The sequence below is a fragment of the Scyliorhinus canicula genome, chromosome 13, assembly GCF_902713615.1.
Source record: "Scyliorhinus canicula chromosome 13, sScyCan1.1, whole genome shotgun sequence".
Classification (NCBI taxonomy): Eukaryota; Metazoa; Chordata; class Chondrichthyes; order Carcharhiniformes; family Scyliorhinidae; genus Scyliorhinus; species Scyliorhinus canicula.
Window position 1 is genome coordinate 53,107,644 of NC_052158.1, and position 288,358 is coordinate 53,396,001.

The 288,358-nt window shown below is 47.8% G+C and overlaps 1 protein-coding gene and 1 pseudogene across 4 annotated transcripts; one reads left to right on the plus strand and one right to left on the minus strand.

Moving 5' to 3' along the window:
- Positions 1 to 97,118: 97,118 nt before the first annotated feature.
- Positions 97,119 to 225,912, plus strand: LOC119976506 (protein phosphatase 1 regulatory subunit 1C-like). 4 transcript variants are annotated; one of them, XR_005462933.1, is made up of 6 exons: positions 97,119 to 97,287; positions 176,184 to 176,250; positions 189,698 to 189,729; positions 206,411 to 206,474; positions 211,405 to 211,569; positions 225,709 to 225,912. XR_005462933.1 is itself a non-coding variant. In XM_038817051.1 (6 exons), the coding sequence occupies exons 1-5, from the start codon at positions 97,210 to 97,212 to the stop codon at positions 211,562 to 211,564; spliced, it is 363 nt and encodes a 120-aa protein (XP_038672979.1). In that variant the 5' UTR covers positions 97,119 to 97,209; the 3' UTR covers positions 211,565 to 211,569; positions 225,709 to 225,912. The 4 variants fall into 4 exon arrangements, 2 of the variants coding, with proteins under 2 accessions (XP_038672979.1, XP_038672978.1); XR_005462932.1 differs by having other exon boundaries at positions 211,405 to 211,573; positions 225,709 to 225,905; XM_038817051.1 differs by having other exon boundaries at positions 211,443 to 211,569.
- A 52,468-nt stretch (positions 225,913 to 278,380) lies between these two features.
- LOC119976145 lies at positions 278,381 to 280,154 on the minus strand (annotated as a pseudogene).
- Between the last annotated feature and the right edge of the window lie 8,204 nt (positions 280,155 to 288,358).

Here is a 288,358-nt window from a genome sequence, read left to right on the forward strand (position 1 = left end):
TTGAGTGTGGAAAATTACATCCTCCTGCGTGGAGCTCGCATAGTCATCCCACGGCCAGGCCAGGAATTGAAGATGTTGCCTCAAAGCTAGATCTGGTAGCCTGGGATCTATGGGGCCATCGGGTGAGTCATGTGTGGTTGCCCAGCATGTTATGGAACACCAAAAACTTCACCTGCGGCCTCCATCCACCCATAGGAATGGCCAGGATGCCCTGGGTAAGACTGCTTGCTGATTTCGCCTGGACTTTTATGGGATCCATGTTTCTTATCCTTGTGGACGTCAATGCCAAATAGCTCGACGTCTACAAGATGGCCTTAGCCACATTAAGGGCCACCATCAAGAAGTTACGGTGCTAATTTAGCACTCACAGAAGCCCTGAAGTCATGGTTACTGACAATGGTTCACAAGCAAATATCTTTTGACGTTCGTGAGGATGAATGGCATCAGTCACATCCAAACCGCCTTGTATCACCCATCAACTAATGACCTGGCCGAATGGGCGGCTCAGATATTGAAAAGAGGCATGCGGACGCAGTCTGCGGCTCTCTGGTCATGCAACTAGCTGCATGTTACAACAGGGGTGACATCAGTGAAGCTGCTGATGGGCCGATGCCTCAGAAACCAATTAAGCCTGACTTTCCCAAACCTGGACGGGAAAGTAAAGCTGCAGCAAGATTCACAGCGATGGTATCATGACCATTTCCAACCAGGAGCCAAGGTTTATGCCCGCAATTTTGGAAATGGTGCACTCTTGTTCCCCAGGATCATAGTGGAGAAAACAGGGCCCATCTAATACAACATTAATGTCCAAGGGAAAACCTTAAGTAAACAAGTGGACCATATAAAGAAGCAAGAGTCCGCTCTAGAGGATGCCCGACCAGGGACTTTGATTCCTCCGTCTGGCCAGGAACCATTCCTTAACCACGGAGCGCATCCAATCCTGACCCAACACCTGGACTACCAATTTGAAGATGATTCTGGCTCAGAAATGGACACAGGGGCATCCGCACAGATGTACGATGTGTCCAGGGCCAAGACCCTGGCAATAGCTCTCCGGAGATCGTCCAAGAAAAGACGGTCGACCAACCGTTACACCAGATCTGCCACAGAGGCAGAAGCTCAGCCTCTGGCGAGGCATCACAGAAGGCTTCCTCAAATGGTTGTAGAGGTGGAATGTTCAGCCTTTGGGGTGGGGGAAGGGGGTGATAACCCCAATGAGGCCCACGGGGAACCATAATTGATCTCTCTGTGGGGTTCGTGGAATATGAGCTTCCCCAGGAATGGGCGAAGGCCCATTCAGCTGGGACTCGAAAAACCGAGCATTAAAGCCGGCCCGAGCAGGCACCGGCAAGTTGGTTGTCCTAACAGGGACTGTGAAGAGACTTTATTTTCTGTTAAATAAGGCCTTTGTTATTCTTACCGCTGGCTTCCTGGTCATTAAAATAGCATCATTATGCTATTTATACATATTTACATCAAACAACAAAAGAACAAAGAAAAGTACAGCACAGGAACAGGCCCTTCGGCCCTCCAAGCCTGCGCCGACCATGCTGCCCATCTAAACTAAAATCTTCTACACTTCCTCGGTCCGTATCTCTCTATTCCCATCCTATTCATGTATTTGTCAAGATGCCCCTTAAATGTCTCTATCATACCTGCTTCCACCACCTCCTCCGGCAGCGGGTTCCAGGCACCCACTACCCTCTGTGTAAAAAACTCTTCCACCCTGGGAAAAAGCTTCTGACTATCCACTCTGTCTATGCCCCTCATAATCTTTTAGACTTCTATCAGGTCTCCCCTCAACCTCCGTCGTTCTAGTGAGAACAATGCAGGTTTATCCAACTTCTCACAGCTAATGTCCTCCATACCAGGCAACATCCTGGTAAATCTCTTCTGCACCCTCTCTAAAGCCTTCACATCCTTCTGGTAGTGTGGTGACCAGAATTGAACACTATACTCCAAGTGTGGCCTAACTAAGGTTCTATACAGCTGCAGCTTGATTTCATGATTTTCATACTCAGTAAGGCAGTCTCTGGATGATGTCTCACTTGTTTAGGTAATATACGAAGTTCAGGAATTTGGGGCAGGATTCTGCGATCCTGAGGCTAAGTGTTGATGCCGTCGGAAACGCCGTTGCGCTTCTCGACGGCGTCAACACGGCCTCAGAATCAGCAATTCTGGCCCCTACAGCACGGCACTGCAGCGGTTCCTGCCGCTCCAGCTGCTGATCCTTGTCATAATATACGCACAAGTATATGATGGAGCGCAGAGAGGCATTGATTGTCACACAGGATGACCAATGAGCACACAGAACACAGCAGCCAATCACCAGACAGGACACGACCACTATAAAGCCAGAGGGCACTAGTTTTCCCGCTCTCTCGGGATGCAGCCTCTGAGACAGTCAGAGCCCATGAGCAACAACTAGCACATACACCATGTGGTAGTAAGATAGTCTGGTCAGGTTAGCCTCAGTTCTTCAGTCAACTCAGCATAGTGTCAACTCACAGTTAAAATATGATAGTTAAGAGTTCAATAAAATAGAGTTGCATTTCCTTCAAGTGTTGGAAGCCTGTCTCTCTCACTGCTACAGTAAACACAGTCCTCGCAGACCCAGCTTACCCAACACATCATGGTACCAGTGAGTCATGCTCGCGTTTGACGGACCTACCTTGAGATAATCTGCCTTTGACCAGCGATCAGCCATCCGGTAACATGGACAGCGTCCGCCCTCCCCCGCCGCTCCGCATCGACGGCAACCTCGGTGCAAACTGGAAGATTTTCAAGCTGAAGTTCCAGCTGTATCTTGAAGCCACCGACCTCGAAGCCGCATCGGATGCCAGTAAGATTGCACTCTTCCTTTCAACTGCCGGGGACCACGCTATCCACATCTTCAACTCCCTCACCTTTGCTGAAGGCGAGAACAAGTTTAAACCAGTCCTGCTGAAGTTCGACAGCCACTGTGACATCGAAGTCAACGAGAGCTTTGAACGCTATGGGCGCGATTCTCCGCAACAGCGGAGAATCGTGAAGGCTGCCGTGGAAGAGGCCGTTACCCTCGGCAGCCTCCGTGCCCCCTCCCGGGACCTGATTCTCCCCCCGGGCGGGGCTAGGAGCGGGGCCCCGGGCGTCTTGGTCGTCAAGGCCGCACTCCAAGCGTCACGCCGGCTGACGCGCACAGTGATGTCAGCCGCGCATGCGCAGGTTGGACAGCGCCAACCCGCGCATGCGCAGTTGCCGTCTTTTCCCCACAGCCGGGGCGGCTTGATCTTGCGGGGCGGCGGAGTGAAAAGAGTGCGTCCGATCGTGGGACTATGCCCCCCTTGGCACGGTCGTGGTACTGCCGTGCCAATCGGGCCCCTAGATGCCCCAAACGGGTACCTGGCGCCTGTTTCACGACGGCAGCGACCAGGTGTGGTTGCTGTCGTGGTGAAACGGGCTTGAAGGGCCGGCCGCTCGGCCCATCGGCCTCGGAGAATTGGCGTTCGCCGTGAAAAACGGCGAGCAACGATTCGTGGCGGGGGGCGGGCGTGGGGGGTGGGAGAATAGCGGGAGGGCGTAAAAAATGTCGGGAGGCCCTCCCGCTATTCTCCCAAGCATCATGGGAGGCGGAGAATCGCGCCCTATGTGTTCCAGCAGAGGCTTCAGGGTAAGGATGAACCTTTTCTGTCCTTCTTAACTCATCTCCGTATCCTCGCGCAGTCCTGCAACTACGGCTCCACTTCCAACTCCATGATCCGCGACCAGATCGTTTTCGGGGTCCACTCCGATGCCCTTCGCCAGCAGCTCCTTAAAGTTAAGCAGCTCACCCTTACCATCGTCATCGAGACCTGCGTGCTACATGAGCACGCTAATAACCGGTACTCTCATATCAAGGCAGCAGAGACTGCGCGGCAAGGCCCTCATTATGCGTAGCGGGTGTAGGCCATAAAACAGCTCCAGGGCCTGAGTCTGGATGAGGGCGGCCATTTCGTGCACTTTTCCAGGGCTCAGGTGCAAGCGCGCAACAACCAAGGGGACGGCGAGGCCGCGACCGAACTGCGCAGGTGTGCACATCATTCGACCGCACCGCGCCTGACGTCGGCGCCATGACATGCAACAACTGTGGCTCCGCCCACTTAAAGCAACAATGTCCTGCAAAATCTCGCGCTGTCTCCAGTGTGGCAAGCTTGGCCACTACGCAGCCCTGTGCAGATCTGCTCCACTGCCCATCACACAGCGATCCCAGTCGCAGCGCAGGAACGACCGGTCTGTACAGCAACCCGTTGCAGACTCCAACTCCGACATGGTTCCAGATCCCGACACCGAGGATCTCACATCCCCATTCCGGGTGGGCATCATCACCAAGCATACGATGCTTTCAGCCAAGAAGGTGCAACAACTCCCAGTAATGAGCATTGATCCGGACGACAAGTGGTGTGCCAACCTTGCGGTCAACAAGGCTCGCATACACTTCAGGCTGGACACCGGCGCTTCAGCGAACCTCATTTCAAAGTCTGACCTTGATACAATCCGCGTCAAGCCGAGCATTCTTCCAGCGGCTTGCCAGCTTCTCGACTACAATGGCAATGCCATTGCTGCCAGTGGCTCATGCCAGGTTGCAGTATCCCATCGTTCTTCAAAAGCAACCCTGCGTTTTGAAATTGTAGGATCCAACAGAGCCTCCCTGCTCGGTGCTCAGGCCTGCAAAATCCTGAATCTTGTGCAGCAGGTTCACACCATGTCGCCCGCTGAGGCAACGGCCTCGCCAGATGTCAACTTCCAAACCCAATTAGATGACATCATAGCACAATACCATAGCGTGTTCGAAGGTATGGGCACACTCCCCTACCGATACAACATACTCCTGAAACCGAATGCCACACCTGTGGTTCATGCACCGCGTTGGGTACCACCACCCCTTAAGGACCGCCTCAAGCAGCAGCTGCAAGACCTCCAGGACCAGGGCATCATTTCTAAGGTCACGGAACCCACAGACTGGGTCAGCTCCTTGGTTTGTGTCAAAAAACCATCAGGGGAATTTTGCATTTGTATCGACCCCAAAGATTTGAACTGTAACATCATGAGGGAACACTACCCTATCCCTAAACGAGATGAGCTAACCAGCGAAATGGCTCATGCCAAATTCTTCACGAAGCTGGATGCCTCCAGGGGGTTTTGGCAAATACAGCCGGACGTGTCCAGTCGAAAGCTCTGCACATTTAACAACCCGTTTGGTCGTTACTGTTACAACCGGATGTCCTTTGGCATCATCTCCGCCTCGGAGGTATTCCACCGAATAATGGAGCAAATGATGGAGGGCATCGAGGAAGTGCGAGTGTACGTCGATGATATCATTGTCTGGTCCACAACTCCTCAGGAGCACATCGATCGCCACAAACGAGTGTTTCATAAGATCCACGAGCATGGCCTCCGACTCACCAGAGCCAAATGCATGTTCGGTCAATCAGAAAACAAATTCCTTGGCGACCATATTACGCAGTTCATTGTGCAGCCAGATGCAGACAAGGTTTCGGCGATCAACGCCATGAAGACCCCGGAGGACAAGAAGGCGGTCCTCCCCTTCCTAGGGATGGTCAACTTCCTTGGGAAGCTTATCCCCAACCTTGCATCACACACCACAGCTCTCCGCCATCTTGTTAAAAAGACTACCGACTTCCAGTGGCTCCCCGCTCATGAGCGAGAGTGGCGTGAGCTCAGGGCAAAACCCACCAAGTCCCTGGTACTTGCGTCTTTCGACCCTGCCAAGGAGACGAAGATCTCCACCGACGCGAGACAGGCTGGCATTGGGGCAGTAGTCCTCCAGCGGGACAAATCCTCCTCTTGGGCCCCAGTCATATATGCATCTTGAGCCATGACACCTACTGAGCAACGATATGCTCAGATTGAAAAAGAATGCCTGGGCCTCCTCACAGGGATTGACAAATTCCATGATTACGTGTATGGACTCCCCAAATTCACGGTCGAGACAGACCACAGGCCATTGGTTCACATCATCCAGAAAGACCTCAATGACATGACGCCACGCCTTCAACATACCCTCCTCAAACTCCGGCGCTACGATTTTGACCTCGTCTACACCCCGGGCAAGGAGCTAATTGTGGCCGATGCACTCTCTAGATCCATCACCACGCCATGTGAGCAATCGGACTTCGCCTGTTAGATTGATGTTCAGGTGACGTTTTTGTGCATCCAACTTTCCGGCCACTGATGCTTTACTCCAGCGGGTCATGCACCATCTCACGGATGGTTGGCAAAAGGGGCAGTGCCCACAGTTCTATCATATAAAAGACGATCTGACGGTAGTGGACGGCATACTGATGAAACTGGACAGGATAGTAATCCCACAGAGCATGCGAGAGTTGGTCCTCGACCAAATCCATGAAGGTCACCTGGGGGTCGAAAAGTGTCACCGTAGAGCCCGAGAGGCAGTATATTGGCCAGGCATCAGTCAGGATATCGGCAACACTGTCCTCAATTGCCCAACATGCCAACGGTTCCAGCCGGATCAGCCGAAAGAGACTTTGCCGTCGCATGAACTGGCGTCCTCCCCGTGGACCAATGTTGGTATTGATTTCTTTCATGCAAAGGGCCAAGACTATGTCCTCCTCGTAGACTATTTTTCTAACTACCCTGAGGTGGTCAGACTGACTGACCTCGTATCAGCAACAGTCACCAGGGCGTGCAAAGAGACCTTTGCCCGTCATGGCTTTCCACTTACAGTCATGACTGATAATGGCCTGTGCTTCATCAGCCAGGAGTGGACGGATTTTGGCCGGCAGTATAATTTCATGCACGTCACCTCGAGCCTCCACTACCCCCAGTCGAATGGGAAAGCTGAAAAGGGGGTCCACATTGTTAAAAGGCTGTTGTGCAAAGCTGCTGACTCGGGTTCAGATTTCAACCTGGCGCTGTTAGCCCACAGGGCGACTCCTTTGTCCGCTGGCCTGTCCCCAGCACAGCTGCTAATGAACCGCACACTGCGAACGACAGTGCCGGCTATCCACATCCCAGACCTTGACAATTTCCCGGTCCTGCAAAGGATGCAACTGTCTCGGGCCCAATGAAAGTTGGCGTATGGTGTCCACGCCGCGGACCTCCCTGCTGTCGCCCCTGCTGACCGAGTTTGTGTTCAGCTACCTGACGGTGGCTGGTCTGCCACAGCTGTAGTGGTTAAGCAAGTGGCCCCGAGATCATTCCTCGTTCACATGTATGTTGGCTCCTTTCTTCGGCGTAATAGGCGGGCACTACGGCTACTTCCACGCTCACCACCTGAACGTGATGTCCCGCCTCGCATGCTGGTTCCTCAGGACGTACCCTTCCACAAGGCCACCGATCTGCCAATTCTTTTACTGCCCTGTACATTGGAGGCAGCTCCTCCCGTTCCAGTGCAGGCGGCCCCTGACCCACCATTGAGGCGGTCAAAAAGAATTTGTCGCCTGCCACAGAGACTGAATTTATAGACTGAATTACCTTGTGATTCGTTTACACATCTGTACATCTTGTTTTTTCCTAATTTGTTGTATGCCCTCGATCTGTACTAGGCACCTTCCCTTGTAAATATGCTCACATACTTTGTATATAGTCAGGCTCCTACACACATTCACTATTTATTGACCTATACACATTTGTTTAAAAGTAAAAAAAAACGGGGGGAGATGTCATAATATACACACAAGTATATGATGGTGCACAGACAGGCATTGATTGACACACAGGATGACCAATGAATACACAGAACACAGCAGCCAATCACCAGACAGGATACGACCACTATAAAGCCAGATGGCACCAGTTTTCCCGCTCTCTCGGGATCCAGCCTCTGAGACATTCAGAGCTCGTGAGCAACAACTAGAACATCCACCATGTGGTAGTAAGACAGACTGGTCAGGTTAGCCTCCGGTCTCCAGTCAACTCAGCATAATGTCAACCCACAGTTAAAGTATGTATAATAGTTAAAAGTTCAATAAAATAGAGTTGCATTTCTCCAAGTGTTTGAAGCCTGTCTCTCTCACTGCTACAGTAAACACAGTCCTCGCAGACCCAGCTTACCCAACACATCTATCCGAGCGTCAACTGGGCACCGCGGGGTCCGCGCATGCGCAGTGGCACCGATGCAACATGGTGCAGGGGCTGGTACGGAAGAAAGGAGGTCCTCAGCCAGAGAGGCCGGCCCGCCGATCGGAGGCCCCCCCCCCCCCCCCCCCCCCGGAATCGGACCACCCCTCCACAGGCCGTTCCCCGACCCTTGCACGGCGTGTTCCCGCCAGCTGAGAGCAGGTGTGGACAGCGCCGGCGGGACTCGGCTTTTTTACAATGGCCCATCCTGGGCCGAGAATCGGCGCAGCCCCCAATCGGTGCCACATCAACCATGCCGGCGCCAATGTCGCCGATTCTCCGCTCTGTGGAGAATCGCGTGCTGTCGTCGGGGCGGTGTGGCGCAATTCGCGCCCGTCGCGGCAATTCTCCGGCCCGGCCTTGGTTCCTTGAAATCCTGGAAATGCCTTCCTCTCCTTTGATGGTGGTACTTCCTGTGAAATAAACTCAGTTGGCAAAACTATGTGTTGACACCTGGGCGTGGGTTTTATGTTCCCGTTGGGGCCCTATTCAGTGGCAATTCCAGACATGGTAATGGGCCAGGACTCAGCTAGTGCGGGTTCCGAGCAATTCCCAGTCCAGCGGGTGTTCTAACCACTGGGGCAGGAGTTAGCCCAAAGAGCCTGGCAGCCAGAGTTGTTTTTAAACGCTCCATTTATCAACACACACTCACTGCAGCCACCAAATGTCTCACAGAAGACCTTCCCCGCCTGGGTCAGGCATCCGAGGTGGACCCATAACTCCATGCCAGTGAAGAGCAGAGGGTCACCCTCTACCCCAAGGTGTACTGCAGATTCAAGTCTGCCCTCCCTGAACACTGCCTGGGATGTGGTGGCACGAGGAGACAGCTGGTGAGCCTGGCGGGTGAGGGTCACTGGTGAGGCCTCTGCCCTTGGAGGGGCAGAGAGCCAGGGATGGTTCCAAAGGCTGTCATCTAGATGTCCTCTGGTTAGGGGGATCTCTGCTGATCCCTTGCTTCCACTGCAGTGGTGAAACACTTCTTTTTTAAAAAATAATTTTTATTCAAGTTTTTCAACAACAAATTTTCTCCCCACAGTTAAAGTAAACAAGGTGTGATTCTACACCGAAACAAGAAAATAAATCCTCCCCAAAACAAAATAATAAATAATAACGAATAAAAATACAAGAAAGAAGAAAATAGCAAGCCAACCGTAGCAAAAACAAACCCCCTTAACCAGGAACCGACCACCTTGGACAAGGTCTCCACCACCCCCTTCCAAAATCCCTCCAATGCCGGACATGCCCAAAACATATGGGTGTTGTTCGCAAGAAGAGGACGAGTTCACCCTCTCCAGGGCGTCCGATCATGTTCCATCCCCAATCTCTTCCCCTAGCTCTTCCTCCCACTTCGCTTTAAGCTCCTCTACTGAGGCCTCCTCCTCCACCTGCATCAACTGATAGACTGCCGAGATCCTCCCCTCACCGACTCACGTCCTCGAGAGCACCCTGTCCTGCACCCACCTTGGCGCCACCTGCCGCTTAACAAATGCCCTGATCTGCATATACCTGAAAGCATTCCCAGGGGGGAGGTCCCACTTCCCCTCCAGCTCCTCTAAAGTCGCAAACTTCCCATCAAGGAAAAGGTCCCCCACCCGTCTGATGCCTGCCCTGTGCTAACTCCCAAACCCACCATCTATTCTCCCCGGTGCAACCCGGTGATTGCCTCGTATCGGGGCCCAAACTGAGGCCTTCACTTCCTCCCTATGCCGCCTCCACTGCCCCCAGATTTTGAGGGACGCCACCACTCCCGGACCCGTGGAGTACCTTGCCGGGGGGAGTGAAAGTGGGGCCATCACCAGAGCCTCCAGACTCGTTCCCACACAGGACGCCACCTCCAATCTCTTCCATGTGGCACCCTCCCCCTCCCAATCATTGACACATTCGCAGCCCAGTAATACCCACACAGGTTGGGCAACGCCAAACCTCCTACCTCCTTTCTTCGCTCCAGGAATACCCTCCTTACTCTCGGGCCTTCCGCGCCCACACGAACCCGAGAATAGACTTATTCACCCTTTTGAAAAAAGCCTTCGAAATCAATATGGGGAGGCACTGGAAGAGAAACAAAAACCTCGGGAGCACCGTCATCTTAACCGACTGGACCCTTCCCGCCAACGAGAGCGGCAGCACGTCCCACCTCCTGAACTCCTCCTCCATCTGCTCCACCAGCCTCGAAAAGTTAAGCCTGTGCATGGCCCCCCAGGTCCTAGCTATCTGGACCCCAAGATATCTAAAGCTCCTCTCCGCCCTCTTCAACGGGAGCTCCCCTATCTCCCTCTCCTGGTCCCCCAGGTGCTGCACAAATAGCTCACTTTTCCCCACATTGAGCTTGTAGGCCGAAAAGTCCCCACACTCCTCAAGTATCTTCAACACCTCTGGCATCCCCTCAGCCGGATCCGCGACGTACAACAGTAGATCATCTGCGTACAACGACAGCCGGTGCTCCTCCCCCCACCCCACACAATCCCCCTCCAGCTCTTCGAAACCCTCAGCATCATGGCTAGGGGCTCAATCGCTAAGGCAAAGAGCAGGGGAGACAAGGGGCACCTGCCTCTTCCCCTGGAAAGCCGAAAGTCCTCCGACCTCCTCCCGTTTCGCCACACTCACCACCGGGGAGCTGTACAGCAACCTCACCCAGCTGATGAATCCCTCACCAAACCCAAACCTCCTAATGGTTTGCTAATGCTCTTTGGGAGGGTTTAAACTAGTTCAGCAGGGGATTGAGAACCTAAATTGTAGCTCTAGTACACAAGAAGCTGAGAGTAGTGAGGTCATGAGTAAGGTTTCAAAGTTGCAGGAGTGTACCGGCAGGAAGGAAGGTGGTTTAAAGTGTGTCTACTTCAATGCCAGGAGCATCCGGAATACGGTGGGTGAGCTTGCGGCCTGGGTTAGTACCTGGGACTTCATTGTTGTGGCCATTTCGGAGACGTGGATAGAGCAGGGCGAGGAATGGTTGTTGCAGGTGCCGGGGTTTAGATATTTCAGTAAGCTCAGGGAAGGTGGTAAGAGAGGGGGAGGGGTGGCATTGTTAGTCAAGGACAGTATTACGGTGGCTGAGAGGACATTTGATGAGGACTCGAATACTGAGGTAGTAGGGGCTGAATTAAGAAACAGGAAAGGAGAGGTCACCCTGTTAGGGCTTTTCTATAGGCCGCCAAAAAGTTCCAGAGATGTAGAGGAAAGGATTGCAAAGATGATTTTGGAGAGGTGCAAAAATAACAGGGTAGTTGTTATGGGGGACTATAACTTTCCAAATATTGACTGGAAACACTATTGTTCGAGTACTTTAGATGGATCCGTTTTTGTCCAATGTGTGCAGGAGGGTTTCTTGATGCAGTATGTAGATAGGCCAACAAGAGGCGAGGCCGTATTGGATTTGGTACTGGGTAATGAACCAGGACAGGTGTTAGATTTGGAGGTAGGTGAGCACTTTGGTGATAGTGACCACAATTCAATTATGTTTACTTTAGCGATGGAAAAGGATATGTATAGACCGCAGGGCAAGAGTTATAGTTGGGGGAAAGGCAATTATGATGCGATGAGGCAAGATTTAGGATGCATCGGCTGGAGAGGAAAACTGCAGGGGATGGACACAATGGAAACGTGGAGCATGTTCAAGGAACAGCTACTGTGTGTCCTTGATAAGTATGTACCTGTTAGGCAGGTAGGAAGTCGTCAAGCGAGGGAACCATGGGTTACTAAAGCAGTTGAAATACTTGTCAAGAGGAAGAAGGAGGCTTATGTGAAGATGAGACGTGATGGTTCAGTTGGGTTGCTTGAGAATTACAAGTTAGCTAGGAAGGCTCTAAAGAGAGAGCTAAGAAAAGCCAAGCGAGGACATGAGAAGTATTTGGCAGGTAGGATCAAGGATAACCCTAAAACTTTCTATAGGTATGTCAGGAATAAAAGAATGACTAAGGTAAGTGTGGGGCCAGTCAAGGACAGTAGTGGGAAGTTGTGCGTAGAGTCCGAGGAGATAGGAGAGGTGCTAAATGAGTATTTTCCGTCTGTATTCACACAGGAAAAAGACAAAGTTTTCGAGGAGAATACTGAGATACAGGCTACTAGACTAGAAGGGCTTGAGGTTCATAAGGAGGAGGTGTTAGCAATTCTGGAAAGTGTGAAGATAGATAAGTCCCCTGGGCCGGATGGGATTTATCCTAGGATTGTCTGGGAAGCTAGGGAGGAGATTGCTGAGCCTTTGGTTTTGATCTTTAAGTCATCTTTGTCTACAGGAATAGTGCCAGAGGACTGGAGCATAGACTTGTCCCCTTGTTCAAGAAGGGGAGTAGAGATAACCCCGGTAACTATAGACCAGTGAGCCTTACTTCTGTTGTGAGAAAGGTTTATAAGAGATAGGATGTATAATCATCTGGAAAGGAATAATTTGATTAGAGATAGTCAATATGGTTTTGTGAAGGGTAGGTCATGCCTCACAAACCTCATTGAGTTCTTTGAGAAGGTGACCAAACAGGTGGACGAGGGTAAAGCAGTTGATGTGGTGTATATGGATTTCAGTAAAGTGTTTGATAAGGTTCCCCATGGTAGGCTATTGCAGAAAATACAGAGGCATGGGATTCAGGGTGATTTAGCAGTTTGGATCAGAAATTGGCTAGCTGACAGAAGACAAAGGGTGGTGGTTGATGGGAAATGCTCTGACTGGTGTCCGGTTACTAGTGGTGCACCACAAGGATCTGTTTTGGGGCCGCTGCTTATTGTCATTTTTATAAAGAGGAGGACGTAGAAGGATGGGTGAGTAAATTTGCAGATGACACTAAAGTCGGTGGAGTTGTGGACAGTGCAGAAGGATGTTACAAGTTACAGAGGGACATAGATAAGCTGCAGAGCTGGGCTGACAGGTGGCAAATGGAATTTAATGCAGAAAAGTGTGAGGTGATTCATTTTGGACGGAATAACTGGAAGACAGAGTACTGGGCTAATGGTAAGATTCTTGGTAGTGTGGATGAGCAGAGAGATCTCGGTGTCCGTGTCCATAGATCCCTGAAAGTTGCCACCCAGGTTGAGAGGGTTGTTAAGAAGGGGTACGGTGTGTTAGCTTTTATTGGTAGAGGAATTGAGTTTCGGAGCCATGAGGTCATATTGCAGTTGTACAAAACTCTGGTGCGGCCGCATTTGGAGTATTCCGTGCAGTTCTGGTCACCATATTATAGGAAGGATGTGGAAGCATTGGAAAGGGTACAGAGGAGATTTACAAGAATGTTGCCTGGTATGGAGGGAAGATCAGATGAGGAAAGGCTGAAGGACTTGAGGCGGTGTTCGTTAGAGAGAAGAAGGTTAAGAGGTGACTTAATTGAGGCATACAAGATGATCAGAGGATTAGATAGGGTGGGCATTGAGAGCCTTTTTCCTCGGATGGTGATGTCTAGCATGAGGGGACATAGCTTTAAATTGAGGGTAGATAGATATAGCACAGATGTCAGAGGTAGGTTCTTTACTCAAAGGGCGTGGAATGCCCTGCCTGCAACAGTAGTGGACTCGCCAACACTAAATGCATTGAAATGGTCATTGGATAGGCATATGAACTATAAGGGAATCGTGTAGATGGGCGTTAGAGTGGTTTCACAGGACGGCGCAACATCGAGGGCCGAAGGGCCTGTACTGCGCTGTAATGTTCTATGTTCTATGTTCCTCAGCACTTCCCACAGGTAACCCCACTCCACCCTATCAAAAGCTTTCTCCGCATCCATCGATGCTACTATTTCAGCCTCCCCAGCCGCCGACGCCATCATCATAACATTAAGGAGCTGCCGTACATTGACAATCAGCTACCTCTTCACAAACCCCGTTTGGTCCTCATGGATAACCATCGGGACCACATCCTCCACCCTCCTGGACAGTATCTCAGCCAACAACCTTACATCCACGTTAAGGAGCGAAATCGGCCTGTAAGATCCACACTTGTCCCGTTTCAGGATCAAAGAGTTGATTGCTCTGGATATCGTCGGGGGCAGAGCCCCCCCCCCCCCCCCCCCCCCCCCTCCCTTGCCTTATTCAGGGTCCTCACAAGCAGAGGGCCCAGCAGATCTGAAAATTTCTTGTAATATTCCACTGGGAACCCATCAGGTCCCGGTGCTTTCCCTGTCTGCATACTTCCCAGCGCCTCCATCAGCTCCTCCAACTCGATTAGGGCCCCCAGACCCTCCACCCGCTCATCCCCTGCTCTTGGGAACTCCAGCCTATCCAGAAAGCGGTCCATCCTGCCTGCCTCCCGAGGGTACAGCCCCTCATAAAAGGATCTCAACATCCCATTGATGTTCCTGCCACCCCGCACCAAGTTCCCTCCTGCATCCGTGACTCCCCCTATCTCTCTCGCTGCCTCCCGTTTCCGGAGCTGGTGGGCCAGCATCCGACTTCCCTTCTCCCCGTACTCATATACCGCCCCCTGCGCCCTCCTCCACTGCGCCTCCGCCTTCCGGGTGGTCAGTATATCGAACTCCGCTTGGAGACTGCGCCGCTTCCTCAAAAGCCCCTCCTCCGGGACATCTGCATACCTCCTATCCACCCTTACCATTTCTTCCACCAACCTCTCCCTCTCAACCCTCTCCCCCCTCTCCCTGTACGCCCGAATGGATATCAGCTCCCCTCTAACCACTGCCTTCAGCGCTTCCCAGACCACCCCAACTTGCACCTCCCCGTTATCATTAGCTTCCAAATACCCCTCTATACCCCTACAGACCCACCCACATACTTCCTCCTCTGCCAGAAGCCCCACATCTAACCTCCACAGCGGGCGCTGATCCTTCCCCTCCCCCAGCTCCAGGTCCACTGAATGCGGAGCATGGTCAGATATGGCTATAGCCGAATACTCCGCCCCCACCATTCTCGGGATTCGCGCCCTACTGAGAACAAAAAAGTCAATCCGGGAATAAGCCTTGTGGACATGGGAGAAAAAGGAGAACTCCCTTCTGGAACTTCAAGAACCTCCAAGGGTCCACCCCTCCCATCTGATCCATGAACCCCCTCAGCACGGAGGCCGCCGCCAGCCTCTTACCCGTCCTCGACTTCGAGCGATCCAGGGCCGGATCCAGCACCGTATTAAAGTCCCCACCCAGGATCAAACCCACCGTCTCCAGGTCCGGCATCAGGCCCAGCATTCACCGCATGAAGCCCGCATCGTCCCAGTTGGGGGCGTACAGGTTGAACAGGACCACCCGCTCCCCCTGAAGTCTACCACTCACCATTACATATCTACCTGCACTGTCCGCCACCACATTGGACGCAACAAACGACAAGCTCTTACCGACTAAGATTGCCACCCCTCGATTCTTCGCATCGAGCTCCGAGTGAAACACCTGTCCCACCCAGCCTTTTCTCAGCCTCACCTGATCCGTAACCTTAAGGTGCGTCTCTCGGCTCCATCCGTTCCCAGCCCCCTCAAGTGTGCCAAGATCCGGGATCGCTTCACCGGACCATTCAGCCCCATCACGTTCCATGTGACCAGCCGAATCTGGGGGGTCTTCCCCCTCCCTCTGCACCGATCAGCCATAGCTCTCCCTCGGCGCACCATGAGCCCAGGGAACTCCCCAAGCCCGTTCCCCACGGTGGCAGACCCCCCTCCCAACTCCCCCGTTCACCAGCCGTTTCCCTAAGGCCCCTGCAGCAGCAACCCGGTACCCCCCTTCTTCCCCCACCCTTAGCCCCCCCCCCCCCCGAGCCCCCCCCACCCCACCCCCCCCCCCCCCCCCAAGCTAGGGTCCCCCCCAGCTGCGTAATCCCTAACATTGTAACATTGTACTTCTGTTAGTCAGCCGACTCCTGCTGACCCCCGGCTACTCCCACCATACCGACGAACCCCCCCGATGCAACACAACCACCAATTCCCCCTCCTAGTGCCGGCCCCGCCCCAAATCCTCCAGCACGGGAAGAAAGCCCGCGTTTCCATCTCAAACCCCGCCCCCCCCCAGCCCAACACGCGGGAAAAAGATGGGTACATGACCCAGCGGGACCTCGAACTGCTCCCCAACCCCCCACCAATGGAAAAAGCTAAAATGCACCACGGTAAATAAATAACAGCCCCAAAAGACGAAAAAGCAGAACAACGAAAAGGCAACATCAAACACAGCCAAAATAAGCGAAAGGATACCAGGGAGGACAGAGCCTCCAGACAATATACATCATTCCCCAGTCCTCAGTTCAAGTCCAATTTCTCTGCCTGGATAAAAGCCCAGGCCTCCTTCGGAGAGTCAAAGTAGAGCTGGCGGTCCTTGCAAGTGACCCAGAGGCGAGCCGGTTGTAACTGGCCAAACTTCACCCCCTTCCTGTGAAGCACTCCTTTCGCTCGATTGAAGCCAGCCCTTCTCTTCGCCACTTCCACACTCCAGTCCTGATAAATCCTAATGTCCGCATTCTCCCACCTGCTGCTCCTTTCCTTCTTCGCCTATCTCAACACGCACTCACGGTCAACCAAGCGGTGAAAGTGGACCAGCGCTGCCCTAGGTGGCTCGTTCGGCCTGGGCTTCCGCAGCAGCACTCGATGGGCACCCTCCAGCTCCAGGGGTCCCCGGAACGACCCCGCGCCCATTAACGAGTTCAGCATCAGGACCACGTAGGCCCCCAAATCCGAACCTTCCAGCTCCTCCGGGAGGCCCAAAATCTGCGGGTTCTTCCGGCGGGAGCAGTTCTCTATCTCCGCCATCCTTGCCAGCCATTTCTTGTGAAGCAGCTCGTGCGACTCCACCTTCACTGCCAGGCCCAAGAGCTCATCCTCGTTCTCCGAAGCCTTATGCCGCAGCTTCCGGATCTCCGCAGCCTGAGCCGTCTGAGTCGCCATGAGCTTGTCCAGCGAGGCCTTAAACGGCTCCAGGATCTCAGCTTTAAGCTCCCTGAAGGAGGGCTGAAGCAGCTCCTGCTGCTCCCGTGCCCACAGCTGCCACGCTGTCGGTTCCCCACCTGCCGCCATCTTGTTTTTTCTGCCTCGCAACTTCTTCTGCTGCAAAGTCGATTTTTTGACCGCTCCACTCCTTGTCCAGCCCATCCACCGGCCACTGAGCACAGTGGCTGTGTTCCACCCGGGGAAAAGTCAATCAGCGCCGTTGTGGGCCCTTAAAAGAGCCTGAAAGTCAAAAAATAGCGGGAGTTACCGAACGTTTGGCTTAGCTCCGCATCACCGCAACCGGTAGTCCCCGTGGTGAAGCACTTCTGAGGAGTGCCAACACGTGGTGGGCTCTTGATTGAGTTGGCCTTGCCCATTCCATTGATGATACGGCTGGAGTATGGGGATGTCCAGAGGAGGGCCTGGATGGGCTCGCAGATGACCAAAGGCCTTCTGATCATTTAAAGGGCACAGACAGCAATCAGCAGTGTGAACAGCCGGGGGCCTGGAAGCAGCACCAAAGGGGTGTGTTTAAAAGACAGACTGCAGCAAAGGTGGTCTGACCAGGCCATCCCGATCCTAAGAGGGCACCCCACGGACCTGAGAGTGTTAGTGGGAGAGAATATCGAAGAAATCAGTCAATGTTTAGGGCTTGTCCTTGCATCAAATGGTTTATTTCGCAGACCTTGGGCGGAAGAGAACCTCCTCCGCTGTTTAAAGACCTTGGGCGGAATTCTCCGACCCCCCGCAGGGTCAGGGAATCGCCCGAGGCCGGCGTCAATCCCGCCCCCGCCGTGGCCCAAATTCTCCGGCACCCAGGAATCGGCGGCGGCGGGAATCACGCCGCGCCGGTTGGCAGGCCCCCCGCGGGGATTCTCCAGCCCGCGATGGGCCGAAGTCCTGCCGCTGACAGGCCAATCCCACCGGCGGGAATCAAAACACCTCTGGTGCCGGCGGGATTGATGGCGCGGGCGGGCTCTGGGGTCCTGGGGACGGGGGGGCAATCTGACCCCGGGGGGGGTGCCCCCACGGTGTCCTGGCCCGCGATCGGGGACCACCGATCGGCGGGCGGGCCTTTACCGTGGAGGCACTCTTTTTCTTCCGACCCGCCATGGCCTTCACCATTGCGGGGGCAGAAGAGAACCTCCTCCGCTGCGCATGCGCCGGTATGATGTCAGCAGTCGCTGACGCACCAGAGCATGCGCGGACTTCCACCGCCCGGCGAAGGCATTTCGGCCCCAGTTGCAGGGGCGCCAAAGGCCGTTTGCGCCGGTCGGCGGAGCGGCAACCACTCCGGCGCGGTCATCGCCCCTCAATGTGAGGGCTTGGCCCCTAAAGGTGCAGAGAATTTTGCACGTTTGGGGAGGCCCGACGCCGGAGTAGTTCTCGCCACTCCGGTACGCCGGAAACCCCCTGTTCCGCCGGGTAGGGGAGAATCCCGGCCCATAAGACCATAAGTGATAGGAGCAGAATTAGGCCACTCGGCACATCGAGTCTGCTCCGCCATTCAATCATGGCTGATATTTTTCTCATTCTCCTGCCTTCTCCCCATGAACCCTGATCCCCTTATTAATAAAGAACCTATCTATCTCTGTCTTAAAGACACTCAGTCATTTTGCCTCCACAGCCGTCTGTGATAAAGAGTTCCACGGATTCACCAAGCTCTGGCTGAAGAAATTCCTCCTCATCTATGTTTTAAAGTATCGTCCCTTTAGTCTGAGATGGTGTCCTCTGCTTCTAGTTTTTCCTACAAGTGAAAATATCCTCTCCACGTCCACTCTATCCAGGCCTTGTAGTATTCTGTAAGTTTCAATAAGATCCCCCCCATTCTTCTAAACTCCAACGAGTGCAGACCCAGAGCCCTCAACCGTTGAGGACGGTAGAGTGGGTGGAAGGAGCCGAATTGCGCTCTGGGAAAGTGAATGAACTGATATATTTGGGCAGCGGCTAAACCCGAGACACTACACGTGTAGTGTCTCCCACCTGCCCTCCTCCTCTAACAAAAAAAAAGACTGTGTTGAAAAGGAGTAGCGGACTTCAGGTTCTCGGCGGGAGCAGTGGCGAGGGGTCTTTGCGAAGGTAAGTTTACCTCTTTAAAACTTAAAAAAATTACCTGGAAGGGTGACATCACAGCAAAGCAGTGATCTGATTGGCTGGTAAGGAAAGTGCTCCAATTAGCAGCAGCTGGGAGAAATTTAACTCTTCGTGTGTTGGTAACTATTGTGATTGGTAAGTAAAATCTTTGTTCCTTTCACTTATTAATTATTTGATAGTATAGTTTGTAGTCAGTGAAGGTAAAGGGTAAAAATGGCAGGAGATCCCAGACCCGTGTTACGTTTCTCGTGCTCAATGTGGTAGTTCAGGGACGCGGCCGATGTCCCTGACTCCTTCATGTGCGGGAAGTGTGTCCAGCTGCAGCTCCTGTTAGACCGCATGACGGCTCTGGTGGACTCACTTTGGAGCATCCGCGATACTGAGGAGGCCGTGGATAGCACGTTCAGTGAGTTGGTCACACCGCAGATTAGGATTGGTGAGGGAATGGGTGACCAAAAGGCAGAGAAAGAGCAGGAAAGCAGTGCAGGTGTCCCCTGCGGTCATCTCCCTCCAAAACAGGTATACCGTTTTGGATACTGTTGGGGGAGATGACTCACCAGGGGAAGGCAGTAGTAGCCAGGCTCATGGCACCGTGGCTGGCTCTGCTGCACAGAAGGGGGGGGGGGAAGGCTGGCATGGCTATAGTCAATAGGCGATTCAATTGTAAGGGGAGTAGACAGGTGTTTCTGTGGTCGAAAACGAGACTCCCGAATGGTATGTTGCCTCCCGGGTGCTCGGGTCAGGGATGTCTCCGATCGGCTGCAGGACATACTAAAGGGGGAGGGTGAACAGCCAGTTGTCGTGGTGCATATAGGCACCAACGATATAGGTATAAAAAAAGGATGAGGTCCTACAATCAGAATTTAGGGAGTTAGGAGATAAGTTAAAAAGTAGGACCTCAAAGGTAGTAATCTCAGGATTGCTACCAGTGCCACGCGACAGTCAGAGTAGAAATACAAGAATAGTCAGAATGAATACGTGGCTTGATAGATGGTGCAGGAGAGAGGGGTTCAGATTTTTGGGACATTGGAACCGGTTCTGGGGGAGGTGGGACCATTACAAACCGGATGGTCTACACCTGGGCAGGACTGGAACCAATGTCCTAGGGGGTGCTTTTGCTCACACTGTTGGGGAGGTTTTAAACTAATGTGGCAGGGGTATGGGAACAAGATTAGGAAGTTAGAGGTCAGTAAATAAGCAGCAACTAAAGCCAGTAAGGTACGAGATAATAAACTCCATGTGACTAAGGGGAAGAGTAGACAGGGAAGAGATGATGAACGCAAAGGGACAGGTGGTCTGACGTGCGTTTGTTTTAATGCGAGAAGTGTAGCAGGTAAGGCAGATGAACTTAGGGCTTGGATCAGTACCTGGGAATATGATGTTATTGGTATTACTGAGACTTGGTTGAGGGAAGGGCAGGACAGGCAACTGAATATCCCAGGGTATAGATGCTTCAGGAGGGATAGAGAGGGAGGTAAAAGGGGTGGAGGAGTTGCATTACTCGTTAGAGATATCACAGCTGTGATTAAGGAGGGCATGATGGAGGATTCAAGCACTGAGGCAATATGGGTGGAGCTAAGAAATAGGAAGGGTGCAGTAACATTGTTTGGACTTTACTACAGGCCTCCCAAAAGTGAGCATGAAGTAGAGGAACAAATATGCAGACAGATTATAGAAAAATGTAGGATCAATAGGGTGGTTGTGATGGGAGATTTTAACTTCCCCAACGTTGAATGGGATTCATGTAGTGTTGGAGGCGTAGATGGAGCAGAGTTTGTAAGGAGCATCCAGGAGAGTTTTTTAGAGCAGTATGTAAATAGTCCAACTCGGGAAGGGGCCATACTGGACCCGGTATTGGGGAATGATCCCGGCCAGGTGATTGATGTTTCAGTCGGTGATTACTTTGGGAATAGCGATCACAATTCCGTAAGTTTTAGAATACTCATGGACAAGGACAAGAGGGGTCCGAAAGGAAGAGTACTAAATTGGGGAAAGGCAGAGTATAACAAAATTCGGCAGGAGCTAGGGAATGTGGATTGAGAGCAGCTGTTTAAGGGTAAATCCACATTTGAAATGTGGGAGTCTTTTAAGGAAAGGTTGATTAGAGTGCAGGACAGACATATTCCTGTGAAAATGAGAGATAGAAATGGCAAGATTAGGGAACCATGGATGACGGGTGAAATTGTGAGACTAGCTAAGATGAAAAAAGGAAGTATATGTACGATCGAGGTGACTCAAAACTGATGAAGCTTTGGAGGAATATCGGGAAAGTAGGACGAATCTCAAACGTGCAATAAAGAGGGCTAAAAGGGGTCATGAAATATCTTTGGCTAACAGGGTTAAGGAAAATCCCAAAGACTTTTATTCGTATGTAAGGAGCAAGAGGGTAACTGGAGAAAGGATTGGCCCACTCAAAGACAAAGACTCAGAGGAAATGGGTGAGATTCTTAATGAGTACTTAATGAGTACTTTGCATCGGTATTCACAGAGAGGGACAAGACGGATGTTGAGGCTAGGGATGGATGTTTAAATACTCTAGGTCAAGTTATCATACGGAAAGGGGAAGTTTTGGGTCTTCTAAAAGACATTAAGGTGGACAAGTCCCCAGGACCGGATGGGATCTATCCCAGGTTTCTGAGGGAGGCGAGGGTCGAAATAGCTGGGGCCTTAACAGATATCTTTGCATCATCCTTGAGCACGGGTGAGGTCCCGGAGGACTGGAGAATTGCGAATGTTGTCCCTTTATTTAAGAAGGGTAGCAGTGAAAATCCAGGGAATTATAGACCTGTGAGCTTGACGTCAGTGGTAGGCAAACTGTTGGAGAAGATACTGAGGGATAGGATCTATTCACATTTGGAAGAAAATAGAGTTATCAGTGATAGGCAGCATGGTTTTGTGCAGGGAAGGTCTTACAAACCTAATAGAATTCTTTGAGGAAGTGACAAAGTTAATTGATGAGGGAAGGGCTGTAGATGTCATATACATGGACTTCAGAAAAGCATTTGATAAAGTTTCCCATGGCAGGTTGATGGAAAAAGTGAAGTCGTATGGGGTTCAGGGTGTACTAGCTAGATGGATAAAGAACTGGCTGGGAGACAGGAGACAGAGAGTAGTGGTGGAAGGGAGTGTCTCAAAATGGAGAAGGGTGTTCCACTAATGGTGTTCCACAGGGATCCGTGCTCGGACAACTGGTGTTTGTGATTTACATAAATGACCTGGAGGAAGGTATAGGTGGTCTGATTAGCAAGTTTGCAGATGATACTAAGATTAGTGGAGTTGCAGATAGCGAGGAGGACTGTCAGAGAATACAACAAAATATAGATAGATTGGAGAGTTTGGCAGAGAAATGGCAGATGGAGTTCAATCCAGGTAAATGCGGGGTGATGCATTTTGGAAGATCAAATTCAATAGCGGACTATATGGTCAATGGAAGGGTCCTGGGGAAAATTAATGTACAGAGAGATCTGGGAGTTCAGGTCCATTGTACCCTGAAGGTGGCAACGCAGGTTGATAGAGTGGTCAAGGAGGCATACAGCATGCTTGACTTCATCGGACGGGGTATTGAGTACAAGAGTAGGCAGGCCATGTTACAGTTGTATAGGACTTTGGTTAGGCCACATTTGGAATACTGCGTGCAGTTCTGGTCGCCACATTACCAGAAGGATGTGGATGCTTTGGAGAGGGTGCAGAGGAGGTTCACCAGGATGTTGCCTGGTATGGAGGGTGCTAGCTATGAAGAAAGGTTGAGTAGATTAGGATTGTTTTCATTGGAAAGACGGAGGTTGAGGGGAGACCTGATTGAGGTCTACAAAATTATGAGAGGTATGGACAGGGTGGATAGCAACAAGCTTTTTCCAAGAGTGGGGTGTCAGTTACAAGGGGTCACAATTTCAAGGGGAGAGGGGGAAAGTTTAAGGGAGATGTGCGTGGAACGTTTTTTACGCAGAGGGTGGTGGGTGCCTGGAACGCTTTACCAGCGGAGGTGGTAGAGGCGGGTACGATAGCATAATTTAAGAGGCATCTAGACAGGTATATGAACGGGTGGGGAACAGAGAGAAGTAGACCTTGGAAAATAGGAGACAAGTTTAGATAAAGGATCTGGATCGGCGCAGGCTGGGAGGGCCGAAGGGCCTGTTCCTGTGCTGTCATTTTCTTTGTTCTTTGTTCCTCATACGACAATCTATTCATTCCAGGGATCACTCTTGTGAACCTCCTCTGGACCCTTTCCAAGGCCAGCACATCCTTCCTTAGATACGGGGCCCAAGAATCCTCACAATAATCCAAATGGGGTCTGACCAGAGCCTTATACAAACTCAGAAGTACATCCCTGGTCTTGTATTCTAGCCCAGACCATCTCTCCAACGAACAAAGGAAAACGTCCATTCTTCTACGTTTTTCTAAACAGCTACACAGCCCATTTCGGCTGGACCTTGTCCAATAATATTGATTATAGATTACATACATTCGTTATACATCCAATTGAATTTGACATTTTGTAAAGTGGGTTGGTACTTTACCAGCCCCTGTCTCCATGAAGAAGTCACTCCTGCTAACTGTTGAAGTTATCTCCTCTGTCTGCATCTGGAGATTTTGCTCCTTGTTCTGTGGACCTGTTATCACTCGCTGGTGAAATGCCCCCTGGATCTCCCATGTCTGTTTCCCATTCAATGCCTTAATATCAGTCATCATTGTCTCCCTGACTAGCTCTGCTGTCTGTAATTAAATGATGTTGTTTTTACCAATTTGCAACTTACCCAGCTAATGGTTGTTCAGGAATGTGGCTAATTTAGCAAAAAGCCATTTTGTGTCTTTAGTATTGTCAACTCAGCTAACAGCCATTTCGAGTAGTGTGTGTCTGTCCTTTCTGATTTTTCTAATTATTAGGTTATAAAATAACATGCATTGTTTATACACTATCTCTTCCTACAAATTGCCTCTTATACAAAAAAGGTGTCGAAAAACCTTCCTTCCAAATCTGACTTCAATAGCACCAAGTCACTCCCCACTACTGCCCTGTCCCCCACCAAGCCCGACAGTTTCTCAATGGTTTTTCAGTGTTTTTTAACCTCATGCTCCCCCTCCGCACCATGGCACCCAGTCCAGTAAATGCTTGTAACTGAGACCTCTGCCTAAGAGAATCGGAGCATCGTGGAAGGGAGGAGTATACTGTCTCAACCCGCCAATCATCTTTAAAAGCATGGAAATGCCGGTTTTGCATGCCATCGCCGGCACAGGGCACAAACCTTGTTATTGCCAAGTGAGGGACCGGCGCCGGGCGCGGACCTCGATTTTGGCCGGACGTCATATTCTCTGACCAATTGCACTTCATGTTTTGGCATCATAAGGCAGAACATGTTTTGTCTCTGTTGGTACTGATGATTCTGTGGTGACAGATTCAGTTATTTCTGCAGTATTGGATCTCAGTTCTGCCTTATCACTGTCCATACCCTCCGATATGAATATTTCTGGTGAAGACGCTGCACATTCACTTTATGAAGCTAATTACTGTTCAGCGTGCTGAAGCCAAACTCATTCATCATCTGTTGGAACCATATAAGATACTGTACCTGTCTTAGCTGGAATGACTGGAGTTCATTTTCACCGATGGTATAATTTCTAGCTAGAACATGTTCTGCACGGTTAAAGACTCTACTCTTCACATTTTGATCTCTTCTGGTCATTTGTGTTTGATGCTGTCGCCTGTCAATTTCTGAGCTTGCAGGCGGTGTTGGGAAGTCAAATTGCCTTCTCAATTTTTGCTTGAATAGTAGCATCACCAGTGAGCTTTGCGTTGTTGAATATGCGGAATTTCTATAGGACAATAGAAAGTCGTTAACAAATCTGGGTAAATGATCTTTAATGTGTGTTTGAGTTATTTCAGCAATTGTGCAATTCAGAAAACCCGTTGGTGGCTGGGTGATATGGAGCAGATTTAATGTGCTGGTAACAAATCTCCTTCAAGTAATTTTTGAACTGTTGATGTAATTTGAGTCCCATTATCACTCACAAGTTGCTCCAGCCACTTGAACCTTGCAAATACTTCACCTAGCCTCTCAATTGTCTGTTCTGTTGTTGTGGACTTCATGATTGTGACTTCTGACCATTTAGAATGTGCGTCAACTATCACCAAGAACATATGTCCTTTATTGGCTCAGCATAGTCTATATGAATTCTCTGTCATGGTTGTCTAAGCCAGTCACACGGTGGAAAAGTTGCTTGTGCTTACCGTAGCACAGGATTGGCATTACCCTACATGCACCTCAATTTGGGAATCTATTCTCGGGCACCAGAAGTAGCCACATGCCAACTCCTTCATCCTAATCACACTAAGATGTCCTTCATGTCGCTGTTTAAGGATTCTGTTTTGTAGACATGGTGAAATGATTATTTGAATACACTACAGCAGAACTCCGCTCTGAACACTCAACTCAAGGCACCTGGGGCTTCTATTTCTATTGATCTGGACTTTTGGGTGGCCCTACTCTGTGCTTCTGTCCAGACGAGCTGAGATCTGTCAGTCTCGCTGTGCTCCTGCACCTCCTGTATGTCGAGTGTGATCACATTGTCACTGTTTTCGTATGCAGTGTGCAGATTTACATTGTCTTCTTCTTGATTATGTGAATTTGGTAGACTTTCATAGTCTGCTTGCAGTTTCTCAGATTCGGTGGGTTGACCTTCATCGTCTTGTTCATGCATGGTGTTCGCTAGGGAGTGTTTGCTTGCTTCCATTTTGGAGTCTTTCAACAAGCTGTCTGTGGAGGCTCGCATCACTCTCTTTGTGGAGTCTTTCATCGCTCTCTCTGGGGAGCCTGTCATCGCTCTCTCTGTGGAGCCTGTCATCGCTCTCTCTGTGGAGTCTTTCTGTGCTCTCTGTGTGGCGTCGTCTTTGTCTTGGGTATTGCTGTCATCCAATGTACAGGGTAGCAGGGTAGCATGGTGGTTAGCATAAATGCTTCACAGCTCCAGGGTCCCAGGTTCGATTCCCGGCTGGGTCACTGTCTGTATGGAGTCTGCACGTCCTCCCCCTGTGTGCGTGGGTTTCCTCCGGGTGCTCCGGTTTCCTCCCACAGTCCAAAGATGTGCGGGTTAGGTGGATTGGCCATGCTAAATTGCCCGTAGTGTCCTAATAAGGGTAAGGTTAGGGGGGGTTGTTGGGTTACGGGTATAGGGTGGATACGTGGGTTGAGTAGGGTGATCATGGCTCGGCACAACATTGAGGGCCGAAGGGCCTGTTCTGTGCTGTACTGTTCTATGTTCTATGTTCTAATGTATCGACGATCTGCTATGGCACCATGGTGTTGGATTCAGCAACCATGAGTAGAATCGTGTTGCGTTTTGCGACCGTGTTGCTGACGCTGTGATCAGCATATCCGAATAACTCAGCCATGTCTGAGTAGTATTGTTCGAAAAACAAATCATCTTTTTTTGTGTCGGATTTGGTATCGTTTTCTTCATCTTTTTACGTTTTGGAATTGTTTTTGTTCTCTTCACTTTGGGTGGTGCAGACTGCTTGTTCCAGGGTGTTGTGAGAGTTATTTTCAACTGCTGGTGTAAGTTCTGGCGTTTTTTTGTCTTTTGAGGTAAAAAAATTTGGCTTTACAGCTTTAAGTTTCTTGTTTTTAATTTTCGGGCATTTCCCTTTTAAGTGAGCGTGGTCCGGGTCCTCAGACGTCATGACGCTCATGACGTCATGCGGAGGAATCAATTGTGCATGTACAAATCGGTCTTCCTTTAAAAATGAAATTAAATGAAAATCGCTTACTGTCACGGGTATGCTTCAATGAAGTTACTGTGAAAAGCCCCTAGTTGCCACATTCCGGCGCCTGTCCGGGGAGGCTGTGTACAGCTTTACTGTGCAGTTTTGTGTCCACTGCGCATGTGCAGCTTGCGCATGCGCAGAACCATCTTCAAACAGTGCAGTCGTTCCTTGCAACTGTGCATGCGCGGCTTGCGGATGCGCATAACGATCCGCGACCAACACTTTTTTTAGCTGCGCAAGCACAGCTTGCGCATGCACAGAACGCAAAACGGCTGATTGTAACTGCGCATGCACGGCTTCTGTTTCCTGAGCAGGCGCAGATGCAGATTTTCGTCCTTTGTTCCCCAGAGACTGTGAAATGTGCTCAGACGTCATTTTACAGTGGATTTCAGCGTTTTTTCTTTCTAAAAAGTTTAAGTTACTTTTTCCTTTCGATCTGGACTGGATTTCAGCGTTTGTTCTTTCTAAAAAGTTTGTTACTTTTTCCTTTTGATCTGGACTGGATTTCAGTGTTTTGTCTTTGTGAAAAATTCAAGTCACTTTTTCCTTTCGATCTGGACTTTTCACTCGCGATTTCTCGACTGAACCCCTTCTGTTCTGATAGTGATTGTTTGAGTTTTGCATCACTCAGTCCCTGTGCAGTTTGGTCTTGGAGCATGCAGTACTGTTCAAATTTCATATAGTGCCCTTCAAATTTTTTTAGTATTATTTCTAATTTGGTGCTGTCTTCATCTTTCGAGTATTTAAAGCAATTATATGTTTCTCTAGCTTCATGTCCTGCGATGAGCAGTGCTATTTTCATTTCATCTGAGGCTGCTTCTAAACCATTAGCTATGATATATAAATCGAACATTTGTTTAAATCTTTTCCAGACATTACTTAAATCACCGGTTATGTTCAGCTGAGGTGGGGTTCCAACCAACATAGAACATAGAACATAGAACGATACAGCGCAGTACAGGCCCTTCGGCCCTCGATGTTGCACCGACATGGAAAAAATCTAAAGGCCATCTAACCTACACTATGCCCTTATCATCCATATGCTTATCCAATAAATTTTTTAATGCCCTCAATGTTGGCGTGTTCACTACTGTTGCAGGTAGGGCATTCCACGGCCTCACCACTCTTTGCGTAAAAAACCCACCTCTGACCTCTGTCCTATATCTATTACCCCTCAATTTAAGGCTATGTCCCCTCGTGCTAGCCACCTCCATCCGCGGGAGAAGACTCTCGCTGTCCACCCTATCTAACCCTCTAATCATTTTGTATGCCTCTATTAAGTCACCTCTTAACCTTCTTCTCTCTAACGAAAACAACCTCAAGTCCATCAGCCTTTCCTCATAAGATTTTCCCTCCATACCAGGTAACATCCTGGTAAATCTCCTCTGCACCCGTTCCAAAGCTTCCACGTCCTTCCTATAATGAGGCAACCAGAACTGTAAGCAATACTCCAAATGCGGCCGTACTAGAGTTTTGTACAACTGCAACATGACCTCATGGCTCCGGAACTCAATCCCTCTACCAATAAAGGCCAACACACCATAGGCCTTCTTCACAACCCTATCAACCTGGGTGGCAACTTTCAGGGATCTATGTACATGGACACCGAGATCCCTCTGCTCATCCACACTACCAAGAATTTTACCATTAGCCAAATATTCCGCATTTCTGTTATTCTTTCCAAAGTGAATCACCTCACACTTCTCCACATTAAACTCCATTTGCCACCTCTCAGCCCAACTCTGCAGCTTATCTATGTCCCTCTGTAACCTGCAACATCCTTCCGCACTGTCTACAACTCCACCGACTTTAGTGTCGTCTGCAAATTTACTCACCCATCCTTCTGCGCCCTCCTCTAGGTCATTTATAAAAATGACAAACAGCAACGGCCCCAGAACAGATCCTTGTGGTACGCTACTCGTAACTGAACTCCATTCTGAACATTTCCCATCAACTACCACTCTCTGTCTTCTTTCAACTAGACAATTTCTGATCCACATCTCTAAATCACCCTCAATCCCCAGCCTCCGTATTTTCTGCAATAGCCGACCATGGGGAACCTTATCAAACGCTTTACTGAAATCCATATACACCACATCAACTGCTCTACCCTCGTCTACCTGTTCAGTCACCTTCTCAAAGAACTCGATAAGGTTTGTGAGGCATGACCTACCCTTCACAAAACCATGCTGACTGTCCCTAATCATATTATTCCTATCTAGATGATTATAAATCGTATCTTTTATAATCCTCTCCAAGACTTTACCCACCACAGACGTTAGGCTCACCGGCCTATAGTTACCGGGGTTATCTCTACTCCCCTTCTTGAACAAAGGGGAGTAGATCATCATCGAATCAGCAAAGTCTTCCCAAGTCGAATGTCCGGTAGGAGTTTTCCTTGCCATTTTGGTCTTTCTGTGTCTGCAGCTTGTGTAAGCGTCTGACTCCACACCTGGTACCATGTGTTGTTCATTGTGCCTTAATAAAGCTCATAGTCTTAAAGTTGAAGTAGATGCTTTATTGTAAGTTCGTTCTCTCTTCACTGCTTAACTTAAAGTTACATCGATGCTACTTGTCTATGTCTTGCTACCAGTTCCCTTTCTGTGAAGTGACCTGATTTCCTGTTCATCTGTATTTATATCTCTCCCGTGCTCCCTCTACAATCTACAATTGATCTACAATCACCACAATCCCAAAGCCTTTTATTCGTATATAAGGAGCAAGAGGGTAACTAGAGAAAGGATTGGCCCATTCAAAGACAAAAGATGGAATTTAGGCGTGGAATCAGTGGAAATTAGTTAGATTCTTAATGAGTACTTTGCATCGGTATTCACAAGGAGAGGGACATGACGGATGTTGAGGCTAGGGATGGATGTTTAAATACTCTAGGTCTTGTCGGCATAAGGAAGGGGGATGTTTTGGGTATTCTAAAAGGCATTAAGGTGGACAAGTCCCCAGGACCGGATGAGATCTATCCCAGGTTACTGAGGGAAGCGAGGGACGAAATAGCTGGGGCCTTAACAGATAACTTTGCAGAATCCTTGAGCACGGATGAGGTCCCGGAGGACTGGAGAATTGCAAATGTTGTCCCTTTGTTTAAGAAGGGTAGCAGGGATAATCCAGGGAATTATAGACCTGTGAGCTGGATGTCAGTGGTAGGCAAACTGTTGGAGAAGATACTGAGGGATAGGATCTATTCACATCTGGAAGAAAATAGACTTATCAGTGATAGGCAGCATGGTTTTGTGCAGGGAAGGTCATGTCTTACAAACCTAATAGAATTATTTGAGGAAGTGACAAAGTTAATTGATGAGGGAAGGGCTGTAGATGTCATAAACATGGACTTCAGTAAAGCATTTGATAAAGTTTCCCATGGCAGGTTGATCGAAAAAGTGAAGTCGTATGTGGTTCAGGGTGTACTAGTTAGATGGATAAAGAACTGGCTGGGCAACAGGAAACAGAGAGTAGTGGTGGAAGGGAGTGTCTCAAAATGGAGAAAGGTGACTAGTGGTGTTCCACAGGGATCCGTGCTCGGGCCACTGTTGTTTGTGAAATATATAAATGATCTGGACGAAGGTATAAGTGGTCTGATGAGCAAGTTTGCAGATGATACTAAGATTGGTGGAGTTGCAGATAGCGAGGAGGACTGTCAGAGAATACAGGAAAATATAGATAGACTGGAGAGTTGGGCAGAGAAATGGCAGATGGAGTTCAATCCAGGCAAATGCGAGGTGATGCATTTTGGAAGATCTAACTCAAGGGCAGACTATATGGTCAATGGAAGAGTCCTGGGGAAAATTGATGTGCAGAGAGATCTGGGAGTTCAGGTCCATTGTACCCTGAAGTTGGTAACGCAGGTCGATAGAGTGATCAAGAAGGCATACAGCATGCTTGCCTTCATCGGATGGGGTATTGAGTACAAGAGTCGGCAGGTCATGTTACAGTTGTATAGGACTTTGGTTAGGCCACATTTGGAATACTGTGTGCATTTCTGGTCTCCACATTACCAGAAGGATGTGGATGCTTTAGAGAGGGTGCAGAGGAGGTTCACCAGGATGTTGCCTGGTATGGAGAGTGAAGAAAGGTTGAGTAGATTAGGATTGTTTTCGTTGGAAAGATGGAGGTTGAGAGGGGACCTGATTGAGGTCTACAAAATTATGAGAGGTATGGACAGGATGGATAGCAACAACTTTTTCCAAGAGTGGGGGTGTCAATTAAAAGGGGTCACGATTTCAAGGTGAGAGGGGGAAAGTTTAAGGGAGATGTGCGTGGAAAGTTTTTTACGCAGAGGGTGGTGGGTGCCTGAAGCTTTGCCAGCGGAGGTGGTAGTGGCGGGCACGATAGTATCATTTAAGATGCATCTGGACGGGCAGGGATCAGAGAGAAGTAGATCCTTGGAAAATAGGCAACAGGTTTAGATAAAGGATCTGGATCGGCACAGGCTGGGAGGACCGAAGGGCCTGTTCCTGTGCTGTAATTTTCTTTGTTCTTTGTTCTTTTGTACCTAACAGCACACCTTTCGGGGCTTTTTGGAGGAAATCAGTGCGCCTGGAGGAAACCCACGCAGACACGGGTAGAATGTGCAGACTCCGCACAGGCAACGATCCAAGCCAGGAATCGTACCCGGGTCCCTGGAGCTGTGAAGCAACAGTGCTAACCCACTGTTCTACCATGCTGCCCTCATCTTTATAGATCATATCCATAACCTTCCCCATCACTGGATCAGTTCTTCTGTATCTTTTGCTTGAGATGGAGTTAACAATACATTTTCGACATGAGAAAGATATAAAATATTGATGAAATTTTCATCAGATTCTTGTTTGACTTCTGTTATAACCCCCACGAGGACCATGGAGAAACAATCATTGATCTCCTTGTGGGACTCGAGTACGAGCTCCCGAGGTAGAGGCAGAGGCCAACCGCTTGGGGCTCGTTATAACCAAAGTATGAAAACAGGCCCAACTCAGGGCCTGGTGTAACAAATCGCCCCAGCACAGATTGCACTGGCAGTGAGATGCTGAATTAAGCAGACTATTATAAATATATAAATAAATTCATCTTTGTTAATGGCAGCTTCCTTGTGAGTTACTATAACGTCTTGATCTTGTTTGACTTGCAGCGACAGTCTAGATAAAGCTTCCACATTTGCGTGCTGTACTGACATACAATACTGGGTGCCATAGATTTCATAGAATTTACAGTGCAGAAGGAGGCCATTCAACCCATCGAGTCTGCACAGGCTCTTGGAAAGAGCACCCTACCCAAGGTCAACACCTCCACCCTATCCCCATAACCCAGTAACCCCACCCAACACTAAGGGCAACCTTGGACACTAAGGGCAATGTATCATGGCCAATCCACCTAACCTGCACATTTTTGGACTGTGGGAGGAAACCGGAGCACCCGGAGGAAACCCACGTACACACGGGGAGGATGTGCAGACTCCGCACAGACAGTGACCCAGCCGGGAATCGAATAGAAACCTAATTCCATAGATTAGGACCTTGGTAACTGAAAGCACGGCCTCTAATCATAGAATCAGATTCATCGAATCATGATATGCAAATAGAATCATAGATATGCAAATAGAATGATAGAATTCCTGCAGTGCAGAAGAAGGCCATTGGGCTGATTGAATCTGCACTGACCCTCTGAAAAAGCACCCGACCTCAGCCATTCCCCTGCCCTATCTCCCACAACTCTACCTAACCTGCACATCTTTGGACTGTGGGAGAAAACCGGAGCACCCGGAGGAAACCCGCGACACACACGGGGAGAAAGCGCAAACTCCACACAGTGACCCCAGGCTGGAATTGAACCCGGGTCCCTGATGCTGTGAGCAGCAGTGCTAACCAGGGCAAGTAAATGTGTTCACTCTCCCAGCATCCACTGCATTCTGGGGTAGACAATTCCACAGATTCACAACCCTTTGGGAGAAGTAGTTTCTCCTTATCTCTGTTTTAAAGTTGCTGCCACTTATCCTAAGACTGCGGTCCCTTGTTCTCGATTGCCCCACAAGAGGAAGCATCCCTTCACATCTACTTTACCCATACCTTTTATCATCTTGTATACGTCAATCTGATATCCCCTTATTCTTCAAAACTCGAGAGTATACTCGAGAGTATACTATATATGCCTTGTATAGTTGCAACAGCACTTCCTTACCTTTATACTCTATTTCTTTAGCGATAAATGCCACCATTCCATTTGCTTCATTTATTACCTGCTGTACCTGCATGCACTACAGTTCAGGGTGAAAACAAGATCAGTATCATATGAATTCAGACAGATAAAAGATGATCGATTAAAAACAGATAAGACTTTTGCCTGAGTCGGGTGGAGCAAGTCTACTGGGAGACAATATTCAAGTAAACCACAAGATGGCAGCAGACCATGCCAGTGCAATGAGAAGCACAAGCTGAATGTCAATGACAGGTCCACTGGAAAACCCTCAGAGCTGAGCTGAAGGTGAATGTCAAGATTCTAGCTGAATAATGAAAATGAACAAAGCAGCGCGAGATCGGAATAAGCAAATTTCAGAGACTACACTAAGAGACCAGGAGGAAGAAAATCGGGCAGCATGGTAGCACAAGCGGATAGCACTGTGGCTTCACAGCTCCACGGTCCCAGGTTCGATTCCCCACTGGGCCACTGTCTGTGAGGATTCTGTACGTTCTCCCTGTGTCTGCATAGGTTTCCTCCCACAGTCCAAAGACGTGCCGGTTAGGTGGATTGGCCATGATAAATTGCCCTTAGTGTCCAAAAGGGTTAGGAGGGGTTATTGGGTTACGGGGATAGGGTGGAAGTGAGGATTCATGTGAGTCTGTGCAGACTGATGGGCCGAATGGCCTCCTTCTGCACTGTATGTTCTTTATATAATACCCCCAATTCCACAGTGGGCAATAATAATAATCTTTATTGTCACAAGTCGTCTTACATTGATGCTGCAATAAAGTTACTGTGAAAAGCCCCGCTTGGCCACCTGTTCGGGTACACGGAGGGAGAATTCAGATTGTCCAAATTACCAAACAGCGAGTCTTTCGAGACGTGGGAAGAAACCAGAGCACCCGGAGGAAACCCATGCAGACACGGGGTGAACGTGCAGACTCAGCACAGACAGTGATCCAAGCCAGGAATCGAACCTGGGACCCTGGAGCTGTGAAGCAACTGTGCTGACCACTGTGCTACCGTGCTGCTTGTGATGCAAATCAGGAGTCGAAAACCTTACCAGATATGAAAATGAAAATCGCTTATTGTCACGAGTAGGCTTCAATGAAGTTACTGTGAAAAGCCCCTAGTCGTCACATTCCGGCGCCTGTCCGGGGAGGCTGGTACGGGAATCGAACCGTGCTGCTGGCCTGCTGGGTCTGCTTTAAAAGCCAGCGATTTAGCCCTGTGAGCTAACCAGCCCCTATACAGGCGATATACAGGCGCAACCACAAGCATATATCCTCAAGTAATGATGCTGCTCCTACACCCCAATCAGGGAGAAAGTATCCCACCAGTGGTATTGACCTACCAACAATCTCAGAGGTCAACATGTATCTAATAACTGCAATGCAACAACTGTCACTAAGGGAGAGCAGCACGGTGGCACAGTGCTTAGCACTGCTGCCTCACTGCCCCAGGGACCTGGGTTCAATTACGACCTTGGGTGACTGTGTGGAGTTTGCACATTCTCCCCATATCTGCGTGACTGTCCTCCGCGTGGTTCGGTTTCCTCCCACAGTCCAAAGATGGACAGGTTAGGGGAATTGGCCATGCTAAATTGTCCCTCAGTATTCAAGATGGGCAGGTTAACTGGAGTTATGGGGTTATGGGGAGGGAGCGGGGGAGTGGCCTAGGTAGGGTGATATTTCAGAGAGTTGGTGTAGACTCTATCGGCAAAATGGCCTCCTTCTCCACTGTAGACATTCAATGGATTCTGTAATCATGGGAATTACACTTTCCAATCAAGGAACACACAGCCAATGCCAACACATGGACCATTAAAAAATGATTTAAAGACAAGACCAAAACTCTGAGCTCAAAAGTGTCGGATTTGGGGGGTACCTTGAAAATACTACTTGGACATTTGCAGGTAAGAGTTTGCATGACAGCTGTTCAGACATTCCTCAGCAACATTGCCTGCACTGGGAACATCCTGGAAATGTCATCACTGTTCTCTCTCTCTCTCTCTGTCTCCTGGATCTTCTTCTCCTGGATATTCTTTACTATTCTCCATACCATTCCCAAGTTCCACCTTAAAAGATCTCAGCAGTTGCTCCAAGCCTCTCTATTTTCTAAAATAATGTGTCATACAGCACAAACAGGCCCTTCGTCCCTCGATGTCGCCTCTCATCCTCCTCCGCTCCAAAGAGAAAAGCCCAAGCTCCCTCAACCTTTCCTCATAAGACCTATCCTCCTGGTAAATCTCCTTTGCACCCTTTTCAATACTTCCACATCCATCCTATAGTGAGGTGACCAGAACTGCACACAATACTCCAAACGTGGTCTCATCAGGGTCATGTACAGTTGCAGCATAACCCCACGGCTCATAAACTCAAGCCCCCTGTTAATAAACGTGAACACACTATAGGCCTTCTTCACGGCTCTATCCACTTGAGTGGCAACCTTCTGAGATCTGTGGACATGAACCCCAAGATCTCTCTGTTCCTCCACATTCCTCAGAACTCTGCCGTTGACCCTGTAATCCGCATTCAAATTTTTCCGACCAAAATGAATCATCTCGCACTTATCAGGGTTAAACTCCAGCTGCCATTTTTCGGCCCAGCTCTGCATCCTATCAATGTCTCTTTGCAACCTACAACAGCCCTCCACCTCATCCACTACTCCACCAATCTTGGTGTCATCAGCAAATTTACTGACCCACCCTTCAGCCCCCTCCATGAGAAATCCTTGGCGTGTCGAATCAAGGAAAACCCCAAGGCTTTTTACTCTTATGTGAGTAATAAAATAATGACCAGGGTGAGGTTCGGGCCAGTCAAGGACAGTAGTGGGAACTTGTGCATGGAGTCAGAAGAGATAGGAGAGACGTTGAATGAATACTTTTCTTCAGTGTTCACCAAGGAGAGGGGCATGTTTTTGAGGATGAGATTGTGATACAGGCGGGTAGGTTGGAGGATGTAGATGTTTTGAGGAAGGATATATTAGTAATTTTCAAAAGCCTTAGGGTCGACAAGTACCCTGGGCCAGATGGGATATATCCTAGGATTCTTTGGGACGCAAGGGATTGCAGAGCCTTTGGCTTTGATCTTTGGGTCCTCACTGTCCACGGGGATAGTGCCAGAGGACTGGAGAGTGGCAAATGTTGTTCCTCTGTTCAAGAAATGGAATAGGAATGACCCTGGTAATTATAGGCCGGTTAGTCTTACTTCGGTGGTGGGTAAGTTAATGGAAAAGGTCCTGAGGGATAGGATTTATGACTATTTGGAAAGACGCAGCTTAATCCGGGATAATGAACACGGATTCGTGACAGGCAAGTCTTGCCTCACAAATTTGATTGAATTCTTTGAGGAGGTAACTAAGCGCGTAGATGAAGGTAGAGCAGTTGATGTCGGATTTTAGTAAGGCGTTTGATAAGGACAGCATGGTAGCCTTGTGGATAGCACAATTGCTTCACAGCTCCAGGGTTCCCGGTTCGATTCCAGCTTGGGTCACTGTCTGTGTGGAGTCTGCACATCCTCCCCGTGTGTGCGTGGGCTTCCTCCGGGTGCTCCGGTTTCCTCCCACAGTCCAAAGATGTGCAGGTTAGGTGGATTGGCCATGATAAATTGCCCTTAATGTCTAAAATTGCCCTTAGTGTTGGGTGGGGTTACTGGGTTATGGGGATAGGGTGGAGGTGTTGACCTTGGGTAGGGTGCTCTTTCCAAGAGCTGGTGCAGACTCGATGGGCCGAATGGTCTCCTTCTGCACTGCAAATTCTATGATAAGGTTCCCCATGGTCGGCTTATGAAGAAAGTAAGGAGGTGTGGAATAGAGGGAAATTCGGCCAATTGGATAAGTAACTGGCTGTCACATAGAAGACAGAGGATGGTGATGGACAGAAAGGTTTCAGACTGGAGACCAGTTACCAGCGGTGTTCCACAGGGATCAGTGCTGGGTCCTCTGCTATTTGTGATTTTCATCAATAACTTGGAGGAGGGGGCTGAAGGGTGAGTCAGTAAATTTGCTGATGACACCAAGATTGGTGGAGGAGTGGATGAAGTGGAGGGCTGTTGTCGGTTGCAAAGAGACATTGATAGGATGCAGAGCTGGGCCGAAAAATGGCAGATGGAGTTTAACCCTGATAGAACATAGAACATAGAACAGTACAGCACAGAACAGGCCCTTCGGCCCTCAATGTTGTGCCGAGCCATGATCACCCTACTCAAACCCACGTATCCACCCTATACCCGTAACCCAACAACCCCCCCCTTAACCTTACTTTTATTAGGACACTACGGGCAATTTAGCATGGCCAATCCACCTAACCCGCACATCTTTGGACTGTGGGAGGAAACCGGAGCACCCGGAGGAAACCCACGCACACAGGGGGAGGACGTGCAAACTCCACACAGACAGTGACCCAGCCGGAAATTGAACCTGGGACCCTGGAGCTGTGAAGCATTTATGCTAACCACCATGCTACCCTGCGAGGTGCGAGGTGATTCATTTTTGGTCGGAAAAAACTGAATGTGGATTACAGGGTCAACGACAGGGTTCTGAGGAATGTGGAGGAACAGAGAGATCTTGGGGTTCATGTCCACAGATCTCTGAAGGTTGACACTCAAGTGGATAGAGCCGCGGAGAAGGCCTATAGTGTGTTAGCGTTTATTAACGGGGGGCTTGAGTTTAAGAGCCGTGGGGTTATGCTGCAACTGTACATGACCTTGGTGAGACCACATTTGGAGTATTATGTGCAGTTCTGGTCACCTCACTATAGGATGGATGTGGAAGCATTGGAAAGGGTGCAAAGGAGATTTACCAGGATTCTGCCTGGTTTGCAGGATCGGTCTTATGAGGAAAGGTTGAGGGAGCTAGGCCTTTTCTCTTTGGAGCGGAGGAGGGTGAGAGGCGACTTAATAGAGGTTTATAAGATGATGAGGGGATAGATAGAGTGGACGTTCAGAGACTATTTCCTCGGGTGGATGTAGCTGTTACAAGGGGGCATGACTATAATGTTCGGGGAGGGAGATATAGGAGGGATGTCCGAGGTAGGTCCTTTACTCAGAGAGTGGTTAGGGTGTGGAATGGACTGCCTGCTGTGATAGTGGAGTCAGACAATTTAGGAACTTTCAAGCGGTTATTGTATCGCCCGGGGAAGCTCAACAAGCCCCCTGATGCCCTATCCTGCGGTACATGTGCCAGCGCACAAGTAGACCGATTCCGGGCCCTCACAATGGCCTCTGTCACCCAAGGGCCACCCGGTTCTTCCATTTTATCAAAGCCCGCAACCTGCCCTACTCTACTGAGGAAGTCAGGGCTATCACCGGAGACAGCCAAGTCTGCGCGGAGTGCAAGCCGCACTTTTACCGGCCAGATCAAGCGCACCTGGTGAAGGCCTCTCGCCCCTTTGAGCGCCTCAGCGTGGACTTCAAAGGACTCCTCCCCTCCAATGGCCACATCCTGAATGTGATTGACGAGAACTCCCTGTTCCCTTTGCCATCCCATGCCCCGACATGACTTCTGCTGTGATAATCAAAGCCCTGCACAGCATCTTCACTCTGTTCAGTTTCCCCACTTACATTAACAGCAATCGGGGATCCTCTTTCATGAGCGATGAGCTGCGTCAGTTCCTGCTCAGCAAGGACATCGCCTCAAGCAGGATGACCAGTTACAATGCCCGGGGAAACGGGCAGGTGGAGAGGGAGAACGGGACGGTCTGGAAGGCCATCCTACTGGCTCTGCGGTCTAATAATCTCCCGGTCTCTCGCTGGCAGGAGGTCCTCCCCGACACACCCCACTCCATCCGATCGCTTGTCTGCACCGCGACTAATGAGACCCCTCATGAACGTGTGTTTGCCTTCCCCAGGAAGTCCACCTCCGGGGTCTCGCTCCCAACATGGTGGACAGTTCCTGGACCCGTCCTCCTCCGGAAGCATGTGCGGACATGTAAGTCGGACCCGTTGGTCGAAAAGGTCCGCCTCTTGCATGTTAACCCGCAGTACCCCTACGTGGCACACCCCGACGTGTGCCAAGACACAGTCTCCCTCCGGGACCTGACCCCCACCCACGACCCCGCCCTGACACCGCCCCCAGCCCGGTTGCCTCATTCACCCCTGCGCCACTCACCCTCCCTCCAGTGAACCTCACAGCCCCCACCCCAGCAGGATCCGTCCCCCTACTGGATCCACTCAGAGCCAAAATCGCAGGTGACCACGTCGGCGCCCACATCACCACCAGGGCTGAGGTGATTGCGGAGTAGGGTCAAGGCCCCCAACAGACTTAATCTGTAATGTTTCCACCATCCCCGCCGGACACTTTTTTAACAAAGGGTGAATGTGATGACACCACTAGTGGTGTATTATATGTATTACGTCACTGCCCGCATATTAGAGATACATTGGCAAATCCCTGCCTGCTGGCTCCACCCAGTAGGCGGGGTATAAATGTGTGTGCTCACCTGAGCTGCAGCCATTTCTGGTTCCAGCTACAGGAGGGACAATATCTCGTTCAATAAAGCCTCGATTGTTCCACTATTCTTGTCTCGTGGTAATTGATGCTGCATCACAACTATACCCTTAACACCACATACTCTCACCATCTCCTTGGCTCAAAAAGAAGCCGTCACTCCAGGAAACATGGAAAACGTGCAGGCCTGCAGGTGAGAGTGAAACAACGCGCCCCCAAAGCCGCTCTGCTCAGCTTATTCCTAGCTAATATCTAATCTCTAGAAAACAAACTAGACAAACTTAAAGCCAGACTCACTTTTCAAAGAGAACTAAGGGACTGCTGCATGCTCTGTTTCACGGAGACATGGCTCACTCCTACTTCACCGGACTGTGGCCTACAACCAGAGGGCTTCTCAATCCACCAAATGGACCATACGACGGCCTCAGGCAAGGTTCGGGTCTGCCTCCTAATCAACACCTCCTCCTGGTGCCTATATGTAGCAACACTGCCGAGTTTTTGCTCCCCAGACCTAGAATACCTAACGCTAAAATGCCGCCCCATCTCCCTTCCGCGGGAGTTCAGCTCTGTTATCCTGACGGCAGTTTACATCCGACCCCACGGGAATGTGAAAATCGCACTGGACGAAATATTCACCACCGCAAATAGCCTTGAAATGAATCATCCTGAGGCCTTGTTCATTGTAGCTGGGAACTTCAATCAGGCCAAGCTCAAGAGCGTACTACCAAGTTACCACCAACATGTCGCCTGTTCCACCAGAGGCCCAAACATCCTGGACCACTGCTACAGAAATATCAAACATGCCTACCGCTCTATCGCCTGGCCACGCTTTGGCAAATCTGACCACAAGGCTGAGCTCCTGCTCCCGGCCTATGAGCAAAAACTGAAGCGGGAGGATCCGTCAAAGAAAGTTGTGCATTGATGGTCTGAGGAATCAAATGATCTCCTACAGGACTGCTCAGAGTGAATGGTCAGTATTTAAAAACTCTGCGACCAGCCTGAACGAGTACACCACTACAGTAACTGACTTCATTAGTAAGTGTGCAGAAGACTGTGTGCCAAAGAAGCAAATCTGCGTGTTTCCCAACCGGAAACCGTGGATGAACAGGGATATCCACTGCTTGCTGAAGTCTGGGACTGAGGCGTTCAAGTCAGGCGACCCTGATCTACACAAGAAAGCCAGATATGATCTGAGGGGATCCATCAAAGATGCCAAAAGACAATACCGGACCAAGCTCGAGTCCCAGGCTAGTCACATGGAACCCCGCCATCCATGGCAAGGTCTGCAAGACATAACAGGCTACAAGATGAAGGCATGTAAAATCGTCGGCTCCAACGCACCCCTCCCTGATGAGCTCAACGCATTCTATGCCTGCTTTGAACAAGAGGTCAACGAGAGTGAGCCCTCCACTCCAGAAGCTGCGGATGAACCTGTATCTGAGATCACCATTGCAGATGTCTAGCAGCCTTCTCGAAGGTCAACCCACGGAAAGCCTCTGGTCTGGATGCGGTACCCAGACGGGCACTCAGGTCTTGCACGGATCAGCTGGCAGGGGTATTCGCAGGCATCTTCAACCTCTCTTTAAACAATCTGAGGTCCCTATCTGCTTCAATAAGACGACCATCATCCCTGTATCAAAAAAAAGCCAAGCAGCCTGCCTTAATGACTATCGTCCAGTGGCCCTGCACTCTACCCTGGAACACCTAGATAACAAAAATCTATGTCAGACTCCTATTTTCGACTACAGCTCAGCCTTCAACACCATCATTCCTATGAAACCCATCTCCAAACTCCGTGGCCTTGGCCTCGGCTCCTCCGTCTGCGACTGGATCCTGAACTTTCTAACCCACAGGCCACAATCAGTAAGAATAGGCAACATCACCTCCTCCATGATCATCTTTAACACCGGTGCCCCACAAGGCTGTGTCCTCAGCCCCCTACTATACTCCTTGTACACCTATGACTGTGGCCAAATTCCCCTCCAACTCGATTTTCAAATTTTCTGATGACGCCACAGTAGTGGGTCGGATTTCAAACAACGACGAGACAGAGTACAGGAATGAGATGGAGAATCTGGCGAACTGGTGCGACGACAATAATCTCTCCCTCAATGTCAAAAAAATGAAGGAGATTGTCATCGACTTCAGGAAGCGTAGTGGAGAACATGCCCCTGTCTACATCAATGGGAACGAAGTAGAAAGGGTCGAAAGCTTCAAGTTTTCAGGTGTCCAGATCACCAACAACCTGTCCTGGTCCCCCCATGCCGACACTATAGTTAAGAAAGCCCATCAACGACTACTTTCTCAGAAGACTGAGGAAATTTGGCATGTCACCTACGACTCTCACCAACTTCTACAGATGCACCTCGAAAGCATTCTTTCTGGTTGTATAACAGCTTGGTATGGATCCTGCTCTGCCCAAGACCGCAGGCAACTAGAAACCAGTCTCCCATCGACTCTGTCTACAATTCCCGCTGCCTCGGAAAGGCAGCCAACATAATTAAGAACCCCACGCACCCCGGACATACTCTCTTCCACCTTCTTCCGTCATGAAAAAGATTCCAAAGTTTAAGGTCATGTACCAACCGACTCAAGAACAGCTTCTTCCCTACTGCCATCAGACTTTTGAATGGACCTACCTTGTATTAACATAGAACAGTACAGAACAGGCCCTTCGGCCCTCGATGTTGTGCCGAGCAATGATCACCCTACTTAAACCCACGTAACCCGTATACCCGTAACCCAACAATCCCCCCATTAACCTTACACTACGGGCAATTTAGCATGGCCAATCCACCTAACCCGCACATCTTTGGACTGTGGGAGGAAACCGGAGCACCCGGAGGAAACCCACGCACACACGGGGAGGACGTGCAGACTCCACACAGACAGTGACCCAGTCGGGAATCGAACCTGGGACCCTGGAGCTGTGAAGCATTGATGCTAACCACCATGCTACCGTGAGGCCCGATTAAACTGATCTTTTCTCTACACCTTGCTATAACTGTAACATTATATTGCAGTCTCTCCTTCCTTCCTTATGTACGGTATGCATTGTTTGTACAACATGCAAGAAACAAAACTTTTCACTGTATACTAATACATGTGACAATAATAAATCAAATCAAATATCATTATCCAAACTAAACTGTATTCCTGGACAAGATAGTTTCTCTATTATTCTGCTACCACTTCGCCACTCTTCACTGGACTTTCCAACCTTGCCTTATAAGTTGGGACACTGCTCCTCTCACCCTGAATTCCACATATTACCACCCAACCTGGCAATATTCTTCCCAAACTACATAACACCTCATCTCTTACCATCAAAGATTGACGAGCTCCCGTATCTCTTAAAATTTTGACTTCTTCACCTACTCCTTCTGGTGCACATGAGTAAACTTTACCCACACAAGTAAATTCTTGAAAGAGATCTGGCACCTTCTTATCAATCACCTCTTGATCAGGCTGTACAATTATTTGCACCTCCTTCGCTTCAATAACTGCAGACCACTTTACCACTTTAATAAACTGCACTGTCTTATCCTGTTTTACCACATTAGCTTTCCCATTGCGTTTCGTCCAGCCCGAACACTGTGACTTTACATGGCCTAGTATATCACAGTAAAAACATTTGAAACTTTCCATTTCTTTTCCACCCTCCTGGATTTCTCTTTTAATCTGAGGTACACTATATGGTCGGACAGGGAGTTGTTGGAGACATATTTCTACTTTTGTCTTTTTTAATGTGTCAAGATTCTTAAATATATAGATGTCCAGATAGCCACTATCCCAAATGGCGTTATCTTCAGTGTCAAATGTATATAGCAAAGAAGGAAGTTTGCTTAATTTATTCTGATTGCTATCTCTATATACTTTCCCATGCTCTAGCTTGTGGGATTGTGATTGCAGGAGGTTAATTTGAATAATTTATGGGCTGTCAATTCAAGCATCTTCCTTATCCCTACATTTGCCTGGGATGACTTAATGATCCTGGGGGGCAGCTAAACATTTATTATCACGGTAGCATTGTGGATAGCACAATTGCTTCACAGCTCCAGGGTCCCAGGTTCGATTTTGGCTTGGGTCACTGTCTGTGTGGAGTCTGCACATCCTCCCCGTGTGTGCGTGGGTTTCCTCCGGGTGCTCCGGGTTCCTCCCACAGTCCAATGATGTGCAGGTTAGGTGGTTTGGCCATGATAAATTGCCCTTAGTGTCCAAAATTGCGCTTAGTGTTGGGTGGAGTTACTGGGTTATGGGGATAGGGTGGAGGTGTTGACCTTGGGTAGGGTGCTCTTTCCAAGAGCTGGTGCAGGCTTGATGGGCTGAATGGCCTACTTCTGCACTGTAAATTCTATGATAAAGTTTTTGTAGCTGGCACTGATTTTGAAGGACCTTTCTGCTAACGTGGTTTTATTCCACTTTGAATTAATGAAAATGAAATGAAATGAAAATCGCTTATTGTCACGAGTAGGCTTCAATGAAGTTACTGTGAAAAGCCCTTTAATTAAAATTTAATTAAAACACAATGTATTATTTCTGCTGCTTATGCACATCCTTATTCTAAACCAAATTCTGCAGACAGTGTGATCTCCATCACAGTTGTACCTTGATAGTTACTCTGAAAGAGTCAGAAGGAAAGAAAGCACTTCTAACTCCAGAGTAACTATTTAAAAATCCAAGACTGGCTCCGCAAGGGTCACTCTGCCAAACCTCCCCACCCCTCAGGAGATCTCCCCACAACTGTTAAGTAATGGGTTAAGAGACATTGCAATTAGTTGTCTCATTTATGTTAAGTATCCAATAAGTGACACTGATATGTAAAGGGGCTTCAGCTAGCCTCTGGGTCTGGTGATGTGTAGAGATTTGTGCAGAGTCTGTTGGAAGAAATAAAAGCGTGTTGGTGAAAAAGGAACAGAACTTTTGTCTCTTCATACCACTGCATCTAATATGTCTAACAATTTGTACTAGAGGATGGTTGCTATGTAAATGTGAAGGGTTGAAAGATACAATTTTTCCAGATTAAACCAAGGAGTGAGTGAAAAAAAAGGGATATATGGCTGAAGCCAGGATAAAGATGGTTGGATATGACTATCCTACCTTATTTTCTGAAAGGGAATCATACGACCAATAGAGAAGTGCAGTCGTTATGTGGACTAAGGTCACTGCTTTTGGGAAAGAGAAAACAAGGTATGGCATTGGCTCTTTCTTTACCATATGGCAGTGAAATCCGAAACAAAGTGCTTTCTGAGCTGGAATTGGAAGAATTAGACTCAGAAGAAGGTCTGGCGACTTTATTACATTATATGGATAACATTTATAAGAAAGATTACTTGTTAAGTGCGTATGAAGCATGGTCGGATTTTGATAAGTTCCGGAAAATGGAGGATTTATGCATGGAAGAGTATATAATGGAATTTGACAGACTATGTAAAAGGCTGCAGAAACATAAACTGAAATTTCCATAGTCTGTGTTGGCCTTTAAATTACTTGACTGTGCTAGAATGAGCAACAGAAACCCAGTTAGAACCTACAATAGGAATATGAACCCCAGAAATGCATAGGGCATGATCAATCGATGTTTTCGATGTGACTCTCAATATTATTATGCTTTAAACTGTCCAACTCGTTATGATAGAGTGTTTGAAGCGACACATGACATGGAAGAGTTAGAAGAGGAAAAAGATAGTGACCAGAAAGAAGGCATTGTCCTATTAACAAGCAGTTTTATGCCGGTAATGAGGGTGTTAGTTGCAGAATCCTTCAACTGTGCTGATTTGGACAGTGGCTGCACATCTACTGTGTGTGGGATTGACTGGCTAAAATGTTATCTGGACTCCTTGAATGCTGAAAATTGAAACAAGGTTAAGGAATTTGAAAGTTCCATAAGTTTGAGGTTTGGGGATGATAATACTCTGGAGTCGCTGAAAAGAGTGGTGATCCCTTGCAATAGTGAATCATTTCATTAGCACGGATGTTGTATAAAGTGAGATACGTTTGCTTCTGAGCAGACCGTCGATGAAGAAAGCACACATAAAACTGGATATGGAACAGGATAAGGCAACAGTTTTTGGAAAGATGGTGGACTTACAATTTACACAGTCGGGACACTATTGTATTCCATTACTGACAAATAATATTTCAAGTAGAGTGGTTAAGGATGTGTTAATGGCAGTTGAAAATGGGACTTGAGCTGATAAAAAGCTTGTTGTAGTAAAACTCCATGGGCAATTTGTACATCTGTCTCCTCGGAGGTTGAAAAATGTATTAAAGGATGCAGGGGTAAAGGATGACGACTATACTAAACTGATAGAACAGGTTAGTGATCGCTGTGAAGTTTGAGGGAAGTACAGAAGGACACCAGCGATAGTAACTCTACCTTTGGCCAGGGATTTTAACGACATTGTGGTCATGGACCTTAAGATCTGGTATAAAGCAAATAATATATTTATTTTGCATTTTGTAGATTTAGCAACCAGATTTAGTCAATCAACGATTGTATGAAGTAAAGAAAAGAGAGTAACTCTGGATCAAATCCTGGAAAAATGGATCGGGACAGGAATGGGTCCACCGGCAAAATTCCTTAAGGACAATGGGTGAATTTGCGAATGATGAGTTTAGGGATATGTGTGAAAACATGAATATCAGAGTTATAAACACGGCTGCAGAAAGCCCATTAGTAATGGTGTCTGCGAAAGAAATCATGCTGTCATCGATGACATGCTTCTGAAAATTTTGGCAGATCGACCAAACTGCAGGCTCAATTCAGCTTTAGCATGGGCGGTACATGCAAAGAATTAATTGCAGATGGTTGGGGGCTATAGTCCTTATCAATTAGTGTTTGGTAGAAATCCTAAAATTCCATCCATTTTGGATGACCAGCGTCCAGCTTGGGAAGGGACTACAATTAGCTCTGGTTTTGCTGAACATTTAAATGCATTACACAGCAGTAGAAAAGCTTTTTTGGAAGCAGAAGTCTCTGAAAGAATTCACAGAGCTTTAAGACATAATGTACGGCCATCAGATGCCGTTTTTCAGCAATGGCATATGGTATACTACAAGAGAGACAATTCTAATGAATGGAAAGGCCCAGGGAAGATCATAGGCATAGATGGTAAAACAATTATTTTGCAACATGGTAATCAAACTGTTAGGGTACATTCATCAAGGATAATGGGTACCGATTACAAATTTTCAAATTTAGACAGAGCAGACAGACAGGATGAGGAACCAGAGTCATCTGGTATGCACGTGTTACAGAACTATGAGGACCAGTTAACTGAGAGACAGGGCTTCTATAGAGGAACACAACACTTCTGATAAATTAGAACAGGCCATGTTTCCGAAAGGGCAACTGCCAAAGGCTGGTACAAAAGTGACATACTTGCCTGAAGAGTCTAGTCAATGGAAGGATTCAACTGTTATTAGTAGAGCAGGGAAGGGAACTGGTTGAATGTACAGCATTCAGGGGAGAGTGTTAAGACAATCGATTGGGAAAACAAAGTTCAAAAATGGAGGGCACAGAAACGCAGTGCCAGTTCAGATAGTACATCGGATAGTAAACAAGTTCGCAGGAAAAGGTGGAGAACTATTGAAAGGACATCAAGATCAAGCAGTAGCAGTACAGAACGAGATACCAGGCGGGAGAGGGGACGTAGTTTAGCAAGATCTCGGAACCTGAGTAAGACTACGAATACTAATAGGAGTAGAAGCCCACATGCACGTGAGATTTTGGTGGCTTCAAATCAATTAGATGAAAAAATTATCAAAGATGCTAAACAGCAAGTGTTGCATAGTTGGAGTGAATTTGGGGTATACACGGAAGTACTGGATAGGGGACAAAGAGCTCTATCCCACAGATGGATTTGTACGGAAAAGGTTCTTCCGGATGGAACTTATAAGGCAAAGGCCAGGCTTGTGGCAAGGGTATTTGAAGAAAACTTAGATCAGGATCATCTACAGCAGGAAAGGTTATTTTAAAGATTTTCTTGGCTCTATTAGCCACAAAGGCATGGGAATGCAAATCTATTGATATAAAAGCTGCCTTTCTGCAGGGGCATCAGCTCCAGAGCGACATTTTTATCCATCCTCCTAAAGAAGCAGCTAACACAGAAGGGATACTCTGGAAGTTTAACAAATGTGTATGTGGATTAAATGATGCATCTAGAGTGTGGCACTTTTCGGTAAGGTCAGTTTTGTTAAAGTTAGGCTGTTGAAAACAGATCCTGTAATGTTTTACTGGCACTATAAAGGAAATCTTTCTGGCATCTTTATGATGCACATTGATGATTTTTTGTGGGGTGGATTAGTGATTTTGAAGCTATTGTAATCTCTGGTTTGAGAAAAGAATTCAGGGTTGGAAATCAGGCTTCCGGTGCATTTAAATATATTGGACTGAAAATCGGACAGACTAAGTTAGGGGCAACTTTACGTCAGCAATCTTTTTTGGAAAGCATCAGCCCAATAGCAATTAGTCGTGGCCGGGTTTCACAAAAATACGCAATGGTTTCAAAGATAGAAAAAGAGCAACTGCGAAGTTTAATTGGGCAACTGAACTGGTTAGGTAGACAGACTAGACCGGACATAAGAACATAGGAGCAGGAGTAGGCCATCTGGCCCCTCGAGCCTGCTCCACCATTCAATTAGATCATGGCTGATCTTCTGTGGACTCAGCTCCACTTTCCGGCCCGAATACCATAATCCTTAATCCTTTTATTCTTCAAAAAACTATCTATCTTTACCTTAAAAACATTTAATGAAGGAGCCTCAACTGCTTCACTGGGCAAGGAATTCCACAGATTCACAACCCTTTGGGTGAATAAGTTCCTCCTAAACTCAGTCCTAAATCTACTTCCCCTTATTTTGAGGCAATGCCCCCTAGTTCTGCTTTCAGCCTCCAATGGAAACAACCTGCCCGCATCTATCCTATCTATTCCCTTCATAATTTTAAATGTTTCTATAAGATCCCCCCTCATCCTTCTAAATTCCAATGAGTATAGTCCAGTCTACTCAACCTCTCCTCGTAATCCAACCCCTTCAGCTCTGGGATTAACCGAATGAATCTCCTCTGAACACCCTCCAGTGCCAGTATGTCCTTTCTCAAGTAAGGAGACCAAAACTGAACACAATACTCCAGGTGTGGCCGCACTAACACCTTATACAATTGCAGCATAACCTCCCTAGTCTTAAACTCCATCCCTCTAGCAATGATGGACAAATCTCCATTTGCCTTTTTAATCAACTGTTGCACCTGTAAACCAACTTTCTGTGACTCATGCACTAGCACACCCAGGTCTCTGCAGAGCAGCATGCTTTAATATTTTATCGTTTAAATGATAATCCCGTTTGCTGTTATTCCTACCAAAATGGATAACCTCACATTTGACAACATTGTATTCCTTCTTCCAGACCCTAGCCCATTCACTTAACCTATCCAAATCCCTCTGCAGACTTCCAGTATCCTCTGCACTTTTCACTTTACCACTCATCTTAGTGTCATCTGCAAACTTGGACACATTGCCCTTGGTCCCCAACTCCAAATCATCTATGTAAATTGTGAACAATTGTGGGCCCAACACTGATCCCTGAGGGACACCACTAGCTACTGATTGCCAACCAGAGAAACACCCATTTATCCCAACTGTTTGCTTTCTATTAATTAACCAATCCTCTATCCATGCTACTACTTTAGTCTTAATGCCATGCATCTTTATCGTTTGCAGCAACCTTTTGTGTGGCACCTTGTCAAAGGCTTTCTGGAAATCCAGATATACCACATCCATTGGCTCTCCATTATCTACAGCACTGGTAATGTCCTCAAAAAATTCCACTAAATGAAGGTTGGAAGGACGTGTGTTTTGATGTCTTAGAGTTGAGTACAAAAATGAATGATCCCAAAATGGAAGACATAATAAGAGCAAATAAAGCATTGGCCAAACTAAAAATGCAGGTGTGTATTTTGAAGTTTTAGGTGACCTTAGGCACTTGAAACTCAGTTTATCATAGAACATAGAACGATACAGCGCAGTACAGGCCCTTCGGCCCTCGATGTTGCACCGACATGGAAAAAAAACTAAAGGCCATCTAACCTACACTATGCCCTTATCATCCATATGCTTATCCAATAAATTTTTTAATGCCCTCAATATTGGTGAGTTCACTACTGTTGCAGGTAGGGCATTCCACGTCCTCACCACTCTTTGCGTAAAACACCCACCTCTGACCTCTGTCCTATATCTATTACCCCTCAATTTAAGGCTATGTCCCCTCGTGCTAGCCACCTCCATCCGCGGGAGAAGGCTCTCACTGTCCACCCTATCTAACCTTCATGATAGAACATAGAACATAGAACAGTACAGCACAGAACAGGCCCTTCGGCCCTCAATGTTGTGCCGAGCCATGATCACCCTACTCAAACCCACGTATCCACCCTATACCTGTAACCCAACAACCCTCCCCTTAACCTTACTTTTATTAGGACACTACGGGCAATTTAGCATGGCCAATCCACCTAACCCGCACATCTTTGGACTGATGCGTCCTATGCAAATTTATGTGATTGGGTTTCAAGCGTAGGAGGTTTTATAATTTTCCTTTTGGGGAACAATTAATCGTCTCATTTATGTTCAGTGTCCAATAATTGACAGTAATATGTAAAGCGGCTTCAGGTGGCCTCTGGGTTTGGTGATGTGTAGAGGTTTGTGCAGAGTCTGTTGGAAGAAATAAAAGTGTGTTGGTGAAAAAGGAACAGAACATTTGTCTCTTCATACCACAACATCTAATACATCAAACAATAACAACCCCATTTCTGACCCCCAGTGGAACCCCCACATCATCCCAATGAAGCACACAGCCTGACCCGACGTCACACCTCCTCTGCCCATGAGTGTTACCGCTCCAAACCCCCTCCCGGTCTGGCCCCCATCCAGCGATAGACTTACACTTTTGGGAGACGCTGAGCTTTCCCTCTTTCTGGGGCCTCTGCTGGCTATCTGACCTGGCCTCTGCTCTTGCCCTCGCCAGAGGGGCCACCGAATAATGGTGCAGCCCAAAGAGAGACCGTGCCAGAGGGGCCACCAAATAATGGTGCGGCCCGAAGGTAGACCGTGCCAGAGGGGCCACCAAATAACGGTCCGGCCTGAAGAGAGACCGTGCCAGAGGGGCCACCAAATAACGGTGCGGCCCAAAGGCAGAATCGCAGACCGGACGACCGGAAGACTTTGATCCGATTTTCTAGTCTGAGGTAAGATTAGAGATTAGAGAAATACAGCACAGAACAGGCCCTTCGGCCCACGATGTTGCGCCGAACTTTTGTCCCAGGTTAATCATAGAATTTTGGACAATTTTTCATGGCCAATCCACCCAACCTGCACATCTTTGGACTGTGGGAGGAAACTGGAGTACCCGGAAGAAACCCACACAGTCACGGGGAGGATGTGCAGACTCCACACAGACAATGACCCAAGTCGAAATCGAACTTGGGACCCTGGAGCTGTGAAGCAATTGTGCTATCCACAATGCTACCGTGCTGCCCTTAAGGAATAAGACATCAACTTTGCCTCAATTAAAGTCTCAAGCCTCTGACCTGGCCTCTGCTCTTGCCCTCGCCAGAGGGGCCACCAAATAATGGTGCAGCCCAAAGAGAGACCGTGCCAACAGGTCGCGGAACTCCCCTACCAACAATGAACCTTAGAAGAAAAGGCTGAGATATTGTGTGTACTTTAGTCAGTTATTTATTGGAAGAGTTAAAAGGGACGACAGTACAAAGTTCCCATGCTTCTAAGTTGTGCGGAAGAGGTATGAGGGATAATCGTCCTTAAAAAGCCCCATTGTTTCCAAGGGTGCTGCATAGCTTCCCTCGGTCTCGAGTGGCAGCCGAGCTCCACCAGTATGTCTACTGAAATTTTGTTCAGAGATCTCAAATCTCCTTTTAATCGGCAATTCGATTTGTCCGAAGCAAATGCGGAAATTGAATTTAAAAGCAACATTACCAAGAGCAAATGGTCCCTTGGAAATATAAAGAGAGTTTGGGGGAAAACTACCCGAATGTTCCTTCAGAGTATGAAAAGTCATAACAAATTACAGAGAGGAAAGCTGGCAAAGCCGTCAATTCTGTTTTTAAAACCTCAGCTATATCTCAATTCTCCAAAGCAAACAACTCCGCCACAGGCCTGGACTCTGGTCGAGTACCCTGCTGCTCCCCGAAAACCACTACGCTGGTTTGAGACCTGAAGTGTCTCATGCCCTAAACATGGTTTTTCCTGAATGGGAGCGAGAGGGTACTACCTTCAGGACCTTCATAGAGCAATGCATTCAACAGGACCTTAGCTAGGAAGTTAAAAACCGTAACAACACTCAGTCCCAATCCGAAACAGCAGCCGCTGCCAGTAGCGCAGCAACCCCAGCAGAAATTGTGACTCCTCCTCCTCCTCCGGTAACACCAACCCCGACCACTGTTCCTATTCTGCTAAACAATTCCAGAAAAGAGCTGAAATGTCTTTTTGTGGTGAAGACGGCCATTTAGCAAATTCATGCCTTTTCAGATTGCAGGGGTTCAGATTACATGACTACAGAATGGATTCCTACGACCAAGACTCGCCCAAGTCATGTATCAACAGGATACATACAGGGAACTACATAGGCCTCGCCCACATTCACCACGTAGAGACAAATTTGATAACAATGACGCATTGATCGACATGTTAAAAAAATTAACCAAAGAACAGCAGAGGGTGCTGTTTTCCAGGCCAAAAAATAAACAACACAATTTGTTGTTTGGAGCCAAACACAATTTGGGCAAAGGTCAAAAATAATTGTGGCCTATTCAACATGGAACCAACATCAGCAGTTTTGAAAGAAAATAATTTTTAATTCCATCATGCAAACACCGTAAATCCATCATCTTTGCTCCTTGGGAAAGAGCAAAAGCAGGGAGAAGACAAAAACATGATTATGTGGAAGTAACAGAGGCAACTTCAGCCAGGAAGGCTACAGCCACCCAACACAATAGTTCCCTGCCAGGAACTATTGACTTAAGAAAGCCAGACAGTGAGGCTTTACTTAGATATTGTCAAAAATTAACAAATGTTGTCAGTTCTGCTTCTCAACCGGTTTTGGCAGCTCAGCGAATCCATCTACATAAAAGAACTACAGCACAAGCCAGTAGGGACTGTCATAATATACACACAATATACACATAATATACACACAAGTATATGATGGTGCATAGACACACACTGACTGAAACACTGAAAGACCAATCAACACACAACACAGCAGCCAATCACCAGTTAGGGCACGCTCACTATAAAGTCAAAGGGCACTAGTTTTCCTGTTCACACGGGATGCAGCCTCTGAGACAGACAGAGCCCGCAGTCAGCAGCACGAACATCTACCATGTGCTAGCAGGATAGTCTGGTCAGGTTAGCAATAGGTCCTCAGTCAATCTAACATAGTGTCGACCCACAGTGCAAGTATGTTTAACAGCTCATAGTTACATAAAATAGAGTTGAACTTCTACAAGTGTTGTTAGCCTGTCTATGTTACTGCTCTGGTAAACGCAGTCCTCACAGACCCAGCATACCCAACACATCATGGTACCAGTACGTGATGTTAGAGTTTGATGGACCTACCCTCAAATAATCTGCCTTCGACCAGTGATCAGCCATCCGGTAATATGGACAGCATCCGCCCTCCCCGGCCACTCCACATCACCAGCAACGTCGGTGCCAACTGGAAAATCTTTAAACAAAGATTTCAACTGAACCTCAAAGCTACAGACCTGGAAGCTGCTTCAGACGCCAGGAAGATTGCTCTCTTCCTTTCCACGGCCGGGGACCACGCCATCCATTTCTTCAACTCCCTCACATTCGCTGAAGATGGGGACAAGTCCAAGTTCAAGACAGTACTGCTCAAATTCGACAGTCACTTTGACATCGAGGTAAACAAAAGTTTTGAGCACTACGTCTTTCAACAGCGTCTGCAGGGTAAGGATGAACCTTTTCAATCTTTCCTCACCCACCTTCGCATTCTCGCGCAATCCTGCAATTACGGCTCCACCTCCGCGACCAATGATCCGCGACCAGATCGTTTTCGGTGTGCAATCGGACCCCCTATGCCAGCAGCTCCTCAAGGTTAAACAGCTCACCCTTGCTATAGCCATCGAGACCTGCGTTCTGCATGAACACGCCACTAACCGATACTCGCACATTCAAGCGGCAGAGACGGCGCGGCAAGGCCCCCACAATGCGGAGCGGGTGCAGACCGTAAAACAGCTCCAGGGCCTGAGCCTGGATGAGGGCGACCATTTAGCGTGCTTTTCACGGGCTCCCGCGCATGCGCGCACCGACCGAATGGAAGGCAAGGCCGAAGACCGCACTGCGCAGGCACGCACTACGTACAACCGCACCACGCATGCGTGGTGGCGCAACGAACATTCTGACATCACGACGTGCAACAACTGTGGCTCTGCCCACTTAAAGCGGCAATGTCCTGCAAAATCCCGACGCTGTCTCAAGTGTGGCAAGCTTGGCCATTATGCAGCCCTATGCAGATCTGTTCAACCAACTACCTCTCGTTGCTCTCACCAGCCACGCAGGGATGTCCGGACCATCCAGCCACCGGTCACCGATTCCAACTCCAACATGATTCCAGACTTGACACCGAGGATCCCAAAGTACCGTTTCGGGTGGGCATCATCACTAAACACAAGGTGCTTCAGAAAACGAAAGCCAAGTCCTTCCCAGTACTCAGCATTGACCTGGACGATGAGTGGTTTGCCACCCTCACGGTTAACCGATCTCGCATCCGATTTCGGTTGGACACCGGCGCTTCAGCCAACCTCATTGCGTGGTCTGAACTCAACATCCTCCACGACAAGCCTACCATCCTGCCATCTGCCTGCCAGCTTCTCGACTACAATGGCAATGCACTTCGAGATTGTAGGGTCCACCAAAGCTGCCCTGCTCGGTGCTCAGGCGTGCAAGGTCCTGAATCTCGTCCAAAGGGTTCACTCCATGTCGCCCGCTGAGGCATCAGTATAGCCGGATGCCGACTTTCAGACACAACTGAAGAACATCATCACCCGATACCACGGTGTATTCGAGGGCATGGGCACACTCCCATACACATATGAAATCGTGTTAACACCAAATGCCACGCCTGTGGTGCACGCACCTCGCCGGGAACCGGCACTCCTCAAGGACCGCCTCAAGCAGCAGCTACAGGACCTCCAGGATAAGGGCGTCATATCTAAAGTAACGGAACCCACCAACTGGGTCAGCTCCGTGGTGTGTGTTAAGAAGCTATCCGGTGAACTACGCATATGCATTGATCCAGCACCTCAACCGCAACATTATGAGGGAATACTACCCTATCCCAAAGCGCGAAGAACTCACCTGCGAGATGGCTCGCGCCAAAATTTCACAAAGCTGGACGCATCCAAGGGGTTCTGGCAGATCCAACTTGACGCATCCAGTCAGAAGCTCTGCACCTTTAACACCCCATTTGGCCGGTATTGTTACAACCGGATGCCGTTTGGCATAATCTCAGCATCGGAGGTATTCCACCGATTAATGGAGCAAATGATGGAGGGCATTGAAAATGTTTGCGTATATGCAGACAACATCAACGTCTGGTCTACCACCCCACAGGAGCACATTGATCGCCTCCAACGCGTCTTCCGGAGAATCCATGAACATGGCCTCCGCCTAAACAGAGCCAAATGCTCCTTTGGTCAACCTGAATTCATCGCCCACCACAGAGACTGAGGGCGTGATTCTCCGCACCCGCGGAAAATCGCGAAGTTGGCCGTGAAAACAGCCGAATTTTGCGACGGCCCGACATGGCCCATTTCCCGAGGTATTCACGTCCGGGAAATGGGCTAGGAACGGGGCCGCGTCAATCACGTGCGCGATGATGCCGGAACACGGCGACGCTACGAACACGCCCACGTGACGCCGCCCAACGCCGTAAAAAGGCGCGGGCGAGCACAGAAACTAGGCCAGGATGTCGGAGCTGAGGAGAGCAGTCCCGCGATTCATTGAGGCTGATGTGGAGATGCTGCTCGAATCAATCGAGCAGAGGAGGGGCATCATCTGCCCGCATAGAGGGCATCGCCACCCTGCCAGCAAAGTGCGCCAGGCCTGGCGTGAGGTGGCTACTGCCATCCGTGCTGTGGGGCAGACCCCTCACTCTGTTTCGGGGCCCGTCCCATTAACTCCATCACGGACGTCCCAGAATTCTCGGCCTCCCCCCGTCCCATCCCTGGTGCATCGGGTGGGCAGCAGGCAGAGCAGGGTGGCACAATGTCACCCGAGACGCAAGCAGAGCAGCCGGCCCATCAAGGCCGGGTCGCCCCAGGAAACGCTTGCCGAAGGAGAAACTAGTCGAAGGGGGCGATTCGCAGCAATCCTCCTCCACTCCTGCTGTATCATCTGGGGAATCACTTAGACGTAGTGGTAGGGCCCGTAAGGCAACAAAGAGAGACACTGAGTAAGTTGGCATGGGTGAAGGGCACAGTTTAGTTGTAGGGGCTAGGGCACCTGTAAATGTTTGTTCACATTGGTTGGAGAAGTAGGCTGCAAGGGTTGGGCACACTGGATATGTGGAGCTTGTTCAAGGAACAGCTATTGCATATTCTTGATAAGTACGTACCAGTCAGGCAGGGAGGAAGGGGTCGAGCGAGGGAACCGTGGTTTACCAAAGAAGTGGAATCTCTTGTTAAGAGGAAGAAGGAGGCCTATGTGAAGATGAGGCATGAAGTTTCAGTTGGGGCGCTTGATAGTTACAAGGAAGCGAGGAAGGATCTAAAGAGAGAGCTGAGACGAGCAAGGAGGGGACATGAGAAGTCTTTGGCAGGTAGGATCAAGGAAAACCCAAAAGCTTTCTATAGGTATGTCAGGAATAAAAGAATGACTAGGGTAAGAGTAGGGCCAGTCAAGGACAGTGGTGGGAAGTTGTGTGTGGAGGCTGAGGAGATAAGCGAGATACTAAATGAATACTTTTCGTCAGTATTCACTCAAGAAAAAGATAATATTGTGGAGGAGAATGCTGAGACCCAGGCTATTAGAATAGATGGCATTGAGGTGCGTAGGGAAGAAGTGTTGGCAATTCTGGACACGGTGAAAATAGATAAGTCCCCGGGGCCGGATGGGATTTATCCTAGGATTCTCTGGGAAGCCAGGGAAGAGATTGCTGAGCCTTTGGCTTTGATTTTTAGGTCATCATTGGCTACAGGAATAGTGCCAGAGGACTGGAGGATAGCAAATGTGGTCCCTTTGTTCAAGAAGGGGAGTAGAGATAACCCCGGTAACTATAGGCCGGTGAGCCTAACGTCTGTGGTGGGTAAAGTCTTGGAGAGGATTATAAAAGATACGATTTATAATCATCTAGATAGGAATAATATGATTAGGGACAGTCAGCATGGTTTTGTGAAGGGTAGGTCATGCCTCACAAACCTTATCGAGTTCTTTGAGAAGGTGACTGAACAGGTAGACGAGGGTAGAGCAGTTGATGTGGTGTATATGGATTTCAGTAAAGCGTTTGATAAGGTTCCCCATGGTCGGCTATTGCAGAAAATACGAAGGCTGGGGATTGAGGGTGATTTAGAGATGTGGATCAGAAATTGGCTAGTTGAAAGAAGACAGAAAGTGGTAGTTGATGGGAAATGTTCAGAATGGAGTTCAGTTACGAGTGGCGTACCACAAGGATCTGTTCTGGGGCCGTTGCTGTTTGTCATTTTTATAAATGACCTAGAGGAGGGCGCAGAAGGATGGGTGAGTAAATTTGCAGACGACACTAAAGTCGGTGGAGTTGTAGACAGTGCGGAAGGATGTTGCAGGTTACAGAGGGACATAGATAAGCTGCAGAGCTGGGCTGAGAGGTGGCAAATGGAGTTTAATGTGGAGAAGTGTGAGGTGATTCACTTTGGAAAGAATAACAGAAATGTGGAATATTTGGCTAATGGTAAAATTCTTGGCAGTGTGGATGAGCAGAGGGATCTCGGTGTCCATGTACATAGATCCCTGAAAGTTGCCACCCAGGTTGATAGGGTTGTGAAGAAGGCCTATGGTGTGTTGGCCTTTATTGGTAGAGGGATTGAGTTCCGGAGCCATGAGGTCATGTTGCAGTTGTACAAAACTCTAGTACGGCCGCATTTGGAGTATTGCGTACAGTTCTGGTCGCCTCATTATAGGAAGGACGTGGAAGCTTTGGAACGGGTGCAGAGGAGATTTACCAGGATGTTGCCTGGTATGGAGGGAAAATCTTATGAGGAAAGGCTGATGGACTTGAGGTTGTTTTCGTTAGAGAGAAGATGGTTAAGAGGTGACTTAATAGAGGCATACAAAATGATCAGAGGGTTAGATAGGGTGGACAGCGAGAGCCTTCTCCCGCGGATGGAGGTGGCTAGCACGAGGGGACTGTTCTGGAAAATACAGAATGTGTCATTTGAAACATAGAGGTCTGCCAACATCTGATCGGGGAGAGTGCAGGGAAAGATCCCACAAGAGGTTGGTGGCAGCTGAAGGGCACAGAAACTGTGGGCAGCAATTTCAGTCTATCAAAATGGTTATTACAACCTGCAGCAGGAGAAAGGCAGAAGAAAAAAGTTTAAAAAAATCTCTTTGTGTTGTTGAAAAATTGTGATGAACTGCCCCTTTAAGACCCGAAGTCCGATCCTTATCAGAGGTCCCGATCAGAACAGCTGAAACAAAGAAACCAGCGTGGACGTCAGACTCCTCCCCTTTTTCTCCCCACGAGGCAAGAAGCAAGAACAAAGACACCAGCAGCAGAACACCAGCGGCACCCGAAGAAGCAAGAAGGACAGCAGGAGCAGCAGCAGGAGAGAAGCAGCCACAGAAGACAGAAGAGGAGGAAAAGAGAAAACTGCACCAGGAGAGATGACCAGGAGGCTTGAAAGTGAAAGAGAGAGAGAGAGAGTCTGAAGGCCTCACCAACCAACCAGACAACATCAAAAAGTAAATAATGTTTTTAATTTAATGGGATAAAAAAGAGTATGTTAATAATAAAATAATTTAACCTGAAAAAGTGGTTATTAGCTTACTTCACTTCCTTAAGAACGCAGGACCCGGGACATCAATGCCATTAAGGGGTAAGTAAGTAAAATTCTTCAGTGAAGGTAGGAGTTATACCGGGGGATAACTTGAAAGGAGAGTTTGACCCGATTAGCACTCTCAGAGGCCTGTACTGGAGTCAGGGAGGGAGTTCCCTGGTCGCCGTTTTTAGAATATTGGCCCTTAAGGTTCTTTGGTATAAAGGGAATTCTAAAACATATAGGTGAATTTAGAAAAACATGGCGCCCAGCGTGGAGGCCTAGAATATTAGAAGTTTCTAGGTAAAGCGAGGCTAGAATATTAGAAGTTTCTAGTTAAGCAGAGTAGGGGCTAGAATATTAGAAGTTTCTAGTTCCCAAGAAAAGCCTAGAATATTAGAAGTTTCTAGGTAAAGCGAGGCTAGAATATTAGAAGTTTCTAGTTAAGCAGAGTAGGGGCTAGAATATTAGAAGTTTCTAGTTCCCAAGAAACGGGTGGAATATTAGAAGTTTCTAACCGGCAAAAAGGCTAGAATATTAGAAGTTTCTAGTCTATGTGTGAGTCAAACCCTGCCGAGTTTAGTTTGGAAAGTCAGGTGTGATTGGCTTTTGTAAGGATATTCTGTGGATCGAGGGGACTGAAGCTCAGGTTGGGTGTGAAAATCAGTAGACTAGAAGATACTGACCCTGAGAAAAAGTCTGCAAGACATTTTGGTGATAGCACTAAAATCTTGCATCCATCACTGGTAAAAGGGGCTAAAGAATAAATCATCCTCAGAGTAAGGCGGATTGTGCGGACATTTTCTGGAAAATAGGGACGCTTATATTCAGAAACCAATAATCAATCGACCCTTAACTAGAGCAGGAAGATAGTGCCTTGGTCAGCCTTGGATAGGGCCCAGAAAGGGTACTTATCCTTAATTTCAGAGTGCACCTGAAAGGGACAACCAGGAACAGAACTAAAAATCCGAAAATGGCAATTAGGGTAATTCTCATGCCCTGGGATACGGTCAAGAGAAATGTAGAAATGAAAAGGGAATGGAAGAAATTAAAAGAGCAAAAGAAATCCTGGACAAGCGATATGTATCCAGACGGAGATATCTCCCTCTTTGTTAGAGTGCCAAAAGCCCTGCAATATACAGATTCAGTCAGGGTCCTTAAAGCACTTTGTCAGTTTGCATTTGAAAAGCGAGCTGAATCACTAATCGTATTTGGACACAGACAGAAGCATGCAGCTGCTCAAGTGGGCAAAGTGTGTTCCAAACTGATTAAAATCATTGACGGAGTAAACAGGACAGAAATAATACAGATCCATAGTAAACACAAAATTAACTCTGAAGTGGTAGGCAAATATATAAAACAACTGCAGAAAAATGAACCATTAGAAATGGAAAGTGACGAGGAATCAGGACTAGAATCAGATAGCCGAGAGAATTCGGACCCCTGTGAAAATTTCCCAACGGGATACAATTTTCCATACCCAGAGCCAAGTCTGTTTCAGGAAGAAAATTGGCCTCAGCAATCTGCCACACATAAGAAAGAAGCGTTTATCGATCATTTCGTTGAACCACAAGAAAGTGAAGAGGAACAAGGCATAGTTGGGATTATGGCGCCTCCTGTGATGGGACAGGAAGAATTATCATCCTCATCCGAGAATGAGGAAATAGTCAAACCAAAGAGAGGAATAGGGAATAGAAAAAATTCTAAACCATTAGAAATAGGGGATTATAGCGATCACTGGAAACACCAACAACCTTCCACTTATCAACCAGTAAATAAGGATGTACCGTATTATATTTATAATCCAGAAGCAGAAATGGTACACCATAGAGATCAGGAAGGATGGGAAAGAGAGGTTACAGCTAGGGGACTTAAAATAGGAGAAATATTAGGCGGAAGTCAACAAATTGATTCTACGAAATTACTAGAATTACCAAACGTTACCCCCAAAGCTAAAATTTGGCAAATGAGCAAAGGGTATGACAGTTTCGGAAGAGCCATGAGTAGGGTAAGGAACAGCACAGAAACACAAGGCCAGATAATAGCAGCACTAAGACCACAGGAAAGGATACAGAATCGTGCAAGACCCCAAAAAACTGCTCCTACTCCAATGGATAGGGCAAGTTATGCTCCACGAGATAGCCAGGTACCAAGTGCAAGGTTTGAAGAATATATAGAATCGGTGGAAGAGTTTGCACAACATAGTACCCCCTATTTTGAGGAAGAACCGGTACGACGACGGATACATTTCTCCGAATATAGGGACCCAGATAGAGGTGCCCCTTTGAGAACACCATGCCCCAGAAGTGAGAAAATAGTTCAGTCATTTACACCAGGTCCAGAGGAAGGACAGGGAGGCATGGTACCGTATAAAATAGTAGCAGCCGTAATGAAGACAGCAGGCCCAAAGAAACATGGGGAGAGTAGAATTGAGTATTCACAGAGGTTAAAACAGTTAGCGAAGAAAATGGGGGCATCAGGAGAATCCACCAAATTGATTGATTTACATACAGTGGGAGAAATAGTTACAGGCGAAGTCTCAGATTTAATAAGTGAGTTAGATTTGGGAAATGAGAGAGCTAATTTAATGAAAGAGATGACAGAGGCAGCATATGCAGGGGAACACCTCACACCATATATCGACCGAATATATGAGGTTAATAAGGAAGAGGGGGTCGATGTAGTCAGATTCCTGAGGGAATTAGGACCCAAGATTCCAGGAGGAAAAAGCCTCTCAATAATACTGTTAACGACCTCTAGAAGAGAAATAGGAAGAGAACTGGTTAAATTTGATTTGGCAGGCAAAGTATTTAAGGATAAACACACAAAAGGGGAACAAAAAAGAGCAGCTGCCCAAAATAATGTTTCAACACAAAATGCTCAGATTAGACCACCAAACCGACAGATACCTGACAAATCGGAACAAAATCCAGCACAACCAGCAATGCCACAACATGGGTATAATTTGCGGTCACAAGGGCCACCTCCACCAAAAAATCTAGATTATTTACCAAGGGGACAATTCCTAGCCCTCAGTCGGGAGGAAAGAGACAGATTCATTGAGGATAGGAGAAGAAGAGCAGCTGGTCAGGGGAGGATTGAGCAAGGTAGATATCAACCACCAGAAGGGTATCCGGGACGCTCGCGAGGGGGATTCCGAGGAGGAGGCAGAGGAGGCCCCGGTATATATGGACAGGATTCGGCTTCTCCCCTTAAACAGGCTATACAAAATCTAACAACAGAAACAGACAAAGGAGAATTAGTAGTAGTATACAAGGGGGAAAGATGTATAGTGGACACAGGGGCTGAGATATCAATGATAAGGGAAGAAGCTGGAAATCCGACAGGAAAGAAATACATAGTAGAAGGAGCATTAGGGAATAAGGATATTAGACCAGAAGTTAGATTGGGAGAATTACTGGCAATATCAGGAACTGATAATCTGATGGCAGGGAAAGATTTAATAAAAATAGATACTGGAAAAATAAGGATATTAAAACCAATTGATAACATGGAGGAAATAAGGAAACAGAAAGAGAAAAGTATTTTAAATGACGAAGCTTGGAAGAAGATGGAAGAAGTACTGATGGGAGCAAACCTAGCGATAGGTAAGAATGACACAGGTTTGCTTAGCCAGCAATTTCAACACACAATTCACGGGGGACAACACAGACCTCAAAAACAGTATCCTTTGCCTAGAGGAGCTAAGAGCGAGCTGGAGATAATAATCAAGGAATTGGAGCAGCAGGGGATTATTCAAGGGGTCACATATGCGTCAACAAATAGTCCACTTCAGGTAGTAAGAAAACCAGATGGTACATTTAGAATGGTAACAAATTACAAAGCTTTAAATAAAGTCACAAAGAATGACAAGAGATATTTAATAAATCCACAAGCTACCTTAGAGCAAGTCGCGGGAAAAACTTACTTAACTAGTATAGATTTGGCGAATGGATTCTGGAGTGTTCCATTAGACCCAGACAGCAGGGAGAAAACAGCATTCACCTTTGGAACTAAGCATTATGTATATTGTAGACTTCCACAGGGATATGTTAATTCTCCAAATCACTTTCAGGCAATAATCAGGGAGCTGATTCAAGATGATTTGGCCTTAGTATATATCGATGATATATTAATTGGAGATGACGATCAGGACATACATGTGGAAAGAGTGGCCAGGATCATTAAGACACTTGGTGAAGCAGGCTTTAAAATAGGGCTAAAGAAATGTCAAATTGGGAGAAGCGAAGTCAACTATTTGGGTTATTCAGTATCGAAGGAAGGTAGAGAGGCCAGTATTGAAATGAGGAAGAAGATAGCTGAAATTACTGCGCCGGTTTCGAAAAAAGGGGTTCAAAAAATAATGGGAATGTTGGGATATCTAAGGCCAGTAGTGAAGGACTTCAGTCTCTATGCTAAAGCCATTTATCAAACCTTGAAAGGGGATTTTATTTGGACCAGCGAGGCCCAGAGAGGGTTAGATCAGTTAAAGACAGCAATTGCGATATCGGGGTCATTAGTTGGGAGACAAGAAGAGGATGATTTAAGCATTAAATTAGACATATATAAAAATGGATATGGTATGGTACTTGCCAATCTTAGCAATCAGACACCTATCAAACATCTGACAGGAAACTGGTCGAGAGCTGAACAAAAGTTTTCAAACATCGAGAAATGTCTAGCAGCTATAACAAAGAGAATAGCAGAGATAGAAAACTTGTCGGGTGGTAAGAAAATTTATGTCACAACTGAGTTTTTGGAGTTAAAGGAGCTAACCAAGAGACAGATTTGCCAGCAAGGCGCGAATACAGCTCGATGGGAAAGATGGGAAACCATTCTTCTAAACCCTGACTTAATGTTTGTTCATAACATTCAAAAGGGACAGAAACTTGATGAGCCAGTTAGTAAAACGGAGTTGGTGAATGCTTGGGTATTATATACTGATGGTAGTAAGGTCAAGAAGGACGAAGAACAAGCCAGATGGGCATTCATTTTAAAAAATTCAGGAAACATAGTAGTGGAGGAACAGGGAGTAATCATTGGATCAGCTCAGACAGCTGAGGTAGAGGGTTAAAGGAGTGTCACCAGCGAAAGCTGCAAGAAGTTACCGTTGTAACCGATAGCTTTTTCGTGCAGCAAGGATTGGAGAAAGATTTGGAGTTTTGGAAACTAAACGGTTGGACGAACGGTAGAAATAAACTACTGGAACAGAAAGAACAGTGGGAAGAGATAGATAAAATTTTAGCCGATATGGAGATCCAGACAATTCATCAGAAAGCACACACAAAAGGAATTGGGGAACTGTGTAAGGGGAATCAGGAAGTGGATGAATTAGCCAGACTTAGGACAATAATCTTGGGGACTCTTGGGAACTCAGCAGCCGACCATCAAATGATAATTAAGCAAGTACATGAAGCCACAGGACATGGGGGTCATGTTGTAGTCGCAAGGGAGTTGAAGAAGTTGGGACTTAAAATAGCCTATTGGAGACAACATTTAACTGCAGTAAGGAGAAAATGTGAGAGATGTATGGCCTGTGGAGGACAGAGAGGAAATAAAACATATGGGAGCATAAAAACTGAGAAACCAATGCAGGAATGGTCATTAGATTATGCAGGACCACTTTTTCCCAGAAGCAGCAAAGGTAATTTGTATTTTTTAGTCAAAGCTGATAGCTGCACGGGAGAAATTGACCTTAGAGCAACCAGCAAAGCAAATGGAGCCACAACCAAAAGGGTATTGGCAGAAATGATGACCTCCAGAGGTAGACCAGAATCGATCCGAATGGACAACGCGCCACACTTTAGAAACAATACTGTTATTAACTTTTGTGCTGACAGAGGAATAACAATCAATTGGGCCGTGAAATATGCACCTGAGAGTAATGGAATGGCTGAGAGGTCTGTAAGAAAAGTAAAGGATTGGATCATAAAGAATCAGAATAATAAAGGCTGGGATAAAGACATTGAAAGAATAGTATTTGATCTTAATAGCAACCTTGGAACCTCTGTCCCCCAGGGACAAGGAGACCCAAGTGAATCTGGGAATTATCAAGTAGGAGACGAAGTTTGGGTGAAGTTACCAACTAAGACTGCGGGGAAAATCATTCGCGAGACTGTAAAATGTAAAGACAAGATTGTTCAGATTCTGGGTACACATACAATTGAATTAGAGAAGCATGGTGTCTGGAGCAAAAGAAATTGTGTCACGCTTGAAACACACGACCCAGTGAGCATCAGAGGAGTTTGAGATTCTTCGAATCTCACTCAGGGGTGCAATGACAGAAGGAGGCTTGACTACATCAAGGATATGGAATATAAACCAGTTCAAAAAGAAATGATGGCAAAAGGAATCCGGAAGTCCTGGAGAGGGCACTTCTGGGATAATCCGAATTAAAGAATAGGGCCCTCTCCACCCTTGATCTGTTCATTTGCTTTTTCAGGTGGAAAAAATTAATAACAAACCAGGTCGCGAGAAGGAAGAGAACTACACTCCAGAGAAGAATCTGTTCGACAGGATTGGGGGGAAACTAATGATATAATTGGCTACAAATTTGAGGGAATTAAATGACAGAACCCGGAGGACAACTTTACGGGTTAGAAACAAATTAGAATATCAAATTATAACTGGACAGTGAAACCCCCGGTCAGACATCTCTAACTGGACATTAGTTGATGGATGATCTGTGGTCTCCATGGGGTATGTACTACGCAGTGGAATCATTAAGGTCTCGGCAGCAGATAGCAGCGACTGACGAGGAACCCCAATATGATCAATGATAATAGGTTAAGAATTTCAGTAGCTTGATACTACGGCGGGAAAATTGTTACCAATGCAACAAAACAATATTGCATTGAAGAGCTATAATCGTTGATAAGAAAATTTTTTATTTTCATGTAAATTGATAGGGACTGTTGTATATATATGAGAAGGGGGGTATGTGTGTCGTTAAATAACTTGATCCGCATTTCTAAACTGTGAATGTTTTAATAGAGGGTTAGTTTAGTATGTAATAATGATTGTTCCAAAAGCCAAGAAGCGATGTTTCGATATTGATATTAAATTGTTAACAGTTGAAAATATGTAAAGTGTAACACACAGTCTATTGGTTAGGTAATGAATAAGGTGTTAAGATAAGATAAAAATTTTACTATGTATAGAACAATAGGGAGAATTTGTTTGGGAAGAAAAAAAAAAAGAGACGGTTCAATGCGGTTTTGTAAATGCTGAAATGAAAAATATACACGTTGTCAGAAAGATGTTCTCTCATGTAAACCAGGGGTTGGCAGACTTACATGATTCACGACAATGCTAGACATTAATGGGGAAGTTAGGAATACAAGCAGGATCAATTGAACATGTTAAATTAATAAGACTAGGGGATCAGTGGGGGGTAAAAGATATCACAATTACCACATTCCAATCAGAAATGGAAAACAAGTTGGACTGGAACGGAAAACAAGACTCGTATTGACACTGGTCGGTGATATGCATACAAATGACAATGATCAGGGATGTAGGTTAGTACAATTGGATGGGGGGACAATAAACCAAATTATAGTAATGTTTCAAATGTCAAGACGGGGTGTTCTGGAAAATACAGAATGTGTCATTTGAAACATAGAGGTCTGCCAACATCTGATCGGGGAGAGTGCAGGGAAAGATCCCACAAGAGGTTGGTGGCAGCTGAAGGGCACAGAAACTGTGGGCAGCAATTTCAGTCTATCAAAATGGTTATTACAACCTGCAGCAGGAGAAAGGCAGAAGAAAAAAGTTTTAAAAAATCTCTTTGTGTTGTTGAAAAATTGTGATGGACTGCCCCTTTAAGACCCGAAGTCCGATCCTTATCAGAGGTCCCGATCAGAACAGCTGAAACAAAGAAACCAGCGTGGACTTCAGACTCCTCCCCTTTTTCTCCCCACGAGGCAAGAAGCAAGAACAAAGACACCAGCAGCAGAACACCAGCGGCACCCGAAGAAGCAAGAAGGACAGCAGGAGCAGCAGCAGGAGAGAAGCAGCCACAGAAGACAGAAGAGGAGGAAAAGAGAAAACTGCACCAGGAGAGATGACCAGGAGGCTTGAAAGTGAAAGAGAGAGAGAGAGAGTCTGAAGGCCTCACCAACCAACCAGACAACATCAAAAAGTAAATAATGTTTTTAATTTAATGGGATAAAAAAGAGTATGTTAATAATAAAATAATTTAACCTGAAAAAGTGGTTATTAGCTTACTTCACTTCCTTAAGAATGCAGGACCCGGGACATCAATGCCATTAAGGGGTAAGTAAGTAAAATTCTTCAGTGAAGGTAGGAGTTATACCGGGGGATAACTTGAAAGGAGAGTTTGACCCGATTAGCACTCTCAGAGGCCTGTACTGGAGTCAGGGAGGGAGTTCCCTGGTCGCCGTTTTTAGAATATTGGCCCTTAAGGTTCTTTGGTATAAAGGGAATTCTAAAACATATAGGTGAATTTAGAAAAACAGGACATAGCCTTAAATTGAGGGGTAATAGATATAGGACAGAGGTCAGAGGTGGGTTTTTTACGCAAAGAGTGGTGAGGCCGTGGAATGCCCTACCTGCAACAGTAGTGAACTCGCCAACATTGAGGGCATTTAAAAATTTATTGGATAAGCATATGGATGATAAGGGCATAGTGTAGGTTAGATGGCCTTTAGATTTTTTTTCCATGTCGGTGCAACATCGAGGGCCGAAGGGCCTGTACTGCGCTGTATCGTTCTATGTTCTATGTAAACGTACTGTTCCAACTTACTTGTAATACTGTGTGATTGTTCCACAGCCACAGGAATCGTGATGGTGACCGAGTGTCGCTGGGGTTGACGAGCCGTGAAACTTTGGTGCCAGGTGTGCAGTCCCTTCCCCCCCACCCCCTCCCACAGCTAGCCCACGCGGGCACGTGATAGAGTGTCCGTGACGATGTCAGCGGCCACCAAGGTGGATGGTTCAGCTATTGCCATGGGTCAGACTCTCTCTAACGATTCTGAGCTCACAGCTCTTCGCAGAGCGGGCTGTCATCATTCCACATGGCACTGATCACACCCGCTGACACAGCCATCGATGTTGTACCATACCGTCTGGACCCAGTGGTAAGGGTGATGTCGAAGTGGAGCAGTGTAAACTGAGAGGGGGTGGGGGGGGGGGGCTGTGGTGGTGGCAGTTGTGTGTTGACCCTCTGCACGACTAGCGATGCAGGTGGTGGTTTGGTGTTCAGCGGGGATGTCGCATACGACGCGTGAACTGTGCTGCCACCAAGGCGTCGCATGCCCGCCGTCCTCGCCGGGTCCGTCGTGCCGCCTCCTGGACATCACCAGCACCTGGGTCGTGTCTGCGTGCTGCGCCCGCCACTCCGCCAGCCTCCTCCTCCTCCTCCTCCTCCCTCTCCTCCTTCTCCTCCTCCTCCTCCTCTGTGCTGGCACCACTGCCACTGGCTTCTCCCTCCGCCTCCTGCAGCAGGTCATCTCCCCTCTGCATCGCGATGTTGTGCAGCGCACAGCAGACCACAACTATGCGAGAGACCCTGTTGGGCTGGTACTGCAGGGCCCCTCCGGAGCGGTCCAGGCACCTGAATCTCATCTTCAGGAGGCCAAGGCAGCGCTCCACCACACCCCTGGTTGCTGCATGGGCCTCGTTGTATCGTGTTTCCACATTGGTCTGAGGCCTCCGTATAGGCGTCATCAGCCAAGACCTCAGCGGATAACCCCTGTCGCCTAGCAACCATCCCCTCAGCCGGGGGGGACGCCCCTCAAACATCGCAGGGATGTACGACTGCGCCAGTATGTAGGAGTCACGCACACTCCCTGGGAACCTTGCACAGACGTTCATGATCCTCATGTGTGGGTCGCATACCACCTGGATATTCATTGAGTATGTCCCCCTCCTGTTTGTGAACACCTCCCTGTCCCCTGCAGGCGGGCGCATGGGGACGTGAACACAATCGATTGCACCCTGCACCATTGGTATCCCGGCCACGCTGGCAAATCCACGAGCTCGTGAGTCTTGACTTGCTTGGTCCTCGGGAAAGGTGATGTAGCGGTCCGCGATGGCATAGAGGGCATCGGTCACATCCCGGATACACCTGTGGACCGATGACTGGGAGATCCCGGCGAGGTCCCCGCTCGGAGACTGTAAGGAGCCGGTTGCATAGAAGTTAAGAGCTACCGTCACCTTGATGGCAACCGGGATCGCGTGTCCTCCCCCCGTTCCACGTGGGGCGAGGTGCGCCACGAGGTGACAGATATGTATCACCGTCCGCCTACTCAGCCGGAGTCTCCTCCTGCAGGTGATGTCCGTCATTGTTAGGAAAGAGATCCAGGCACGGTACACCCTCGGCCTTGGTCGTTGCCTCTGGTGCTGTGGCTGCACCCTCACTCTCTCCTCCTCCCCCTTCTCCTCCTCCTCCCCCCCATGCTGCTCGACGACTGGCAACTCCTCGGCCCTCCCCTCTGCTGCTGCAGCTGGCCCTGCATCCACTGCGGGTTGTGGGTGTGGATGCTGCTCCATCTCCAAATGCAGTGCAGCGGCCCCAACCACTGCGCAGAACATAGCCGTTCTGTTCACAGACATTGTGCTAACCTACAGAAGGGTGGTGGGGCAGAGAAACGGGACATGTTAGACGGAGGTTAGTCGACACCTCGGCAGCCGCCTGCCACGGGATACTTGTGTGTCCCGGTGGCCTGGTCGCGCTGCTGACACGCGGGCAGCCTAACCCCTGGTCACTTTCTGTATCCAACGGGCAGTTAACTACGTCCTTTTCACCAGTGCGTCAGTGGCCTGTGGCCGTAAGCCACAAGGCAACCAGCGGCACGCCATGGCATGGTGGCAGACATTTTGTAACTGGGGTTGGACGGGTCACTCGCTCACTCTCTCCCTACCCCCCCCACTCCCACTGCCCCCCCTCCGTCTCACCCATTCCCCCCTCCGTCTCCTCCACTCCCCCCTCCATCTCTCCCACTCCCCCCTCCGTCTCCCCCACTCCCCCTCCATCTCCCCCACCCCCCTCAGTCTCCCACACTCCCCCCCTCCATCTCCCCCACTCCCCCCTCCATCTCCACCACTCCCCCTCAGTCTCCCACACTCCCCCCTCCGTCTCCCCCACTCCCCCTCAGTCTCCCACACTCCCCCCTCAGTCTCCCACACTCCCCCCCGCAGTCTCCCCCACTCCCCCCCAGTCTCCCACACTCCCCCCCGCAGTCTCCCACACTCCCCCCCTCCGTCTCCCACACTCCCCCCTCCGTCTCCCACACTCCCCCCCCCCCCCCCCCCCCCCCGCTCTGGACCCCCTCCTGTTCTCGGGGATGCCTTCCCCGTTGTGGCCAGACTCCAGCAGTGCGCTGAGCTGTGCGCTGAGCGGTGCGCTCACCTCCTCGAAGCTGTCGTCAGCCAGCACAACTGGTTGACGAACTTGAAAAGCAGGTGTGTTGGCCGGCGTGAAAACAGTGCGTGATGACGTCGGGACTTCGGCCCATGTGGGCCGGAGAATAGCGGGGGGGCCAAAAAGTCGGGATTCTGATCGTGCCGGGGGCGCGTTCGAGGCCTTTGCCGGGAATCCCAACGTGTAGTTTGTGCGGGGTTTGGAGAATAGCGGGAGGGCGTCGGACCTGCGTCGCCGTGAAAATTTGCGCGGCCCGCTATTCTCCGAACCGGCATGAGTGCGGAGAATTGCGCCCTGAATTTTTGAACTGCCTGAATTCATGGACTCTCTGAATTCATGAACTGATTGTTTTGTTACCCTGTTCAATAATTCACTGGTTTGTACCTCCTGTTATTCTAGTTATGCTGTCTAGTTAGTCATACTGTCTATCTGCACTGGACACCTTCCTGTGTAAATATGTTAGAAATTATAGGCGGAATTCTCCGCTCCCCACGCGGCCTGGGAGAATCGCGGGAGGGCCTCCCGACATTTTTTACGACCCCCATGATTGGCCCCCCCCACCCCCGCTCGCCGAATCGCCGCTCGCCGTTTTTCACGGCAAACGGCGATTCTCCGAGCCCGATGGGCCGAGTGGCCGGCCGTTTCCGACCGTTCCACGACGACGGCAACCACACCTGGTCACCACCATCGTGAAACGGTAGCCAGAAGCCTGTTTGGGGCTTCGAAGCACCCGATTGGGGAATGAGCACCACGGCCGTGCTCGGGAGGGGACAGGCCCGCGATCAGTGCCCACCGATCATCGGGCCTGTGTCCAAAACAGACGCACTATTTTCCCTCCGCCGCCCCGCAAGATCAAACCACCACGTCTTGCGGCTAAGGGAAAAGACGGCACCGCGCATGCGCGGGTTGGAGCCGTCCAACCTGTGCATGCTTGGCTGACGTCATACAGGCGCCAGCCGCGCGTCATTCTCGGCGCGCGGCCGAGAACCCCGGGGCCCCGCTTCTCGCCCCGCCCGGGGGGGAGAATCAGGTCCTGGGGCCGGGCGCCGAGGCCTCCGTGAGAGACGGCCTCTTTCACGGCGGCCTTTCCGATTCTCCGCCCTTGCGGAGAATCGCGCCTATGTATATAGACCTGTAAATATGCTCACATATTCCCCACATAGTCAGGAACATTCACATACCACACTATTTATTGCCACGTACACACACATTTCTTTTGTAAAAAAGGGGGATGTCATAATATACACACAAGTGTATGATGGTGCATAGACACACACTAACTGACACACTGAAAGACTAATCAACACACACAACACAGCAGCCAATCACCAGATAGGGCACGATCACTATAAAGCCAGAGGGCACTAGTTTTCCCGCTCATTCGGGATGCGGCCTCTGTGACAGACTGAGCCCACATGAACATCTACTATGTGCGAGCAGTATAGGCTGGTCAGGTTAGCAATAGCTCCTCAGTCAACCTAACATAGTGTCGACCCACAGTGCAAGTATGTTTAATAGCTCATAGTTAAATAAAATAGAGTTGTATTTCTACAAGTGTTGGAAGCCTGTCTCTCTCACTGCTCTGGTAAACGCAGTCCTCGCAGACCCAGCATACCCAACACATCAGGGACCAAGTGGGAAGATCCTTATGTGAAGCACACGTATCAAAATCAGAATCTGTAAAAATGTTTGCCACAATATTGATTTTCAGTTACATGATTGATCTAACAAGCCTTACCCAGGAGTTAAATGACAATACATTTCTTCATATGTCCAGAGATTATGCTGAAAATTTTAACATCTCCAAATATTGTGTATGTATTGCAATTCCTACCCTCTCAGAAGGAGGTATCCCTTTCTTATCTATTCCTTTTAACATTTCAGAAACAGCAGAATGATATATTTTTCTTTTACTGGAAATGAAATACATGCTTGTGTCTCAAAGGAAAACTCTGTGAAAAAGCATTTTTGCAAACTTTAAACTTTAAACCAAGGCCATTCAAAGAAAGTTGATAAGGACAAGTACAGAGAAGCTGCCCGAAACATTCAGTCATATGTTCCCTTGTTATCCCTTGTACTGGCGAGTTGGTCACAGTTATTGAAAGTAAGCAACCCATGTTTACGTCAGACAGTTTCAAAACAAAGATAATGCGAGTTTGGCAGCAATCCAAATTTAACTCCCAGAAAATGCTGAGAGCATGGGAAAAGATCAGATAAGGAAGTCAGTTTGAAAACTGACTGTACACTACAAGGCCACATTGCAGAGTAAACTCATTGTTATCATTACTGGGCAAAGATCTAGAAAATGTGGTGGGAAATAGGTGGTTTGATCACACCATATTATGGAAACATACAGAAATTCTCTCATGCCACATTATCTCTTAAAACTTGATAGACAGACATTTCAGTCGAATCAGATGGATTATGATTATTTTAACACAATCACAGTCAGAAAGGGGACAGAGCCTTAAAAGGTTATGATTTCCTTTTGAGACCGGGAGAGAACCTTTCTCTCTCTCTCTCTCTGTATTCATCTTTAACCTAACCTTTGAAACCTATTCTTTGCTTTGCAAACAGCTATTTCCTTTTGTTTCATTTTGTATTTTGCATTTTAGAAAACATAGAACAGGCCCTTCGGCCCTCGATGTTGTGCCGAGCAATGATCACCCTACTCAAGCCAACATATCCACCCTATACCAGTGACCCAACAACAAACCACCCCCCAATTAACCTTATTGCCCCGTTGCTATGCCAGGTTTTGGAGGGCACAGCAGGTGACCCTCTGGATGTACTGCAGTGCACCACCAGAGCGGTCGTGGCATCAAAACTGAATTTTGAGCAATCCGATGCATTGCTCAATGACAGCGCGGGTGTCATGTGCATGACATACAGGGACTGGAGCCTCTTCCTATTGATGTCATGGTCAGTCCGGTGAGCGCATGGCAACATGCATGCCCCTGGACCTGGGGCATCCCGGCGACAGCAAAGAATCCTGCTGACCGAGCATCTTGATGGGTATCATAGATCATAGAATTTACAGTGCAGAAGGAGGCCATTTAGCCCATCGAGTCTGCACTGGCTCGCAAAGAGCACCCTACCCAAGGTCAACACCTCCACCCTATCCCCACAACCCAGTAACCCCACCCAACTCTAAGGGCAATTTTGGACACTAAGGGCAACTTAGCATGGCCAATCCACCTAACCCGCACATCTTTGGACTGTGGGAGGAAACCAGAGCACCCGGAGGAAACCCACGCACACACGGGGAGGACGTGCATCCACACAGACAGTGACCCAGCCAGGAATCGAACCTGGGACCCTGGAGCTGTGAAGCATTTATGCTAACCACCATGCTACCATGCTGCCCATTATGGAAACGCCTAACTTGGGGCCCGAACGCAAGACCCTGGGAACTAGAGTCTTATTCTCTACCGACTGAGCTAGCCGAGTCTCATCAAATTTTGATCTGAAGAAATTACCACAAACTGAATTGTATTTTGAATTCAACTCAACCGTCTGTATTTGCGTTGGACAAACAAACTTTCTAGATTCTGTACTCGCATAAAATCTGACTTGATCAGTAGACTTTAAAATTGACAGAAATAAAGCTATACTTTACTTCACCCAAGAAGCTCAGTCTCAAGGTCTGTCGATTAATATAAAGTGCGGCGACACTAAATATATTAACAAAGCCCAGATCCATCAATCTCTAACAACTCCCTGTCCGACCATATATCTGACATTCAAGCAGATACTAAGAACATTAAATCACATTTTTGTTGGTGAACCACAAACCTGGCCATTTGGCTATAGGAAATTACCCAGTGGGGGGAGATAAGACACAGGGAAGGCTGTACCCTAAATAGGAAGAAATATGTATAAAAGACAGGCAGATTCACAGGATCAGTACTCACTCTCTCGCCTGCTAAGAGTGCAGATAAAATTCTGTTCTTCAGCCTGCTTCGTGGACCATCGTAGTTTTTGTACGTATGTTTCTATTAAACGTCTTAGAAATGTATTAGAAATTGAAATGAGGTATTTAGAATTTTCCAAGTTTAGATGTATCCTTTTCTTAGAGAAGTTAGTTTGTCAGTGGATAACAAAGGACTGTTAATCAATTCATATTTTTAACTCTGCAATTCTGTATGTACCAATTGAGAGCATCGTATCATAAAATACTATCAGATATTAAACTGTACAGTCTTACTCTCAATAAGTTTTAGATTCTAGACACTCATTTAGGAAGTCTTAAATGACAAAGATCCACGACTACAGAGGCAGGGGACTTAGTCATGAGTGAAGTATTGGAACATCACCCATGAGGAAATAATTGAAATCCTGTTTAACTGTTTGAGACACAGAAAAGTAACCTCTCTGAGAGCTATTCGGAGTCTTAACAAAGAAACAGATTTCCCTCTTTTGGAGGCTTAGCCACCAAATAGGTTTAATAGAATCATAGAATTTAAAGTGCAGAAGGAGGCTATTTGGCCCATCGAGTCTGCACCGGCCCTTGGAAAGAACACCCTACTCAAGCCCACGCCTCCATCCTATCCCCGTAAGCCAATAACCCCACTTAACCTTTTTGGACACTAAGGGCAATTTATCATGGCCAATCCACCTAACCCGCACATCTTCGGACTGTGGGAGGAAACCGAAGCACCCGGAGGAAACCCATGCACACACGGTGAGAACGTGCAAACAGTGACCCAAGCCACGAATCGAAACTGGGACCCTGGAGCTGTGAATCAATTGTGCTAACCACAGTGCTATCGTGGTGCCCACAGTTTGCAAGATCCCTTTGGATCCGGAATCCCTAAATCACTATCAATTGGCACCCAAACATGGTGGGGCAGGAGGCTTATCCTCACAAAAATATTAGAAATAGAAGCAGAGAAAAACGGTATGAACCCTGAATAGAAAGCACTTTCGAACCTGTAAAAATGGCAAATAATCAAAATGCAGGAAGACTACATAAACTTGCCCGAGAAATACATGAAGTAGTAAATGGAACCATCCCATTCCAAATTGCAGGTGATGAGTTCTTTACTTTGAAGATTTTAGATTGGGAACAAGGACACATCCAAAAAATTGGACGGCAGATGGAAATTGATGCAGCTGACCCACAAAGCGTTAACAGCAGCCAAAAAGTTTTAGACTGCAGAGACAGTGTTCATCAGGCAGGCTTTGAGATAACACTGCAACAACTTATGCTGTAATCAGATAACCTTCTTGATGGAGAAGGAAATTAGAGCAAAATTAAGTTTTAAATTACATAAAGGGTCCCAGTGGATTGCTGAGTTTTCCGCCCACTCTTTGCCCTTTGAGTTCTGGAGAAAAGTTAATTATTTCAAAAAGCAATTGATTGGAATTGCCCAGAAACATATGTCGAAATTATTTGATATAGGGTGTATTTGTGGATTGATAGGAACTCAATTACACTAGTTAAAAGTGGAAATCTAGAGCCTTTGCTACGGTACAATTCACCGCAGCTAACTGCTTCCTCCCAAAAGCAGCAAACATTTTTGTGAATGTTAGAAAAATTGTTAACATAAAGAATTAATTCAGTTATAAATGTTATACAAGCTCTTGTTATCCAAATCTTAAATTCAGTTCTGAGTCAAGGTCAGAGCTAAGCTTGCAGTTTGCCAGTAATTCAACTTGAACTAACTGGGAATCATAAAGACCTCAGTCCCATTGTTATGGGCCAGGGCTGAGAAATTCCAAGGTGTATTATGGAGAGCATCTGACCTCCAACCTTTATGTTGAATTTGGCTAGGATGAGCACAAAAGCCTTCGTCTCAGGTGTGCTTCATCAGACTCCCTCGACACTTTATTCAAAACAAGGTTTATTCTAAGAATATAGTTAACATATACATATATATATATATACACACATATATATATATATATATATAAACACAAGCAATAATTTTGAACAATTACAAACATAAAGACACCACACAACTACAGTAATATATGTATAACACTTAACGAATTCCCCCTTAACTGTTTTAATTCAATAACAAAATCCAATAAACAAAAAAAAAACTTTTCAAGAGCATGGCCCATCACACTGTATTCTCACTTGAATGGGCTGATCCTTTCCCGAAGATTCTGGACCAGTCTCACCAGCAGATTCAAGCTCCATCCAGAAAGCAAACTATATCTTTCAAGTGACCAAAGCAGGTAGCCACAACCAATGGTTTTTACTGGAATAATGTTTAAAATGAAAATAGAGAAAGACAGAGAAAATACTTATTTTCTCTTTCTGTAGTCCACAGCAATCATACTGAAACTGAAACCCAAAATCTTACAGCCACAGCCCAGCTCCACCTACAAAAATGACATCACTGAAGCCATGTGATAAGACAGAAACATTTCTTAAAGGGACACGCACATGACATCATAGATGGAAATTATTTTCAGGAGATTCCCTTCGGCAACAACCACCGAAACCGCAGTCCCCTATAAATGGAATTCTGAATACCAGATATTATGGTAACCAATGGGAAAATCAAGGACAGTCTCCCTGAACTCCCAAATGACAGGGAGGACATGAGAATCTCCAAAGTAAAACACCAAGAGCGCAGCATGAGCCCGGGCTAATATGGTAAAATCTAAACGGCCAGGGAATCCCCAAGATCAGACTCAACAATAGGAAATAGGCATAGCCAGTTTGAGGCAGGAGAATCTTAAATCAGACATTTATTTGGAAGAGCATTAATTGACACAGGGGCAGATATCTCAATTGTAAATCCCCAAGTAAATTCTAAGTGCCGGCTGGGGGAGCCAATTGCACAAATGAAAATAGTTTGAATCATTGGTCAATTACAGTCAACTCAAGTTTTTGACTGCCCTGTAGAATTAAACAGAATTCAGCACAATTTAAAAACAGTGATGTCATCAGATATCCCCCTTCTGGTAAAAAGGTTTTGTTACTAATTGGGGCTAAATATTCAGAACTGTGGTTTCATTTATTGCTTTTTAAGATGCGCAACACCTTTTTATTAATATTAACATGACTCAGAATATCGACACACTCTACCTTATACTCCTCATCCACCGAGTCCTACGCTTTGGTGAATACTGAGGCATAATATTAATTTAGTATCTCTCCCATTCCCTCTGATTCCATACATAGATTCCCTCCAATATCCTTGAATAGACCAACCCTTTCTCTGGCTACCCTCTTGCTCTTTACATATGTATAAAATGCCTCAGGACTTTCCTTAATGCTGTTTGCCAATGACATTTCATTACCCCTTTTAGCCTTCCTAACTCCTACCTTAAGTTCCTTCCTACTTGCTTTATATTCTTCAAGAGCTTCATCTGTCCTAAGCCTTTTAGACCTTACGAATGCTTCCTTTTTCTTTTTGACAAGGTTCAGAATATCCCTCATACCTGCCACCCTTATCTTTCGTCCTCACAGGTACATGCCAGTCCTGAACTCTAATCAACTGACATTCAGCCTCCCACATGCCGGATGTTGATTTTCCCTCAAACAGTCTCGCCCAGTCAACACTCTCCAGATCCTGCCTAATGCTGTTGAATTAGCCTTCCCCCTGTCTAACACCTTCTCTGAGGACCACTCTTGTCCTTTTCCATAAGTAGCCAAACTTTGATCACCTGGTTGGGCTCATTTCCCAGCACCTGGTCTACTATGGCCCGTTCCCGAGTTGGACTATTTACAACCCCAACCCAAAGAGAAAATGGGAAAATCTCAGCAGGTCTGGCAGCATCTGTAGGGAGAGAAAAGAGCTAACATTTTGAGTCCAGATAACCCTTTGTCAAAGCTAAAGACAGAGAAAATGGGAAATATTTATACTGTGGAGTGAGAATGAAAGATGAGTCATAGCCACAGAAACCCAGGGAAGCTGGGTGCTAATAGCCGCAGAAAGCAAGGGGAAAAAGTGCTAATGGCAGTCCCCAGAGAGAACAAAAGATGTGAAAGGCCAAACAGCAGAGAAACTAACATCAGAGGGTAAACTGTGACAGATGTAGATATGGGGGAAGGGGGAAGCAAAGGGGAGAAAGGATAAGGAAAGGTGGATAAGATGTGGGGGGGGGGGGGGGGGTAAATACATAAAAGAAGGACAAGAGAGAAATAAATGGTAAAGGACAGTTAAAATGAAATGGGATGAAAACAACTGGGTCGAGATATGTTGGAGAGAAGAGCAGTACTTCTTCATAGAACATAGAACAGTACAGCACAGAACAGGCCCTTCGGCCCTCGATGTTCTGCCGAGCAATGATCACCCTACTCAAACCCACGTATCCACCTTATACCCGTAACCCAAACAACCCCCCCTTAACCTTACTTTTTAGGACACTACGGGCAATTTAGCATGGCCAATCCACCTAACCCGCACATCTTTGGACTGTGGGAGGAAACCGGAGCACCCGGAGGAAAACCACGCACACACGGGGAGGACGTGCAGACTCCGCACAGACAGTGACCCAGCGGGGAACCGAACCTGGGACCCTGGAGCTGTGAAGCATTTACGCTAACCACCATGCTACCGTGCTGCCCTAGGGTAGGCAGTCCTAGAAGTGAAGTGACAGTGAGTTAAACACTGGATAAAAGCAAATTGCTGCGAATGCATGAACTATTTACATATTGTTTCAAGACGCTCTTTGCAAATTCTGCTCCATCTATGCATCGAGCAGTAAGTGTGTCCCAGTCAGTTTAGGGAAAGTTAAAATCACCCACCACAATAAACCTGTTGCTTATCTTTCCAAGATCTGTCTGCATATCTGCTCTTCTATCTCCCGCTGGCTGTTAGGAGGTCTGTAGTAAACCCCCAACATTGTGACAGCACCTTTCCTATTCCTGAGCTCTACCCATATTGCTTCTCTGCCTGAACCCTCCAAGGTGTCCTTCCTCTGCAGAGCTGTGATATTCTCCTTAACCAATAATGCAACTCCCCCACCCCTTTTGCATCCCCCTCTATCCTGCCTGAAGCATCAATATCCTGGAATGTTTAGTTGCCAATCCTGTCCCTCTTTCAACCAAGTTTTTGTAATAGCAACAACATCATAATTCCACATACCAATCCAAGCTGTAGGTTAATCTGTCTTATCTGAAATACTCCTCGCATTGAAACTAATACACTTCAGCCCACCAGCACCACTGCGTTGACCAACCACTCCCTGTCTGCTCTACCTCTTAATCTTACTGGCCTTAGTCTGTGGCTTTCCCTCAGTTATTTCTCCTGGTGACCTACTGTTTTGGTTCCCACCCCTCTACCATACTGAGCAGTTCAATCTGTTTCTATGCCTTCTACTTTTCTCCTGACTATCATAGAAGTTACAGTGCAGAAGGAGGCCATTGGGCCCATCGCGTCTGCACCGGCTCTTGGAAAGAGCACCCTACCCAAGGTCAACACCTCCACCCTATCCCCATAACCCAGTAACCCCACCCAACACTAAGGGCAATATTGGACACTAAGGGCAATTTATCATGGCCAATCCACCTAACCTGCACATCTTTGGACTGTGGGAGGAAACCGGAGCACCCGGAGGAAACCCACGCAGACACGGGGAGAACGTGCAGACTCCGCACAGACAGTGACCCAAGCTGGAATAGAAGCTGGGACCCTGGAGCTGTGAAGCAATTGTGCTATCCACAATGCTACCATGCTGCCCTTTTGTTTCTCTCCCCTCTTTACTACCCTCTGACGTCCTTCATTGGTTCTCATCCCCTTGCCACATTAGTTTAAATCCTCGCCAACAGAACTGGCAAACAACCCCCTCGGATATTGGTTCCAGTCCTGTCCAGGTTTAAACAGTCCAATTTGTAATGGTCCCACCTCTCCCAGAACCGGTTCCAATGTCCCAAAAATCTGATTCCCTCCCTCCTGCACCATCTCTCAAGCCACGCATTCTTTCTGTCTAACCTGTCATTCCTACTCTGACTCGCACGTGGCACTGTTAGGAATCCTGAGATTACTACCTTTGAGATCCAACATTTTAGTTTATCTCCTAATTCCCTAAATTCAGCATGTAGGACTTCATCCCGTTTTTTTTGCCAATACCGTTGGTGCCTATATGCACACGACATCTGGCTGTTCACTCTCCCCCTTTATCATGTCCTGCAGCCACTCTGAGACATCCAGGGACCTTGCACCATACCTTCCACGAGTCTTGCTTGCAGTCGCAGAAACGCATGTCCACTCCCCTTACAATTGAATCCCCTATCACTATAGCTCTCCCACTCTTTTTCCAGCCCTCCTGCGCAGCAGAGCCAGCCATGGTGCCATGAACCTGGCTACTGCTGCCTTCCTCTGGTGAGTCACAACAGTATCCAAAATGGTATACCTGTTTTGGAGGGAGATGACCGCAGGAGACCCCTAGACTGCCTTCCTCCTCTTCTTCTGTCTGGTGGTCACCCATTTTCTATCTCCCTCAGTACTCTTGATCTGCGGTGTGACCAACTCACTAAACATGCTATCCAGGACTCCCTCAGCATCGTGGATGCTCCAAGGTGTGTCCATCCGCAGCTCCAGAGCGTCAAACAGTCTAACAGGAGCTGCAGCTGGACACACTTCTTGCATGTGAAGGAGCCAGGGGTGGTATTTTAAACAGAATCCCTCACTGCATTGGACAGATTTATTTAAAAATCTTATCATATTACCCCCTGAACTAACCATAGAAATCTTAAATTAAATTATACCAACAGACTGCAAAGATGTTTACACAGATATCCTAACTATGGAAATAACACCTCACCAACCAACAGAATGCAGAAATCTTCTCTGAGTTCTCTACTTGAGACTCCACCACCCTTTTAGAGTCATAATGAGAAATGACACTTGGCAGAACTTTGTCAGCCCCGTGTCAAAGAAAACAAATACAACGTATTTATTATCTCGATCCGTTCTTCAAAGATGGAGACTGATGAGTATTATGGGCCAAGGTTTAGAGAATACCAAAGTATATCATGGAGTTCAGCTGATCCACAACTTTTAATAGATTTTGGTTATGGGGAGCACAAGGGCCCACTTTACATGTGTGATACAACAGAGATGTAAAGTATTTTTAAACCAAAACAATGTTTATTCTATGAATCCAGTTAACATTTTATAAACACACAGTAAACATCTTATTAACCACCAACACTGATACCCCCTCCAAAGATACAGTACTCTATAGGTAACCCTTAGTAACTTTCCTAACAACATCCATGAGTCAAAGACCCTTTTTAACAAAGACAGTATGTTTGCATTCCTTACAGAAACAGGTGTTACTTTGAAAACATCAAGTAATCTGGAGACATTCATTAGCATGCAGTGAGAGAGGCCAAAATACACCTCCTTGGTTTGAATGCAGCTCTCCAATTGAAAACGAAACTAAAACACAGAGCCAAAAACAGATTCCAGCTCAAAACGAAAGTAAAAAGTAGAGCCAGTGCCCAACTCCTTCCACACAATGACATCACTGCAGCCACTTTTGAAGACAAACATTTCTTAAAGTGACATTCCCATGACATGAGTGTACAGTTCAAAAGCACTGAACTTTTAACCTCAGCTATCTCTTCAGTCATACAAGCCTTAGGAATCTTCTTGTGGTGGTTAAGTGAGACCACTCCAAATCTAAAAAACATATCTTCTTATGCCACTACAATGGTGAGTCCGACCACGGACTCACTTGTGGTTCTTCGAGATCAAACATTGGCAAATAATGATCTTGTTAAGGCTAATTATATGGCTGAAGTAGTGCAAAATACCCTACACCAAATAGGGGAAAACTTCCAGATTCTCTTGTTTCCACCATATTTAAATATCTCTCGACTATTCAGCAGTTGAAGGTACTGCAGAAATCCACTTCTAGAGACATGTTAGTGTCATGTTAGTGTCACTCAGAGTGAGTGAAATTGAACAGCATAAACCTGACAGAGTTGATACTCTGTGGTGGTTCGCCGGTAACCCCCTCATGTAGTCCCTGGCTCTGCGATTGCACCTCCATTATAGATGGGACTGCCTGTGCCAGAAGCCCGAGACCCATCTGGACAGCAACTAGTTCCTGGGGCCGGCTTGCCCTCTGACCATCCGCCCCCTAGGGTACTCCTACCTCCACCTGCCGTACATGGTCAACTGTGGGGTGCGCACCAGATAGTGTCCCAGGAGCCTCTTCACTGACATGCCCAACCAAGGTGAGTGTCTCCGGAATGGTGGAGGGTGTTGCAGACAGCTGTGATGGAAAATCATTATCATTCTTCGACCCGAGATGTGGCGTGTCATGATTGTCGGGCGGAGGGCTGGTGTTTGAGCTGTTCCCATCGCTGCTCGGCTCATGGGGGGGGGGGGGGAGTTCTGGCTGTGGCACTGGCTGGTGGTAGGAGGCACCAAATGGACTAGCCCCATCTCAAGCATGGAACTGCAAGACACAAGACAAGATGCATGATTAGACCGCGACCTGGGGGTAAGGATGATGTAGGGTGAGGTGTTTTTAAAAAAAAATAATTTTCCCGGGATGTGGGCGTCGCTGGTTATTGCCTAGCAGGTGGTGGTTTGCTGCCTTCTTGACCGCAGCTGTCCTTGAGGTGTAATCCACCCGGTTTCATTCCTTTTCTGTGTTTTTGTAGCAGTTTAATATAACTGAGTGGCTTTGCTCGGCCATTTCAGAGGGCAGTTCAGAGTCAATCATGTTGCTGTGGGTCTGGAGTCACATATTGGCCAGACCAGGTAAGGATGGCAGATTTCCTTCCCGAAAGGACGTTAGTAAAATAAATGGGTCATCAACAATGGTTTCATGGTCATCATTAGGCTTTTAATTGCAAATATTTTATTGAGTTTAATTTCCACCACCTGCCATGGTGGGATTCGAACCCGGATCCCCAGATCATTATCTGGGTCTCTGAATCATACAATCATAGCATTTACAGTGCAGAAGGAGGCCATTCAGCCCATCGAGTCTGCACCAGACATTACAAAGAGCACCCGACTGAAGCCCACATATCTCCCCTACCCCATAACCCTATTTAACATTTTTGTGGACACTAAGGGCAATTGAGCATGGCCAATCCACCTAACCTGCACATCTTTGGATTACTAGTCAAGTGAAAATACCACTACGCCACCTAGTGGGGGAGGGGGGTTGAGGGTGCGTGTGGTGAGGGTGTGTGTGGTGAGGGTGTGGGTGGGGGTGAGGGTGATGTGGGGTGAGGGTGGTGTGGAGGTGAGGGTGGTGTGGAAGCGGTGTAGAGTGAGGGTGTGGGTGGGGGTGAGGGTGATGTGGGGTGAGGGTGGTGTGGAGGTGAGGGTGGTGTGGAAGCGGTGTAGAGTGAGGGTGTGGGTGGGGGTGAGGGTGATGTGGGGTGAGGATGGTGTGGAGGTGAGGGTGGTGTGGAAGCGGTGTAGAGTGAGGGTGTGGGTGGGGGTGAGGGTGATGTGGGGTGAGGGTGGTGTGGAGGTGAGGGTGGTGTGGAAGCGGTGTAGAGTGAGGGTGTGGGTGGGGGTGAGGGTGATGTGGGGTGAGGGTGGTGTGGAGGTGAGGGTGGTGTGGAAGCGGTGTAGAGTGAGGGTGTGGGTGGGGGTGAGGGTGATGTAGGGTGAGGGTGGTGTGGAAGCGGCGTAGAGTGAGGGTGTGGGTGGGGGTGAGGGTGATGTGGGGTGACGGTGGTGTGGAGGTGGTGTAGAGTAAGGGTGTGGGTGGGGGTGAGGGTGGTGTGGGTGAGGGTAGTGTGGAGGTGGTGCAGAGTGAGGGTGTCGATGGGGGTGAGGGTGGTGTAGAGTGAAGGTGTGGGTGAGGGTGGTGTAGGGTGAGGGTGGTGTGGGGTGAGGGTGGTGTGGGGTGAGGGTGATGTTGGGCAGCGGGGTGCGGGGTGAGGGTGGTGTGGGTGAGGGTGGTGTGGGTGAGGGTGGTGTGGGTGAGGGTGGTGTGGGTGATGGTGGTGTGGGTGAGGGTGGTGTGGGTGAGGGTAATGTGGAGGTGGTGTAGAGTGAGAGTGTGGGTGGGGGTGAGCATGGTGTGGGGTGGTGTTGGGCGGGGGGGTATGGGGTGAGGGTGGTGTGGTGTGGTGTTGGGTGGGGGGTGTGGGGTGAGGGTGGTGTTGGGCGGGGGGTGTGGGGTGAGGGTGGTGTGGGGTGAGGGTGGTGTGGGTGAGGGTGGTGTGGGTGAGGGTGGTGTGGGGTGGTGTTGGGTGGGGGGTGTGGAGTGAGGGTGGTGTGGGGTGGTGTTGGGCGGGGGGTGTGGGGTGAGGGTGGTGTGGGGTGAGGGTGGTGTGGGTGAGGGTGGTGTGGGGTGGTGTTGGGTGGGGGGTGTGGAGTGAGGGTGGTGTGGGGTGGTGTTGGGCGGGGGGTGTGGAGTGAGGGTGATGTGGGGGTGAGGGTGGTGTGGAGCTGGTGTAGAGTGAGGGTGTGGGTGGGGTGAGGGTGTGGGTGTGGGTGAGCGTGGTGTGGGGTGGTGGGCGGGGGGGTGTGGGGTGAGGGTGGTGTGGGTGAGGGTGGTATGGGTGAGGGTGGTGCGGGTGAGGGTAGTGTGGAGGTGGTGTAGAGTGAGGGTGTGTGTGGGGTGAGGGTGGTGTGGGGTGTTGTGCGGGGGGTGTGGGGTGAGGGTGGTGTGGGTGAGGGTGGTATGGGTGAGGGTGGTGCGGGTGAGGGTAGTGTGGAGGTGGTGTAGAGTGAGGGTGTGTGTGGGATGAGGGTGGTATGGGGTGGTGTTGGGCGGGGGAGTGTGGGGTGAGGGTGGTTTGGGGTGGTGTTGGGCGGGGGGGGTGTGGGGTGAGTGTGGTTTGGGGTGGTGTTGGGCAGGGGGTGTGGGGTGAGGGTGGTGTGGGGTGGTGTTGGGCAGGGGGTGTGGGGTGAGGGTGGTGTGGGGTGGTGTTGGGTGGGGGGGGTGTGGACACACATGTCATGCAGTTCAGCAGGAGCTCACTTCCTCGCCCATGGCTGAACTGCGCCTCGATGACGTCTCTTTGCTCCGGGCTGTCGGCCACTTCCAGGGCCTTCTGCTCTGCCATGGTGAGGGTCAGCAGGTCTGCTGGTCCCCTCCTGTCTGCTCCCAATGCTGGCAGGGTGGATGTTTGGCTGCCCTCCGGCTGTGTGCGGGCGTGGGTTTAGTGTCGGGTGCACAGTGCTGCCTACTCACCCTAGCTGCCCTGAGGAGATTGTGCAGTTTTTTACGGCACTGCTGGTCAGTGCAGACGACATTGCCCACGACGCTCACAGCCTCTACCACTGCACCCAGGCACGACGAATGGCGGCGGCTGGCAGCCTTCTATCCAGGCTGGGGTACAGGGTTGCCCTAAATCTCCCGCACAGCATCCAAGAGGGTCATGAGCTCTGCTTCTGCAAACCTTGGTGCAACTCTCTAGACTGCCATCTTGTTGGCTGGGATGGTGTGTGGGCGGCGGGGGAGGGGGGAGGGGGGAAGAATTGTTTATATACGGCTGCAGCTTGTCAGCCTCCTGAGTGTCAATCATGGACCTGGCGAATCCGGCACCATTTTTGATTACAATCGATTGTGTTCCATACGGCACTGGTGCTAGCCCTTAATAGTAGCAGAATCTGTGTAGGTATGTCACTGATTTTTCTCTTGTTAAAGTCCACGGATTCTCCGTTGACGTCAATATTTAGGGTGGGAGTCTCCAATTGCTGATGCCGAAATTGCATTTGGCGATTGGCCGGAGAATCCCTTTTGAAATCGGACTGCTTTCAGATGCTCCGCTCCCTCCAAAATGGCATCATCGGTGATATGCAACCGTTGGAACGGCCTCAGGAAGATGCTCTGCCCTCGAAGAGCAGAATTACTGATGGCATGGATAACTTGTGCTCTGAGGTTTCATCAACCTCGCGTGGCAGCTGCGGAATGTGTCCACCTCTGCCACAGTCGAGGCGGGGGGGGGGGGGGGGAGGGGAGCCACTCAGCTGGCCAGGGGGGCATCGGCAGGGGCTTGGGGGACTGGTGTGGGGTGGTCTGGGGTGGCAAGGGGGGTTACAGGGGAGCATTATCTGGCAGACCCGGTCCACGCGTGGCTGGCACCCTGTTATACAGCGTCACCGTTGTTGGTCGCCGCAGTGCGCATGCGCAGCCATAGACCTGGCAATTCTCTGTCCGTATCTGCAGGAAAAAATGGGGGCTTTACGTGGCGTAGCTGCTAGCCCCCCACAGGGGTGCAGTGCAGGGGTGGCGCCGACTTTTTGATCGTAATACTAAACACATGCTCCAGACGTAGCCTCAAAATCGGTGAATCCAACCCTTTAACTCTGCTTCTTCTCCACTTTCTCTCATAGCTCTGGAAAAGAGATACCTCTAGTCAAGACAACTCTGCTTTGCATGTCCACGCATATCTCCAGACCGAGAAGCATAGAATATAACCTTTAAATTCCGACAATGCAATGGAGGCCATTCAGCCCATTGAGTCTGCATAGACCCTCTGAAGGAGCACCCAACCTAGTCCCCCTCCCCTGCTCTATCCCTGTAACCCCATAACTCCACCTAACCTGCACATCCTTTGACACTAGGGGCAGTGGCGTGCAGAGGGGGGGGGGGGGGGCGACGGTGCATTGGCCCCGGGCATCCATTGGATGGGGGCATCCAATCAGAGAAGGAAAAAAAAAATAAAAAATTTTTTTTTTTAATTTTAAAAAAAAATTTAGATTACCCAATTATTTTTTCAATTAAGGGGCAATTTAGCGTGGCCAATCCACCTACTCTGCACATTTTTTGGGTTGTGGTGGCGAAACCAACGCAGACACGGGGAGAATGTGCAAACTCCACACTGACAGTGACCCAGAGCCGGGATCGAACCTGGGACCTCAGTTCCGTGAGACGGTTGTGCTAACCACTAGGCCACCGTGCTGCCCCAGAGAAGGAAATAAGATAGTAATTTTAAAATTTCAGCGGTGATAAATCAATTTTTGGAGGCTCACCACACAGCAGAGGCAGTTGTTAGCCCTTTATTCATTTAACATGGTGTACCCTTTCTGTCTAGAGAAAATGGTCCTTCTCCCCATCCCCCCCACACGCATGCGCATGATGTACGTGGTGCAACCATCAAAAGCAACAAGCAGACGTGGCTGTTCATTCCTGCGTTTCCTCGAGTCATAACTCGTCTTTTCTTCAGCTTTTTGTGCATCTAGATTAGTTCTTTTACCTACTCAGGTCAGTGAATAGCTCTAGAACAGGTGCAACTACGGTTTTTATAGGTTTTTTGGCGATATTTAATGAAATATTTACGTGGGATGTAGTAAGAGTGAAGCCTGGATGATCAGAGGATTGCTATGGCATTTAATCTCGGAATAGGAGACATTTATTCCTTAACATGCTAATATTCGAATACAGATACCACTAATTTGCAAGTCTATGATATAAATTGCACAAAATTATCAGTGGAGAATCAGTGTGAAATAATTTGATACGAAGGAACAAAGAAATGAAATATGGTTTATCCGTCTGCAACTGACCGATTGTTTACCATTTTCTTCCCATTTTCTCATGCGTCTTACGGTTTTTGAGATAGAAAATGAAATGTTACGAGTATTTCGTGTACAACCGAGTGGAGCACAGAACAGGAAAAAAAAGAGGGCCAGAGTCGAAGAAGAGTCCCATCAAAGAGGGGCATTAGATGCATGGATAAAAGAAGTAAAGAAGAAGTAGGAGAACCTGGAGAAGTAAAAGATGATGTGGGTGCAGAGAAGGATTTTTTCTGATACGGATTCAGCTCGGTCAGAACATAATACTCTCTCTCCTCAGTCTCGTTGTCAGGATGATGATCCATGTGAAGAAAATAAAGAAGATATTTGCATATTTTTGCAAAGAAGCGATTTTGGCTGTTTGAAGAAACCGATTCCAGATCATTTGAAGATGACAATATTACAACATGGCCCTGAAAGATATCAGAATAAAAGTGGTCCATTTGCTGAGAAGGATGGGAGATCATTTTCCAAACAGTGGTTTGATAAAGTTTCCACAAACGGAGAAATTGTGGAGAGAAAATGGTTGTTATACTCTCCATATCGGAAAGCATGCTACTGTTTTGTTTGCTTTTTGTTTTCAAAGGAGCATTTGTTGTCTGTGTCAAACTTTGGAAAGGAAGACGGTTTCTCCACTTGGAGAAAATTAAATCCAACAATACCTGACCATGAGAAAAGCCCTTCTCATAGAGCTCACATGAGCTGTTGGGGAGGGTTTAAACTAATGTGGCAAGGGTATGGGAACCAATGCTGGAAGTTGGAAGGTAGTAAAACAGGGACGGAAACAAAAGGAAGTAAGGGGAAAAGTGCAAGGCAGAGAAGACATAGTCAGAAATCCATAAGGGCGACAGTACAAGGTACAGTGACTGAGGGGAGCACAGTGAATAGGCCCAGTAATAACAAAAGGAATAAAACTGGAGATGTTAAGATTCAAAACAGAGGTAAAAAAACCTCTGGGGCCTCACGGTAGCATGGTGGTTAGCATCAATGCTTCACAGCCCCAGGGTCCCAGGTTCGATTCCCGGCTGGGTCACTGTCTGTGTGGAGTCTGCACGTCCTCCCCGTGTGTGCGTGGGTTTCCTCCGGGTGCTCCGGTTTCCTCCCACAGTCCAAAGATGTGCGGGTTAGGTGGATTGGCCGTGATAAATTGCCCGTAGTGTAAGGTTAATGGGGGGATTGTTGGGTTGTGGGTTTAAGTAGGGTGATCATTGCTCGGCACAACATCGAGGGCCGAAGGGCCTGTTCTGTGCTGTACTGTTCTAAGTGTACTTTACCTGAATGCTCGTAGTATTCGGAATAAAGTAAATGAGTTGGTGGCACAAATCATCGTAAATGACTATGATTTAGTGGCCATTACTGAAACATGGTTAAAGGATGGTCACGACTGGGAGTTAAATATCCGAGGGTATCAAACTATTCGGAAGGACAGAGTGGATGGTAAGGGAGGTGGTGTTGCTCTGTTATTTAAGGATGACATCCGGGCAATAGTAAGGGATGACATCGGTGCTATGGAGGATAAGGTTGAATCCATTTGGGTGGAAATCAGGAATAGTAAGGCGAAAAAGTCACTGATAGGAGTAGTCTATCGGCCACCAAATAGTAACAAGATGGTGGGGCAGGCAATAAACAAAGAAATAACTGATGCATGTAGAAATGGTACAGCAGTTATCATGGGGGATTTTAATCTACATGTCGATTGGTTTAACCAGGTCGGTCAAGGCAACCGTGAGGAGGAGTTTATAGAATGTATCCGCGATAGTTTCCTAGAACAGTATGTAATGGAACCTACGAGGGAACAAGCGGTCCTAGATCTTGTCCTGTGTAATGAGACAGGATTGATTCATGATCTCATAGTTAGGGATCCTCTCGGAAGGAGCGATCACAATATGGTGGAATTTAAAATACAGATGGAGGGTGAGAAAGTAAAATCAAATACTAGTGTTTTGTGTTTAAACAAAGGAGATTACAAGGGGATGAGAGAAGAACTAGCTAAGGTAGACTGGGAGCTAAGACTTTATGGTGGAACAGTTGAGGAATAGTGGAGAACCTTCCAAGCGATTTTTCACAGTGCTCAGCAAAGGTTTATACCAACAAAAAGGAAGGACGGAAGAAAGAGGGAAAATCGACCGTGGATATCTAAGGAAATAAGGGAGAGTATCAAATTGAAGGAAAAAGCATATAAAGTGGCAAAGATTGCTGGGAGATTAGAGGACTGGGAAATCTTTAGGGGGCAACAGAAAGCTACTAAAAAAGCTATAAAGAAGAGTAAGATAGAGTATGAGAGTAAACTTGCTCAGAATATAAAAACAGACAGTAAAAGTTTTTACAAATATATAAGACAAAAAAGAGTGGCTAAGGTAAATATTGGTCCTTTAGAGGATGAGAAGGGAGTTTTAATAATGGGAAATGAGGAAATGGCTGAGGAACTGAACAGGTTTTTTGGGTCGGTCTTCACAGTGGAAGACACAAATAACATGCCAGCGACTGATAGAAATGAGGCTATGACAGGTGAGGACCTTGAGAGGATTGTTATCACTAAGGAGGGAGTGATGGGCAAGCTAATGGGGCTAAAGGTAGACAAGTCTCCTGGCCCTGATGGAATGCATCCCAGAGTGCTAAAAGAGATGGCTAGGGAAATTGCAGATGCACTAGTGATAATTTACCGAAATTCACTAGACTCTGGGGTGGTCCCGGTGGATTGGAAATTAGCAAACGTGACGCCACTGTTTAAAAAAGGAGGTAGGCAGAAAGCAGGAAATTATAGGCCAGTGAGTTTAACTTCGGTAATAGGGAAGATGCTGGAATCTATCATCAAGGAAGAAATTGCGAGGCATCTGGATAGAAATTGTCCCATTGGGCAGACGCAGCATGGGTTCGTTAAAGGCAGGTCATGCCTAACTAATTTAGTGGAATTTTTTGAGGACATTACCAGTGCAGTAGATAACGGGGAGCTGATGGATGTGGTATATCTGGATTTCCAGGAAGCCTTTGACAAGGTGCCACACAAAAGGTTGCTGCATAAGATAAAGATGCATGGCATTAAGGGTAAAGTAGTAGCATGGATAGAGGATTGGTTAATTAATAGAAAGCAAAGAGTTGGGATAAATGGGTGTTTCTCTGGTTGGCAATCAGTAGCTAGTGGTGTCCCTCAGGGATCCGTGTTGGGCCCACAATTGTTCACAATTTACATTGATGATTTGGAGTTGGGGACCAAGGGCAATGTGTCCAAGTTTGCAGATGACACTAAGATGAGTGGTAAAGCGAAAAGTGCAGAGGATACTGGAAGTCTGCAGAGGGATTTGGATAGGTTAAGTGAATGGGCTCGGGTCTGGCAGATGGAATACAATGTTGACAAATGTGAGGTTATCCATTTTGGTAGGAATAACAGCAAACGGGATTATTATTTAAATGATAAAATATTAAAGCATGCCGCTGTTCAGAGAGACTTGGGTGTGCTAGTGCATGAGTCACAGAAGGTTGGTTTACAAGTGCAACAGGTGATTAAGAAGGCAAATGGAATTTTGTCCTTCATTGCTAGAGGGATGGAGTTTAAGACTAGGGAGGTTATGTTGCAATTGTATAAGGTGTTAGTGCGGCCACACCTGGAGTATTGTGTTCAGTTTTGGTCTCCTTACTTGAGAAAGGACGTACTGTCACTGGAGGGTGTGCAGAGGAGATTCACTAGGTTAATCCCAGAGCTGAAGGGGTTGGATTATGAGGAGAGGTTGAGTAGACTGGGACTGTACTCGTTGAAATTTAGAAGGATGAGGGGGGATCTTATAGAAACATTTAAAATTATGAAGGGAATAGATAGGATAGATGCGGGCAGGTTGTTTCCACTGGTGGGTGACAGCAGAACTAGGGGGCATAGCCTCAAAATAAGGGGAAGTAGATTTAGGACTGAGTTTAGGAGGAACTTCTTCACCCAAAGGGTTGTGAATCTATGGAATTCCTTGCCCAGTGAAGCAGTTGAGGCTCCTTCATTACATGTTTTTAAGGTAAAGATAGATAGTTTTTTGAAGAATAAAGGGATTAAGGGTTATGGTGTTCGGGCCGGAAAGTGGAGCTGAGTCCACAAAAGATCAGCCATGATCTAATTGAATGGCGGAGCAGGCTCGAGGGGCCAGATGGCCTACTCCTGCTCCTAGTTCTTATGTTCTTATGTTCTTATGTTCTTATGTTCTTATGTTCTTATGAGGGAATACCTGAACCTTGTAGTTCGACTCCATCATTCAACTACGATAGATGCTGAACTTCAACAGCAAATGTCTGCTGAAAAGAAAAGATGGAAAGCTATAACTGAACGGATTGTCGAGGTTATATCCTTTCTGGCAAAACAGAATCTGGCCTATCGTGGACATCGAGGAGAAGGAATATCTGGGTTATCAGAGCCAGGGGAGACAGTCAGTGAAAATACAGGAAACATTCTAGCAACAATCAGACTTTTGGCCAAATATGATGACATCTTAGCAAAACACTTGCAGAGAGGGAAAGAGAAACCAAAAAGTGTCACCTACTTGTCCAACAGAATTCAAAACGAAATAATCAATCTTCTTGGTGAAACTGTCAAGAAAAATATAACTTCCGAAATTAAGGACGCAAAATATTTTAGCATAATGCTGGATTCAACTCCAGATATTGCCCATGAAGATCAGGTTTCTGAAATTCTGCGTTACGTTCATATTGATGAAAACAGAAAAGTAGAAATAAAGGAGACATTTCTGGGATTTTTTCAAGTCAACAAGAAAGATGCAGTCAGCCTGGTAAATAAAATTCAGGAAAAATTGGAAGAAGACAAAATTTCCATGAATGACTGTCGTGGTCAAGCATATGATAACGCAGCAGTTATGGCTGGAGTGAGAGGAGGTGTTCAACAAAAAATTCTTGAAGTTAACCCAAAAGCTGTGTTTGTGAACTGCGAGAACCACAGCCTCAATTTGTCCTGTGTCCATGCAAGTGAGGTGCAACCTGTTGTTGTTACATTTTTTGGCATTCTAGAAAAACTCTACTTTTTTTTCTTCATCTACTTCTCGTTGGGAAGTGTTAAAATCATTTGTCACTCGGACTGTGAAAAGACAGTGTGACACAAGATGGAGTTCCAGCCATGATGCTGTGCAAGTAATCCACGAAGAGTGTGACAACGTTATTGCAAGCCTTCAACACCTGCTGGAAGGAGAATTTTCAAGAGAAACTAAATCTGATGCAGGATCGCTACTGAACTCTATTCAACAGTTCCCGTTTATAGCTTTATTAAATTTTTGGAACTCAGTTTTATCATCAGTGGATAAAGTCTCAAAACGTTTGCAGGATCCGAAAATGGGGTTCCATGAAGCTTCTTGTGATCTGAGAGGACTTATTCATATCTTGAATTTGAAGAATGACGAAATTATCCACAATGCAATAGATTTAGCCAATGAAAATTGTCAAAATTGGGGAATACCAATTGCACGAACAAGGAGAAGAAGAATAATGCCTGGAGAGTCAGCAAGAGATAGTGGACTGACGGCACAAGAATAAATGAATAGAGTAATGGTAGAGATTGTGAACAGATTAAAAACTGAAATTGAAGACCGCAGTGTCCGTCTTCAAAGACTCAGTGACCGATTTTCTTTTCTTCTGAACTTGAATTCAGGAGTGATTGAAGATGAACAAGAAAGAGAGAAATTAAAAAAGGAATGTTCAGACTTTGCAAATTATTATGACAATGATGTGGTTGCAATTCAGTTATATGACAAAATTATTGATTTTGTGATGCTCCTTCGAGCTGGAGGGAATAGAGTTCCCCCTGATCCTAAAGATGCTCTGGAGTCTTTACTGCAGTATGGGAGGGATGTCTTTCCGACGCTGTGTGTTTCATACAGATTACTGCTTACAATCGCATTTTCAGTCGCAAGCTGTGAAAGGTCATTTTCAAAACTGAAATTAATAAAAACATATCTGAGGTCTTCTATGTCACAGGAGCGACTGACCAACCTGGCTTTAATAAGCATTGAAAAATAATTTCTCACAGCTGATGTAAAAAGTGAAGTAGTTCAGGTGTTTTGTGACAGGAGGTATCATTTGGGGAAAATAACTTAATAAATTTGATTGAAATGAAATGAAATTCGCTTATTGTCACGAGTAGGCTTCAATGAAGTTACTGTGAAAAGCCCCTAGTCGCCACATTCCAGCGCCTGTCCGGGGTGGCTGGTACGGGAATCGAACCGTGCTGCTGGCCTGCTTGGTCTGCTTTAAAAGCCAGTGATTTAACCTTGTGAGCTAAACCAGCCCCTTTATATTCATTATCGAATATTAAAATCGAATAAAGCGTTTATTTCATGTTTCATCTGTGTTTATATATTCAAAATGTTTTCCTTTCTCATAATATTTCTCAGTATATTAGGCCTTATACTTGAGTCTTTGGGGCATACAATCAAGATTTGCCCCGGGCATCACCAGACCTCTGCACGCCACTGACTAGGGGACACTTTAGCACAGTCAGTCCACCTAACCTGTACATATGTAAACTGTGGGCAGTAAGTAGAGCACCCGGAGGAAACTCACACAGACACAGGAAGACACTGACACCGAGGGTTGGAATTGAACCCGGGTCTGTGGTGCAATGCTAACCACTGGTACCAAGCCAGCTGAAGCCTGCTGAGCTATGCCAACATTTTCTCTTCTGGAATCAACCATACAGATGAATGTTTTAGATCTGGTAAAGTGTAATGCCCCCTGACTAACTAATAATTTCACGGTGAAGGATACTCGAGTCAAGCGTGAGTATAACATGAAGCAGTTTTAGGATAGGTTGTTTTCGCTTGAGCAGAGAGGACTGAGGGGTGACCTGTTCGACGCGTACAAGATTATGAGGAGCTTGGACAGGGTGGATGGGAAGCCTTTGATGTAGGATCAGTTACGATGCGACACAAGTTCAAGGTGAGGGACAGGAAGTTTCGGGGGATTTGAAGAAAGACTTTTGCCCAAAGGGTGGTGATGGTCTTGAATTAAATGCCTGGGAGGGTGGGGAGGATGGTTGCCTCACATCCTTTCAAAATGAAGTAGAGATGTCAGCATTGGACTGGGGTGGGCACAGTAAGAAGTCTTACAACACCAGGTTAAAGCCCAACAGGACTTTGTTTCGAAACACTAGCTTTCGGAGAGCAGCTCCTTCAACAGGTGAGTGAAGACATGGCTTGCGCAACCACATACATAGACAAAGTCAATGATGCAAGATGATACTTCGAATGGGAGTCTTTGCAGGTAATCAAATCTTTACAGGTCCAAATAGAGCGACTGGAGAGAGGGATAATCACAGGTTAAAGAGGTGTGAATTGTCTCAAGCCAGGACAGTTGGTAGGATTTTGCAAGCCCAGGCCAGATGGTAGCTGGTGAATGTCTCGGTTGAGGCCGTACTCATGCGTGCAATGAATCGACTGACGGTGCTACCAAGAGTATTTTGAGCTAAGAACATTGGAAGATTTTAGAAACCACAAAATGTTATTTAAAGGGGGCGTATAATTCGAATGAGAGCGAAGCAGCAAAAAGTAAAAGGAAGATCAATAGAGATTCTGAGTATGTACGAGAAGAAATAGACACATAAAGTAAGCTATGCTTGCTTCCAGGATGCGAGTCGGAATTTAATAATGTGAAAAATTGTAATGTTAATTCTTGAACAATTATCTTACATTTTTATTCATGGTCGAATAAACACAGTTCTTGTCACGAATGATAGAAAATCAATGGACAAGTGAGGAACTTGAAATAAAAGCGGTCAACAAACAATATGCGCTTGGCAAATAAATGGAACTAATGTCTGACAATCTCCACAGACCATTGGGCAGCATCAGAAAAGAAGTGGCTCAAAAAATACTGAATAAATTGATCGCACAATTTCTGATTTCCTGAGATCAGCACGGTAGCTATCCACAATGCTACCGTGCTAATGCACAAGATAAAATTAAGCGCAGCACGGTAGCATTGTGGATAGCAAAATTGCTTCAGAGCTCCAGGGTCCCAGGTTCGATTCCGGCTTGGGTCACTATCTGTGCGGAGTCTGCACATCCTCCCTGTGTGTGCGTGTGTTTCCTCCGGGTGCTCCGGTTTCCTCCCACAGTCCAAAGATGTGCAAGTTAGGTGGATTGGCCACGATAAATTGTCCTTAGTGTCCAAAATTGCCCTTAGTGTTGGGTGGGGTTACTGGGTTATGGGGATAGGGAGGAGGCGTTGACCTTGGGTAGGGTGCTCTTTCCAGGAGCCGGTGCAGACTCGATGGGCCGAATGGCCTCCTTCTGCACTTTAAATTCTATGAAAACCGCATAGTACTGTGGGAAATAGATACACGTGGGTACAAGATTTGATAAATAAAAGGATAAAGGATCTGGATTGGCGCAGCCTGGGAGGGCCGAAGGGCCTGTTCCTGTGCTGTAATTTTCTTTGTTCTTTTATACAGGAAAATTGGTCACTCTTCCGATCGGAAAACTGTAATTTAGGTAGCGTACGTTTATCAGTCTGTGTGCCTCAAATATGTAATTATATAGCAAAGACCTACTCGGCGAAAACAAGTGCATCGCTTTTGCTACCCCAACACAGTTGTTAGGAAAGCACGTCGGGCGGCATGTGGCACAGTGGTTAGCATTGCTGCCTGCAGAGCTGAGGACCTGGGTTCATATCCCGGCCCTGGGTCACTGTGTGGAGTTTGCACATTCTCCCCGTGTCTGCGTGGGTTTCACCCCCATGACACAAAGATGTGAAGGTTAGGTGGATTGGCTACACCAAATTGCCCCTTAATTGGAAAAAAAATAATGATTGGGTACTCTAAATTTATATTTAAAATAAAAGGAAAGAAAGTCGTAAGAAGGAAACAAGATATCGGGAAAACGATAAAGACAGGTTGAGTGCGTGGGAATGCATTGGCAGATCGAGTTCCATGTACACAATTTTCAGAACACACAGTGGAAGAATGCAAAAATTGAACATCCTTCACATGGAGAGATTACTTATTGCTGTGCTACAGGGCGATATGGATGTGGCCGTGCATGGATGATAAATAGTGAGCATTCAATTGCAGAAAACAGTTCAGGAAGAAAATGTAATGTTGGACATTATTGTAAGGAACAAAGTACAAAGAACAAAGAACAAAGAAAAGTACAGCACAGGAACAGGCCCTTCGGCCCTCCAAACCTGTGCCGACCATGCTGCCCGTCTAAACTAAAATCTTCTGCACTTCTGGGGTCGGTATCCCTCTATTCCCATCCTATTCATGTATTTGTCAAGATGCCCCATAAACATCACTATCGTCACTGCTTCCACCTACTCCGGCAGTGAGATCCAGGCACCCACTGTCCTCTTGGTAAAAAACTTGCCTCATTCATCTCCTCTAAACCTTGCCCCTCGCACCTGAAACCTCTGCCCCCTAGTAATTGACCCCTCTACCCTGGGAAAAACTTTCTGACTATCCACTCTGTCTATACCCCTCATAATTTTGTAGAACTCTATCAGGTCGCCCCTCAATCTCTTTTGTTCCAGTGAGAACAAACTTTATCATGGCCAATCCACCTAACCTGCAAGTCTTTGGACTGTGGGAGGCAACCAGAGCACCTGGGGGAAACCCACGCAGATATGGGGTGAACGTGCAGACTCCGCACAGACAGTGACCCAATGGGGAATCGAACCTGGGACCCTGGCGCTGTGAAGCCACAGTGCTATCCACTTGTGCTACTGTGCTGCCCCATAAAATACTGCGTCCCTGCTTGGGATCAAACTACCAACTGTGTTAGCCCTGGCAGTATTTGCTCGGGCTGTTCTGTGGGATCTGGTTTGACTGTTCATGCCTCTAGCTGGTTATCTGAATCTGGATGCCCGTATATGGGACGGGGAGGAGGAGGGGCAGGAACTGCACTCTGAGAACTGCAATGCAGTTAGTACAGCAGAGCATTAAGCTGTGAGCAGCACCGGAGAGATACAATGGCAAATGATCCTCGGAAGATCCAGTTCACAGAACCAGTGCTGGATTTGGGACTGGACCCACAGATGGCGGAGCAGGTAAGTGGATAATTCCTGGTACAAATATAATGTGCAGAATGTGTGCTCACAGCTTGCAAATATATTTTACTAATAGTTAAAGCTATGTTTCAATGGGTTCATACACAATTACTTAAACGTACTTAGACATTCTCAACACCAACGTGTGTCAAGTTAAAATTATACTTCATTTGACTTTGAAATAGACCAAAAGAAACCTTTTCCACTCCAGATGGGTCAGTATCTATTGGCAGGAAATCTAGAGGAGACAATTTTTAAAATAGAAATTTAGAGTACCCAATTAATTTTTTTTCCAATTAAGGGGAAATTTAGCACGGCTAATCAACATACGCTGCACATCTTTGGATTTGTGGAGGTGAGACCAATGCTGACACTGGGAGAATGTGCAAACTCCACAAGGACAGTGACCCAGGGTCGGGATCGAACCCTGACTCTTGGCGCTGTGAGGCAGCAGTGCTAATTACTGCGCCACCTTACCTCCCAATCCAGAGGTGACATCAATAGTATTTTTTATATTTTGTTTTGCGCATTGAGCTTTAACCTGCAATATATTCTTTGGAGGGATAATGAAGAAGATTCAACAGTAACTTTCAAGAGGAAGTTGAATAAATTGCCAAAGTATAGCTGCTAAGTCCAGGTCTGTGTTGGCAGAGCAGTTCATTGTTTATTAATTGTAGGTTAATTTGTAATGGACAGATCTGCTTGATAACGTGTAAAAATAATAGATTCCAGTTAAATCCTTCACTGCCTGTGGGGCAGAACGGTACCACAGTTGCTTCCAAGCTCCAGGGTTCCAGGTTCGATTCCCGGCTTGGGTCACTGTCTGTGTGGAGTCTACACGTTGTCCCCGTGGGTTTCCTCCGGGTGCTTCGGTTTCCTCCCCCAGTCCAAAGGTGTGCAGGTAAGGTGGATTGGCCATGATAAATTACCCTTAGTGTCCAAAAATGGCCTCCTTCTGCACTGTAAATTCTATGATTCTGTCTTGATGAAATTTACCAAAACTATCAAATTAAAAATATTTTTACTCCATTTGCGATGCCCAGCAAATGTGTATCATAATAATTTAATGCAGAAGATAAATATATCAGACATGAACAAAGGTTGACCTTCTGGCTGGTAACTGTGGGTGTATTGAAAAATAACAATCCTATCCAAAATCTTGATGTGAGGGCCCCTCAGAAACATTTGTTTGAATGTATGCCCTTTTGGTTTCCCACCAAGCGCAAGTGCTGACTGACTGTTGGGAATGAATGTGGGAGTCTGCATTCTGTGTCCTCTGCAATGACATTCTGACGCCAGAGCATGATTCTGCAATATTATTTAATGACTTTCTTATCTTTACGGCACATGTCACAAGGCGTTTTCACTTACATTCCTTGTCCTCCTGACTTGTTAAGAGCTTTGAGTATTTTATGCAGCAGACCTTCCCTGGAACCTCTGACTGATATTGGCAGTAAACTGTGAACTCTCACCTGTCTAGAATCAAGAAATGTAATTAATCCTTAAGCATTGGAGAAATTACACGTTAAAAACATGAGAATCGGATGTAAGACCACCCGCACATTTGCACAAACACATAAACACACATACATGCAAACACATACACTTTCATCTTGTGCGCGAATGAGATATGTGAGCGTATGCGCAGAAGACACACGCTGACAAAAGGACACAAAGGCACTCGTTGCTCACAAACATTATCACATCATGTCTGAAAATGAAAAGTGTGAACACAAACTCATGCACGTGGACACACTTTCACGAAAACACACATTCAACACAAAGACATCTAATGTGCAAATGGTCAGTATGATGTAGCCATCTGAGATGGCCACCTACAAAGGACCATGGTAATTGTGGCCAACTCAGGACTCAGACAGATACAGAGCTTGTGTGTATTTGCAACCCAGATAGCTAGACCTGATTGAAACCCCTGCTCATTAGCATTCTAATGGCCCATTTCCCCAGAACAATAGGACAGTATTCAAGTAACCGATATAGATACAGACTAATCGGCGCCACTCCCTTTACTCAGGGAGCCCAAACAGCCAAGGTCAATAACTGCTAAGGACACGCCCAGCCACCAAGGCACCCGCCCCTTTATCGGCCAAAATCAAAGGCAGTGATCAGAGCCTTGTCGAACTATTGGGTCCAAAGTTGAGGACCGCCCCAAAGAGCACAAAACCCCAGAAGGATAAAAAGAGACACAGCCATGTGTTCGGTCTCTTTTGGATCCGGCCTGTGCCAGCCCAAGTGCAGCATAACGACCAGACAGCCAAGTTCAAGACCAACGATCGCTACCAGACGGATGAGCCCAGCAGAGACAGAGCCACTTCTTCTACCCAGCCACGCAAGATCAGGATAAAGGCATCCATCTGCACAGAGCCAGTTGCCCTGAAGCTAAGTATTGTAGTTGTTAGGTATGGTTTAACTTGTCGTGCATTGTGTTGCATGTCGAAGTAATCCTTGTGTGTAAATAAACCATCTTTGAACTTGAACTGACTAACTGGTTGTGTGGTCATTTGACCGATATATGGGAAGCCTTGTGGTTCAGTAAGAGAAATAGAAACACCCACAGTAGGTAATATGCTGTTGGGACATAGCATCATAATCATAAAAAGAGCCTCATTATCATATTGGCGACTCTAAAGGGCAACATTATTGGCGACCTCTAACGCGTCTCGAATTAGAAGTGATTTTGTCACTCCAAGAGAACCCACAAGCTTTGAAATCCAATTGCACGAGAGAGAAAGAACCACAAGTGCAAGCCCATATTGACCAAATCACCGAATTTCAGAAGTGTGTACTAACCTGTATGCGTACTAACGTGGGTACAAGGTAAACTCGTTAGATTGTGTAAAACTATCAGGGGAATTGTGAACCGGAAAATAGCTTAGGCCGTACCCGCTGTTTGAATCGCTGCCTTATCCCCCTGTCCCAAATTAAAGGCAGGAAAAGCAAAGTTGAAAGTAGAAGCAAAGAGATATTAGAAGCATTGGCCACTAAAGCGATGGAACGGTTAATGAACCCACAAGAACCCAAGGTCGCAGCGACCAATAGAGCAGAGCAATGCCCCATATGGGAGGAAGAGTTGAGGAAAGGATGGTCCAATTATTGTTCGAATGATGAGTCAGGTTCAGGAAGCATAGGACAAACTTGGTGGGACAACCTAACTGAGGTCCACAAGAAAAATGCAGCAAAGGTTCGAAAGCCGATGGCAATAATGTCCTGTTTGGCACAGTTGCGAGGCACAGAGGAGGTCGTGAAGACGTTCCGCCGATAGTTAGTTGAGAAAGAAGAGAAGAATGAGGGAAACAATAGTGAAAGTGAAAAGATTATTGAGCAACTGTGGGAACAGTTGGTAGCTAATGAAAAGGAGATGGCTGATGTGAAATGGACACACCAATCTTGTTTAGTTCACCTTAGCAGCTTTCAGACCCAATACGATAAAGCCTACCAAGATACACAGCGCGCAGTCCTGGTACGAGATGAGACAGAACAGCAGGTAGCATAGTTAACGAGCCAATGCCCAGATTTAAAGGCAGCTTTACGAGTGCTCCACAGCTCCACTACAGAACAAGGACAGAGCACAGTGGACCACGCGATATGCAGACAACAAATAGAGAAATTACAGTCACTGCTTTCAGTGCAGAATGGATTTAGATATACCTTTGGACAAAATTTAGATGAGGAAGGTGCCCCCGATTGGCAAGAATTAAATGAAAGCGCCCAGAGGTATGTAGAGGATAGAGGAAATCAGAATCGAGCCCCCCATGCCCCAAAAAGGAAAGCACTCGCACCACCGACTGCACAGGCAGCACACACCCCACTCACAATTCGACCCCCGTGAATCCAGTCACCACACAGCGCAAGTCATCGGATCAGGATAAGCCTGATTTCGTTTACACCACCCCACTACTCATAACCCAATTTAGAGATGCTTGCACCAAATTCGTTCCGTTCCAACCCACCGCAGACCCGCACAGCTTCTTTGCGCCAGTGCTCCAACAAAAAGTCATGTACAGCCTAGACGAAAGAGAGGAAGTCAAAGTCATAGTTATGAGCCTTAGCCAGTCCGTCAGATCAGCTTTGCCTGAACCCCAGAATGCAGCAGGAGGAACCCTACAGGAGATGAAAACGGCCATTTTAGACGCAATCGGGTATAACAAGGGAGAACCAGTAGAAGGTCTGAACCGCTGTAGGCAAAAGAAGGGAGAGCATCCGACCACATTTGCAGGTTGCCTTTGGATCCATTTTAAAGCAGTATTTTGGGATTTGAACCGCGCCCACTTAAGTGACGAAGATACAACTAAATGGGCCCGCACTTTAGTCTCCCATGCCACAGAAGCAGGTCAAAAGGCTTGTGTGAATTACGACCCCGCAGATTACACACATAACGAATTTTGGGTTCTAAAGCCACTCTCCAGAGCATGGGAACAATCCCTACACAGACAGTCAGATCAGGAACAGATAGAAACAAATATGCACCCAGTCAGGACTAACCAGGACCCAACATGGATAAACGAGGGTAGACATGGGAACCAGCACCCCAGAGCACATGCACCACAACGTTGCTATAAATGTGGACACATGGGACATTATGTCCGCGATTGCTGACAAAACCCCCTGAACCAGCACCAACACCAACAAACAGGCCCCCCACCGAGGAACAATGTTAGGCCCATGCATAGTGTTAGCGCCCGCTCATACAGTTCAGCGGTCAACACCACAGATTGACGGTGTTCGGACTCCCCAACTTGGGTCTGCGACACACTCTGGGAGAAATCAGGCAGACCAGTAGTCACAGACACCAGTAAAATTTCTTTAGGACACAGGAGGGTCCCGCACCACTTTAAACTCCTCCACAATGTTTCAGCGCGACAAATGGCCCACCACAGACACCAACCCCCTTAGTGGATTTACCGGACACGTACAGCAGGGATACATCACAGCTCCCGTAGATACTCAGATAGGAAACATAAGCACCAGACATCCCGTTGTTTTAGTCGACTTGCCCCAAACAGCCAAGCACATTCTAGAAATTGATTTTATGAGCTCCCATAACCTTTCCTTCAACCCATTGAATAAATGTGTATGGAAAATGGCCAAAACAGCGAGAGCCCCCGCTACGCTCACAGTAGGGGATTCTGAACATAGGATTTGCACAATAAGAGACTATTGGTTTGATCCGCAACAATTAGTACGGACCTGGCAATTAGAGAGGTCCTCATCAAACACAAAGCTTCTTTCGCACAACACAAACACGATTGTGGGAAGATCCCAGGAACGGTCACAATTTCAGGTCCCGATCCAAAGCCACAGAAGCAATAAGGTTTCCCACAGCAAGCCAAGGGTGAGATTTTAAAAGTTATCAATAGTTTACTAGACCAAGAAGTAATTCGGCCCGTAGCCTCAACAAATAATGCCCCAATTTGGCCCTTGAAAAAACCCGATGGTTCATGGTGATTAACGATCGACTACCGAGAACTTAACAAGGTAACCCCTTGAGCAGACCCCACTGTTGCCACAAGTCCTGAAACCATGCTCAAGCAGGGATTACAGGCAAAGTACTTGACAGTGCTGGACATCAGCAATGGCTTTTGGTCCATCCCATTAGACAAGGCCTGTCAATATAAGTTTGCGTTTACGTTTCAAGGGCAGCAATACACGTGGACGTGCCTCTCGCAAGGATTCCACAACTCCACCTGCATTTTCCACCGACAATTGGCAAATGAACTTTCCAAATTTTCACGACCCGAATGCCTTATACAGTGTATAGACGATTTACTCCGACAGACACAAAGGAAGAGCTTCTTTCAGACTTTCTAGGTCTTTTGCAATCCATTGGATGCAAGGTCAACCCAAAAAAAGCCCAGATCTTTAAGGAAAAGGTCCTTTATTTAGGCAGCATTATCACCCATGGGAAGAGAGAAATTGAACAGAAGCGAATTGAATCAATCGTTAAATTGCCCCGCTCCACAATTTCACTGCACTCCGGTCTTTCCTAGGTTTAGTAGGATATTGTAGAAACCATATAGATGGTTTTGCCACAAAAGCAGCCCCACTCTCAGAGCTCCTTAAAAAGAACGCCCCATGGGAATGGCTTCCGCAGCACACAGACGCTATTGATGCTTTAAAACGCGCTATCGGCACAGCCCCCATTTTGCAAGTTCCAGGCCCACACTCGCCCTATGCCATCGAAGTAGCAACCACCGACTGTACCCTATCAGCAGTACTCCTGCAAGAAAGACATGATCGCTTAGGACCCGTAGCCTATGCCTCACGAGTTTTAGACCCCGTAGAGCAAGGATTCTCAGTCTGTGAACAGCACTTTCTCGCAGTCTTTTGGGCAGTACAGTATTTTGCACATATCACAGGCATTAACCCGGTAACGATCTTGACCGAGCACACCCCCACGCAGCTATTGTTAGATGGTAGGTTAAAGGATGGTTCAGTCAGCCAGATCAGAGCAGCTTGCTGGACACTGCTGTTACAAGGAAGGGACGTTACAGTCAAACGTACAAAGACCCACACATTTCGAGCCGATAATCTTCAGTATGCACCCCACATGAGTGCCAGATCATAGCAGCTGAACACAACACAGGACCCTTTATCCCAACGTCATTACACCCACAAGTAGGCAGTAAAGCACAGAATCCACAAAACCAGAGGCAATACTTTAAATATTTATGTCGACGGTTCCTCCACGATTGAAAATGGAAAGAGAATAACTGGTTGTGGAATTTATGTAGAAGACGTGCAGGGACGCGCATTAGAAGAGATCTCTTTAAAATTGCCCGGCTACCTAGCAGCAGAACTCGCAGTCATAGCCTATGTAGTGCAGCATCCCAACTCTTTCCCAACCCCCGTAGACACACACTCGGATAGCCTGTATGTGTGCAATAGCTGAACAGAATTCCTGCCCTTGTGGGAATCTTGAGGATTCGTATCAGCCGATGGTAAACCCCTACCCTCAGCCCCATTGTTGAAGCATATTCTCAGGACAGCCTCAGACCGCACGTATGGTGTAATTAAAGTAAGAAGCCATCATCATTCATCCCCACCCGGTAATGTGAAGGCAGACGCTGTTGCAAAGTCAGGATCACGCCATGGTCACTTTTGGCAGCCCCCAGAAAGTGAACCAATACACGCAGTCCAGGTTTCCCAGACCAATATTGAGGATCTAGCCCAGGCCCAAAAGGCAGACGATACTCTCGAACGAGTTTTAGACAGTAACTTATCAGCCCCCTACGATAAGTGGAAGGATGCATTGACGGTACAGGACGGCATAGTTTTGAAGAATGGAATTTCTGTCCCCACCCAGGACAGAAACAGCTAATTTACCAGTTTCATGAGGGACACGGACATCAGGAGATATACAATACCATTGCCCAGTTAAGACCTTTGTGTTAAGAAAATTAACATTTAAGAGAATTGTCTGATCTGTGCATGAAACAATCCTGAAAGGTACTCCAAGAAAGGACAATTGAGACACACCCGACCTGTTAATGGCCCTTGGACAAATTTGTAACTCAACTACATTGGCCCCTCCCCCCTTTGCAAAATGGTTTCAAATAGGTGTTAGTGGTCATAGACACCTTTACAAAATGGGTAGAAGCATTTCCCTCACAGACCAACACAGCAAAGGCCACCGCTAAGATTTTGACCCAACAGATATTTACACGCTGGGGTCTCCCCCGTCAGACCCAGGTTCCCGCTTGACCGGCAGAGTCATGCAAAATGTTCTAACAATTTTTGGAATCAAGCAAAAATTCCACATAGCATATCACCCCCAATCCAGCGGCATTGTTGAATGAATGAATCACATTTTAAAAGCTACCATTAGGAAAATGGTACAACAGAATAATACCACATGGGACACAGTTCTCCCATTCGGAACACAGTATCCAGTTCCACAGGTTTCACCCCCCCACACTCTCATGACCGGATGGCTTATGAAGGGAATTGAATATTTATTAGGTCTCGATTTGGCAAGCCCCACAGTCACCACCCTCACCCATGAAAAAACAGTCCAACAAGTCACAGAAAATATTAAAGCAGCACAGCTCACTGCAGCTGTCCGACTAGGCGGCACTAATCCCTGCCCTGCCTGAGGACTCCCAATGCATCCGGTCAGTTAAGCTCGTTAGTGGAGCAACGGCACTGATCACCGCCCGACCCGGGGATTCCACCCCTTCTTGCCCTGCGGCCCACACGCACCTCATGTTCCCATCACTTTGAGTACTCTGGAATGGTTCCCTGCACTCGACGCTGTCCTTGGCAAGTCTTTGTTTCCCCTTATCTGCTCTTTTATTGTGGTTCAAAGAATGCCCATTTGCCACGCTCGGTACACTTACCCTTCCTTACTTTAGCTTCCGCGACCCCCTTTGGTCGCTTCCCACCTGCTATTTACACGTTTGACACATTTGGTTGCCACATATGCTGCTACACGTGAACTACCTCTGGACCCTGGGATGAAGAAACTTTATAAAACCGGCCGCCCTAACATTCTGCTGGTTAAGATGAGCCTCAATCGTCACTGGTTGCAGTAAAGTAAAGACTGGATGGAGAAATTGTCCTCCCACTCCCCGCATCGACCACCAGCTGCGCGAATCTCTGCACTTAAAAATAAAAATTTTTTGCCAATGTCTTGTCTCTCAAAATGTTACTTAAAAAAAAAAATGAGGGAGTCACACATGGTGAAGATTCGAATGGGTAATTGGAGTAAGGAGAGAACGACAAATAAAACTAACCGAAGACAATAACAGATATTATGCTTGCACCCCCAGGAATATACGGAAAACAGAAGACAGAAGACAGGATGAAGCAAGGACTGCTGACAAATGTTTTGATCATCACTGGACACCTACAACTGCGCGCGCTACGTACCTCTGTATCTACACCACACCATCCCTGAACACCACCACACAACATGACACCCCTAGCTTGGACACCACGCCACACAATGAAATAGACACTGAAACCCCCACTTGGTGTGAAAACATTGCCAAATGGAACCCCCCTTTCATACACAGTAGAGGCCCTTCTGGTAATTGCAATAATCTGCAGTTCATTCAGACTCTTTGACTCCGTAAATGGCGAAAAAGAGCCTCCCGCTCCCTGATATATACACTCCGAGCCCCCTTCTTTGGAATTCAACAAACTCAACAAACACTTTAACTGCTGCGAAGAATTAAAAACCTTGTACCTCTGTAACTTTGCTAGATGAAGTAGAAATGTGATGCTGCTGTTTTAAAATTTTTGGTACTGTCCATAAGTTCTTTTTGATATTTACCAGCAGCATGAGAGTAGCTTAGATAATGTTAGTTAGTGATCACTCCTGTTTAGTCATGAAATATTTTATAGTGACCTCCGTTAGAGATTGATTAATATGATGTGTTATTAAAATGTTAGGTAAGAACTTCCGGTAGCGGCAATGACCAGCTGAGCCACACGTTCGGAGGCTCCCGACAAAAAAACGGACTTCGGGGCTTTTTTAAAGGCCCCCAACGGAGCTTAAGAGGCAAATCCCGACGGGGGAAGAGGCCAGGAGTTTCCCCAGAGGTCCCATGGTGCAGACCAGGAGCGGAGCAGGGAGAGAATCGGGAGGAAAAACTTTTGAAAAAAATCGGGACCCGCACGACAAAATGACGGCCGGCGAAAGTTTTGAAGAACTGAAGAAGTGGGTCCAGACGACTCTGCTGAGCCTCTTCCAGGATCTGAAAGTGGAGCTGCTGGAGTCCATCAAGGTAACCAACAGGGAACTGATGGAGACCCAGACAGCCCAGGGGGCTGCGATCCGGGAGCTGCAGCAGCAAGCCGCCGAGAGGGAGGACGAGGTCGTGGCCGTGGTGGGGAAGGTGGAGGTGCACGAGGCGCTCCATAAAAAATGGCAGGAGCGGTTCGAGGAGTTGGACAACCGGTCGAGAAGGAAGAATTTACGGATCCTGGACCTCACGGAGGGGCTGGAGGGGTCGGACCTAGCGGCCTATGTGGTGATGATGCTGAACACGCTGATGGGGGCTGGGTCCTTCCAGGGGCCCCTGGAGTTGGAGGAGGCCCACAGAATTCTGGCTAGGAGGCCCAAGCCGAACGAGCCGCCGTGAGCGGTGTTGGTAAGGTTCCACCGGTTTGTGGATCGTGAGTGTGTGCTCCGGTGGGCCAAGAAGGAGCGGAGCAGCAAATGGGAGAACACGGAGGTGCGGATCTTCCAGGACTGGAGTGCGGAGGTGGCGAGGCGGAGGGCCGAGTTTAACCGGACGAAGGCGGTGCTCCACAGACGGAAGGTGAAGTTTGGAATGCTGCAGCCGGCGCGTCTGTGGGTCACCTACAAGGATCGACACCACTACTTTGAGTCCCCGGAGGAGGCGTGGGCCTTTGTGCAAGCCGAGAAACTGGACACAAACTGAGGGTCCCCCGGATGGGGGATGCTGTGGAATACTGTATTTATTTATACTGTATGTGTATCTGCGGGGTTTAGGGTATGATGTGGGGTGGCTGTAGTGTGGGTGGGGTGATGCCGTACGGGTGTTTTCTTTATGGGTTTTCTAGCAGGAGTTGGGTGGACGGGTTTGGACTGAGGGGTAAACGGGATGTTTGGGGAGCTGGTGGGAGGGACTGACAATGGGAGTGGCCCTGGAGGAGGCGGGGCCCAGCAGGGCGAAAGCGCGGGCTTTCTGCGGGGTCCCCGCGCTGGGAGAGGGAGGGGGCAGGGTTTTCTTTTTCCGCGCAGGAGCGGGGGAGGGTGGACTGGTTGATGGGCACTAGTGGGGAGGGGCAGTCCCACGTTGGGAGGAGCCGAAAGTAGGGCGGGAGGCGCCGGGGTCAGCAGAAGATAGCTGGCTCACGGGAGTGCTGTAAAAGGGGGCGGGGGGGGCGGCTAGGAGGGGTCCTAGCCTGGGGGGGGAGGGGAGGGGGGGGGTTACCGGGTTGCTGCTGAAACGGTCAGGAAGGAGCTGGAGGATGCAGGGAGTGCTGGAGGGGGGGTGGTGCCGCCGTGGGAAACTGGCAGAGTGTGGGACGCTGGCCGGGGGTGGGCAAGGGATGGGGTATGGCTAATCGGCAGGGGAAGGGGGCAGGGAGCCCTCGGATCCTGCTGATAACCTGGAATGTGAGGGGGCTGAATGGGCCGGTCAAGAGGGCCCGAGTAGTTGCGCACCTGAAGGGGCTGAAGGCGGATGTGGCCATGCTCCAGGAGACACACCTGAGAGTGGTGGACCAGGTCCGGCTGAGAAAGGGGTGGGTGGGCCAGGTATTCCACTCAGGGCTGGACGAGAAGAGTAAAGGGGTGGCGATCCTGGTGGGGAAGAAGGTGTCGTTTGAGGCGTTAAAGGTGGTGGCTGACAGTGGCGGGAGGTACGTGATGGTGAGTGGCAAGCTGCAGGGGGAGCGGGTAGTGTTGGTGAATGTTTATGCCCCAAATTGGGACGATGCGGGGTTCATGCGGCGTATGCTGGGCCGCATTCCGGACCTGGAGGTGGGGGGCCTGATCATGGGGGGAGACTTTAACACTGTGCTGGATCCCCCATTGGATCGATCCAAGTCCCGAACGGGTAGGAGGTCGGCGGCGGCTAAGGTGCTGAGGGGATTTATGGACCAGATGGGGGGGGGGGGGGTGGACCCTTGGAGGTTTGAGAGGCAAAGGGCCAGTGAATACTTGTTTTTCTCCCATGTACATAATCCCTACTCGAGGATTGACTTTTTTGTCCTGAGCAGGGGGCTGGTGCCGAGGGTGGAGGAAGTGGAATACTCCGCCATTGCCATTTTGGACCATGCCCCGCACTGGATGGACCTCGGGCTGGGGGAAGAGAGGGACCAGCGTCCGCTCTGGCGCATGGAGGTGGGGCTGCTGGCAGAGGAGGAGGTGGTCGGGAGGGTCCGGGGTGTATTGAGAGATACCTCGAGGCCAATGATAACGGGGAGGTTCAGGTGGGGACGGTCTGGGAGGCATTGAAGGCGGTGATGAGGGGGGAATTGATCTCCATCCGAGCCCATAGGGAGAGGGGGGAGCAGAGACAAAGGGAAAGACTGATAGGGGAGATGGTGCAGGTGGATAGGAGATATGCGGAGGAGGGATTGCTGGGGGAGAGGCGTAGCCTACAGGCCAGATTTGACCTACTGACGACCAGAAAGGTGGAAGCCCAGTGGAGGAAAGCACAGGGGGCGGTGTATGAACATGGGGAGAAGGCGAGCAGGATGCTGGCGCACCAGCTCCGGAAGCGAGACGCGGCCAGGGAGATTGGGGGAGTGAGGGATAGCGCTGGGAAGGTGGTGCGGAGGGGGGTAGAGGTCAATGGGGTCTTCAGGGACTTTTATGGGGAACTGTACCGCTCTGAGCCCCTGGTGGAGGAGGGTGGAATGGGGCGCTTCATGGACAGGTTGCGTTTCCCGAGGGTGGAAGAGGAGCGGGTGGAGGGACTAGGGGCACCGATCGAGTTGGAGGAGGTTGTCAAAGGGATAGGGAGCATGCAGTCGGGGAAGGCGCCGGGGTCGGACGGGTTTCCGGCGGAATTTTATAAAAAGTATTTGGACATGTTGGGCCCCCTGTTGGTTCGGACCTTTAACGAGGCAAGAGAGGGGGGGGGAGGGGGGGGGGGGGGGGAGGGGGGGGGGAGGGGGGGGGGGGCTTTGCCCCCAACTATGTCGCAGGCGCTGATTTCCTTGATCCTGAAGCGGGACAAGGACCCTCTGCAGTGTGGATCATATAGGCCGATTTTGTTGCTGAACGCCGATGCCAAGCTGCTGGCAAAGATCCTGGCCACTAGAATAGAGGATTGCGTGCCCGGGGTCATTCATGAGGACCAGACGGGGTTTGTGAAGGGAAGGCAGCTGAACACAAATGTGCGAAGACTCCTCAATGTCATTATGATGCCGGCGGTGGAAGGGGAGGCGGAGATAGTGGTGGCGTTGGACGCGGAGAAGGCCTTCAATAGGGTGGAGTGGGAGTACTTGTGGGAGGTGTTGGAGAGGTTTGGGTTTGGGGGGGGTTTATTCGGTGGGTGAGGCTGCTCTACGAGGCCCCGATGGCAAGTGTAGCCACGAATAGGAGGAGGTCGGAGTACTTTCGGCTGCATCGGGGGACGAGACAGGGGTGCCCCCTGTCCCCCTTGCTCTTCACGTTGGCAATTGAGCCCCTGGCCATGGCATTGAGCGAGTCAGGGAACTGGAGGGGCATGGTGCGGGGTGGGGAGGAGCATCGAGTGTCACTGTACGCGGACAACCTGCTGCTGTATGTGGCGGACCCGGTGGGGGGGATGCCGGAGGTGATGAGGATCCTTGGGGAATTCGGGGGTTTCTCGGGGTATAAGTTGAACCTGGGCAAGAGCGAGGTGTTTGTGGTGCATCCAGGGGATCAAGAGGAGGGGGTTGGTAGGCTCTCACTGAAGCAGGCAGGGAAGAGCTTCAGGTACCTAGGGGTCCAGGTGGCTGGGAGCTGGGGGGCCCTGCACAAGCTCAACCTCACAAGGTTGGTGGAGCAGATGGAGGAGGAGTTTAAGAGGTGGGATATGTTACCGCTGTCACTGGCGGGGAGGGTGCAGTCCGTTAAGATGACGGTGCTCCCGAGGTTTTTGTTCTTGTTCCAGTGCCTCCCCATCTTTATCCCAAAGGCCTTTTTCAGGAGGGTCAACAGCAGTATCACGGGATTTGTGTGGGCGCATGGGACTCCGAGGGTTCAAAGAGTGTTCCTGGAACGAGGCAGGGATAGGGGGGGCTGGCGTTGCCCAACCGCTGTGGGTACCACTGGGCGGCCAACGCAGCGATGGTGCATAAGTGGGTAATGGACGAGGAGGGGGCAGCGTGGAAGAGGATGGTGGCGGCGTCTTGTGTGGGCACGAGCCTGGAAGCGCTAGTAACGGCGCCATTGCCGCTCCCTCCAACGAGGTATACCACGAGCCCGGTGGTGGCGGCTACCCTCAAAATTTGGGGGCAATGGAGACGGCATAGGGGAGAAATGGGGGGCTCGATGGAGGCCCTGATACGGGGGAACCATTGGTTCGCCCCAGGGAGCATTGATGGTGGATTTCTGGGCTGGCACAGGGCAGGGTTAGGAGGTTGAGGGACCTGTTTGTGGAGGGGAGGTTCGCGAGCTTGGGGGAGTTAGAGGGGAAGTTTGGGCTCCCCCCGGGGAACATGTTTAGGTACATCCAGGTGAGGGCGTTTGCCAGGCAGCAGGTGGAGGGGTTCCCCTTGCTGCCCCCACGAGGGGTGAGGGATAGGGTGCTCTCGGGGGTGTGGGTCGGAGGAGGGAGTATCTCGGACATATACCGGGTAATGCAGGAGGTAGACGAGGCCTCGGTGGAGGAACTGGGGAAAGTGGGAAGAGGTGCTAGGGGAGGAGATTGAGGAGGGACGTGGGCGGTGCCCTGGAGAGAGTGAATTCCTCCTCTTCCTGTATGCGCTTAGCCTCATACAGTTCAAGGTGCTGCATAGAGCCCACATGACTGGGACAAGGATGAGTAGGTTTTTCGGGGGCGAGGGCAGGTGTGCTAGGTGCTCAGGGAGCCCAGCAAACCACGCCCATATGTTTTGGGCATGCCCAGCATTGGGGGAGTTTTGGAAGGGGGTAGCAAGGACGGTGTCGAGGGTGGTGGGATCCAGGGTCGAGCCAGGCTGGGGACTCGCAATTTTTGGGGTTGCAGTGGAGCCGGAAGTGCAGGAGGCGATAGAGGCCGGGGTCCTGGCCTTTGCGTCCCTAGTAGCCCGGCAGAGGATCTTGCTCCAATGGAAGGATGCGAGGCCCCCAAGCGTGGAGGCCTGGATCTCAGATATGGCAGGGTTCATTAAATTGGAGAGGGTGTAATTTGCTAGAGGGGATCAGTACAGGGGTTTTTCAGGCGGTGGCAGCCCTTTCTGGACTTCCTGGCGGAACTGGGGGGCATTGTTTATGGGGTGTTACCGTGGTTGTACGTTAATAGAGTTAAGATGTTTATATTTTGTATTTTGTAAAAATTTCAATAAAAATTATTTATTAAAAAAAAATGTTAGGTAATTGTCTCAAACATAGGCTAGAGTACTGTAGAACCTGGCCTTGACCAAGGGTACACCAAGGATGGATAACGGGTCAACAGTGTGATCCACCACGCTTCGCGTCCAGGGTCAAGAGGACGAGATGTATCATCTGAGATGGCCACCTACAAAGGACCATGGTAATTGTGGCCAACTCAGGACTCAGACAGATACAGAGCTTGTGTGTATTTGCAACCCAGATAGCTAGACCTGATTGAAACCCCTGCTCATTAGCATTCTAATGGCCCATTTCCCCAGAACAATAGGACAGTACTCAAGTAACCGATACAGATACAGACTAATCGGCGCCACTCTCTTTACTCAGGGAGCCCAAACAGCCAAGGTCAATGACCGCTAAGGACACGCCCAGCCACCAAGGCACCCGCCCCTTTATCGGCCAAAATCAAAGGCAGTGATCAGAGCCTTGTCGAACTATTGGGTCCAAAGTTAAGGACCGCCCAAAAAGCGTGAAACCCCAGAAGGATAAAAGGAGACACAGCCATGTGTTCAGTCTCTTTTGGATCCGGCCTGTGCCAACCCAATTGCAGCATAACGACTAACAGCCAAGTTCAAGACCAACGATCGCTACCTGACGGATGACCCCAGCAGAGACAGAGCCACTTCTTCTACCCAGCCACGCGGAATCAGGATAAAGGCCTTGTCCATCTGCACAGAGATGGGTATAGGTTATTGTAGTTGTTAGGTGTAGTTTAACTAGTAGTGTATTATGGGGCAGCAGGGTAGCATGGTGGTTAGCATAAATGCTTCACAGCTCCAGGGTCCCAGGTTCGATTCCCGGCTGGGTCACTGTCTGTGTGGAGTCTGCACGTCCTCCCCCTGTGTGCGTGGGTTTCCTCCGGGTGCTCCGGTTTCCTCCCACAGTCCAAAGATGTGCGGGTTAGGTGGATTGGCCATGCTAAATTGCCCGTAGTGTCCTAATAAAAGTAAGGTTAAGGGGGGATTGTTGAGTTACGGGTGTGGGGTGGATACGTGGGTTGAGTAGGGTGATCATGGCTCGGCACAACATTGAGGGCCGAAGGGCCTGTTCTGTGCTGTACTGTTCTATGTTCTATGTTCTATGTTCTATGTTGCATGTCGAAGTAATCCTTGTGTGTAAATAAACCATCTTTGAACTTGAACTGACTAACTGGTTGTGTGGTCATTTGTCCGATATATGGGAAGCCTTGTGGTTTAGTAAGGGAAATAGAAACACCCACAGTATTGGCGACGCTGTTGGGACAAAGCATCATAATCTTAAAAAGAGCCTCAGTAGCATATTGGCGACTCTGAAGAGCAAAGATGAACACATCCACACATATATCCGAATACAGGCGTATGCAGGGCCAACCTGTTGACACGAAATGTGGCATTTAGTGTGAAAAGGAATAGTGTGAGCACTCACGCACATATAGAAAAGACACTCAATCTGGCAGAGTTCTTGTACTCACAGGAGCATAGCATGAATATAATTTGTAAACATACAAGCCTAAAGCTACAGCCACACATAGATTCACCAATGCACATATATACACACACACACACACACAGACACACATAGACATACACATACAGACTCAATCTGCTCACACACTTCGACAATATGAGAACAAGTGTTGTGAACACTCATATGCGTGCATGTGCATACAAATAATCGTGATCAGAATCACACAGATACACATACACAGATGAAAACGCACACAATTATACCGGTAGTGGAATGTGTGATCGCACAAACACACGCACACTTTCTTCAAATTCTCACTGACATGCTTTGTGCGAATGAACAGCCACTAACAACAATTTTATAGGGCTCAAGACCCTTGATAAAATTTAAATTGTATTGTCACGCCTGGAATGTTTCAATGGGACATAAGAGCTAAACAAGATGGAAATGCAGTCTGACGCTTGCAAAAGCTGCAATCTGACGAACAATATATATTCATTGAGTAGCCGGATTTATACTGGACAAGACACCTAAGTTTTTCTTTCACCCAATCCCTATTAGCGTAATCATTCCATGTTCAAGCAACTCAAAACACTTTGAAATGCATTTAACCAAAAACTATTCAGCCCAATTCCTTAATCGCTGCAAATGTAGCTGATTTGTTTCTCATTGATCTTCGGACTCCATTGAAATCCAGTTAAGAAACAATAGATTGTAATGATGCGACCATCAATTCCCTCGAGACATGAGTAGAAGTAAACCGTGGCTTTAATCAACTTAGACCAGTGCCTGCCTGTGACTGATCCAATCCTGAGAACCGCCTACAGGTCGACTGCTCTTTGTACCTCCCTTCAAGGGGAGGAGCCATGGGAGGAGCCCATACAGGCCCCAACATGTTCCCCTATGGATAATGCCATACAATGGCCCATAGGAGAAGCCCACAAGGGCAACAGCATAGCACAGATACAAATACAAGTGCAACAGCACAGATACGAATACACTGGTGGATTATTAGTATAATACATTCACCACATTCACCTCCTGTTAAAAAAAAATGAAGTCCGGCGGGGGTGACGCGTTCATAAATTCAGCCGATCCGGCGCACGGATTGTGCGTTGTGATCGCCGAAGCTCTGGCACTGTTGCTGGCCCAGGTGTCGAACCTGTCCGTACTAGCATCGGTAATAAGGGCGCCGGTGCGGGTACAGGCGTGGATTCCGGGAGAATCTCTTCTGGAGCTTCATTCCTGTGGATCGGTGAAGGGGGGATGGCAGGTGGGAGGGAGCGCGGGAGCCATATAGGTGCGGGTGCGTTGGTCGTGATATGGTGGAGGGGCGATGGTGGTGGTGGTGGAACTGGCGGGCGGCAGGTCCCAGAGGGAGACCGTATCCTGTCGGCCATCGGGGTGTTCGATATAAGCGTACTGGGGGTTGGAGTGTAGGAGCTGGACCCTCTACCAGAGGATCGGACTTATGGCTCCTGACGTGCTTTCTGAGTAAGACCGGCCCCGGTGTCTTCAGCCAGGGTGAAAGCGAGGCCCCTGAGGTGGATCTCCTAGGGAAAACAAATAGACGGTCATGAGGGGTCTCGTTTGTGGCCGTGCAAAGTAGGGACCTAATAGAGTGGAGCGCATCGGGGAGGACCTCCTGCCAGTGAGAAACTGGGAGATTCCTGGACCACAGGGTCAGTAGGACGGTCTTCCAGACCGTCATGTTCTCCCTCTCCACCTGTCCGTTTCCCCTAGGGATATAACTGGTAGTCCTGCTCGAGGCGATATCCTTACTGAGCAGGTACTGACGCAGTTCGTCGCTCATGAACGGTGAGCCCTGGTCACTATGGACATAATTGGAGAAACCAAACAGGGTGAAGACACTATGTAGGGCTTTAATGGCGTGGTCATGTCGGGGCAAGGGATTGCAAAGGGGAAGCGGGAGAACTCATCAATAATATGGTGGAAATATGTATTGCAGTTATTGAGGGGAGGGGCCCTTTGAAATCGATACTGAGGCGCTCAAAGGGCCGGGATGCCTTTACCAGGTGGGCCTTATCTGGTCGCTAGAAGTGTGGTTTACACTCCGCACAGATCTGGCAGTCCCTGGTCTTGGCTCTGACCTCTTCGGTGGAGTAGAGCAGGTTGCGGGCCTTGATATAGTGGATAAGCCGGGTGACCCCTGTGTGGCAGAGGTCATCGTGGATAGTCCGTAGTCGGTCATCTTGCGCGCTGGCGCATGTGCCGCGGAACAAGGCATCTGGGGGCTCGTTGAGCTTCCCAGGACGATATACTATATCGTAATTATAGGTGGAGAGTTTGATCCTCCACCTCAAGATCTTCTCGTTCTTGATTTTGCTCCGCTGCGTATTGTCGAACATGAAGGCTGCCGATTGTTGGTCGGTGATGAGGGTAAACCTGCTACCAGCGAGGTAATGCCTCCAGTGCCGTATGGCTTCCACGATGGCTTGGGCCTCCTTCTGGACTGAGGAGTGCCGAATTTCGGAGGTGGTGAGGGTACGTGAAAAAAAATGCCACCGGTCTGCCTGCTTGATTGAGGGTAGCGGCGAGAGCGACCTCTGATGCATCGCTCGCCACCTGGAAGGGGACGGACTCATCCACCGCGCGCATTGCGGCTTTGGTGATGTCCGCCTTGATGCAGCTGAAGGCCTGGCGGGCCTCAGCCGTCAGTGGGAAGATGGTGGTCTTGATTAGTGGGCGGCTTTGTCAGCATAGCTGGGGACCCACTGGGCATAATATGAAAATAACCCGAGGCTCCTCTTCAGGGCCTTGGGGCAGTGGGGGAGGGGAAGTTGCAGGAAGGGGCGTATACGGTCAGGGTCGGGTCCTAGAACCCCGTTTTCCACGACGTCGCTGAAGATGGCTAGTCTGGTTGTGCGGAAAACGCATTTCTCCTTGTTGTAAGTGAGGTTTAGGGTTTGGACGGTTTGGAGGAATCTGTGGAGGTTGGCATCGTGGTTCTGCTGATCATGGCCGCAGATGGTGATGTTGTCCAAGTACGGAAATGTGGCCCGCAGCCCGTACTGGTCCACCATTCGGTCCATCGTTCTTTGGAACACCAAAACCCCGAAGAGCCGGCCATCTGCTTCAAAAGCCGTGTAGTGGCGGTCCTCCGGGTGGATTGGGAGCTGGTGGTACGCAGACTTCAGATCCACCATGGAGAACACCCCGTAGTGTGCGATCTGGCTTACCATGTCTGCGATCCGGGGAAGGGGGTATGCATCGAGTTGCGTGTACCGGTTTAATCTACAACCATCCGGTTCCTTTCGCCGGTCTTGACGACCACCACCTAAGCTCTCCAGGGGCTATTGCTGGCCTTGATGACTCCCTCCCGCAAGAGTCACTGGACCGCGGACCTGATTAAAGTCCTGTCCTGTATGCTATACCGCCTGCTTCTGGTAGCGACTGGTTTGCAGTCAGCGGTGAGGTTTGCGAAGAGTGGGGGAGTGTCGACTTTTAGGGCCGTGAGGCTGCAAATGGTGGGTAGGGGTAGGGGCTCCTCGAACTTCTGGGTTAGGCTCTTGAGGTTGCATTGGAAATCTAGTCCCAATAGGAGAGGAGTTCAGAGGTCTGGGAGCACATATAATTTAAAATTGGCATACTCAGCGCCCTGTATTGCTAAGGTTGCGGTAGTGCACTCTCGGATTTGCACCGAGTGCGACCCAGAGGCGAGGGAGATGGATTGGTGCGCCAGGAAAATTGTGAGCGAGCAGCGTCTTACCATGTCCGGGTGAATGAAGCTCTCTGTGCTCCAGGAGTCGAGAAGGCAAGGCGTCTCATACCCATTTACCCGGACGGTTATCATAGAGCTCCGGAGGTACTTGGGTCGCGACTGGTATAGGGTGACCGTGCTGAGTTGCGGGTAGTCGGCGTGGTCACAGGTGCTAGGGCAGCTTCGCGATGGCTGCTCTTGTTGGTCGAGCGTGGCGGACGGTGAGGACGATGGCGTCCAAGGTGGCGGCCCACATGGATCGCACGTAGCCGGCCGCGTGGGGGAGGATGGCCAAGACGGCGGCCCCCATGAGTCGCACGTGCTGAGAGGGCTGGAAGATGACTGGCCCCATGGATAGCACGAGGCTGATGACGCGTCTGTAGGGGGCAGAGTCGGCAGACATGCTGCCACACTGCGGGCTCTGCGGGCCTGTGAGTCTGAGGATCGGGCCTGTGAGTTAGAGTTCTTGGACCTGGCCAGGCAAACTTTGGCAAAATGTCCATTTCTCCCGCAGCTGCTGCAGTTCGCGTTACGGGCCGGGACGGGACGGTTACGTGGTGGGACTGGCCGCAGAAATAGCAGGGGATGGGCGGACGGCCATGCGGCACAGGCCTGGGGTAGTCTTTGGGCGGGGGTCCACGAGGGGGTCATGTGGTCAGCCGGGAACGTGTTAAGCCTCTGGAATGCTACTTCCAGAGAGGAGGCTAACTTTACCATCTGATCCAGGTCCAGGGCCCCCTTTTCGAGTAGGCGCTGTCTCATATAGTTGGACCGAACTCCCTCCCACGTAGATGTCTCAGACGGCGAGTTGCATCTGTTGAGTGGCCGTAACGGCCTGGTAGTTGCAGCTGTGTGCGAGGACTTTGAGGTCGTGTAGGTAGTTGTCTAGTGATTCCCCGGGACGCTGGCAGCGAGTGGTGAGGATGTGTCACGCGTAGACCTCATTCACGGGCCGTACATAAAGGTGTTCGAGCATCGCGAGGGCGTCTGCGAAGCAGGAGGCCCTGTCGAGTTGAACAGAAATTCAATGGCTCACCCGTGCGTGGACCTGTTCGTCGGTGAATGGATAATGCCTTACAATGGCCCATAGGAGAAGCCCACAAGGGCAATAGCATAGCACAGATACAAATACAAGTGCAGCACCACAGATACAAATACACTGGTGGATTATTAGTATAATACATTGACTACATATAATAATTCTTATTTTGTTTGCTCATCGGCCCATGCTTCTGACTCTCCCTATCTGTAATTTCCACCAACCCCACGAACCTTCAAGATACCTGTGCTCCTCTAATTCGGACCTCTTGTAAATGTTCTGAGGTGTCGGGTGGGTTAAATCTTGGGAGAGGGGTGATCAACAGGGCTCTGAGAGCACTTGGAAGGGTGGTGACATGGTTGAGGGGAGTATGAAGGGGGAGTGTGAAGGGCCGGAAACGAAAAGGGGGAGCAGAAAGTAGCATTAGGACGAAAGTAGCTTGAGATTGAAACGTGAAAGAGAGATAGAATCTGGATGAGAAATGAATGGTGAAGCAGAAGGAGGGAGAGAGGCAGTGAGGGGAGCAGGATATACAGGGAGCCAGAACCAGAGAAGGGGAGGGGAAGTGGAGTGGCATGGGGTAAGAAGGGGAAGATGTGAAGCAGATTGGACGGGAGAGGGTGAATATGGAAGTGGGAATACATATCTGGGAGGTATGAAATAGGAGGAGGCCACAGTAAAGACTTTAGAGGTACGAGAAAAAGCGATGGAGAGTGAGGGATGAGATGGAGAGAGGGAATAAAAAGGAGAAGGTATGTGAGGAAGGGAGGGTGAAAAGAGTGTGATTGGGGGAAGGATTGTGTTAGAGATAACTCAGAAAACACAGGAGGGGAAAGTGATGTAATTGATAGGAGCGAGGATGAGTGAAAATGGGGGAGAAGGGCCTCGAAGGATGTGGTAGATTGGGGGGAAGTTAAGGTGGAGAGAGAAAGGATCGGCTGGAAATGTTGAGAGGGCGGTGGAGATGATGGCAGTCATTAAGGAGGAATACCCAGGAAAGGGACAATGGAGGGGTGGAGGCGAGAGGGAATACAGAAATACATTTAATTGTCCATACCAGAAACTAGGGGCGGGGTTCTCCGTTTTCGATGCCAAAACCGTAATCGGCGATCGGGCGGAGAATCGATTCCGGTGCCGGAATTGGAACAACGCCAGTTTGACGCCGGTTTCCAATTCTCTGTACCCTCCAAACCGGTATCATCGTGTCGCGCGCATTCACAATGACATTGTACCTCATCGGCTGGCCCACTCGTGATGTTCCGCCCCCGATGGGCTAGTTCCCAATGGTGCAGGACACGTGTGGTCCAAGGCGGTGTGCTAGCTACGGACTGTGTCCAGCACCACCGCACCCGGCCAGGATCTTGTGCCGCTGGCTGGGAGGGCGTCTGCCTGGGAGGACTGGTGGGTTGTGGCCGGGGATTTGTCAGGGGGTAGGCTGTGGGGTCACGCTCAGCGGGTTTGGTTTAGCACACGGCTGGTGCCATGTTGTACGGCGCGACTGGTACAGGTCATCAGCCATGTGCATGCACGGCCCACGACCCGGCCACAGAAAGGATTGGCCCACTCAAAGAAGGAATTTATACCTGGAGTCAGAGGAAACGGTTGAGATTCTTAATGAGTACTTTGCATCGGTATTCACCAAGGAGAGGGACATGATGGATGTTGAGGCTAGGGATGGATGTTAAAATACTCTAGGTCATGTCGGCATAAGGAAGGGGGACGTTTTGGGTATTCTAAAAGGCATTAAGGTGGACAAGTCCCCAGGTCCGGATGGGATCTATCCCAGGTTTCTGAGGGAAGCGAGGGACGAAATAGCTGGGGCCTTAACAGATACCTTTGCAGAATCCTTGAGCACGGGTGAGGTCCTGGAGGACTGGAGAATTGCTAATGTTGTCCCTTTGTTTAAGAAGGGTAGCAGGAATAATCCAGGGAATTATAGACCTGTGAGCTTGACGTCAGTGGTAGGCAAACTGTTGGAGAAGATACTGAGGGAGAGGATCTGTTCACATTTGGAAGAAAATAGACTTATCAGTGATAGGCAGCATGGTTTTGTGCAGAGAAGGTCATGTCTTACAAACCTAATAGAATTCTTTGAGGAAGTGACAAAGTTAATTGATGAGGGAAGGGCTGTAGATGTCATATACATGGACTTCAGAAAAGCATTTGATAAAGTTTCCCATGGCAGGTTGATGGAAAAAGTGAAGTCGTATGGGGTTCAGGGTGTACTAGCTAGATGGATAAAGAACTGGCTGGGCAACAGGAGAGATAGAGTAGTGGTAGAAGGGAGTGTCTCAAAATGGAGAAAGGTGACTAGTGGTGTTCCACAGGGATCCGTGCTCGGACCACTGTTTTTTGTGATGTACATTAATGATCTGGAGGAAGGTATAGGTGGCCTGATTAGCAAGTTTGCAGATGATACTAAGATTGGTGGAGTTGCAGATAGCGAGGACTGTCAGAGAATACAGCAAAATATAGATAGATTGGAGAGTTGAGCAGAGAAATGGCAGATGGAGTTCAATCCAGGCAAATGCGAGGTGATGCATTTTGGAAGATCTAATTCAAGAGCGGACTATATGGTCAATGGAAGGCTCCTGGGGAAAAGTGATTTACAGAGAGATCTGGGAGATCAGGTCCATTGTACCCTGAAGGTGGCAATGCAGGTCGATAGAGTGGGCAAGAAGGCATTCAGCATGCTCGCCTTCATTGGAAGGGGTATTGAGTACAAGAGTCGGCAGGTCATGTTACAGTTGTATAGGACGTTATTTGGGCCACATTTGGAATACTGCGTGCCGTTCTGGTCGCCACATTACCAGAAGGATGTGGATGCTTCAGAGAGGGTGCAGAGGAGGTTCACCAGGATGTTGCCTGGTATGGAGGGTGCTATCTTTGAAGAAAGGGGCTAGTTTAGCACACTGGGCTAAATTGCTGGCTTTTAATGCAGACCAAGGCAGGTCAACAGCTTGGTTCAATTCCCATACCAGCCTCCCCGAACAGGCGCCGGAATGTGGCGACTAGAGGCTTTTCACAGTAACTTCATTTGAAGCTTACTTGTGACAATAAGCGATTTTCATTTCATTTAATTTCATTTAAAAGGTTGAGTAGATTAGGATTGTTTTCGGTGGGAAGACGGAGGTTCAGGGGGGACCTGATTGAGGTCTACAAAATTATGAGAGGTATTGACAGGGTGGATAGCAACAAGCTTTTTCCAAGAGTGGAGGTGTCAATTAAAAGGGGTCACGATTTCAAGGTGAGAGGGGGAAAGTTTAAGAGAGATGTACGTGGAAAGATTTTTACGCAGAGGGTGGTGGATGCCTGGAACGCTTTGCCAGCGGAGGTGGCATGATAGTATCATTTAAGATGCATCTAGATAGATATATGAATGGGCGGGGAACAGAGGGAAGTAGATCCTTGGAAAATAGGCGACAGGTTTAGATAAAGGATCTGGATCGGCGCAGGCTGGGAGGACCGAAGGGCCTTTTCCTGTGCTATAATTTTCTTTGTTCTTTGTTCTTTGTATACTCCGGCCGTTTTCAGTTAGGAAGCAGGTGTTTCAGTCGGCGCCTGTGTTAAGTAATGGGTTAAGAGACATTGCAATTAGTTGTCTCATTTATGTTCAGTGTTCAATGATTATCTCATTTATGTTAAGTGTTCAATGATTGACTCTGATATGTAAAGGGGCTTCAGGTGGACTCTGGAGCTTGTGATGATCTGGAGAGTTCTGTGCAGAGTGAGTTTGAACCATTAAAGGTGTGTTGGTGAAAAAGGAGCTGCACCCTTGCCTCTTCATACCACAGCATCTAGTACATGTTAACAATGGTAGCAGAGGATGGTTGCTGTGTAAATGTGAAGGCTTGAAAGATACAATTTTTCCAGATCAAACCAAGGAGTGAAAAAAAAAAAGGGAAACAGGCTGAACCCAGGACAAAGATGGCTGGTTATGATTATCCTCCACTATTTTCTGAAAGGGAATCATACGACCAATGGAGAAGTGCAGTAGTTATGTGGACTAAGGTGACTGCTTTAGGAAAGAGAAAACAAGGTATGGCATTGGCTCTTTCTTTACCATATGGCAGTAAAATCCGAAACAAAATGCTTTCTGAGCTGGAGTTGGAAGAGTTAGACTCAGAAGAAGGTCTGGCGACTTTATTACTTTATATGGACAAGATTTATAAGAAAGATGACTTGTTAAGTGCTTATGAAGCATGGTTGGATTTTGATAAGTTCCGGAAAATGGAGGATTTATCTCTGGAAGACTATATAATGGAATCTGGCAGACTATATAAAAAGCTGCAGAAACACAGGCTGGAATTTCCACAGTCTGTGTTGGCCTTTAAATTACTTGACTGTGCTAGAGTGAGCAACATGGATAGGCTCCTGGTTTTGACAGGAGTTCAGTTTACGGATAACGATACCTTATTCGAACAGATGACAGCAGCTTTAAAAAAAATTTTGGGGAAACATTCGATTCCAATGGCTCTGATGACCCAAATAGGTCAGCCTGCTATAAGGCAGAATATGGAAGATACACTACTAACAGGATGGCAAAATCGTATGGCTACGAACAGGCCTCAAGACTATAGAAGAAGACTGAGACAACGAAATTATGAAGACAGAAACCCAGTTAGAACCTAAAATAGGAGGATGAACCCCAGAAATGCACGGGGCATGATAAATTGATGTTTTTGACGTGACTCTCAATACCATTATGCTTTCAACTGTCCAACTCATTATGATAGAGTATTTGAAGCAACACATGACACGGAAGAGTCAGAAGAGGAAAAAGATAGTGACCAGAAAGAAGGCATTGTCCTATTAACAAGCTGTTTTACGCCGGTAATAGAACATAGAACATAGAACGATACAGCGCAGTACAGGCCCTTCGGCCCACGATGTTGCACCGACATGGGAAGTCAAAAACTAAAGGCCATCTAACCTACACTATGCCATTATCATCCATATGCTTATCCAATAAACTTTTAAATGCCCTCAATGTTGGCGACTTCACTACTGTTGCAGGTTGGCCATTCCACGGCAACACCACTCTTTGAGTAAAAAACCTACCTCTGACCTCTGTCCTATATCTATTATCCCTCAATTTAAAGCTATGTCCCCTCGTGCTAGCCACCTCCATCCGTGGGAGAAGGCTCTCACTGTCCACCCTATCTAACCCTCTGATCATTTTGTATGCCTCTATTAAGTCACGGTAATGAGGGTGTTGGTTGCAGAATCTTTTAACTGTGCTGTATTGGACAGTGGCTGCACATCTACTGTGTGTGGGATTGACTCGTTAAAATGTTCTCTGGACTCATTGGATGCTGAAAATCGTAACAAGGTTAAGGAATTTAAAAGATCCACAAGTTTCAGGCTTGGGGATGATAATACTCTGAAGTCGCTGAAAAGAGTGGTGATCCCTTGCAATATTGCTGGAGTGAATCATTTTATTAGCACGAATGTTGTATAAAGTGAGATACCTTTGCTTCTGAGCAGACCGTCGATGAAGAAAGCACACATGAAGCTGGATATGGAACAGGATAAGGCAACAGTTTTTGGAAAGACGGTGGGCTTACAATTTACACAGTCGGGACATTATTGTATTCCATTATTGACAAATAATGTTTCAAGTAGAGTGGTTAAGGATGTATTAATGACAGTTGATAATGCGACTTTAGCTGGTAAAAAGCTTACTGTAGTAAAACTGCATAGGCAATTTGCATATCCGTCTCCTCGGAGGCTGAAAAATGTATTAAAGGATGCAGGGGTAAGGGATGATGACTATTCTAAGCTGATAGAACAGGTTAGTGATTGCTGTGAAGTTTGCAGGAAGTACAGAAGGACACCAGCACGGCCGATAGTAACCCTACCTTTGGCCAGGGATTTTAATGACATTGTGGTCATGGACCTTAAGATCTGGGATAAAGCAAATAATATATTTATTTTGCATTTTGTAGATTTAGCTACCAGATTTAGTCAATCAACGACTGTACGAAGTAAAGAAAAGAGAGTAATTTTTGACAAAATTGTGGAAAAATGGATCGGGACAGGAATGGGTCCACCAGCAAAATTCTTTACGGACAATGGGGGAGAATTTGCTAATGATGAGTTTAGGGATATGTGCGAAAACATGAATATCAGAGTTATGAACACGGCTGCCGAAAGCCCGTTTAGTAATGGTGTCTGTGAAAGAAATCATGCTGTTATCGATGACATGCTTCGGAAAATTTTGGGAGATCGACCAAACAGCACGCTAAATTCAGCTTTAGCATGGGAGGTACATGCAAATAATTCATTGCAGATGGTTGGGGGCTATAGTCCTTATCAATTAGTGTTTGGTAGAAATCCTAAAATTCCGTCCATTTTGGATGACCAGCCTCCAGCTTGGGAAGGGACTACAATTAGCTCAGGTTTTGCTGAACATTTAAACGCGTTACATAGCAGTAGAAAAGCTTTTTTGGAAGCCGAAGTCTCTGAAAGAATTCACAGAGCTTTAAGACATAATGTACGGCCATCAGATGTCGTTTTTCAACAAGGAGAAATGGTATACTATAAGAGAGACAATTCTAATGAATGGAAAGGCCTAGGGAAGATCATACGCATAGATGGCTAAACATTTATTTTGCAACATGGTAATCAAACTGTTAGGGTACATTCATCAAGGATAATGGGTACCGATTACAAATTTTCAAATTTAGACAGAGCAGACAGACAAGACGAGGAACCAGAGTCATCTGGTACGTATGTGTTACGGAACTATGAGGACCAGTTAACTGATATCGACAGGGTTTCTGTAGAGGAACACGATACTTCTGATAAATTAGATCAGGCCATTTTTCCGAAAGGGCAACTGCCAAAGGTTGGTACAAAAGTGACATACTTGCCTAAAGAGTCTAGTCAATAGAAGGATGCAACTGTTATTAGTAGAGCAGAGAAGGTCACTGGAAAGTATAAACATTGGTTGAATGTACAGCATTCAGGGGAGGAAGTTAAGACAATGGATTGGGAAAACGAAGTTCAAAAATGGAGGGCACAGAAACGCAGTGCTAGTTCAGATAGTACACCGGATAGTGAACAGGTTCACAGGAAAAGGTCGAGAACTATTGAAAGGACATCCTGCTACAGAAGAGAAAGATCAAGCAGTAGCAGTACAGAACGAGATACCAGGCAGGAAAGGGGAAGTAGTTTATCAAGATCTCGGAACAGGAGTAAGACTACGAATACAAATAGAAGTAGAAGCCCACATGCACGTGAGATTTTGGTGGCTTCAAATAAATTAGATGAAAAAGTTATCAAAAATGCTAAACAGCAAGAACTGCATAGTTGGAGTGAATATGGGGTATACACGGAAGTACCGGATAGGGGACAAAAAGCTCTATCCCACAGATGGATTTGTACAGAAAAGGTTCTTCCAGATGGAACATTTAAGGCAAAGGCCAGACTTGTGGCAAGGGGATTTGAAGAAAACTTAGACGATCAGGACTTAAGGGTAGATTCACCTACAGCAGGATCGGTTATTTTAAAGATCTTCTTGGCTCTATTAGCCACAAAGGCATGGGACTGCAAATATATAGATATAAAAGCTGCCTTTTTGCAGAGGCATCAACTCCAGAGAGACATTTTTCTCCGTCCTCCGAAAGAAGCAGCTAACACAGAAGTTGAACAAATGTGTATATGGATTAAATGATGCATCTAGGGTGTGGTACTTTTCGGTGAGGTCAGTCTTGTTAAAGTTAGATCCTGCAATGTTTTACTGGCACTATGAAGGAAATCTTGCTGGCATCTTCATGATGCATGTCGATGATTTTTTGTGGGGTAGGGCTAGTGATTTTGAAGCTATTGTAATCTCTGGTTTGAGGAAAGAATTCAGGGTTGGAATTCAGGCTTCCGGTGCATTTAAATATATTGGTTTGGAAATCGGACAGACTCAGTTAGGGGCAACTTTACATCAGCAATCTTACTTGGAAAGCATCAGTCTAATAGCAATTAGTCGTGGCCGGGTTTCACAAAATGACGCAATGGTTTTGAAGATAGAAAAAGAGCAACTGCGAAGTTTAATTGGGCAACTGAACTGGTTAGGAAGACAGACTAGACCGGACGTGAGTTTTGATGTTTTAGAGTTGAGTACAAAGGTGAATGATCCCAACGTGGAAGACATAATAAGAGCAAATAAAGTGTCGGCCAAACTAAAAATGCAGGAGTGTGTTTTGAAGTTCCCTGTTTTAGGTGATCCTAGGCATTTGAAACTCATAGTTTAGAGTGATGCGTCCTATGCAAATTTATGTGATGGAGTTACAAGCGCAGGAGGTTTTATAATTTTTCTTTTGGGGAACAATAGTAAATGTTGCCCTCTTGTGTGGGAAACAATGAAAATAAGGAGAGTGGTCAAAAGCACTTTGGCTGCTGAGACATTAAGCTTAGTGGGAGCGGTGGATATGGTCTTTTATATAAGTCAGATATTGACAGAAATTTTGGGATTAGAGGATTTAGGTAATATATCTATTTTGTTTTTAAAATAATTTTTATTGAAATTTTTTGAAAAATGTATAACAACAGAACAATAATAATAACAATAATAAACACCCCCCGGACCCGTAATAAAACATATCATGAAACCCCCCACCCCCCCAAACCCAATGAACAACAAAATACATTTAAAATAAATTAAATTAACATAAACAATGCCCCCCTGAAACCCCCCTTTCCCCCCTCTCCCCCGGGTTGCTGCTGCTGCTGACCTAGTTCCCTATCGTTGAGCCAGAAAGTCGAGGAAAGGCTGCCACCGCCTAAAGAACCCTTGTACCGACCCCCTCAGGGCGAGGTAATATACCTATTGACTGTCACATTGACAATAAATCTCTGTGGGAAAATGTGCACTCTACAAATGTGTCAATGAAAAGAGGTTACGGATAGACATCGCAAGTTTAAAGCAGATGTTGGACAGAGGGGAAATAACAAAAATTAAATGGGTTGACAGTAGCTATCAACTGTCAGACTGTTTCACGAAAAGAGGGGCTAGTTCACAGGAACTTTTAGATATCGTGAATGAAGGGCGCCTGTTTCTGTGAATGTTTTTTTTCTTCTACTTAAAAAAAAGGGGGAATCAGGTGTGAAATTTTAGTTTCTTGAAATTTTGTTTTTACCTAATTGGGTTTTTTTTCTCCAAGGAAGGGGAGACTGTTAAGTAATGGGTTAAGAGACATTGCAATTAGTTGTCTCATTTATGTTAAGTGTTCAATGATTGTCTCATTTATGTTAAGTGTTCAATGATTGACTCTAATAAGTAAAGGGGCTTCAGGTGGACTCTGGAGCTTGTGATGATCTGGAGAGTTCTGTGCAGAGTGAGTTTGAACCATTAAAGGTGTGTTGGTGAAAAAGGAGCTGAACTCTTGCCTCTTCATACCACAGCATCTAGTACATGTTAACACCTGTGCTAGCCCCTCACCGGTACAGAATCGGTGAGGTGTCAGCGCCGAATTTCCTGGCGTGAAAGCCAAAACTTTCTACGCTGGCGAGGGTACCTTGTCTCCAGAACGGAGAATCCATCCCTGGATGATGGCTCCGGGACTGAATTGGTGATGTTCTAAGAAAACAAAGTTGGCACTATTCCCAGATCAATCCAATGACAGTTAAGGTGCTCACACCGGCGCCATGTGGAACACGACCAAGTTCAATGAAAAATGATGTCTGAATCACCGGATTCGGGATTGGCACTCGAGAGGCTAACAAGCTGCAGCCGCACATCCACTCCCCACACACACCATCCCAGCCAACAAGATGGCCGCCTGGAGAGCGGCACGTCGTTTCACTGACGCAAAGCTGGAGCCCCTACTAGATGCTTTGGAGGAGAGGTCGGCCATTGTGTACCCCGGAGTGTGGTGGCAGTTGCCACCCACCGCCGTGCACCTGGCCTGGGTGCAGGTGGGTGAGGTTAGGAATGTCGTGGACAGCACCACTAGGACTGACCAGCAGTGCCGCAAGAAACTGCACAACCTCCTCAGGGAGGTGAGGTGAGCAGGCAGCACTGTGCTCCTGGCACTAACCCCATTCCACACACCTGTAACCCCACCTCACACTAACCAGTGGGAGGGACTGAACCCCCACCCTGCACCACCTTCCAGCACCCCTACTGGGTGCCGCGAATGGGTACCCTGACCATGAATGCCTCCAGCTACCCACCCCATTTGCTCATGTGTCCAACTATCTGACACTCTGCATTTTATGTCTCTGTCCCTTCGGCAGGCGAAGGTAACGCACAAATGCTGGGAGCAGGGAAAGATTGGACAGGATCAGAAGGCCCGGGTAGCGATCAAGCCCCAAAGTGGAGGTCAGCATTGTGCGAGCAAGTGAGACTCCGCTGAGATGTGGTTTCCCATGGCATGTGCATCACTACCCCCACTCCCCCATACTGCCCCCTCTAACCCCAACCCCCACACATGGTGGAGGGGTGGGTGGGGGGTGCACTGGGATGGGCAGACGTTTTGGTGGACTTGGCCCAGTGACCAGAGTTTAGCTAGCGTTCACCACTCTGGTGTCCCACCCCTATCCCACTCCCCGCTTCCACCATCCCGGGGATTCAATGGGGCCGTGTGACAAAATGGCCAGCTTGCGTGCAGGAATCACCCAGGTTGATGGAGGAAAGTGCTACTGTGGGCAGGAGTCAGACATTGTCGAATGATGCAGAGCACCAGAGCTCACCCCAGACCAGGTTGTGATCATCATCCATCCCATGGACCAGACCCGCTGGTATTCGCTGTGCCAGCAGTGTGCTCCATGGCAGAGAAAACTCTGGGAACTACAGACCAGTGAGCCTAACGTCTGTGGTGGGTAAGTTGTTTGAATGTATTCTGAGAGGCAGGATCTTCGGGCATTTCAAGAGATAAGGACTTATTAGGGACAGTCAGCATGGCTTTGTGAGTGAAAAATTATGTCTCACGAATTTAATTAGTTTTTTGAAGGTGTAACCAAGAAGGTAGATGAAGGCAGTGCTGTCGACATTGTCTACATGGACTTTAGCAAGGCCTTTGACAAGGTACCGCATGGTTGTTGCATCAGGTTAAATCTCACGGGATCCAGGGTTAGGGAGCCAATAGGATACAAAATTAGCTTGATGACAGAAGACAAAGGATGGTTGTGGAGGGTGGTTTTTCAAACTGGAGGGGCTGGTTTAGCACAGGGCTAAATCGCTGGCTTTGAAAGCAGACCAAGGCAAGCCAGCAGCATTGTTCAATTCCCGTACCAGCCTCCCCGAACAGGCGCCAGAATGTGGCAACTAGGGGCTTTTCACAGTAACTTCATTTGAAGCCTACTTGTGACACTAAGCAATTTTCATTTTTCATTTCATTTTCTGTGACCGGCGGAGTGCCTCAGGGATCAGTGCTGGGTCCTCTGTTATTTGTGATATATATTAATGACTGGATGAGAATGTAGGAGGCACGGTTAGTAAGTTTGCAGATGACACCAAGATTGATGGCATAGTGGATAGTGAAGAAGGTTATTCAGGATATCAATGGGATCTTGAGCAATTGGGCCAGTGGGCCAATAAATGGCAGGTGGAGTTTAATTAGATAAATGTGAGGTGATGCATTGTGGTAGATCAAATCGGGGCAGGATTTACTCAGTTAATGGTAGGGAGTTGGGGAGAATTACAGAACAAAGAGATCGAGGAGTTCAGGCTCATAACTCCTTGAAGGTGGAGTCGCAGGTGGACAGGGTGGTGAAGAAGGCATTCAGCATGCGAGGTTTTATTGGTCAGAACATTGAATACAGGAGTTGGGATGTCTTGCTAAAGTTGTACAAGACATTAGGAAGGCTACATTTGGAATACTGTGTTCAGTTCTGGTCACCCTATTATAGGAAGAATATTGTTAAACTAGAAAGACTGCAGAAAATATTTACGATGGTGCTAGTGGGACTTGATGATTTGAGTTGTAAGGAGACGCTAGATAGACTGGGACTTTTCCCTGGAGCATAGGAGGCTTGGGGGTGATATTATAGAGGTCTATAAAATAATGAGGGGCACAGGTCAGGTCGATGGTCAACATCTTTTCTCAAAGGTAGTGGAGTCTAAAATTAGAGGTTTAAGATGAGAGGGGAGAGATACAAAAGGATCCAGGGGTTAAATCTTTTTGTCATAATATATACCAGTATTATCATGGTGCAGACACACAGCAAGACCAATCAACATGCATAACTCCGCAGCCAATCACCAGTTAGAGCACACTCACTATAAAGACAGAGGACATCAGTTTTCCCGCTGATTCGGGATGCAGCCTCTCAGAAGGACCGAGCTCACAGCTTGCAACACAGATCTTCACCATGTGCTGATTGCATAGACTGGTTAAGATAGGCATAGGTCTTTAGTTTAATCTAACACAGTAGCGACCCACAGTGAAAGTATGTTGAACAGTTTCTAGCTTAATAAAATAGTGTTGTACTATTTCAAGTGTTGGTAGCCTGTACGTGTTACTGCTGAGGTAAACACAGTCTCCACAGATCCAGAGTATCCAACACATCATGGTACCAGTAGTTGATGTTAGAACTTCTTAGACCTATCTTAAAGTGATCTGCCTTCCACCAGCATACAGCCATCGTGCAAAATGGACAATGTCCACACGCCACCGCCGCTCCTCATCACCGGTGATCCAGGGGCCAACTGGAAGATCTTCAAACAACGCTTCTAGCTTTACCTTGAAGCCACAGACCTGGAAGCTGCTTCAGACGCCAGGAAGATCGCTCTCTTCCTCTACACAGCCGGGAACCACGCCATCCACATCTTCAATTCTCTCACCTTCGCCAAATCAAAATTCAAGACGGTCCTCCTCAAATTTGACACTGTGACATCGAGGTGAATGAAAGTTTCGAGCACTATGTCTTCCAACAACATTTGCAGGGTACGGATGAACCTTTCCAGTCCTTTCTCACCTACCTCCGCATCCTTGCACAGTCCTGTAATTACCTCCGACTCCATGATACACAACCAGATTATTTTCGGTGTTCAGTCGGACCCCCTTTGCCAGCAGCTCCTCAAGGTAAAGCAGCTCACCTTAGCAATTGCCACCGAGACCTGCGTGCTACATGAACACGCCACTAATCGGTCTTCACGCATCCAAGCAGCTGAAACGGCATGGCAAGGTCCCCACGAGGCAGAACGGGTCCAAGAAATCAAGGAACTCCACGGCCTCAGCCTGGATGAGGGCGGCCATTTCACGCGCTTTTAACGGCCTCCCACGCATGCGCGCGCCGAATGAGGGGGTGGCAATGTCGACGAACGCACTGTGCAGGCCGCACCATGTATGACCGCACCGTACAAGCACTGTGGCGCAGCGAGCGTACTGACGCTGCAATGTGCGGCAACTGTGGCTCCGCCCACTTAAAGCGGCAATGTCCTGCCAAATCCCGATGCTGCCTACAATGTGGCAAACTTGGCCACTATGCTGCTTTATGCAGGTCTGCTCAGTCTTCCACCTCTCGTCGCTCCAGCCAGCCTCGCAGGGATGTCCGCGCCATCCAACCCACGGTCACCAAACCCGATTCTGACCTGCTGCCTGATATTGACAGCGAGAACCCGAAGGCGCCGTTTCGAGTCAGTATCGTTACCAAATACAGGGTGCCCCCGAAGCAAAAAGTCCAGCCTCTACCGGTACACAGCATTGATCCGGACGATGAGTGGTCTGCCAGCCAACCAATGCAGGAAGTTGGAAGGTAGTAAAACAGGGACAGAAACAAAAGGAAGTAAGGGGAAAAGTGCAAGGCAGAGAAGACATAGTCAGAAATCCATAAGGGCGACAGTACAAGGTACAGTGACTGAGGGGAGCACAGTGAATAGGCCCAGTAATAACAAAAGGAATAAAACTGGAGATGTTAAGATTCAAAACAGAGGTAAAAAAACCAACATAAGTGTACTTTACCTGAATGCTCGTAGTATTCGGAATAAAGTAAATGAGTTGGTGGCACAAATCATCGTGAATGACTATGATTTAGTGGCCATTACTGAAACATGGTTAAAGGATGGTCACGACTGGGAGTTAAATATCCGAGGGTATCAAACTATTCGGAAGGACAGAGTGGATGGTAAGGGAGGTGGTGTTGCTCTGTTATTTAAGGATGACATCCGGGCAACAGTAAGGGATGACATCGGTGATATGGAGGATAAGGTTGAATCCATTTGGGTGGAAATCAGGAATAGTAAGGCGAAAAAGTCACTGATAGGAGTAGTCTATCGGCCACCAAATAGTAACGAGATGGTGGGGCAGGCAATAAACAAAGAAATAACTGATGCATGTAGAAATGGTACAGCAGTTATCATGGGGGATTTTAATCTACATGTCGATTGGTTTAACCAGGTCGGTCAAGGCAACCGTGAGGAGGAGTTTATAGAATGTATCCGCGATAGTTTCCTAGAACAGTATGTAATGGAACCTACGAGGGAACAAGCGGTCCTAGATCTTGTCCTGTGTAATGAGACAGGATTGATTCATGATCTCATAGATAGGGATCCTCTCGGAAGGAGCGATCACAATATGGTGGAATTTAAAATACAGATGGAGGGTGAGAAAGTAAAATCAAATACTAGTGTTTTGTGTTTAAACAAAGGAGATTACAAGGGGATGAGAGAAGAACTAGCTAAGGTAGACTGGGAGCTAAGACTTTATGGTGGAACAGTTGAGGAACAGTGGAGAACCTTCCAAGTGATTTTTCACAGTGCTCAGCAAAGGTTTATACCAACAAAAAGGAAGGACGGAAGAAAGAGGGAAAATCGACCGTGGATATCTAAGGAAATAAGGGAGAGTATCAAATTGAAGGAAACAGCATATAAAGTGGCAAAGATTGCTGGGAGATTAGAGGACTGGGAAATCTTTAGGGGGCAACAGAAAGCTACTAAAAAAGCTACAAAGAAGAGTAAGATAGAGTATGAGAGTAAACTTGCTCAGAATATAAAAACAGACAGTAAAAGTTTTTACAAATATATAAGACAAAAAAGAGTGGCTAAGGTAAATATTGGTCCTTTAGAGGATGAGAAGGGAGTTTTAATAATGGGAAATGAGGAAATGGCTGAGGAACTGAACAGGTTTTTTGGGTCGGTCTTCACAGTGGAAGACACAAATAACATGCCAGCGACTGATAGAAATGAGGCTATGACAGGTGAGGACCTTGAGAGGATTGTTATCACTAAGGAGGGAGTGATGGGCAAGCTAATGGGGCTAAAGGTAGACAAGTCTCCTGGCCCTGATGGAATGCATCCCAGAGTGCTAAAAGAGATGGCTAGGGAAATTGCAGATGCCCTAGTGATAATTTACCGAAATTCACTAGACTCTGGGGTGGTCCCGGTGGATTGGAAATTAGCAAACGTGACGCCACTGTTTAAAAAAGAAGGTAGGCAGAAAGCAGGAAATTATAGGCCAGTGAGCTTAACTTCGGTAATAGGGAAGATGCTGGAATCTATCATCAAGGAAGAAATAGCGAGGCATCTGGATAGAAATTGTCCCATTGGGCAGACGCAGCATGGGTTCGTTAAAGGCAGGTCATGCCTAACTAATTTAGTGGAATTTTTTGAGGACATTACCAGTGCAGTAGATAACGGGGAGCCGATGGATGTGGTATATCTGGATTTCCAGAAAGCCTTTGACAAGGTGCCACACAAAAGGTTGCTGCATAAGACAAAGATGCATGGCATTAAGGGTAAAGTAGTAGCATGGATAAAGGATTGGTTAATTAATAGAAAGCAAAGAGTTGGGATAAATGGGTGTTTCTCTGGTTGACAATCAGTAGCTAGTGGTGTCCCTCAGGGATCCGTGTTGGGCCCACAATTGTTCGCAATTTACATAGATGATTTGGAGTTGGGGACCAAGGGCAATGTGTCCAAGTTTGCAGATGACACTAAGATGAGTGGTAAAGCGAAAAGTGCAGAGGATACTGGAAGTCTGCAGAGGGATTTGGATAGGTTAAGTGAATGGGCTCGGGTCTGGCAGATGGAATACAATGTTGACAAATGTGAGGTTATCCATTTTGGTAGGAATAACAGCAAACGGGATTATTATTTAAACAATAAAATATTAAAGCATGCCGCTGTTCAGAGAGACTTGGGTGTGCTAGTGCATGAGTCACAGAAGGTTGGTTTACAAGTGCAACAGGTGATTAAGAAGGCAAATGGAATTTTGTCCTTCATTGCTAGAGGGATGGAGTTTAAGACTAGGGAGGTTATGTTGCAATTGTATAAGGTGTTAGTGCGGCCACACCTGGAGTATTGTGTTCAGTTTTGGTCTCCTTACTTGAGAAAGGACGTACTGGCGCTGGAGGGTGTGCAGAGGAGATTCACTAGGTTAATCCCAGAGCTGAAGGGATTGGATTGTGAGGAGAGGTTGAGTAGACTGGGACTGTACTCGTTGGAATTTAGAAGGATGAGGGGGGATCTTATAGAAACATTTAAAATTATGAAGGGAATAGATAGGATAGATGCGGGCAGGTTGTTTCCACTGGCGGGTGACAGCAGAACTAGGGGGCATAGCCTCAAAATAAGGGGAAGTAGATTTAGGACTGAGTTTAGGAGGAACTTCTTCACCCAAAGGGTTGTGAATCTATGGAATTCCTTGCCCAGTGAAGCAGTTGAGGCTCCTTCATTAAATGTTTTTAAGGTAAAGATAGATAGTTTTTTGAAGAATAAAGGGATTAAGGGTTATGGTGTTCGGGCCGGAAAGTGGAGCTGAGTCCACAAAAGATCAGCCATGATCTAATTGAATGGCGGAGCAGGCTCGAGGGGCCAGATGGCCTACTCCTGCTCCTAGTTCTTATGTTCTTATGTTCTTACGGTCAAACTGTCCCAAAGCCAATTCCGCCTGGACACCGGTGCCTCCACCAATCTCATTGTGTCAAACTTTGTGTCAAACCAGCCATCCTGCCATCAGCCTGCCAGCTATTAGATTGTAATGGCAATGCTATTGCTGCCAGCGGCTCATGCCAACTTGAAGTGACGCACAGGGATTATTATTTAAACAATAAAATATTAAAGCATGCTGCTGTGCAGAGAGACCTGGGTGTGCTAGTGCATGAGTCACAGAAAGTTGGTTTACAGGTGCAACAGGTGATTAAGAAGGCAAATGGAATTTTGTCCTTCATTGCTAGAGGGATGGAGTTTAAGACAAGGGAGGTTATGCTGCAATTGTATAAGGTGTTAGTAAGGCCACACCTGGAGTATTGTGTTCAGTTTTTGTCTCCTTACTTTAGAAAGGACGTACTGGCACTGGAGGGTGTGCAGAGGAGATTCACGAGGTTAATCCCAGAGCTGAAGGGGTTGGATTACGAGGAGAGGTTGAGTAGACTGGGACTATACTTGTTGGAATTTAGAAGGATGAGGGGGGATCTTATAGAAACATTTAAAATTATGAAGGGAATAGATAGGATAGATGCGGACAGGTTGGGTGAAAGCAGAACTATGGGGCATAGCCTCAAAATAAGGGGAAGTAGATTTAGGACTGAGTTTAGGAGGAACTTCTTCACCCAAAGGGTTGTGAATCTATGGAATTCCTTGCCCAGTGAAGCAGTTGAGGCTCCTTCATTAAATGCTTTTAAGGTAAAGATAGATAGTTTTTTGAAGAATAGAGGGTTTAAGGGTTATGGTGTTCGGGCCGGAAAGTGGAGCTGAGTCCACAAAAGATCAGCCATGATCTCATTGAATGGTGCAGCAGGCTCGAGGGGCCAGATGGCCTACTCCTGCTCCTAGTTCTTATGTTCTTATGTTCTTTCTCCGGGTATTAAAGTCGAGGCCATCCAGCCTGGTCTTACTCCCTTGAAACTTACTACTGCTGTATTCCCTCTGACTTGACTGCTTTTCTGTGTTGTGCTGTGCCCCTATTCTGCTAACAGTCTGATTCCCCTCCCCCTGCCAAATTAGATTGAAAAATGAAATGAAATGAAAATCACTTATTGTCACTGGTAGGCTTCAAATAAAGTTACTGTGAAAAGCCCCTAGTCGCCACATTCCAGAGCCTGTTCAGCGAGGCTGGTAAGGGAATTGAACCGTGCTGCTGGCCTGCCTTGGTCTGTTTTCAAAGCCAGCGATTTAGCCCTGTGCTAAATCAGTCCCTCTTAAAACTCTTCCCAACAGCAGGAGCAAAGCCGCTCTGGTTTAGATGTAGACCTTCCCGCTTGTACAGGTCCCACCTTCCCCAGAAATGGTCCCAGTGTACCAGGAATCTAAACCCCCCCTTGCTGCATCCACTCTTCCACACATGCACCTGTGCTATTCTCCTATTTCTGTACTCGCTGGCACGTGGCACTGGGAGTAATCCAGAGATTATAACCCGAGAGGTCCTGCTTTTTAGCCTGCAACCTAGCTCCCTGAATTCTTCATGCAAAACCTCATTCCTCTTTCTACATATGTCATCAGTACCAACATGAGCCATGACTGCTGCCTTGGGCATCATGGTAGCATTGTGGATAGCACAATTGCTTCACAGCTCCAGGGTCCCAGGTTCGATTCCCGGCTGGGTCACTGTCTGTGCGGAGTATGCACATCCTCCCCGTGTGTGCGTGGGTTTCCTCCGGGTGCTCCGGCTTCCTCCCACAGTCCAAAGATGTGCAGGTTAGGTATCCACGAATCTGTGGAATTCCTTGCCCAGTGAAGCAGTTGAGGTTCCTTCATTAAATGTTTTTAAGATAAAGATAGATAGTTTTTTGAAGAATAAAGGGATTAAGGGTTATGGTGTTCGGGCCGGAAAGTGGAGCTGAGTCCACAAAAGATCAGCCATGATATCATTGAATGGCACAGCAGGCTCGAGGGGCCAGATGGCCTACTCCTGCTCCTAGTTCTTATGTTCTTATGTCACGCAAAGCCATCATAGAACATAGAACATAGAACAGTACAGCACAGAACAGGCCCTTCGGCCCTCAATGTTGTGCCGAGCCATGATCACCCTACTCAAACCCACGTATCCACCCTATACCCGTAACCCAACAACCTTACTTTTATTAGGACACTACGGGCAATTTACCATGGCCAATCCACCATCCTTCCCTTTGAAATCGTGGGATCCTCGAAAGCCTCCCTGCTTGGCACGCAGGCATGCAAGCTGTTGAACCTAGTTCAGAGGGTTCACTCTCTCTCTCCTGCTGACGCGTTTGCCTTTCAGGACACTGATTATAGGACGCAGCTCGACGCCATTATTAACCAGTACCACAACGTCTTCGAGGGCATGGGCACGCTCCCGTACACCTACAAGATTTTATTGAAACCGAATGCCATGCCTATGGTGCACGCACCTCACAGGGTCCCAGCACCCCTTAAGGACCGCCTCAAGCAGCAGCTGCATGACCTCCAGGACCAAGGAGCGATTTCCAGAGTAACGGAACCGACCGCCTGGGTCAGTTCCATGGCATGTGTAAACAAACCTTCCAGCGAACTGAGAATATGCATTGATCCCAAGGATTTCAACCGCAATATTATGAGAGAGCACTATCCCATTCCCAAGCGCGAAGAGCTCACATGTGAGATGGCTCGCGCCAAGTTCTTTACCAAACTTGACGCCTCAAAAGGATTCTGGCAAATCCAGCTCGATGAATCCAGCATGCATGGTCACTGCCACCTCCGGCTGCTGCATGCAGTTGGACTCCTCCAACTGCGCCTGCAGGTGTTGGACGCTCGTCAACAACCCCTCATGTAGCCCTTCGCTCTGCGACTCATCTGTACAATTGATGAACCTGTCTGTTGCAGAAGGCCGAAACCCATCTGGACACACAGAAAACGACAATGTTAGACAATCTGATGCATGCAGCTCAAAGGATGGGTAGGTGATGACATCAGTGGCCAGAGCAGCCGGCTGTGGCGGCTGGTATGGGTACCCACATGTTGTATAGTGTGGGATTCGGCTGCCATCTGGGGGGGCAGGGTTATGGGTATGTGGGATGGGGTTTGTGCCAGGGACACCCTGCTGACAGCTGGTGTTCCGCAGGGATCGGTCCTGGGACCTCTGCTGTTTGTAATATATATAAATGACTTGGAAGAAAACGTAATGGGTCTGATTAGCAAGTTTGCGGATGAAGGTTGCAGGAGTTGCAGATAGTGATGAAGATTGTCAGATTATCAGCAGGATGTAGATGGGCCGCCAAATTGGGCGGAGAAATGGCAGATGGAATTTAACACGGACAAATGAGAGGTGATGCATTTCGGTACATCCAATTCAGGTGGGAGCTATAAAATAATTGGCAGAACCATCAGGAGCATAGACACAGAGATCTAGGCGGGCAGGTCCACAGATCCTTAAAAGTGGTAGAAAAGGTTGGAAATGGTGGTAAATAAAGCATATGTCATGCTTGCCTTCATAGGACGGGTATCGAGCATAAAAGCTATGAAATTATGTTACAGTTGTAATGAACGTTGGTTAGGCCACATTTGGAATACTGTGTCCAATTGTGGTCACCACACTACCAGAATGATGTGGAGGCTTTGGAGAGAGTACAGAAAAGGTTTACCAGGATGTTGCCTGGTAATAGAGGTTATTAGCTATGGGGAGAGATTCAATAAACTAGAATTGTTCTCCCTAGAGAGTCGGAAGCTGGGGGGGGGAGACCTGATAGAAGTTTATAAAATTATGAGGGGTATAGATAGGGTGAACAGTTGGAGGCTTTTTCCTAGGGTGAAAATGACAATTACAAGTGGGCACAAGTTCAAAGTGAGAGGAGAAAGGTTCATAGATACATAGAAGATAGGAGCAAGAGGAGGCCTTTTGGCCCTTCGAGCCTGCCCTGCCATTTATCACGATCATGGCTGATTATCCAACTCGATAGCCTAATCCTGCTTTCTCCTTATAGCCTTTGATCCCATTTCTAGCCGCATCTTGAATATATTCAATGTTTTAGCATCAACTACTTCCTGTGGTCATGAATTCCACAGGCTCACCACTCTTTGGGTGAAGAAATGTCTCCTGATCTCTGTCCGAAATGGTTTACCCTGAATCCTCAGACTGTGACCCCTGGTTCTGGGCATACCCTTCATCAGGACCATCTTCCCTTTCTAGTCCTGTTAGAATTTTATATGTCTCATGAGATTCCCCCCTGATTCTTCTGAACTCCAGTGAGAACAATCCTAACCGAGTCAATCTCTCCTCATATGACAGTCCCGCCATCCCTGGAATCAGTCTGGTAAACCTTCGCTGCACTCCCTCGAAAGCAAGAACATCCTTCCTCAGAAAAGGCGACCAAAACTGCACACAATATTCTAGGTGTGGCCTCACAAATATTCAGGTAGTAATCTGCCTTCCTGTTTTTGCTTCCAAAATGAATACCTCACATTTATCCAATTTATACTGCATCTGCCATTGATTTGCCCACTCGCCCAACCTGTCCAGGTCATGCTGTAGGATCCCTGCATCCTCGTTACAGTTCACCATCCCACCCAACTTGGTATCACCTGCAAACTTTGAGATGTTACATTTTGTTCCCTCATCCAAATCATTAATATATATTGTGAATAGCTGGGGTCCCAGCACCGATCCCTGTGGCACCCCACTAGTTACTGCCTGTCAATTTGAAACAAACCCATTAATCCCTCCTTTTTGTGTCCTCTCTGCCAACCAGCTTTCTATCCACCTCCATACATTTCCCCCAATCCCATGCGCTTTAATTTTGCACAATAATCTCTTATGCAGGGCTTTGTCAAACACCTTCTGAAAGTCCAAACTTACCACATCGACTGGCTTTCCCTTGTCAACTGTACTGTTTACATCTTCAACCAATTCCAACAGATTTGTCAAGCATGATTTCCCCTTCATAAATCCATGCTGACTCTGACTGATCCTGCCACTGCTTTCTGAATACTCTGCTATAAAGTCCTTTATAATGGTGTCAAGAATTTTCCCCACTACCGTTGTCAGGCTTACTGGTCTATAATTCCCTGCTTTCTCTCTACCTCACTTTTTGAATATTGGAGTGACGTGGGCTACCCTCCAATCTGCAGGGACAGTTCCAGAATCTACAGAATCCCAGAAGGTGACCACCTCTGAATCCAGTATTCCCAGAGCCACCTCCTTAAGCACTCTGGGATGCAGATTCTCAGGCTCTGGGGATTTATCCACCTTCAATCCCATCAATTGTCCCAGCATTGTTTCTCTACAAATATTGATTTCCCTCAGTTCTTCCCTCTCACTAAACCTTTCATTCTCCAACATTTCTGGTATCTGATTTGTGTCCTCTTTTGTGCAGACAGAGCCAAAGTATGTATTCAATTGCTCAGCCATTTCTTTGTCCCTTATTATGCATTCCCCTGTTTCTGTCTGTAGGGGGCCTACATTTCTCTTTATCAATCTCTTTTTCTTCACATATCTACAGAATCACTTAGTGTCAGCCTTTATAATAACAATAATAATAACTCCTTTATGTTCCCTGCAAGCTTACATTCTTACTGTATTTTCCACTTATTAATAAATCCCTTTGTCCTTCTTTGCTGAATTCTAAACTGCGCCCAAACCTCAGACCTATTATTTTTCTTGGCCAATCTGTATGCTTCTTCCTTGGGTCGGACACTATTTCTAATTTCCTTTGTAAGCCATGGATTGGCCCTCTTACCCATTTTCCTTTTGTGCCAGACAGGAATGAACAGTTTCTCCATGCATTCCTTGAATGTTTACCATTGCCTATCCACTGTCATCCCTTTAAGTAACTCTCCTCAATCTATCAAGGCCAACTCACACCTCATACCTTCATAGTTTCCTTTATTAAGATTCAGCACCCTAGTCTCCGAATCAACAACTTCACTCTCCATAAAAGCAAATTACTGCAGATGCTGGAATCTGAAACGAAAGGGAAAATGCTGGAAAATCTCAGCAAGTCTGGCAGCATCTGTAGGGAGAGAAAAGATGACTCTTTGTCAAAGCTAACTGACAGGGAAATATTTATACTATGGAGTGAGAATGAAAGATGAGAGATCACTCTCCATCTTGATAAAAAATTTTACCATGCTATGGTCGCTCAACCCCAAGGGGTCTCGTACAGCCAGATTGGCAATGATTCCCTTCTCATTACATAGTGCCCATTTTAAGATAGCCTGCTCTCTAGTTGGTTCCTCAACATATTGGTCAAGGAACCCATCCTGTATACTCACCAGCAATTCCTCCTCTATGGCATTGTGGTTTATTTAATTTACCCAATCTATGTGAAGATTGGGGATGTGCGGGGGAAGTTTTTTTACACAGAGGGTGGTGGTAGTCTGAACTGCACTGCAAAGTGAGGTGGTTAAGGCAGATACGTTAGCGACCTTTAAGACTTATCTGGATAGACAGATGAAGAGACGGGGTATAGAAGGATACAGATGGTTGGTCTAGATCGGATACGTGATCGGCGCAGGCTTGGAGGACCGAACGGCCTGTTCCTGTGCTGTATTGTTCTTTGTTCTTTACTCACCCTGGCAGCCCTGAGGAGATTGTGCAGTTATTTCCAGCACTGCTGACCCGTCCAGATGGTGTTGTCCATGGCCCTCACAGACTCTGCCACCTGCGCCCAGACACAGCAAATGGCGGTGGCTGGCAGCCTCCTTCCTGGGCTGGGATACAGGGTTATCCGCAGCTCCTGCACTGCATCCAACAGGGTCTCTAACTCAGTGTCTGTGTACCTCTGGGTGGCTCTCCTTGTTGCCACCTTGTTGGTTGGGATGGTGTGTGTGGGGAGTGCAGTGTGTATGTGCGGCTGCAGCTTGTCAGCCTTTGGGTGTCAATCACAAAACTGGCGAATTCGGCAACATTTCCCATTAGAATCGATTCTGTCCCATGTGGTGCTGGTGCTAGCCCCTTAACAGTCGTGGATTCTGTCCCATGTAGTGCTGGTGCTAACCCCTTAACAGTAGTGGATTCTGTCCCATGTGGTTTAGATTTAGAACAGTACAGCACAGAACAGGCCCTTCGGCCCTCGATGTTGTGCCGAGCAATGATCACCCTACTCAAACCCACGTATCCACCCTATACCCGTAACCCAACAACCCCCCCCTTAACCTTACTTTTTAGGACACTACGGGCAATTTATCATGGCCAATCCACCTAACCCGCACATCTTTGGACTGTGGGAGGAAACCGGAGCACCCGGAGGAAACCCATGCACACACGGGGAGGACGTGCAGACTCCGCACAGACAGTGACCCAGCCGGGAACCGAACCTGGGACCCTGGAGCTGTGAAGCATTGATGCTAACCACTATGCTACCGTGCTGCCCCATGGTGCTGGTGCTAGCCCCTTAACAGTCGTGGATTCTGTCCCATGTGGTGCTGGTGCTAGCCCCTTAACAGTAGTGGAATGGGTCCAGAAGCGGTGCCAGTTTTTCTGTCACAAAAGTCCACTGATCTTGTGTTGGTGTCTCAAAAATGGAGAATCCCACCCTATGTGTCCTGGTGAATAGGAAACACGGCCTGGATTCTCCGGTCACCGACGCCAAAATCGCGTTCGGTGATCGGCCGGAGAATCAGAGATCCCGACGAAATCGAGGGCTCTTCCGCTTTCGTGATGCTCCGCCTCCTCCTAAGCGGCATACTCGGAGAGTCCGCCGCGCCACGTATTGACGACCTCAGAACCTGAGGCCCGACTCCCAATGCTCCACTCCCGACCAGCCGAGTTCACGATGGTGCGGGACACATGGTCTCACCTGCCGGAAACTCAGCTGCAGGCTCAGTCCAGCACCACCACAGTCGGGGGAGGGCCGATCTGCAGGCGAGGGGGGGGGGGGGGTGACTTCATCAGGGGCTGGGGGCACGTTGGGGTGATGGATTGGTGTGCGCGAGCCGGCCAAAGCGTCCGTGGACCGGGTCCATGAGTGGCAGCCGCCATATTGCATTGCGACCCGGCAATTCTCTGGGATCAGCAGCTTGAGCTGGGTGCTCTACGCTGCTTAGAACATAGAACATAGAACAGTACAGCACAGAACAGGCCCTTCGGCCCTCGATGTTGTGCCGAGCAATGATCACCCTATTCAAACCCATGTATCCACCCTATACCCGTAACCCAACAACTCCCCCCCTTAACCTTACTATTAGGACACTACGGGAAATTTAGCATGGCCAATCCACCTAACCCGCACATCTTTGGACTGTGGGAGGAAACCGGAGCACCCGGAGGAAACCCACGCACACACGGGGAGGACGTGCAGACTCCACACAGACAGTGACCCAGCCGGGAATCGAACCTGGGACCCTGGAGCTGTGAAGCATTTATGCTAACCACCATGCTACCGTGCTGTCCTGCTAGCTCCCAGCAAAATGGGGAATCGGTGGCCGTGTTCCTGTGCTGGCGTGGGAACATAGCCACAGAATCGGAGAATCCACCACCACATCTCTCCATTCTCTGACCTGTCTGTTTAGACTTTTTCTCAGTCCTTGCTGTGTTTATGATTGTACAGTGACAGATTAATACCCCGTTTTGTATTGTGCCCTGAAGGGAGAGATGATGCCAATTACAGTAGAGATGATGATCTAATTAGTGATGCTGATTATGAATGTTTTTGCATTAGGTTTTCGAGTTTAATCCACCTTCAATCAGCACTGTCCTTTTTTGAAAAATATTCTTTCAGAAGATGTAACCTGTGCGTCCCTGGCTGGGCTGGATTTTATTCCCGAGCGTGAATTGCCCTTGAACTGTATGGTTTGAGTGGTCGACCATATTCCTGTGCATTTGAGGTCATATGTTGAAATAATGTGCAAATGCCTGTGTTGGACTGGGGTGGGCACAATAAGAAGTCTTACAGCACCAGGTTTGTTTGGAATCACTAGCTTCAGGAGTGCAGGTGATGAAGGAGCCATGCTCCGAAAGCTAGTGATTCCCAACAAACCTGTTGGACTTTTACCTGGCATGTAGAAATGGCAGATTTCCATTCCTATAGGAAAGTCATGAACCTAAAGGGCTTTAAAGATCTCTGGTCATCATTTGACTGATTATTTCAGATTAAATTAAATTCAGAAGAGTCCTTGTGGAGCAGTGGGAGGGCCCCTACTGTTGGATCAGAAGCTCAGGTTTGGAGTCCAGCCCCATGACTTATTTGCCACGGAAAAAGTGACCATAACACGTAAACAAATTGGTTAATAATCAGCTTTGGAATTCTTCCTGCACTTGCCCCACCATTTCACAAAGACTGGAGAGTGCTCTGTGTAAAGGGGCTGGGGATGGTTTAGCACAGGGCTAAATCGCTGGCTTTGAAAGCAGACCAAGGCAGGCCAGCAGCACGGTTCAATTCCCATACCAGCCTCCCCGATCAGGCACCAGAATGTGGCGACTAGGGGCTTTTCACAGTGACTTCATTTGAAGCCTACTTGTGACAATAAGCCATTTTCATTGAACATAGAACATTACAACGCAGTACAGGCCCTTCGGCCCTTGATGTTGCGCCGTCCTGTGAAACCCCTCTAAAGTCCCTCTACACTATTCCCTTATCGTCCATATGCCTATCCAATGACCATTTAAATGCGTTTAGTGTTGGTGAGTCCACTACTGTTGCAGGCAGGGCATTCCACGCCCTTACTACTCTCTGAGTAAAGAACCTACCTCTAACGTCTGTCCTATATCTGTCTCCCCTCAATTTAAAGCTATGTCTCCTCATGCTGGACATCACCTTCTGAGCAAAAAGGCTCTTTATGTCCACCCTATCTAATCCTCTGATCATCTTGTATGCCTCTATTAAGTCACCTCTTAACTTTCTTCTCTCTAACGAAAACAGCCTCAAGTCCTTCAGTCTTTCCTCATATGATCTTCCCTCCATACCAGGCAACATCATTGTAAATCTCCTCTGTACCCTTTCCAATGCTGCCACATCCTTCCTATAATGTGGCGACCAGAACTGCACGCAATACTCCAATTGCGGCCGCACCAGAGTTTTGTACAACTGTAACATGACCTCATTACTCCGAAACTTAATTCCTCTACCAATAAAAGCAAACACACCGTACGCCTTCTTAACAACCTTCTCAACCTGGGTGGCAACTTTCAGGGATCTATGGACATGGACACCGAGATCTTTCTGCTCATCCACACTACCAAGAATCTTACCATTAGCCCAGTACTCTGTCTTCCTGTTATTCCTTCCAAAATGAATCACCTCACACTTTTCTTCATTAAACTCCATTTGCCACCTGTCAGCCCAACTCTGCAGCTTATCTATGCCCCTCTGTAACTTGGAACATCCTTCTGCACTGTCCACAACTCCACCGACTTTAGTGTCATCTGAAAATTTACTCACCCATCCTTCTACGCCCTCCTCCGCGTCATTTATAAAAATGACAAACAGCAGCGGCCCCAAAACAGATCCTTGTGGTACACCACTAGTAACTGGACACCAGTCAGAACATTTCCCATCAACCACCACCCTTTGTCTACTATCAGCTAGTCAATTTCTGATCCAAACTGCTAAATCACCCTGAATCCCATGCCTCTGTATTTTCTGCAATAGCCTACCATGGGGAACCTTATCAAACGCTTTACTGAAATCCATATACACCACATCAACTGCTTTACCCTCATCCACCTGTTTGGTCACCTTCTCGAAGAACTCAATGAGGTTTGTGAGGCACGACCTGCCCTTCACAAAACCATGTTGACTATCTCTAATTAAATTATTCCTTTCCAGATGATTATACATCCTATCTCTTATAAACCTTTCCAAGACTTTTCCCACAACAGAAGTAAGGCTCACTGGTCTATAGTTACTCTACTCCCCTTCTTGACCAAGGGGACAAGGTTTGCTATCCTCCTATCATATAAGACTATGCTATTTGTCTTCTGGCACTATTTCTGTAGACAAAGATGACTTAAAGATCAAAGCCAAAGGCTCAGCAATCTCCTCCCTAGCTTCCCAGAGAATCCTAGGATTCTCCGGCCCATCCGGCCCAGGGGACTTATCTATTTTCACACTTTCCAGAATGGCTAACACCTCCTCCTTATGAACCTCAAGCCCTTCTAGTCTAGTAACCTATATCTCAGTATTCTCCTCGACAACTTTGTCTTTTTCCTATGTGAATACAGATGAAAAATACTCATTTAGCACCTCGCCTATCTCCTCGGACTCCACGCACAACTTCCCACTATTGTCCTTGACTTGCCCTACTCTTACCCTCGTCATTCTTTTATTCCTGACGTATCTATAGAAAGCTTTAGGGTTATCCTTGATCCTACCTGCCAAAGACTTCTCATGTCCTCGCTTGGCTCTTCTTAGCTCTCCCTTTCGAGCCTTCCTAGCTAACTTGTAACTCTCAAGCGCTCTAACTGAAACATCACGTCTCATCTTTACATAAGCCTCCTTCTTCCTCTTGACAAGTGATTCAACTGCTTTAGTAACCCATGGTTCCCTCACTCGACCACTTCCTCCCAGCCTGACAGGTACATACTTATCAAACACGCGCAGTAGCTGTTCCTTGAACATGCTCCACATTTCCATTGTGCCCATCCCCTGCAGTTTTCCTCTCCAGCCGATGATTCCTAAGTCTTTCTTCATCGCATCATAATTGCCTTTCCCCCAGCTATAACTCTTGCCCTGCGGTCTATACCTATCCCTTTCCATCGCTAAAGTAAACGTAATCGAATTGTGGTCACTATCACCAAAGTGCTCACCTACCTCCAAATCTAACACCTGTCCTGGTTCATTACCCAGTACCAAATCCAATATGGCCTCGACTCTCGTTGGCCTGTCTACATACTGCATCAGGAAACCCTCCTGCACACATTGGACAAAAACGGATCCATCTAAAGTACTCGAACGATAATGTTTCCAGTCAATATTTGGAAAGTTAAAGTCTCCCATAACAAATACCCTGTTACTTTTGCTCCTATCCAGAATCATCTTTGCAATCCTTTCCTCTACATCTCTGGAACTTTTCGGGGGCCTATAGAAAAGCCCTAACAGGGTGACCTCTCCTTTCCTGTTTCTTAACTCAGCCCATACTACCTCAGTATTCGAGTCATCATCAAATGTCCTCTCAGCCACCGTAATACTGTTCTTGACTAACAATGCCACCCCTCCCCCTCTCTTACCACCTTCCCTGAGCTTACTGAAATATCTAAACACCGGCACCTGCAACAACCATTCCTCGCCCTGCTCTATCCATGCCTGCGAAATGGCCACGACAGCGAAGTCCCAGGTACCAACCCATGCCGCAAGCTCACCCACCTTATTCCGAATGCTCCTGGCATTGAAGTAGACGCACTTTAAACCACCTTCCTTCCTGCCGGTACACTCCTGCAACTTTGAAACCTTACTCATGACCTCACTATTCTCAGCTTCTTGTCTACTGGAGCTACAATTCAGGTTCCCAATCCCCTGCTGAACTAGTTTAAACCCTCCCGAAGAGCGAACCTACCCCCCAGGATATTAGTACCCCTCTGGTCCAGGTGTAGACCATCCCATTTGTAGAGGTCCCACCTACCCCAGAATGAGCACCAATTGTCCAGGAATCTGAAACCCACCCTCCTGCACCATCCCTGCAGCCACGTGTTCAGCTGCTCTCTCTCCCTATTCCTCGACCTGCTAGCACGTGGCATGGGTAACAACCCAGAGACAATAACTCTGTTTGTCCTGGATCTAAGTTTCCACCCTAGCTCCCTGAATTCCTGCCTTACATACCTATCCCTTTTCCTACCTATGTTGTTGGTACCTATGTGTACCACGACTTGGGGGTGCTCCCCCTCCCCCTTAAGGATCCCAAAAACATGATCTGAGACATCGCGGACCCTGGCACCTGGGAGACAACACACCAACCGCAAGTCTCTCTCGTTCCCACAGAATCTCCTATCTGTCCCCCTCACAATGGAGTCTCCAATGACTAATGCTCTTCTCCTCTCCCCCCTTCCCTTCTGAGCAACAGGGACAGACTCTGTGCCAGAGACCTGTACCCCATGGCTGTCCCCTGGTAAGTCATCTCCCGCAGCAGAGGGCAGCAGAGCAGAGCTACTGGTCAGCTGTTCTGGGGAAATTTGCATACGTGCAGTGCGGTCAGCCTAATTTGAAGGTGGTTTGTGGAGGGGCTGTTGTCAAGTGACAGTTAAACCCGAAACACTTCATCAGTGTTTCCCACCCTACCTCCTCCTCTAACCAAAAAAAAACCCACGGTTGTTGGGAAGCGGGAGCAGGGGCTTGTCGTGAAGGTGAGTGAGTGCCTTTAAATTTGCTTACCTTTCAGCGGGAGCAGGGTTTGAGGGAATGTAAGGTAAGCTCTTCCTTTCTTTTTCTTTTATTTTTCTTGTTTTTTTTTAAATCTAGAGGTGATGTCAGGGAAGGCAGTACAATGCTCCTCCTGCAGAATGTTTGAGGTGAGGGACGCCGTCAGTGTCCCTGCTGATTTCATCTGTGGGAAGTGCACCCAACTCCAGCTCCTCAAAAACCATGTTAGGGACCTGGAGCTTGAGCTGGATGAACTTCGGATCATTCGGGAGGCAGAGGGGGTCATAGATAGGAGCTTCAGGGAAGTAGTTACACCAAAGACTGGAGATAGATGGGTAACTGTAAGAGGGATTGGGAAGAAGCAGTCAGTGCAGGGACACCCTGCGGTCGTTCCCCGTTAGTAACAAGTATACCGTTTTGGATACTTGTGGGGGGGGGACTGACCAGGGGTAAGCCATGGGTTACGGGCCTCTGGCACGGAGTCTGTCCCTGTTGCTCAGAAGGGAAGGGGGGAAAGGAGTAGAACATTAGTAATTGGGGACTCAATAGTCAGGGGCACAGATAGGAGATTTTGTGGGAGCGATAGAGACTCACGTTTGGTATGTTGCCTCCCAGGTGCAAGGGTACGTGATGTCTCGGATCGTGTTTTCCGGGTCCTTAAGGGGGAGGGGGAGCAGCCCCAAGTCGTAGTCCACATTGGCACTAACGACATAGGTAGGAAAGGGGACAAGGATGTCAGGCAGGCCTTCAGGGAGCTAGGATGGAAGCTCAGAGCGAGAACAAACAGAGTTGTTATCTCTGGGTTGTTGCCCGTGCCACGTGATAGTGAGACGAGGAATAGGGAGAGAGAGCAATTAAACACGTGGCTACAGGGATGGTCCAGGCGGGAGGGATTCAGATTTCTGGATAACTGGGGCTCTTTCTGGGGAAGGTGGAACCTCTATAGACAGGATGGTCTACATCTGAACCTGAGGGGCACCAATATCCTGGGGGGGAGATTTGTTAGTGCTCTTTGGGGAGGTTTAAACTAATTCAGCAGGGGCATGGGAACCTGGATTGTAGTTTTGGGGTACGGGAGATTGAGAGTATAGAGGTCAGGAGCACAGATTTGACTTCGCAGGAGGGTGCCAGTGTTCAGGTAGGTGGTTTGAAGTGTGTCTACTTCAATGCCAGGAGTATACGAAATAAGGTAGGGGAACTGGCAGCATGGGTTGGTACCTGGGACTTTGATGTTGTGGCCATTTCAGAGACATGGATAGAGCAGGGACAGGAATGGTTGTTGCAGGTTCCGGGGTTTAGGTGTTTTAGTAAGCTCAGAGAAGGGGGCAAAAGAGGGGGAGGTGTGGCGCTGTTAGTCAAGGACAGTATTACGGTGGCGGAAAGGATGCTAGATGGGGACTCTTCTTCTGAGGTAGTATGGGCTGAGGTTAGAAACAGGAAAGGAGAGGTCACCCTGTTGGGAGTTTTCTATAGGCCACCTAATAGTACTAGGGATGTAGAGGAAAGGATGGCGAAGATGATTCTGGAAAAGAGCGAAAGTAACAGGGTAGTTGTTATGGGAGACTTTAACTTTCCAAATATTGACTGGAAAAGATATAGTTTGAGTACATTAGATGGGTCGTTCTTTGTACAATGTGTGCAGGAGGGTTTCCTGACACAATATGTTGACAGGCCAACAAGAGGCGAGGCCACATTGGATTTGGTTTTGGGTAATGAACCAGGCCAGGTGTTAGATCTGGAGATAGGTGAGCACTTTGGAAACAGTGACCACAATTCGGTGACCTTTACGTTAGTGATGGAAAGGGATAAGTATACCCCGCAGGGCAAGAGTTATAGCTGGGGGAAGGGCAATTATGATGCCATTAGACATGACTTAGGATGTGTAGGTTGGAGAAGTAGGCTGCTAGGGTTGGGCACACTGGATATGTGGAGCATGTTCAAGGAACAGCTATTGCGTGTTCTTGATAAGTACGTACCAGTCAGGCAGGGAGGAAGGGGTAGAGCAAGGGAACCGTGGTTTACCAAAGAAGTGGAATCTCTTGTTAAGAGGAAGAAGGAGGCCTATGTGAAGATGAGGCGTGAAGTTTCAGTTGGGGCGCTTGATAGTTACAAGGAAGCGAGGAAGGATCTAAAGAGAGAGCTGAGACGAGCAAGGAGGGGACATGAGAAGTCTTTGGCAGGTAGGATCAAGGAAAACCCAAAAGCTTTCTATAGGTACGTCAGGAATAAAAGAATGACTAGGGTAAGAGTAGGGCCAGTCAAGGACAGTGGTGGGAAGTTGTGTGTGGAGGCTGAGGAGATAAGCGAGATACTAAATGAATACTTTTCGTCAGTATTCACTCAGGAAAAAGATAATGTTGTGGAGGAGAATGCTGAGACCCAGGCTATTAGAATAGATGGCATTGAGGTGCGTAGGGAAGAAGTGTTGGCAATTCTGGACAAGGTGAAAATAGATAAGTCCCCGGGGCCTGATGGGATTTATCCTAGGATTCTCTGGGAAGCCAGGGAAGAGATTGCTGAGCCTTTGGCTTTGATTTTTATGTCATCATTGGCTACAGGAATAGTGCAGGAGGACTGGAGGGTAGCAAATGTGGTCCTTTTGTTCAAGAAGGGGAGTAGAGATAACCGCGGTAACTATAGGCCGGTGAGCCTCACGTCTGTTGTGGGTAAAGTCTTGGAGAGGATTATAAGAGATACGATTTATAATCATCTAGATAGGAATAATATGATTAGGGATAGTCAGCATGGTTTTGTGAAGGGTAGGTCATGCCTCACAAACCTTATCGAGTTCTTTGAGAAGGTGACTGAACAGGTAGACGAGGGTAGAGCAGTTGATGTGGTGTATATGGATTTCAGTAAAGCGTTTGATAAGGTTCCCCATGGTCGGCTATTGCAAAAAATACGGAGGCTGGGGATTGAGGGTGATATAGAGTTGTGGATCAGAAATTGGCTAGTTGAAAGAAGACAGAGGGTGGTGGTTGATGGCAAATGTTCAGAATGGAGTTCAGTTACGAGTGGCGTACCACAAGGATCTGTTCTGGGGCCGTTGCTGTTTGTCATTTTTATAAATGACCTAGAGGAGGGCACAGAAGGTTGGGTGAGTAAATTTGCAGACGACACTAAAGTCGGTGGAGTTGTAGACAGTGTGGAAGGATGTTGCAGGTTACAGAGGGTCATAGATAAGCTGCAGAGCTGGGCTGAGAGGTGGCAAATGGAGTTTAATGTAGAGAAGTGTGAGGTGATTCACTTTGGAAAGAATAACAGGAATGCGGAATATTTGGCTAATGGTAAAATTCTTGGCAGTGTGGATGAGCAGAGGGATCTCGGTGTCCATGTACATAGATCCCTGAAAGTTGCCACCCAGGTTGATAGGGTTGTGAAGAAGGCCTATGGTGTGTTGGCCTTTATTGGTAGAGGAATTGAGTTCCGGAGCCATGAGGTCATGTTGCAGCTGTACAAAACTCTGGTACGGCCGCATTTGGAGTATTGCGTACAGTTCTGGTCACCTCATTATAGGAAGGGCATGGAAGCTTTGGAACGGGTGCAGAGGAGATTTACCAGGATGTTACCTGGTATGGAGGGAAAATCTTGTGAGGAAAGGCTGATGGACTTGAGGTTGTTTTCGTTAGAGAGAAGAAGGTTAAGAGGTGACTTAATAGAGGCATACAAAATGATCAGAGGGTTAGATAGGGTGGACAGTGAGAGCCTTCTTCCACGGATGGAGGTGGATAGCACGAGGGGACATAGCTTTAAATTGAGGGGTAATAGATATAGGACAGAGGTCAGAGGTAGGTTTTTTACATAAAGAGTGGTGAGGCCGTGGAATGCCCTACCTGCAACAGTAGTGAACTTGCCAACATTGAGGGCATTTAAAAGTTTATTGGATAAGCATATGGATGATGGCATAGTGTAGGTTAGATGGCCTTTAGTTTTTGACTTCCCATGTCGGTGCAACATCGTGGGCCGAAGGGCCTGTACTGCGCTGTATCGTTCTATGTTCTATGTTCTAACAGTATCCAAAGCGGTATACCTGTTACTAAGGGGAACGACCACAGGGGATCCCTGTACTGACTGCTTACCCCAGCCCCTCTCACCGTCAGCCATCTATCTTTATTCTTTGGCGTAACTACCTCCCTGAAGTTTCTCTCTATGACCACCTCTGCGTCCCGAATGATCCGAAGTTCATCCAGCTCCAGTTCACTAACACAGTTTTTGAAGAGCTGGAGTTGGGTGCACTTCCCACAGATGAAATCAGCAGGGGACACTGACGACGTCCCTCACCTCAAACATTCTGCAGGAGGAGCATTGTACTGCCATCCCCTCTAGATAAAAAAACAAGAATAAGAAAGGAAGAGCTTACCTGATATTCCCTCAACCCCTTAGGTTAGAGGAGGTGGAAGGGTGGGGGACACTGCAAGTGTAGTGTCTCAGGTTTAGCAACCGCCCGACTTGTATACAGATACTCACCTTCCCAACAGGTCCCTGCTCCCGCTGAAACTCCGGAGGCTGCTCACGCTGGAAGGTAAGCAAATTTAAAGGCACTCACTCACCTTCACAACAGACCCTGCTCCCGGCGAAAATCCGGAGGCCGCTCCCGCTTCCCAACAACCGCGGTTGTTTTGTTTTTTTGGTTAGAGGAGGAGGTAGAAGGGGAAACACTGAAGAAGTGTTTCAGGTTTAACTGTCACTTGACAACAGCCCCTCCACAAACCACCTTCAAATTAGGCTGACCGCACTGCACGTATGCAAATCTCCCCGGAACAGCCAATCAGTAGCTCCGCTCTACTGCCCTCTGCTTCGTTTTTCTTTCTTTTTTAAAGAACACGCTTAAAGAAATGTTCAATTCAACCTCTACCTTCTAACCTTGTGGAATTCGAACCACACTCCCCAGGGCATTAACACTGAATTGTTAGAGAGTCGAAGTCAACACGACCATAGCTCCTCCACCCCACAATATGATTAGGATAATCCCATTCCTCCAGAATGTACATACGTAGCAATGATCAGAAGGGTTGTAAATGAAGCACAAGCGAATTGCTGTTGGATCAATAGTGATTCAGCTGGTAGCGCACTCAGCTCTGAGCCAAAAGGTTTAGTAAGAAGTCTTACAACACCAGCTGAAAGACCAACAGGTTTATTTGGAATCACTAGCTTTCGGAGAGTAGATCCTTCATCATCTGTTGGACTTTAACCTGGTGTTGTAAGACTTCTTACTGTACCCAACTGTACCCAGTCCAATGCCGACATCTCCACATCAAAATGTTTGGGTTGTCTTCCCTTTTCAGCTGACACATTGCAATTTGATGACAGTGGTAGCAGGGGGCGGGGCAAGCTGCCCCTTCAGAGTGTTTGTTCTGTGGAAGCATGACAGTGTTAAAGGGTCCATACTCAGGCAAAGCTACAAAATGTTGGATGGTTTGTAATTAACCACCGCTGGAGGAATAGCAGAAAAGGGAACTCTAACTTCAGACATTATTCAGAGGGTTCCACAATGTCGCTGCAGATATACTATACCTTCACAAGATCAGTCAGTGCTGAGGACAGTGGAACTGTCAGTGACACAGTGCTGACCAGGCGAGCAGTACCATGGCAATACTCCACTGTTGGAGCGGTGGGAGAGAGTTATTACGGCAGTGTTGGATGGGGTTGCTGAGAAACTGCGGCACTGTTGGATGGGGGTGCTGAGAAACTGCGGCACTGTTGGATGCGGGGGGCTGAGAAACAGTGGGATGCGGGGAACTGAGAAACTGCGGCACTGATGGATGCGGGGGGGCTGAGAAACTGCAGCACAGTTGGATAGGGGGACTGAGAAACTGTGGCATTGATGGATGGGGGGACTAAGAAACTGCGGCACTGATGGATGGGGGGACTGAGAAACTGCGGTATTGATGGAGCGGGGGACTGAGAAACTGCGGCACTGATGGATGCGGGGGGCTGAGAAACTGCGGCACTGTTGGATGGGCGGCTGAGAAACTGCGGCATTGATGGATGGGGGACTGAGAAACTGCGGCACTGATGGATGGGGGGACTGAGAAACTGCGGCACTGATGGATAGGGGGACTGAGAAACTGCGGCACTGATGGATGGGGGACTGAGAAACTGCGGCACTGATGGATGGGGGGACTGAGAAACTGTGGGATGCGGGGAACGGAGAAACTGCGGCACTGATGGATGCGGGGGGCTGAGAAACTGCAGCACAGTTGGATGGGGGGACTGAGAAACTGCGGCACTGATGGATGGGGGGACTGAGAAACTGTGGCACTGATGGATGCGGGGACTGAGAAACTGCGGCACTGATGTATGGGGGACTGAGAAACTGCGGCACTGATGGATGCGGAGGACTGAGAAACTGCGGCATTGATGGAGCGGGGGACTGAGAAATTGCGGTACTGATGGATGCGGGGGGCTGAGAAACTGCGGCACTGATGGATGCGAGGGACTGAGAAACTGCGGCACTGTTGGATGCGGGGGGCTGAGAAACTGCGGCACTGATGGATGCGAGGGACTGAGAAACTGCGGCACTGTTGGATGGGGGGGACTGAGAATCTGCGGCACTGTTGGATGGGGGACTGAGAAACTGCGGCACTGTTGGATAGGGGACTGAGAAACTGCGGCATTGATGGAGCGGGGGACTGAGAAACTGCGGCACTGATGGATGCGGGGGGCTGAGAAACTGCGGCACTGTTGGATGGGCGGCTAAGAAACTGCGGCATTGATGGATGGGGGACTGAGAAACTGCGGCACTGATGGATGGGGGGACTGAGAAACTGCGGCACTGATGGATAGGGGGACTGAGAAACTGCGGCACTGATGGATGGGGGACTGAGAAACTGCGGCACTGATGGATGGGGGGACTGAGAAACTGTGGGATGCGGGGAACTGAGAAACTGCGGCACTGATGGATGCGGGGGGCTGAGAAACTGCAGCACAGTTGGATGGGGGGACTGAGAAACTGCGGCACTGATGGATGGGGGGACTGAGAAACTGTGGCACTGATGGATGCGGGGGGCTGAGAAATTGCGGCACTGATGGATGGGGGGCTGAGAAACTGCGGCACTGTTGGATGCGGGGGGCTGAGAAACTGCGGCACTGATGGATGCGAGGGACTGAGAAACTGCGGCACTGTTGGATGGGGGGACTGAGAAACTGCGGCACTGATGGATGCGGGGGGCTGAGAAACTGCGGCACTGTTGGATGGGGGGCTGAGAAACTGCGGCACTGTTGGATAGGGGGGACTGAGAAACTGCGGCACTGATGGATGCGAGGGACTGAGAAACTGCGGCACTGTTGGATGGGAGGAACTGAGAAACTGCGGCACTGTTGGATGGGGGGACTGCGAAACTGCGGCATTGATGGATGGGGGACTGAGAAACTGCGGCACTGATGGATGCGGGGGGCTGAGAAACTGCGGCACTGTTGGATGCGGGGGGCTGAGAAACTGCGGCACTGTTGGATGCGGGGGGCTGAGAAACTGCGGCACTGTTGGATGGGAGGAACTGAGAAACTGCGGCACTGTTGGATGGGAGGAACTGAGAACCTGTGGCACTGTTGGATGGGGGGGCTGAGAAACTGCGGCACTGTTGGATGGGGGGGCTGAGAAACTGCGGCACTGTTGGATGGGGGGACTGAGAAACTGCGGCACTGATGGATGCGGGGGGCTGAGAAACTGCGGCACTGATGGATGCGGGGGGCTGAGAAACTGCGGCACTGATGGATGTGGGGACTGAGAAACTGCGGCACTGTGGGATGCGGGGGACTGAGAAACTGCGGCACTGTTGGATGGGGGACTGAGAAACTGCGGCACTTATGTATGGGGGACTGAGAAACTGCGGCACTGTTGGATGGGGGGACTGAGAAACTGCGGCACTGTTGGATGGGGGGACTGAGAAACTGTGGGATGCGGGGGACTGAGAAACTGCGGCACTGTTGGACGGGTGGACTGAGAAACTGCAGCACAGTTGGATAGGGGGACTGTGAAACTGCGGCACTGTTGGATGGGGGACTGAGAAACTGCAGCACAGTTGTATAGTGGGACTGAGAAACTGTGGCACTGTTGGATGGGGGGACTGAGAAACTGCAGCACAGTTGGATGGGGGGACTGAGAAACTGCAGCACAGTTGGATGGGGGGACTGAGAAACGGTGGGATGCGAGGGACTGAGAAACTGCGGCACTGTTGGACGGGGGACTGAGAAACTCCGGCACTGTTGGATGGGGGACTGAGAAACTGCGGCACCGTTGGATGGGGGGACTGCAAAACTGCAGCAACTTTGAGGGGAGATACTGAGAAACTGCTCCAATGTTACTGCAGCATTGTTGGGGTGGTACTGAGACACAGCACCACTATTCGAGGGCTGGTACTGAGAAACTGCGGCACTGTTGGAGGGGTGCTACTGCGAAACTGCGCCACAGTGTGATACTGAGTGATGCACCATCAATGGACGCGAGACCCGATGAAGGTCCAAACTCAGGCTTTAATCGGCTAGATGTTAGTCCGGTGGTCGACTACAGTGAAAGGCCGACTGCTGGGAACTATGGGTACTTATACCACGCCTTGGAGGCGGGGTCTACTTGCCTCTCGACCAATTGGTGATCAGTCACATGTCTAGTCTCAGCCAATCCGCTGAGGCACATGACCAGCCAGAGCCAATGGGAAACCAGTGTTCTGCACCAATGGCAGCGCTCCTATTCATACCACCACATTCACCCCTTGTGGAGAAAGAAGTCCGGGGGCGGTGGGGTTCTAAGGGAAATAAGAGGGGGGGGGGCGAGGACTGGATGTATGAGTAGAGAAAATGGTGGCTGCCCACTGGCTCGTGGCAAATGTGTACAGAACAATCACAGTCGAATGCAAAAAAAATGGTACAATAGAGTCCAATAAAGTCCCATGGTGGCATCAGATGGACTCGATCAGCCTGTCGGGTGCCCGTGGTGTTCTGACGGACCGCCGCAGTGGAGCCGGTGACGTCGGGCCGATGGTCGTCCTTGACTCCAGGAGCGTCGGTCGTAGATCTGTCTCCGTACCCTGGGCTGGTGGTGGAGACGCTGTGATCGGGGAAGGGGGGGCCTGTGCGCCGGTTCGTGGAAGTGCAGGGGGGAATCGGGATAAGGTGGCGATATAGGGGGGGAAGGCCGCACGCCAGTGGGTGCCAGTTCCCGAAGCGAGACCATATCCTGCCGACCGTCGGGATACTCCACGTACGCATACTGCGGGTTGGCGTGGAGTAACTGGACTCGCTCAACCAACGGGTCGGACTTGTGCACCTGCACATGCTTCCGGAGCAAGATGGGCCCGGGGGTGGCCAGCTAGGTCGGGAGCGGGGATCCTGAGGACGACTTCCTAGGGAAAACAAGAAGTCGTTCATGAGGTGTTTGGTTAGTGGTGGTACAGAGGAGAGACCAGATTGAATGGAGGGCGTCGGGGATGACCTCTTGCCATCGGGAAATAGGGAGATCCCTGGACCATAGGGCCAGTAGGATGGTCTTCCAGATGGTGCCATTCTCCCGCTCGACCTGCCCGTTACCCCAAGGGTTATAACTGGTCATCCTGCTAGAGGCGATGCCCCTGCTGAGCAGGAATTGATGCAGTTCGTCACTCATAAAGGAGGACCCCCCGGTCACTGTGGATGTACGCGGGGTAACTGAACAGGGAGAAAATAGAGAGGAGGGCCTTGATGAAAGTCGCCGTGGTCATGTCGGGGCAGGGGATGGTGAAAGGGAAGCGGGAGTATTCGTCAATCACACTCAAAAAATTGGTGTTGCGGTTGTTGGAGGGGAGGGGACCCTTGAAGTCTATACTGAGACGTTCGAAGGGGTGGGACGCCTTGATTAAATGCGCTTGCTCGGGGCGGTAGAAGTGCGGTTTTCACTCTGCGCAGATGCGGCAGTCTCTGGTGACGGCCCTGACTTCCTCGATGGAGTAGGGCAGGTTGCGGGTCTTGATGAAGTGATAGAAACGGGTTACCCCTGGATGGCAGAGGTCCGCGTGGAGATGGCGGAGGCGGTCAATCTGCGCACTGGCGCAGGTACCGCGGGACAGGGCATCAGGAGGCTCGTTGAGCTTCCCAGGACGATACAAGATATCGTAGTTGTACGTGGACAACTCGATCCGCCACCGCAAGATCTTGCCGTTCTTGATCTTGCTCCTCTGTGCTTTGTCGAACATGAAAGCCACTAACCGTTGTTCTGTGAGGAGGGTAAACTTCCTGCCAGACAGATAGTGCCTCCAATGTCGCACAGCTTCGACTATGGCCTGTGCCTCCTTTTCCACCGAGGAATTGCGGAGTTCGGAAGCGTGGAGGGTCCGGGAGAAAAAGGCCACAGATCTGCCTGCTTGGTTGAGGGTGGCCGCCAGAGGAACTTTGGACGCGTCGCTCTCGACCTGGAAGGGGAGGGACTCGTCGATAGCATGCATCGTGGCCTTTGCGATATCCACTTTGATGCGGCTAAAGGCCTGGCGGGCCTCCATCGACAGGGGAAAGGAGGTGGATTGGATGAGGGGACGGGCTTTGTCGGCGTAGTTGGGGACCCACTGAGCGTAATAGAAAAGAAGCCCAGACAGAGTTTGAGGGATTTGAGAGTGTTGGGAAGAGGGAGTTCCATTAGGGAGCGCATGCGTTCGGGATCGGGGCCTATCACTCCGTTACGCACTACGTAGCCAAGGATGGCTAGACGGTCGGTGCTAAACACGGACTTATCCTTATTGTAGGTTAAATTCAGGAGTTTTGCGGTTCGGAAGAATTTTTGGAGGTTGATGTCATGGTCCTGCTGGTCATGGCCGCAGATGGTGACATTATCCCGATACGGGAAGGTAGCCCGTAAACCGTACTTGTCGACCATTCGGTCCATCTCCCGTTGGAAGACCGAGACCCCATTTGTGACACCGAATGGAACCCTGAGGAAGTGGTAGAGGCGCCCATCTGCCTCGAAACGCGGTGTACTTGCGGTCACTCGCATGGATGGGGAGCTAGTGATAAGCGGACTTGAGGTCCACCATGGAGAAGACTTTGTATTTCGCAATCTTGTGGCAGAAATACGGGGGAGAGGATACGCGTCCAGTTGCGTAAACTGGTTGATGGTCTGGCTGTAGTCGATGACCCTCCGGTTTTTCTCCTCAGCTCGGACCACCAGTACTTGGGCTCGCCAGGGACTGTTGCTGGCCTCGATCACCCCTTCCTTCAGCAACCTATGGACCTCGGACCAGATGAAGGTCCGGTCCTGGGCGCTGTACCGTCTGCTCCGGGTCGCGACGGGTTTGCAATCGGGGGTGAGATTAGCAAACCAGGAGGGGGGGTCTATTTTGAGTGGCGCGAGGCTGCAGACAGTGAGGGGGGGCATAGGGCCGCCAAATTGGAAGGTCAAACTCTGCAGGTTGCACTGGAAGTCCAGCCCTAGGAGTGCCGGTGCACAAAGGTTGGGGAGGATAAGGAGTTTATAATTTTTTAAAACCTTCCCCTGGACCGTGAGGTCCGCGATGCAGCACCCGGTGATGCGGACGGAGTGCGAACTTGAGGCTAACCCGATTTTGTGTTTTACAGGGTGGACAGGGAGCGCGCAGCGTCTTACCATGTCAGGGTGTACAAAGCTTTCCGTGCTCCCGGAGTCCAGCAGGCAGTCTGTCTCGTGCCCGTTGAGGTGGATTTGCGTAGTCGTCTTGGCGAGCGTGCGTGGACGTGACTGGTCGAGCTGAATGGCCGCGAGCCGTGGAGAAGATCCATAGTCGTCATCGTCGGCCGAGTATGTGCTGGCAAGACCTTGTGTGCCAGTCAGGATGGCGGCGCCCAGGACCCGCATGTGGAGTCGGGGCCCCAAGATGGTGGTGCCCAGGACCCGCACGTGGAGTCGGGGCCCCAAGATGGTGGTGCCCAGGACCTGCACGTGGCGTCCGGGGCGCAAGATGGCCTGCAGGACCCTCGTGGTTGCTGGGGTGGGGTTAGTGGTGCCGGCGGGCCAATCGGAGCGGCTGAGAGCGGGGACAGAGAGGCGCACAGGCCGGACGCAGGGGCCCGGGGGTGGGGGGGGGGGGGGGGGGGGAGATTGACGTGGTGCGTTGGAAGGGCCCGTAAGGGCCCGGAGGAGGAGATCCCCGGTCGCTGCAGCGACCGATTTGGCCTGGCAGACCGTCGGAAAATGGCCATTCTTCCCGCAACTCTTAGAAAGGGCAGAGCGGGCCTGGCAGCGCGGGCGGGGGTGTGTGGCAACCCCACAAAAATAGCAGCGGGGCCCCGCGGACTTGTCGGGGTATCCAGCGACGCAGGCCTGAAGGGGGTCGGGAGCGGTGGATGGCGGTGGGGAAGCATGCCAGGAGGCCCAGGAGGCCCAGGGCGCTGCAGCGCGGCTGGGGACATAGGCGCGGGCGTTTAAGTCGGTGACCTCCAGGGAGGTGGAGAGAGTCCGTGCCTCAGTTAGGCCGAGGTCGTCTTTTTCCAGCAGCCGCTGGCGGATTGTGGCGGACTGCATCCCAGCCACGTAAGCATCTCTGATTAAAAGTTCCATGTGCTCAGTGGCTGAAACTTGGAGGCAGGCGCAATTCCTCCCCAGGACAGCGAGGGCCCGGTAAAAATCATCTAAGGACTCACCGGGGAGCTGTTGTCTGGTAGCCAGCAGATGTCAGGCGTACACTCGGTTTACCGGCTTAAGAAATTGTCCTTTTAGCGTATCCATGGCCACGTCATATTCCTTTTCTTCCTCTATCATTGCGTAGGCCGCCATGCCCACGCTGGAATGGAGAATATGAAGCTTCTGTGCCATGTTGGGGGTGGCTGCTTGCGGTTGCCAGATAGCTATCGAAACACGGCAGCCAATGCTTGAAGATTGCTGATGCGTTCGGAGTTTGCGGGCTGATGTGGAGGCAGTCGGGCTTGATCCGGAGCTCCATCTTCAAATTTCTAGTATATTAAATTGATGTACCATCAATTGAACGCGAGATGAGTTGCTGAACAAAAGTATGGCTTTAATATACTAAATGTTAAGCCCTGCGGTCGATTACAGTAGAAGGACGACCACCGGGAATACTGGGTATTTATACCCCGCCCTGGAGGCGGGGTTAACTCAGCCTCTCGACCAATCGGGGAACCGTCACATGATTGGTCTCAACCAACCGGTCGAGAGGCACATGACCGACCAGGGCCAATGGTAAGCCGGTGTTCTACACCAATGGCAGGCAGCTATGCTAATCATACCAGCACACTGTTGGAGTTGTGGTTCTGAGAAACTGCGTCACTGTTGGAGGGGTCGTACTGAGAAACTGCGGCACTTATGGAGAAGTGGTACTGAGAAAATACTGCACTGTAGGAGGGGTGGTACTGAGAAAATGGCACTTTTGGAATCGTGCTGCTGAGAAACTGTGGCACTGTTGGAGGGGTGGTACTGAGAAACTGCGACATTGTTGGAGGGGTGGTACTGAGAAACTGTGGCATTCTCAGAGGGGTGGTACTGAGAAACTGTGGCACTGTTGGAGGGGTGGTACTGAGAAACTGTGGCACTGTTGGAGGAGTGGTACTGAGAAATTGCATCACTGTTGAAGGGATCGTACTGAGAAACTGTGGCACTGTTGGAGGAGTGGTACTGAGAAATTGCGTCACTGTTGGAGGGATCGTACTGAGAAACTGCGACTCTGTTGGAGGGTTGGGACTGAGAAATTGCGTCACTGTTGGAGGGATCATACTGAGAAACTGCGACACTGTTGGAGGGTTGGGACTGAGAAACTGCGACACTGTTGGAATGGTAGTACTGAGAAACGGTGGCAATGTTGGAGGGGGGCTACTGAGAAACTGCAACATTGTTGAAGGGGTGGTACTGAGAAATTGCACCACTGTCGGAGGGGTGGTACTGGGAAACTGCTGCACTGTTGGAGCGGTGGCACTTATTCTGCGGCACTGTTGGTGGGGTGTGATGGAACCATCAATTCACCAGACACGTGTTTCCGATGTGAATCTCGGCTTTAATCGACTTACTTCAGAGCCAGCCTGTTACCTGTCGATGAACTCGTAGTGACCCAGGCTGGCTCTGGACACGGATACTTATACAGATGCACTAGGGGGAGGAGTCGTGGGCGGAATCAAGGGTGGAGCCCAGTACAAGTTCCTAAGTGCTCCCAGCGCTACTCCCCCTAGTGGTAGGATGGCACTACTGCGCTTACAATAACAGTGTGAATTAGTATATATACATTCATATATTACATTCACCACATTCACCCCCTGCAAAAAAATCAAGTCCGGCGGGGGTGGTGGTCTAGTCTATAAAGTCAGCCTTTCTGGCGGTTGGATTGTCCGCTGAGATCTGCGGAGCACCGGGGTTTCAGCCTCTTGCAGTGGCTGGACGGGTGTAGTGTGCTGAGGTACGATGGCGGACTCCAGGGAGGGTTGTATTCGAGCTTCATACTCTCCTGGTTCGACTGGGGGCGCTGGGGGCTGGCCGGTGCGGGTGCGTGGTACTGGTGGAGCGAGGTCGTGGGCTCGGGAGCGCGAGATGGCGGCAGCATGGGGTGTAGGGTGAGAGATCCTTCTGTGGAGGCAGAGGGGGCGCTGGATCTGGCGGGTGCCAGATCCCGGAGGGATACAGTGTCCTGACGGCCGTCAGGGAACTCGACGAATGCGTACTGGGGGTTACAGTGGACCTTCTCAACAAGGGGGTCGGTTTTGTGCCCCCTGACGTGTTTCCTCAGGAGTACGGGGCCTGGCGTCCTCAGTCATGCCGGAAGTGAGACCCCTGTGGTAGTGCCCCTGGAAAAAATGAAGAGTCTCTCGTGAGGGGTCTGGTTGGTCGCCGTACATAAGAGGGACCTGATAGCGTGGAGCGCGTCTGGGAGGACTTCCTGCCACTGGGAGACTTGGAGCTTTCTAGACCGGAGGGTCAGTAGGACGGTCTTCCAGACCGTCGCGTTCTCCCTTTCCACCTGCCCGTTCCCCCTGGGGTTGTAGCTGGTAGTCCTGCTCGAGGCAATGCCCTTGTCGAGCAGGTACTGACGCAGCTCGTCGCTCATGAAGGACGAACCCCAGTCACTGTGTACGTAGCTGGGGAAACCAAACAGGGTGAAGATGCTATGCAGGGCCCTAATGACTGTGTGGGAGGTCATGTCGGGGCACGGGATAGCGATTGGAAAGCAGAACTCATCTACGACGTTTAAGAGGTAGATGTTCTTGTTAGTTGAGGGGAGTGGCGTTTTGAAATTAATCGCGAGGCGTTCAAAGGTGGGCCCTGTCTGGTTTATAGAAGTGCGGTTTGTACTCCGCACAGATCGGGCAGTCCCTGGTGACCGCTTTTACCTCCTCGTTGGAGAAAGGCAGGTTTCGGGCCCTGTTGTAGTGGGCGAGCCGGGTGACCCCCGGGTGTCAGAGGTCATTGTGGATGCTTTTTAATCGGTCGATCTGCGCGCTGGCGCATGTCCCGCGGGATAGGGCATCCGGAGGCTCGTTGAGCTTCCCGGGTCGATATTTGATATCGTAATTGTAGGTGGAGAGTTCGATCCTCCACCTCAGAATTTTATCGTTTTTTATTTTGCCCCTTTGCGAGTTGTCGAACATGAAGGCAACCGATCTTTGGTCGGTGATGAGGGTGAACCTCCTACCTGCGAGGTAATGCCTCCAGTGACGGATAGCCTCCACAATGGCTTGTGCTTCTTTCTCGACTGAGGAGTGTCGGAGTTCTGAAGCGGAGAGGGTACGGGAGAAAAATGCAACGGGTCTCCCTGCCTGGTTTAACGTGGCTGCAAAAGCTACCTCTGAGGCATCGCTCTCTACCTGGAATGGGGTGGATTCATCCACCGTCCGCATGACAGCTTTGGCGATGTCCTCCGTGATGCCGTCGAAGGCCTGGCGTGCATCTGGAGAAAACGGTGGAGGTTGGCGTCGTTGTCCTGCTGGTCATAGCCGCAGATGGTGACATTGTCCAAGTACGGAAACATGGCCCGCAGCCCGTACTGGTCCACCATTCGGTCCATTGCTCATTAAAACACCGAGATCCCATTAGTGACACCGAAGGGGACCCGGAGGAAATGGAAGAGGCGGCCATCGGCCTCGAATGCCGTGTCGTGGCGGTCCTCGGGGCGGATTGGGAGCTGGTGGCATGCAGACTTCAGATCCATCGTGGAGAAGAGCCGATACTGGGCAATCTGATTTACCATGTCGGCAATCCTGGGGAGGGGATACACATCGAGGAGCGCAAATCTATTTATAGTCTGACTGTAGTCGACCACCATATAGAATTTTTCCCCGGTCTTAACGACCACCAGCTGAGCTCTCCAGGGACTATTGCTGGCCTCTATAACCCCCTCACTGAGTAGCCTTCGGACCTCTGCTCTGACAAATACGCTATCCTGCAGGCTATACCACCTGCTACGAGTGGCTACGGGTTTACAGTCCTTAGTGAGATTGGCAAAGAGAGGAGGGGGAGGGATTTGCAGCGTAGCGAGGCTGCAGATCGTGAGTGGGGGCAGGGGCCGTCCGAAGCTGAGGGTGAGGCTCTTGAGGTTGCATTGGAAGTCTAGGCCTAATAAGAGTGGCGCGCAGAGTTCGGGCAAAACGTAGAGTTTGAATTTTGAGTAACTAGCGCCTCGGATTGTGAGTGTCGCGGTGGTGCGCCCCTGGATCTGGACCAAGTGGGAGCCTGAAGTGAGGGCGATAGTTTGCTGCGCGGGGAAAACGGGGAACGAACAGCATCTTACCAGGTCTGGGTGTATGAAGCTCTCTGTGCTCCCGGAGTCGAATAGGCATGGAGTTTTGTACCCATTGATATGGTCCTCTGCCATCGAGTTTCGTAGATTCTTTGGTCGGGATTGGTCTAGGATGACCGCGGTGAGTTGCGGGTAGTCGGCGGCTCGATCAGCTGTGCTGGAGTGGCCCCGTGATGACTGCCCTCTGAGTTCGTAGTCTTGTTCGAATTCCTGCGCTGAGTTGTCCGAGCGCGGAGATGCCGATCGGGCCCGTGGATTGCACGTGGCGGGCGGCGAGGAAGATGGCGTCCAAGATGGCGGCCCCCATGTGTCGCACGTGGCGGGCGGCGAGGAAGATGGCATCCAAGATGGCGGCCCCCATGAGTCGCACGTGGCCGGCCGCGTGGTTGAGGTTTTCCAAGATGGCGGCCCCCATGAGTCGCACGTGGCTGGAGGGGGCTGAGTCGGGGCATAGGCCGCAGCAATTCGGGCCCCGCGGGGCTGAGAGTGCCGGGAGCAGTTACTTCAAGTCGCTGGGGAGTTGGAAACTGGGGCCCTTTTTGCGAGGCACACTCTAGCGTAATGCCCTTTCCGCCCGCAGCTGCTGCAGGTCGCATTGCGGGCCGGGCAGTGCTGCCGCGGGTGCTGGTTCTGGCCGCAGAAATGGCAGGCTGGAGCAGCATAGTGGCTTGCTGGGGCAGCATAGTGGCTGGCTGGGGCAGCATGGTGGCTGGGCGGCCGTGTAGCACAGGCCTTGGGGAGTCACTGGTCGGGGGCCCATGATGGGGTCGCAGGGTACGCGGGGAACGAGTTAAGGCTGCGGAAGGAGACCTCCATTGTGGTCGCTGATTCCACAGTCATTTCTAAGTCCTGGGCCCCCTTTTCCAGCAGTCGTTGGCGCACATAGTTAGACCCGAGGCCCGCTACAAAAACATCGCGTACCGCCAATTCCCTGTGATCAGCCGCGGTAACCGCTTGGTAATTACAGTCATTGGACAAATTATTAAGTTACCTTAGGAATTCGGCGAGTGATTCTGTAGGCCGCTGACGGCGAGTCGTAAACACATGGCGAGCGTAAACTTCATTAATTGGCCTTACATACATTTTGTCGAGAACTGCTAGCACCGCAGTATATGAACTGGCCGAGTTTAGTTGTGTAGGGATTCTGTGGCTCACCCTCGCATGCAGTAGACTCAGCTTCTGATCCTCTGTAGTTTTGGCTGTGCTTGCTTCGGCCAGGTAGGCCTTGAAGCACCGGATCCAGTGGGAGAAGATTTCTTTAGCCTCTGCATCCTGCGGGTTGAGTTCCAGGCGTCCAGGCTTGAGGGCCGATTCCATAATCGATCTTGCTGTTCTTAAGTCGATTAAATTGATGGAACCATCAATTCACCAGACACGTGTTTCCGATGTGAATCTAGGCTTTAATCGACTTACTTCAGAGCCAGCCTGTTACCTGTTGATGAACTCGTAATGACCCAGGCTGACTCTGGACACGGATACCTATACAGCTGCACTAGAGGGAGGAGTCGTGGGCGGAACCAAGTTTGGAGCCCAGTACAAGTTCCTAAGTGCTCCCAGCGCTACTCCCCCTAGTGGTAGGATGGCGCTACGGCGCTTACAATAACAGTGTGAATTAGTATATATACATTCATATATTACATTCACCACAGGGTGGTACTGTGAAACTGTGGCATTAGTGGAGGGGTGCTACTAAGAAACGGTGGCACTGTTGGAGTAATGCTGCGAACAAACGGTGGCACTGTTGGACGTGTGGTACTGGGAAACAGTGGCACTGTTGAAGGGTGCTACAGAGAAACTGCGGACATTTTGGAGGGGTAGTATTGAGAAACTGCACCACTGTTGTGGGGTTGTACTGAGAACCTGTGGCAGTGTTGGAGGGGTCGTACTGAGAAATGCGGCACTGTTGGCGGGGTGGCACTCTGAAAGTTCGGTACTGTTGGAGGGGTGGTACTGGGAAACTGCGGCACATTGGAGTGGTGGCACTATGATTCTGCGGCACTGTTGGTGGGGTGGTACGGGTGGTACTGGGAAACTGCGGCACATTGGAGTGGTGGCACTATGATTCTGCGGCACTGTTGGTGGGGTGGTACTGTGGAACTGCAGCACTGTTGGATGGTTGGTACTGAGAAACTGTGGCACTGTTGGAGGGCTTGCTTTGAGGGACAGGCCTGTGGATACTGCTTATAATAATTGCTGAAATTAAGAATAGCCATTCAACTGAGTCTCAGCGAAACTTGCTTTAATTTAAGACATTTTATAACATAACATAATGTCAAAGGATCTTTCCCATATTATTTCCTGTAACAGATTAATGATTTTTAAAAATTGTTGCATGAATGCTCTATATTTTAAAAGAACATCAACAGTAAATGCTGGCAGGATGTTCACCAAAGGGATGACTGGTGGTGGTATTTGTGGTGGTGGTGGTGTTGGGGATGAGGTGGGGTAAGGAGAATGGAGAGCATGATGTGTGGGGGGCGATATGAAACCATAAGAAAATAGAGTAGTAGTTACGAATCTGCCATTGAATGTCATCATTTATTGGCTTCAAATCTATTTTTCTCGCAGGCAACAAGTCCCTTGAAAAAATGAAAGCAAATAAATTACTGAATGTCAGCATTAAATTACACTGGATCATGAGGTTTATCACCACTCACAGCTCATTGACATGTGTTCCCCACTGTCATTTGAACATCAAAAACAGCAGATTTCTAACGAGGGGGACTGTTATGGGAGCTGCGTTTCCAGAACGCCAGAATGTATCATGGAGTTCAACCAACCCCCACTTTAATGTATTGTTGCTTTTGAAGCACACGGCTTGTTCTCCAGGTATAGAATTACAATTATGGACACGTGGGTTTTTAAACACAAAACAATGTTCATTCCATGAAGTCAACTTAACCTTCTTAAATAAACATTGGATCTCTTAACACCCCTTCAAAGATAACCCCAAAAATAATACAACACTAAATAATCCCTCAAAATGTTCTTTCAAAACTCCAAAAGACTTAACACCTTTAAACAGAAACAGCAGACGTTAAAGACATTACTATTGTGAGTTTAAATCACCCAAATGATTCAGAGATAGTCTTTCATGGCAGAGATCACAGCAAATCCAGCTCCCTGCAAAAAAACGACACACCCAAGCTCTTTTCCTCCAAACCGGCTTTCTCCTTTCAAAACAGCTCACAGCAAACCAACCAGGCACTTTTCAGCTGCTTTCTCAAACTGAAACTAAAAGCAGAAAAAGCAGAAGTGATCTCAGCTCAGCTCCCCCCTCTGACATCACTTCAGTAATATGAGCTGCTCCATTTCTTAAAAGTACTCTCACATCACACATCCAGCCAAGAAAAAAAAATAAACCATCAACTTCAAGATGGTTGCATTTTTCACTTTTGCACCATCCACTAAGAAATGTACACAGTAAATATACCTTTTCGTTAAAAAAAAACACACGCTAACAGGCATAATAATATAGTCCATTTTACTTTGTTCTTCTTACTCCAACCAAAATCCTTCTCGATTGACAATCTCTTTGAACAAGAAAGTCAATGCACGATCCAACCATTCCTCTGCTCCTCGGCATTTCTCTTTAGAATCAGATACTTTAGTTCAATCTGACCACAGAGCCCCTTGTAGTTCTCCAATACAGGAGCATTGGTGATCACAGCTTTCAGGCAGTCACATGCCTGTTGAAAGTCCACTGTCCATTGAAATTTTTGATGTTTCTTTAGCAAGTCCATCAGTGGAGTAATCACGCCACAAAACTTTTGCACAATGGTTCGATCAAATCCATTCATGCTAAGAAATCGCATTATTTCCCTTCGTCTTGAAGGTATCGGAAACTCCTCAAGGAAAATGATTTAGGCTTCTCAAAATTCACTTTTGGCTAGATTCATCACCGAACCCACCTCCTGAGGTCGATCGAAGAACTCCATGCGATGTTTTAAATGTTCTTTCCACATCTGGAAGTTGGAAATAAAAGCATATTGTCCCACTTTCTCAATGCAATCCTTCAAACGTGGGATAGGGGAATAATCCGTTCTTGGAACTGCATTCACCTTTCGATAGTCCACACACAACCGTTGGGTACCGTCTGGTTTAGGTACCATCACTATAGGTGAGCTCCACTGGCTGCAACCCACTTCAATTACACAATTTTTCAGCATACTCTCAATCTCTCTGTTAACCTGTGCCAATTTTAAAGGATTAAGTCTATATGGATGTTGTTTGATAGGAATAGCTTTTCCCACATCTACATCATGTATAGGAAGAGGTCCTACATAATCGCTTAGGACCTTGTAAAAGGTTCCTCAAATGCTGGAATGGATATTAAGGATGCTGGTCTCCATTTTCTCATCAAGACATCACTTTTACGGTAATAACAGTCTGGTATACTCTCAGATTCCTCTTCCAAATATGCTTTCTAATATATCCGTTTTATTTCTACATCTTTCTGTTGTAACTCCGCCAATTTTCCTGAACTAAAACTATTAGCCTCATCCTCCACCTGTTCTTGTTCTTTTTCAACCATTTGATCAAAAATAGTTTCTGATAATTGCACTTCAACTTCATCTTCACACTTTGACTTCTCCTCTTGTCTTAACCTGTGACTTTGCAAACGGGTTGCTACACAATCTGGAAATATCCCAGGATATTCGTCCTTCAACCATTTAGTTATTTGATTTTCCACTGGCTTATCAACCACAGTAGGCATCACTCCCACCTGTGATCCAGCTATATCATTATCCAAGATAAACTGTATTCCTGGACAAGATAGTTTCTCTATTACTCCTACTACCACTTCATCACTCTTCACTGGACTTTCCAACCTTACCTTATATAACACTACTCCTCTCACCCTGAATTCCACAGATTACCAGCTTTTCTGTAAATATTCTTCCCAAACTACATAACTCCTCATCTCTTACCATTAACGATTGATGAGCTCCCGTATCTTAAAATGGTGACTGCTTTACCTGCTCCTCCTGATACACATGAGTAAACTTTACCCACACAAGTAAATTCTTTAAAGACATCTGGCACCTTTTCATCAGTCATCTCTTGATCAGGATTTTGCACCTCCTTCACTTCACTTGGGCTTTCCTTTACCACTTTAACAAACCCCACTGTCTTATCCTGTTTTACTATATCAGCCTTCCCAGTGCTTTTCTTCCCCCATCAACACTGTGACTTTACATGGCCTCATTTATTACAGTGAAAACATTTGAAACTTTTAATTTATTTTCCACCCTCCTGGATTTCTTTTTTAATCTGAGGTACACTCACCTTATTGTCTCCCATCAGATCACCGTTACCTTTACCAGTTGAGTATTTCTCATGTCCCCAGTTTCTATCTCTCACAGGTTGAAACTGATGTCGGAAACTAAACTGTGATTTATGAACTAATTCATAATCATCTGCCGTTTCTGCTGCTAACCTCACAGTTTTAACCCTCTGCTCTTCCACGAGTTCTCTCTACATCAGGAATTGAATTTCTAAACGCTTCCAAAAGTATAATTTCTCTGGAGCTTCATATGTTTGGTGTATTTTCAAAGCCCTTATCCATCTATCAAAATTACTCTGTTTGAGCCTTTCAAACTCCATGTATGTTTGACCAAATTCTTTCCTTAAATTTCTAAACCTTTGTCTGTAGGCTTCAGGCACTAGTTCATATAAACCTAAGATGGATTTTTTCACCTCCTCATCCGACCAAGATACGTCCTCCGATAGTGATGCAAACACTTCACTAGCCCTACCTACCAGCTTTGTTTGAATCAGTAATACTCACATGTCCTGTGGCCATTTCAGTTGTTTAGCTACCTTCTCAAATGAAATGAAAAATGCTTCTCCCTCCTTCTCATCAAACCTTGGCACTACGTGGACATATTTAAATAGACCTCCAACGAGCCTTCGCCGATGACGGTCTTTCTCACTGTCCTCATCACTGTCCTCTAACTGTACGTTTCCCTTTACATCTGCCAATTTAAACTGACTGTCATGTTTCATGGCCATTTTCTGAAGTTCAAACTCTCTCTTTATCTTTTTCCTCTCTATCTCTTTCTTTCTCCACTCTCTCTCTTTCATATTCAAGCTGCTTTAATTCTTTCTCATGTTCCATTTGTTTGACTTGCAACTGAATTTTTGCTATTTCCAATGAGTCAAACTATATCTCAGGCAATTTTAAATGCTTAGCCACCACCATAATTAACTCACCTTTTCGCATTTTGTCAGGTAATGTTAACTGTAATGTTTTTGCCAACTCTAAAAGCCTGTTTTTAGTCTCTGTCCGTAAGGTACTGTGTGTGACCGTCTCCACCCCCAAAAATTTCAGAGCCTCTGAAAGAGCCATCCACAACACACTACTTACTTAAACTGAAATACCACATCTGAAAAGCAACCACAATATGCTCACCCTTCACTGTCTTTAAGTTCACTAAGCCAATCCAATAGATAGACGTTTATCCCCCTCGAGCCCCCAATTTGTTATGAGCCAGGTTTTAGAAAACCCCAAAGTGTATCTTGGAGTTCACCTGACAGATGACTTTTACTAGATTGTGGTATGGGGAGCACACAGCCCACTCTACAGAGGTGGTACAGCAGAAATTTAAAAGTTATTTTTAAATTAAAGCAATGTTTATTCTATCAACTCAATTAACCTTTTTAAAACATACATTGAGCATCTTAGCAACCATCAATTCAAATACACCCTCCAAAGAATACAACACTCTAAATACTTTCCTTTTAACACCCATAAGACAAAAAACCCTTTTTACAGAAGCACATCAGGTTTAAATTCTCTCCTGAGAGCAGTTACCTCATTGAAATTACCAAATGGACATTCATAAGCTTGTAGAGATTCACACACATTGCAGCTTCTCCAAAACTAAATCAAAACTTAAAAAAACACAGACAAACCCAAGCTTTTCCTCAAAGCGAATCTAAAAAGCAGAGCCAGAGCTCAGCTACGCCCATACTCTGACATCACTGCAACTACTAGAGCAGACAAAGATTTCTTAAAGTGACATTCTCATGACACTGACATATTTCTCATTCCCACTCCTGCCTTCTCCCCATAACCCCTGATCCCCTTATTAAGCAAGAAACTATCTGTCTCTATCTTAACAACACTCAATGATTTGGCCTCGACAGCCTTGTGCTGCAAAGAGTTCCACAGATTCATCCCCTCTGTCTGAAGAAATTCCTCCTCATCTCAGTTTTAAAGGATCTTCCCTTTAGTCTGAGATTGTGCCCTCTGATTCTGGTTTTTCCTGCAAGTGGAAACATCCTCTCCACATCCACTCTATCAAGGCCTCGCAGTCTCCTGTAAGTTTCAATAAGATCCCCCTTCATCCTTCTAAACTCCTACGAATACAGACCCAGAGTCCTCAACCGCTCCTCAAACGACAAGCTCTTCATTCCAGGAATCATTCTTGTGAATCTCCTCTAAACCCTTTCCAAGGCCAGCACATCCTTCCTTAGATACTGTAAAGGGAGAATTATTCTGCTCTGTTAGTAACTGGGATTGATTTTTGACACTAAAAAAAAGAATAATTTTTTTAAAGAATTTGCATGACTGGAATATTGCTCTCAATGAAATAAAGAATTCAAACCTCTTAAAAGTTAAATTGCTTAGGTTTGGAACCACAGCATCTATTTATTTGTTTCATGTGACATTCCTGAATTGTAGAACAGTCCAAATTCCACTTATAAAATCACAGAACACATTCAGAATATTGTAAAAGAAAATATTGCCAAAAGTTGTTAGATATTACAAAATTCAAGTGCTCTTTAAGCAACAATAGACATGAGAATAATTATTAGTTCCCATTTGATTTACCAATAACTCGAATTGGCTTCACCAATTAAACTTGCAACAATTGACTGGAGACCCAGAATGTCAGATAGATTGGTAACGACTCAAGTTGCAAACATATATGGGTTAAGAGAATGCAAAATAAACAGGAACTAGACTGGAGATCGAGATGCTGTAGACACTAGACATAATAAAGGAGGAACTGGAGACAAAGAAATTTTCAGAAACCTAGCTTAATACCCATGTGTTGTTAACTTGTTAAACCATATATACATATAGTTCATAGAATACCTAAAGTGCAGAAGGCGGCCATTCGGGCCATTAAGTTTGCACCATCACTCCAAACCTTGTCAAAAAGAAAAAGGAGACTTGTACGGTGTAGAAGGCCAGCTGAAAACCTTGGGGAGCATAAAGAAAGTAAGAAGGTACTGAAGCGGGAATTAGGAGGGCTAGGACGGGGTCATAAAAAGTTCTTGGGAAGTACGATTAAGGTGAATCCCAAAACTTTTTATTCATATGTAAGAAGCAAGAGGGTGGCCAGGGAAAAGATTGGACCTCTTAATGACAGTGGGGATAATCTATATGTTGAGCCAGAGGAAATGGCGAGGTAGTAAATGACTACTTTGCATCAGTGTTCACCAAAGAAAGTGACGTTGTGGAAGATTGTTCTTGGGTAGGGTGTGTGGACTGCCTAGTTCATGTTGACATTGAAAAGGAGGCAGTATTGAGTCTTCTAAAAGATATTAAGATAGGTAAGTCTCCTGGGCCGGATGGGATTTACCCGAGAATCCTGAGGGAAGCAAGGGAGGAAATTGTTGGGGCCTTGACTACATTGGCTACAGGTTAGATCCCAGAGAACTGGAGAATAGCTAATGTGGTACCACTGTTTAAGAAAGGTAGCAGGGATAATCCTGGAAACTATAGGCTAGTGAGCCTCACATCGGTAGTAGGTAAATTATTGGAGAGAATCCACAGGGACAGGATTTATACCCATTTGGAAACAAATGGACTCATAAGCGATAGACAGCATGGTTCTGTGAGGGGGAGGTCGTGCCTCACTAACTTGATCAAGTTTTTTGTGGAGGGGCCAAAGATGATTGATGAGGGAGGGCAGTGGTTGTTGTTTACATGGACATTAGTGAAGCCTTTGACAAGGTGCCTCATGGCAGCCAGGTACAAAAGGTGAAGTCACACAGGATCAGAGGTGAGGCGGTAAGATGGATACAGAACTGGCTCAGTCACAGAAGGCAAAGGGTAGCAGTCGGAGGGTGTTTTTCTGAATGGAAGGTTGTGACTAGTGGTGTTCCACAGGGATCTGTTGTTTGTGGTGTACATAAACTATTTGGAGGAAAATGTAGCCGGTCTGATTAGTAAGTTTGCGGATGATGCCAAGATTGGGGGAGTGGCAGATAATGTTGAGGATTTTCAGAAGATACAGCAGGACATAGATAGTTTGGAGACTTGAGGAGAGAAATGGCAAATGGAGTTTAATCCAGACAAATGTGAGGTATTGCATTTTGGTAGGTCTAACATAGAGAGGAAATATACCATAAATGGCAAAACTCTTAGGAATATAGGAAGTCAGAGAGATCTGGGCATGCAGGTCCACAGATCTTTGAAGATGACAACGCAAGTGGACAATTTAGTCAAAAAAGCATATGGAATGCTTGCCTTCATTGGATGGGGCATTGAATACAAAAACTGGCAAGTCATGCTACAATTCTATAGAACCCTGGTAAGGCCGCACTTGAAATATTGTGCTCAATTCTGGTCGACACACTACCAAAAGGATGTGTAGGGATTTGGTGAGGGTGCAGAGGAGATTTACCGGGATGTTGCCTGGTCTGGAGGGTGTTAGCTTTGTGGAGAGGCTGAATAGACTTGGACTGTTTTCATTCGAAAGACAGAGGTTGAGGGATGACCTGATAGAGGTCTACAAGATTTTGAGGGGAATGGATAGAATGGATGGGCAGATACACTTTCCCAGGGTGGAGGGGTCAGTTACCAGGGAGCATAGATTTAAAGTCCGTGGGACAAAGTTTAGAGGAGATTTGTGAGGCAGGTTTTTTACGAAGAGGGTGGTGTGTGCCTGGAACGCGTTGACAGGGGAAGTTGTGGAAGCAGATACATTAAAGACGTTCAAAAGGCATCTTGACAAACACATAGATAAGATGAGTATAGAGGGATACGGCACAAGGAAGTGCCGAGGGTTTGGGCAAAGGTTGGTATCGTGACTGGTGCTGGCTTGGAGGGCCGAAGAGCCTGTTCCTGTGCTGTATTGTTCTTTGTTCTTTGAACGTGCAAACTCCACACAGTCGCCACACGGCAGCATGTAGCATGGTGGTTAGCATAAATGCTTCACAGCGCCAGGGTCCCAGGTTCGATTCCCGGCTGGGTCACTGTCTGTGCGGAGTCTGCACGTCCTCCCCGTGTGTGCGTGGGTTTCCTCCGGGTGCTCCGGTTTCCTCCCATAGTCCAAAGATGTGCGGGTTAGGTGGATTGGCCATGCAAAATTGCCCTTAGTGTCCTAAAAAATAAGGTTAATGGGGGGGTTGTTGGGTTACTGGTATAGGGTGGATACGTTGGCTTGAGTAGGGTGATCATTGCTCGGCACAACATCGAGGGCCGAAGGGCCTGTTCTGTGCTGTACTGTTCTAAGTTCTAAGAATGAAGCCTGTGTCCCAGAGTCTGGATTCTCCGGTTCTCCAGCTGTGTGTTACTCGGTGGCGCCAGTCGCTGGCGGCGGGGTTGTCTTACTGCCGCTTATCAATGGGATTTCCCAAAGAAGCCATCTCACTCGCTGTGAAACCCAAGGGTGAGACATGCTGCCAGAGTGAAAGGTTAATTGCCCTTGTATCCAATGACTGATGATTGGGCTGGATGTTTGCATGAGTTAGATCAAGTTGTGGAAGCAGATCTTTACCTGGAATTATCTCACTTGTTATGACCTGAGCATCGTGTATTTGCTTTCATCTCCCATTCAGCACTGTAACCATGAATGGGGGAATTCTGTGCATTATTGCATTTCTTGTGCATAAGGTGCTTCAAACAATTCATAAATATGGGGGAACCTGAAGCTTCTTTCTTTGCTCTTTCAGATACGAAGACGAAGGCCAACTCCAGCAATTCTGATGATCCCACATCAACATTTCTCTGGCACACCAGGTAATCGGACCAAACATTTGCTGAGAGATAGTCTCAACTAAATAAATTTAAATACATCATGCCTTCTAGCCTTGGGCACAAGTCCAAATACGATTATATTATTCACATTTATTTGTGAAGTCAGCTACCACAGCCCTTTCAATTCACTTTCACGCTTTCTGATGAATTCTGATGATTCTACATGTGAAACTAAATCAACTCCTCTTCCATATAGCGCCTTTGACAATGAGTTGGTAACATGCTCTCTGATCATTGACCCATTAACTCTCCTTTATGAACTACTTGCCTGGTGCAAGACTTGTAGCATGTTCAATTCTTGGACTGCTAAGTACTTTGGTGAGCTTGCAGCATGTGTTGGTACCTGGGATCTCGATGTTGTGGCAATTTCAGAGACATGGGTAGAGCAGGGACAGGAATGGTTGTTGCCGGTTCCAGGATTTAGATGTTTCTGTAAGAACAGAGAAGATGGTAAAAGAGGGGGGGGGTGTGGAATTGTTAATCAAGGAAAGTATTACAGCGGCAGAAAGGACGTTTGAGGACTTGTCTACTGAGGTAGTATGGGCCGAGGTTAGGAACAGGAGAGGAGAGGTCACCCTTTTGGAAGTTGTTTATAGACCTCCGAATAGTTCCAGAGATGTAGAGGAAAGGATTGCAGACAGTGACCCAGCCGGGAATCGAACCTGGGACCCTGGAGCTGTGAAGCATTTATGCTAACCACTATGCTACCGTGCTGCCCACAATTTGCGGAGGTTGGTGTCGTGGTCCTGCTGATCGTGGCCGCAGATGGTGACTTTTATGAGGGCCACAAAGAATCCAGCATGTGTCATCAGGATACAAAGAAATAATATTTATTTACAATAAGATATATACACAACAGCAGCAGTAACTTCCCTTGCTGCTCACTCCTCTCTCTCTCTTTCTGCTGGTTCCAAACTGGCCAGCTCTATTTATGCAGGGAGTCTGCTAATGATTTCTCCGCCCCCCTAATTGGAGAAGCTCATACTCCCATAGGATTGTGGGATTGTCATTAGTCCCCAGCCAGTGGTAAGCAGGCAGGTTCTAACAGTGACGTTGTCTAGGTACGGGAACGTGGCCCGCAGACCGGACCGGTCAACCATTCGGTCCATCTCCCGTTGGAAGACCGAGACCCCATTTGTGACACCGAAGGGAACCCTTAGAAAGTGATAGAGCCGCCCATCTTCTTCGAATGCAGTGTACTTGCGGTCATCCGGGTGAATGGGGAGCTGGTGGTAGGTGGATTTGAGGTCCACAGTGGAAAAGACCTTGTATTATGGTTGACTATTTCAGATATGCGGGGGAGAGGCTACGTGTCGAGCTGCGTATACCTGTTGATGGTCTGACTGTAGTCAGTGACCATTCTGTGCTTCTTCCCGGTCTTTACAACCACCACTTGAGCTCTCCAGGGGCTGTTGCTAGCCTCGGTAATGCCTTCCTTCAGTAATCATTGGACTTCCGACCTGATGAAGGTCCTGGGCACTCTACCGTCTGCTCCTGGTGGTGACTGGTTTGCAATCGGGGGTGAGGTTTTCAAACAGAGAAGGTGGATCGACCTTGATGGTCGTGAGGCCGCAGACAGTGAGAGGGGGTATAGGGCCGCCGAATTTCAAAGTTAAACTCTAGAGCTTACATTGGAAGTTCAATGCCAGGACTGTGGCAGCTGTTATGGGAGAGGTGTTTTCAGAACCCCAAAATGTATCATGGAGTTCAACCAACCTCCACCTTTGATGGATTGTTACTTTTGAAGCACACGGCTTGTTCCTCAGGTGTAGTATTACAATTATGGACACGTGGTTTTTAAAAACAAAACAATATTTATTCCATGAACTCAAATTAACCTTTTAAATAAACATTGGATCTATTAACATCCCTTACTTCAAAGATAACCCCGAAAATAATACAACGCTACCCAATCCTGCAAACTGTTCCTTTACACATCCAAAAGCCTTAACAAATCCTTCAAACAGAAGCACATTAGATTTATATTCAATACTAAGACCTTTTTACAATTCCAATTTCACCAAAGGATTAAGAGATTGTCCTTCAAGGCAAAGATCACCAGCAATTCAGCTCACAGCCACACCCAAGCTTTCTTCAAACTGAAACTAATACTTCCAAAAAAGCAGAAGTGAGCTCAGCTTTCCCCCCCCCCCCCCCCCCCCCGTGACATCACTTCAGTAATATGATCAGCTTAATTTCTTAAAGGTACATTTCTTAAACATCCTATTCTTAAAGGCACTCTCACATGACACAGTGCAGAGGTGAGGGAAGACGGAGAGTCGTAAGTTGTTAAACTCTACTCCCTGGATGGCGAGGGTGGCTATGCAGTATCCCCTGATCTCCACAGAGTGGGAGCCGGAGGCCAGGGAGATTTTTTGTTGAATCGGGTGTGCAGTGAGGGAGCAGCGCCTTACCGTATTGGGGTGGATAAAGAACAAAGAACAAATAAATGTACAGCACAGGAACAGGCCCTTCGGCCCTCCAAGCCCGTGCTGACCATGCTGCCCGACTAAACTACAATCTTGTACACTTCCTGGGTCCATATCCCTCTATTCCTATCCTATTCATGTATTTGTTAAGATGCCCCTTAAATGTCACAATCGTCCCTGATTCCACCACCTCCTCCGGCAGCGAGTTCCAGGCACCCACTACCCTCTGTGTAAAAAAACTTGCCTGGTACATGTACGCTAAACCTTTCCCCTCGCACCTTAAACCTATGCCCCCTAGTAACTGACCTCTCTACCCTGGGGAAAAGCCTCTGACTATCCACTCTATCTATGCCATTCATAATTTTGTAGACCTCTATCAGGTCGCCCCTCAACCTCCGTCTTTCCAGTGAGAACAAACTGAGTTTATTCAACCGCTCCTCATTGCTAATGCCCTCCATACCAGGGAACATCCTGGTAAATCTCTTCTGCACCCTGTCCAAAGCCTCCACATCCTTCTGGTAGTGTAGTGACCAGAATTAAACACTATACTTTGGGGGCAGCACGGTAGCATGGTGGTTAGCATCAATGCTTCACAGCTCCAGGGTCCCAGGTTCGATTCCCGTCTGGGTCACTGTCTGTGTGGAGTCTGCACGTCCTCCCCGTGTGTGCGTGGGTTTTCTCCGGGTGCTCCGGTTTCCTCCCACAGTCCAAAGATGTGCGGGTTAGGTGGATTGGCCAGGCTAAATTGCCTTTAGTGTCCTAAAAAATAAGGTTAATAGGGGTTGTTGGGTTACTGGTATAGGGTGGATACGTGGGCTTGAGTAGGGTGATCATTGCTCGGCACAACATCGAGGGCCGAAGGGCCTGTTCTGTGCTGTACTGTTCTACTCCAAGTGTGGCCTAACTAAGGTTCTATACAGCTGCAACATGACTTGCCAATTCTGATACTCAATGACCGGCCAATGCCGTATGCCTTCTTGACTACCTTCTCCACCTGTGTTGCCCCTTTCGGTGATCTGTGGACCTGTACACCTAGATCTCTCTGACTTTCAATACTGTTGAGGGCTCAACCATTCACTGTATATTCCCTACCTGCATAGACCTTCCAAAATGCATTACCTCACATTTGTCCCGATTAAACTCCATCTGCCATTTCTCCGCCCAAGTCTCCAAACGATCTAAATCCTGCTGTATCTTCTGACAGTCCTCATCGCTATCCGCAATTCCACCAACCTTTGTGTCGTCTGCTAACAAACTAATCAGGCCAGTTACATTTTCCTCCAAATCATTTATGTATACTACGAACAGCAAAGGTCTCAGCACTGAACCCGGCGGAACACCACTAGTCACATTCCTCCAATTAGAAAAGCACCCTTCCATTGCAACTCTCTGCCTTCTATGACCTAGCCAGTTCTATATCCACCTTGCCAGCTCACCCCTGATCCCGTGTGACTTCACCTTTTGTCCCAGTCTACCACGAGGGACCTTGTCAAAGGCCTTACTGAAGTCCATATAGACAACATCCACTGCCCTACCTGCATCAATTATCTTTGTGACCTCTTCGAAAAACTCTATCAAGTTAGTGAAACACTATCTCCCCTTTACAAAACCATGCTGCCTCTCACAAAGATGTCCATTTGCCTCTAAATGGGAGTAGATCCTGTCTCGAAGAATTCTTTCCAGTAATTTCCCTACCACTGACGTAAGGCTCACCGGCCTGTAGTTCCCTGGATTATCCTTGCTGCCCTTCTTAAACAAAGGAACAACATTGGCTATTCTCCAGTCCTCTGGGACATCACCTGAAGACAGTGAGGATCCAAAGGTTTCTGTCAAGGCCTCAGCAATTTCCTCTCTCGCCTCCTTCAGGCCCTGGGTACTTATCTACCTTTATATTTTTCAAGACACCCAACATCTCGTCTTTTTGGATCTCAATGTGACCCAGGCTATCTACACACCCTTCTCCAGACTCAACATCCGCTAATTCCTTCTCCTTGGTGAATCCTCACAGGAACATGCCGGTTCTGAATTCCTTTCAACTGACATTTGAAAGCCACCCACATGTCAGATATTGATTTACCCTCAAACATCCAATCTAGGTTCTTCAGTTCCCACCAAATATTGTTATAATTAACCTTCCCCAATTTAGCACATTCACCCGAGGACCACTCTTATCCTTGTCCACCAGCACTTTAAAACTTTCTGAATTCTGGTCATTGTTACCAAAATGCTCCCCGACTGAAACTTCTACCAGCTGGCCGGGCTCATTCTCCAATACCAGGTCTAGTACAGCCCCTTCCCTAGTTGGACCATCTACATATTGTTTTAAGAAGCCCTCCTGGATGCTCCTTACAAACTGCCCCGTCTAAGCCCCATTGACTAAGTCCCAGTCAATGTTGGGGAAGTTGAAGTCTCCCATCACAACAACCCTGTTGTTTTTTCCAAAATCTGTCTACTTATCTGCTCCTCTATCTCCCGCTGGCTGTTGGGAGACCTGTGGTAAACCCCCAACATTATGACTGCACCCTTCTTATTCCTGATCTCTACCCATATAGCCTCACTGCCCTCTGAGGTGTCCGCCCGTAGTACAACTGTGATATTCTCCCGAACTAGTAGCGCAACTCTGCCACCCCTTTTACATCCCACTCTATCCCACCTGAAACATCTGAATCCTGGAAAGTTTAGCTGCCAATCCTGTCCTTCCCTCAACCAGGTCTCTGTAATGGCAACAACATCATAGTTCCAAGTACTAATCCAAACTCTAAGTTCATCTGCCTGACCCGTAATACTTCTTGCATTAAAACATATGCACTTCAGGCCACCAGACCCGCTGTGTTCAGCAACATAGAACATAGAACATAGAACAGTACAGCACAGAACAGGCCCTTCGGCCCTCGATGTTGTGCCGAGCCATGATCACCCTACTCAAACCCACGTATCCACCCTATAACCGTAACCCAACAACCCCCCCTTAACCTTACTTTTATTAGGACACTACGGGCAATTTAGCATGGCCAATCCACCTAACCCGCACATCTTTGGACTGTGGGAGGAAACCGGAGCACCCGGAGGAAACCCACGCACACAGGGGGAGGACGTGCAGACTCCACACAGACAGTGACCCAGCCGGGAATCGAACCTGGGACCCTGGAGCTGTGAAGCATTTATGCTAACCACCATGCTACCCTGCTGCCCTATCTCTGCCCATCTCCCTGTCTGCTCTGCCTCAGAGCCATACTGGCCCTATTCCCTAGTTCTACCTCAATGCTTTCACCTTCTGACCGATTGCTCCAGTGCCCACCGCCTGCCTTACTAATTTAAGCCCTTGCGTGTGATACTAGCAAACCTCACGGCCAGGATATTTATGCCTCTCCAGTTTAGATGCAACACGTCCATCTTATACAGGTCACACCTGCCCCGGAAGAGCTCCCAGTGGTCCAGATAACGGAAACTCTCCCTCCTGCACCCACTGTAATACTGTAGCTACTGGCAGGAAAGTGTGGTCTCAGTGATCCGAACACCATTGAATGTTAACGAGAGGTGCCCGAATTGGCTCTTGTTGGACCTTATAATTACCCGGCATTTATATGCAGCGAATGAGACTTGTTGTTTAGCAGCATACGTCAGAATGTTTTGTAGCATCTGGGAGCAAACTGCTTCCGTATTTGGGAAGTTTTGAATGGTGCTGAACATTGTGCAATCATGAGGGTGCATCCACACTTTGATCCTTACGATGGAAGTAAGATCATTTTTGAAGCAATTGGAGATGTTGGGACCGAGAAACTGCTGCAGTGATTTTTTAGCGTTGATATGCATTATCTACCAAAACGACAACCTTCGCCCTATATGTTAGATATGACTCGACGCAACATTGACTCTAATTTTGCCAAACCTCCCTCATGCCACAGTCGGACAACGGCCATCGTTGTATTCAGTGCGTTCACTCTCATCTCACCTCTTGAATTCAGCTCCTGACCTCACTGCAGCTGGATCCCTGACATGGAATATGTCAGGGATCCAGCTGCAATGAGGTCAGGAGCCGAATGGCCCTGTCACAATCCAAACTGAGCTAATCAAACAGGCTGTTGCGAATTGAGTGTCGCCTGATGTCACCGACAAAGCCCATCACTTCGTTGAGCATCGAGAATAGACGGATGGAGCAGTAATTAGCTATGTTTGTTGTGCACTGCTTTTTGTCAGCAGGGCGCACAATGGCAATTTTCCACAATGCCTTGTGCGGGATGACTGTATTGTAGCTGTAGTGGAGTACCTAGTCTAAGTTTTCAGCTAGTTTTCGTGCACACATCTGGAGTACGTATTATGACTCCCTGGAACAAAGATCAAAGAACAATACAGCACAGGAACAGGCTCCTAGCCCACCAAGCCTGTACGGGTCATGATATCAACCTTGGCCAAAACCCTCAGCACTTCCTCGTGCTGTAACCCTCTATACCCATCCTATCCAGGACTTTGTCAAGATGCCTTTTGAACACCGTTAATGTATCTGCTTCCACAACCTCCCCATGCAACACATTCCAGACACTCACCACTGTCTGTGTAAAAAACCTGCCTCGCACATCTCCTCTAAACTTTGCCCTGTAGACCGTAAACCTATGTCCCCTGGTGACTGATCCCTCCACCCTGGGAAAGAGTGCCTGCCCATTAGGGTCTGGTTTAGCTCACTCGGCTAAATCGCTGGCTTTTAAAGCAGGCCAAGCAGGCCAGCAGCACGTTCGATTCCCGTACCAGCCTCCCCGGACAGGCGCCGGAATGTGGCGACTAGGGGCTTTTCACAGTAACTTCATTGAAGCCTACTCGTGACAATAAGCGATTTTCATTTTTCATCCACTCTATCCATGCCCCTCATAATCTTGGAGACCTCTATCAGGTCACCCCTCAGAGGATTACGAAACTACAAAGTGCTGCGGATTTTGGCTAAAGGTGGTATAGGCTTGGAGGGCTGAAGAGCGTGTTCCTTTCCTGTATTGTTCTTTGTTCTTTGATTTTGATGTAATGTAAGCATTCTGCCAGTGTGAGGCTGAACTGATATGGAAGCTCGTGGAAAGTTTGAGACCAGGATTTCGTGAGTTGATTTTTCAAGAATCATAGGCTGCCTTTGAACCATAGATAAGGGCCGGTATTCTCCGATCTTTAGTGTTGGGTGGGGTTACTGGGTTATGGGGATAGGGTGGAGGTGTGGGCTTGGGTAGGGTGCTCTTTCAAAGAGCCGGTGCAAACTCGATGGGCCAAATGGCCTCCTTCTGCACTGTAAATTCTATATGATCCGGGTTGGAGAATCGCGGGGTGGGGGGGGGGAATCACGCCACGCCGCTCTGATGCCAGGCCGCTGATTCTCCGGCGCCGATTCTTGGTCGCCTGCAGGATCGCCACCACGCTGATCAAGTGCCCGCCGAGTTCGGCCGAATCCTGCCAACATGGGTTACGTATGGTCCCACCCGGCGGGACCTCGGAGTGCCGTACTGGTGGGGGAGGTGGGGGATCTGACTCCGGGCGGGGGCCTCCACGGCGGCCTGGCCCGCAATCGGGGCCTACCGATCGGCAGGCAGGCTAGTTCCATGGGGGGGGCCTATGTTCCTCTGCGCCGGGCCCTTGTCGGGCTCCGCCATATTGCCCGGGGGCGGCGCGGAGACAGGAAGCCATGCGCGGACTCGCGCCGGCCGTGGCGCACTGGCCTTCGAGTGCCGGAGCAGCGGCACCACTCTGGCACCATATTAGCCCCCTAGGAAGGGGTGAATACCCAGGCCTGGCGGCCCATTGACACCAGAGTGGCCTGCGTCGCTTTTGACGCTGGTGTCAGAACTTGGCCGTGGGATCGGAGAATCCCGGCCAAGGTCTCCATGTCCCAGTTTGTTGGAACTTGACAGAGTAGCGATCATTATCCAGGCGTCACTTTCTGAACCAACAGTAAACTACATTCAGCAAAGGAACCCTATGGCATACCAATGACTTATAACCCAAGTGAGTAACTGTAATCCAACCCCACAGTGAAAATTTATTGCCACTGTCGGCACTGAGATCATGAGATACGGAATCAATAGCAAGCCCCTTAACTACCGAAAACCCTTTGAACCCATGGTAAATCCCTGAATCCGGAGTAAACACCTGGCCCACTTTAAAACCCTAACTCCACAGTCACTCCTGACTGAACAGAACTAATGCCCTAAAAGTCAAAAACTTAACATCAACAGGCCCAGCCTCCACACACTCCATCCACAGAATAGGCAAAACTTCCGAAGCAACTGTAACTCTGCACACCCAGAAAACACCACTACTGTACTCGCATATTTCCTCAATGATCAGTGTGATCTAGCAGAAATCTCTTAGTCCCATACTAAATCTTTAATTTCACAGAAATCCCCATTTTGCGCACATTTCAACTCTCGTTCAACATTAACCTCTGACAAGAGCAAATCCTGAGGCCAAAGGAGCCACCTTGCACCACAGTTAAACACCAGCACCACGGTAATCCCATGGATGTCACAATAACCCACTGAATTCACAGAAATAATAATCTTTATTATTGATACAAGTAGACTTACATTAACACTGCAATGAAATTACTGTGATATTTCCTAGTCGCCATATTCCGGCACCTGTTTGGGGACACAGGGGGAGGATTCAGAATGTCCAAATTACCTAATAGCACGTTGTTTGCGACTTGTGGGAGGAAACCGGAGCACCCGGAGGAAACCCACGCACGCATGGGAAGGATGTGCAGTCTCCGCACAGACAGTGACCCAAGCCGGGAATCAAACCGAGGATGCTGGTGTTGTGAAGCAACAATGCTAATCACTGTGCCCAATACAGCCACAAACTTATCAATAACCTTCTGACACCGCAGTAAGTCCACCAATTATTCAGTAATTCGCAATAACTCCTTAAATCTACATCTACTCCCTAACACCAGTGTATTGACTGCAAACTGTGAGTATCCCTTTCGGCACTAAAGTATCTCCTCTTGACAAGCACTCTCCTTGTGACAAGGTAGTGAGCCATGTCCTAGTTGTCATGTTGTTGTTGTTGTCGCCAGTCCATGTGTTTGACGTCCCATCAGAATGACAGGATGTCACCAAAGTTGGGAAGCACCGACTTCAGCTCATCCAGCTGCTACCGTGTGGGAGGGATTCCCTGGCTGGGGGATAGAGTGCTTATAACACAGAAGATGGGACTTCCGCACTGGCGCATCCAAGCCGGCTACCAGAAAAAACAATAAAGCTATAACAACTCCACTGCCTCTTTCCAGGAACGTTTATTCTCAGTGTGACACCTGCATTAACATCTGTGCGAACGTGAAATTACTTGTGATGAATGATTACTGCACCTTTAATGTAATGATCCCTATAAGGCCGGGTTTGGAACCCTGGGGACTCCGTCTCCGGCTCCACCCCCCCAGGGAGCCATATATAAGGTAAAGTTCAATGGGCTGTGTGCAGTGAGCACACTTCGCGGTAGCTGTCTGGTTCTCTGCTAATTAAAGCCTTTGTATTACCAATCATCTCTCTCGAGTTGTAATTGAGGGTATCTCAATTTAATTAGCAGATTACTTAAGATGGACAGCAGTCTAAAGCCGGAGAAGCTCAATTTGGACGCTCGGTCGCCGGAGGCCGCAGAAATGTTTAAATACTGGCTTTGGTGTTTTGAGGCCTACCTGAACTCCTCAGACACTCCAGTCGACAGACCTCGCAAGCTGAGCTTACTACACGCCCGGATGGGCCACAGACTCTCCTCCGCGATTGAAAAGGCCACCACCTACGAGGCGGCGGTCAAAATCCTACAGAAGCGCTTCGTTAAGCCAATAAACAAGGTACATGCCCGGCATTTGCTTTCGATCTACCGGCAGTGCTCCGGGGAAACGCTGGACGAGTACGTGGAAAGACTCACCGCGCTCGCTAGGAACTGCGAACACAAGGAGGTGACGGCAGAAGTCCATATGAAATTTCACATCCGAGATGCTTTCGTGCCCGGTATACGATCCACATACATCAAGCAGCGACTCCTCGAAGAGGGAACAAAAGACCAAGGCACGGTAACGTCGCCTCATCTCTGGAAGTGGCCCACCATCATCTCCGCACGTACTTTGCGGACCTTGCGAGCCCCTCTCGGTCCCCTCCAGACTCGGCCTGCGCCGCGCAGTGACCCGCTCACACCGGGGGAACACCATGCTATTTCTGTGGGCAACACCAGCACCCACATCAGCGCTGCCAAGCCTGCTCCGTTATCTACAATGACTGCGGAAAGAAGGGGCATTCCGCAAAGGTCTGCCGAGTTGGGCCCAAGGTCCAGAAACAAAAGTCTCATCAGGCCCAAAAATCGAGCTCACAGGCCTGCAACGGTGCTGCACGCTGGCCAGACACGCCCACTTCTGATGCGTCATTGGCCTCGTGCGAGTCATGGGGGCGGCCACTTTGGGGCCGGCCATCTTCAAAGTCCGACAACTGCAACCGACGGCGGCGGCTATTTTGTGACTCCGGGTGGCCATTTTGTGAGTCTGACTCAGCTGAGGACTCTGACTACGCGCACCTGGGAGTCATCACCCCTCGATCAATCACGGGCGAAGCAACTACGGAACTGCATGATGCAGGTCCAAATCAACGGGCGCGACACCCCCTGCCGTTACGACTTCAGGAGCACGAAGAGTTTTATTCACCCAAAAACGGAAAGGCGCTGCTCCTTGCGCACCTATCCCACCTCCCAAACTATCGCCCTCGCATCCGGGTCCCAATCGGTCAAAATCACGGGGCATTGTGTCACGAACCTCGCGATCCAGGGCGCTGAATACGCCCGTTTCAAACTTTATATCCTCCCTCACCTCTGTGCCCCCCTGCTGCTCGGTCTGGACTTTCAGTGTAGCCACCGAAGCCTGACACTGAAGTTCGGCGGACCCCTGCTCCCACTCGCGGTATGTAGCCTGGCAACACTTAAAGTTGCACCACCCCCCCCCCCCCCTTCGCGAACCTCACCCCCGACTGTAAGCCCGCCGCCACCAAGAGTCGGTGGTACAGTGCCCAATACATGACTTTTATCAGGTCAGAGGTTCAGCGGATGCTGAAAGAAGGGGTCATAGTGGCTAGCAACAGCCCCTGGAGAGCACAAGTATTGGTAGTCCGGTCTGGTGGACTATAGTCAGGCAGTTGTTTTATGCAACTCGATGCGTACCCCCTTCCCCGCATAGCAGAAATGGTTAACCAGATCGGCCAGTACCTGGTATTCTCCACCGTTGACCTAAAATCCGCCTACCATCAGCTCCCTATCCGCCCGGAGGACCGCCCATAAACACGGCCTTCGAAGCAGCCGGTCGGCTTTTTCATTCCTCAGCGTCCGTTTTGGCGTTACAAATGGGGTCTCTGTTTTTCAAAGGGCGATGGACCAAATGGTGGACCAGTATGGCTTACGGGCTACTTACCTGTACTTGGACAATGTCACCATCTGCGGCCATGACCAACAGGACTACGACGCAAACCTGAAAAAGTTCCTCCAGACCGCTCGGGCCCTCAATGACCTACAACAAAAAGAAATACGTTTTCCACACAACCCGACGAGCCATCCTCGGCTGCGTCGTGGAAAGCGGGGTCCTAGGTCCCGACTCCGACCGCATGCGCCCCCTAAAGTTACTTCCCCTTCCCCGTAGCTTCAAGGCACTCAAACGGTGCTTGGGGCTTTTTTCCTATTACGCCCAGTGGGTCCCCAGATATGCGGACAAAGCCTGACCACTCATTAAGACCACAGTTTTTCCCCTGACGGCTGAAGCCCGGTTGGCCTTCAGTCGGATCAAGGCTGAAATCATCAAGGCCGCCATGCACGCGGTGGACGAAACCATTCTCTTCCAGGTAGAAAGCGATGCATTAGACGTCGCCCTGGCTGCTATCCTCAACCAGGCAGGAGGGCCAGTAGCATTTTTCTCCCGAACCCTCACCGCCACAGAAATTCAGCACTCAGCAGTCGAGAAGGAGGCACAAGCCATTGTGGAAGCCATGCGGCACCTAGCTGGTAGGAGATTCGCCCTCGTCACCGACCATCGGTCGGTAGCCTTCATGTTTGATAAAGCACAATGGGGAAAAATAAAAAATGATGACATTTTGAGGTGGACATTTTGAGGTGGAGGATTGAACTCTCCACCTATGCGTACGATATTACATATTGTCTGGGGAAGCTCAATGAGTCCCCAGATGCCCTGTCCCACGGCACGTGCACCAACACGCAGAAAGATCGTCTGCGGGCCATCCATGTCACCCAGGGGTCACCCGGCTTGCTCATTTCATCAAGTCCCGCAATCTACCTTATGACCAAGACGCCCCCTCCCCCGCCGGCGCCGGCACCAATCACCCTAGTCACCCAGGATACCCCCCCCCCCGCTCCAACACGGGCAAAGGCTCAGACCACTCCCGGATATACTCCCACTGAAGACGCCCGTGTCCACCACACCACCGCCGGAGCTGAGAAGGTCAACAAGGACAATCAGACCACCCAAAAGATTGGACATGTAATTCCACTTCACCCCCGACGGACTCTGTATTTTCTTTTAAAACAGGGGGTGAATGTGATGAATGATTACTGCACTTTTAATGTAATGATCCCTTTAAGACCGGGTTTGGAACCCTGGAGCACTCCGCCTCCGACTCACCCCCCAGGGAGCCATAAATAAGGTAATGTTCAGTGGGCAGTGTGCAGTGAGCACACGTCTTGGCAGCTGTCTGGTTCTCTGCTAATTAAAGCCTTTGTATTACCAATCATCTCCCTCAAGTTGTCATTGAGGGTATCTCATTGCTATGTATAAATCTGTCAATATATCCCTCTTCCTCTCTCTCTCTCTGTCTGTCTCTCTGTCTGTGTGTCTCTCTCTCGCTCTTTTTCTATCTTTATTTGTCAGGAAATGCAGATCATCAGATATCCATATCAAGACCGAGACGTAAGTGCGTAGGTTAAATAATAGAAAATAAATTTCATATTGGATGAAATTCATTTACTTTATTTTTTACTGATAGATGAAAAGAAGGTCACAGTCTGTCAGGTGAAGGTAAGCCAATTCTGTTAATTTGCAAGGACTGCAACTAAATTATATTTTCCATCTGTGAGTGTGAAACTCCCAATGTGACCGTTGAGTGTGTATCCCTCACTGCGGTCAGAGTGAATGTGAAATTTCCACACTGTGTTTACCCCAGTGTGTTCTGGCTGAACTGGAACCTCTCCGGCTCTTAACACCTGCAATCTGTGTACTGGACGTCGATAATTAACCTGTTTGTTCGCGCTATGTGCCTTGATCTTCATGTCCACAAACAACTTTTGAACTAGCTGCTTCTCGTTCACCTGTCTGGACATTATCAGCAATCCACAATTGGACCACAGGCTACCTGAACTCTTACAGTGTGCTTTGTGTAAGAGTATGATCGCACCATGGACACTATGAAGAACAATCTGTGCGTATTCAGTGTGTCGCTGTCATCTTTTTTTAGTATGAGGCCCTCTCTATGATTATTTTTTAAAACACAATCTTTATTGTCACAAGTAGGCGGCATGGTAGCACAGAGGTTAGCACAGTTGCTTCACAGATCCAGGGACCCAGGTTCGATTCCCGGCTTGGGTTACTGTCTGTGAGGAGTTTGCACGTTCTCCCCATGTCTGTATGCGTTTCCTCCGGGTGCTCCGGTTTCCTCCCACAGTCCAAAGATGTGCAGGTTAGGTGGATTGGCCATGCTAAATTGCCCTTAGTGTCCAAAAATGGGTAGGAGGGGTTACTGGGTTAGGGGGGATAGGGGGGAAGCGTGGACTTAAGTGGGGTGGTCTATCCAAGGGTCGGTGCAGACTCGCTGGGCTATTACCTTCTACACTGTAAATTCTATGTTCGATGTTCTATGTACATTGCAATAAAGTTACTGTTAAAAACACCTAGTCTCCACATCCCGGCGCCTGTTCGGGTACACAGAGGGAGAATTCAGAATGTCCAATTAGTTTCTGATTGTGAGTTCTTGCTGTGCTTTATGTGTGATTGCGATCAGGGAGAGCTGACTCCCTCAATCTCTTCAGTTGCGTTAGTATGAGTCTCTCAATGTGATCAATGTGTGTGCACGTGCCCTTTCTTTTTCATCACTGTGAGTTGGAGCCATCAGTTTCTCACTTCTCTCGCTGTGACTTAGTAGAATCATAGAGTAGACTCACAGAAAGTTTCCAGCACGGAAAGAGGCAATTCGGCTCGGAGTGTTGTGCCAGTACAAAGTGAAATCCACCCAGAGGAATGGCACTTTCCAGGATTTGATATGTAACTCTGCAGGTTTTGAAACTTGTGCTGCATATCCAGATATCCGTTGAATCATTTAACGTTTCCTCCCGCTTTGGGACCTTCCGGCAGTAAGTTCCAGACCTCCACAACTCTCTTCAAAATTATGTTTCCCTCATCAAACCTCTAACCATTCTACTAATCAATCAATACCCTAGTTATTGACCTCTCTTGTAATGCTAATGTGATGCATCCACTCTGTCCAGACCCCTCACAATTCTGTATATCTCAATCAAATCTCCCCTCAGCCTGGCCCACCATGAAGAACCGCTGCCTATCCAATCGTTCCTCATAGCTGCAATTTTGCAGTCCTGGCAATATTCTCGTAGCCAAAGAGAAAATGCTGGAAAATATCAGCAGATCTGGCAGCATCTATAGGGAGAGAAAAGAGCTAATGCTTTGAGTCCAGATGACCCTTTGTCAAAGCTTTAACAAAGGGTCATCTGGACTCGAAACATTAGCTCTTTTTTCTCTCTGCAGATGCTGCCAGACCTATAGAACATAGAACAGTACAGCACAGAACAGGCCCTTCGGCCCTCAATGTTGTGCCGAGCCATGATCACCCTACTCAAACCCACGTATCCACCCTATACCCGTAACCCAACAACCTCCCCCTTAACCTTACTTTTATTAGGACACTACGGGCAATTTAGCATGGCCAATCCACCTAACCCGCACATCTTTGGACTGTGGGAGGAAACCGGAGCACCCGGAGGAAACCCACGCACACAGGGGGAGGACGTGCAGACTCCACACAGACAGTGACCCAGCCGGGAATCGAACCTGGGACCCTGGAGCTGTGAAGCATTTATGCTAACCACCATGCTACCCTGCTGCCCTGCTGAGATTTTCCAGCATTTTCGCTTTGGTTTCAGATTCCAGCATCCGTAGTAATTTGCTTTTATCCAATATTCTCGTAACTCTCCCTTGCACCCTCTGTTACACAATAACATTCTTTCTGGCTTTCTGGTACTGAGGTGCACAGAAATGCACACAGTACTCAAGTATTGGTCTAAATTATGTTTCATATTGTTTCAACATTACAATCTTCTATGCCTCCACTAATAATTGACACAATTCATATGTCATCGTAACCAGGTTGTCAACCTATCCACCTGTCTTCCACAATACCTGTACATTCACTCAAAGGTTCATTCCCCCCTCTGCATGTCTCAGTATACTACTATTTATTCTGCAATGCTTGTCTTGTTTGATCTCCCCAAATGCATGAATACACATTTCTTTGGTTACACTTTCTGCCCACCCGACCAGTCGACTGATATATTCCGTTAGTCTCCAGAATCTCTTCCTAGCCATTATTCCAGGTATCAGTCGCGTAAACTATCTCTGAACGACTTCCACCGCAATCAGGCCCTTGCATAAAGCAAGAATCCAAAAGTTAATATATGGAATGCGCTGCCTGGGGAGGTGTTGGGAGCAGGTACGGTAGCGGCATTTAAAGGGCATCTAGACAAATATATGAATAGAGTGGGAATGGAAGGATACGGACTCCATAGGGGCAGACGGTTTTAGTTTAGGCAGGTACTCATGGTCAGCACTGGCTTGTAGGGCCGAATGGCCTGTTCCTGTGTTGTATTGTTCTTTGTTCTTTCTTATTTGTTCCACACATCACTCTGGATGTAACCTTACCACTGACCAATGGGAATGTAGCAAAATAGTCAGACTTTAATATTTAATTCCCCTGGTAAAGAATGAGAACATTCAATGTGCCTTCCTAATCATTTCTGTTATATCTGTATATGAAAATGATTTGCTTCCATTTACAAATACACCTAAATTCTTTGCTATTGCAGAGTAGTACAATCATTCTCCAATGGACTAAATTCTTCTTACCAATGTGAACATGTTCACGTTTTACCACGTTATAAGCCATATCTATGTTTTGCCCATTAACTTAACTGATCTGAAACACTTTGGAACTCTTAAGTCCTCTTTATAACGAGGTTTCCAACGTATATTTGTAACATCAGCAAACTCAAAATCATACATTCAGTCCTTCATCCAGTTAATTGATATGGATATTATACAGTTGAAGCTCTAGCGCTGATCCTTATGGAACTGAACTCATTATATCTTGCCTGTCTAAAAATGATCCGTTTTTAGATATCTCTGTTTCCTGTTATCTAACAAATTCTCTATCGATGCCAATGTGTTACATTGTGATCTGATTTTGAGCCATAAACCTTTATGTCACACCCTATTTTAAGAACATTTTATTCAAGGCATTTTCATTGAAACAAACAAAAGCAGAACAACCAGATCACTTTACAAACACTCACTCCCCCCTGCTCCCCTAATACCACCCCTTTCTCACATCCCGCCTTCCCCATTTTATCCCCTGATCCTCCCCTGCTGACCCTTCAACACTCCTTAAAGAAATCAATAAACAGCTTCCATCTCCAGGTGAACCCATCCCTCAATCCCCTCAAGACAAACTTAACCTTCTCCAGCCTCACGAATCTGCCAGGTCTCTGACCCAAACCCCCACTTTTGGTGGCTCCGAGTCCCACCACCGAAGCAAAATCTGTCTCCAGACTATTAGGGAGGCAAAGGCTAAAACTTTGGCCTTTCTCATCCCCTGGACTCCTGGGTTGTTCAACACCCCAAATATCGACACCTCTGGACTCGGGACCACCTCCACACCCAGCACCTCGAACATCACGTCCAAGAGCCCCTGCCAGAACATGCTCAATAGTAGACACGCCCAAAACATGTGGCCGTGATTCGTGGGCCCACTGTGCACCGCCCACACCTATCCTCTACCCCTTCAAAGAACCTATTCACCCTCAACACCGTCATATGAGCTCGATATAACACCTGGAATGGGATGCGGCTTAACTTTGCACATGACAAGGACATGTTCACCCTCTGCAAGGCCTCCACCAATGTCACAGTGCACTCCCAATTCCTTCTCTCACTTAGGCATTATGTCCTACATCAGGGCTCCCTTTCAATCCATTATCTCCTTATATACATCGGACACCTTCCCCTCCCCTATCATCCTCTGACAGCACCTTGTCTTGCAACACCAGGGGCAGGAGCACAGGAAAGGATGGCACCTCCCACCTTACAAAGTGTCTGACTTGCAGGTACCTAAAGCCGATCCCCGTGGGAAACTCATATTCCTCCTTCAGGTCTTCCAAATTCAGAAATTTGCCCCCAATAAATAGATCAGAAAGTCATTCAATCCCTGCCTGTCGCATCCCTAAACCTCACATCCAATCCCCCAGCACAAACCCAGATAGGTGCCCACACCGAAGCACCCTCCAGTCCAAATGTGCCTCCACTGCCCCCACACCCACTGGGTCAACAGCACCACTGGACTCACGGAGTACCTGGCCGGCTAGAATGGTAGAGGCGCCAACAACGAAGACCTTAAACATGTTCCTCTACATCCGACCCCACGCTGACCTCTGCCCCATGACCCAATGCATAACCATAGCAATATTTGTCACCCAGTAGTAATTCATCACGTTCAGCAGCACCTGCCTCCACTCCCTCGCCACACTCCAAGAAAGTCCTTCTTGTCTTCTCCGCCCACATGAATCCAGAGATCAACGCATTGACCGTCTTAAAAACAACTTGGGGAGGAAGTTTGGAAGGTTCTGGAGCACAACAAGAAACTTGCCAGCGCTGTCATTTTTACTGTCCGCACCCGCCCTGGCAGCAACAGCACATCCTGCACCTTGAAATCCACTTTCATCTGCTCCACCAGCCGTGCCAGGGTCAACTTGTGCAGCTGCACCCAGCCTCGCATCATCTGGGTGCACAAGTATCTAAAACCCGGCCCCACCATCCTAAATGACAACTCTCCTAACTTACTTTCTTGACCTCAATAGATCATAGATCACAGAATTTACAGTGTAGAATTCGGCCCAGTGTACATTTGGCCCATCAAGTCTGCGTCGGTTCTTGAAAAGATTACCCTACTTAAGCCTACTCCACCCCATCCCAGTAACCCTAACTAACCTTTTGGACACTAAGGGGCAAATTATCATGGCCAATCCACCTAACTTGCACATCTTTGGATTGTGGGAGGAAACCGGTGCATCCGGAGGAAATAGATGCAGAGATATAGAGAAGATTGGAGGAGGAAGAGGCTCCGCCATTCATCACGATCATGGCTGGTCATCCAACTCAATAGCCTGATCCTGCTTTCTCCCCATAACCTTTGATCCCATTCTCCCCATGTGCTATATCCAGCCGCCTCTTGATTATACTCAAAGTTTTAGCATCAACTACTTCCTGTGGCAATGAAATCCACAGGCTCACCACTCTTTGGGTGAAGAAATGTCTCCTCATCCCTGAATCCTCAGACTGTGACGCCTGGTTCTGGACACACCCACCATCGGGAACATCTTCCCTGCATCCAACCTGTCTAGTCCTGCTAGAATTTTATAAGTCTCTATGAGATCCCCCCTCATTCTTCTGAACTCCAACGAGAACAATTCTAACCTACTCAATCTCTCCTCATATGACAGTCCCGCCATCCCTGGAATCATAAGAACATAACATAAGAACATAAGAACTAGGAGCAGGAGTAGGCCATCTGGCCCCTCGAGCCTGCTCCGCCATTCAATGAGATCATGGCTGATCTTTTGTGGACTCAGCTCCACTTTCCGGCCCGAACACCATAACCCTTAATCCCTTTATTCTTCAAAAAACTATCTATCTTTACCTTAAAAACATGTAATGAAGGAGCCTCAACTGCTTCACTGGGCAAGGAATTCCATAGATTCACAACCCTTTGGGTGAAGAAGTTCCTCCTAAACTCAGTCCTAAATCTACTTCCCCTTATTTTGAGGCTATGCCCCCTAGTTCTGCTGTCACCCGCCAGTGGAAACAACCTGCCCGCATCTATCCTATCTATTCCCTTCATAATTTTAAATGTTTCTATAAGATCCCCCCTCATCCTTCTAAATTCCAACGAGTACAGTCCCAGTCTACTCAACCTCTCATGTTTCAATATTACCAAATCAGTTTGGTAAACCTTCGCTGCACCCCCTCGAGAGCAAGAAACTACACACAATATTCTAGGTGTGGCCTCCCCAAGGCCTTTTATAATTGCAACAACACATCCCTGCTCATATATTCAAAACCTCTCGCAATGAATGCCAAAATACCATTAGCCTTCTTTACTGTCTGCTGCACCTGCATACTTACCTTCAGCGACTGGTGCACAAGGACACTCAGATCCCGCTCCCAATTTACAACCATTCAGGTAGTAATCTGCCTTCCTGTTTTGCCTTACAAAGTGAATAACCTCACACTTATGCAAATTATACTGCATTTTAAATTGATTTGCCCACTTACCAAACCTGTCCAGATAATGCTGTAGGATCTCTGCATCCAAAGTTCACCCTCCCACCCAACTTGGCATCATCTGCAAACTTTGAGATGTTACATTTTGTTCCCTCATCCAAATTATGAATGTATATTATGAATAACTGTAGTCCAAACTGGGTCCCAGCACCGAAACCCACGCAGACACGAGGAGAAAGTGCAAACTCCACACAGTCACTCACCCAAGGCCGGAATGGAACCGCTGGAACTGTGAGGCAGCAGTGCTAACCACTGTGCCATCTTCTAGTCTCAATAGGGAACACCTTGCTTTTCCCCATATTCAACTTGTATGCCGAAACTGGCCAAATTCCTTGAAGAGCCACATGATGCATCCAACACTGCCCAACTGGTCTATAATATGTAGAAACAGGTCGTTAGCATACAATAATTTCCTGTGCTCATTTTCACCCCCCACCATGCTTAATCCTTCTCGTCCCTCAACACCTCAGCGCCATTGCCAGTGGCTCCATCACCAAGGAAAAGAGCAACGGAGAGAGCTGGCGCCCTGCCTCATTCCACGATCTAGCCCGAAGTACCTGAAACTCACTCGGCTCATCCGCACGCTCATGACTGGCAACTTATACAGCAATCAGACAAATCCACAAACCATTTTCCGAACCCAAACCACACCAACACCTCCAGCAGATACTCCCACTCCACCCGATCAAATGCCTTCTCCGTGTCCATCACCACCACGACTTCCATCTCCTGCCCCTTCAAAGTCATCATGATTACATTAAGCAGGCTCCTCACATTCCCGCTCCCCTCTCACAAAACCAGTTTTATCTTTCCTTATCACTCCTGGGACGCAGTCCTCGATTCACAAGCAGCAAGGCATCTACATTCAGTAATGTTATCGGGCGGTATGACCCACACTGCTCTGGATCTTTATCCTTATTCAATATTAGGGTGATGGAAGCCTGTGATAATGTTGGGGGGAATTCCCCCCTCCTCGCTTCATTGTACGCCCTCACCAGCAGTGGCCCCATGTCCGCTCCAAACTTTCTATAAAACGCCACTGGGAACTTATCCGGCCACAAGGCCTTCCCTGCCTGCATCATCCACATGCTCTTCCCTCAGCCCAATTGTGGCCCCCAGCCCTTGAACCACCCCTTCTACTACTTTAAGAAATTTCGGCCCATCCAAAAACCACCGCATCCTCTCCCCCGGCTGGAGGCTCAGACTCGTATGACCTTCGACAAATTGCCTCAACACACCATTCACCCCCTCTGGTCCATCACCACGTTACCCTTGTCATCCCTCACTCTGCCAATGTCCCTTGCCACCTCCTCCGGTTCTCTCAATACTCATAGACTACCAATTTGGCCTCTATAGCTGCCCCACCGCCTTTCCCATAGACTTTAGCCCACACTCCATCGGGAGCCTTGGCCTCTCTTTCATTAGCCCTGCCCCTGGAACCTCCGAGTATCTTCTATCCACCCTCAAAATCTGTTCCCCCAGTCTTGCCACCTCCATCCACTCAGCTTTCTCCCTGTGTGCCCGAATTGAAATGAAGTTTCCCTTGAGCATTTCCCACAACGTAGCGGCCTAGACTTCCCCCGAACTGTTTACCACCAATTCCCCCCAATGTCAGCTCTCACTATCTCACACAACTCTGAATCCACCATCCAACCTCTAAGGTCGCTGTTCGGCAGAACACCCCCCGGGCCACGCTCATATCCACCCAGTGCAGCGCGTGGTCAGAAACCACAATCGCAGTGTACTCCGAGTTGATCATCCCCGCCAGCAATGTCTGATCTAATAGGAGCGCTCCCAGTGCACATGGGAGAAGTATGAAACTCATTAGCCCGCGGCTTCCCAAACCTCCACGGGTCCACCCCCCTCAGTCCCCCACCCCGCCCACACACACACCATATGCTCGATAGACCCCCTCAGATCCTTTGTCACTGCCAACACCCTTGATGAATTGGAACTCTACCGGTCCAAGCTCAGTTATATCACCAAAATAAAATCAATCAGCCAATGTGATTGCAACGTGATTGCAAGTCAGGAATCTTCCCGAACACCCGTCTCATAAAAATCTGTATCATCCCAATTCAGGGCATAGATATTTAGCAGAACCACCAGCATCTCCTCCAACTTGCTACTTCATCACATATCTCCGCAGATCGGCCACAATACTCCCAACCCCGAATGCATTGCGACCTCTTATTCACCAACACCGCCACCCCCTGGTCTTCATACCCAACCCCGAATGAAACACCTGTCCCACACGTCCCTTCCTCAACCTCACCTTCTGGTGCATCTCCTGCAAAAAGGCCACGTCTGCTTCAGACTTCTTCGGTGCGTGAACACACACGACCGTTTGACTGGCACACTCACGTGCGACATGACCAGCCTAGTCAGGGGCTCCCCGCCACCCTCTCAGATATATCCCTTTTTGGACCAGCACCCTACCCAAGTCACACGACCCTCTAGGTCTGCCCTCGGATGTCCACCATCACCAATCTCTTCCAAGCTGCGCCACATCAACCACACCAATGTCAGCAACCCTGCCCCCTCTTCCACCCTCAGACAAGGAATCATAGAATCCCTAGAGTGCAGAATGAGGCCATTCGGCCCATCAATCCTGCACCGACCATTCATAGAACAGTACAGCACAGAACAGGCCCTTCGGCCCTCGATGTTGTGCCGAGCAATGATCACCCTACTTAAACCCACGTAACCCGTATACCCGTAACCCAACAATCCCCCCATTAACCTTACACTACGGGCAATTTAGCATGGCCAATCCACCTAACCCGCACATCTTTGGACTGTGGGAGGAAACCGGAGCACCCGGAGGAAACCCACGCACACACAGGGAGGACGTGCAGACTCCACACAGACAGTGACCCAGCCGGGAATCGAACCTGGGACCCTGGAGCTGTGAAGCATTGATGCTAACCACCATGCTACCGTGAGGCCCCAAAAGAGTAATCTACCCAGGTCCACTTGGCCTATCCCTGTAACCACATAATCTGGTCTGCAGATCCATGGGCACTACGTGGCAATTTTCAAGGCCAATCCACCTAACCTGCATACCTTTGGATTGTGGAAGGAAACCGGCACACACGGAGGAAACACATGCAGACACAGGCATAGTGTACAAACTCCACTCACAAGCCAGAATTGAACCCGGGTCTCTGGCACTGTGAGAAAATAGTGCTAACCACTGTGCCACCTTGCCTTCCTATCCCACTATACCTGCATCATGGCAGCACCCCACCTCACTCCCGTGAACTAGCCCATCCAGCTGGCAAGGTGGCACCCACCCAAGGCTTCCAACAATCCAAACTCAGTTCCCCTCCGCCTCCCGAATCCACCCAACCATTCATCCTGAAGAGTAACAAAAGGTGCACTCACCATCGTTGTTCCCCCGTAAAAAATCAGTCCCCAAAATCCCACCATCAAAAACTTTAAAAACCTCACAAAATTCCTCCATAGTTCAATCTACTCATACTCTTCCCAGTCCATTGTCCCTCACAAACTCCACCGCCTCCTCTGGTGTGCCAAAATAATACTCTCGCTCCTGAAAAAGCCACCCACAGGCTGACGAGAAGAATGCGCCAAACGTCACTTCCTTCTTTAACAGGGCACCCTCTTTACAGCTCTGCTTCCTGGTCCTGGTCCACCCGCGGCCCATTCCCTTCCCAGGTACATGTGCTGGTGTGCCTCCCCATCGAACAATCTCCTGGTCCAGAATGTGCCGCAACCCCACCACCATCACCTCAGCGCTGATGCCTCCTCACCAGCATCCTCTGCACTCGGTCAACCTCCAGGGGTCAGTCAATGGCCCCTTCCCCCATCAATTTCTTCAGCATCCTCGCCATGTATACCGCAGTCTCCACACCTTCAATGCCTTCAGGCATCCCGACAATCCTTTTGCCTTCTGGGGGGATTCTCCAGATCCTCCATCTTCTCCCTGAGCCTCTCTGGCTCTCGCACATCACTCCCGCCACCAACAAGACCAACTGCTCCACTTGCTCCCGCACCGCCTCCTCCACTTTCTGGATTACCATGCCCTAGGATTCCAGCCTCTGATCCACTCGCTGAATCCCAGATTTAAGCGGTTCCACCGACTTGGCCAGATCTTACAGCACCTCTTTCCTCTGCTGCAAAACTTATCATTGATGAACTCTATCAACTGCACCATCGACCACTGGACAGGCTGTGCAGCTCCCTTGCCCTCTGCCATCTTCAACTGCACCATCGACCACTGGACAGGCTGTGTAGCTCCCTTGCCCTCTGCCATCTTCAACTGCACCATCGACCACTGGACAGGCTATGTAGCTCCCTTGCCCTCTGCCATCTTTTCCTGCGGTGAACCACAAAGACACGCCTGCTCCAGTAGCTCTTTCCTTTTGCACAATTCCTTGTCTGTGAATCCATCCACCAGCTACACCAAAAGAGTAAAACCTTCCCCAGGGACTCCTGCAACTCTTGGTCTCAAACACTTTGACTTTCGAGCATGGAAAAGACCAACAATATCCACCTTCAGCGGGAGACACCAAATGTGCAACTGCTCACTCCAAAGTCGCCACCCGAAGTCCATGTCGCATCTTCTTAAATGTATTCTGGTAATGTAAGTGCATCACATTCATGGGTGAGCATTTGTTCAACATTCCATCAAAGTTAAGATCTCCATTCCAGGAATGAGTCAAGTGAACCTTTCGTGGCCTGAGCACATTTTATTTTGCTAATCAGGGGACAAAACTAACACACTATACATCAAGGCTCGATGAATCTTCAGTAAAGGTTTTCTACTTATGTATTCTGTTCCACTTGCAATTAAAACCATCATTGAATTTGTACTGTGTGTGGGTGTTCGTGTTTGTATGTGTGTGTCTGTCGTCTAAGAACAAAGAACAAAGACATTTACAGCACAGGCACAGGCCCTTCGGCCCTCCCAGCCTGCGCCGATCCAGATCCTTTATCTAAACCTGTCTCCTATTTTCCAAGGTCTACTTCCCGCCCATTCATATACCTGTCTAGAAGCTTCTTAAATGATGCTATCGTGCCCGCCTCTACCACCTCCGCTGGTAAAGCGTTCCAGGCACCCACCACCCTCTGCTTAAAAAACTTTCCACGCACATCTCCCTTAAACTTTCCCCCTCTCACCTTGAAATTGTGACCCCTTGTAACTGACACCCCCACTCTTGGGAAAAGCTTGTTGCTATCCACCCTGTCCATACCTCTCATAATTTTGTAGACCTCAATCAGGTCCCCCCTCAACCTCCATATTTCCAACGAAAACAATCCTAATCTACTCAACCTTTCTTCATAACTAGCACCCTCCATACCAGGCAACATCCTGGTTAACCTCCTCTGCACCCTCTCCAAGGCATCCACATCCTTCTGGTAATGTGGCGACCAGAACTGCACGCAGTATTCCAAATGTGGCCGAACCAAAGTCCTATACAACTGTAACATGACCTGCCAACTCTTGTACTCAATACCCTGTCCGATGAAGGCAAGCATGCTGTATACCTTCTTGACCACTCTATCAACCTGCGTTGCCACCTTCAGGGTACAATGGACCTGAACTCCCAGATCTCTCTGCACATCAATTTTCCCCACGACCCTTCCATTGACCATATAGTCCGCTCTTGAATTTAATCTTCCAAAATGCATCACCTCGCATTTGCCTGGATTGAACACCATCTGCCATTTCTCTGCCCAACTCTCCAATCTATCTATATTTTGTTGTATTCTCTGACAGTCCTCCTCGCTATCTGCAACTCCACCAATCTTAGTATCATCTGCAAACTTGCTAATCAGACCACCTATACCTTCCTCCAGGTCATTTATGTAGATCACAAACATCAGTGGTCCGAGCACGGATCCCTGTGGAACACCACTAGTCACCTTTCTCCATTTTGAGGCACTCCGTTCCACCACTACTCTCTGTCTCCTGTTGCCCAGCCAGTTCTTTATCCATCTAGCTAGTACACCCTGAACCCCATACGACTTCACTTTTTCCATCAACCTGCCATGGGAAACCTTATCAAACGCCCTACTAAAGTCCATGTATACGACATCTACAGCCCTTCCCTCATCAATTAACTTTGTCACTTCCTCAAAGAATTCTATTAGGTTTGTAAGACATGACCTTCCCTGCACAAAACCATGCTGCCTATCACTGATAAGTATATTTTCTTCCAGATGTGAATAGATCCTATCCCTCAGTATCTTCTCCAACAGTTTGCCTAACACTGACGTCAAGCTCACTGGTCTATAATTCCCTGGATTATCCCTGCTACCCTTCTTAAACAAAGGGACAACATTAGCAATTCTCCAGTCCTCCGGGACCTCACCCGTGCTCAAGGATGCTGCAAAGATATCTGTTAAGGCCCCAGCTATTTCGACCCTCGCTTCCCTCAGCAACCTGGGATAGATCCCATGCGGTCCTGGGGACTTGTCTACCTTAATGTCTTTCAGAATACCCAAAACTTCCCCCTTCCGCCTGACAACTTGACCGAGAGTATTTAAACATCCATCCCTAGCCTCAACATCCATCTTGTCCCTCTCCTTTGTGAATACCGATGCAAAGTACTCATTAAGAATCTCACCCATTTCCTTTGAGTCCACGCATAAATTCCCTCTTTTGTCTTTAAGTGGGCCAATCCTTTCTCTAGTTACCCTCTTGCTCCTTACATACGAATAAAATGCTTTGGAATTTTCCTTAACCCTGTTCGCCAAAGATATTTCATGACCCCTTTTAGCCCTCTTCATTGCGCGTTTGAGATTCGTCCTACTTTCCCAATATTCCTCCAAAGCTTCATCAGTTTTGAGTTGCCTCGATCCTATGTATGCTTCCCTTTTCATCTTAGCTAGTCCCACAATTTCACCCCGCCCTCCCGACCCGACCCCCCCGCCCTCCCGGCCCCGACCCCCGACTCCCCCCCCCGGCCCCGACCCCCGACCCCCCCCCCCCGGCCCCGGCCGCCCCCGACCCCCCCCGGCCCCCGACCGCCCCCCCCCGCCCCGCCCCGACCCCCCCCGCCCCGATCTCCGACCCCCCCGCCCCGACCCCCGACCCCCCCCGCCCCGACCACCCCCCTCCGACCCCCCCCCCACCCCCCCCCCCCCCCCCCCCCCCCCCAAGGGCGCCGAAGTTCAGCTTGCCCGGGGCGCCAGCAACCCTAGGGCCGGCGCTGCACAGACTGAAACATCAACCACCTGGCCGGCATCATTCCCCAATACCAGGTCCAGTATGGCCCCTTCCCGAGTTGGACTATTTACATACTGCTCTAAAAAACTCTCCTGGATGCTCCTTACAAACTCTGCTCCATCTACGCCTCCAACACTACACGAATCCCATTCAATGTTGGGGAAGTTCAAATTTCCCATCACAACCATCCTATTGCTCCTACATTTTTCTATAATCTGTCTGCATATTTGTACCTCTGCTTCATGCTCGCTTTTGGGAGGCCTGTAGTAAAGTCCCAACAATGTTACTGCACCCTTCCTATTTCTCAGGTCCACCCATATTGCCTCAGTGCTCGAATCCTCAATCGTGCCCTCCTTAATCACAGCTGTGATATCATCTCTGACGAGTAATGCAACTCCTCCACCCCTTCTACCTCCCTCTCTATCCCTCCTGAAGCATCTATACCCTGGAATATTCAGTTGCCAGTCCTGCCCTTCCCTCAATCAAGTCTCAGTAATACCAATATCATCATATTCCCAGGTACTGATCCAAGCCCTAAGTTCATCTGCCTTACCTGCTACACTTCTCGCATTAAAACAAATGCACCTCAGACCACCTTTGCGTTCATCATCTCTTCCCTGTCTACTCTTCCCATTAGTCACATTGAGTTTATTGTCTCGTACCTTACTGGCTTTAGTTGCTGCCTCTTTACTGACCTGTAACTTCCTAATCTGGTTCCCATCCCCCTGCCACATTAGTTTAAAACCTCCCCAACAGTGTTAGCAAAAGCACCCCCTAGGACATTAGTTCCAGTCCTGCCCAGGTGTAGACCATCCGGTTTGTAATGGTCCCACCGTCCCCAGAACCGGTTCCAATGTCCCAAAAATCTGAACCCCTCCCTCCTGCACCATCTCTCAAGCCACGTATTCATTCTGACTATTCTTGAATTTCTACTCTGTCTGACCCGTGGCACTGGTAGCAATCCTGAGATTGCTACCTTTGAGGTCCTACTTTTTAATTTATCTCCTAACTCCCTAAATTCTGATTGTAGGACCTCATCCCTTTTTTTTTTACCTATATCGTTGGTGCCTATATGCACCACGACAACTGGCTGTTCACCCTCCCCCTTCAGTATGTCCTGCAGCCGATCGGAGACATCCCTGACCCGAGCACCCGGGAGGCAACATACCATTCGGGAGTCTCGTTTTCGACCACAGAAACGCCTGTCTGACCCCTTACAATTGAATCCCCTATGACTATAGCCCTGCCAGTCTTTTTCCCGCCTTTCTGTGCAGCAGAGCTAGTCACGGTGCCATGGGCCTGGCTACTACTGCCTTCCCCTGGTGAGTCATCTCCCCCAACAGTATCCAAAACGGTATACCTGTTTTGGAGGGAGATGACCGCAGGGGACACCTGCACTGCTTTCCTGCTCTTTCTCTGCCTTTTGGTCACCCATTCCCTGTCTCCGTCACCAATCCTAATCTGCGGTGTGACCAACGTTCAGTAACATGCTATCCACGACCTCCTCAGCATCGCGGATGCTCCAAAGTGAGTCCATCCGCAGCTCCAGAGCCGTCATGCGGTCTAACAGGAGCTGCAGCTGGACACACTTCGCGCACATGAAGAAGTCAGGGGCATCGGCCACGTCCCTGAACTCCCACATTGCGCACTGTCTGTGGTTGTGTGCTTGTGCCTCTGTGTGTGTGTGTCTGCTGTGTGTGCGTATTTGCTTTCTTGAGTGCATGTCTGGTGTGTGCGTGTGTACATGTGAATAAGCTTGCATATGTATGTGCATGTGTGTATGAATGTCTTTGTGTGCTTTCAGTTTGTGTGTGTGCGTGTATATGCATGTCATTGCCATTAACTGGGAATTTATAGCTGTTGTTCAATCTTCAGATATTTCTAAGCTTCTTTGAAACTGAGCAGAATCATATTCTTCTCCTCGACACTCCAGTTGCCCCAACGTCTAGCCTGCCATAGTGTTGCCTCTCCCATTTCCGATTGGCAGCATTCACTGTTGCTTCCATTGTATGATCAGAAGTTAGGGGTTATGGGGATAGGGTGGAGGTGTGGTATCGGCTAGGGTGCTCTTTCCATGAGCCGGTGCAGACTCGATGGGCCGGGTGGCCTCCTTCTGCACTGTAAATTCTATGAAAAAAAAGTGTGGATGCACGCTGATGATTGCAAACTCTTCAGCATGGTATGGGCCAGGGCTGAGAAACTCCGCAGTGTATTATGGACTTCACCTGACCTACAACCTGAATGTTGAACTTGCCTAGGATGAGCACAAAAGCCTTCGCCTCAGGTGTGATTCATCAGACTTCCTGGACACTTTAATCAAAATAAGGTTTATTCTAAGAATATCGTTGACATATATATACATATATATATATAAACACAGCAAGACTTTTCATCAATTACAAACATAAAGGCACCACACAACTACAGTAATCTATGTATAACCCTGAATAAATTCTCCCTTACCTTTTCCAATTCAATAACAAAATCCAATAATCCAAAACCCATTCAAGGGCATGGCCCAGAACACTGCCTTCCAACTTAAATGGGGCTGGTCATTTCTCTAAGTTTTTGATCCAGTCTCAACCAGCAAATTCAAACTCCTTCCAGAAAGCAAACTAATATATTTTAAGTTGCCAAGTCAGGTAGCCACGACCAATGTTTTTCACTGTCACAGCCCAGCTCCACCCACAAAATTACATCACTGAAGCCATGTGATAAGACACTCACATCACAAGCACCACTTGCAACCTCTGAGATCAGTTTATGTTCCAGACTTAAATCTGTTCAGAACAATTTCAATTGATTTCTCATGCTGCGAGATTGCATTCTGGCGATTGGCATTTTGTTTGAATTTCATAAACACAATGTTTTTTGCCTTTCTTCCAGGTCTCCAAAATGCCCTCCCATAAAGAAAAACGAAGGAGCTTCCCAATAACAGCAACCGTGACAGGTATGTAAATATCAGACCATTTTTCCGACAGGACACAACATTGTGGAAAAGTTACATTAGAAACAGAGTATTAGTATTTTCTTTGCACAGCGTACTTTCGAAATGGAAATTTGAAAACATTATAACTGTTGTGAAACATGTCCTCAGGGTGCAAACCGGTTTTGTACAAATTGGAATGTTGGTTACAGGTTGTACCAATATGTTAACAGAACTTGGGTTTTACTTGGAGTGGGGGGGGGGGGGGGGTCATATTGTGCGGATAGGTGATGGGGGTTTGTGGTTTTGTGAAGATCATTTGGTTATGTGGAGGCAGTTTGAGGTGTTACAGCTATTTGTGTGTTGTGTGTGTGTGTGAGAGAGTGCGAGAGGGTGTGTGAGAGCTGATGATAGGAATTTGAGATATATTGAATTGTATATGTGCTGCGGTAAGTGTTAAACACCTGGGTTAGTTTGTGACTGCTGCGGTCACGTTATTAAAAAAAATCGTGATTGGAAAGGAAGCAGACACTTTCTGGAGACAGGTTAAAGAATCGTAAACGGAAAATCAAAATTATTTCTAGCCATGGGTATTGTTTCCTGAAATTGGGCAAATGGAATTTTGTTTATATTAAATGTTTTCTCAGGAGAGTAGATAACTGTAAACATTCTGTTAAATTTGGTAAGATTATGCAGTTAATGGCACACGCCAGGAGCTGACAGAGGCAAAGAACAAGAACAAAGAAAATTACAGCACAGGAAAAGGCCCTTCGGCCCTCCCAGCCTGCGCCGCTTGAGTCATGGCAGGTGTTGAGTTTTCAGTTTTAAATATTTACTTTTAGATTGGGATGTGGTCAGACAAGCAGATGGACTCAAAAAGTGAGTTAAAGATTTGCCTATGAACAAGATTGGAACAATGTCCGGCTCGTAGTTTAAACAATAATCTGGCAATAATCTGCAAGCTGTGTTCTGAAGGATGTCGCTTTCTTAAAGAAGGATATCCCAGATTTGTCTATCGCGCAGGTATTCCTGGGTCTGTACAAGTGTTTCATGTCATAAACTGTTTAACTGGTAATTTTAAGTTATTTTCTTTATGAAATTAAAGTTAGTAATACTTTGTCAGGAAGAAAATTTCTTCCAATATACCAAATCCCTATTTGCAATGAAGTATACTTTCCTCACAGTTTTTCTAATTGAATAAATATTGGGATTTCAATCGGGTATCCAAGCAAAAGTTGCGGTCTGTTCCGGGATTGTAATAGTGCGTGTGTGAGAGAGTAATATTAATATGTATTAGTGTCTCAAGTAGGCTTATATTAACAGTGCAATGAATTACTGTGATAATCACCTTGTCACCATACTCCAGCGCCTGTTCGGGTACACAGGGGGAAAATTCAAATCGTCCAACACCTAAAATCCACGTGTGGACCGGAGCACCTGGAGGAAACCCACGCAGACATGGGGAGAACGAGCAGACTCCACACAGACAGTGACTCATGCGGGAATAAATCCCTGGTGCTGTGAAACAACAGTGCACACCACAGAAAAAAAGGTGGTTTTTGAATGGGCCGGAATTTCTTAAAGTAGTTGAAGGGGTGGTTCAAGAGCTGGGGGCCACAATTGGGCTGAGGGAAGAGCATGCGGACGATGCAGGCAGGGAAGGCCTTGTGGCTGGATAGGAGTGTGTGTGTGTGAGAGAGAGAGAGTGTGTGTGAGAGAGAGAGAGTGTGTGAGAGAGAGAGAGTGTGTGAGAGAGAGAGAGTGTGTGTGAGAGAGAGAGTGTGTGTGAGAGAGAGAGTGTGTGAGCGAGAGAGAGTGTGTGTGTGAGAGAGTGTGTGTGTGTGTGAGAGAGAGAGTGTGTGTGAGAGAGAGAGAGTGTGTGTGTGAGAGAGAGAGTGTGTGTGAGAGAGAGAGTGTGTGTGAGAGAGAGTGTGTGTGTGAGAGAGTGTGTGTGTGTGAAAGAGTGTGTGTGTGTGAGAGAGTGTGTGTGTGAGAGAGAGTGTGTGTGTGAGAGAGAGTGTGTGAGAGAGAGAGTGTGTGTGAGAGAGAGAGTGAGTGAGTGAGTGCATGTTTGTGTGTGTGTGTGAGAGAGAGTGTGAGAGAGAGTGTGTGAGAGTGTGTGAGAGAGAGAGAGTGAGTGAGTGAGTGCATGTTTGTGTGTGTGTGAGAGAGAGAGTGTGTGTGAGAGAGAGAGAGTGAGTGAGAGAGAGAGTTAGTGAGAGAGAGAGTGAGTGCATGTTTGTGTGCGTGAGAGAGAGAGTGTGCGTGAGAGAGAGAGTGAGAGAGAGTGAGTGAGAGAGAGAGAGAGTGAGTGAGTGAGTGCATGTTTGTGTGTGTGTGAGAGAGAGAGAGTGTGTGTGAGAGAGAGAGTGAGTGAGTGAGTATGTTTGTGTGTGTGTGAGAGAGTGAGTGTGAGAGAGAGAGTGTGTGTGAGAGAGAGTGAGTGAGTGAGTGCATGTTTGTGTGTGTGTGAATGGAGCTTGCAGTGTGAAAAAAGTAATTTGGGTGGTTCCTAAGGGGAGTTAGGTTTTTGTTAAGATGGTTTGTGTTGGTGTGAAAGGGTTCTGTGAGAGGATATGGGGGTGGGGCGGTTGTGAATATGATTTTGGTGCTTGCTAAGTGTGATTGTGGTTAAGCCCAATTTGTTTTGCGAATTGGAGGAATGCGTTCTGCTGTAGAGGCTTTGTTTAGGTTTGTAAATGTGGGTAAGTAGATTGAAGAGCACTTGTAGTATCAATTGGTCTTGGCCTCTTTTAAAAATGTTTTGATGTTGGCATATATAAAATGCTGTATATGTATCTGTGTGTGCATGTTTCTATCTGTGTTTGTACGTGTGTGAGGAAGTGTGTGAATGCGAGTGTGTGAGAGAGTATGTTTGTGTGTATTTATGTGTGCGCATGCATGTGTGTGTCTGTTTGAGCTGGTTGTATGTATATGTGTTTGTTAGTAGTTGAGTGTAATGTAATATGAATGTGCATGATATTTTTGTGGTGAAGGGCATCCATGTGGTTCAATGGGTTGCCTGTGGGTGTGATAGGGCACTCTGTGTTTTGAGGACGTTGTAGCGCTGACAATTATACTCAAAGACGAGATATTAGTACAATAGAGGCTTTATTGCTGTGCGATGCTATTCCTCCATCTGCAACTGTAGACTAGGGTCTGAGTGACTCACACGCATATTTATACACAAGCTACCTGTGGGCAGAGCTAGCCAGCAGGGGCTTATCGGAGGAACCTGTATTACAGGTACAGACATAGAACAGTGCAGCACAGAACAGGCCCTTCGGCCCTCGATGTTGTGCCGAGCAATGATCACCCTACTTAAACCCACGTAACCTGTATACCTGTAACCCAACAATCCCCCCATTAACCTTACACTACGGGCAATTTAGCATGGCCAATCCACCTAACCCGCACATCTTTGGACTGTGGGAGGAAACCGGAGCACCCGGAGGAAACCCACGCACACACGGGGAGGACGTGCAGATTCCACACAGACAGTGACCCAGCCGGGAATCGAACCTGGGACCCTGGAGCTGTGAAGCATTGATGCTAACCACCATGCTACCGTGAGGCCCCATACATCACTACAGTGGTTATATCACCACAGACGTTTGCCAGGGTGTTAATTTGGTGAATTTGGTGTTTCTTTGTTCAGAATGTACTTGCGGGTGTCACTGATATGGGGTTTGGAGAGTGTGAATGCAGTCTGGGTACATGTAATATATGTGGGAGGAGACTTTGAGAATATGGATGACTTGAGATATTTGAGCGACCAAAATAATGGATGATGTGTGAAAGCTCGGGTATTTTAGAAAAAAATGGATAGTCTAATGATTTATGAGTTTTCAATATTATGAATGGTGTAATGTGTGAACACAGAAGGGAGAGTGTGTAAATATATGGGTTATGTGAAATGGTGCAGTTTTACGAGAAGCAGTTAAAGGATTGTGCCATGTATTTTGGGCTGTTATCATAGAATTTACAGTGCAGAAGGAGGCCATTCGGCCCATTGAGTCTGCACCGGCTCCTGGAAAGAGCACCCTACCCAAGGTCAACACCTCCACCCTATCCCCATAACCCAGTAACCCCACCCAACACTAAGGGCAATTTTGGACACCAAGGGCAATTTATCATGGCCAATCCACCGAACCTGCACATCTTTGGACTGTGGGAGGAAACCGGAGCACCCGAAGGAAACCCACGCACACACGGGGAAACCCACGCACACACACACAGACTCAACACAGACAGTGACCCAAGCCGGAATTGAACCTGGGACTCTGGAGCTGTGAAGCAATTGTGCCATCCACAAGGCTACCGTGATGCCCGTTGCAAGTTTAAGAGTTCTTAAGGAGATTTGGTTAAGTTTTGAGCGCCAATCACTTTGGAGGTTATGATCTCTGGCGGTGTTGGGTCGTGTGAATTGATGTTTGGGGAAGTGTTAAATGAGTTTTGGAGATTTCGGATTGTTATCGGATTTTAGGAGCTTGGAGCTGTGAATGTGTTTGGAACTTTTCAGTAATCCAGATGTTGATCGTGAAGGTTAAGGATTTCAGGGAGCTTGGGTCTCTGAATATATTTAATCGTTTTGAATTGTTTTCGTGTTGATCGTTAACTTTATGGATTTCAGAGATTTCGGTTGTCTGATGTTATTGTTAGTGTTGAATGTATGGGTGCTGAGCAGTGACAATGAAATGAGGGCGCCTTCCTGTAACCTACAAATTGCAGGGGTGTGATTGTCGTTTTGTCCGAATAATGCACCACAGACGGAAACCAATGCCTTCAGACCGTGCGGATCACTAGGAAATCATAGGAGCAGCAATGGCGAAACTTGAAGTGAAGTCTCTGTCGCAATAAAAAGATGTGCAACCAGTTAAAAGTACCCCCATCCCACTGAAACATTATGGCGATGCAGTAACGTGGGTACTTTCACCGTTTTTTCTGTTGACAGGTTCAAAGTACACTCATGACGCTTCTGTATCATTGCAGACATCCTGGAGTCAGAATTTGGGGATGACAGTCCAGACACTGCATGCTGCAGTGGGCAACAGGGGATAGATTGTCCTGTGAGTGAGCATTCTTTAGCGGGAAAAGGAAACGAGACTGCATGAAGGAAGTAGGTGAGATTGCACATTACCCATTTCCATGTTCACTATTCCAAATGAATTCCAAATTAAATTAGCCAATCCAATTTATAAGGAAAAAATATATGAGTTATGTATTGCCCGTCTGACCTGCAATATTGTGCAGAGGGCAGCACATCAGGATAATTCAGCTGCTGATACAGAAAGTATTAAGTAATGCATATAGGTACTTTACGACAATCTTCAGAAGATACGGAATAATGTGGCAGTTATTGTAGAGTGTGTTCAAAGGAAATTTATTCTAGCTTTCTTGCGATGTCTGGCTCGGTACCCTGAGGCTACAGAGGCACCGGTGTTCTGTGATCACATAATTTCATCCGAAAGTTCCGTGCATAGAAGTGCATACAATTCTACATTAAGACCATAGGAAGGGAGGATTAAAGGAACAGGACGAAAATTCGGCCATTCAGCCCCCAACGTGTCTCAATTTTTCCCATATGATCCCGCATCAGTTCTGTCTTTTCGGAATCGTATGAGCCTATCGCTTTTAACCCAAAATGCACGGTTCTCTCTCTTGACCATCGTCATTCAAAGATCAACTACGATACTCCGATCTGGACAATTCCAAAGATTTTCAACTGACTATGAAAAAAAATCGCTTCTCCCCTCTCTTCTAAATTGGTGACCCCAATTTGGAGACTTTCTTTTCCCTTGGTTATTGACAGGTGAGCGTGGGAAACACCATTTCTCCATCTACCTTGCCGAGAGCTACGGGATTGTCTGTATGTTTAAGTGTGTTCAGATCTCATTGTCCGAAACGAGAACAAATATAGGTCACGCTGCACACATAATCTGATACCAATGAGAGACCAAAACTGTGCGCAGCATTCCAGAAGTTATCCCACCAAAGCTCTATTAATTGCAGCAACACATTTGAAGTCCTGCACATCCTGACCACTGAGCCAAAAGTGCTGCATTCTGTCACTCATCCTGATGGACAAGGAAGGAGTTTTAATAACGACGCCAGCAGTTTATCAACCTGCAAAATCCTTCCAACTCGCCACTTGCAGGGAGTATGAACGGGAGAAACTCCTGCTCAGCCATACTTGGTGTGAAGTGACGTCCCAGAATCTATAAACCATGAACCCAGGACCATTTTGGACATTCCAATTTCCAATCATGCACCTACAAAGAGATAATCTGCATTTCTGATTTTTTCACTCCAGTAGATCACGCCGCATTTTTCATAAAGTCATAGGGCGGAATTCTCCGCTCCCCACGCGGCCTTGGAGAATCGCGGGAGGGCACCCTGACATTTTTTGCGCCCCCCGCCCCGCTCGGAAGAATCACCGCTCGCCATTTTTCATGGCGAACGGCAATTCTCCAACCACGATGGGCCGAGCAGCTGGCCGTTACCGACCGTTTCACGATGGCGGTAAACACACCTGGTCGCTGCCGTCGTGAAACGGGCACCAGATGCCCGTTTGGGGTTTCTAGGCGGCCGATCTGGGCAAGAGCACCACGACTAGGGGCAGCACGGTAGCATGGTGGTTAGCATAAATGCTTCACAGCTCCAGGGTCCCAGGTTCGATTCCCGGCTGGGTCACTGTCTGTGCGGAGTCTGCACGTCCTCCCCGTGTGTGCATGGGTTTCCTCCGGGTGCTCCGGTTTCCTCCCACAGTCCAAAGATGTGCGGGTTAGGTGGATTCGCCATGCTAAATTGCCCGTAGTGTCCTAAAAAGTAAGGTTAAGGGGGGGGTTGTTGGGTTACGGGTATAGGGTGGATACGTGGGTTTGAGTAGGGTGATCATTGCTCGGCACAACATAAAGGGCTGAAGGGCCTGCTCTGTGCTGTACTGTTCTATGTTCTATGTTCTATGACTGTGCTCGGGAGGGGACAGGCCGTGATCGGTGCCCGCCGATAGTCGGGCCAGCGTCCAAATCGGACGCACTATTTCCCCTCCGACGCCCTGCAAGATCAAGCCGCCACGTCTTACGGGGCGGCTGAGGGGAAAGACGGCCACCACGCATGCGCGGATACGTGCCATCTGAGCGATGACGTCATCAGCGCATGCACGGGTTGGAGCCGGCCAACCTGCGCATGCACGGCTGACGTCATATAGGCGCCAGCCGCGTGTCATTCTCGGCGCGCCGCCGGGATCTCCGGAGCCCCACTCCTAGCCCCGCTGGTGGGGGTGAATCCGGTGCCGGGAGTGGGCTCTGAGGCCGTCGTGAAAGATGGCTGCTTTAACGACGGCTGTCACAATTCTCCGCTCCCGCGGAGAATCGAGCCCATAGAGTCATGGACGTTTATAGCATGAAAACAGGCCCTTCGGCCCAATTTGCCAATGCCGCCCAGTATTTACCACTAAGCCAGTCCCATTTGCACGCATTTGGCCCATATCCCTCTTTACCCATCTTTCCCATATAACTGTTTATAGTCATGCTAAAATCTTCCATGATGTTACCCACTCACATGGCATCTCTAAATCCCCTTACATAATTTTTGTATCTTTCCCACAGTCACATCCTCCCCCCTCATTTTGAGTCTTGCAGAATCTTTAAATTACCCGTTCATTTCCACAACCCGCTGAAAAAAAAGCAACAGCCCTGATCTCAGTCCTTACTTTGAAATTGTGCCCCCAGGTTCTGAACTCCCCAATAGTACCTGCATCTATCTTGTCTCCCCTTTAAGTATTTTGTACATTTCAACCAGATCATCCCCCACTGCTTTAAACATTTCAGAGCATAATCCTACCATTCCAGAAACAGGTCTGCTGTATCTTCTTTGTTTTCCCTCTGTGGCAATAACTTTTTTCCTAATTTAATGGAGCAAAATTGTGCCCAATACCCCGTGTCTCATCAACACAATTTTCTTTAAAAATTGAAGGAAGATGTCACTACTACTGTACTCAAATCCTTTTTAGATAATGCACTTGTAGATTTCTGATGTGATTGTTGCAGTTGAAAGTTAGCTTCATTATACACAGCCAAAGGTGTTGCAATTTTATTTACTGAAGTATTGTGTGGTGGATTCTTATTGAAAGACTTCTGAAAGTCTAAAAACACGACATTCACTGATACTCCCTTCCATATTCTAATTATAACATCTTCAAAACACACTCCAGCAGATTCGCAAAACACAAAGTCTGTTTCACAAATCCATGTAGATCTTGCCACATCCTACCATTAAACTCGAAGTGTTAAATGTCTCATTATTTGCAATATTTTCCTGCTACTGATGATAGGTAACAGGTCGGTTCCTCCCCTTTTTGCACACCCTCCTTTCTAAAATTGTTGAGTTCCATCTTGCACAGGACAGGTAACTAGAGACATTGTAAATTCAATATAATTTTGCAAGATGGTCTGAAATGCATCTGTTGAGAGCCATTTTTTGGGCTCATTAAGCTCTCGCTCTAGCGTAATGAAGCTGGTAAATAGTGGAAGAGGCCAAACAGTTTATGATTAAACCTGCCCGCTTCCTGGGGCAAAATCAGGATCTCACTGCAGCATGGCGAGAAACCAATTATCATCACTTAAACCCAATTTCCAATGGCTTCCCATCATTCAATGGCCTCCCCAGCAAGTGTTCACGTTGACGCCGATTAGTACTTTTTTTGAAAATTGGCTGAAGAGCTTCTGTGGGAAGCCGAGGAGGTGAGTAGCCATCTTTACTCACAGGTAAAGAGCCCGGGGGTGCTGGGCTTGCCATCCAGTGCTCGGCAGGGGGGGGCCACCATGAGAGGATGGTGGGGGTTCGGAGGCGCTGTGGGGAGAGCAACCAGGGGCAACCACTTGTGGCACAACTGTGCCAACCCCTAGATAATATGTACACATTCCCAGGCAACCCTGTCCCAGCCCGTCTGCCCCAAGGACCACCCATAACCCCTACCGACATCTGAGGCCTCTGGCTGTGCGGCAGAAGGCAATTGCCAATAAGGAATTAGCAATCGTGATTAATTGAGCACTTCATGTGCCAAGTGGATTCCTATGGGTGGGTGGGCCATGTAGAATGGGGGACTCATTGTCTAGCATCCTAATAAAACCTGATACCTGGACACTGTGCTTGAACACTTCAGGAGTCAACACCGCACATGCAACATTCGAAAACCCAGGTGATGGGACACAGCTTCCCAGACATGTCCATGGCTGAAGGGTTGGTGAGCACCATGGGGAGAAGTGGACATGCCTAGGGCGATGCGGAAAGAGTCTGGAGGTCAGTCCGCATTGCGGAAGAAAGTGACTGAAGCAACATAATGGTTGTGCAAAAATATGTTTAATGTGTGTATAAATCCACTCCAGGTGGTGCCACCTCCCCAACACCAACATCCACTCCCCACCCCCTATCTACCCCTCCTCCCTCCCCCAGTGCCCAAAGTGATCCTCAATGTGCTTGGCCCTCCGAGCTCTACCATACATCTTGGTGTTCCCCAGGATGCAAATCTAAGGTGGAGGCAGCCAGCTGCCTACCTCCTCCCATGGCCTTCGATTCCCCTGGCGGTGGTCCTCTGGGGGCTCTGGGGCCAGAGGGCCATGGCTCACTTGTCAGTAATATATGCACAACTGTGCCGCCCTGTCCTGTGTGCTGGCAGCCTCATCAGAGGGGTGGAAATTGGGGGAGCTGGTGGCCACCGTCACGACACCATGGGAAAGGACTGGGTTGGCAGTCAGCATCCCCTCCTCCTGTTTGGTGGCCAAAGGTCAATGTGGTTCACCTTGGGATGGAGGAGAAGCTGGTTCGTATCCTAGCTGCCCCTGAATCATCTGCTCTCCAGTCCTGGCTGTTTCCCATTGTCTGCAGCATTGTTTACTCACAGGTAAACCTCCAGTGACACTCCTCAGTGACTGGGCCAGGCTCTACAACGCCTCAGCTATGCCCAGCTACAACTGGGACAAGCTCCACAGTGCCTTGGACATTCCCATCTGAGAGCAGGACATATCCCGCCGAACCACATCAAGGTCGGCCTGGTAATGGGTGACATCACCCAGCAAGGTCGACATTCTGCAAGACTTCAGCTATGGCCCTCACCGACTGTGTGACATCTTGGACACCTTCACACATGGTGCCAACATTGTGCACCAGGCTCTCTACTGTGGTCGCCACTCTAGCAGTGTTGGCCTGGGATCCCATCATTGGCACTGCTATTTCCGGTGTCTCTAGCCCCTGGCACTCCTTCAAGTGTCTATGGCTCTGCTGGAGTGATGCTGACATCACCCTCTGAATGTCCCAGCTGCTCCCTATCATCTCCATCAGCTCAGTACCTCTGTACCACAGGCTCAGCATCAGGGTAGGACCCAGCTGCGTCATGTGATCCAGAGGCCCTCTGATCAGTGTCTCACCTGGAATTTCCTGCCTCCACCTGATGTGCCTTATCAGCAGTGTGATGCTCACCAGATTGTGCACCCGAAGCCTGTCCACTAACATGTTCCACCAAGGTGCGTGTATTTATGCTGGTGGAACGTGGGCATGACAGATGTGCCATGACTAAAGCAGGTGCATCCTCAGAGCTATCTCCCCAGGTGTTCTCCTTGGAGTAAGGAGAGGGTGCCGCTCAAGGTGGGCTGGGACCGTCGGTTGGAGGACCTACGGAAGAATGGACATATGCTCATGGGAGGATTGGGACAGTCACTAAGGCAATAACAACTCACGTTTGACGGTACTCCAGGTGGAACCTGATAGTTCTTCACCTCTGCGGCAGACAACCAGCCTCCGCATGGTTGACTGATCTGTCCTTAGCTACCCCAGCCTCCACAAAGCACGGTCCTCAAAGGAGATGAGGATTCTTAAGTCGAGTACCCCTCTGCTGGTCGGAGCCGTCTCCTGAAGGCCTAGGGAGAACTTTTCCTGAAAAGACACAGAGAGGGCATCATTAACTACACGCGTGGTTCACAGTGGTGGAAGAGGGGATGTGAAGGAGGGGTGGGGATGTTTGAAGGGGAAGGGCTGGAGGAACAGCTGGGGGTCACATGGGGATTTGGGGGGTGGATGGTGTTTTTGGGGGTGGCGTTGGTGGGGGGGCGTTGGTGGGGGGGGGGGGGGGCATTGGTGTTGACTCACCCGTGCTGCCCAGTTTAGGTCGTTAACCTTTTTTGGGCACTGAAGACCAGTCCTCCTGGTCACACTGCCCGAGCTGACAGCTGCCACCACCTCATCCCAGGCATCACTGGCTGACTCCTCCAGGCCCTTGGAGAACAGCACATCCCTCCTGGCATCCACCGCATTGTGAGCCTCCCCAAGTCAGCATCCCCGAATCGTGGTGCCGGTCCCCGCGGCACCATTGTTGCGAGTTGGCTGGGGCTGGCTGAGCAAGTGCAGCTTAAGTACTGCTCGACCTTGTTAGCAGGGGGCTGGCAAGCGCGGTCCCTGTGAATTAGCTGGAGAGCCTTAATTTGCGGATAGAGGCCTGAGAGGCCTCATTAAGTGGGCCAATTAATGTTGAATTGCATTGCCAGCCTCGCCGGCCCAAGTGCCGGAAAGCTCGTGGCCATTCCCGCTCGCTAGCACACTTCCAATTTTTTCCAGAGAATTGTGTACCCTTATTTCTAAAGTGTTATGGGCCAGGGCTTAGAAACTCCAAAGTATTCACCTGACCTATAACTGTTATGTTGAATTCGGCTAGGATGAGCACAGAAGCCCGCCGTGTCAGGTGTGATTCATCCGACTCCCGAGACACTTTAATCAAAACAAGGTTTATTCTAAGATTGTAGTTAACATATATATATATATATATAAACACAGCAATAATTTTTATCAATTACAAACATAAAGACACTACACAGCTGCAGTCATTTATGTACATAACAGTTAATGCATTTCCCCTTAGCTGTTCCAATTCAATAACAAAATCCAATAAACCAAAGACCCATTTTTACAGGTGTGGCCCGGCTTTGTATTCTCACTTGAATGGGACTGGTCCTTTTCCTGAACTTCTGATCCAGTCTCAACCAGCAGATTCAAACACCTTCAGAAATGAACTATACTTTTAAAGTTACCAATGAAAACATTGAAAGATCAGGAAAAACATTTCTTTCTCTTTTTTAACCCTCAGCAGTCAAGCTACTACTGAAACCCACTCTCACATCACAGCCATAACCTAATGCGCTAGAAGGCACATGGGGCAGCACGGTAGCATAGTGGTAGCACAATCGCTTCACAGCTCCAGGGTCCCGGGTTCGATTCCGGCTTGGGTCACTGTCTGTGTGGAGTCTGCACATCCTCCCCGTGTGTGCGTGGGTTTCCTCCGGGTGCTCCGGTTTCCTCCCACAGTCCAAAGATGTGCAGGTTAGGTGGATTGAACATGATAAATTGCCCTTAGTGTCCAAAAATGCCCATAGTGTTGGGTGGGGTTACTGGGTTATGGGGATAGGGTGGAGGTGTTAACCTTGGGTAGGGTGCTCTTTCCAGGAGTCGGTGCAGACTCGATGGGCCGAATGGCCTCCTTCTGCACTGTAAATTCTATGTAAAAAAAAACTATGTAGCACGATAACACTGTGGTTAGCACAATTGCTTCACAGCTCCAGGGTCCCAGGTTTGATTCCCAGCTTGGGTCACTGTCTGTGCGGAGTCTGCACATTCTCCCCGTGTGTGCGTGTGCTCCAGTTTCCTCCCACAGTCCAAAAATGTGCAGGTTAGGTGGATTGGCTGTGCTAAATTGCCCTTTGTGTCCAAAATTGCCCTTAGTGTTGAGTGGGGTGGGGTTACTGGGTTATGGGGATAGGGTGGAGGTGTGGGCTTGCCAAGAGCTGGTGCAGACCCGATGGGCCGAATGGCCTCCTTCTGCACTGTAAATTCTATGATATGATGAGACTAAAACTTTCTTAAAGGGAACTCACATGACAATAGGTATGTTCGTAGAAGACAGAATGTGGTGACTACGGGCTTTTCACAGTAACTTCATTGAAGCCTACTTATGACATATATAGATAGAATAGAACAGTACAGCACAGAACAGGCCCTTCGGCCCTCGATGTTGTGCCGAGCAATGATCACCCTACTCAAACCCACGTATCCACCCTATACCTGTAACCCAACAACCCCCCCCCCCCCCCCCAACCCCACCCCCCCCCCCCCCCCAACCCTACTTTTTAGGACACTACGGGCAATTTAGCATGGCCAATCCACCTAACCCGCACATCTTTGGACTGTGGGAGGAAACCGGAGCACCCGGAGGAAACCCACGCACACACGGGGAGGACGCGCAGACTCCGCACAGACAGTGACCCAGCCGGGAATCGAACCTGGGACCCTGGAGCTGTGACGCATTTATGCTAACCACTATGCTACCGTGCTGCCCAATAAGCAATTATTATATTATTATTGGATAATGTATCTTCAACTGTAGAGGACATTCATTTTGCCAAATTATTTGCTACTAATATCAATTTCTTGCAGTTCCTCATTAGTGCTTATTCCCTTGACACTCAATTATTTCCGGGTACATTTTGTATTTCTCTTCTTGAAGACAGGCAAAACATGTATGTTTAGTTTCTATGATATTTTCATATTCTGTATTATAAATACTTTACTCTCTGTCTGTATTGGGCCCACGCTTGTGGTTGCTAGTTTCCTTTTTTATCTACCCAGACAAGCGATCGTAGTACCTATTTGTGTTTCTCATCAGTTTAGTATAAAATATCCATTTTCCATTTGTCATTCTTTTTATTTTTCTTTGATGCATTGTAGGCATCTACAATTGATGACTTATCTGCCTGAACGTTTTTCAAGAAGGCCAACACCTTCGTTTTGATCTCAATGTGACCCAGCCTATCGCCATATCCTTCCTCAGACTCATTATCCACCAAGTCCTTCTCTTTGGTGAATACTGATGTATCAGTCAGTATTCAGGGGCAGCACGCTAGCACAGTGGTTGGCACTGTTGATTCACAGTTCCAGGGTCCCAGATTCGATTCCTGGCTTGGGTGGTGTAGCTTCTGTGTGGTGTCTGCACATTCTCCTCGTGTCTGTGTGGGTTTCCTCCACATGCTTTGGTTTCCTCCCACAGTCCAAAGGTGTGCAAGTTAGGTGGATTGGCCATACTAAATTGCCCTTTGTGTCCAAAAAGGTTGGGTGGGGTTACTAGGTTACGGGGATAGGATGACGGCGTGGGCTTAAATAGGGTGCTCTTTCCAAGGGCCGGTGCAGACTCAATGAGCCGAATGGCCTCCTTCTGCACTGTAAATTCTATGAGTTCTTATTTACCTGGCTCATTTACTATGGCTCCATTTGTAGAATATCACCCCTGCCCTTGAGTGGGCAACCCTTTTCCTGGCCGCCCTCTTCCTCTTCATATACGTATAAACATCCTTTGAATTTCCCTTCATCCTGTTTGCCAATGTCTTTTAATGACTCAATTGAGCCCTCCTGACTCCGTGCTCGTTCCTTCTTACTTTTCTGATATTCTTCTCAAGCTTCACATGTTCCCACCCTTCTAACCCTTACAAATGTTTCTTTTTTCTTTTGGACTGTGTTCACAATATCCCTCGTTATCCAAGATTCCTGAAACTTGACCATACTTATTCTTCTTCCTCACAGGAACATACCAGTCCTGAATTTCTATCAATTGACATTTGAAAGCCTTCCAAATGCCAGATGTTGATTTACCCCCAAATATCTGCCCCAATCAAGATTCTTCAGTTCTTCAGCTGGCATTTAATATTGTTATAATTAGCTTTCCCCAAATTTAGTACCTTATTGCTACGATTGTTTCGACCTTCTGCTATTTAGCTCCACACATATTCTGTAACTTGTTCTCCAAATAGGGCAGCACGGCAGCATTGTGGATAGCACAATCGCTTCACAGCTCCAGGGTCCCAGGTTCAATTCCGGCTTGGGTCACTGTCTGTGCGGAGTCTGCACATCCTCCCCGTGTGTGCGTGGGTTTCCTCCGGGTGCTCCGGTTTCCTCCCACAGTCCAAAGATGTGCAGGTTGGGTGGATTGGCCATGCTAAATTGCCCTTAGTGTCCAAAATTCTATGATTAAGAGGACAAAAGTTCGGCACAACATCATGGGCCGAAGGGCCTGTTCTGTGCTGTATTTCTCTATAAAATCTAAAGTCCTCAACAGAGAAGTCCTGCACCAATGGTCCGTTGCACCCCTCGCTCTTAAGCTCACCAAGGGAATGTAACTACTTCCGCAAACTAATCCTACAACCAATTGCTTTGCTCAGAAAAATGTCCAAGCATAAACTGTATTTAGCATTGAATTCAATGTCTAGCTGCTGTGCTTGTGCTTGCTTACTTCGTGTGCTCAGCAAGAACACATGCTCACTGAAATTATACAGAGGTGACTTACGAGTGCTGGTTGGAGAATCTCGTTCGAAACTGCTCCTTAAGTAAATAACTGCAGCTGATGCAGGGAGCTGGATGTTTGTTCCTGACTAAGACTAAATATAATTTATGATGAACAGTGAAATGGAACTAAATTCTAAATGCGAAGAGGATTAGATTTTGGAAAGAGAATAATAGTTAAAATAGCGCTTTAAAATGAGTTACTAATAAATTGCCAAGATCACACATACTCTGTCAGCCAATTTCTGTTTCCTCAGCAATACTGGTGTCCAAACTTACTCTCAGTCAAAGTTTCCTTTGAAACTGTGACCGCCAGTTGACTTTCTCAGTGTAATTTATTTATATTGTCAATTCGGGTTTGTCCCAAAATACCAGCATTGAAACTATCGATTCCATGAAGTAATGGCCACTGCATGTGTGCTTGCAAACACCTTCATTGTGAAAGTTCCCAGCCCTGTGTGAGTGGGAGTAGAGCTGTCACTCAGTGTATGTAGAAATTTTCACTGAATTTGTTCATGACACTGTGTCCATTCCTGTAAATCCTGAAACATTGTAAGAATTCCTGGACCCTGATACTGTGTGCCTGTAGAAGTTTTCAGTGCATCTATCTTTCGACAGTCATTGTCCGAACATGTACAGAGCGTGACTTTGAATGAGTGTCTGAAGTGCGGGTACTGTTTCTGTCTGTGGGCTCTTTCACCATGCAGATCTGCTGAATCTAACCCTGTGGATGTTTGTAGGTCAAATCATTTTGTGTTAACGTGTGCAGCATTTCATTGTGCATGTTGCGGGAGCGGCGTTTTCAGAACCCCTAAATGTATCATGAAGTTCAACCAACCTCTCCCTTTAATCTTCCCATTAGCCCAGTACGCTGCATTCCTGTTACTCCTTCCAAAGTGAACCACCTCACACTTTTCCGCATGAAACTCCATCTGCAACCTCTCAGCCTTTCACAATGAAGGTGTTTGCAAGCACACATGCAGTGACCATTACTTCATGGAATCGATAGTTTCAATGCTGGTATTTTGGGACAAACCCGAATTGACAATATAAATAAATTACACTGAGAAAGTCAACTGGCGGTCACAGTTTCAAAGGAAACTTTGACAGAGTAAGTTTGGACACCAGTATTGCTGAGGAAACAGAAATTGGCTGACAGATGTGTGATCTTGGCAATTTATTAGGGGTGCTTTTGAAGCACACAGCTTGTTCCCCAGGTGTGGTAGTACAATTATCGACACGTGGGTTTTCAAATACAAAACAATGTTTATTCCATGAAGTCAACTTAATCTTCTTAAATAAACATTGGATCTCTTAACACCCCTTGCTTCAAAGATAACTCCAAAAATAATACAACACTAAATAGTCCCACAAAATGTTCCTTCAAACCTCCAAAAGACTTCACACCTTAAAACAGAAACACAACAGGTTAAAGACATTCCAATATGAGTTCCAATCACCCAAATGATTCAGAGATAGTCTTTTCTGGCAGAGATCACCGCAGATCCAGCTTTGTTGCAAACACAGACACACCCAAGCTCTTTTCCTCAAAGCTGAAACCTAAACACTGCAAAATGGCTGAGCTAAAAACCCAGCTCCACCCACACTCTGACATCACTTCAGTAATATGAGCTGCTCCATTTCTTAAAGGGACATTGCTCAAACATGCATTTCTTAAAGGTACTCTCACATGACAGTGCGTTTGTCTGTCGAGATTGTCACCATCTCAATTACATTATGCGCTGACATCTTTTTTTATAACTATAGATATTGTGAGTAACTGGACTATCTTTCCCTTTCTGACTGACTGTAGACCCTGTGCATATCTATCAACCATGTCACCTCATTACTCTGTGAGCTTGGAAATCCTGAATGCCTGCATACCCAATGATTATGTTAGGCACTAGGACTTGTCAATGTCCAAATGTCTGTCCGAAATGCAACAAACTGCGAGTTCATGTGCTTTCAGATACACGGAAAGGTGCTGTAAATCTCAACAGGTCTGGCGGCACCTTTGGCGAGAGAATCACATTTAAAGATTTGAGTCCGCTATGATTTCTGTTCAGAACCCGAATGTTTCAGCTTTGAATATGTTTCTGGGTGTAAGATGGCGGGAAATAAAGATGGTTTAACTTAGATATGGATGATGTGACATGCAGGTTTTTTGCCTGAAACTATTTGACAGCAGGGCAAAATGTCACTCTCCATGTTCTACAGATCAGAACGCAACCGAAAACGAATGATTTACCCATGTTGAAATGACCATAACACAACAGGATAATAGGCAATCTCGATGTTAGAAAGGCCACAAATAGGTGTTCCTTAGATACATGTTTTTAGTTTTGGAGAGCCTCCTACAAGTTAAAGAGCATCTGTTTGCCCGTGAAACCAAAACAATGTAGGAAACCGACGGGCATTGACAAACCATGGCATATTTCCACTTTCAGATATTAATAGTTTATTTGCATTATTATCGTTCGCATACTGTCCTAGATTCAGCACCAACTTTTCTGGTCATCCGTAAACATGAACTAAATTAAGACATTTTGTTTTGAGATCGCAAAGTCTGAGATTCACATTCTTCTATCACTGACTTTGTGAAGGGTAGCTCATGCCTCACAAACCTTATTGAGTTTTTTGAGAAGGTGACCAAACAGGTGGATGAGGGTAAAGCGGTTGTTGTGGTGTATATGGATTTCAGTAAGGCATTTGAATACGGAAGTATGGGATTGAAGGTGATTTAGCGGTTTGGATCAGTAATTGGCTAGCTGAAAGAAGACAGAGGGTGATGCAAATGTTCATCCTGGAGTTCAGTTACTAGTGGTGTACCGCAAGGATCTGTTTAGGGGCCACTGCTGTTTGTCATTTTTATAAATGACTTGGAAGAGGGTGCAGAAGGATGGGTCAGTAAATTTGCAGATGACACGAAGGTCAGTGGAGTTGTGGATAGTGCTGAAGGATGTTATAGGTTACAGAGGGACATAGATAAGCTGCAAGAGCTGGGCTGAGAGATTGCAGATGGAGTTTCATGCGGAAAAGTGTGAGGTGGTTCACTTTGGAAGGAGTAACAGGAATGCAGCGTACTGGGCTAATGGGAAGATTCTTGGTAGTGTAGATGAGCAGAGAGATCTCGGCATCCAGGTACATAAATCCCTGAAAGTTGCCACCCAGGTTAATAGGGCTGTTAAGAAGACATATGGTGTGCTAGCCTTTATCAGTAGGGGGATTGAGTTTCGGAGCCACGAGGTCATGCTGCAGCTGTACAAAACTCTGGTGCGGCCGCAACTGGAGTACTGCGTGCAGTTCTGGTCACCACATTATAGGAAGGATGTGGAAGCTTTGGAAAGGGTTCAGAGGTGATTTACTAGGATGTTGCCTGGTATGGAGGGAATGTCTTACGAGGAAAGGCTCAGGGACTTGAGGTTGTTTTCGTTGGAGAGGAGAAGGCTGAGAGGTGACTTAATAGAGACATATAAGATAGTCAGAGGGTTAGATAGGGTGGACAGTGAGAGTCATTTTCCTCGGATGGTGATGACCGAGGGGACATAGCTTTAAATTGAGGAGTGGTAGATATAGGACAGATGTCAGAGGCAGTTTCTTTACTCAGAGAGTAGTAGGGGTGTGGAACGCCCTGCCTGAAACAGTAGTAGACTCGCCAAATTTAAGGGCATTTAAGTGGTCACTGGATAGACATATGGATGAAAATGGAATAGTGTAGGTCAGATAGGCTTCAGATGGTTTCACGCGTCGGCGCAGCATCGAGGGCCGAAGGACCCGTACTGCGCTGTAATGTTCAATGTTCTATGTTCTATGACTTCAAATGTTTCTTGACATTTTTCTGGGAAAGCCTCGAAATAAAATCATTCTTCTCTGTTCCTTACAGTTAACTTGCGGACGATCGCAAACTTCTCCCAGAGAAAGTGTGGTCTGACAAAACACATCACTTGTTATCTGGTAGCCACGGAAATGGCGGGTCAAATGGTGGTAATCGTCTGTGTGGTTTTACATAGGTTTATGACTCTTGTGTATATTTCAATCTTTGTTTCAAATACAACAGGCAAGTCTTTCTAGTTTACTGAATCCTTAATTTTGGATTGTTTTATTGCATCCACTAGTCTCATACAGTCGAAACATTGCACCGCAAATCAGCAGCAGTCGTTGTCACCAGCGTGTTACTGGGAAACATCCTCAGAAGCATCGGCGTTACTATACAAATGAGTCTTGAGTTATAATTTACAACATCTTCTGGTATTGCATTCCCACCGCATATTATATCACTTCTAATTTGTATAAGTTGATTCGCAACATTATTCCTTTATCACCAAACCTTTCAATTATGTTGTCCAGTGCTCTGACAGTTAGCCATATTACACTGACGGTAATTTTCGCAGGTGATTCTAGAGATACATTGAGTATCAAAGTTAGACAGAAAAACAGAATGGGAAAAAAATCAGTTTCTTTACTGCTTGCTAGCTTGGACAATCTCAACAGATTTCCGATAACATACATTGTTTGTTCTGGAAGTTGATACACTTATCTAAATTTGAATTACGTACATAAATATTACAGTGACCGGATATACTTTACCCAGTAAACTGGATTGTTTCAGCTTCCAAATTATTGCACAAATAGTTGTGCCTATGGACTGATGCAACAAAAATCAGAAAGTAGCTGAAGAATAGTGTGGAATATCTGTTCAGACTCAATGGAAATTGTGTGAGCAACAAGCAGAGATATGGAACAATGAGAATTTTGAGCCAGGATAAGGACAATTAGAAGATGAGATATTTGTAAGAAGAATTGTATAATGATCAAAATATAGCCCGTACATTATACTACTGGGAAAACAATGCATTACCTGAAATATCCTGACGTGAATCTATTAAAAAATGTCTAAAATTATGAATTTTAATTATGAATTAAAAAGACTGAATGCAGAAATATTCTTTCCTCTAGCTGGAGGGGTGGTGGGGTGGTGGGGGGGGGGGGGGGGGGGTTGTTGAACAAGGGGTCATACTGTAATGTTACTGGCAAGCCATTTAGGACTGAAATGAAGAGAAACGAGGAGACCAAGGCACTGAATATAAGGGAATGAACATATTCCGAGACTGGAAAGGTGTTGAGGGAATTCGGCAGGGATGGGGGTATTATGTTGAAATAGAGGGTTAGTCATAGTTATATTTAATACTAGCGCAGGCTCGATGTGCCGACTCCTGGACCTATGTTCCATCATTCTATGTAAATATAATTGTTGGATGTTTGGGTTGTCATAAATCATACACCAAAAATCATACATCATAAAGCAAGGAAATTTCCTGTAAGCAAATAGCAATACATGAAAAAAACATTGCATATTGTGTATCCTTCCAAAAATCTCAAGGTAGAGTATTTTGATAAGTACATCAATTTAAATTTAGGTTAGCACATATCAAGTCTTTTATTTTCAAGCATAGGCTCATGCTCTTAAAAAAGTAAAAATTACAAAGCATAGAACATAGAACATAGAACAGTACAGCACAGAACAGGCCCTTCGGCCCTCAATGTTGTGCCGAGCAATGATCACCCCACTCAAACCCACGTATCCACCCCATACCCGTAACCCAACAACCCCCCCCCCCCCTTAACCTTACTTTTTTTAGGACACTACGGGCAATTTAGCATGGCCAATCCACCTAACGCGCACATCTTTGGACTGTGGGAGGAAACCGGAGCACCCGGAGGAAACCCACGCACACACGGGGAGGACGTGCAGACTCCGCACAGACAGTGACCCAGCCGGGAATCGAACCTGGGACCCTGGAGCTGTGAAGCATTTATGCTAACCACCATGCTACCATGCTGCCCCACCATGCAAACGGGATACTTAAAATATTTGCTGAAAATAAATTGAATATTAGAGATATTCCATAAGTATATAAAGGAGAAGAGGATAGCCAGGGAAACAGTAAGATTTCATTAGAGAACAAGGGCGTAATCTGAGCATCAAGCAGGATTGCACTGGTACAATGTTAAATGAGTACTTCACATCTGTCTTCGCTTTGGAGGAGTAGGGTATGGGTGCAGAATTAAGACAGAGAAACTATGAGGTTCTTGAGCAGATTGATATGGGGTGAAGAGGTACTGTAGGATTTAGTGGGCTTAATGGAGACAATTCCCCTGATCCAGAAGTGCTGTAGCCCAGGCTGCTGTAGGAGGCCAGGGAGCAATTTACAGGGGAAATGTTTAAAATCTCTCTGGCCACAGGGAATGTACCAGAGGACTGAAGGGCTGCTAATGTGGTTCCAATTTTCAATAAGGGGGTAGAAAAAATGCAAGGCATAACAGACCAGTGAGTCTCACATCGGTGTAGGGAAAATATTGGAAAAAAATCTGAAGGCCAGAATCAATCTCCACCTGGAAATGCAAAGTTTCATTGGCAATGGTCAGCATGCCTTTGTCAGGGGGAGGGCATGGCTAACATACTTTTTTTCAGAAGGCAAACAGATCTGTCAGTGAGTGCATTTGATGTAGTTTATATGGACATCACCCAATACTTTGGCAAGGTCCCACATGGGAGGTTGATAACAAAGTTAAATAGGGATAGGAGAAAGAAGGTGGAATGGTGCTTGTGTGACTGGAGGCCTGTGTCCAGAAGGTTACTACAGGGGTGAGTACTGGGTCCCTTATTGTCTGTGATACATATAAACAATATAGGAGAACATAAGGGGGTGGGAGATGATAAGTAAGCTTACAAATGACACAAAGATTGGCCGGGTGTTTGACAGTGAAGTCTAGCTCACAGGAAGATATAGATAGATATGTCAGATGGGTAGATCAGTAGCATATGGAATTTAGCCTGTAAAGTGTGAGGTGATGTACTTTACAAGGAGTAACACTACATGTGAGTTCTCAATGAATGTCAGGACACCAGGGAGCTCAGATCCCTGAAGGCAACAGGACAGCTTAATAGGCTTGTTGAGAGGGCATACAGAACACTTTCCGTTATCAGCCATGGCATTGATTATGAGAGAAGAATGGTTATGCTGAAGATGTGCAGGATTTTCGTTAGGCGACAGCTAGAGTACTTTGTTCTCTTTTCATCTCCAAACGAGAGAGGCACCCTCCTGAGAGAGGAGTTTTAGGAGGGGGTTTCCTGGGACGGTATTTTTTAGCCACGAAAAAGGACTGAATAATGTTGGGCCATTTTCTTTGGAGCAGTGAAGGCTGAGGAGCGACTTGATTGGGGTGTAGTTTATTAAGTGGGACATGGCCATGGTGGATAGAAAGCAGCTGAACCCCTTACTCGAAAGGTCAATAAAAATGGGTCATAATTTTAAGTTGAAAGGTAGGGATTTTGGAAGGGATTTGAGGAAAAACATTTTCCAGAAAAGGGTGTTGGGCATCTGGAATGCACTGCCTGAGAGGAAAGTTGAGGCAGAAAACCTCACAACATTTTAAAAGTGGCACTTGAAATGCCATAACATTCAAGGCTGTGGGCAAAGTGCTAAGATGTAGATTTAGTGCAGATTGGAGTTTTTTTTCCATTTTGCTGGTGCAGGCTTGATGGGCCAAAACACCACTTCTGTATATGATTCTTTGCAACATTTGACCATCGTTGATACCTTTAGTTAATCCGTCCATATTTCATAGAATAGCTACTGCACAGGAGGCCACCCGGCCCATCAATTCTGCACCTAGCCCCTGAAAGTACAACGTAGTCCCAACTCCCACCTTACCCACCTAACCGTGTAACCCCACCTATCCTTTTGGATATCAAGAGTCAACCCACCTAACCTGCACATCTTTGATCTGTTGGAGGATACGGGAGTGCCCAGAGGAACCCCATGCAGAAAGTACCCAAGGCTGGAATTGAACCCGGATGCCTCATGCTGTCCAACAGCAGTGCTAACCATTGTAGCACAGTGCGGTCTGCCAATGCCTGAAATAGACAGATATTTGATTTCACAAGTCCAAGCAATGATGGTGCATTGTAATGCATTGTAAGCGGACCTCTATTCTCCCTCCCTTGTGGTTTCTTATGATCCTTCTGGAATGCAAAATTATCCCTTCAATGACGTGATCTTTGAAATGTGTTCCTTTACTTATATCATGTTAACTCCTTTTAAAAACTTCTCTTGTCCCATTTTCATAATGTTTCACCAAAAATCTCTTTATTCATAAAGTTACAATCAATATAGTTGGGGCGCTTGATAGTTACAGTTGGGGTGCTTGATAGTTACAGTTGGGGTGCTTGATAGTTACAGTTGGGGCGCTTGATAGTTATAGTTGGGGCGCTTGATAGTTACAAGGAAGCGAGGAAGCATCTAAAGAGAGAGCTAAGACGAGCAAGGAGGGGACATGAGAAGTCTTTGGCAGGTAGGATCAAGGAAAACCCAAAAGCTTTCTATAGGTATGTCAGGAATAAAAGAATTACTAGGGTAAGAGTAGGGCCAGTCAAGGACAGTGGTGGGAAGTTGTGTGTGGAGGCTGAGGACATAAGCGAGATACTAAATGAATACTTTTCGTCAGTATTCACTCAGGAAAAAGATAATATTGTGGAGGAGAATGCTGAGACCCAGGCTATTAGAATAGATGGCATTGAGGTGCGTAGGGAAGAAATGTTGGCAATTCTGGACAAGGTGAAAATAGATAAGTCCCCGGGGCCTGATGGGATTTATCCTAGGATTCTCTGGGAAGCCAGGGAAGAGATTGCTGAGCCTTTGGTTTTGATTTTTAGGTCATCATTGGCTACAGGAATAGTGCCAGAGGACTGGAGGATAGCAAATGTGGTCCCTTTGTTCAAGAAGGGGAGTAGAGATAACCCCGGTAACTATGGGCCGGTGAGCCTAACGTCTGTGGTGGGTAAAGTCTTGGAGAGGATTATAAAAGATACGATTTATAATCATCTAGATAGGAATAATATGATTAGGGATAGTCAGCATGGTTTTGTGAAGGGTAGGTCATGCCTCACAAACCTTATTGAGTTCTTTGAGAAGGTGACTGAACAGGTAGACGAGGGTAGAGCAGTTGATGTGGTGTATATGGATTTCAGTAAAGCATTTGATAAGGTTCCCCACGGTCGGCTATTGCAGAAAATACGGAGGCTGGGGATTGAGGGTGATTTAGAGATGTGGATCAGTAATTGGCTAGTTGAAAGAAGACAGAGAGTGGTAGTTGATGGGAAATGTTCAGAATGGAGTTCAGTTACGAGTGGCGTACCACAAGGATCTGTTCTGGGGCCGTTGCTGTTTGTCATTTTTATAAATGACCTAGAGGAGGGCGCAGAAGGATGGGTGAGTAAATTTGCAGACGACACTAAAGTCGGTGGAGTTGTAGACAGGGCGGAAGGATGTTGCAGGTTACAGAGGGACATATAGATAAGCTGCAGAGCTGGGCTGAGAGGTGGAAAATGGAGTTTAATGTGGAGAAGTGTGAGGTGATTCACTTTGGAAAGAATAACAGGAATGCGGAATATTTGGCTAATGGTAAAATTCTTGGTAGTGTGGATGAGCAGAGGGATCTCGGTGTCCATGTACATAGATCCCTGAAAGTTGTCACCCAGGTTGATAGGGTTGTGAAGAAGGCCTTGGTGTGTTGGCCTTTATTGGTAGAGGGATTGAGTTCCGGAGCCATGAGGTCATGTTGCAGTTGTACAAAACTCTAGTACGGCCACATTTGGAGTATTGCATACAGTTCTGGTCGTCTCATTATAGGAAGGACGTGGAAGCTTTGGAACGGGTGCAGAGGAGATTTACCAGGATGTTGCCTGGTATGGAGGGAAAATCTTATGAGGAAAGGCTGATGGACTTGAGGTTGTTTTTGTTAGAGAGAAGAAGGTTAAGAGGTGACTTAATAGAGTCATACAAAATGATCAGAGGGTTAGATAGGGTGGACAGCGAGAGTCTTCTCCCGCGGATGGAGGTGGCTAGCACGAGGGGACATAGCCTTAAATTGAGGGGTAATAGATATAGGACAGAGGTCAGAGGTGGGTTTTTTATGCAAAGAGTGGTGAGGCCGTTGAATGCCCTGCCTGCAACAGTAGTGAACGCGCCAACATTGAGGGCATTTAAAAGTTTATTGGATAAGCATATGGATGATAAGGGCATAGTGTAGGTTAGATGGCCTTTAGTTTTTTTCCATGTCGGTGCAACATCGAGGGCCGAAGGGCCTGTACTGCGCTGTATCGTTCTATATCTCGAAAAATCCTTTCATCACAATATCAGGCAATTTCTCCCAATATTAATGCCCACTCATAGTATAACTTAATGCAGTGATGACACCAGTCAGATTTTGAACCAAGCCCTAATGTTGAAATGGTCCAATTAAAGTCAAACATCTGACGCTCTGTGATGGTCATTGCCGTCCCTCACAAGCCCTCCTCAAACCTCTTTGAGTTGACCACTCAAATTCCTTCCACAACCCATTGCTCTTCAGAAAAAAATCAATGGGAGCAGAGACAGATCCTTTGGTCCCACCATCAGACTCTTCAGTCATTAAAATCCTGACTGTCCTTTTAAAAAATATATTTTTAGAGTACCCAATTATTTTTTTCCAATTATGGGGCAATTTAGCGTGGCCAATCCACCTACCCTGCACATCTTTGGGTTATGGGGGTGAAACCCACACAAACATGGGGAGAATGTGCAAACGCCACACGGACAGTGACCCACAGCTGGGATCGAACCTGGGACCTTGGCGTCGTGAGGCAGCAATGCTAACCACTGCACCACCATGCTGCCCTTTTTTTTCTTTTTTAAAAATAAATTTAGAGTACCCAATTCATTTTTTCCAATTAAAGGGCAATGTAGCGTGGCCAATCCACCTAGCCTGCACACCTTTGGGTTGTGGGGGCGAAACCCACGCAAGCACAGGGAGAATGTGCAAACTCCACACGGACAGTGACCCAGAACCGGGATCGAACCTGGGACCTCGGCTCCATGTGGCAGCAGGGCTAACCCACTGCGCCACCGTGCTGCCCGACTGCCTGGTTTTTTAATTCAACTAAACTTCCCCACTTCTCTCTATAGCCTTTGACTTCTTTGCAGATGAAAAATATTTCTAACATTCTCCTGACTATGTTAAATTCTACCGATACCAATTTATCTGTAGAATGAACATAATTTCAAACACAACAACCCATTGAGAGAATAACAATAATAATCTTTATTATTGACACAAGTAGGCTTTCATTGCAATGAAGTTACTGTGAAAATCCCTCGTCACTACATTCCGGCGCCTGTTCTGGTGCACAGTGGGAGAGTTCAGAATGTCCAAATTACCTAACAAGCACGTCTTTCGGGACTTGTGGGAGGAGATTGGAGCACTCCAAGGAAACCCATGCAGACACAGGGAATACGTGCAGACTCCGTACAGACAGTAACCCAAACAGGAAATTGAACCTGGGACCCTGGTGCTGTGATGCAACAGTGAAAACCACCTGCCAGACATTGAGCTCATTGCGGATGTGAAGGATAACGAGTTATCGGTCAAATGGGGAATTCATGTGAGCAGCTGTTCAAGGCTTGCTCTGAGGTACATCAATTTAGTTGGCAATGAGTCGAGTCATGCTGCATAGATTTTTACTCATCACTATCTTAAATGAGAGCACCCGTCCCCTCAATTTATGACCACACACCAATCTGATCAGCAGTGGGCGGTGGGGAGAGGGATGTACTATTATTATTATTAACACACCATGTTAATCTACCACGGCGTGACTCACACAATCTGAGCTCACTGACAAAAGAATGGATCACACGCAGCAACTTGATCAGCAAACTGGTGAACAAATACAGCACCTCATGGTCTGAATGGTGAATCCGCATGGTGGGTAACACACACATTGAGATCATTGGCTATGGGTGTAGTAACAGACACAGATCATTGGACATGGGGGAGTTGCACCTACAGAGATCAAAGGCTGCATCAGAAGAACGAACACTGACCTTATTGGATTTTGCAAATCACGTTCATGAGTCAATGATCAAGGGGGAAACGCAAATGGCCACTTATCAATCTTAGGGGATGGATACAACAATGGCATTGTGGATTGGTGAAGCACATAAATAGAGCTGTTGGATTATAAAATGAATCACAAAATCAGGCTCATTGTTAAGATGGTGAATTTTCGTGGACAGCTCAGAAGCTTTAGAGGGAGTAGAAACATCAGAATCATCAGCGTGTGGGAAACCAAACTCTTCTGAAGAACTCATCAGCCATGGGGTGCATCACATCCACCATTGTCATTGATGATAAGAGGTGTTACGATCAGGAATCATATCGTCTGGGTGGGAAATCAGGTAGAGCGAGCTCACCGGCTAAGAGGGAGGAATTAATAAGGCACATTAATCTCAGCAGAGCTGCCAGACATTGAGCTCATTGCGGATGTGAAGGATAACGAGTTATCCTTCACATACATGTACAAATACATGTGAGCAGCTGTTCAAGGCTTGCTTTGAGGTACATCAATTTAGTTGCCAATGAGTCGAGTCGTGCTAATGACAGAGCTTGAAGGGGTGAAGGAGAAATAATATAAGTATTAGAAGGCTATTGAGAAACAAGACAAAATGGGATAAGCAAACATCTAACACAGCGCTACAATGGTTAGCAGTGTTGTCTCACAACGCCAGGGACCAGTGTTCAAATCAGACCTTCGGTGACTGTGTGGAGTTTGTACATTCTCGCTGTGTCTGCGTGAGATTCCTCAGGGTACCCCAGTTTCCTCCCACAATTTGTAGATGTGAAGGTAAGGTGGATTGACTTTGCTGAATTGTCCCATCGTGCTCAAAATGGTTTGATGAGGTTACAAGGGTAGAACAGGAGCGGGGGCCTGGACCTGGGTGGGCAATTCCTTCGGAGGGGCCTTACGGACTTGGTGGGCCAAATGGTCTCCTTTTACACTCTCCGGATTCTATTCTATGAGCTGAGGTAAATAAGGTGGAACAGCATAGGGGAAAGTTTGTTGGTGTTGAACCATAAATCATGGGTTGCGCAAACAGCCGAATGTTGCCAAGTATACCTGAACTGACAACATTGAAATTTGCTGAGAACGTGAGCAGGTATGGAAAGAACTGATTCATCATACATCTATATGACACATGAAACTGAGTTATCATTGGACAACATGACAAATGCAAGTGTGTTATCACAAGGCGACATGACAAAAGGAATTGTCATCATAGGGCTACATGAGAAAGGGAAGTTGGTCATCAGAAGGCGACATGACAAAAGGAAGGGTCATCATTCGTCTACTTGACAAAAACTGCCATCATAACAAACAGAATTTTGTCATCATCAGCCTACATAACAAGCATAATTGGGACATCATAAGGCTAAATAACAAACGGAACAGGGTCATAATAAGGCAATATGAAAAATTGACTGCCTGACAAATGGAACTGAAATGAAATGAAATAAAATGAAAATGAAATGAAATTAAATCATAATATGAGGTGGCGTGGTGGCTCAGTGGTCAGCACTGCTGCCTCACAGTGCCAGAGACCTGGGTTCAATTCCGCTCTTGGAGTTTGCACTTTCTCGCCGTGTCTGCGTGTGTTTCCTCCGGGCGCTCCAGTTTCCTCCCACAATCCAAAGATGTACAGGCTCGGTGGATTCGCCTTTCTAAATTGTCCCCTGGTGTCCAAAGGTTCGGTGGGTTTACTGGGTTACGGGGATTGGGTCAGGATGTGGGCCGAGGTAGGGTACTCTTTCCAAATGTCGCTGCAGACAGGATGGGCCAAAAGGCACAGCAGAGATTCTATGACAAAGGAACTGGGTCATCATAAAGCGACATGTCAAATTAACTGATTCATCATGAGGCTGCATGACAAACAGAAGTTGGCATCATTCATCAACATGACAAATGGAACTGGCACCATAAGGCGACATAATAAACTGAATTTTGACATCATCAGGCTATAAGGCAAACAGAGCTGGGACTTTATAAGTCTCCATAACAAATTTATTTGTGACATCATAAGGACATAAGAACATAAGAACTAGGAGCAGAAGTAAGAGCCTGCTCCGCCATTCAATGAGATCATGGCTGATCTTTTGTGGACTGAGCTCCACTTTCCGGTCTGAACGCCATAACCCTTAATCCCTTTATTCTTCAAAAAACTATCTATCTTTACCTTAAAAACATGTAATGAAGGAGCCTCAACTGCTTCACTGGGCAAGGAATTCCATAGATTCACAACCCTTTGGGTGAAGAAGTTCCTCCTAAACTCAGTTCTAAATCTACTTCCCCTTATTTTGAGGCTATGCCCCCTAGTTCTGCTGTCACCCGCCAGTGGAAACAACCTGCCCGCATCTATCCTATCTATTCCCTTCATAATTTTAAATGTTTCTATAAGATCCCCCCTCATCCTTCTAAATTCCAACGAGTACAGTCCCAGTCTATTCAACCTCTCCTCGTAATCCAACCCCTTCAGCTCTGGGATTAACCTAGTGAATCTCCTCCAGTGCCAGTATGTCCTTTCTCAAGTAAGGAGACCAAAACTGAACACAATACTCTAGGTGTGGCCTCACTAACACCTTATACAATTGCAGCATAAACTCCCTAGTCTTAAATTCCATCCCTCTAGCAATGAAGGACAAAATTCCATTTGCCTTCTTAATCACCTGTTGCACCTGTAAACCAACTTTCTGTGACTCATGCACTAGCACACCCAGGTCTCTCTGCACATCAAAAGGCTATATGACAATCGGAAGTGTGTCATCATAAGGGGGCGGCACACTAGCACAGTGGTTAGCACAGTTCCTTCACAGCTCCAGGGTCATGGGTTCGATTCACGGTTTGGGTCACCGTCTGTGCAGTCTGTACGTACTCCCGTGTCTGCGTGGGTTTCCTCCAGGTGCTCCTGTTTCCTCCCACAGTCCAAAGATGTGCAGGTTAGGTGGATTGGCCATGTTAAACTTGCCCTCAGTGTCCGAAAAAGGTTAAGGTTATGGGGATAGGGTGGAGGTGTGGGCTTAATTAGGGTGCCCTTTCCAAGGGCCAGTGCAACTCGAGGGCCAAATGGCCTCCTTCTGCATTGTAAATTCTATGATTCTATGATAAGGCCATGTGACAAACGGAATTGTCATCATATAATCCTTACAGTGCCGTTTGGAAGAGGCCATTCGGCCCATTGAGTCAGCACTGACCCTCTGAAAGAGCATTCCAGCCAAGCCCATTTCCCCACCCTATCCCAATAACCCCTTAATTTACACATCCCTGGACACTAAGGGGCAGATTAGCATAGCCAATCCACCTAACCTACACGTCATGAATTTTGGAGGAACCCGCTGGAAACCCTTGCAATCATGGGGAGAATGTACAAACTCCACACAATCACCCAAGACTGAAATTGAATCCAGGCCCTGGCGCCTTGAGACAGCAGTGCTAACTACGGTGCCACCCCACGTGTCATCAGAAGGCCAAGTGCAAAAAAACAGAACTGTGTCATCATTAGGCTTTCAGAACAATGAACTGTGTCATCATGTCTGCATGACAAAGGGAAACAAGTAATGACAAGGCTAAAAGAAAAATGGAACTATGACAAATGGAACTGGGTCTACATGAGACTATATGAGAAATGGAACTGTGTCATCATATGGCTATATGACAAATAGAACAGGATCATCGGAAGGTTACATGAGAAACGGAACTGTGCCATCATTAGGCTATTTGAAAAATGGAACGGTGTCATCTTAGGACAAAATGAGAAACAAAACTGTCATCATAAGCAAAAATAGCGAACACTGGACAATCACAGCAGGTCTGAGAGCATCTGTGGACAGAGAAGGGAGCTAACATTTTGTGACTGGACTGTTTGTCAAAGCTGACAACGTGCCAACATAAAATTGGGACATTGTCATCATTAGGCTATGTGCAAAACGGAACTGTGAATCATCAGACTATATGAGAAGTGAAATTGTGTAATCATTAGGTTATATGAACATCACCTAATGTGTTATTGTGGCGAATGTGGCGAGCACTTTTCCAGGAGACACATCCGGAGTGAGACTCAAACAGAGTGGGAGATTTAAACTTGGTAATTTGGTGCAGTGAGGTAATTCGGTGCAGAGTGTAAGGAGGTGCTTTTTTACCCTGGTAAGTGACTGGTAAGTAGTCTCTCTTTTTCTTTTCATTGTCTAATTTATTTATTTTTATTTTGAAATTCTAGTTGTTTAAGTTTACCAAGGGTTTAAGACATGGCAGGAGATCCCAGACCCGTGTCATGCTCCTCGTGTGCGATGTGGGAGCTCAGGGACACGTCCACTGTCCCTGGCTCCTTCACGTGCAAGAAGTGTGTTCAGTTGCAGCTCTTGTTAGACCGCTTGACGGCTCTGGAGCTGCGGATGGACTCACTTTGGAGCATCCGCGATGCTGAGGAGGTCGTGGATAGCACGTTTAGCGAGTTGGTCACACCGCAGGTGAAGGTTACTGAGGGAGATAGAAAATGGGTGACCAAAAGAAAGAGCAAGAGTAGGAAGGCAGTGCAGGTGCCCCCTGCGGTCATCTCCCTGCAAAACAGATATACCGCTTTGGATACTGTTGAGGGAGATGGCTCACCAGGGGAAGGCAGCAGCAGCAAGGTTCATGGCACCGTGGCTGGCTCTGCTGCACAGCAGGGCAGGAAGAAAAATGGCAGGGCTATAGTGATAGGGGACTCGATCGTAAGGGGAATAGACAGGTGGTTCTGTGGACGCAATCGAGACTCCAGGATGGTATGTTGCCTCCCTGGTGCAAGGGTCAAGGATGTCTCGGAGCGGCTGCAGGACATTCTGGGGGGGGGGAGGGTGAACAGCCAGCTGTCGTAGTGCACATAGGCACAACGATATAGGTAAAAAACGGGATGAGGTCCTACAAGCGGAATTCAGGGAGTTAGGAGTTAAACTAAAAAGTAGGACCTCAAAGGTAGTAATCTCAGGATTGCTATCAGTGCCACGAGCTAGTCAGAGTAGGAATGTCAGGATAGATAGGATGAATGCGTGGCTCGAGAGATGGTGCAAGAGGGAGGGATTCAAATTCCTGGGGCATTGGGACCTGTTCTGGGGGAGGTGGGACCAGTACAAACCGGACGGTCTGCAACTGGGCAGGACTGGAACCGATGTCCTAGGGCGGGTGTTTTCTAGAGCTGTTGGGGAGGGTTTAAACTAATGTGGCAGGGGGATGGGAACCAATGCTGGAAGTTGGAAGGTAGTAAAACAGGGACAGAAACAAAAGGAAGTAAGGGGAAAAGTGCAAGGCAGAGAAGACATAGTCAGAAATCCATAAGGGCGACAGTACAAGGTACAGTGACTGAGGGGAGCACAGTGAATAGGCCCAGTAATAACAAAAGGAATAAAACTGGAGATGTTAAGATTCAAAACAGAGGTAAAAAAACCAACATAAGTGTACTTTACCTGAATGCTTGTAGTATTCGGAATAAAGTAAATGAGTTGGTGGCACAAATCATCGTAAATGACTATGATTTAGTGGCCATTACTGAAACATGGTTAAAGGATGGTCACGACTGGGAGTTAAATATCCGAGGGTATCAAACTATTCGGAAGGACAGAGTGGATGGTAAGGGAGGTGGTGTTGCTCTGTTATTTAAGGATGACATCCGGGCAATAGTAAGGGATGACATCGGTGCTATGGAGGATAAGGTTGAATCCATTTGGGTGGAAATCAGGAATAGTAAGGCGAAAAAGTCACTGATAGGAGTAGTCTATCGGCCACCAAATAGTAACAAGATGGTGGGGCAGGCAATAAACAAAGAAATAACTGATGCATGTAGAAATGGTACAGCAGTTATCATGGGGGATTTTAATCTACATGTCGATTGGTTTAACCAGGTCGGTCAAGGCAACCGTGAGGAGGAGTTTATAGAATGTATCCGCGATAGTTTCCTAGAACAGTATGTAATGGAACCTACGAGGGAACAAGCGGTCCTAGATCTTGTCCTGTGTAATGAGACAGGATTGATTCATGATCTCATAGTTAGGGATCCTCTCGGAAGGAGCGATCACAATATGGTGGAATTTAAAATACAGATGGAGGGTGAGAAAGTAAAATCAAATACTAGTGTTTTGTGTTTAAACAAAGGAGATTACAAGGGGATGAGAGAAGAACTAGCTAAGGTAGACTGGGAGCTAAGACTTTATGGTGGAACAGTTGAGGAACAGTGGAGAACCTTCCAAGCGATTTTTCACAGTGCTCAGCAAAGGTTTATACCAACAAAAAGGAAGGACGGAAGAAAGAGGGAAAATCGACCGTGGATATCTAAGGAAATAAGGGAGAGTATCAAATTGAAGGAAAAAGCATATAAAGTGGCAAAGATTGCTGGGAGATTAGAGGACTGGGAAATCTTTAGGGGGCAACAGAAAGCTACTAAAAAAGCTATAAAGAAGAGTAAGATAGAGTATGAGAGTAAACTTGCTCAGAATATAAAAACAGACAGTAAAAGTTTTTACAAATATATAAGACAAAAAAAGAGTGGCTAAGGTCCTTTAGAGGATGAGAAGGGAGTTTTAATAATGGGAAATGAGGAAATGGCTGAGGAACTGAACAGGTTTTTTGGGTCGGTCTTCACAGTGGAAGACACAAATAACATGCCAGCGACTGATAGAAATGAGGCTATGACAGGTGAGGACCTTGAGAGGATTGTTATCACTAAGGAGGGAGTGATGGGCAAGCTAATGGGGCTAAAGGTAGACAAGTCTCCTGGCCCTGATGGAATGCATCCCAGAGCGCTAAAAGAGATGGCTAGGGAAATTGCAGATGCACTAGTGATAATTTACCGAAATTCACTAGACTCTGGGGTGGTCCCGGTGGATTGGAAATTAGCAAACGTGACGCCACTGTTTAAAAAAGGAGGTAGGCAGAAAGCAGGAAATTATAGGCCAGTGAGTTTAACTTCGGTAATAGGGAAGATGCTGGAATCTATCATCAAGGAAGAAATTGCGAGGCATCTGGATAGAAATTGTCCCATTGGGCAGACGCAGCATGGGTTCGTTAAAGGCAGGTCATGCCTAACTAATTTAGTGGAATTTTTTGAGGACATTACCAGTGCAGTAGATAACGGGGAGCCGATGGATGTGGTATATCTGGATTTCCAGAAAGCCTTTGACAAGGTGCCACACAAAAGGTTGCTGCATAAGATAAAGATGCATGGCATTAAGGGTAAAGTAGTAGCATGGATAGAGGATTGGTTAATTAATAGAAAGCAAAGAGTTGGGATAAATGGGTGTTTCTCTGGTTGGCAATCAGTAGCTAGTGGTGTCCCTCAGGGATCCGTGTTGGGCCCACAATTGTTCACAATTTACATTGATGATTTGGAGTTGGGGACCAAGGGCAATGTGTCCAAGTTTGCAGATGACACTAAGATGAGTGGTAAAGCGAAAAGTGCAGAGGATACTGGAAGTCTGCAGAGGGATTTGGATAGGTTAAGTGAATGGGCTCGGGTCTGGCAGATGGAATACAATGTTGACAAATGTGAGGTTATCCATTTTGGTAGGAATAACAGCAAACGGGATTATTATTTAAACGATAAAATATTAAAGCATGCCGCTGTTCAGAGAGACTTGGGTGTGCTAGTGCATGAGTCACAGAAGGTTGGTTTACAAGTGCAACAGGTGATTAAGAAGGCAAATGGAATTTTGTCCTTCATTGCTAGGGGGATGGAGTTTAAGACTAGGGAGGTTATGTTGCAATTGTATAAGGTGTTAGTGCGGCCACACCTGGAGTATTGTGTTCAGTTTTGGTCTCCTTACTTGAGAAAGGACGTACTGGCGCTGGAGGGTGTGCAGAGGAGATTCACTAGGTTAATCCCAGAGCTGAAGGGGTTGGATTATGAGGAGAGGTTGAGTAGACTGGGACTGTACTCGTTGGAATTTAGAAGGATGAGGGGGGATCTTATAGAAACATTTAAAATTATGAAGGGAATAGATAGGATAGATGCGGGCAGGTTGTTTCCACTGGCGGGTGACAGCAGAACTAGGGGGCATAGCCTCAAAATAAGGGGAAGTAGATTTAGGACTGAGTTTAGGAGGAACTTCTTCACCCAAAGGGTTGTGAATCTATGGAATTCCTTGCCCAGTGAAGCAGTTGAGGCTCCTTCGTTGCATGTTTTTAAGGTAAAGATAGATAGTTTTTTGAAGAATAAAGGGATTAAGGGTTATGGTGTTCAGGTCGGAAAGTGGAGCTGAGTCCACAAAAGATCAGCCATGATCTAATTGAATGGCGGAGCAGGCTCGAGGGGCCAGGTGGCCTACTCCTGCTCCTAGTTCTTATGTTCTTATGTTCTTATGTAATATAGATGTATATATGTTAATTCACAGTTTTTGTAAGCGCAGTAGCGCTATCCTACCACTGGCGGGAGTAGCACTGGGAGCACTCAGGAACTTGTACTGGGCTCCACCCTTGGCTCTGCCCACGACTCCTCCCCCTAGTGCAGCTGTATAAATACCCGTGTCCAGAGTCAGCCTGGGTCACTACGAGTTCATCGACAGGTAACAGGCTGGCTCTGAAGTAAATCGATTAAAGCCTAGATTCACATCGGAAACACATGTCTGGTGAATTGATCGTTCCATCAATTTAATCGACTTAAGAACAGTAAAGATCAATTATGGAATCAGCCCTCAAGCCTGGACGCCTGGAACTCAACCCGCAGGATGCAGAGGCTAAAGAAATCTTCTCCCACTGGATCCGGTGCTTCAAGGCCGACCTGGTCGAAGCGAGCACAGCCAAAACTACAGAGGATCAGAAGCACGCGAGGGTGAGCCACAGAATCTCTACACAACTAAACTCGGCCAGTTCATATACTGCGGCGCTAGCAGTTCTCGAAAAAATGTATGTAAGGCCCATTAATGAAGTTTACGCTTGCCATGTGTTCATGACTCGCCGTCAGCGGCCTACGGATTCACTCGCCATATTCCTGAGAGAACTTAATAATTTGTCCAACGACTGTAATTACCAAGCGGTTACCGCGGCTGAACACAGGGAATTGGCGGTACGCGATGTTTTTGTAGCGGGCCTCAGGTCTAACTATGTGCGCCAACGACTGCTGGAAAAAGGGGCCCAGTACTTAGAAACGACTGTGGAAGCTGCTCCCATGATTGAAGTCTCCTTCCACAGCCTTAACTCATTCCCCGCGGACTCCGCGACCCAATCATGGGCCCCCGACCAGCAACTCCCCCAGGCCTGAGCTACGCGGCCGCCCAGCCACCATGCTGCCACAGCCAGCCACTATGCTGCTCCAGGCAGCCATTATGCTGCTCCAGCCTGCCACTTCTGCGGCCAGAATCAGCATCCACGGCAGCACTGCCCGGCCCGCAACGCGACCTGCAGCAGCTGTGGGCGAAAAGGGCATTACGCAAGAGTGTCCCTCACAAAAAGGACCCCAGCTTCTAACTGCCCAGCGACTCGCAGTAATCGCTCCCCTCACTCGCAGCCCCACGGGGCCCGAAACGCTGCGGCCTATGCCCCGACTCCGCCCCCTCCAGCCACGTGCGATCCATGGGGGCGGCCATCTTGGAAAACGTCCACCACGCGGCCGGCCACGTGCGACTCATGGGGTCCGCCATCTTGGACGCCATCTTCCTCGCCGCAGGCCACGTGCGGTCCACGGGCCCGATCGGCATCTCCGCGCTCGGACAACTCAGCGGAGGAATTCAAATTAGATTATGAACTCAGAGGGCAGTCATCACGGGGCCACTCCAGCACAGCTGATCAAGCCGCCGTCTACCCGCAACTCAGCGCGGTCACCCTGGACCAATCACGACCAAAGAATCTAAGAAACCCGATGGCAGAGGTCCATATCAACGGGTACAAAACGCCATGCCTCTTCGACTCCGGGAGCACAGACGCTGTTCGCTCCCCGTTTTCCCCGCGCAGCAAACTATCGCGCTTGCTTCAGGCTCCCATTCGGTCCAGATCCAGGGACGCACCGCCGCGACACTCACAATCCGAGGCGCTAGTTACTCAAAATTCAAACTCCACGTTTTGCCCGAACTCTGCGCGCCACTCTTATTAGGCCTAGACTTCCAATGCAACCTCAAGAGCCTCACCCTCAGCTTCAGAGGGCCCCTGCCCCCACTCACGATCTGCAGCCTCGCTACGCTGCAAATTCCCCCCCCCTCTCTTTGCCACTCTCACTAAGGACTGTAAACCCGTAGCCACTTGTAGCAGGCGGTATAGTCTGCGAGATAGCGTATTTGTCAGAGCAGAGGTCCGAAGGCTACTCAGTGAGGGGGTTATAGAGGCCAGCAATAGTCCCTGGAGAGCTCAGGTGGTGGTCGTTAAGACCGGGTAAAAATTCCGTATGGTGGTCGACTCCAGTCAGACCATAAATAGATTTTCGCTCCTCGACGCGTATCCCCTCCCCAGGATTGCAGACATGGTAAACCAGATCGCCCAGTACCAGCTCTTTTGCACGGTGGATCTGAAGTCTGCATACCACCAGCTCCCAATCCGCCCGGAGGACCGCCACTACACGGCATTTGAAGCCAATGGCCGCCTCTTCCATTTCCTCCGGGTCCCTTTCGGCGTCACTATTGGGGTCTCGGTGTTCCAATGAGCAATGGACCGAATGGTGGACCAGTACGGGCTGCGGGCCACGTTTCCGTACTTGGATAACATCACCATCTGCGGCTATGACCAGCAGGACCACGACGCCAACCTCCACCGTTTTCTCCAGACGGCACAGAAACTGAACCTCATGTACAACAAGGAGAAATGCATTTTCCACACATCCAGACTAGCCATCCTCGGCTATATCGTGGAAAACGGAGTCCTGGGCCCCGACCCGGACCGTATGCGCCCTCTTAGAACTCCCTCCCCTTCATTGTCCCAAGGCCCTCAAACGGTGCTTGGGATTTTTTTCTTACTACGCCCAGTGGGTCCCTCAATATGCGGACAAAGCCCGCCCACTCTTTAGGACCACACTATTTCCCCTGTCAGCCGAGGCACGCCAGGCCTTCGACGGCATCAAGGAGGACATCGCCAAAGCGATCATGCGGGCGGTGGATGAATCCACCCCATTTCAGGTTGAGAGCGACGCCTCAGAGGTAGCTCTTGCAGCCATGTTAAATCAGGCTGGGAGACCCGTTGCATTTTTCTCCCGTACCCTCTCCGCTTCAGAACTCTGACACTCTTCAGTCGAGAAAGAACCACAAGCTATCCGTCACTGGAGGCGCTACCTCGCAGGTAGGAGGTTCACCCTCATCACCGACCAAAGATCGGTTACCTTCATGTTCGACAACTCGCAAAGGGGCAAAATAAAAAACGATAAAATTCTGAGGTGGAGGATCGAACTCTCCAGCTACAATTACAATATCAAATATCGACCCGGGAAGCTCAACGAGCCTCCGGATGCCCTATCCCGCGGGACATGCGCCAGCGCGCAGATCGACCGATTAAAAAGCATCCACAATGACCTCTGCCACCCGGGGGTCACCCAGCTCGCCCACTACATCAGGGCCCGAAACCTGCCTTTCTCTAACGAGGAGGTAAACGAGGAGGGACTGCCCGATCTGTGCGGAGTGCAAACCGCACTTCTATAGACCAGACAGGGCCCACCTGGTCAAGGCTTCTGGGCCCTTTGAAAGCCTCGCGATTGATTTCAAAGGGCCACTCCCCTCAACTAACAAGAACGTGTCCTTCTTAAACGTCGTAGACGAGTTCTCCTGTTTTCCATTCGCTATCCCGTGCCCCGACATGACCTCCCACACAGTCATTAGGGCCCTGCATAGCACCTTCACCCTATTTGGTTTCCCCAGATATGTACAGAGCGACCGGGGTTCGTCCTTCATGAACGACGAGCTGCGTCAATACCTGCTCGAAACGGGCATTGCCTCGAGCAGGACTACCAGCTGCAACCCCGGGGGAACGGGCAGGTGGAAAGGGAGAACGCGACGGTCTGGACGACCGTCCTACTGACCCTCCGGTGTAGAAAGCTCCAAGTCTCCCAGTGGCAGGAAGTCCTCCCAGACGCACTCCACGCTATTAGGTCCCTTTTGTGTACGGCGATCAACGGCAATCACGAGAGGCTCTTCATTTTTTCCAGGGGCACTACCACGGGGGTCTCACTTCCAGCATGGCTGAGGATGCCGGGCCCAGTACTCCTGAGAAAACACGTCAGGGGGCACAAAACCGACCCCCTTGTGGAGAAAGTACGCCTGCTCCACTCCAACCCCCAGTACGCATTCGTCGAGTTCTCTGACGGCCATCAGGACACTTTAACCCTCCGGGATCTGGCACCCGCCGGATCCAGCGCCCCCTCTACCCCCAACGCAGCTCGTCGTTCATGAAGGACGAACCCCGGTCGCCATACTGCTGCTCCCTTAGGCTCCCGAGCCCACGAGCTCGCTCCACCAGTTCCGCACCCCCACACCGGCCAGCCCCCAGCTCCCCCAGTCTCCAGTCGAACCAGGAGAGTATGAAGCTCGGATACAACCCTCCCTGTAGTCCCCCATCGTACCCCAGCACACAACACACTACACCCATCCAGCCACCGCAAGAGGCTGCAACCCCGGGGCTCCGCAGATCTCAACGGACAATCCGACCGCTGAAGAGACTGACTTTATAGACTAGACTACCACCCCCGCCGGACTTGATTTTTTTGAAGGGGGTGAATGTGGTGAATGTAATATAGATGTATATATGTTAATGCACACTGTCTTTGTTGGCGCAGTAGCGCTATCCTACCACTAGGGGGAGTAGCGCTGGGAGCACTCAGGAACTTGTACTGGGCTTCACCCTTGGATCCGCCCACGACTCCTCCTCCCCCTAGTGCAGCTGTATAAATACCCGTGTCCAGAGTCAGCCTAGGTCACTATGAGTTCATCGACAGGTAACAGGCTGGCACTGAAGTAAGTCGATTAAAGCCTAGATTCACATCGGAAACATGTGTCTGGTGAATTGATGGTTCCATCAGTTATCATTAGGCTGTATGCCAACGGGACAGTGTCATTTTATGGTTATAGGAGAAATTGAACTGTGTTGACATAAGGCTGTATATCAAATGGAACTATGTCATCAAAAGATTATAGGACATGCGGAACAGTGTCATCATAAGGCTGGATGACAATCGGAATGGTGTAATCGTAAGTCTATTGAGATACCCTCAATCACGACACAGGAGAGAAGATAGATGATTCAAAGGCTTTAATCATCTGAGAACTGTACAGCAACCGAGAAGTATGCTCATCACATGTTGCCTGAGTGAGCCTTATCTTATATACCGTTTCCTGGGGGCGGAGCCAGAGGAGGAGTCCCCCAGGATTCCAAGCCTGGTCTTACAAGGGCCAATGCATTAAAGGCAAGGTATCGTTATAGCAGCTACTGATAACATTCATCACATTCACCCCCTGTTTAAAAAACACATAGTCTGTCGGGGGTGAAGTGGAGTTATAAGTTCAGTCTTGTGGGTGGTTTGACAGTCCGTTCTGTCTTTCTCCGCTCCGGTGGTGGTGCCGTGGATACGATCGGTCTTGATGGTGGTATATCCGGGAGCACGGTTGACTGAGCCTTTGCCTGCCTTGGAGCGGGGGGTGGGGGGTATCCGGGATGACTAGGGTGATCGATACCGGCACCGGCTTGGCGGCAGGGGGCGCTATGGGGGGGGGCTGTCGGGGTCGGCAGTCGGCATTCGGTGCGGGGAGGGGAGCGTCGGTAGGAGGGGGGGGGGTCGGTGGGGATAGTGTCGGGGTCGGTGGGCGAGCCAGCGGGGTCAGTGCGAGAGCCAGCGGGTGCCAGGTCTCGTAGGGATACAGTATCCTGCCTGCCGTCAGGGTGCTCAACATAGGCGTATTGAGGGTTTGCGTGTAGCAGTTGGACCCTCTCGACTATGGGATCTGATTTATGGCTCCTCAATTGTCTCCGGAGTAGAACTGGTCCCGGAGTCGTCAGCCAACGTGGAAGCGAGACCCCAGAGGTGGACTTCCTGGGGAAGACAAACAAACGATTGTGAAGGGTCTCGTTCGTGGCCGTACAGAGGAGCGACCTAATGGAATGTAGGGTATCGGGTAGGACCTCCTGCCAACGGGCAATTGGGAGACTCCTTGACCGTAGGACTAGGAGGACGGCCTTCCAAACTGTCGCGTTCTCCCTCTCCACTTGCCCGTTTCCCCGCGGGTTATAGCTCGTCGTCCTGCTCGAGGCGATGCCCTTGCTGAGCAGATATCGATGCAGCTCATCGCTCATTAACGATGTACCCCGGTCACTGTGGATATAAGCAGAGAAACCAAACAGTGTGAAGATGCTGTGCAGTGCCTTGATCACGGAGGCCAAGGTCATATCGGGACAGGGGACAGCAAAAGGGAAACGGGAGAACTCATCGATCACGGTGAGAAAATAGATGTTGCGGTTGGTGGACGGGAGGTGCCCTTTGAAGTCCACACAGTCGCTCAAAGGGCCCAGAGGCCTTTATCAGGCGGGCCCTGTCTGGTCGATAGAATTACGGTTTGCATTCCGCACAGATCTGGCATGCCTTAGTCATGGCCTTGACCTCTCATGTGGAGTAGGGAAGGTTGCAGGACTTGATGAAGTGGGCAAGCTGGGTGACCCCCGGGTGGCAGAGGTCATTGTGGATGGCTCTCAGGTGGTCTTTGTGCGCGTTGGCGCACGTGCATCTGAGGACAGGGCATCTGAGGGCTCGTTGAGCTTCCCGGGCGATATTTAATATCGTACGTATAGGTGGAGAGCTCTATTCTCCACCTCAGAATTTTGTCATTCTTTATTTTGCCCCGTTGTGCGTTATCGAACATAAAGGCGACCGTTGGTCGGTGACGAGGGTGAACCTCCTACCGGCTAGGTAGAGCCTCCAGTGCTGCATGGCCTCCACTATGGCTTGTGCCTCCTTCTCGACTGCAGAGTGCCGAATTTCCGAGGTGTTGAGGGTTCGGGAGAAGAACGCTACCGGTCTGCCCGTCTGGTTGAGGGTAGCAGCCAGGGCGACGTCTGATGCGTCGCTTTCTACTTGGAAGGGAATGGCTTCATCCACCGCATGCATGGCGGCCTTGATGATGCCGGCCTTGATACGGTTGAAAGCCGACTGGACCTCATCCGTCAGGGGAAAAACCATGGTCTTAATGAGTGTCTGGCCTTTATCCGCATATCTGGGGACCCACTGGGCGTAATAGGAGAAAAGCCCCAAGCACTGTTTGAGTGCCTTGAGGCTACGGGGGAGGGAGAGTTCCTTAAGGGGATGCATGTGGTCGGGGTTTGGGCCTAGGACGCTGTTTTCCACGACGTAGCCGAGGATGGCTAGCCGGGTTGTGTGGAACACACATTTCTCTTTGTTGTACGTGAGGTTGAGGGCCCGGGCAGTCTGGAGGAACTTCCTCAGGTTTGAGTTGTGGTCCTGCTGGTCATGGCTGCAGATGGTGATGTTGTCCGAGTATGGGAAGGTAGTACAGGTGCTGGTCCAGCATTTGATCCATCACCCTCTGGAAAACGGAGACTCCCTTTGTAACACCAAAAGGGACCCTGAGAAAGTGAAACAGCCGACTGGCTGCTTCAAAAGCCGTGTAGGCGCGGTCCTCTGGGCGGATAGGGAGTTGATGATAGGCCGATTTTAGGTCGACCGTGGAGAATACCTGATACTGGGCGATGTGAGTCACCATTTCTGCTATGCGGGGAAGTGGGTAAGCATCGAGTTGCGTAAAGCGGTTTATGGTCTGGCTATAATCCACTACCATTCGTTGCTTTTCCCCGGAGCGGACTACCAATATTTGAGCCCTCCAAGGGCTGTTGCTGGCCTCTATGACCCCCACATTTAGTAGCCGCTGAACCTCTGACTTGATAAAAGTCATGTCTTGGGTACTGTACCGGCGACTCCTGGTGGCGACGGGCTTACAGTCGGGGTGGCGCAATTTTGAGTGTCGCCACCTTGAGTGGGGGCAGCGGTCCGCCGAACTTCAGTGTCAGGCTCCGGTGGCTGCCCTGAAAGTCCAGACCGAGCAGCAGGGGGCGCAGAGTTGAGGAAAGATGTAACGTTTAAAACGGGTGTATTCAGTGCCTTGAATTGCGAGGTCAGTGACACAATACCTCGTGATTTGAACCGAATGGGACCCAGAGGCGAGGGCGATAGTTTGGGAGGTGGGGTGGGTGTGCAGGGAGCAGCGTCTTACCGTGTCTGGATGGATAAAGCTCTCTGTGCTCCCGGAGTCGAACAGGCAGGGAGTGTCGTGGCCGTTGATTCGCACCCGCATCATTGAGTTTCGCAGGTGTTTCGGCCGCGACTGATCGAGCGTGATCGCTCCTAGTTGTGGGTAGTCAGAGTCCTCGGTTAAGGCGGACTCACAAAATGGCCGCTTGGAGTCACAAAATGGCCGCCGCCATCGGTCGCACGTGTCGGGGTTCGAAGATGGCCGCCGCCAAGATGGTCGCTCCCATGACTCGCACGAGGTCGATGACGCGTCGGAAGTGGGCGTGTCCAGTTGCTGCGCGGCCGCGTTGCGGGGCCTGTGAGACCGGGAGCTTGAGTTCTGGGCCTGGTGAGGATTTTGTTTGTGACCTTGGGGGCCAGCCAGGCAGACTTTAGCGAAGTGCCCTTTCTTCCCGCAGTCGTTGCAGATCGCGGAGCGGGCCGGACAACGTTGCCGTGGGTGCTGACCTTGCCCACAGAAATAGCATGGGGAACCCCCGGAGTGAGCGGATCGCCGCGCGGCGCAGGCCTGTAGCGTGGCTGAGTCTGGAGGGGATCGAGAGGGGTTTGCAAGGTCCGTGGAGTATGTACGGAGGTTACAGTGGGCCATTTCTAGAGAAGAGGCAAGCATTACCGTGCCTTGGAGATCCTTTGCCCCGTCTTCTAGGATCCACTGCCGGACGTACGAGGACCTGATACCGGACACAAAGGCATCGCGAATATGCAAGTTCATGTGGGTTTCTGCCGTCACTGCTTTATGGTTGCAGTTCCTCGCGAGCGTAGTGAGAGTCTCCACGTACTCGTCCAGAGTTTCCCCAGAACGCTGGCTGCAGGTTGAGAGCAAATGTCCAGCGTGTACCTCATTAATCGGCTTCACAAAGCGAAATGTCAGTATCTCAACCGCAGCTTCGTAATTTGCAGCATTCTCGATCGTGGAGGAGAGTCGGTAGCCCACCCGGGCATGTAGTAAACGCAGCTTGCGAGCGCCGTCGACATCAGTCGCTGAGGAGTCAATATAGTCCTCAAAACACCGCAACCAATATTAAAACATTTCCGGGGCTTCCGGCGACCGAGCGTCCAGGTTGAGTTTCTCCGGCTTTAGAGCGCTGTCCATCTTGATGTGTCAGATGATTAAATTGAGATACCCTCAATCACGACACAGGAGAGAAGCTAGGTGATTCAAAGGCTTTAATCATCTGAGAACTGTACAGCAGCTGAGAAGTGTGCTCATCACATGCTGCCGAGTGAGTCTCATCTTATATACCGTTTCCTGGGGGCGGAGCCAGAGGTGGAGTCCCCCAGGGTTCCAAGCCTGGTCTTAAAGGGCCAATGCATTAAAGGTAAGGTACCGTTATAGCAGCTGCTGATAACATTCATCACATCTATATGATAAAGCGAACTTTTCCCGGTGCTGTATGCAAACCTGTAGATTGTCTTGCCATTACATGATAAATAATGTAAATGAAATTGCAGCTATGAGTGCAAAATCCGAGGGCTAAATCGGATTTCTCGAAATAGTTTCTCCCAAATGCCTGACAATAAATAACAAAACTGTCGCTGTGTATTTTTTGATAGTGATTGATTTGTCCCACAAGTGCTCATAGAATCCTTAAAGTGCAGAAGGAGGCCATCCGGCTCATCGAGTCTGCACTGACCTTCCACAACTCCTCCTCCATTTTCCACCGACACATGGCAAATGGATTGTCTAAATTCTCCCGACCCGATTGTCTGGTCCAACATGTAGATGAACTGCTTTTACAGACGGGCACTATGGGAGAGCACATTTTGCTTCTCACCGCACTATTAGGACTCCTTCAACAAATTGGCTGCAAAGGGAACCCCCAAAAGGCTCATATTCTAGAGGAAAAATTGATTTACTTAGGAACAGTGATCACACATGGCAAACGCGAGATCGAGCAGAAACGAATTGACTTGGTAGTCAAATTACCCCTTCCCCATAATGTCACAGCCCTCAAGGTCATTTCTAGGACTCGTTGGCTACTGTAGAAATCACATTGACAATTTTGCCACAAAGGCAGCGCCCCTCTCCGAACTTCTCAAGAAGCAAGCACCATGGGAATGGCTTCCACAGCACACGGATGCCGTGGATGCATTAAAACGAGCCCTCAGTACAGGCCCCAGGTCCACTTTCTCCATATGCAATTGAGGTTGCAACCACCGACCGAACCCTTTCGGCCGTGCTCCTCCAAGAAAGACATGATCAATTAGGCCCCGTGGCATACTCCTTACGAGTACTAGATCCAGTGGAGTAAGGATTTTCTGCCTGCGAAAGGCACCTGCTCACAGTTTTTTGGGCAGTACAATACTTTGCCTACATTACAGGACTAAATCCCGTCACCATTCTCACTGAACACACCCCAACACAACTCCTACTAGATGGTAGATTAAAGGACGGCACAGTCAGCCAAATTCACGCCGCCCGATGGACCTTACTCTTACAGGGACGGGACATAACAGTAAAGAGGACAAAAACACACACTTTCCTTGCGGACAATTTGCATTATGCAGGCACCCCACATGAATGTGAAATAATAACCACCAGGCACAACATAGTGCCAAAGTCAGCTCCCCCAAAACCAGGTACTACACCCCAGAGACCCCAGCCCACAGACATAGGCGTACCCCTTAGGATTTATGTGGATGGCTCCTCCACAGTTTTGAACAGAAAAAGGATTACTGGTTGCATTATATATGTAGAGGACGCGCAAGGATGCGCACTGGAAGAAATATCTTTGAAATTGCCCGGATATTTAGGCTCACAGGCAGCAGATCTAGCAGCTGTAGCGTACATTGTTGAGCACCCCGACTCATTCCTGAACCCAGCCGACATATATCTCGACAGTTTATATATCTGTAACAGTTTGGCCGAATTCCTACCCCGTGGGAATCTAGAGGTTTCATTTCGGCAGACGGCAAACCCCTACCCTCAGCCCCATTACTCCAGCATATTCTGAATACAGCAAGAGATCGAGAATATGGCATTATTAAAGATCGTAGCCACCATCGTTTCCCCCCCCCCCCCCCCCCCCCGGTAACGTTGAGGCAGACGCCCTAGCAAAGGCAGGTTCCAGACACGGTCACTTTTGGAACCCCACCCGAAAGCGCCCAGTACACGCGGTTCAGGTCTCACAGACCAGCATTCAGGATTGAGCTGAGTCTCAAAAAGAAGATGCACAGCTCAGGGAAGTTTTAAAAGGCAAATTCCCAGCCCCCTATGACAAATACAGAAACACGTTGACAACACATGATGGTGTGATTTTAAAAGAAGGAATTTATGTAGTTCCCAGTCAGGACAGAAATCAGATTATTTGTCAATTCCAAGACCACCATGGACATCAAGGCATAGAAGCTACCCTTGCCCACCTCAGACCTATCTGCTGGATTGGAAATCCAATGTAACACACTACATTGAAAACTGTTTAATCTATGCCCAGAACAATCCGGACAGATACGCAAGGAAAGGTGAGCTTAGTCACACTCGCCCCATTAATGACCCCTGGACGAACTTACAAATTGATTATATAGGACCCCTACTCCCCTACAAGAATGGTTTCAAGCATGTGTTGGTGGTCATCGACACCTTCACAAAATGGGTGGAAGCTTTTCCATCCAGAATGAACATGGCTAAAGTGACAGCCAAAATCCTCACTCATCACATCTTTACAAGATGGGAACTCCCCCTTAGTATAGAGTCCGATCAATGCTCCCATTTTACAGAGCGATTTTCGGAATGAAACAAAAATTCCACAATGCATACCACCCTCAGTCAAGCGGAATAGTAGAGAGAATGAATACGACCTTAAAACCAACCCTCAGAAAAATGGTGCAAAAACACAATAGCACCTGGGACACAGTTCTCCCCTTTGCACTGATGTTCATAAGAAACACGGTATCCACATCAACAGGATACAACCCTCACACCCTCATGACCGGATGCCCCATGAAAGGGTAAGAATATTTGTTAGGACTCGATTTGGCCAGCCCCACAGTCACCACCCTCAACCATGAGAAAGTAGTTCAGCAGATTTTAGAGAATGTAAAATCAGCCCAGCTCGCTGCAGCTGTTAGACTTGGGACAAGCAAGAAGCAAAGTAAAGTTTGCTTCGACAAGACAGTACACGCCACAGAATTGGTAGTAGGGCAGCAGGTCATGCTATCCCTATACAACCCCAGTTAATTCCTTTCCCCCAAATTTGCCGGACCTCCATTTCCAATAAAGTCAGCCCCTCCGTATACAAAATCATCTATCCTAATGGCAAGTCTGCATGGTTCCACATAAACCAGCTTAAGGTTTACGGCACACAGAACAACCATTCACACCACATCTCACTTGCAGAAGCAGATGAACACGCCCCACCCACTGATGACCTATTCCTACCCTCCCCCATCCAGTCCAGCCCATCCTCAGACACTATTTCAACTCCACCCCCAGAGGCATGACTCCACCTCTCCAGCAGCAGCAGCGACAGTGACAGCACCGACACAATAGATCCTATGAGACCCCCAAATGATCCCATTTCCCAACTAGGCCCCACACCAGGCGACTCAGAAAATGATTCATTCAACACCTTGGAAATCACGTACACTAAAGCCCCTGATCCGGACCCACCACCCACCAACTAGCACCTCCAACCTCGACATGAAACACTGGCTCCGAGACAATTCATTCAGACTCAACCGGAATGGTGAGATGGACCCCATTTCGCCCCAAGCAGCTTTGGCACAGCTACTCCAGTCACAGGTGGGGCAACCGGGAGAAGAAACTTAAAATCTGACTCCCACCAGATGAGCCCCTTTGCGACTCTGTTCGCTATAGAGCAATGAGGTATCCAGATGATGGTAAAATGGAACCAATGGAGATTTACGGTGTCCTTCTGATGGAGCCTCTCCGATTTATTTTATGCTAGTTTGTCACTTTGAATGTTTGTTACTGTAAATGTTAAATGTTTGTTCACTTAAAGTTTTCATGGCCCCACGCCACCACTCTTTTAACGCCACATGATAGTTAGAGGAACTAGTTTGTCGACTGACAACCGATCATAACTACCCTTCTGACTCGAAGGTAGCCACAAAAGGCAACACCCACAACGATCACAAATTCTTACCATTCTTGTCCGGTCGCTCAGGCAGTGGAGTAACGGCACTGGTACCCACCCTGCCTGAGGACCCCCTGGTCAGCTACGCTCGGGTAGTGCACATATGGCACTGGTCACCATCCTACCTGGGGATTCCACCCATTCTTACCCGCCATGGCCCATATGCACCCCATTCGGAACTTTTTGGTTCAAAACTCTTTTCTTCGTTTTATGGCGACCCTTAGGTTGCTTTCCATATGCTATTTACATCCTCAAACACTGGGATGGTACATTCACTGCATCAATCACACACAGGCTGCTCCCGCTGTGACAGTATTTTCTTCTCGGATGTCTTGTCCCAAAATATTTGGTTTTTAAAAAATGAGGAAGTCACATATGGTGACCAATTATACTGGGTAATTGGTAATAAAGGACAGACAGACAGACATACGAGATATTAAACAAGATAATAACAGATATTATGCTTGTGTCCACCAAAAATTCAGAACCACAGAAGCCTCAGGAAGACTATGAAAAAAGAAGAGATCATGAAGACGGACATCATGTTCGACATTTGGATCTTCGCGGGATCCCTCCAGTTGCGCGTGGACACGGCCCCCTGACCCCCCACCCCACTGGCCATAAATGTTTCCCATCCCTGCCACACACTGTACCCAGAGACAGCAAGTGATACACTGACCTGGTGTGACAAATTAATTACCTGGTATCCCCTGTCCTACGTTGTAGAAGCACTGTTAGTAATCGCAATACTACACAGTGTCGTCCAGACACTAAGACTTAGGAAATGGCGGAGGAAAGCCTCCCGCACTCCGGTACACACATTCAGACCCCCTATCTTCAGACTTCAGCAAACCCTCCCCCCCCCCCCCCCACTCCCTTTAAGTGAATTCATAGAATTTACAGTGCAGAAGGAGGCCATTCAGCCCATCGAGTCTGCACCGGCTCTTGGAAAGAGCACCCTACCCAAGGTCAACACCTCCCCCTATCCCAATAACCCAGTAACCCCACCCAACACTAAGGGCAATTTTGGACACTAAGGGCAATTTATCATGGCCAATCCACCTAACCTGCACATCTTTGGACTGTGGGAGGAAACCGGAGCACCCGGAGGAAACCCACGCACACACGGGGAGGACGTGCAGATTCCACACAGACAGTGCCCCAGTCGGGAATCGAACCTGGGACCCTGGAGCTGTGAAGCCATTGTGCTATCCACAATGCTACCGTGCTGCCCTAAATTAAAGTGCATCAACCATTATTTTTGTTTGTTGCTTGTTCTGATAAAAATGATCACAAGGAGGGAGTGTAGCCATCTGGGATGGCCACTTCCAGAATACAAAATGGACACTCGCAAAGAATATAGGGAACTGTGGGCAGTGTTTGAAAACAAGCATGGACAGAGCCTGTATGCATTTTGGGGAAACAGCTCCCAGACGGAATTGAAACTATAGGTCAATTAACATATTGATGGCCCATCTTCGGGAACAAAGGAAAGACACTCAAGCAACCGATACAGTTTCAGACATCCCGGCGCCAGTTCCCCAACCAAAAGCACAAACAATGCCAGGTCAACGGTCACCTAAGACACGACCAGTCATCAGGGCACCCACCCCTTTATGGTCAAGATCAATACCAGTGATCAAGAAGTGGCCCAATTAATTAGGGCCAAGTGTAAGGCCCGCCTAAAAGCGCACAAAGCCCCTTTAGGTATAAGAAGGAACCCCCAGGAGAGATTCACTCTCTTGGATTTGGCTCTCAAAGTGGAGAGACCCATCCACCAGCATCACCAGAAGCAAGTAAGTTCAAGGTCAACGCTCGCTACCAGATGGATGATCTTAGCTGTACTCCTGTATCACTTCAAACCTAACAGTCTCAGATCCGAACAACGGCCATTGTTCCTCTGACTGAGTGGGCACCAAAAGCTAAGTGTAGGCGTTAGCGTTAGAGATAGTTTAGTTTGTAGTACTTTGTGCATGAGTAGATCTTACTGTGTGTGTGTCTTTGAACTAACTAACTGGTGTATTGGCTCTTTGATCAATATTTTGATCAGTATCTTTGATCAGTATTTGGGTCGAACCTCATGGCCATGTCAAGAGATACCTGGCGACTCGAAGGCACAAACATAATTGGGATTAAGTAATGCGACTATATTAACCACCATATTTATAACCAGATAAATATAGCAACACTTCCATCCTGGACTCCCTTCGCCAATTACTAAAAAAGGGGCAAGCCTGGGAATGGTCTCCCCACCAAGATAGGAAATTTAAGAAGGTCAAACAACAGCACTCCTCAGAAAACATCTTGGCACACTATGACCCCAAGAAAGAGTTGGTGCTCACTTGCGACATATCTCCATGTGACTTTGGGGCAGTTCTGACACACAGAGGGCAACATGGACATGGACGGCCTATAGCGTTTGCTTCCAGGACTTTAGCAACAGCAGAATGAAAGTCTGCCCAAATTGAAAAAGAAGAACTGGCTGTGATCTTCGTGGTGAGGGAATTTCACCAGTACTTTTATTGGCAGAAATTCACGATAATCACAGAGCATTGCTGGGCTTGCTGAAAGAAGGCAAAGCGGTGCCACCAATAGCTTCGGCTCGGATCCAACACTGGGCCATACTACTGGAAGCATACCAATCTCAACTGGAGCAAAAGCCGGGAACCCGGGTGGCAAACACCAATACACTAAGCAGGCTGCTATTACTGGATACCCCACCATTGGTCCCAACAATAGCAGAAACGGTGATGACACTACATTTCCTGGACATCATTCATTTGTGGACACAAGTTTTAGTAAAAATAAAACACATAGTGCTAACGGGGAAGATGGAAAGGCCAGTCCAGGTGGAATTCCATCACTACTGGAGCAGAAGAGAGCAGATCACTGTGGAAGACGGGATACTGCTATGGGGAGCACGAGTAATAGTTCCAAGTCAAGAGCGTCGAGCCATACTGGCCTAACTACATCATGGGCACTCTGGAGTCTCAAATGAAGATGCCGGCCAGGAGCTATGTCTGGTAGCCAGGCGTGGGCACAGAAATAGCGGCATTGGTAGGTCATTGCCAAGAATGCCAACAAGGGCAGAAGGTGCATCCATGAGAATGGCCGGGTAGACCATGGTCGCGACTTCATGTTGAATTTACAGGCCCAATGTTTTTTGTTATAAAGTAGATGCCCATTCCAAATGGCTGGATGTCTACAAAATGAACTCGGCAAATATAACAGCAGCCATCGAAAAGCTTTGGTGGATGCGTGGGTTTGAGTAGTGTGATCATTGCTCGGCACAACATCGAGGGCCGAAGGGCCTGTTCTGTGCTGTACTGTTCTATGTTCTATGTAAGGTTCACCAAGATGTTGCCTGGTCTCCAGGGTGTTGGATACGAGGAGAGGTTTAGTAAACGAGGATTGTTTTCACTGGAAAGGCAGAGGCTGAGGGAAGACCTGATAGAGGTCTACAAAATTATGAGAGGCATAGACAGGGTGGATAGTCAGGGGCTTTTTCCAAGGAGGCCCAGATTCAAGGTGAGAGGGGAAAAGTTTAAGGAGATGTGCGGGGTAAGTCTTTCATGCAGAGTGGTGGGTGCCGGAATGCACGACCAGAGGATATGGTGGAAGCAGACACATTAGCAACATTTAAGAGACGTCAGGATGTGTACATGAATAAGGACGAAATGGAGGAGGACTGACCGAGCGATGGCAGAAGGTTTTTTTTAGTTAGGGCATCATGACTGGCACAGTCTTGAAGAGCCGAAGGGCCTGTTCCTGTGCTATACTTTTCTTTGTTCTTTGATTTCGGACAGGAAGGCGATTGGTGACAGGAGAGTTCCACTCAGAGGGAAATATTTAACCACTTAACATTGGCTTAAAATTAGAAATTAGACCATTTGGTCAGGTGGTAAGGCAGAATTATAGAGACAAGATTTTGATTTGGTTTGATTTATTACTGTCACATGTATTAATATGCAGCGAAAGTATTGTTTCTTGCATGCTGTACAAACAATGCATTACCATACAGAGGGAAGGATGAAGAGATTGCAGAATATAATGTTACAGTCATAACAAGGTGTAGAGAAAAGATCAACTTAATACGAGGTAGGCCCATTCAAAAGTCTGATGGTAGTAGGGAAGAAGCTGTTCCTGAGTCGGTTAGTTCGTGACCTCAAACTTTGGTATCTTTTTCCTGATGGAAGAAAGTGGAAGAGAGTATGTCCAGGGTGCGTGGGGTCCTTAATTATGCTGGCTGCCTTTCTGAGGTGGCGGGAATTGTAGACAGAGTCAATGGATGGGAGGCTGGTTTGCTTGATGGATTGGGTTACATTCATGACCTTTTGTAATTTCTTGCGGTCTTGGGCAGAACAGGATCCATACCAAGCTGTGATACAACCAGAAAGAATGCTTTCTATGGTGCATCTGTAGAAGTTGGTGAGAGACGTAGGTGACATGCCAAATTTCCTTAGTCTCCTGAGAAAGTAAAGTCATTGGTGGGCTTTCTTAACTATAGTGTCATCATGGGGGGACCAGGACAGGTTGTTAGTGATCTCGACACCTAAAAACCTGAAGCTCTCGACCCTTTCTACTTCTTTCCCATTGATGTAGACAAGGGCATGTTCTCCACTATGCTTCCTGAAGTTAATGATAATCTCCTTCGTTTTGTTGACATTGAGGGAGAGATTATTGTCGTTGCACCAGTTCACCAGATTCTCCATCTCATTCCTGTACTCTGTCTTGTCGTTGTTTGAAATCCGACACACTACTGTGGTGTCATCAGCAAATTTGAAAATCGAGTTGGAGGGGAATTTGGCCACACAGTCATAGGTGTACAAGGAGTATAATAGGGGGCTGAGGACACAGCCTTGTGGGGCACCGGTGTTGAGGATGATCGTGGAGGAGGTGTTGTTACCTATCCTTACTGATTGTGGCCTGTGGGTTAGATTGTTCAGGATCCAGTCACAGGGGGAGGAGCCGAGGCCAAGGCCACGGAGTTTGGAGATGAGTTTCGTAGGAATGATGATGTTGAAGGCTGAGCTGTAGTCGACAAATAGGAGGCTGACATAGGTGTCTTTGTTATCTAGGTGTTCCAGGGTAGAGTGCAGGGCCATGGAGATGGTGTCTGCTGTGGACCTGTTGCAGTGGTAGGCGAATTGTAGTGGGTGAAGGCAATCCGGGAGGCTGGAGTTGATTCGTTCCATGACTAACCTTTCAAAGCACTTCATGATGATGGATGGCAGAGTCACTGGACGATAGTCATTAAGGAAGGCTGCTTGGCTTTTTATTTGGTACAGGGATGATGGTCGTCTTCTTGAAGCAGATAGGGACCTCAGATTGTTGTAAAGAGAGGTTGAAGATGTCTGTCCAGCACTTCCCTGGAGCGTAGAAACTACAACAAGTTCTTCGCAGCCTTCAACACGTCATCTTGCCAAGGTCATCCCCACACCCCCACAACTTGCCTTCAAACAATCGCGCAACCTCAAACAAACCATTGTTTGCAGCAAATTACCCAGCCTTCTGAACAGCGACCACGATACCACACAACCCTGTCATGGCAATCTCTGCAAGACGTGCCAGATCATCGATATGGGTACCACCATTACACGTGAGAACACCACCCACCAGGTACACGGTACATACTCCTGCACCTCTGCCAATGTTGTCTCCCTCACACGCTGCAGGAAAGGATGTCCTGAAGCGTGGTACATTGGCGAGACCATGCAGACGCTGGATGAACATAGATCGCGCAATAATCGCCAAGCAGGAATGTTCCCTTCCAGTCGGGTAACACTTTAGCAGTCAAAGGCAGCACGGTAGCATGGTGGTTAGCATAAATGCTTCACAGCTCCAGGGTCCCAGGTTCGATTCCCGGCTGGGTCACTGTCTGTGTGGAGTCTGCACGTCCTCCCCGTGTGTGCATGGGTTTCCTCCGGGTGCTCCGGTTTCCTCCCACAGTCCAAAGATGTGCGGGTTAGGTGGATTGGCCGTGCTAAATTGCCCGTAGTGTCCTAAAAAGTAAGGTTAAGGGGCGGTTGTTGGGTTACGGGTATAGGGTGGATACGTGGGTTTGAGTAGGGTGATCATTGCTCGGCACAACATCGAGGGCCGAAGGGCCTGTTCTGTTCTGTGCTGTACTGTTCTATGTTCTATGTAAAGGCATTCAGCCTCTGATCTCCGGGTTAGCATATTCCAAGGCGGCCTTCAGGACGCACGACAACGCAAAATAGCCAAGCAGAAACTTATAGCCAAGTTCTACACGAGTACGACCTCAACCGGGACCTTGGATTCATGTTGCATTACATTCATCCCCCACCATCTGGCCTGGGCTTGTAAAATCCTACCAACTCTCCTGGCTTGAGACAATTCACACGTCTTTAACTTGGGTTTACCCCTATCTCAGGGGATGGTTTTGCACACTAGGGACTGGTTTAGCACACTGGGCTAAATCACTGGCTTTTAAAGCAGACCAAGGCAGGCCAGCAGCACGGTTCAATTCCCGTATCAGCGTCCCTGAACAGGCGTTGGAATGTGGCGACTAGGAGCTTTTCACAGTAACTTCATTGAAACCTACTCGTGACAATAAGCGATTTTCATTTCATTTCATTTCATCTCTCAATCTGTAAAGACTTAATTACCAGCAAATGCTCGCATTCAAAGCGGTGTCTTGCATCTTTGACTTTGTCTATATAAATGTTTCTGGAACATACCTCTTCATTCACCTGAGGAAGGAGTAGTGCTCCGAAAGCTAGTGTTTGAAACAAACCTTTTGGACTTCAACCTGGTGTTGTAAGACTTCTTATTGTGCTCACCCCAGTCCAACACCGGCATCTCCACATCATGGCTACCTTACCTCTGACATTCATTATTTTACAGACCTCTATAAGGTCACCCCTGAGCCTCCTACACGCCACAGAAAAAAGTCCCAGTCTATCCAGCCTCTCCTTATTCCTCAAACCATCAAGTCATGGTAGCATCATAATAAATCTTTTCTGCAGTCATTCTAGTTTAATACTGTAATATTCTTTCGATAATAAGGTGACCAGAACTGAACACAGTATACCAGGTGTGGCCTTACTAATACCTTGTCCAATTCAACACAATGTCCCAACCACTGTATTCAATGTTCTGACCAATGAAACCAAGCATACCGAATGCCTTCTTCTCTACCCTGTCCACGTGTGACTCCATTTTCAAGGAGCTATGGACCTGTACTTCTAGATTTTTTGGTTCTATAAGTCTCCCCAACATCCTACCATTAACTGAGTAGGTCCTGCCCTTATTTGATCTATAGAACTACATCACCTTGCATTTATCTAAATTAAACTGCCATTTATCGACCCAATGGCGCAATTGATCAAGATCCCGTTGCAATCCTCAATAACCTTCTTCACTGTCCACTCTGCCATCAATCTTGGTGTCATCTGCAAACTTACTATCCATGCCTCCTAAATTCTCATCATTAATCATTAATATAAATAACAAATCACAGTGGAAATGCAGTACCTTGTCAAAGGCCTTGTGAAAGTCCATGTAGACAACGTCGACTGCACTGCCCTCATCTACCTTCTTCGTCGCACCTTCAAAAAACTCAATCAAATTTGTGAGACATGATTTTACACTCACAAAGCCATGCTAACTGTCCCTAATCAGTCCTTGCCTCTCTAAATGCCTGTAGATCCTGTCTCTCAGAATACCTTCTAACAACTTACCCACCACAGACATTAGGTTCACTGGTCTGGAGTTCCTACGCTTTTCCTTGTGGCCCTTGTTAAACAAAGGCACAACATTTCCTACCCTCCAACTTTCAGGAATCTCACGTGTGGCTGCCCACAACATCCTGGGATACATTCAATCTGGTCCTGTGGATTTATCTACCTTGATGTGCTTTTAAGACTTCCAGCACATCCTTCTCTGTAATGTGTACACTCCTGAAGACAACACTATTTATTTCCTCAAGTTCCCTGACATCCATGTCTTTCTCAAAAGTAATTAGCAATGAGAACATTAATTTAGGATGTCATCCATCTCTTGTGGATCCGCACATAGATGACCTTGTATGTCCTTAGGAGGCTCTACTCTCTCCCTCATTACTCTTTTGCCCTTTATGTATTTGCAGTAGCCCTTTGGATTTTCCTTTGCCTTATCTGCCAAAGCAGATGCCGCATCTGCCAAAGCCCTCCTGATTTCTCTCTTAACTCTGTTCCGACAACATCTGTACTCTTCAAGGGATCGACTTGATCCCACCTGCCTATGCATGTCATATGTATCCTTCTTCCTTTTGACCAGGACCAGGTATCCCGAGTCATCCACTGCTCCCTACTTCTACCAGCCTTAACCTACACTCTGAAAGGAATGTGCTCACCCTTAACCCTGGTTAACACAATTTTGAAAGCCTCCCACTTAGCAGCCATTCCTTTGCCTCCCAACAGACTCCCCCAACCAGCTTTTTAAACTTTCTGTCGAATAGCATCAAAATTGGCCATGCCTCAATTTAGAATTTCAACTTTTAGGCCAGACCTATCATTCTCCATAGCTATCTTAAAACTAATGGAATTATGGTCACTGGTCCCAAAATGATTCCTCACTAACTCTTCTGTCACCTGCCCTTCCTTTTTATTCCAAGAGGATGTCAAGTTTTGCCTCATTTTTAGTCATGCCATCTACATACTGATTGAGAAATTCCTCCTGAATACACTCTCAAATTTATCACCATCCAAGCCCCTAATGCTATGGCTGTCCTCGTCAATGTTGGGAAAGTTAAAGAACCCAACTATTACCGTCCTATTTTTCTTTCAGCTATGTGTAATCTCCTTACGTATTTGCTCCTCAATTTCCCACAGACTATTTGTGGGCCTGTAATACAATCCTATCAAAGTGGTCTCTCCCATTGGCGAACCTTCAGATCTATCCCCTCTCAGTACTGCAGTAATATTCTCCCTAATCAAAAACACAACTCCCCCACCTCTCTTACCTCCTGTTCTACCTTTCCTCTAGCATCTGTACCCTGGAGCATTGAGCTGCCAGTCTTGGCTCTACCTAAGCCATGTTTCAGTAACAGCTATAATAGCTATCCCAGCCATCATGCCCTGAGTTCATGTGCCTTGCCCGTCACGCCTCTTGCATGGAAGCAACTGTAGTTTATATAGACTTCCCTTGCTCTCTGCCCTGCATTCTCAGACCATCTGCCCGGTCATGTTTTGTCAACTCTCCCTGTGTTTTATTTCCCTTAGCGTTACTGGACTCATTCACTGAGTTCTCCACAATCTGTGCTTTGTACTGTGTCCCTTTTTGATTTTTGAATTTGGTTTTTCTGCCTTTCACATTTCCCCTTATTGTTTATTGTTTCTGTCCCCACTTTAATTCCCTTTGACTTCCTGCATCTGTTCCCATCCCCCTCCCCCTCCCACATTAGATGCGCAGCCACGGCACGGCCACGGCAATGGTGGTCTGTGCCTGGGCTCCGCCACAGTCCCGGTCGGGTCACCGAGGCCACTTGGCCTGTTCCCATCTCCCCTTCTCCCCCACCAGCTCTGGCTGTCCTCCCCACCGCATTTTTTTTTTTAGAACAGTACAGCACAGAACAGGCCCTTCGGCCCTCGATGTTGTGCCGAGCAATGATCACCCTACTCAAGCCGACATATACCTATACCAGTAACCCAACAACCCCCATTAACCTTATTTTTTAGGACACTAAGGGCAATTTAGCCTGGCCAATCCACCTGACCCGCACATCTTTGGACTGTGGGAGGAAACCGGAGCACCCGGAGGAAACCCACGCAGACACGGGGAGGATGTGCAGACTCCGCACAGACAGTGACCCAGCCGGGAATCGAACCTGGGACCCTGGAGCTGTGAAGCAATAATGCTAACCACCATGCTACCGTGCTGCCCCTTTCAGTCCAGCCAGTGTCCGGCCCAGCAGCCCATAGTCGCGCCTCTCCGTGTCCTATCTCCTCTCTCTCACTCATCAGCCACGACACTGGTTTTATGAGTTTTAAAAGCACAAGTGAACCGCACTATCGGGAACTTGGCCAATTAGAGGTGGATAATCGCAGAGGCCCCAGAAAATACCGATTCAGGCCCACTAATGACATGTAAAAAATGGGCTGGGTTCTCCAAAAATGGAGTTATGTCCGCACGCCAACGTAACAATGCTGGCGTTTTACTCCAGACTTTCCTGAAAAAAATATAGAGCAAGTCACTTACCTGCAGGGGGCTAGCAGGGACCTGGGGAGCTTCACACAGCTTTGGCTATGGATACTAGCCCCCGCATCTCCGATTCCGAGTGCGCACTTGAGCATGGCAGCGGCCTCCAGCACTAAGAAAGAAGGTCCCCCGATCGGCCCCGCATCGCTTCATCAGACCCACTGCCTGGGCCGCCCATAAGCCACCTCCCTGGTGAAGGATCTCCCCACCCCCATCACCAAGGTGGTCATGCGTGAGTCCTGACGTGGCCATACGTGGTTAGAACCACGCCATCGGGAAATCAGCCAGTCAGGATCGGAGTATCGCTGGGAGTGTCTCTGGCAATGGCCCCCCTGCCGTGATTTGCGGCGAGTGATTCCCCGGGGACCGGGCATAAAAGTCGATTCTCCGCCCCTGTGCCAAACACAATTTAAGTGCGGAGTTGCAAAGAATCCAGCCCAGTGTTTATTTGTGCAATCCAGAACACATTGACCCCATTGTTGAGACAACAGAGAATTGTGATTTGGGTCAAATCGGCGCCCACCACAATTTTGCCCTCGGAACCTATTCTCTGCCCAATCATGTTTTGCGATTTCAGCGGCAGCCAATGCCTTTCTTCCCTATCTCCATTCTTCTTCTTTATTGTTACATAACAGTGATGCTCTCTGCTCCTCGATCCCACCTGAAGTTAAAACTCACCACTATTCTTAGAATTCCCCTATACCAAAAACGGTCGATATTCTAAATGGTGAACAGGGATTCTCACTCCCTGACTCCAATGCAGGCTTCTGTGGGTGCTATTCAGGTCAAACTATCTTTTCAAGTTATCCCCCGGTATAACCCATACCTTCACCGAAGAATTTTACCTACTTACCCCTTAATAGCATTGATGTCCTGGGTCCTGCGTTATTAAGGAAGTGAAGTAAGCTAATAACCACTTTTTCAGGTTAAGTTAAGTTATTTTTTTCTTTTAAAAGCTGCAAACACTTTCTTTACAGAAAGGAAAAAAGATCTTGCTTCTGGATGCTGCTGCTGGATGCTTCAGGCCCACCTTGGCAATCGATCTTCTTAAAATCTGGTCTTCTTGAGTTGTATTCGCTGGTGAACTCGGTTGCTGTGTCCTGTTCTTCCCATGCACCGAGCTGTGAGAGCTGGCTCTGGCTCTACCCTTTCTTCCGGTGGTTTATATTCTCTTTCGAAGAGTTATTAAGTTTTAACGACTCTATTGTAAATGGGCTTGTTTCACTTTGATAGTTTAAAAGTATCTTTGATGTAAACATCTTACTACAACTAATTATTCACTTTGGGCATATCGTCTCCTCTCAGATCTGATTAAAAAATGCTTTGGTTTCAATAGTTAACTTTTATTTCTGTGATTTCGAATCGTTTAATTTTCCAATTGTCCCCAGCTCATAACTTTGCCTTTGATTTTGACTTAAATTATGTTTCTCGTAGACAGGTCGTCTCCAATTTTCTCTTAATTGTCTTGATGTTCATAGAATTTTACACTTTAAAATTGACACCAAATTCGACTGGGCATCTTCCATCCTTTCCAGCTGTTTACTAAGAGAGTTTATTTCAATTAAGGTGTGAAACTTTGCTTTTAGCTGTATGCTAAAATTTAACTTGGTTATGACTTGAAAGACTTGCCTGTTTTAAACATTCGTCACTTAATGCAATTGAAACTCTCATCCATGCTTTTTCAGATGCTTCCTGAGATAGTTACATTCCATGAAGGTGTGAGCCATTGTTTTAGCTTACCACATGAAACCTATGTGTTTGCTAAGCCTGTTTGTGAGCAAGAATCTGAATTTTACAACCCTGCTCTTTGAAGCTGCTATGAAACCTTTTGTGGGATCTTTCCCTGTACCCTCTCAAACCAGATATTGCCAGACTTCCATGTTTCAAATGACACATTTTTCTGTATTTTCAAGAACACACCTTCTCTGTTCCATTCTCATTTCATGTGATGACCGGTGTTTCTCTCACCTTGTGGAATCATTTGCACAGAGTATTCATTATTTCTCATTTTAATCCTGTTTTTGTTTTGTTAAATATTCTCTCTGAATCAGAACTTCCCTGTCGCCAGTCACCATCCAGCCTGATGGACATGGTAGCTCAGCAAGTCGTATTGATGCATCTGAGCCAAAGTTTCCAGGTTCAATCCTACTTCAGGACATGTCAGCCCAAGAAACATACATGGAAAAGTTTGGCAGGAGGAAGCCACTCAACCATGAGAATCTGCTCCACCATGCATTATGATCATCAAATTTAATATGCTGATCTTGCTTACCCCACATAACCCTTGATCCCTTTAGCCCCAAGAGCTATATCAAATTCCTTCTTATAATCACAACCTTTCTGGGCACAGGGTTCAGTGCTGGGACCTTTGCTGTTCATAGTATATATAAATGATTTGAAGGAAAATGTAACTGGTCTGATTAGTAAGTTTGCGGACGACACAAAGGTTGGTGGAATTGCGGATAGCAATGAGGACTGTCAGAGGATACAGCAGGATTTAGATCGTTTGGAGATGTGGGCGGAGAGATGGCAGATGGTGCTTAATCCGGACAAATGTGAGGTAATGCATTTTGGAAGGTCTAATACAGGTAGGGAATATACAGTGAATGGTAGAACCCTCAAGAGTATCGGCAGTCAGAGAGATCTAGGTGTACAGGTCCACAGATCACTGAAAGGGGCAACACAGGTGGAGAAGATCGTCAAGAAAGCATTTGGCATGCTTGCCTTCATTGGCCGGGGCATTGAGTATAAAATTTGGCAAGTCATGTTGCAGCTGTTTAGAACCTTAGTTAGGCCAGACTTGGAGTGTTCAATTCTGGTCACCACACTACCAGAAGGATGTGGAGGCTTTAGAGAGGGTGCAGAAGAGATTTACCAGGATGTTGCCTGGTATGGAGGGCATTAGCTATGAGGAAAGGTTGAATAAACTTGGTTTGTTCTCACTGGAATGAAGGTTGAGGGGGGACCTGATTGAGGTCTACAATATGAGGGGCATAGACAGAGTGGATTTCCCAGAGTAGAGGGGTCAATTACTAGGGGGCATAGATTTAAGGTGTGAGGTGTAAGGTTTTGAGGGGCTGTACGAGGCAAGTTTTTTACACAGAGGGTAGTGGGTGCCTGGAACGCGCTGACGGAGGAGGTAGTGGAGGCAGGGACAATAGTGAAGTTTAAGTGGCATCTTGACAAATACATGAATAGGATGGGAATAGAGGGTATACAGATCCTGGACGTGTAGAAGATTTTAGTTTAGACGGGCAGCATGGTCGGTGCAGGCTTGGAGGGCCGAAGGGCCTGTTCCTGTGCTGTACTTTTCTTTGTTCTCCAAAAGGGCACCAAAACATCATACATACTCCAAGTATGGCCTCTACAATTGCAATAAAACATCCGTCTTTCTGTACTCACTCTGCAGACCAACATACCCTTTACTTCCTTTACTGCCTGCCCTTGCTGGGTGAGTACTTTGAGCGACTGGTGCACGAGGATACCAAGGTCTCGCTGAGTATACAACTCCCCAATTTACATAGTCAAATAATAATCAGCCTGCCTATTTTACTGGCGAATTGAATAAATTCATATCTATCATCCTATGCTGCATCTGTCATGCATATACCCCTCTAAATCACGCGGAACCATCTCTGCATCCTCCACACAGCTCACCCTCCCGCTCCACTTTGCATCATAAGCAGATTTGGAGATAATATATTGACTTCCCCGGACAAATCATATATATATATAATGTAAAAAATTGTATTCACGATCCCTGTTGTAACGGACTAGCTTCAATTTCCCCAAAACCATTAATTTACTAATACTGATTTCCTTCAGCGCCTGCCAATCAGAAAAAATACCAATTTGTCCCAAAGCCTTGCTTCCTGTATGCTAACCAGTTTTCTATCAATCTCAAGACATTACCTGCACTCCCATGTGCTTTAACTTTACATAGTAATCTTCTATGTGAGACTTCATAAAAAGCCTTCCGAATGTCGAAATAAACCACCTCCACTGATTCACCCTGATCAACTCTAATAGTTACATATTTAAATAATTCCCATAAATGTGTCAAGCGTGAAAGCGTGTACCCTTTAATAAATCCTTGCTGACTTTGTCTGATTAAACCACTGCTTTCTAAATGCTGTGCCATCAATTCCTTGACAATGGACTTCAGCAATTTTCCTACTACCGACAGTGATCTCCGTGTTTTCTCTCTACCTCACTTTTCGAATAGCGGGATTACATTCGCCCCCCTCCAATCTGTCGGCAGCATTCCAGACTCCAAAGAATTTTGGAAAATGAACTCCAATGGATCTGCTATTTCTTGTGCCACTTCCTTATATACTCTGGGATACAAATTATCAGGCCCTGGAGATTTGTCTGTCTTCAATCCCTTTAATTTCCCCCAAACCATTAATTTACTAATACTAATTTCCTTCAGCTCCTCACTAAGACTTGGGCTTCTCAGGACTTCCGGTAAATTATTCATGTCTTCCTTTGTGAAGACAGAAGCGAAGTATGAATTTAGTTCCTCAGCTATTTATTTGTTCCCTGGTATGATTTCCCCCTTTTCTGACTGTAACGGGCATACATTCATTATGTGTTATTTTTCTCTTTACGTACCGATAGAAACTGACTGGAAAAGTTTCTATGTTCCCCATTAGTTTAACTTCAAATTGTATTTTTCCCTACTTAATCAATTCCTTGGTCTCCCATTGCTGAATTTAAAACTATTCCCAATTCTCAGGTCTATTGCTTTTTCTTGTTAATTTGTATGTCTCTTTTTGAATCTAATACTATCTCAAATTTCCCTTGTCAGCCATGTTCTGGTCACAGTCCCCTTTCTACTCTTGCACCAAATAGGCAGAATTTTTTTTTGGAGTTCACCTCTTCATTTCGGTAATTCTTCACAGTCCATCTTAGCCAACTCATGTCTCATGCCATCATAATGAGTTTTGTTAAGATTCACGACTCTGGTCTCAGAATTAACTGCCTCATATCCATCTTGATAAATAATTCTATCATATTATGGTCAATCAGCCATAAGGAATTTACCAGAACTAGATTGCCAACTAATCCTTTCTCATTTCACAATACCCAGTCCAAAATATCCAGTTTCTTGTTGGTTCCTCAATATATATGTGCTGAAAACCTCCCGTATATACTGTAGATATTCCTCCTCCATTGCACTGATTAATTTGACTTATCCAATCAATTTTTTTAAATTTACAAGACTGGCACCACTTCATATTAATTTTGTTCCAACAATGTTTTTGGGTAGTGGAAAAAAAAGAGGGGTCAAAAGTCCACAGAAGCAGGTCAACTCTGCAGCTCCAACATGTTCAACTGTTTATGATTTCAGTCACTGAAAAATCTCTCACTGCTAGAAAGGAAAGTTTCCTAAAGTTCATGCTCTTGCCCTTGGTAAAGTTCACTACTAGCAACTGGTTTGAGCTATTCTGAACCAACCAGAATAACCCATCACTCGTCAACTACTGGAATTCTATTGTATATTTATGCTCTGGTAATTTTATTTTGGTTATGCATTTTTCCCTCCAGGTTAAAATGGGGGTCAGAAGAGACATGATTTGGCCACCAACAACACAGCAAAATCAGTACAACAACAGAGACCTTACGGATCAGGTTTATTGTATGAAATTTTCCAGAGCATGTAGGGATTTTTAAATTCAGTGCATATGTTTAATACTAGATATTTGGTCCCCTAGATACTAATTTACACTATTTCCCAGTTGTTCAATATCACAATCTGTTATTGATGTTCAGGCCAATGATGTTCAAGTTCCCCATTTCTGCAGCTGGCATTAAACAGCAAAGCTAAAGCCAACATCGCTTTGCTTCCTCAAAATGACTTGCACATTTCTTAGTGCTGAATACGCCCTCAGTTTTAGAAGGGAAGCCATGTCCATATATTGTCAGGGTTAGAATTTAAGGTGCTCTGGAAAAGATTGGCGGACAGAAAAATGTAATACAAGGACTACCAGTATCAGTCAACCCAGGACTGGATAACATTCTACCTTGGAATCATTTCTAATGCTGAACTCCCAAAAATATGCCTGTTTCAGATTACAGTATCTTGAATGCATGTGGTACTGCAGAACGACAGGAACAGATCTAACATATGTCCAATAAAAAAAGCATTACCTATTATGCAGTAAATTTAATATTTGCATTTAGGATTAAATAAGTGTTATCAATTCAGTGAAAGCAAGGGTCAAAAACCAATGAGAGCGAGAAAGCTGAGCCTCAAATGTGGCCATTTGTTGCTGCTAACTTTAGCTAATTTGTGCAATGTGATCCGGACCGCATGCAAATCCCAAAACATTATGAGTTCTTTCACATTTTTTTAAAAACAAGAGTGAAGAGTCTGTACCATCACAAGAGTTAAAAAAATTACTGGAACTGCAATTTGCTGATAAATTTATTCATATAGGCAAATGTACTCCAGAAACAATGTGCATAAAGTGCAGCTTCCAAAAGTGGTTTTAAAGACAATTACAGAACACATTAGTGATGTGATAAAACATGGAAGCGGTCAATGGTAAAGCCACATCCCGAAGATTTCAAACTAAATATGCAAAAAATAAAAGTTTTCATTTACACATCCGACTCAAACCTCACTAATAATCACGAAGGAGTCCCATGAACTTGTCCCATTGGAAGAGTTCCAGAATTCTCAGATTAAATTAACATTTTGGAGTGGAGACTCAGTTCTAAGTATAAACTGCATGCAAGAGAGGGCTTCAACCAGTCTGCTTACTGAAGAAACAAGGATTATAAATTATACACGCAGAAAATGACATCAGGAGTCACGTCATTGGGAGTGAAATATATGTAGGTGTATAAAACGTTTTTAAAAAGGGAGGCCCCCCCAACTTCTGCACAGATTTTGTGCAACCACAGATCACGGCCGGGATTCTCTGATCTCACGCCGGGGCGGGGGGGGGGGGGGGGGATGCGTGATCGCGCCCCGCCGCTCCAATGCCAGCCACCAATTCTCTGGCGACCACGGTTTCGCCGCCGTGCCGGTTGGGGGTCGTTGAAATTCTCTGTGCCTCAACGTGAAGAGTTCGGCCAAGTCCCGCCAGCCTGGGTTACGTATGGTCCCACCCGGCGAGACCTCGGAGTTCCGGCTGCGGGGGCCGTCCTGGTGGGGGGGGGGGATGACGGAGGGATCCGACTCTGCGGGGGGGGGCCACACGGTGGCCTGGCCCGCGATCACGGCCAACCGATCGGCGGGTGGGCTAGTTCCGTGGGGGGCCAATGTTCCTCCGTGTCGGGCCATTGTAGGTCTCCACCATATTGCCCAGGGGCTGCGCGGAGACGGGACTCTACGCGCATGCGCGGACCCGCGCCGGCTGTGGGGCGCCAGCTTTCGGGCGCCGGAGCAATGGAGACTACTCTGGTGCCATACTAGCCCCCTAGGAAGGGGTGACTACCTGCCACTTGAAGCCCGTTGACTCCGGAGGGGCTCGCGCCGGCGTCAGAACTTGGCGTGAATCCCTGCCCACAGCTCTTAGGTTCTAATTTCCAATTGCTGTATTCTACTTGAACCAAAAACAGCAATTTAAGGCAACACAAGGACCCAGTGGGGAGGAGTGGAACAATCAATCCAATAAGACAAAGGCTGACCAACCAGACTGCTTGTGCTTCCAGTGTTTACAAGTGGATTTACCAAGCCAAGCTGCACATTTGCTGGAAGGGTTTCATTCATCTACTGAAGGAGTTGAGGACCTGATGCTCGAGGGAGGGTGGAGAACGCAGAGCGAGCGCAAAAAGATTTCACAACAGTCAGGTATCCAAATCAACAAGTTAGTTTTCACACAAATACATTAACTTACTTTAGGGTATACATTATTGTAGCTTTACTTTCAGCCCGGATAGGTTTAGGCATGAAAGCTACTTTATAACCAGTAATGCTCATAGTAACTGAATACTTGTGTGTACAGACAGCTCAGTTGCACAAGCCCATAACGATGCAAATGAACCAGGCCTTTTGCATGCATTAAGATTATCAAACTAGTGATTTGCATGAGAAAGTTTGCGCACTGTAGCCAGCTCAAAATACCCAGTGTTCAAAAATAGGAAATTAGTTTCTTGTACCATTTAAAAATAGCCCTTGCAAATTCAGTAATCCCTTCCAACAGGAATTCTGACTACTAGAGTTTGCCATTTCCAACCCACAACCTACTGACCTAATGTTCCAGTGAGAGGGAAGGAAACACTGCTCCGTTAGAAAAAGATAGTCAGCAATAATGCATTTTAAAAGTGTTCGCCAGTATTTCTGCTCATTAAATGGACAGAAATGCCAAACAATTTACACAAACACCAATTTCACAATGGGCTTTCATGCAGATTTATATGGATTACTACTTGAAACAAAATAGTAAGAGATCAGGACAAGCTGGGTCAATTAGTCCACTTTCAAGTTCCAATGGCTGAAGCAAGTTACACTACATAAATCTTCCCAAACAACTTGGGTTGCTACCCACAGAAGGCCTTCAAGAAATTATATCAAAACTAGTTTCCCCAGCATACAGCTATCAAGCAAAAGCAACACTAGATATCCATTCATCCTCTTAATACTGGCCATTTTCGCAAACTCAGCTGTTAGATCACATTCAGCCCATGGTGTCCAAGTACAACTTATTTTAAGCAGCATTGCATCCATTTGCCAATCCTGTCTGTTTGTCGGCACTGAATGTACTCACTGTGGTCCATTGTACTTGGCACCAAGCTCCCACAGCCCAGATTAGCTTGAGAATACAAGACATAGCTTGAAGTCTGCAGGACATAACAGGCTACAAGATGAAGGCATGTAAAATCGCTGGCTCCAATGCACCCCTCCCTGATGAGCTCAATGCATTCTATGTGAGGAACTGAACAAACGAATGTGATGCAAAATGGGATAATTAGTTAGGATAATGTAGAGGATAGACCCAGGTATAGGAGCCGGAGAGTAGGGCAATGAGTTTATCAGGGAATGAACAAAGGAACTGAGCAAAGCATGGCCAGGAAGGGGGGATGGGCGGTTGCTAGGACCAGATCCTCATGCAGAGTGTGATGGAAAGAATGCTGATAAAAGAGGTCCCCAGGGTTGAGGAAGGCGAAGTGAGCCAATCAGGATACATGGCCAGGTCAGGAAGTGCATAGGGATGACCTATGGGAATCTTGCATTCATTACTGTTGCCTTATTTGGTCATATGTACGTGAAACTTGATGTAACTTGAATGTATCTGTACAGCTTTGTACTTTTTACTCACTCTCGCTGTTGAAGATCCAGGAGACACAGATTGTGTCCTGTGCTTTTAATAGAGTGAGTCACAATAAACAATAATTGATACCTGCAAATCCGTCTCAAATTTTATTGAGACCAGACTGACAGCAAAAGAATCAGGATTGTCATGTGCACGCTTTGAGCAAGAGGTCAGCGAGAGGAAGCCCTCCACCCAAGAAGCCAAGGATGAACTTGTATCTGAGATTACCATTGCAGATGTCAGAGCAGCCTTCTCGAAGGTCAACTCACGGGAAGCCACTGGCCCGGATGGGGTACCCGGACGAGCACTCAGGTCTTGCGCGGATCACCTGACGGGGGTATTCGTAAACATCTTCATCCTCTCTTTACAACAATCTGAGGTCCCTATTTGCTTCAAGATGACGACCATCATCCCTGTACCAAACAAAAGCCAAGCAGTGTGCCTTAATGACTATCGCCCAGTGGCTCCGACATCCATCATCATAAAGTACTTCGAAAGATTAGTCATGGCACGAATCAACTCCAGCCTCCCGGATTGCGTTGATCCACTACAGTTCGCCTGCCACTGCAACAGGCCCATAGCAGACACCATCTCCATGGCCCTGCACTCTACCTTGAAACATCTAAAAACCAAAGACACCTATATCAGACTCCTATTTATCGACTACAGCTCAGCCTTCAACACCATCATTCCTATGAAACCCATCTCCAAACTCCATGGCCTCGGCTCCTCCCTCTGTGACTGGATCCTGAACTTTCTACCCCACAGGCCACAATCAGTAAGGATAGGTAACGACACCTCCTCCACGATCATCCTCAACACCGGTGCCCCACAAGGCGGTGTCCTCAGCCCCTACTATACTCCCTGTACACCTATGACTGTGTGGGCAAATTCCCCATCAACTCGATTTTCAAATTTGCTCATGACATCCCCGTAGTGGGTCGGATATCAAACAATGACGAGACAGAGTACAGGAATTATATGGAGAATCTGGTGAACTGGTGCAACGACAATAATCTCTCCCTCAATGTCAACAAAACAAAGGAGATTGTCATTGACTTCAGGAAGTGTAGTGGGTAACATGCCCCTGTCTACACCAATGGGAACGAAGTAGAAAGGGTCGAAGCTTCAAGTTTTCAGGTGTGCAGATCACGAACAACCTGTCCTGGTCCCCCTATGCTGACACTAAACCCACAAATGACTCTACTTTCTCAGAAGACTAAGGAAATTTGGCATGTCAGCTACGTCTCTCACCAACTTCTACAGATGCACCATAGAAAGCATTCTTTCTCGTTTTATCACAGCTTGGTGTGGAGCCTGCTCAGCCCAAGACCGCAGGAAACAACAAAGGTCGTGAATGTAGCTGAATCCATCACGCAAACCAGCCTCCCATCCATTGACTTTATCTATAATTCCCGCTGCCTTAGAAAGGCAGCCAGCATAATTAAGGACCGCACGCACCCCGGACATACTCTCTTCCACCTTCATCCGTCAGGAAAAAGATACCAAAGTTTGAGGTCACGTACCAACCAACTCAAGAACAGCTTCTTCCCTACTGCCATCAGATTTTTGAATGGACCTAAGTTGCATTAAGTTGATCTTTTCTCTACATCTTGCTATAACTGTGACATATTTTGCAGTCTCTCCTTCCTTCCTTATGCATGGTATGCATTGTTTGTACAGCATGCAAGAAACAATACTTTTCACTGTATACTAATACATGTGACAATAATAAATCAAATCAAATCAAAAGAATGGATCTTGGACAACCAATGAATGGTGAAATAATTTTTAGGTTTAACATCTCACTTCAAAACCCTGCAAAGTGGGCACTGATCCTGTTGATTTGACATCAAGGGAATATTGTGAAGAATACATGCACTGGACATCCAAATTGGAGTATATGGGAGCTAGAGACGAAACATTGCAATCAACTCTGCCACCCACTCGTCCGTTTGGTACAGTATGCACTTTCAGGCCAATGGGAATGAGAGTCAGACTGTTACATTGTAGGGTTTCAACATTTGATGCGGGGGGGGGGGGGGGGGGAAACAGTGTTGGGAGGTTCAACAAATAGAGCAAACGGGAAAAAAATCAGTTTCCATAAGATAGAAAAGAGAAGAAGGTTAAGAGGTGACTTAATAGAGGCATACAAAATGATCAGAGGGTTAGATAGGGTGGACAGCGAGAGCCTTCTCCCGCGGATGGAGGTGGCTAGCACGAGGGGACATAGCCTTAAATTGAGGGGTAATAGATATAGGACAGAGGTCAGAGGTGGGTTTTTTACGCAAAGAGTGGTGAGGCCGTGGAATGCCCTACCTGCAACAGTAGTGAACTCGCCAACATTGAGGGCATTTAAAAATTTATTGGATAAGCATATGGATGATAAGGGCATAGTGTAGGTTAGATGGCCTTTAGTTTTTTTTCCATGTCGGTGCAACATCGAGGGCCGAAGGGCCTGTACTGCGCTGTATCGTTCTATGTTCTATACTGGAACTTCCAGAGGGATTTTGTAAGTTTTGACGTGCTGAATTATTGCGTTGCTAGTGTATTTGAAACTTAAACCCGGCTGTCAGATGCTCTAGTTAGTTTTGGCCCCGATAAAAGATGCGATGCAAAATATCTTTGTGGAAATGGTTCGAGAGGCTGGGGGGTGGAGGGCAAATGATAAGAAATTGACCATTCGAAAATATCTTACAATCCACGTGTTTCAAACAACAGTACACAGGATCTTTCTCAAGACAAAAAGTTAACCGCATAAAGATAAATTTTCCAATTGGTCTCAAGTCTATTTGGCAGAAGGAGGGTCTGCCATAAAACTGTCACAAAAATCAAAACAGGCCATTATGTTACATTACTGGTCAGGAGGCGAATGCTGTAGACGTTGTAGCCATCTAAGATGGACACCAGTAACACAAAATGGAGAACTGCAAAGAGTGCAGGGAAAAACGGACATAGTAAAGAGCAAACAGCTTGCAGAAGCTTTCAGCATTCAGACACTTGCAAAAACCGGTTTCGCCACAGCTGCAGAGTCCAGGCAGCGCTGCAAATGGGAAAACAATCTGCATACCAATGAGGTGATACCGGGACTGTCCCGGACACAATAGATACACTTAAGTATCAATTGATACTTTTCAATAGCGAAGCAGACATGATGGAGCCAGCGAAACCAGGACAATGAGTCCTAAGAACCGCCCCAGCCATCAAGGAACGACCCTAGGATAGGGGGGTTCAAATCATATCGATTGGGAAAGAACCAATCGATCCCCAGCAAGTGAGGGAGCCCGCCCCAAGGGGCACGGACCTCCTGGGACCTATAAAAGAAGGTCTCGTACATGGTTCAGTCTGCTGTTGCCTCATGTCTCCGGCCTCCGACTCCAGCCCCCTGTCTTTTACACCAGCCGTCGAGCAGCAGCCATCGATCAGTAAGTGCCAACGACGATCGCTACGTGACCCAGGCATTGCTTATACTCTTGCCGACTATTAGCGAATAGAAGTTGCAGACCAGAACGGAACAAAGGCCTTGTTCCCTGACCTTGCCTGTTCCTTCTTAGATAAGTATTAGTCGTTTAATGGTAGAAGTAAGTTAGTCTTTTAGCGTGTGCATGAGTATTTATTATAATTGTTATAATAAACTCTAATTGTTTTGGACTTACTAATCGGTGTATAACTTTATTGCTTTGAACTTGACCTTGGTACTTGTGACGGTGTCTCTTCTGGCACCTGGCGACTCCAGAGCATAGAAATAAGAAACAGAGCCAAACGAGTGTTAAGCACACTGCCTCTATTGGAGGAGTGTTAAACACACTAACTTAGAACAACTAACAATGTTTAAATGTAACAGAAACAGATCTGTCTCTGCTAGACTGATGCCCTTAGCAGCAGCTACCTGCACCACTGCCTTGCTTCAGTGGAGTGCTCTGGATTATGACATTGGATTTTTCATCATTGTGTGTCGGGCCCATGCCCATGCAGTTCTTGATCTCAGCAGCCATTGTTACAAATGTCTGTTCAATGTGAGTGGCATTCTTTACACTGGTTTCCAAGAATGTAATTTGGAGAGAGTCGGCAGACTCCTTAGGTGTAGTATAATCCACTACCTTCTTAGTAGTCAAGTCACATATTTTTTTCCTACTAGTAATTTGTTCACATTGTCACTGGCATAGCGAGCTACTTCCTCCAGCCACTGCTTAACATTAGTGAAGGAATGTAGGGGCAGCAGGGTAGCATGGTGGTTAGCATAAATGCTTCACAGCTCCAGGGTCCCAGGTTCGATTCCCGGCTGGGTCACTGTCTGTGTGGAGTCTGCACGTCCTCCCCCTGTGTGCGTGGGTTTCCTCCGGGTGCTCCGGTTTCCTCCCAGTCCAAAGATGTGCGGGTTAGGTGGATTGGCCATGCTAAATTGCCCGTAGTGTCCTAATAAAAGTAAGGTTAAGGGGGGGTTGTTGGGTTACGGGTATAGTGTGGATACGTGGGTTTGAGTGGGGTGATCATGGCTCGGCACAACATTGAGGGCCGAAGGGCCTGTTCTGTGCTGTACTGTTCTATGTTCTATGTTCTATGAATCCTGATCTGTAACATCATACACAATAATAATCCCGTGCGCTCCTCTGTAGCAACTGGAAGTGGTGGTCCGGAATCACTCCTGTCCTGCTGTATCCCAAATTTGTAGCTTAATTGTTTTACCCTCTAGTTCAATGGTTCAAATTTTGAAGTTGGCACCAATGGTATTGATGTAGCTTTCTGTGTGTGTATCATCAGCAAACCGGAGCAGCAGACTAGACTTCCCAACATGGTTGCATGAGGAACGGTTGAGAACTCTCGGTCTGTACTCATTGTGGTTTAGAAGGATGAGGGGGGATCTTATTGAAACTTACAGGATACTGCGAGGCCTGGATAGAGTGGACGTTTTCACTTGTAGGAAAAATTCGAACCAGAGGACACCATCTCAGACGAATGGGACGATCTCCTCACGGTAGCATGGTACCTCACGGGCCTCACGGTAGCATGGTGGTTAGCATAAATGCTTCACAGCTCCAGGGTCCCAGGTTCGATTCCCGGCTGGGTCACTGGCTGTGTGGAGTCTGCCCGTCCTCCCCGTGTGTGCGTGGGTTTCCTCCGGGTGCTCCGGTTTCCTCCCACAGTCCAAAGATGTGCGGGATAGGTGAATTGGCCATGCTAAATTGCCCGTAGTGTAAGGTAATGGGGGGATTGTTGGGTTACGGGTATTCAGGTTATGTGGGTTTAAGTAGGGTGATCATTGCTCGGCACAACATCGAGGGCCGAAGGGCCTGTTCTGTGCTGTACTGTTCTATAAATCTATCTTTTAAAACAGAGATGAGGAGGAATTTCTTCAGCCAGAGGGTGGTGAATCTGTGGCACTCTTTCCCGCAGAATGCTGTGGAGGCCAAATCACTGAGTGTTTTTAAGACAGAGATCAATAGGTTCTTGATTAATAAGGGGATCAGGGGTTATGGGAAGAAGGCATGAGAATGGGGATGAGAAAATATCAGCTATGATTGAATGGGGGAGCAGACTCGATGGGTTGAGTAGCCTAATTCTGCTCCTATGTCTTATGGTCTTAACACCCAAGTCACCAATGAGGAGCAGTTTGAACAAGTAGTCATATTTAGGCTTCATGGCTGACATGTCAGAGAGAGAGAGGGAGGGAGGGAGGAGAAAGAGAGTTCGGGCTCCTCTGGATTGGGATGGTGGAGGGATGAGGCTCCACTGGATGGAAGGAGGTGGGGGGTGATGAATCTCCTCTGGAGGGTCCGGGTTCCTCTGGATTGTGTAAGGGGAGGGGAGCTGAGACTCCTCCGGCTGGAAGGAGAGGGGGGGTGATGAATCTCTTCTGGGGGGTCCGGGCTCCTCTGGATTGGGGGATAGGGAATATGAAGCTCCACTGGATGGATGGAGAAGTGGTGATGAATCTCCTCTTAGGGGTTTGGGCTCCTCTGGATTGGGGGAACGGGAAGGGTGTTGACAGTCCAGCTGCTGCCGTTCTCCAGCTCTCCGCCGCCTCCCCTGGATCAAGATGGTGGTTCCGGGTGGCACGTCCGCAGCTGATCCACCGGAGGAGGTGCCGCCGCGCAGCTCTCACTTTCGACTCATCTAATCTAGATGCAGATTAAAGTCACCCAATAATCGCAGATGTTCATGCATCTCTGATTTCCTGTTTAGTGCTATTCCCAACATTAGCGGCACAGTTTGGTGGTTTGTATAACACCCCACAAATGTTTTTTGCCGCTTCGTGTATCTTAACTCGACGCATACAAATTCCACATTATTTGCGCTAATATTTTTCCGCAATATTTTATCAATGGCTTCTTTAAATGACAGTGCAACTCCACCACCTGTTCCTTTCTTTTTTTTTTTTTTTTTTGTTTTTATAAATTTAGAATATCCAATTTATTTTTTCCAATTAAGGGGCAATTTAACGTGGCCAATCCACCTAACCTGCACATCTTTGGGTTGTGGGGGTGAAACCCACGCAGACACGGGGAGAATGTGCAAACTCCTCACAGACAGTGACCCAGGGCCGGGATTCGAACCCGGGTCCTCAGCGCCGTAGGCAGCAATGCTAACCACTGTGCCACCGTGCCGCCCACCTGTTCCTTTCTGTTGTCCCTTCCTGAACACTGAATAGCCCTCAATGGTGGATTCCCATTATTGCTAACTATGGAGCCATGGGCGCGATTCTCCGATCGCGGGACAGAGTGTCTACGCCGCTCCAGCCTCACTTCCTGGCGCGCACTGGGGGCGGCTCCAACCCACGCATGTGCAGTGACGACGTGCCAACCCGCGCATGCGCGGTGGCTTTACGGAATGCGCCGGCCCCGACGCAACATGGGAAGGGGGTTCTGGGGCCAGATGAGCAACAAAATAGGCCTGTGGCGGGAGAGCCTACCCCGATCACCGGCCAGACCCCATTGGAGCACCCCCCCCCCCCCCCCCCCCCCCCCCCCCGGGGCGTAATCACAACTATACCATACCTGTTTACATCTATCTGCACAACTAATTCATTCATTTTATTTCAAATGCTCCAAACCTTCATGTACAAACCGTTTTAACGTTCATTGTCCTATTGCTACTGTTTCTTACTGTGTAATTTTCTGGATATATGCACTTGATTTCTCTGCCAATCTCGTTTTTGATTCCCCTTGCTGTATTTTTCTCCTGTTCTTGTTTCTTCCGACTCTGATTCCTTACATTGGTTCCCATGTCCCTCCTCTATTCGTTCAAACTCTCCCTAATCCCATATACCTTCTGACCCCCCAGCCCATGGGCAACATGACTTCATTAAGTGGCACTTTCTCGTCCGTTTTGCTTACGCCTGTTGCTAAATATGAACGCGAGTTAATTAAGAACCCTTCTCCATGTCGCTGACATGAAAACTCTACACCAATTTTACTCCCAATCTCCCAATTTACTACAAAAAAATCCTGCAATTTGCATATGTTTACAACAAAATATCTCACTGACCCCTCACTTCCGGGAGGATACGAGAATGAAGTCGCTGGAACGCCGCACATGCGCGGCAAGGACTCAAACATTGAGCCGGATGGGTATGCGCGCGGCGGTCAGTCTTCTAAACTTTTTAGTTTTGACAGCTGGACCTGCTGAATGAAAATCCATGTACAACGTTAACTTAGTTCACTTGCCCCAATGCTAAGGCAAGTTTTTATACCTTTTTATTTGCACTTAAATTTCTGGGGTTAGGATTATCGAGCAGGAGACATCGGGAGTCATTTTATCATAGAATTTACAGTGCAGGAGGAGGCCATTCGGCCCATCGTGTCTGCACAGGCTCTTGGAAAGAGCACCCTACCCAAGGTCAACACCTCCACCCTATCCCCATAACCCAGTAACCCCACCCAACTATAAGGGCAATTTTGGACACTAAGGTCGATTTATCATGGCCAATCCACCTAACCTGCACATCTTTGGACTGTGGGAGGAAACCTGAGCACCCGGAGGAAACCCACACACACACGGGGAGGATGTGCAGACTCCGCACAGTGACCCAAGCCGGAATTGAACCTGGGACACTGGAGCTGTGAAGCAATTGTGCTATCCACAATGCTACCTTGCTGCCCCAATTTTGGTCGATTAATATTTTATGCTATTAGTGTTCACCCTTAAAACATGTTCAAAATACAAATAAAGTGAAAGGATTATGTTATTTTAAAACTTTTGTTTGTCATCAGGCTGTTAATTCTATTCGGAAGATATTTCACTGTACGACGTTAATTTGGAGTCACAGAAAGTGAAATATATATGTCTTTACATTTATTTGGCATGAGGATGACAAGCTATTGGAACTATATTGAATAAAATAACGTGATCTGTCACTAACAACTATGATTGTCCACTGAAGATACTCCGTGTTATTGGCCATGGGATCTGAGTGTCCTTGCGTGGCCAAAGATCCTGACCCGAGAGCCCTATCTTCAATCTTTCAATTGGAATGAGTTTCCAAAATGGGGCATCAGACTTGGATGCTAAGTCCTGGGTATTCTTTTCTTAGGCTCCAACTCCAGACCTGCTCTTGCCGTCAGGTGTTGTGGAAGAATTGTGTGCCTTCAATCAGGAGGTTCCTCCAAATACTTTTTTTTCTGAGGTATTGATGTCTATGTGAAAATGAAAAATGAAAATCGCTTATTGTCACAAGTAGGCTTCAATTAAGTTACTGTGAAAAGCCCCTAGTCGCCACATTCCGATCCCTGTTCGGGAGGCTGGTATGGGAATTGAACCGTGCTGCTGGCCTGCCTTGGTCTGCTTTAAAAGCCCAGTGTCCTAAACCAGCCCCAGTGGACGATCGTAGTCATTAGTGACAGATCACGCTATTTTATTCAATATAGTTCCTGTAGCTTGTCATCCTCATGACAATATGTCCTTGAGCTGAATTAACAAGTTTTGCTTTTAAAGTTGATACTCTGACATCCGAAGCATATGGGTGGCCCAGCAGAGTTGGTTTTCGACGATCATGCTTGCGGTGGATTAGTTCACCTAACCTGCACATATTTGGACTGTGGGAAAAGCCAAAGCAACTGGAGGTGAACCATGCAGACACGGGGCGAGTAAACAAATTCCATACACACACAGTCACCAAGGCCAGAATTGAACACGGGTCCCTGGCGCTCTCAGGCAGCTGTGCTAACCACACTGCCTTCCTGTTTAATATAAATTTGCTGTTAAAATGCCTTCCCTCAATGGGTGTTCCCATGCTGGCCCCCCTCATAAGGGGAGGGAATGCAGTCCTCCTGTCCCGGGATGGAGCTTGCGCAGATTGACGCCTTGGAGGTCCGAGGCTGCATGCAGCAGAGAACGTTTTGCTGCGATTTCCGAGCACAGGTAAGTTCACATTTTTTCACTTTTAGAATCGGTGGCCCTTGGCTTCCCGCCGCGAATTGGAAGTTACACACCATTGCTCTGAATGCGCAGACAACACTAAGGTGGGTGCTCCATAATTCTTATTCATTGATCATTATGATTATTTCTGTGTCTCTGGCTCAACCATACTCTCCAGTCAGCAGCTTATATTGGCCCTTTGCTGATAAATTTACTTCAAATTAATTCCTCGGAGCATTTAATTCTCATTGATGTTGCCATATCCACAGCAATTATAAAACATTGACACAATACTTCCTGTGAAAGAGTCAGATTCCATTGAAGGCGCTCCTGACAGTGCCACTCCCGATGACCCCAGGGAGATACTCAGGGAGTCCGGTAGTAATAGCTTTGTTGAGAATTTGGAGGCAGTTTCAACAATACTGGGGCAGGATCAAGGGAAATGCCAATTTGGGGGAACCACACATTTGAGCCAGGGAAGTGGGATGGAAATTTTCGGAGATGGGAGGAGAAAGGAATTAGGACACTAAAAGATTTGTTTCTTGGGGGTCGTTTTGCAGGATTGATAGAGCGAAGTATGGGCTGGAGCAGGGGGAAATATTTAGATACATGCAGGTTCGAGACTTTGCCAGAAAGGAGATAGAGCTTCCCAGTAGAGCCGGCTTCCACATTGCTGGAGGAGGTGCTGACAACAGGAGCACTGGAGAAAAGGGTAGTATTGGCGGTTTACGGGGCTATTTTGGAGGAGGAGAAGGCGCCGCTAGAAGGGATCAAGGCAAAGTGGGAGGAAGAGTTGGGAGAGGATATGTAGGAGTTCTGGTGTGAGGTGCTCCGGAGGGTGAACGTCTCCACCTCATGTGTGAGGTTGGGGCTGATACAGCTGAAGGTGGTGTATAGAGTGCACCTTACAAGGGCCGGCTCTTTGAGGCGGTAGAAGATGCGTGTGAACATTGCGGGGGGGGGGGGGGGGGGGGAGGGAATGTAAACCACGTTCATATGTTAGGAGTCTGCACGTCCTCCCCCTGTTTGCGTGGGTTTCCTCCGGGTGCTCCGGTTTCCTCCCACAGTCCAAAGATGTGCGGGTTAGGTGGATTGGCCATGCTAAATTGCTGGGTTACGGGTATAGGGTGGATACGTGGGTTTGAGTAGGGTGATCATGGCTCGGCACAACATTGAGGGCCGAAGGGCCTGTTCTGTGCTGTACTGTTCTATGTTCATATGGGCAGCACGGTAGCATTGTGGATAGCGCAAATGCTTCACAGCTCCAGGGTCCCAGGTTTGATTCCGGCTTGGGTCACTGTCTGTGCGGAGTCTGCACATCCTCCCTGTGTGTGCGTGGGTTTCCTCCGGGTGCTCCGGTTTCCTCCCAAGGTCCAAAGATGTGCAGGTTAGATGGATTGGCCATGATAAATTGCCCTTACTGTCCAAAATTGCCATCAGTATTGGGTGGGGTTACTGGGTTATGGGGATAGGGTGGAGGTATTGACCTTGGGTAGGGTGCTCTTTCCAAGAGCCTGTGCAGACTCGATGGGCCGAATGGCCTCCTTCTGCACTGTAAATTGTGTGTGTGTGTGTGTTTTGGTCCTGTCCAAAGCTGGAGGATTACTGGAAGGAGGTGTTGAGGGTCATCTCTAAAGTGGTGCATGTGAAACTGGACCTGGGCCTCGGGAAGCCATACTGGGGGTGTCAGATCAGCCGGGGTTGGAAACGAGAAAGGAGGTAGATGTTGTAGCCATCGCCTCGTTGATTGCCCGAAGGCGGATACTGTTAGGGTGGAGATCAACCTCTCCACCCTGTGCCCAGGCGTGGGGGGGGGGGGGGGGGGGGGGGGGGGACGTGCTGGAATTCTTGACGCTTGAAAAGGTTAAATTTGAACTGAGGGGAACGATAACGATGGAGGGGTTCTACAAATCATAGGCGTTATTCACTGTGCACTATTGAGAATTGGATCACATCGAACACCAGGCCCGGGGGGGGCGGGGAGGGGGGGGGGGGGGGTGCTGGCTGGGAGAGTTGGGGTGAGAGGGACTGCATGTGTTAATGGTGACTATGGGTGATTCTTGATTCTATTTTGTCATTTGTTTATGTTAACATGCAGGCTAATGTTTGGGGGTTTGATGGGAGGATGGGATCGTTGTTATTGATATGGGGATTGACATTACATTCGTTACTGACTATTGTTTATTGTTGGGTGTAAATTTGCAAGAAAATGTGAAAAAGGAAAATAAAAAATATTTTTAAAAAAGAGTCAGATTCCTGTTTTTTCATTGTCTTTTGTAATAAACATTGATTGTGACACGTGGCACACCATTGATCAAATGATAGCATGTCAGCGAATTAGCACTGATGCCAGACTCATGTGATCTATTGGGTGGCGGACGATGTGCTGAAGCAATTGGAATTGACAACAGGCCGCACGGTAGGATAGTGGTTAGCACAGTTGCTTCACAGATCCAGAGTCCTAGGTTTGATTCCCTGCTTGGGCACTGTGTGTGAGAAGTCTGCATGTTCTCTCCATGTCTGCATAGGTTTCCTCTGGGTGCTCCGGTTTCCTCCCACAGTCCAAAGATATGCAGGTTAGGTAGATTGGCCATGCTAAATTGCCCTTAGTGTCCAAAAAGGTTGGGTGGGGTTACTGGATTATGGGGATAGGGTGGAAGCGTGGGCTTAAGTGGGGTGCTTTTTACAAGGGCCGGTGCAGACTCGATAGGCTGAAAGGCCTCCGTCTGCACTGTAAATTCTATGATTCTATGAACGTTCACAGCTGGCGTCATCCGGGACTGAGGAGGAAGCAGTTTCCTGTATTTTTCATTGAAGCTTATTAATTTGCATTGATTATGACATGTGGCATACTATTGATCAAGTGATAGCATTTCAGCCAATTAGCACTGATGCCAGGCACACCTGATGTATTGGGTGGCGGAGGATGTGCTGAAGCCAGACATATTGGCAACGCTCACAGCCAACTGCACCGGGACTGAGGAGGAAGCAGCTGAACTGAATTCACTGGATCTGGAACAGTGACACTTCCTTGGGAGGGTCTGGTAGGTGGACGGACCGTTGACAACATGTTCAGCAGTTTGCTACTTGCTCGATATTGCCTCAGGCATATAGGTCTTGCTCTTTTTGACATTGTTAAGGGTCCAAGCAATAGCTAATGCAAAGTCGCCACAGTCCCAGATAACCAAAGGCTTATTTCCCCTTTGATGTGGAGAGCTGACTGGTGGTGATTTAACCGAATGATCACCACACCGCCGGGCGAGGAGTAAGGTTCAGAAGCCTGGCATTCATGAATAACCTCAGTCCGGTACAGGAATTAAACTTGCGTTGCTGACCTTGGTCTGCATCATGAACCCGCTGCCTAGCCAAGTGAGCTAAACCATTCAGTAATAGACTGGTGCTGACACACTGCAAGGTCCCTGTGCAGTGTGCAGTAGGAGAGCCCTGAAGAGTGAAACTACAGGTCCATAATTGATTCAGTTGATTCAACTGAGACTTGGAATTGGACAGAAAAGCAGGGGGAAATTGAAGTCAAGAAATCTGTGTTGATGTTTGACTCACTGCTGTGGTCATAGATCTGGAGATATTAGAACTGACTGCATGTAGGGGTTGGAATGGGGGGGGGGGGGGGGGGGTGGAACCAACCATGCATAGAAATGTAACTAATTTCTTTGCGAGGCCTGTTTATCGAAGGGGGGCTGAAAAAAGCCTCATTATCCCAAATACACTCGTTGATTAACTGTCAAGTCACTTCCTATCTCCCATTCCGTTAATACATTCTCTGAAACTAACACTGAATTCTCCGTTCGAGCCTATCAGCCAATAGAATGTGGACTCTGTTGCTATTTCTGGGTTACCTGAGTAAGTAATTTGTGGTAAAGTCAACGTTCTCCCTTTATAAATTAATAATCTCTGCTTGATTTCACATTTTCATATAGGAAAGCCATCCAAGATGAGAGCCATCACTGAGATCTGTTCAGAGATATAGCTGATATTACATAGAAAGGAACGTTTTCATTCTTGGTTAGAAGTGGCAGATGGAATTTGCCGTGGTGAAGTGTGTGATCATGCACTTTGGTCGGAAAAATAGGAAGGCAATTTATTATCAAATGGGTAGAGATTTTGGGGTGCTCTGTTGCAGAGAGATTTGGGGGTTGTAGAAGCCAGGTATTTCTAATACACCTAATATTGGTCAAAGATAGCTGTTTAAGCGTAAATATCAAGCCCCAGTTTTAAAATTAAGGATTAAAAAACACATATTCTGAAAATTCATTGACATAGTTTTAAAGTAACACAGAAGTCTGATAAGACAAAACACTTTTCATTACATTTCTCCAAGGACAAGGCCTGAATCCATGGCAATGAGGTGGCAGGAGTGAAGGTTCTACTGTTCTCACGCCACTCGAGGTTCGGGTGAATCACATTCCATAACTTATACAAGCTGAAACATTTTTGACTATGTTGACTTGTTTTTAATAAATGGACAGTTAGAACATCGA

Coding starts and splice junctions, on each gene's coding strand:
- LOC119976506 (XM_038817051.1), top strand. CDS start 97,210: ATGGCAAATGATCCTCGGAAGATCCAGTTCACAGAACCAGTGCTGGAT. Junction 97,288..176,183: donor ACCCACAGATGGCGGAGCAG/GTAAGTGGATAA, acceptor TTGCTCTTTCAG/ATACGAAGACGAAGGCCAAC. Junction 206,475..211,442: donor AATAACAGCAACCGTGACAG/GTATGTAAATAT, acceptor GTATCATTGCAG/ACATCCTGGAGTCAGAATTT.